Below are 257,979 nucleotides of genomic sequence, written 5' to 3'. Positions count from 1 at the left end.
CTCTTAAAAGTTTTTCATTACAAAACCTACTTTCAGATCCAAAAGGATTTAAAGCCACTTACAAAGATTGATAAAATACAGAAAGAACACATTAGTCAAAAACACATGAGCACAAAAAAAAACCCAGTTAGCAGAAGGAAAGAAATCATAAAGATCAGATCAGAAATAAATGAAAAAGAAATGAAGGAAAAGAGCAAAGATCAATAAAACTAAAAGCTGGTTCTTTGAGGAGAAAAACAAAATTGATAAACCATTAGCCAGACTCATCAAGAAAAAAAAGGAGAAGACTCAAATCAACAGAATTAGAAATGAAAAAGGAAAAGTAACAACTGAAACTTTAGAAATAAAAAGGATCATGAGAGATTACTACAAGCAACTATATGCCAATAAAATGGACAACCTGGAAGAAATGGACAAATTCTTAAAAAAGCAAAACCTTCCGAGACTGAACCAGGAAGAAATAGAAAATATAAACAGACCAATCATAAGCACTGAAATTGAAACTGTGATTAAAAATCTTCCAACAAACAGAAGTCCAGGACGAGATGGCTTCACAGGCGAATTCTATCAAACATTTAGAGAACCTGTTCTTCTCAAACGCTTCCAAAATATAGCAGAGGGAGGAACACTCACAAACTCATTCTACAAGGCCACCATCACCCTGATACCAAAACCAGACAAAGATGCCACAAAAAAAGAAAACTACAGGCCAATATCACTGATGAACATAGATGCAAAAATCCTCAACAAAATACTAGCAAACAGAATCCAAGAACACATTAAAAGGATCATATGCCATGATCAAGTGGGGTTTATCCCAGGAATGCAAGGATTCTTCAATATATGCAAATCAATCAATGTAATACACCATATTAAAAAACTGAAGGGGAAAACCCATATGATCATCTCAATAGATGCACAAAAAGCTTTTGACAAAATTCAACACCCATTTATGATAAAAAAAAAACCTCCAGAAAGTAGGCATAGAGGGAACTTACCTCAACATAACAAAGGCCATATATGACAAACCCACAGCCAACATCGTTCACAATGGTGAAATACTGAAACCATTTCCTCTAAGATCCGGAACGAGACAAGCTTGCCCACTCTCACCACTATTATTCAGCATAGTTTTGGAAGTTTTAGCCACAAAAATCAGAGAAGAAAAAGAAATAAAAGGAATCCAAATCAGAAAAGAAGAAGTAAAACTGTCACTGTTTGTAGATGACATGATACTATACATAGGGAATCCTAAAGATGCTACCAGAAAACTACTAGAGCTAATCAATGAATTTGGTAAAGTAGCAGGATACAAAATTAATGCACAAAAATCTCTTGCATTCCTATACACTAATCTTGAAAAATCTGAAAGAGAAACTATGGAAACACTCCCATTTATTATTGCAACAAAAAGAATAAAATACCTAGGAATAAATCTACCTAAGGAGACAAAAGACCTGTATGCAGAAAACTATAAGACACTGATGAAAGAAATTGAACATGATACACACAGATGGAGAGATATACCATGTTCTTGGATTGGAAAATTCAACATTGTGAAAATGACTATACTACCCAAAGCAATCTACAGATTCAATGCAATCCCTATCAAACTACCAATGGCATTTTCTACAGAAATAGAACAAAAAGTTTCACAATTTGTATGGAAACACAAAAGCCAAAGCAATATTGAGAAAGAAAAATGGAGCTGGAGGAATCAGGTTCCCTGACTTCAGACTATACTACAAAGCTACAGTAATCAAGACCATACGGTACTGGCACAAAAACAGAAATATAGATCAATGGAACAGGATAGAAAGCCCAGAGATAAACCCACACACATATGGTCACCTTATCTTTGATAAAGGAGGCAAGAATATACAATGGAGAAAAGACAGCCTCTTCAATAAGTGATGCTGGGAGAACTGGACAGCTACATGTAAAAGAATGAAATTAGAACACTCCCTAACACCATACACCAAAATAAACTCAAAATGGATTAAAGACCTATATGTAAAGCCAGACCCTATAAAACTCTTAGAGGAAAACATAGAACACTCCATGACATAGATCACAGCAAGATCCTTTTTGGCTCACCTCCTAGAGAAATGGAAAAAAATAATAATAATAAACAAATGGGACCTAATGAAACTTAAAAGCTCTTGCACAGCAAAGGAAACTATAAACAAGATGAAAAGACAACACTCAGAATGGAAGAAAATATTTGCAAACGAAGCAACTGACAAAGGGTTAATCTCCAAACTTTACAAGCAGCTCATGCAGCTCAATATCAAAAAAAAAAAAAACCCAATTAAAAAATGGGCAGAAGACCTAAACAGACATTTCTCCAAAGAAGATATACAGATTGCCAACAAACACATGAAAGGATGCTCAATTTCACTAATCATTAGAGAAATGCAAATCAAAAGTACAATGAAGTATCACCTTACGCTGGTCAGAATGGCCATCATCAAAAAATCTACAAACAATAAGTGCTGGAGAGGATGTGGAGAAAAGGGAACCCTCTTGCACTGTTGGTAGGAATGTAAGTTGATACAGCCACTATGGAGAAAAGTATGGATGTTCCTTAAAAAACTACAAATAGAACTACCATATGACCAAGCAATCGCACTACTGGGCATATACCCTGAGAAAACCGTAATTCAAAAAGGTACATGTACCACAATGTTCATTGCAGCACTATTTACAATTGCCAGGACTTGGAAGGAACATAAGTGTCCAGCGACAGATGAATGGATAAAGAAGATGTGGCACATATATACGATGGAATGTTCCTCAGCCATATAAAGAAATGAAACTGAGTTATTTGTAGTTAGGTGGATGGACCTAGAGACTGTCATACAGAGTGAAGTAAGTCAGGAAGAGAAAAACAAATACTGTATGCTAACACATATATTTGGAATCTAAAAAAAATAAATAAATGGTTCTGAAGAACCTAGGGGCAGGACAGGAATAGAGACACAGACGTAGAGAATGGACTTGAGGAAACGGGGAGTGCAAAGGGTAAGCTGGGATGAAGTGAGAGAGTGGCATGGACATATATACACTACCAAATGTAAAATAGATAGCTAGTGGGAAGCAGCTGCATAGCACAGGGAGATCAGCTCAGTGCTTTTTGCTCACCCAGAGGGCCGGGATAGTGAGGATGGGAGGGAGATGCAAGAGGGAGGAGCTATGGGGATATATGTATATGTATAGCTGATTCACTTTATTATAAAGCAGAAACTAACACACCATTGTAAAGCAATTTTACTCCAATAAATATGTTAAAAAATATATTTAAAAAAAAAAAGCAGTTGAGAAGAAAAGGGCAAAACTAACCAAAGTGAGGCTAAAACAAAACTGTGTGTACATGAACATGCTTGTACCTATGTTACACATTTATAGAACCTGTGTATTTCCTTGTATCTGTGTGTGCAAAATGGCATCCTCAGGTCATTCATCACTGTGAATGATGTTGTTTGTCGTGGAAAAAAAAAAGATTCCATAAACTTTAATTATACTTTTTCTCTGCCACTCAATGAAAAAGATCATGGACATAAATACATTTTACATATTAGCTATTTGTTGTTTTATACCTTCCTCTCTCTCTCCTTCTGTAGTTCCACTTTCAGTAAATGGCATCACTACTCATCATGTCACCAAAGCCAAAACCTAAGAGTTATTCTATGTCTTCCTTCCCTTCCCCAGTGAATTTTGTTCAGCGTAAATGTTTATGGTTCTAGCACCTGTGTGTACATTTCTGAGTCATTGCAGCTTTCCATTCCCAATGCCAAAGTTTCATTCATATACTCATCATCTCTTCCCCCGACTAGTAAAAACTTTTTAACTGAGCCTTTTCCTATGGCCACAACCCTCCAATCCATTCTCCGCATTAGGTTAGATCTATCCTTCTAAATTATACATATGGCCATGTCACTCCTCAGCTTAGAAGCCAGCAATGTCCCTCCAATCTCTACAATATAAAATGTGCCTTGAACTTATTTGGGTTTTGCTACCTGACATGTATATCCTTTTTCTGGTATTCATACCCAATTTCCTCCTGAAGGACCATCATCCTTTATATGCTAAGTCTTTAAGCTTCTAAGTAGAATTGACTTATGCAGTTTGTAAATCTCAGGCTTGATCAATCAGACATAGCATTCTGCTCACCAAAATAATTCATTCAGGTGACTCAAACAGAACCGTGAGACTTGCTTGTACATCTGTAAAAGAGAATCTCCTTCTTTCCCAGTGGACTTCAGCCTTTAAAACTCTAACACATCTTATGATAACAAAGCATAATACCATATGAGAAAAGAACAACACACCGATGAAGTCGCAAAACAGAGATAAAGGGAGAAAAATAGCGCTCAGAGTCATCACTTGGATCCTGATCTAGACATATCTATAATAGCCAGCTCTTCCTTTGGACTTTTCAGTTATGGCTGCCATTAAATGCCATTTTCACTTAAGCCCTTTTGAGGTGGGTATTCAGTCACTTGCAAAAGATGTTATCCTACCTAATATTAATGCAAGCAGCCTTTAGCTACGCACATTAGACCCTTTGGGATCTAGCCTCTGCTGACTTTTATAGTCACATTTCCAAAAGTCACCCACATGCAACCTATAATTAAAGAAAATGCAGATAAATGCAGTCCCAGGATGCCTTGCTCTTACATGCCTCAGGACCTTTGCACACAGTTTCATTTGCTCATAATGTCATTGCTGTCCTTCTCTGCCTGGCCAGGTCACCTTTCAAAGCTCAGCTCAAAAGTTACTTCCTTATCTCTTATATTCTTATTCCTCTTCCCCTGTGCACAAGGGGAATCACAGGTGACCTCATGTGTCTTCCTTACCATCTGGGAACTAGTGCATAGTCACAGTAGCAATAGTGAACACTTACTGAGCACTATTTCAAGTGTTTCACGTGTATCAACTCACTCAGTCTTCACAACAATTATTCTCACCATTTTACAGATGAGAAAACGGAGAGACAGAGAGGTTAAGAAATGTATAAGTGTCACAAGAAATAGTAAGTGGCACAGTAGGCCTAGGCAGTCTGGCTCCAGAGTCTACTTTTTTAATCATCATGCTAGGTCCTTGTCCTATTTCACACTCATTTCACAGCAGTGCCATCACCATATAGCTGGTCCTATATGATGTCTATTTCTACATCTGTCTATCTGATGGAGGTTTTGTCCTATCATCTTTACATTCCAGGACTGGACACAGTGCCTGCCATAATATGTGCTCAATAGAAAATGGGATGAATTAATCAGTGACAAGTTCTTTTCAAATACAATTTTTCATGTGGAGAGAAAGAGATCGCAACAGAAAAGCCCTATGATCGTCCTGTGCATTAACCAAGACTCTTGAGATGACAACTGACAGAATCCAACTCAAACTGGCTCAAGAAGAGGGAATTCACTGAAGTCACATAAAATCCTAGAGCCATATCTGGGTTCTCATTCATTATCACCAGGATTTCATCTCTCCCCATCTCACAGATCACCTCTCCCCAGTGCAGATTTCACTTTCAGGCAGGCACCTGCCACCGTGGCAAAGACAGCCACCAACAGCTCCAGGTTTGCATTTTGCAGCCTCAGCAGGAAAAATACATATATTTCTCTTTCTCAATAGTCCTAGCAAAAGACCTGGGGATGACAGCCCTTTAGTTCTGCTTGGTCCTGCTTGAGTCATGAGTATGCCCCGTAATCAATGATCAGCTAAGTGGAATGTGATGTTCCCATTGGCCGGGCCATGTCATATGTCCATCCCCAGAGCTAAAAGCAGAATCAGTCCCACCTAACTCATATGGAAAATAAAGGTGCCAGGTCTAGAAAAAGGGAGATTGTTGATGGTCAGTCAAAAGCAACAGGTGACCCCTGTAGGTTGATTTCATATAAAATCCAAACCACATTTATTTTGTCTGCATGATGCAAAATAAATCTGTTGCCAGAATGATTTTTCTCTGAGATAATCTAAATTTTTATAATAGTTTGTCAGACTTGACTAAATATTGTATATTCTATGAACCTGGCATCTGTGATGATCTCTTGCTACAGGCTGTCTTAATGCTAGCTCCCAGTCAACACTTTTAATGAAAGAATGTATTATTCTCAATTGAAATCTTCTTCTCCCCCTCCAACCTTCAGATTTTTTACATCAATACCCTAAAATGTACAATAATCTATGCAGTTATCTTTGATAATTATAAAAAGAGGGGAGAAAGCATCCTTGGAGATTAGTCTCTTTGTAGAATTAAAAGATGGCCAGTAAATCCAATTCATTTCTTGGCCAACAAAATAACAGCACTGAAATGGGGGATTGAAATGCTATCCTAGCTTATCGACTGACTGTATCGCTGTCCTCATGTTTTCCTTCTTGTTTCTTGAAAGATCATCCATCAATCGATGCCTAATGATACCAGCAGCTGTCATTTACTCTGTGTCTTCTTAGTAACCAGTACCACGCTGGGTCCTTTTAGCTTTGTACCTTATTTCATTCTCAGGAAAAACAGTGCTTCTCCCACCTCTCTCTCCCCCTAGAAGGAGGAGCATAGTGTGAACATGTCAGGACCCCCAATCCTGGGATGTTGCTTAAGAATGACAAGGGATGAGGTCAAAGTTGAGGCCACATACCACAGTCTCTATGGGTTCTTGTCTCCTGGGAACATGTCACTCAGGGTCCAAGAAAGGAGCAGCAGGACACACTCAAAAGGATTTCCCTATGGAGAGTTCAGTGGAATAACTAGATTCAGAAGTGCAGGCAAGGTTAAAAGAACCAAGTAGAGGTGTTGAGGTATCCAAGCACTAGCAACGGCACGACCCCGAGGTCTGAAGGGCAGGGGAGGCAAGACTCGTTGCTGAATGCAGCAGAGAGCAGAAGATTCGGAAGACCCTCCTCCAGGAAGCACACCTGGAGAAGAGCCTGGACACTGCTAGAACCAGGCAGAAGTAGAGAAGAAGCCAAGGCAGTAGATCTCTGACCATGCTCTCCTCCACCCTCCAGTCTCCTATCTGTCCTCCCCCGACCAAACCCAACAGCTCCGGGAAGCAAGGGAGACTGGGTGATTCCATGCACAGAAAGAGGATCCTCATGTAAAGAGCAGTACAAGGAAGGATAGAAAATTGATGGGGAGTCAAGAATTAAGGTGGGAGCAAGTGGAAATTAAACAGCACAGGGATCCTCTCTTTAATACCTTCCCTCTCTAAGGTGTGGAGAAAAGGGAACCCTCCTCACTGCTGGTGGAAATGGAAATTGGTACAACCACTATGGAGAACAGTATGGAGGTTCTTTAAAAAATAAAAATAGAGTTACCAGGTGATCCAGCAATCCCACTCCTGGGCATATATCCAGAGAAAACCATAATTCAAAAAGATACATACAGCCCAATGTTCATTGCAGCACTGTTTACAATAACCAGGACATGGAAAGAACCTAAGTGTCCATCAACAGAGGGATGGGTAAAGAAGATATGGTGCATGTGTACAGTGGAATATTACTCAGCCATAAAAAAGAACAAAATAATGCCATTTGCAGCAACATGGATGGAACTAGAGACTGTCATACTGAGTGAAGTAAGTCAGACAAAGACAAATATCATAGATATAGCTTATATGTGGAATCTAAAAAAACAGTACAAATGAACTTATCTACAAAACAGAAATAGAGTTACAGATGTAGAAAACAAACATGGTTACGAGGAGGTAAGGGTGGGGAGGGATAAATTGGGAGATTGGAATTGACATACATACACTACTATATATAAAATAAATAACTAATAATAACCTGCTGTAGAACACAAGGAGCTCTACTCAATACTCTGTAATGGCCTATATGCGAAACGAATCTAAAAAAGAGTGGATATATGTATATGTATAACTGATTCATTTTGCTGTACATCTGAAACTAACACAACATTGTAAATCAACTATACTCCAATAAAAAAAATTTTTTTAATCCCTTCCCTCTCTAGATTCTCTCCAAAACTCCATAGATGGGGTGCAATAGAACTGGTGCCCCATCTTGTTAAGGGCAGAAGGGAAACCTTCTAATGCTGCTTAGGGCTGCCTGTTAGTTCATGCACAAGGAGCCTTCCAGTCTCAGAGTGGTCCAGCTCGACTTACAAGAAAATTACACTGGAGTTTGGGGCCAAGACCTGGCAGTGCTGAAGAGATGTTGATGAAGTGCCCCCTCCGTAAATCCCTCTCCTAAACTTGCAAAGGCCACAGGCAGCTGGTTGTGCATTCAAGGGTTCAAGATTCTACCAAATAGCTTTCCAGCTCATCATGAGTTAACTGCTCCCCCTTCCCCATTAGAAATGAGAAAAGCAAGGCTCAGAGCCATTGAGCAAGGAGACCAGAGTCAAGCCTTAATACACATGGGGTTCGAAGTCCTGCCTACTCACCTCCAACCCCCATGCTCTGTCATTAGCACACACCCCTCACTCCCCACCTCTCAACACCACTTCGTTCAGACACTGTTTCATAGGTAGATCATTGCACTATGAGGGAAAAGCTTCCTTCCTCAATCCTCTTACTTTGATGCTGGTAAATATCCTTTCCCTCCTACTTCAGCTGGGAGCTAAGCTCGTCACTATCAGGACATGCTCAAGCACAAACAAGATATTCAGTGTGGCTAGACGAGGCAAGTTTTAAGAAGCCAAAACTGCACCAACTTCCCTTGCTCTGCAAAAGGGACAAAGACTGGCCCTAAGAGATTGGTGCTGGGTCCGTGGGTCTGGTTTAGTTCTGCCAAGGAGAGCCCAGGCAATCTTTTAGCATCATCATTATATCACATGCTTAGAAAAATCAGGCAGCCTGAATGCCTCAGTTTTCTTTGCAAGACAGTCTCTATAGTAAACACACACACACACACACACACACACACACACACACACACACGTTCTTGTCAAGATTAATCCAAACAGAAGCCAGGAGCAAGCAGGACAACCCTTTTCACAGGCCTCATGTGTCCCTCAATGTGGTTGTAGATCAAGTTTAAGATGTGCCAAATACACTGAGTAACTGAAGAGTCCTTTGGAGAAGATATTTAAAAAAAAAAAATTTGCCATGAAGATTGCTTAAATGCTGTGTCATGGTTTCCAAGAGACACAGTGACATTGACACGCCTTTTCTTTCTGCTCTACATCGGGGTTTCCCAACCTCAGCCATACTGACACTTGGGGACAGATGATTCTTTGTTCTGTGGGTCTGTCCTGAGCATTGTAGGATGTGTAGCAGCAGCCCTGGCCTCTATGCTGGAGGTGCCAAGAGCAACCCCCTCCAGTGGTGACAATCAACAATATCTCCAGACATTGCCAAATGTCCCCTGGGGTCAAAACTCCCCAGCTGAGAACTTCTGTTCAACATGTTCATGGTGGCAGGATCTACTCAGTCCCCACAATCTATCTGTTTGCCAACAACCATTTTCCAAATGACTTTTTTTTTTTTGTTTTACAGACATAACCACATGGCTGTTCACCATTCCAGGTAAGATATTTGTTCCCTTCTGAGAACCCCTAGTTGAACTGTACACTGTCCTGAAAGCACACGAGAAGCAGTCAGAAACTCTACCCTCACCCAAATCCCTTTCACTATAGCCAACATATTTCTTTTTTGTTTTGTCTAGGATACAAAAATCACAAAGTCTCCAACTTCTAAGAATGTATTCCAAGAAAATAATTAATAATGTGTGCAAAGATTTAATTACAAGAAAATCCTTGCAACAAAGTTCATAATATAGAAAACTGGGAAATAGCCTAAGTGTCTGTTAAGAGAATAATGTTTAAATGAGCTGTGGTACATTCATCCAATAGAATATATACAGTGTCATTAGAAGTGATGAGGATGGAAATGCATTGGCACAATAAGATGTTTATGAAATATTAAAAAAACAAAGTAGATTACTAAAAACATTCTCAGTGATTATCTCATTTTAAAAATATCTTTGCATGTGTATATAGAAGAAGTCTGGATAAAAATTAGTTATTGATAGAGGCTTTTAAATTTCTACATCTTGAATTTCAATTTTTATAATAAACATATTTTACATAAAACTTTTTTATATAAGCTCTTGGGTATTCAGGGTAGTTGTACATTATTACACTCCCAAAGGGTTACAGAAAAAAAAAAGTCTAAGAGAAGAAAACAACCACAACACTGTAGGTTGAAGTATGCACCAACATCATTCTCGAAGTTTTCTGGTGGCGCATTTGCAAGTATATTCCAGAGGATTCTTCAAAGCAAGAATAAAACAAAATAACCCTAGTTTCTATATATTTAAATTATCCCACCCTAACATGAACAGGGAAGGAAATGAGACTTGAATTGACAGCATTTTATTGAGTTTTTATTGAGTCAGGAACCATAAACTCAATGGGTTAACCACAGTATGAAGTCATTTAGAACCGATGCATTTCTTGGATAGCAAAGACGTTTATGAAAAGCCCTATGAAGAAGACTGAATTGTGGCTTTGCTCCAGTGCCATCACAGAGGTTGCAGGATTTATTGAAGCAAAGCCTTGCTCAACCTGGTCAGAATTCCAAGAAATGATCTGAAAATACTGAAAGTAGAAAAATCATAAATTCTAAGAGGTTGCAGAGATGCTCTTAAATTACAGTGCTATCTTTTCCAAGATGCTTGTGAGATGTTGCCTTGGCTGAAATAATAGGAAAAAGCTGTCTCTATAATTTCTCCCTACCACAACTTCAGATAACATTCTTTGCACTGCAATGTGTCCCTGTTATTATTGAAATTACTCTGAAACAATGACAGGGAGTTGCAGGGATTTTCTACAGAAAACACCCAGGTCTTACTGTGCAGTTATCCCTCGGCATCCCCATTCTGCTTCCAAGAATACCGCAAGCTGACTGGAAGGGACTGGAGCATCCAGGGATTTTGGTATCCGCGGGGGACCTGGAAACAACCCCATGTGGATACTGAGAACCAACTGTATTCAGAACTAAAATTAAAGTACAGCTGCCTGAAGTTTTCCAGTGGTCAGATTATTGGCAAAAAAATAATCAGATGGCTGGTAGGCAAGATCGTCAGAACTCAGGATAGATACACATCGATATATAAAGATAGGCACACACACAAAAAGTTCTTATCCACGTGACTCCTCCTAGGCACAAAATTCAGATTAAAGTCAGGATGTCAAATCAAATTGAATTTCACATAGCACAACAACTAATTATTTAGTATAAGGATGTCCGAAACATTTAACCAGGTGTTTTGTATTGTTAAATCTGGTAACTCTACCCCCGCCCCAGAATTCTCCTGCAAAGGCATGATATGATTCCATGTGACCTTCAGAAGAGCTATGCATTAATTTCTCCTATAAGAAGCAGCTTTTCTTATGAGAAGGGATCCTTAGCTTCCCAAAACAGTGTCAAACAGCCAGATTTAACTGAATCAGAAAGAGAGGATTGGTTCAAGATGGCAGAGTAGAAGGACGTGTGCTCACTCCCTCTTACAAGACCACTGAAATCACAACTAACTGCTGAACAATCATCAACAGGAAGACACTGGAACTCACCAAAAATTTCCCCACATCCAAAGACAAAGGAGAAGCCACAAGGAGAAGATACGAGGGGCACAATCAAGATAAAGACAAATCCAATAACTGCTGGGTGGGTGACTCACAAAGTGGAGCACAATTATACCACAGAAGTCCACCCACTGGAGTGAAGGTTCTGAGCCCCACCTCAGGCTTCCCAACCTGGAAGTCCGGCAAGAGGAGGAGGAATTCCCAGAGAATCAGACTTTGAAGGCTAGCAGGATTTGCTTACAGGACTTCAACAGGTCTGGGGGAAACAGAGATTCTACTCTTGGAGGGCACACACAAAGTAGTGTGCACATCAGGACCCAGGGGGGATGAGCAGTGACACCATAGGAGACTGAAACAGTCCTACTTGCTAGTGTTGGAGGGTCTCCTGCAGAGGCGGAGGGTGGCTGTGGCTCACCACGGGAACAAAGACACTGTCAGCAAATGTTCTGGGAAGTACTCCTTGGTGTGAGCCCTCCCAGAGTCCACCATTAGCCCCACCAAAGAGCTGGGAAGGCTCCAGTGCCGAGTCGCCTCAGGCCAACCAACTATGTCCCATGTCCCCTGCATTAGCAGGCAGATTCTCAACCACTGTGCCACCAGGGAAGCCCAGCAAGATGTTTTTGACCCACCTCCTAGAGTAATGGAAATAAAAACAAAAATAAACAAATGGGACCTACTGAAACTTAAAAGCTTTTGCATAGCAAAGGCAACTATAAATAAGACGAAAAGACAACCCTCAGAATGGAGAAAATATTTGCAAATGAATCAACAGACAAAGGATTAATCTCCAAAATATATAGACAGCTCATGCAGCTCAATATTAAAAAAAACAAGTAACCCAATCAAAAAATGGGCAAAAGACTTAGACATTTCTCCAAAGAAGACATACAGATGGCCAAGGGGCACATGAAAAGCTGCTCAACATCACTAATTAGTAGAGAAATGCAAATCAAAGCTACAATGAGTTATCACCTCACACCTGTTAGAATGGGTGTCATCAGAAAATCTACAGACAACAAATGCTGGAGGGGGTGTGGAGAAAAGGAAACCCTCTTGCACTGTTGGTGGGAATGTAAATTGATACAGCCACTATGGAGAACAGTATGGAGGTGCCTTAAAAAACTAAAAATAGAACTACCATATGACCCGCAATCCCACTACTGGGCATATACCCAGAGAAAACCATAATTCAAAAAGACACATGCACCCCAATGTTCATTGCAGCGCTATTTACAATAGCCAGGTCATGGAAGCAAACTAAATGCCCGTTGACAGATGAATGGATAAAGAAGTGGTGTACATATATACAATGGAATATTCCTCAGCCATAAAAAGGATCGTAACTGGGTCATTTGTAGAGACGTGGATGGACCTAGAGACTGTCATACAGAGTGAAATAAGTCAGAAAGCGAAAAACAAATATTGTATATTAACGCATATATGTAGAATCTAGAAAAATGGTACAGATCAACCAGTTTGCAAGGCAGAAATAGAGACACAGATGTAGATTACCAATATATGGACACCAAGGGGGGAAAGCTGGGGCAGGAGGGCAGGAGAATGAATTGGGAGATTGGGATTGACATATATACACTAATAGGTATAAAATAGATAACTAATAAGAACCTGCTGTATAAACAATTAAATTAAATTAAATTTTAAAAACTGAGAAATCAGAAAGACATAAGAAAAGCTTGATGGAAAGTCAGAAGACAGAAGATCTAGTCCTGGCAATTCCAGTAACCAGCTTTGTGTGACTTTTGGACAAGTCACCTAAATCCTGTAATTCTGTTTCCATATTACATCTGTAGTGGAAAATAAGCAGCTGCCTTCCTTTCTCTGAATTCACAGCAGACACTGCCAATCGATCACAGCATTCCTCCCCACTATGCCCAGATGCAGCCTCAAAATTCTTCTCAGCAAAGTCTCCAGGGGGCCACCATCCATTGAAAAGACTACACCCTTGAGAATAAATCTACTTATCTTCCTTGAATTAAATGAGCCAGCTCCAATGAACGTTTGGAATACTTTGTGTTCCAAATTCAACCCTAAAAGGCAAGATCACACCTCAGTTAAAAGTTTCACACCTCAGTTAAAAGCAGAACATGACTGCCTTCTGAAGTAGATTTTTTTTTTTTAATTCAGAGCAGGAGAAATGGTCATGGAGTCCTGCTTTGACCAGACCTTGTAGGAACTGTCCTCAAGGACCTCAGTGGAGGACGAGGCAGGTCCTGATTCCTGCCCTCAACGTTGACCTTGATTCCACTCCTCTTCATGTCTGTTTCCTTCTGCACCCGTGGGCTTCTCATACTACCCCCTGGCTTCCTCACCTCTGTGTATCTTTTCTACTTCATGGATTCTGCTTTCTCATCATTTCCACCTCTCCTAGCCTCTCATGGTCCAGCGCAAGGTCATGAAATCTTTTTTGCTTCAGCTCCATTTGCCCAATCTCTGCCTGATTCCCTTCCCATTTCCCAGTTCAGATGTCCCAGAGGGAGGGTCTCACGTCTTAGCTGGTCCCTGTTTGCCAAGGGGCCAGTCTAAAGACTGGCTGCATGCTGAGTCAGAGCCCTCCATTGGTCCAATCAGCTAGGACTCTAAGTACCTGTATAAAACATGGTTGCCTGGGCAAAGCCCATCAACAGAAGAAGTTAGTGGGTTGTTGTTTTGTTTGTTTGTTTTCTCTCTTTCTTTTCAAAAGGGTCTGAAGGGCAGGCACCATGATGTTCATAACTTCATAGGGTCTTTTCAAGGACCAAAGGTGACCATGTATGTCAAAAGTGACGTTTTATCTGGTTTCTTCCAAAAGCAGACCCTGAGGCAGGGACCTGAGTGTAAGTAGTTTATTTGGGAGGTGCTGGAAACACCAAAAAAGGAGTGAGGAAGTGATCGAAGGAAAGGAAGACAACTCAAACATCTGTTACTAAGCAACTACCACAGTAGCTGACTGAAGCCTATCCCAGAGGGAAGTTAAGGGAAATGGGAGAAAACATACCCCCCAGAATGAGCTAACCCCAAAAGTGAGGAAGCTGAACTATTTAAAGACCAACTCTCAATGGTCCTTGGTGGAGGACTACTCCTGGGGATGTTATTTTCCCAGCACTTTGGGCATACACTGGTGTTCCAGCACAGTGGATTTCCAAGGTTCTGGAAAAAGGCGTCAGGCACAGACAGGAAGATAAGACAGATGGATATCTTCCAGTGCACCCTGAACTGGTTAATGTCTAAGAAGTAGAGGAGAGGCACTGAGATCACCTACTGTAGCACTCTGTCAACTCTCAAATCAATGTCAGCTTTATGAGTGAGGGGAAACAGTGCCTGGCACATAGTAGATGCTCAAGACATATTTAAGGGATAAATGAGCGAATGAATGAATTATAGAAAGTTCTATATAAATGAATGTAATGGTTATTATTGGGGCCATTGTTGTGGATCCTTATTTGTTTGCCTCCTTATGCCAATGAAAGAGTTAATATGATTGGAGAAGGGTAAAACGGAGCATTAAACAAGACAAAGAACCACGAGCTGGTACCAGACAAGGCCTGGCTTTTTTTTTTTTTTTTTTTTTTGGTTGCATTGGGTCTTCGCTGCTGCTGTACGTGGGCTTTTCTCTAGCTGTGGCGAGCAGGGGTTACTCTTCGTTTTGGTGCGCAGGCTTGTCATTGCAGTGGAATAAGAGCACGGGCTCTAGGCACGTGGGCTTCAGTAGTTGTGGCTCGTGGACTCTAGAGCACAGGCTCAGTAGCTGTAGCACATGGATTTAGTTGCTCCACAGCATGTGGTATCTTCCCGGACCAGAGCTCGAACCTGTGTCCCCTGCACTGGCAGGCGGATTCTTAACCACTGCGCCTCCAGGGAAGCCCAAGGCCTGGCTTTTAATACCAACTCTTTTTGCACCACTACCATGACTTGGATGAAGCCTAAGAAATATCTTCCTCCTACATACTCTTCAAGTTGTATTTTAATAACTTCTTTTCTACAATTTGTCCTTTATATTCATTTCAGTTTGATTTCAGCTGTATACAGTGATGATCAGTGGAGGAGGGCCATATTTGTCTTCTTTCCCCAGTCCTGTGTCCCCAAAGACAACCCTGAGCCCTACTCTTGCTTAAACCCCACCCTAATCAGGTCACAAACAAGATTGCGGTAATAAGCATGAGGGGACAATATGAACCCACCTCCATTGATAGGATTTGAGAGATGCTTCCATGTTATCCAGCTTCCCTTCTCAGACAGCACTAAGCCAATTGAGAAATATACTCGTAAGTCAAAAATGGAACCAAACACTGGCTTTCCTACCTGTAGCACAAAATCAGAGAATGCAACTTGGATATGAGGCTGAAAAAAACTTCCCAATGGTTTGTCTCTAGGTCCAGACCTTGGGGAGCATTTGCCCTGCAGATCAGAAACTTCTCTGGTCCTCAGAAAGGACCAAGGTCTGCCTCACCCTAAGTCAATTTCAAAGAACCCCAGATTGGCCAGACCTGCAAGTGGCCCTTTACACACAGCCCACTCCCAAGAGTGACATAAAGACCAGTGGTTTCTAGACTCTTGCCACCTCACCAGACAGAGAAATTACTCCTCCTCCCTCCCACCATTGGAAAGGGTCATTGAAAGATAGAGATTGGCAATTTCAAGCCAGTAAGAGACTCAAAGTTCCTATTTTTCAAGGTGGCAGGAACTCAGGGAGAGGGAGAAAAATGATGCCTTCCCCGTGCTTCTATGAGCTGAAAACCTATTTCCTATCAGAAGAGCTGATCTGAAAACCTATTTCCCCTTTAATTCTCAGTGAATGGATAAGAGCAAGGCCGCCAGTGGATATGCAGAGGGAATTGATCTACAGAACAGTCATTTTCCATTTCTCTTTCGTCCTGTTACACATCACTGCATTTAGGTCTGTACAGAAACCATAAATGCTTCAATAAGTAGGGCTGTATCTTCTGCTCATTCCATCTCTCACACTAGGATTGTTAGTAAACTCTGCAGTCAGCGTTTAGCACAGGAGTTTAAGGATGTCAAGACGGAGGCTCTAATATGTGAAAAGTAAAACTGTTTCTTTGGGAATGTTTCTTCCTTCCCAAAACAAAGGGAAAAAATAGTAATTTTGCTTTTGATTCAAGGCTGACTTTGATGGCAGGAGAATGGAATGTAGCCAGCTTACTTTTAAGGGACTGACCTCCAGTGGCCAGCAATGGTAATTTCTCTGCTAGAGAACAGATTTTCTGAGAAAATCCAAGAGTGAGCTTGGAGAGGCTTTAGAGTTCATCTTTCTCTGCCCACTTCATGACACAGAAGAGGAAACAGAGATCCATAAAATACGAGGAACTTGTCAGTGGTCACTAAGACAGGACTGGAGCCAAGATCTTCTGTCTTTCATTCTGTTCATCTCCTCCCATTGCCCAGCATGTATTTAAAAGCTACCCTTCCATATATACTACAATTAATAAGCAGAGTTCCTAAAAAACTAAAAATAGAGTTACCATATGATCCAGCAATCCCACTCCTGGGCATATATCCAGAAAGGATGAAAACTCTAGTTCAAAAAGATACATGCAGAGAAAGACAAACACCATATGATATCTCTTATATATGGAATCTAAAAACATGATACAAATGAACTTATTTACAAAACAGGAATAGACTCACTGACATAGAAAACAAACTTATGGTTACCAAAGGGAAAGAGTGGGGGAGAGATAAATTAGGAATTTGGGATTAAAAGATACACACTACTATATATAAAATAGATTAACAACAAGGACCTATTGGATAGCACAGGGAACTATATTCAACATCTTGTAATAACCTGTAATGGAAAATAATCTGAAAAAGAATATATATATATATATATATATATATATATATACACACACACATATATATAACTAAATCACTTTGCTGTACACCTGAATCATTGTAAATCAACTATACTTCAATAAAATATAAACTAAATAAAATAAACAAATAGGATAACAATGACAAATTCCAATTTCAGACAACCCTTCTGTGACTCGCCACAAACCTGATTGGATAAGTGTGGATAGAGATTTCAACCTCCCACTAGATGGTAAACAGTTAAAAGGTAAGAATTTTTTCTTAATTATCTTTGACTCTCTAGTACTTTTCACCATACTTGCCACACGGCACATATTTAATAAATGTCAGATGGATGGGTAGATAGTTGGACAGATAAATTTGAACTTGAAATTAGACATCAACTAAAACCAAAAGCCTCTTGCTTCGTTTTCCAATTAGCAAATGGCAGACCTAAGATTTGAGAGCAGCAGTTCAGTCTTACACTAAAAGCTACCATCCCAACCACTTGCCCTAGGGACCCCTGCTACTGAGGGTGGCCGTCCTAAATTTCACAGAAGCAGCCTTTCTGACTCTCTGAATTAGCACAACTGATTCAAGAGGAGACTGTGTTTTTCAGATGCTCAGGCAAAAGTTTTTGCCCTCAAATAATGACCCAATAAAAACTTTCCTTCATGCGTTTATTTGTTTCTTCAGTCATTCAACACATATTTATTGAGTGTTTACAATGTGCCATGAATTTCCCTTAGTAATGAGAACCCAGTGAGAAAGACAAAATGATGCCCCAATCACTATGCTAGTGATAGGTACTGGGAGGATAAAGAAAGAAGGAAGTCTTGATATTGGTGATAGATCCTTCCCCAGTGTTAGTGGAGATGTGAATTAGGACATAGCCCTGAAGGTTTCGAGCATAGACTGAAATCTTGAAGAGTTTAGGAGTAAACCTCAGCATCCCTTGGTAAAGTAACCCAGTTTGGTGGTGAAGGGAGAGAACCTTCATATGGTAAGGGGCAAAACTCATGTCTCCTTTCCCCCAACTATTATTCCCAGAATTCACTTGGCTTTTGAGGATTTAGCATCTCTACTGATACCATCATACTGGCTCCAGAAATTATTCTTCTTCTCCTTACACTTCCATCCCAAGGATGGATATAAGTCCTTTTTGTAATTCCCCACAGCACAGATGAGACCATGTTGGAACAATTACAAGATTCTACTGAAGTCTCAGAGAAAAGGGGGAGGAATTATAAGTTATTAAAAGATAGCAACTAGACATGATGACACTTAAGACCTACAGGCCACCCTCATGAGGTTGGCCAGATTCCTATAGGATTTCTTCCTTGTCTAGCTCTGGATAGACAGCATATGGCAGTGTCCAAATTTCCCTACTACCCCAGGAAACTCCTCAAGTGTGTCAAAGACCCTCAGAGTCCAAGCCCAAGAGAGCAGAAAGGTGCGTGATGACAGGGTCCCTTTTCCCTGTGCTCCAAATTCCATCTCTCACATTGTAAAAACACAGGCAGCTACCAATTTACAGATGGCTTTTACTCCAGAAATCTATTTGCTAGACAGTGTTTTGGAACCTCCCATGCATTTCCAAAATATCAACAGTGATTTAAAACAGAGGCAAGTCCCAGAAAGTTCTATATATACCCTGGTCCATCTAAGGATGTAAGAAATACAGCTTCCCAATTTGGCAGAAATCAGGAAGCGAGTATAGATGCTCCTAGGCACTCTCTATACCCAAATATCATCTGACCAATATAAGGACCCAAATCCCCTACCAGATTCCTGACAATTCTGCATCAGGAGACAAAGCATAATTGCCTCTATAGAGACCTGTGGCTGCAGAGACAAGATAACTGTGACCTGGAATCAGTAGAGAGATCATTCCTAAATTAAGTCCAGCAAACTGCCTATTTCCCACGTATCTTTAGCATTCGGTGCATCTGAAGGAAATGCAGTACAATTTGTGGCATCACAGGACATGAGAAAATAACATGTGGATCAGTGCAGAGTGAAGCCAAACATAATATTTTTTTATCAAGAGATACTGTCAGTTGCTCCTCTATCTAGTGAGCCCAGCAAGTCTCCTTGGATAAGATCTTGTTTCAGTGAAGTGTCACTTGAGCACCTCTTCTTGATTATGCAAACGTAAGACAAGGGGACACCCACTGCCCTGGGAAAGGGAGATATCACAGGATTTTCTGTGACATGACAGATGCTGCCCTTTCCAAGTGCCCCTTGCAGTCCTTGACATCAGCAAATAAATCTACAAAATGTCCTGGGGACAAAAGAGATTTATTTTTTATTTTATTTATTTAACATCTTTATTGGAGTATAATTGCTTTACAATGTTGTGTTAGCTTCTGCTTTATAACAAAGTGAATCAGCTATACATATATCCCCATAGCTCCTCCCTCTTGTGTCTCCCTCCCTCCCTCCCTATCCCACCCCTCTAGGTGGTCACAAAGCACCGAGCTGATCTCCCAGTGCTATGTGGATGCTTCCCACTAGCTATCTATTTTACATTTGTTAGTATATATAAGTCCATGCCACTCTCTCACTTCATCCCATTTTACCCTTCCCCCACCCCGTGTCCTCAAGTCCATTCTCTACATCTGCATCTTTATTCCTGTCCTGCCCCGAGGTTCTTCAGAACCTTTTTTTTTTTAGATTCCATATATCTTCACTCTGTATGACAGTCTCAAGGTCCATCCACCTCACTACAAATAACTCAATTTCATTTCTTTTTATGGCTGAGTAATATTCCATTGTACCTAAATAGATATTTCTCCAAAGAAGATCTACAGATTGCCAACAAACACATGAAAGGATGCTCAACATCACTAATCACTAGAGAAATGCAAATCAAAAGTACAATGAGGTATCACCTCACACCAGTCAGAATGGCCATCATCAAAAAATCTACAAACAATAAATGCTGGAGAAGGTGTGGAGAAAAGACAAAAGAGATTTAGATGCTGACCTCTTTCCTGCTGAATTTCAACAGCATTAAAACCTCTCTGATAAACTTGATGGTCCTAATTGAGTGGATGAGCCTGAAGGGATACTTAGCACCACGGGGCGGAATGCAACAGGAGTAGAGGGGGGTGTTGACTGGATTGGTGATGGGGGTTCCAATCAGAAATCAGAAGGCCAGGAGTGGTGGGAGGGGAGGGGGAAGGACGAGGAAGGGGTGTTTGCTGATTTAGGCATAGCTGTGATTGAGGGCTAAAACCTCTCCAGAGGCTGGATAATATTGGTGTAAATCATATTGGAGAAACCAGTGTTCCTCAGCCTTAGTACTATTAAGATTTTGTGCCAGATCATTTTTCCACTGGGGAGGTGGGGAGAGGGCTGTCCTGTGCATTGTAGGATGTTTAGCAGCATCCCTGGCCTCTACTCACTAGATGCCAGCAACATCTTCCCCCAAGTTGTGACAACCAAAAATACCCCCAAACTTTGCTAAATGTCCCCTGGGATGGCAAAGTCAACACTAATTGGGAAGCACTGTTATGAACAGAAGAAGGTAACCTTGAAAAATCAAATGTGAGGAATCTGGGTAGGGTGTTTGGACCCTCAGACACATCAATGCAGCCAAGGGCAAAAATGCTCAGACTTCCTGGGAGCCATTTCCCACGGTAACCAGCTAGCTAGATGCCTCTGTTCTCCCTCCTCTGGCATCTGGACATAGGACTACCATTGGAATCGAGTAAGCCCCTCAAGATTTATGAACAACTCCAAGTGAAAATGGGGCTTCAAGGATGTCCTGTTAATAAAAGCAGGCATTTTCAAGCAACTAATTAGAGAATGAGAGTGTCATGAAGATAATTGTTACCCTAAGCTGCTGACGCAAGTCATACCAGTGAGATGCACTTAAGGGAAGTAGCTAGAGAGAATAGAATGTAAAAATTCTAGGAAAGTAACTTTTCAATGAGAAAAATATGAGAATTCACTACTCATACTAGAGCAGCAGTTTTCCCTATGTAAGAGCTTCTCCAGTCATTTCAAATTATGACATGAGTCTCTAAATAAAATGAATCCTGGGCTTCCCTGGTGGCGCAGTGGTTGAGAGTCCGCCTGCCGATGCAGGGGACACGGGTTCCTGCCCCGGTCCCGGAGGATCCCACATGCCGCGGAGCGACTGGGCCCGTGAGCCATGGCCGCTGAGCCTGTGCGTCCGGAGCCTGTGCTCCGCAATGGGAGAGGCCATAACAGTAAGAGTCCCATGTACCGCAAAAAAAAAAAAAAAAAAAAAAAAAGAATCCTACATCATTTTATTCTCAGTAGCTCATACAGCTCTCTTACGAGGTGAAAATGGTGTGAACTGAAGCAAATGAGAACAAAGTGTTTCCAATCAAAACAGGTTGAAGATCATAGCCCTGAAGGAAGAAAATTAAATGCTTTAATATCTATAAAATTAAAATAGGCTACACAACCGATACATCTGAGTCAATGTGTTTCTCTCCATTTACTATAGAAACAGGAGGTTCAAATTTACTGGAGTTCAAGTTTTATTTCAGGAGGAGATGTATATAATTTAATAAATTGGAAAATATAAATCAAATGTTGAAGAACACAGTTTTATAAAATTTATGATTCAAAGGTGATTCTTCAGCTTCCAAGTTGATCCTTATTTTAGTGATGTGTTTTCCCTTGTGAAACATTTTTCTTTCATGGAGAATAAATCAGTTACAATCAAAAATATTGTTAAATTCCAAGAGCCGAGTAAGAATGACACATTCATCTAAAGCTGAAATTGTGTTCCACATGTCCAGGTATAAAAAGCATATTTTAGCCATTTATTGATGTAATAATGCACCAGGGCTTCCCTGGTGGCACAGTGATTGAGAGCCTGCCCGCCAATGCAGGGGACACGGGTCCGAGCCCTGGTCTGGGAGGATCCCACATGCCGCGGAGCAACTAGGCCCGTGAGCCACAACTACTGAGCCTGCACTCTAGAGCCTGTGAGCCACAACTACTGAGCCCGCATGCTGCAACTGCTGAAGCCCGCATGCCTGGAGCCTGTGCTCTGCAACGGGAGAGGCCACTGCAGGAGAAGCCCGCACACCACAGCAAAGGGTGGCCCCTGCTCGCCGCAGTTGGAGAGAGCCCACGCACAGCAGCGAAGACCCAAAGCAGCCAAAAATAAATAAATAAATAAATAATGCACCATTGCAGATTTTCTCTATGTGCTTTCCTATACAGCATAATACTTTCATCTCAGGTGCTTTAATTTTTCCATGTTTATTCTAGTGTTCTAACCTCCCAAAGAGGCTTCAAATGCATCATGTTTTAGTGACATTACCCTTGAAGTCGTTGAATGCATTTGTCTATTTTTTTCGGTATACATTGTAAAAATTATGTGCCTTGGAGTCCCACGTAAAAAAATAATGACTTTATTTCATTTATCAATTCATTCATTCCTTCATCTATTTATTTACTTATTTAAAGATGTGACTGCTACAGTTATTATTGCTGTGTAAAAAATGACCCCCAAAATACAGTGACTTAAAAGAATAATTTTATTATGTGCATGGATTCTGTGAGTCAGGAATTTGAACAGAGCAGAGCTGGTCAACTAATCTCTACACCATAAAGTCTGCGGTCTCAGCTAAGCAAACTTGAACTCTGGGAAGTAACTCAGTGTTTAGGGGCTGAGATCATCCAAAGCCTTGTTCAGGTGCACATCTGGAACCTTGGCTAGGATAACTCAGTCTAAGCCTGCCAAACAGAGTGTGTACACATGACCTTTACAGGTGGCCTGGGTCTCTCACAGCATGGTAGCCTCAGAGTAGTCAAATTTCTTCAAGATTCTAAGCACAAAAGTTCTAGCAAACAACATAGAAACCACATCATCTTTTATGACTCAGCCTCAGAAGTCAGCCAACAAGCCGGCAGCACTTCCACCATATTCTACTGGTCCATGCAGTTGTAAGGGGATGGAAGGAATATCAATTAATTTAGAGGTTTCATTTTAAAACCACTACAGGGCGTATCACGATAGGTCACAGGATGTTTATTTTTAGGAATAATAAAAGGAATATAACTACTTGTATATTAGAGTTTAAAATTAATAAGGAATATTTTGAAAAACTTATGCCAATTAATTTAAAAACAAAGAACAAGGACAAGTTCATAAAATATATAATATACTAAGACAAGAAGAAATGTAGAACTTGAACAGGATTATAAGCATTAAAGTAATTAAATTAGTGGTCAAAAATCTAACTACAACCATCCCCCCCACCAATACACACACCCACTATTCTTCAAAGAAGGTGTACAAATGGCCAATAAATACAATGAATTACGGTACTCAGCATCACTACTCATAGGGAAATACCAATTACACTAAGTCCCCAACGTACAAACCTTCAAGTTGCGAACTTTGAAAGATGCGAATGTGCATCTGGTTCCAGCAAGGAACCAGAACCTGTACCATCAACATCAGGCATGAATGAAATTGCAGCTTGCCCTCTGTCTCCTATTGCTGAAGGTCCTTCAGCTCTACCATCTACCACCTCCTCTCCCTCCTCCAGTCAATAACTCTTCTTGCCTGTTTACTCAATGCCAGCCCCTGTATGCCAGCTGTTATACTGTACTACTGTACTTTTCAAGGTACTGTACTGTAAGATTAAAAATGCTTTCTTTATTTTTTGTGTTTGTTTTTTATGTATTATTTGTGTGAAAAGTATTATAAACTTATTACAGTACAGTACTATACAGCCAACTGTGTTAGTTGGGTACCTAGGCTAACTTTGTTGGACTTGTGAACAAATTGGACTTAAGAACGTACTCTCAGAATGGAAATTGTTCGTATATATGGGACTTACTGTAAAACCACATTTAGATACCACTTTACACCTACTAAGATGGCTATCATCAAAAAATGGAAAATAACAAGTGGTGGTGAGGATATCCAAAAATTAGAACCCTTGTCCATGACTAATGGGAATGTAAAATGGTTCAGCTTCTTTGGAAAATAGTTTGGCATCTCCTCAAAAAGTTAAATATAGGATTACTATGTGACCCAACAATCCACTCCTAGGTGTGTATAGATAGATAGATAGATAGATAGATAGATAGATAGATAGATAGATATAGATATAGATATAGATATATAGATGCTCAAAAGAATTGAAAATGGGGACTCAAACAGATACTTGTATGTGACTTTCATTGCAACATTATTCATACCAGCCAAAAGGTGGAAACAACCAAGTGTCCATCTGCAGATGAATGGATAAGAAAAATGTAGTATATGCATACAATGGATTATTATTCATCCTTAAAAAGGAATGATGTACTGATACATGCTACAACATGGATGAACCTTGAAAATGTTATGATAATGAAAAGTCAAACACAAAAGGACAAGTATTGTATGATTCCACTTAGATGAAATATTTAGAATAGGCAAATGCATAGAGACAGAAAATAGATTAGAGGCTACCAGGAACTAGGGGAAGGGAGAAATGGAGATTTACTGTTTAAAGAGTAAAGAGTTTCTATTTGGGGTAATGAAGAAGTTTTTGAAATAGATAGTGATGATAGTTGCACAACATTGTGAATGTAACTGATGCCACTGAATTGTACACTTAAAAGTGGTTAAAATGGAAAACTTAATGTCATTTATGTGTGTGTGTGTGTGTGTGTGTGTGTGTGTGTGTGTGTGTGTGTATAATAAAAACATCTCACCAGACCCAAAGTTTTACGGACAAGTTCATAAAACAGATAGTGTGTGTGTGTGTGTGTGTGTGTGTGTGTGTGTGTGTTAAAGAGGTAGAGAGAGAGAAACAGAAACAGAGAGACAGAGGAAGACAGGGAGAGAGAGAAAGAAAAAGATTAGTCTTCATTTTAGATATTAGAATATCCTTTATTCTCAAGAACAATACAGGAAAGGAAAAACAATAAGTCAAACTCAGTAATGAACATTAAGACAAAAATAATCTAAATATTAGTAACTAAATCCAACAATTAATTTCTAAAACATCTTTACCAAGTTTAGTGTATCCAAGGAATGCAAGAAAAGTTTGACATTGTCACTGAGATCCACAACATTAAGAGATGAAAAAAGAAAAGTCATATTTGATTACCTCAAAAGATGCAGGAAAAAAAACAAAGCTGTGATACAACACTCATTCATGATTAAAAACTCTTCAGCCACATAGGAACTTAACCTAAAAGAATGAGATTTTTGCATTTTGATTTAAAACAAGTCTGCTAGATTCATTTATTTTGCTTGCATAAGAATTTTTGTAAGAAATGCCATATTTGAATGAGGCATTTTAATAATTTTAGAACATAATGAGGAGATATATAATTCTTATGAACTGCTTTAGTTTAGTTAAATATTAAAAGACAAGGGAGAGGGGACCTTCAAGACGGCAAGGAGTAAAACGTGCAGATCACCTTCCTCCCCAAAAATACATCTAGGGCTTCCCTGGTGGCGCAGTGGTTGAGAGTCCGCCTGCCGATGCAGGGGACACGGGTTCGTGCCCCGGTCCGGGAAGATCCCTCATGCCGCGGAGCGGCTGGGCCTGTGAGCCATGGCCACTGAGCCTGAGCATCCGGAGCCTGTGCTCCACAACGGGAGAGGCCACAACAGTGAGAGGCTCACGTATCGCAAAAAAAAAAAGAAAACATCTAAATGTGGAACAACTCCTACAGAACACCTACTGAACGCTGGCAGAAGACCTCAGACCTCCCAAAAGGCAAGAAACTCCCCACGTACCTGGGTAGGGCAAAAGAAAAAAGAAAAAAACAGAGACAAAAGAATAGGGATGGGACCTGCACCAGTGGGAGGGAGCTGTGAAGGAGGAAAAGTTTCCACACACTAGGAAGCCCCTTCACTGGTAGAGACAGGGGGGTGATGGGGGGAATCTTTGGAGCCATGGAGGAGAGCGCAGCAACAGGGGTGCAGAGGGCAGAGTGGAGAGATTCCCGCACAGAGGATCGGTGCTGACCAGCACTCACCAGCCTGAGAGGCTTGTTTGCTCACCCACTGGGTCGGGTGGGGGCTGGGAGCGGAGGCTCGGCTACGGAGGTCAGATCTCAGGGAGAGGACTGGTGTTGGCTGTGTGAACACAGCCTGAAGGGGGCTAGTGTACCACAGCTAGCTGGGAGGGAGTCGCAAAAAAGTCTGCAACTACCTAAGAGGCAAGAGACCATTCTTTTGGGGTGTGCAGGAGAGGGGATTCAGAGCACTGCCTAAACAAGCTCCAGAAACAGGTGTGAGCCTTGGCTATCAGCAAGGACATCCAGGACTGGCATGAGATGCTAAGGCTGCTCCTGAAGTCACCAAGAAGCCTGTGGGCAAGCACAGGTCACTATCCACACCTCTCCTCCTGGGAGCCTGTGCAGCCCACCACTGCCAGGGTCACGTGATCCAGGGACAACTTCCCCAGGAGAACACACGGCACACCACAGGCTGTTGCAACGTCATACTGGCCTCTGCAGCCGTAGGCTCACCCTGCATTCCATACTCCTCCCTCCCACCGGCATGAGTGACACAGAGCTTCCAAATTAGCCGCTCCTTTAACCCCCTTCTGTCTGGGCAGGGAACAGACGCCCTTAGGCAACCTACAAGCAGAGGCCAAAATTTAAATTTGGGGCCAAATGCAAACCTGAACCTCAGGAGCTGTGTGAACAAGGAAGAGAAAGGGAAATTTCTCCCAACAGCATACGAAGCAGTGGATTAAATCTCCACAGTCAACTTGATGTACCCTGCATCTCTGGAATACCTGAATATATAAAAAATCATCAAACAATTGAGGCGGTGGATTTTGGGAGTGACTGTACACTTGGGGTTTGCTTTCTGCATCTAATTTGGTTCTGGTTTTATGTTTATTTTAGTTTAGTATTTAGAGCTTATTATCTTTGGTAGATTTGTTTACTGATTTGGTTGCTCTCTTCCTTTTTTTTTTTATAACTTTATTTATTTATTTTTGGCTGTGTTGGGTCTTTGTTTCTGTGCAAGGGATTTCTCTAGCTGCGGCGAGTGGGCCACTCCTCATCGCAGTGCACAGGCCTCTCACTATCGCAGCCTCTCTTGTTGCAGAGCACAGGCTCCAGATGCATAGGCTCAGCAGTTGAGGCTCACGGGCCCAACTGCTCCACGGCATGTGGGATCTTCCCAAAACAGGGCTCAAACCCATGTCCCCTGCATTGGCAGGCAGATTCTCAACCACTGCGCCACCAGGGAAGCCCCTCCTTTTTTTTTAATATATATTTTTTCCTTTTTCTCTTTTTTTGAGTGTGCATGTATATGCTTCTTTGTGTGATATTGTCTGTACAGGTTTGGTTTTACCATTTGTCCTAGGGTTCTGTCTGTATAATTTTTTGTTTTCTTGTATAGTTTTCAGCGCTTCTTACATTGGTGGATTTGTTTTTTGGTTTGGTTGTTCTTTCTTTCATTTTTTTTTTTTTACTTAAAATATTTTTATTTTTAATAATATTTTTTTAATTTTTATTTTAAGCACTTTATTTTATTCTTTCTTTCTTTCTTTCTTTCGTTTTTTTTTCTCCCTTTTCTTCTGAGCCAAGTGGTGGACAGGGTCTTGGTGCTCCAGCCGGTGTCAGCCCTGAGCCTCTGAAGGGGGAGAGCCAAGATCAGGACATTGGTCCACCAGAGACCTCCCGGCCCCATGTAATATCAAATGGTGAAAGATCTCACATAAGGCAAATGCTAACAGCCATAAAAGGGGAAATCAACAGTAACACAATAATAGTAGGGGACTTTAACACCCCACTTTTACCAATGGACAGATCATCCAAAATGAAAATAAATGAGGAATCACGAGCTTTAAATGATACATTAAACAAGGTGGACTTAATTGACATTTATAGGACATTCCATCTAAAATCAGCAGATTAGGGGCTTCCTTGGTGGCGCAGTGGTTGAGGGTCTGCCTGCCGATGCAGGGGACGTGGGTTTGTGTCCCGGTCCGGGAAGATCCCACATGCCGCGGAGTGTCTGGGCTGGTGAGCCATGGCCGCTGAGCCTGCGTGTCCGGAGCCTGTGCTCCGCAACGGGAGAGGCCACAACAGTGAGAGGCCCGCATACCACAAAACAAACAAACAAATAAATCAGCAGATTACACTTTCTTCTCAAGTGCTCGTGGAACATTCTCCAGGATAGATCATATCTTGGGGCACAAATCAAGCCTTTAAATTTAAGAAAATTGAAATCATATCAAGTATATTTTCCAACCACAACATTATGAAACTAGCTATCAATTACAGGAAAAGAATCTGTAGAAAATACAAACACACGAGGCTAAACAATACACTATGAAACAACCAAGACTTCACTGAAGAAATCAAAGAGGAAATCAAAAAATACCTAAAAACAAATGACAATGAAAACACAATGACCCAAAACCTATGGGATGCTGCAAAAGTGGTCTTAAGACGGAAGTTTATAGCAATACAATCCTAACTCAAGAAACAAGAAGCATCTCAAATAAAAATGTAACCTTACATTAAGGCAATTAGAAAAAGAAGAACAAAAAAACCCCAAATTTAGCAGAAGGAAAGAAATCATAAAGATCAGATCAGAAGTAAGTGAAAAAGAAATCAAGGAAAAGATAGCAAAGATCAATAAAACTAAAAGCTGGTTCTTTGAGAAGATAAACAAAATTGATAAACCATTAGCCAGAGTCATCAAGAAAAAAAGGGAGAAGACTCAAATCAATAGAATTAGAAATGAAAAAGGAGAAATAACAACTGACACTGCAGAAATACAAAGGATCATGAGAGATTACTACAAGCAATTATATGCCAATAAAATGGACAACCTGGAAGAAATGGACAAATTCTTAGAAAAGCACAAACTTCCAAGACTGAACCAGGAAGAAATAGAAAATATAAACAGACCAATCACAAGCACTGAAATTGAAACTGTGATTTAAAATCTTCCAACAAACAAAAGCCCAGGACCAGATGACTTCACAGGCGATTTCTATCAAACATTTAGAGAAGAGCTAACACCTATCCTTCTAAAACTCTTCCAAACTATAGCAGAGGAGGAACACTCCCAAACTCATTCTACAAGGCCACCATCACCCTGATACCAAAGTCAGACAAAAATGTCACAAAGAAAAAACTACAGGCCAATATCACTGATGAACCTAGATGCAAAAATCCTCAACAAATACTAGCAAACAGAATCCAACAGCACATTAAAAGGATCGTACACCATGATCAAGTGGGGTTTATCCCAGGAATGCAAGAATTCTTCAATATATGCAAATCAATCAATGTGACATACCATATTAACAAATGAAGGGGATAAACCATATGATCATCTCAATAGATGCACAAAAATCTTTTGACAAAATTCAACACCCATTTATGATAAAAACCCTCCAGAAAGAAGGCAAAGAGGGAAATTACCTCAACATAATAAATGCCATATATGTCAAACCCACAAACATCACCGTTCTCACCATCATTCTCAATGGTGTAAAACTGAAACTATTTCCACTAAGATCAGGAACAAGACAAGGTTGTCCACTCTCACCACTATTATTCAACATAGTTTTGGAAGTTTTAGCCACAGCAATCAGAGAAGAAAAAGAAAGAAATGGAATCCAAATCAGAAAAGAAGAAGTAAAGCTGTCACTGTTTGCAGATGACATGCTACTATACATAGAGTATACTAAGGACACTACAAGAAATGTACTAGAGCTAATCAGTGAATTTGGCAAAGTAGCAGGATACAAAATTAATGCACAGAAATCCCTTGCATTCCTATACACTAATCTTGAAAAATCTGAAAGAGAAATTATGGAAACACTCCCATTTACTATTGCAACAAAAAGAAAAAAAATACCTAGGAATAAACCTACCTAAGGAGACAAAAGACCTGTATGCAGAAAACTATAAGACACTGATGAAAGAAATTATAGATGATACAAACAGATGGAGAGATATACCATGTTCTTGGATTGGAAGAATCAACATTGTGAAAATGACTCTACTACCCAAAGCAATCTACATATTCAATGCAATCCCTATCAAGCTACCAATGGCATTTTTCACAGCACTAGAACATAAAATTTTACAATTTGTATGGAAACACAAAAGACCCTGAATAGCCAAAGCAATCTTTGGAAAGAAAAATGCAGCTGGAGGAATCAGGCTCCTGGACTTCGGACTATACTATAAAGCTACAGTAATCAAGATAGTATGGTACTGGCCCCAAAACAGAAATATAGATCAATGGAACAGGATAGAAAGCCCAGAGATAAACCCACACACCTATGGTCAACTAATGTATGACAAAGGAGGCAAGGATATACCATGGAGAAAAGACACTCTCTTCAATAAGTGTTGCTGAGAAAACTGGATAGCGACATGTAAAAGAATGAAATTAGAACACTCCCTAACACCATACACAAAAATAAACTCAAAATGGATTAAAGATCAAAATGTAAGACCAGACCCTATAAAACTCTTACAGGAAAACATAGGCAGTACACTCTATGACATAAATCACAGTAATATCTTTTTTGACCCACCTCCTAGAGAAATGGAAATAAAAACAAAAATAAACAAATGGGACCTAATGAAACTTAAAAGCTTTTGCACAGCAAAGGAAACCATAAACAAGACAAAAAGACAACCCTCAAAATGGGAGAAAATATTTGCAAACAAATCAATGGACAAAGGATTAATCTCCAAAATATATAGATAGCTCATGCAGCTCAATATTAAAAAAAAAAAGAAACCCAATCAAAAAATGGGTAGAAGACTTAAATAGACATTTCTCCAAAGAAGACATGCAGATGACCATGAGGCACATTAAAAGCTGCTCAACATCACTAATTAGTAGAGAAAAGCAAATCAAAACTCCAATGAGGTATCACCTCATAACGGTCAGAGTGGCCAGCATCAAAAAGTCTACAAACAATAAATGCTGGAGAGGGTGTGGAGAAAAGGGAACCCTCTTGCACTGTTGGTGGGAATATAAATTGATACAGCCACTATGGAGAACAGTATGGCGGTTCCTTAAAAAACTAAAAATAGAATCCCCAGCAATCCAACTACTGGGCATATACCCCCAGAGAAAACCATAATTCAAAAAGACACATGCACCCCATGTTCATTGAAGCACTATTTACAATAGCCAGGTCATGGAATCAACCTAAATGTCCATTGATACATGAATGGATAAAGAAGATGTAGCACATATATACAATGGAATATCACTCAGCATAAAAATAAACGAAATTGAGTTATTTGTAGTGAGGTGGATGGACCTAGAGACTGTTTTACCGAGTGAAGTAAGTCAGAAAGAGAAAAACAAATATCATATATTAATGCATATATGTGGAACCTAGAAAAATGGTACAGATGAACCGGTTTGAAGGGCAGAAATTGAGACACAGATGTACAGAACAAACTTATGGACATCAAGGGGGGAAAGTGGTGGGGGGTTGGTGGTGGTGTGATGAATTGGGAGATTGGGATTGACATATATACACTAATATGTATAAAATTGATAACTAATAAGAACCTGCTGTAAAAAAAAGGAAATAAAAAAAATTCAAAAAACAATAAGAGTCATGTACCACAGTGTTCATTACAGCTTTGTTTACAATAGCCAGGTCATGGAATCAACCTAAATGTCCACTGAAAGATGAATGGATAAAGAAGATGTAGCACATATATACTCAGCCATAAAAAGAAACGAAATTGAGTTATTTGTAATGAGGTGGATGGACCTAGAGACTGTCATACAGAGTGAAGTAAGTCAGAAAGAGAAAAATGAATACCGTTTGCTAGCACATATATATGGAATCTAAGGGGGAAAAAATGGTTCTGAAGAACCTACGGGCAAAACAGGAATAAAGATGCAGACATAGAGAATGGACTTGAGGACACGGCAAAGGGGAAGTGTAAGCTGGGATGAAGTGAGAGAGTGGTATGGACATATATACACTATCAAATGTAAAATAGATAGCTAGTGGGAAGCAGCTGCATAGCACAGGGAGATCAGCTCAGTGCATTGTGTCCATCTAGATGGGTGGGAAAGGGAGGGTGGGAGGGAGAAGCAAGAGGGAGGAGATATGGGGACATATGTATATGTATAGCTGATTCACTTTGTTATACAGCAGAAACTAACACACCATTGTAAAGCAATTATACTCCAATAAAGATGTTAAAAATAAAAGATTAAAAAATTAAATTAATAAAAAGAAATCTCAAGACAGGGGAGAATATTGTCACAGAATCCATTTAACTTCGCCCCAACTCTGATCCTAACTATTTTGTTTAGTCACATTTGGGTCTACTTAATAAAAGAATTTAACAAGTGCCCTCAAGAAAAAGATAAGGGAGGTCATAATCAGAAGGTTAGCACAAGCATAGTGAACAAATCCTACCTCTTATAAGAGTTGACCACTTGAAGTAGATGATCTCTCACTATAAACATCTACTACATTCCCCCAAAACTCATATGTTGACAGCTAACCCTCAATGTGATTGTGTTTGGAGATAGGGATTTTAGGAGGTAATTAAGGCTAAATGAGGTCTTAAGGGTGTGGCCCTAATTTGATAGGATTGGTGGCTTCATATGAAAAAGAAGAGGGAGTTCTCTCTCTCTAATCCGCAGACACCAAGGAAAGGCCATGTGAGGACACAGCAAGCAGGCGGCCATCTACAAGCCAGGAAAAGAGCCCTTACCAAAAACTGAATCAACTGGCAACTTGATCTTGGACTTCCATCCTCCAGACCTGTGAGAAAATAAATCTCTATGGTTTAAGCCACCCAGTCTATGGTATTTTGTTAACGCAGCCAGAGCTAAGACAACATCCACATTTTTTTTCCATTAAACTTTACAGCATTTACTGAGTGCCAGGACTTGACAAATATTAACTTAATAAGCCTCGTCATGACCCTCTGGAGTATGTACTATTATGAACTCGTTTTACAAATGAGAACACTGAAACCTTGAGAAGTTAAGGAAGTTGACTAAGATCCCTCAACTCTAAGATCCAGCATCCAATGTCTCTCTCTTCTCTGCTCCTGGACTCCACTGGACATGGCAGACATGGTGGACCTTGTCAATTTCTCCTTCATGTCTTTCATCCGCACTTTCCTATTTTCCATCTCTCTGTGCCACATTGGAATTTTTTTTTTCTTTTTTTTTTTTTTTGCAGTACACGGGCCTCTCACTGTTGTGGCCTCTCCCGTTGTGGAGCACAGGCTCCAGACGTGCAGGCTCAGTGGCCATGGCTCACGGGCCTAGCCGCTCTGCGGCATGTAGGATCTTCCCGGACCAGGGCACGAACCCATGTCCCCTGCATCGGCAGGCAGACTCTCAATCACTGCGCCACCAGGGAAGCCCCACATTTGAATTTTTTAAATCTATCTTTTACATCACTCATTCTCTTTCCAGCTCTCTCATCCGTCCTTTGCTTTAAAATAAAAAAAAATCATGGAGATATATATATATATACACACACACACACACACACACACACATCTAATTCACTTTGCTGTACACCTGAAACTAACACAACATTGTAAATCAACTATACTCCAATAAAAACTTTTTTAAGAATTCATGACTTTATTATTCATTTCTAAAAGCTCTAGCTGATTCTTTTTAACATTTGCCTGACCTTTTTGACAGTATCTCACTCTTCTTCCATATTTTCAAAGCCTCTTTTTAAGTTCTTTTACAGTCATTATTTTTTCTGATTCTCCATATGATCACTGCATTATCAGAAGTTCTTGGGTATCTAACTATACCCTCTAATTGCAGACTTTTGACTATTTCCTCCTGTGTGTCTAATTTTGTATTGTAAATTCATCTTCAGCAACATTTATCTGTAGCAATTCTGAATGGACTACTTGAAGGTGTGTCCCTCCAGAAAAGTTTTGTATCTGCTCTTGCCCAACACCCCACAGGGATACAGTAGCCTGAGACCACTAGTTAAAATGCGTCACTTAGGGAGTTCCTAAATGATGTAGGTAGCATGAATAAGGGAATTCAGCAGCATGGTGCAAGCCAATGGTTATGAATTCTCAGGAGATACTCTTCCTGCCACATGCAGAGTTGGTGAACAGAGACAGACAAGTTTTCTCATGGTCTCCCTGTACCAGCACTAGGTAATGGCCCCTTTCAATAGAAAGACTTCTTTCAATTCTGAAAGTCTTCTTTGTATTGCTTCTTTGAAACATTCTACCTTTTCATTTTCTTGATTCTCTCTTTCTATATAACTACAAGTGTTGAATTTCTGTGATCCTCCCATTTTTTCTGTATTGCCTTTCTGTAAAGGCAATATGCTACTTTTTTCATTGGAAGAGCCAGAAATACCCATATCTGGGACCTGTTCTTTGTGACCACTCAGTTTTTCCAGAAAACAATATTCCATGTTTTCCAATTTGGTTACAGCGAAGGTGGGACAGAGGATCCAGGTGTATGTGTGGGTGTCTCAGCTCTGTGAGAAAGGTACGTCCTGCTCACCTCTCCATTTCAGACCCAGTTTTCAGACCTGAGACACACACACCTTCTGCTGTACCTGAACTTGAGACCAGTGGCTCTGGTACAACTTCCCTTGAGAAGAAACCCCCAGTTTCCTCAAGGTGGCAGAAGAGGGGGCTGGGAAAGAAGGGTATTATTCCTCAGGCTTCCAGGGGTCAGGGAGGGTCCTGAGGACCTAGTCCCTCTACACATAGATTTTCACATTTTCTTGCATTCTCAGCCCCAGAGTCTCCCCACTTTCCTTGGTGCCTGACTGTATTCATTTCCTGGGGCTGTCATACAAAGATAAGAAATCAAGGTTTTGGAGGGTTGGTTTCCTCTGAGGGCTGTGAGGGAGAATCAGTTCCCGGCCTCACTCCCAGCTTCTGGTGGCCTCGCGTTCCTCGGCTGATAGATGATGCTCTCCCTGTGCCTTCACAGGTCTTCCCACTGTGCATGGCTGCCTGTGCCCAAATCCCCCCTTTTTAAAAGGACACGGTCCTATTGGATCAGGGCCCACGCTAACGACCTCATCTTAAATTGACTACCTCTTTAAAGACCTTAACTCCAAATAAGCTCACATTCTGAAGTACTAGGGGTTAGGACTTGAACATATCTTTCTGGGAGACACAACTCAGCCCATCACACCGCTGAGCCAAATCCGGAGCCCTCTCTGAAGTTCTGCAGAGCGGATCAGCTCATTTCCTTGTTTCCATGCCTACCTGACCACCCCACCCCACCCCAGACACACACAGGTACACACAGAGGCACACACACACATACACACACAGACAGAAATGCAAAGACACAGATACACACACACATGCACATACAGACAGAAATGCAAACACAGACACACGTACACATACAGACAGAAATGCAAAGACACACACAGACACACGTACACATACAGATAGAAATGCAAAGACACACACATAGACACACACACACAGATACATAACACATACATACACCGACTTAGATACACACACAGACACAGATTCACAGACACACACACAAGAGACACATACCCACACACACAGACAAACACACAGACACACAAACAGATACACACATAGACACACACACAGGCACACATAGATCCACAAAGACGCACACACACACGCACACATGCTAGTATACTTGGAGGGTGGCTTTTTTGGTCTGTTCATTCCATTACTCTGCCATCTTCTTTGCCTCTTTTCCCATTTCCTTTGCGTTTTGGACGGGATTCAGAGAATAAGCAGAGATTCCTCTTGCACATTCAATTTTCCATGTTTAACCAGAAAACGCTCCAGAGCAACTTCCAGGGAGCCTGTGCAGCAGATAAGTTAGACATCCTTGCCCTGTAATGACGACCTTTGCTGACTCTTAAGCCACCCACCTCTGAGCGTTGCCTGTCGTTGACCAGAAATGCCCAGCAACCAGTTGCGGTAAGGGAAGGAACAGCTCCGAAAGCTTGACCTCATTTCTGCCCAGCTCCCCCATGCTGATTCCCTTTGTGCTTCTCCTGTAAGCTGTGCACCTCTGCTCACCCCGTGCATGTGTGTTCCTCTGCTAGAGTAATCTGTCACTTTAAAAGAAAAAAAAAGCCACCTAGTGACCTTCCTTAGGAACGGGTTGCTAAGCGGGTGTTTTTGCTGAGACGTGGCTGCAGCTTCCCAGGGAGCAGCCCAGGGGCCGCCCCAACGTTCAGCCTTTCCCTCTGGATTTTCTAGAAGATTCAACAGTGAGACACATTCCACGTTCCCTTCATCCCAGGAAGGAGAATCTGCAAAGTGCCTTGTAAACTTCCTTAAGGTAAATTACTTCTTCCCGGGAGCTGGGCTGCAGCAGTGCAGTCCTGCTTTCAGCTACCAGGCTTGGAGTTCAGCCTCTCCCCTGGACACCCTGAGCCTCATGAATTGTAAAGGTAGGGGTCCTCATCATTATTATTTACGTTTTACTTTCTGGAATGGAAACGTACAGTATGACTTGGGCTGCTTTGATTTGAGCCACTGTCTGGTGTCTGGTTTGCAGGAAATTAAGTCTGGCTCATGACAGCCCCTGGGTGGAATTTCTCCCGAAGCTGTCTCTGCTTCCTTCCTAGGACGTCCACACCATCCTGTTGCATTCTGGTCTCCCGGAAACACTGGCTGCCAGTTGCATTTCTGGGCCTTTTAGTTCAAATTGGTTCGAGGGGCGAAATACTAGTTATTGCAAGCTTCACTTTCCTTGGCATTAGACAGAGGAAGATCTGTTACAAACAAAGGCTGGCTGCTCTCGCCAAAAGACCACAAGGAAATCTACCGGCTGTGTTTAAACTGATTGTTTCTCTTTGTTGCAAAGAGGGGCTCTGAAAGGCTGATAAAGTCTAATGGGAAATACATGTATGTTATTGGATTTTCATATAAGCTTTCCTGCAAGTAAATTCAGGACCAGAATGAAATCTCTTTCAAATGGATCTCCTAGAGCTCTTTTAAGGAGTCATTCATTCAAACATGTATTGATCATCAACAATGCACCAGGCTTCAGTAAGGTGCTGAAGTTTCGAGTGTGCAAAAATGAACTAGAGCAGGTCGGAAGCTCAGAGTTTACTGGGAAGACAGACCTATAAACAGATTATAACAGTACAATGAGCTAAGCACCATAAGAGATTTATGAAAGGGTTTGAGTGCTTAAAGCCCAGCAGGATGACTCCCAGGGAGGATCTGGGAGCACTCAGTTCATCAGATAAATGCACTGGGTATATGTCACATCACACAGCTCAGATGTGGTATTTATACTCTTTGAAGACAATATACGTTATATGGAGCTGATGAAATGATTCTATAAAGCTATTTGTCACTCACCTTTTACTACAGGAAGCTGTGGCTGGAATAACTTGGAGAATTAGGAAATGAAATCAAAAAGGGTGTGCATGGCACCTGCCCAGTGTTCCAGGATCTAACAGGATCAGACAGAAAAGGCTAAATGCCGTGCACTGGGAGAAAATGCTCATAGGTGTGAGGACAGGGGATGGTTTCAGAAACACCGTAAAAGGAAACAGAAAAAAAAACTGCCCTGGGCGCAGCTGCGGCATGGGAGAGAGGGCATATTGGTTATTGGTGCCACAAATTCAAAGTTGAGAACCAAAGACAGTAATGGGGAATTTGACGTCACCTAAGGTCTTTCTTACTACTCTCATTCCTGTCCCCTAACTGCTTTTTCCCTCCTCATTCTTTTCTTCTACATTCCACCTCTACCGTCACCTTTTCTTAATAATAACACTTACTTCCCAGTATTGAGAGCCTGGTCCATGCTACGCATTTTACTACACATATTCTATCATTTAACCCTGATAAAATAATCACTCATTGAGGTAGGAATTATGATCACAAGTTTACAGGTACAGAAATGTATCTCAGAGGGGTGAAGGCATTGCTCCAACATCACACAGCTGGTAAACAGAGCTGGAATTTGAATCCAGGTTCACATAATTTTTTACAAAGGTCTCACTCTTTCTATAAACCCATGTATTCACTGTTCTGGGGTAGGACACATATACTGTATTATCTTCTAAGTAGCCAAGGTTGAAAAGCATTGCATATAATGCCGCCCTTTTCATATACATTCGTTCCTTTTTCTCTGCTTCTTTAGAATTTACCACAAGACCCTCTGGACAGGACTCTGATCCTCTGATGACCCTCAGAGACAGTCCATTTGTTTGGATGAAGGCATCAGTACTTTCCTTGAAAAATATCTTTGGTTTTCTGCATTGGGTTAAACTAAATACATTGTTGACCTAAAGTAGCCAGAGCCCTTTCCCAGAGGGGCAATGCTCTGTGCTTTTCAATTGTAAATATTTCGAGAATAGTGGACTAACATAGAAGAGTTACTGATATTGCAAAACCATAATAAACGTTGAGACAGAGAGGTAGGGGGACATGGAGGAGGACCCTGGAATCACAGATTCTCGGGGCCAAGTTCTGATTGTGACATTTAATAACCATAATGGCAAAGCACAGAACCTGTCAGAGGCTAACCTCAGAGGAAACCTCCATTTCCACATGTGCAAATTGAGGCATATGCTACTAAGCTGGAAGTGTTTTTGTGAGCCCAAGTGATAACGTATATCTAGAGAGAGAACAAAGTAAGTCTGCAGTGAATCACGGCTCTTATTTTGATGTTGCCAATAGGGATATATTAACAAACACTCAATGTACATGATGATGACAAGCTGCATATTAAAGTTGCAGAGTACTGATTGGTTTTCTTAGCAACAGTGCTCATAAAAAGATAAATTTTGATGTCATTTGATTTCCTTAGAAACTCATTCAAAGGTAATGATCAGGAAAAAATGAGGAGAAAAAAATCAACCCCATTATATTTTTCATTTTCTGCTTCTGTTTCTTCCCATGTAACATTTTTTAACTTGTTGAGAATCTTTTTTTTTTTTAGTTACTAAGATATTTCACAGTTCTTTTTTTTCCACTTCATAATTCCCACTGTTTCAGGGAGCTCCCTTGCCCTGTAGAATTTTATTTTTATTGTCTGCCCCCTGATTCTCTCTAGATTACCTCCTCACCCTTTTAATATCCTAGCTGCTTTCACCATTTCCTTTCCTCCATATCTGACAGCTTGGGAGGAGTTCTGGACTGGAGACAATAGAATTTCAGATGCTTTATTTCCCTTTAAGGTGCTAATTCTCCGTTAGGGTAAATGAAACCTTGAAGGCTTCAGATGAGCTGCTTACATGACGAAGTCCCAGTTAAGATTCAGATTCCATAGCTATTAGAAGGGCTTATGATTTGTCAGCCTTGCTGTTGCTCCCCATGTCTCTCATTTAATCTTCACAGCAGCCCAAGGAAGACAATGAAGCTTTGAAGGCCTTCAGAATGTGGCCAAGGAAGACACAGCCAATAAAGAGTAATTTAGTCATTCATTCAACAAAATTTATTGTGTCTACTGGGAGCCATAGTCCTAGGCTCTGGGGCTAAACAATGAGCAAATGTTCCTGCCCTCTTGTAGCTTATATTTTATGAGAATGGGCAGACAATAACAAATAAATATGTATGTCAACTGGTGATAAGTACTATGAAAAAAGAAATCGCTGTAAGGTGGTTATGGAGTTCCAGGAGGGTGAGGGTGGGAGATTAGCATTGTACTGTGAGTGTTCAGGGAAGATCTCTCTGATAAAATGAAATCTGAGCAGTCCTGAAGGAAATGAAAAGAGAGAGAACAGGGTAGATGTCTTGGGAAAGAGAGTTCTAGGCAGAGCAACTGCAAAGGTCCTGAGGCAAGAAGATTCAAGGGCAGATCATGGAGGGGCTTGTAGGCCATTGAAGGATTTTGGATTTAACTCTGTTAAGAGAAGGAAGTCACTGGAGAATTTTGAGCGGAGGAAGGATATGATCTTACTTATATGTTAAACAATTCACTCTGGCTTCAATACAGAGAATGGGTTGTAGGTAAGTGCGGTGGGAAGCAAAGACGTCAGGAGATTCTTACAAAAAACCCTGAGAGACAACGGTACTGGACCAGGGTGGTAACAGTGAGCTGCTTAAAGGTGGTGGGATTGTCAATGTAATGTGAAGGCGAAGACGGCAGGGTTTCTGATGGATTGGATGTGGTGTGTCATGTGAGAGCCAGAGAGGATTCAAGAATGACTCCCAGGTTTCTGGCCTGGGAAAAACATAGAGTTCTGTGTATTGCAACAAGGAAGGTTGCAGGACAAGCAGATTCAGGGATGATGACAAAGAGCTTCTTTTGGGGCATGTTAATCCAAGGGAAGGTGTCCATCAAGTGCTCGGATATTTGAGTCTGGAGTTCTGGGGAGACGTTTGGGCCCTGGATGTAAATTTGGGGAGCATCAGTAGATTGACGGTATTTAAAGCCAAGAGACAGGACGATCTCACCAAGGGAATGGGGCAAGGCTGAGCCCCAGGCACTGTCACGTATGGTGCTCGGAAGATGAGAAGAAACCAGCCGAGGAATCTGAGGAGGAAAAGCAGTGGGTAGGGGGAGAACCAGGAAAGAGCATGTCTGAGAAGCCAAGTGAAGAAGATATTTCAAGAAAAAGAAAGCAACAGGTCACTTTCATTACTAAACGCCTCTGACAGGGCAACTAAGGTAAGGGCTGAGGATGGATCATAAGATGTGGTGATGCGGGGGTCCTTGGAGATGCTGGCAAGAGCGGTTCCAGGGAGCGCTAGGCTCAGAAAACTGATTTGGAAAGAGAGGGTTTGAGGATTTTTCTTTCAGAGGGTTGAACAACTGAGCGACAGAAAGAGATGTGAAGCCCAGAGAGAGTTTTTTAAGGAAGGGGCCTTTGTACATGGATAGGAATGAACCAAAAGAGCAGGAAGAAATGACTATGCAGGTGAAAGGGGGAAACTGTCCAGATCAAGGCCCTGGAGGGGGCGGGAGCAGTGCCCAGGCAGAAATCCTGGCCCAGATGGAAGCAGGGACAGACCACAGGAGCAAGTGGAAGCAGAGGGGGTGACATGACTCAGTGGGGTGAGACAGGGGGATGGGGATGGGGGAGGGTCCATCTCTGGCTTTATCTCTTTGCTCTTGAAATGAGAACAAAGGCCAAGGGTAGAGAGTGAAGGGGGATGGGAAGGTGAGAGGATAGGCTGTGAAATAGTCCTTCAGGAGTTGGATTCCTTCCAGGGTCATCTGACACCAAGGGCAGAACCCTCTCCTGGCTTCCACCTCCTACACAGGAAAGCCAAGATCTTTGACAGGCTCGTGGGGACAGAGGGTCCAGCCTCCTTCCTTCTCCTCTGGGGCTCATGTCCACCAATCCTGGGGCCTAAGAATGCACTCCTTGTGGATGCAAGGTCTACTCAGTTCAAACACTTCACTAACCATCAAGGTCAGCTTCAGCATCATCAGTAGTAAGAAGAAAGACGTTTCACTGAGTTCAAAGGGCCTGACTTCTTCTTTCGTCTTTGCCTGTCAGGGAGGAGCCATCACAGCTAAAATGAAGCCCAAGGAAGAAAAAGTGAAAATAATTACAGAGGTGAGTGATGGCTTAGATGTCTCCAAGGGATGTATCTTTGTGTGTGCATGCTTATGTCACACGTGCTGGTGAGTGAGGAAGTTAGGCCAGAAATGAGCATTTATTGCATGCCTACTGCATGCAGAAGGTGCTACCTTGGGCACACAGAGGAGAATAGGGGTGCATGCAGCCCTGCAGGTGCTCCAGGATTGAGGGCTCTGAAGCTGCTTTGTCACCATTTCATGAATTCCAACAGACAGCAGTTCTGAGTTACCACCTAAAGGGTCCAGTTCTACTGAACCACATTGATGTCTTTTTTTTTTTTTTGGATTATAGTTGACTTACAATGTTGTGTTAGTTTCAGGTATACAGCAAAGTGATTCACTTATACATATACATAGATTCATTCTTTTTCAGTAAAGCACATTGATTTCTAAAGAAATTCAAAATGAGGATAACAACTGTAGATATAACCACTTATAAAACCCTCATGGAGTCCTGCAATTTCTAACTCATTTTGTGCAAAACATCATTAAACGCTGTCTGAACCAGAGGAGCGAAGCCTTCTCCAGTTTGGAGACCAGAGACCTCCGAACAGAAGAGGAAGTATTCCTCTCAATCCTCCTTTCTCTCTTGGCTCTAGGGCTCAGTAACTTGAGACCATAGAGGCAGAAATGGGGACAATATGCTATTTCCAACAGGAACTTCAAAAAGCCTGAAGGAACCCAGATGAAACCACACAGATTAACTTTAAGCAAGATATCAAGTACTGACAACTTACCTACATCTACCTGTGCTCATTCATTCATACAACAAATATTCATTGTGCCTCTGGTCCCTGGGAATAGAGCAGTGAAGAAAACCCTGAGCTCTCCTGGAGTTCACATTCAGTCTAATTTGAGGTCCTACTGGAGAGTTTTCCATTGACAGAGGATCAAAACATTATTGGAAAGCCAAAAAAAAAAAAAAGCTTGATGTATATTTCTCACAAGTCCATTCTAAGCCAATAAGAATTTAGACTTGAATTAAGAGCCACAGTTGCACACCGCTCTGAAGAAGGAGGTCTGAGTGAGGGTGGGGCTTGCACCCAGAGGATGAGTCAGAGCGATCAGGTCCCTTAGACAAAGAAAAAGCCCAAGTCATGCCCACTCCCTGGTTGGGACCTCAGTTCCCTCCTCTGCAGCTGAAGCTCAGGTCTTCTCTAAACAGATGGCCACGGGCACTGCTGAGTGGTTGAAGCCTAGACCAGCAACCTGCATGCCATTTCTTTGAAATCTTATATGATTAAAACCCATGCTTTGTGTTCCAAGTTTGTTTCAGTATAAAAACAAAAATTTCCCAATTTTAGAAAAAAAAATGTCTAATAAATCCGGTACACCAGAAGAGGTTCTGGGTTTATCTTGCAACTTCTTTTATACCCCGAGGTACTTGTGCCCTGGTTTGCAAAACTCAAACTAGAAAACTTTAAAGCTTCAAACTTAAGAGGCTTCAGCTCTAACATTTTATGACTAAAACTTTAGAAAGCATAATATGGAAAAAGAAACGAAGTTGGCACTGTTAAAGGATTTCTCCCTTTTCAGGAACACTCCCACACTGTTGGTAGGAATGTAAATTGGTACAGCCACTATGGAAAACAGTACGGAGGTTCCTTAAAAAACTAAAAATAGTAATACCATATGACCCAGCAATCCCACTCCTAGGCATATACCCAGAAAAAATCTTAATTTGAAAAGATACATGCACCCCAATGTTCATTGCAGGACTGTTTACAATAGCCAGGCCATGGAAGCAAACTAAATGTCCATCAACAGAGGAATGAATAAAGAAGATGTGGTACATATATACAATGAAATATTACTCAGCCATAAAAAAGAACAAAATAATGCCATTTGCAGCAACATGGATGGCCCTAAAGATAGTCATACTGAGTGAATTAAGTCAGACACAGAAAGCCAAATCATATGATACTGCTTATATGTGGAATCTAAAAACAGGATACAAATGAACTTATTTACAAAACAGAAGTAGAGTTACAGATGTAGAAAACAAACTTATGGTTACCCGGGGATAAGGGAGGGGGAGAGGAATAAATTGGGAGATTGGGATAGACATACACACACTACTACATATAAAATAGATAACTAATAAGAACTTACTGTATAGCACAGGGAGCTCTACTGAATACTCTGTAATGACCGATATGGGAAAAGAATCTAAAAAAAGAGTATATATATATATATATATATATATATATATATATACACACATATATATATATATACACATACATAACGGATTCACTTTCTGTACACCTGAAACTAACAAAACATTGTAAATCAACTATACTCCAAGAAAATTTTAAAACAAAACAAAACACAAAAAAGGATTTCTCCCTTTTCGAAAAGACCTGAAAAAATTTGCATTAAATACAAACTTCAACGGTGATTTAACATGTATCCTCATTATTCTCTACCTGATAGTAAGGCTGTGGGGAGCAGAGAAGCCCAACCCTGGAAGCCCCTAGTGTGATTCTGATATCGTCCTGGGCCAGAGGCCTCCATCCGGGTCAGTACATCAGTCCTGGCAGATTCACTTGTTCGTGGCCTTCATTAGATTATGACTTTTGAGGGAAGTCACCTCCGGTACCTCTGTGCACCCAAGGCCTGGAACACAGTCAGCTGTCCATAAATTCCCTAGGCATGAATGAGCACTTGGGTCGATGGAAGCTCCAACACTATATCATTGACCATCTTTCCATTTGGATACAACTTTTGAGAAGAGTAGATGGTGATGTCTGTCCACTGTCCCTTCGCTCACACTCAACTTTAGTGGGTGGAGGCTCCAGGACAAGACAGTCATTTTAACACCTAAAAATCCCACCCCTCTTCCTCACTTATCATTTTTTCCCAATTTACACACACACACTAAGAGATAACTCTTCCATTTGCATCTTAACAAAGGAGTTCATTGAAGACCGTGAGGATGCAGATGAGGGAAGACAGAAGAAGACCATGAAGGTTGCAAGACAAAAAGGAAAGAAGCAGGTAGGGAGTGACAGAAGCACTTGTCTGTCTACTGGGCTGTCAGTTAACAGCTCACTGCACCCCGAGAGGCCATACAGCCTCCTGTGGGTACAAGCACTTGGCCTTCTCTGGGAGAGGCAGGGATGCTGGTGGATGGTCCAGCTGAAGGACCCTATGTGGGGTCTCACGGATGACCCTCACCATGAAGCCATGGGCAGTATTTGGAGCATGTTTCCTCCAAGGTTTTTCCCATCCCCTGAGAGAGAAGTTTAGAAATGCTGAAGTGAGCCCCTTTAGTGCTGTCATCAAAGGCCATAGACTAAGACCAGCGGTAGATGGCAGTGCAGGATTACAAATCTCAGGGAACTTCCACTTTCCCAGCTCCAAGCCCAAATTCTGCCTCAGTCTAAATCAAGGCCAACCCCCATCTCCCGGGCCTGCTGGCGGTCCCTCCCCCGACTCTGCCCGCAGCAGAAGTTGCCCTCCTTGGCCGTGAGCATCCCTATACAAGGTCCACCTTCTCCAGGTAAATAGACGCCCTTGGAAAGGAGGCCGGGAAGATTTTGCGGAGGGGCGATCGGCTTGGAATAATCCAGATGCGAGCAGGGGAGGGAGGGGGAAGGAGAGCCATTTTGAGCCGGCAGCCACGTGATGGGGCCGCCTGGAGAGCGGGGACGGGGTGGCTGGGAGGGCACCAGGAGAGCCGAAGTCAGGGGAGAAACCCCTTTTCAGCTCTCCCGTCACCCAGCACAATCCCGTTGGGACAAGCTGGGCCAAGGAAACTCCTTCTCTGTAGCTGGGATGGAGTGGCCCAGGGGAGGGCCCGGAGAGGCTGGAGGTGCTACCTGGCCTTGTGGCTGGGCCCTCTGGCCACTCAGGAACTTTAACCCCTTCCTGCAGGGTCAGCGGGGTCTCTGCAGCCGGGGCCACGGGGCCCAACGAGGCGTCAGATGAGCCAGTACAAATGGAAAGAGCTCAATTCCTTAGCTCCAAGGCCACAGGCACAGTAAGCAATGGTGACTGGGGCTAGGGGTGTGGAGCTTGGACTAAACTGGAGAAAGGAGCAGGGATGGAAAGGAGAAGGCACTTTCTGTGTCCTAGGTGTGGCGCTTTCTTGAGACATCATCTCATTCCTTGAACTGCACAAAGAGCCCTGATCAGACAACGAACGTGCAGTCTTTGTGAGAAATCTGGAGAGTGTTTCTTAACCCCAGCGGCACTTCAGAATCACTTGGGGATTTTTTTTTTTTTTAAGTCAAATGCCTCAGGTCCACTCCAGGCCATTTATTTAAATCAGAATGTCTGTGCTTTACAAAGTGCCTATACATAGCAGCATCTCAGTGAATGGGCTATTTTTATTTCCCTTCTTTTACGGATGAGGAAGGAAGATGAGGAAGGAAGTTAGGAAGTTCGATAACTTGCTCGAGTCCCGCGGTAAATGTGAGTTTGGAGGCAAGCCTTTGTCTGGCCCAAAGGCCATCACTCACCTGGGGCCTCCACTGCCACTTCTGCTCACCAGTCTGTCCTCCTCTGAGAGTTTGGGGAAGGAACCAGAGGCTGTTCTTTGCCCTGGATTAACCAGGGGCACTTTGACAGCTATTTCCAAATGAGTTGGAGCTGAGATCAAATAGTTTGGTTGTGATTTTCCTGTTTCCCTTTTCCTCCAAATTTCTACAGAGCTCTACACATTAAACCTAGAAAAAGTGAAGATATTATTTTTTTTTAATTTCTTTTAAAATTCATTTCTTTATTTTATTTTTTGGCTGCGTTGGGTCTTCGCTGCTGCTCACAGGCTTTCTCTCGTTGTGGCGAGCGGGGGCCACTCCTCATTGCAGTGCGTGGGCTCTTCTCATTGTGGTGGCCTCTCTTGTGGAGCATGGGTTCTAAGTGCGCAGGCTCAGTAGTTGTGGCACACGGGCTTAGTTGCTCTGTGGCATGTGGGATCTTCCCAGACCCGGGCATGAACCTGCGTCCCCTGCATTGGCACGCGGACTCCTAACCACTGCACCACCAGGGAAGTCACTGTGCGACCTGGGTCATCTCCCCAAGAAACCTTAGAGAAAATCAGGATCGGCACTGCTTCCTGTGGGGATAGGTGATCATGACCACAGTGACTCAGGTGACACAGACCACAGTTATCTAGATCTGAAAAGGATTAAGGCCTGTCCCCTTGCTAAGTGACCCACCTCATCCTGAGATAGCATCTGAGTCAACCGAAGCCCTGAGATTCACAACCTCTGACCATCTGCCCACAGCTGTCGGCTGCTGGCCCCAAGGAAATGGTGTCTGAAAAATCCCATCCAGACGACCAGCAGGAGCCCGTGCAGGAAGGTTCTGACACTCACCTCCTGGGCACGACGAGCCGACGAGGCCCACGGAGTAAGTTCTGTCAACCAGTATTAATTGCCTCCTGGGATCAGCACAGAGCGTCATGGGGATTTTGCTTGGGTATTATTTTTTGTATGCGTCCACCACCCTCCACAGCATTTTACCCCAATTCTAGGCAATTTCTAAGTTCACCTCTGTCTGGGAGACAGGACACAACCCCAGGACATATTTACATAACCACAGAATTTTGAAGCATTCATTGAAACAGAAATGGTGCAAATAATCAAACAGGTAGACATTCAAGGGTGGGTGAAATGGGAAGGCATATTTGTCAATGAAATAGTACTAGAATCAGATGTTGGAACACCTGAGGATGTTTCTGAGGCTCTCGGAGATCCTGCCCCTCGAGGACCCCTTCTCTTATCCATCCCTCACCCCACCCCCCAACACACACACACACACACACACACACACACACACACACACACACACACACATTCCCTTCCCCCTCCAGGAACTGTGGCCTGTATTTTACAGCATTACTTTTCCCCATCACAGTGACCATCATTCATTCTCTGCTCATTGTAGGGAAAATTATTACCCCTCACTTGTTGCTTTTCTTGAACAGTGGATTAGACCAGAGAAGAAGGCGTGTTACACTTTTCAATTGTTACATAATTATTATTACTCTATTTTTCTGCAGCTGAGCTGGGGAATAGAGTAACTATTGGAAATTAGAGGGCTTTGGAAGCAAGTTCATCTGAAGTCCAACCCTAAGAAAAATGTGGTTCCCATCCAAAAGCAGTAACACAGTAGAACTGTTACCAGTTAGTAAAGTAGAACCAAACTTTATCCCATATATAACTTTATCCCATATAGTTGCTTCATTTTCTAAATGGGTAAAATTATTCATTATTGAAGATTACAGTTTGTCTTAGTGTGCTCAGGCTTCCGTACCAAAATATACCATAGACTGGGTGGCTCTAACAACAGACATTTATTTTCTCACAATTCTGGAGGCTGGAAGTCTAAGATCAGGGTGCCCATGTGGTCACTTTCCAGTGAGTCCTCTCTTCCTGGCTTGTAGAGGTGGCTGGCATCTCCCTGTGTGCTCACTTTGGTGTCTCTTCCTATAAGGATGCTAATCCTATTATATTAGGGCCCTACCATATAACCTCATTTAACCTTCATTACCTCCTTAGAGGCCCTGTCTCCAAATATAGTCACATTGAGGGTTAGGGCTTCAACGTATGAATTTTGTGGGGACACAATTCTGTCCATAGCACAACTATTGAATATTTAAGTAGTTGTTTTAAAATCAAGAGAAAAAAAAATGTCAGAGAGCATGGCCAGTAATAAAGGCTCTGTAGCATAATGAAAAGTGAATTCTTTCCTTCTTCCTAAAATGGGAGAAATACTCTTTGCTGTCACCATGGGGGTGATTGTAAGGATCAAATCAAGAAAAGGATGTGGAAATATTTTAAAGAGTGTGCACAGTTTAAAATATTTAAATAGTATGCACTAGTATTTTAAATAGATAAATACACAGTAACTAAGGTGTGTTAGAGTGAGATAATAGGCAATCTATGCATTAGTCCAAAAGGAAAAAATAAAAAATACAATTTATGATTTGAAGAAGGAAAGAACAGTACAAGGCTAAGATGTGCCTGCCTGAGCAAGGTCATGACCAGCCAGTCTCTGGGCAGCTCAGGGCAGAGCTGGAGGCTATTGCTGATTTGGCAGCACTCGTGGGCCAAGATGTAGAGCAAATCCCTGGGAGTGAGGTGAGGGCACCTGATGGATTAGAAGCCTGGGTAGACAGGCATCAGTTAGAAACGAGAGGTCAAGACCAGCAGAAAGTCAGCCATGTGGTCAAGAGGGCAGAATAGGTCTCATTCAGCATGTCAACACATGTTAGAGCGAGAGTGCAAGGAATGAGCAACACGAGGAGTCTCGACCTGAGACAGGAAAGGCAAGGCACAGAGCAGAAGGAATAGAGGATGTCTATTATAGAGGTGTCTCTGTGGTAGAGTGTTGGCGGGAGAGGACTCCAAACAGAGGGCTCTAAAACACCCGAATGTGTGCAGAAAATAGTGCGTCCAGGAGCAGCCGGGTCTTATAGGACCTCACCTGGGAAATCACCCACCCACTTAGCAGGAAACTAAGTCCAGCCCATCTTCAGGGGGAGGGAAATTTGGCTCCACCTTTAAAGAGAGGTGTGTCAAAGAAATTTATGGGCATATATTTAAACCACCACATTCATCTTTCTTTAAAACTATACTCAGAAATCTGTAATGAGCATCACATAAAATCCACACTCTTATTTGTTCTGAGTTCTGAGACCCTATGTGATCTGGCCCTTTCCAATTCTACTCCCACTCTTCTCCAATATGCCTCCACCCTGGTTGACTGCTACTGGCCTCTGAATGCCTTGTGGCCACCTGGGCATTCCCAGGCTTTGGTGCCCACTCAGAAAGCTCTCCACCCATCTCTTTATTAAGCTTGTGACAGAAAAGCAATACAGTCGTATCCGTTAAGGCCTCGGTCTTTGGCGTCAGACAAGTGTGTGTACCAGTCTATACCTGTTACTTTCTTACTTGCTTGGGCAAGTTTCCCCACCTCCTTAAACTTCAGTTTCTTTATCTGCAAAGTAGGGACAAGAATAAAAAGCCTTAATACCCCCACAGAGTTTATATTCCAGCTGGGGGGTTAGAGGGAAAAAGAGAAAGCAAATCAAAAAAGATATGATAAATATACAGTATGGCCAGTGGTGAGAAGTGCTACAGAGAAACATAAAGAATTGGCTGGACGAGACTACAGTGGAGGTGAGAGGAAGGGTTGCTGTTTTATGAAAGGTCATCAGGGGAAGCCCTCTCCAGTAAGAAGATGTTTGTGCAGAGGCCTGAAGGAAATGTGAGACCCCTGAGGAAAGTGGCCTTAAAGCAAGAGTGTGCTTGGTGTTTTTAAGGAACAAGGAGGCCAGAGTGGTTGACAGACAGTGAGCAAGAGGAAGAAGAAGGAAATTAGATCGGAAGGGAACTGCAAATATTTTCTCCCATTCCACAGTTCGTCTTTGTATTCTATTGATTGTGTCCTTTGGTGCAAAGAAGTTTTTAAGTTTGAGGTGGTCCCATTTGTCTGTGTTTGCCTTTGTTGCCTGTGCTTTTGGTGTCACATCCAAGAAGTCATTAACAAACTCAATGTCATGAAGATTTCCTCTGTGTTTTCTTAGAAGGGTTTTATAACTTTACGTCTCACATTTAGGTCTTTAATACTTTCTGAGTTTATTGTGTAAGGTAAGGGTCAACTTCATTCTTTTGCACGTGGATAGCCAGTTTCTCAACACCATTTGTTGAAGACACTGTATTTTCCCCATCGAGTGGTCTTGGCATCCTTGTTGAAGATTATTTGACCACATACACATGGTTTTGCTTCTGGGTTCTCTATTCTATCCCATTGGTCTATATGTCTGTCTTTATGCCAGTACCACACTGTTTTAATGGATGTAGCTTTATAATATGTTTTGAAATCAGGACGCCTGAGCCTCCAATTTTGTTGTTTTTCAAAACTGGTTTGGCTATTTCAGGGAACCTTAATATTCTATGTGAGTGTTAGGATGAACTTTTCATAAGAAAAATGCCATTGAGATTGTGATAGGGATTGCATTAAATCTGTTGATTGCCTTGGGTAGTATTGACATTTTAACAATATTAAGTTTTCCAATCTATGAACATGGGGTGACTTTCCATTTGTTTGTTTCTTCTTTAAATGTTTTCAACAGTTTTTTTTAGTTTACAGCATACAAGTCTTTTGCCTCTTTGGTTAAGTTAATTCTTAAGTGTTTTACTCTTTTCATGCTATTGTAAATGGAATTGTTTTCTTAGCTTCCTTTTTAGATGTTTCACTGTCAGTGGATAGAAACACAACTGATTTTACATATTGATTTTCTGTGCTGCAACTTTGCTGAATTTGCTTATTAGTTTCAACATTTTTTGTGTGTGGGAGGGGACTCTTTAAAGGTTTTCTCTATATAAGACAATGTCTTCTGCAAACAGAGATAATTTTACTTCTTCCTTCCCAATCTGGATGCCTTTTGTAACTTTTTCTTACTGTCTTAGTCTGTTTGGTCTGTTAATATAAAACACTATAGACTGGTTGGCTTATAAGCAGCAGAAATTTTGTTTCTAATAGTTCTGGAGCCTGAAAAGTCGAAGACAAAGGCACCAGCTGATCTAGTGTCTGGTAAGGAGGGCCTGCTTTTTGTTTCATAAATGGCTGTCTTCTTGTTGTGTTCTCACACAGTAGAAGGGGCAGAGTAGAAGCTCTCTGGGGTCTTTTTCATAAGGGAACTAGTCCCATTCATGAAAGTTCCACCCTTATGACCTAATCACCTCCCAAAGGCCCCATCTCCAAATAGCATCACACTGGGACAAAAACTTCAACATATGAATTCAGGGAAGACACAAACATTCTATCTATAGCACTTGCTTAATTGCTCTGGTTTGGATTTCCAGTATTATGTTGAATAGAAGTAAAGTTGGGGGCGGGGGGGGGGGGTGGCGGGCATCCCTGCCTTGTTCCTGATCTTAGAGGAGATGCTTTCAGTTTTTCACCACTGAGTATAATGTAAGTTGTGGGCTTTTCGTATATGGCCTTTACCATGTTGAAGTAATTTCCTTCTATTCCTAGTTTGTCTAATGTTTTTTATCATAAAAGAATGTTGAATTTTGTCAAATGTTTTTTCTGTATCAAGCGAGATGATCATGTGGTGTTTGTCCTTTGTTCTGGTAATGAGGTGTATTACACTGATTGATTTTCATATGTGGAACCATCCTGGCACCTCCCACCCCCCCCCAACTTGGGCTAAGACTACTAAATGGTTCAAGAGGCTGTCTCTCATGACCATTTTATAAATGCTACTTACCTACATTTTTCTAGGCAAAACCTCAGATTCAGTGGTTTCCCTATCCCAAGCAAGAAAGTTTATGCTAAGAAAGCGGTGGAACTTTTTTTTTTTTGCGGTACGCGGGCCTCTCACTGATGTGGCCTCTCCCGTTGCGGAGCACAGGCTCCGGACGCACAGGCCCGGCGGCCATGGCTCACAGGCCCAGCCGCTCTGCGGCATGTGGGATCCTCCCGGACCAGGGCACGAACCCGTGTCCCCTGCATCGGCAGGTGGACTCTCAACCACTGCGCCACCATGGAAGCCCCAGAAAGCTGTGGAACTTTTTAAGCTCGTATGATTTCATTATATTTTTCTTCTCTAAGCACTTATTGGTTTACCTGAGGCATCCTCCTCTCCCTCAGAAAGAGAGAGAGAGAGAGAGAGAGAGAGAGAGAGAGAGAGAGAGAAAGAAAAGGAAGAAAGGGAGGGAGGGAGGGAGAAGGGAGGAAGGAAGGAAAGAAGGAAGGAATGAAGGGAGGAAGGAAGGAAGGAAGGAAGGAAGAGAGGAAGGAAGGAAGGAAGGGAGAAAACCAGATGATAAATCTGACAGCCTTGAACCCTGAGAGCTTAATACCATGTTCTGAGGCACACAGCAAGCTTTCTGATAAGATTTCCATCAAGATTCCTCATTCTCTTTCTTACTCATATCCCAGTACATTGCCCAAGATTAAGAGAAATAAACAACATTTCAAGTCAGCAAACATTCCTTGAAACCCGTAGAAACTGAAATCAGACTCACTACTACTCGTTACTACTTTTAGTCCTGGGACCTCGAGCAGCAGCCCAGTCTCCCTCAGCCACAGGAGCCTCGTTTATATTGATAAAAACGAGGATCATAAAAGCCTTGGCTCCGTGCAGCTGTTATGACAGTGAAATCAGATGATACACAGAAAGCACCGCACATAGGGTCTGGCACATACCTAGTCGCCTTCTCCAGCTGCAAGAAGAACTTGATGCTAAATAACTAACAAAAATAATTACCTCTTTCGAGTGTTATGATATGGCTGGCACCATGCTGAGGTCTTTACATGCATTACATTACTCAGAACAGTCCTGTCATCAGGCATTGTTTTATGATTTAGGAAACTAAAGTTCAGAGAGAACCAACAGCTAGAGGTGGTGGAGCCAGAACTCAAACTCCAGTCTACAGACCTCAGGAACCTGTGTCCTTTTTTTTTTCTTTTTTTAAAATTTATTTCATTGAAGTACAGTTGATTTGCAATGTTGTGTTAATTTCTGCTATACAGCAAAGTGTTTGTCATATATATATATATATATATATATATATATATATTCTTTTTCACATTCTTTTCCACTATGGTTTGGTAAACCAGGATATTGAATATAGTTCCCTCAGATTATCATACTAAGTGAACCTGTGTTCTTAATTGCTGCACTACAGCATCATTCTATACCAGCAAATCTTAAGTCTGATTGGTCTTTAAAGAGAATGGTTTACAGTTGCCCAAGGAAGGTGCTCTCTGTATTTTACTCACGGCCATGCTCTGGTTTCTGTATGCTCACTTACTACCCCCATACCACACCCACCACATCCTTCCAACCAAGTCTGCTCACCTGGATCCAATTCTTTGACTCCCTCTTGGTGGTTCATTCCCCAAACCTCTCATGGGTTTGGCTTGTTGCTCAGCGCTACCACCCCCGCCTCTGCCCTTGAACCCATGACTCTCTCTATCCTATAGCATTCCTGCGGGGCTCCAAGTGTTGTCAAGTCCAGACTGTAGTCAGATGCTCAGATACCAGCACCCTTGAAGACATGGCCTCCGCACTGCACCAGGCACACGCCCAGAGGGGCCATCTCCCTGATGAACAGCAGTGTAAATGCATGCGCTGAAAGCTTTGGCTTCTAATCTGCTATTCAAACATATACATAGTCATGACTTTCCAAATACAGAAAGCATTTCACCGAATAGGAACATAGCTCCCAATCAAATAAACATCTAGGAAAAACGTACACACATGTCCCCCACGATTCCAGCTTGCACCATCTCTTAAGGGAGGAACTATTGAATGTTAAGCAGTTTCTTATGAACATAAGTTTCTTCATTACTGACATCTGTTTTCTATCCATTCCTGTTAGTTTCTCTGGTTAAAGCATCATTTCAGAGCCAATTTCTCAGTATTGGTTGAAAATAAAATTCAGAATCCAGTGAAATTTGATGCAAATGAAAGGAAATAGATCACTTATTTTAGGCATACTTTTTAAAAGTCACCAAGACCTGGAGAGACTGACCCAGGAAACAAATGTTATAAAGTTCAGTATAAGACAAGAGGAGAATGGCCCAAAGGAGCTGGTCTTGGGAGTTACCTTGGAGCCCAGCAGTGAAGAACATTCTAGTCAGAGGGTGCACACTGGGGAATGTAGGAAATATCAAAAGTTCACCAACACTGGAGTTTACTACCTCACGCGGTACTGGGGGGACTAAATTACAGTACTAAGTAAAATATTTATCTAAGTAAAAATAAATTGTATGCTGTATTCAATACAATTTTTTTCTGGATATTATGATTTTTGACATCTTAAAAATAAGCACCCAAACAAACAAACAAAACAAAAACAAAAAAACCTTTCCGGTTGGGGAGACAGTAGCCAATTGTTAGAGATAGCAAAGAGTCAGGACTGGAGCATGACTTTAATGCAAAATAACCAATCCAGAGCCCCACCTCCTCTGTCTGGCCAGTACTGAAACTGAGCGAAGGTCCTGTGGGTTGCCTGGGTATGGAGGCCTTTTTTGTCCCCCGTTTCTTGTAGGCAAGACTCCAGCCTCCATGACCTTCCCTGAGTTCCAAAGCTCGATTCGAACTGTTGCTAATCAAGGGAAGAGCAGCCAAGAAACCACCTGAGGCAAGACTAAAGGGACCAAAAAAGCTCCAGATTAGGAGACTGAGCGCCTGAGATGAGATTAAGGGAGTGCAAGCCCTTCACACCTCCTAATCTTGTCAGCAACATCCCCCCTGAGCTATTGCTATAAAACTTCTCATCAGATCCTCCGGGGTTGGGACACATACTTTTTTGAGGCAGGAGCCCGCTGTGGCCCACTTTACCTGGCAAAGCAATAAAGCTATCTTCTTCTACTTCACCCAGAACTCTGTCTCTCAGATTCGTTCTGGCACCAGTGCAGAGAACCTGAGCTTTCGGCGTCAGTACAACCCCAGGAAGCAAGATTCCTCTGCCTGGATCATCCCAGGGCCAGGTACCAGGCAACTAGGGACCACCCTTACAGCTTAGAGCCCCCCAGAACCACTCGAACCCGCCAACCATAAACTGCTTACCCTGCCCTGCCTTGTCTTTCCCTCAGAAATCCCAAGAAAGTCCATGAGCTGAGCTCTCAGCCCCTCCTGTCTTCTGCTCCTGACCACCCTGGTGTCTTTCCATGTGCCCTGCGTGGCATGTCCTGCCCCCGGGCTGCAGAACCTGAGAGTTTATGATCAACTTTGTTTCCTGAGCCTCTCCTCTGTCTCCTCTTGTGCCCCACCTGACTGACCATCTCATAAAAGAATACAAAGAATATAAAACAGACTCATCATTATTATCAGTTATAAGGAAACACATTTTCCCAAAAACTCCTTTATAGCAAAATTCCTCCAGAGTCGTCTGTTCCCATCCTGGCTCCAATCTTGAACCTACTCCTCTAATTCACATCCCCCTCCCTGTCAAAATTCTCCTTGTTGAGGTCCCCACGAACCGCACATTTGCTAAATTCTATAGTCAGTCCTTCATCTTTACCGTCCTTGACTTTCAGTCGCGTTCCCTGCAGCTCACGCTCTCTCCTCTTCTGTACTATGGCTCTCCGGACACCACTCTCCTGGTTTTCCTTCTCCCTCGCTGGCTGGACCTCTCCATCTCCTTGCTAGTTCTTACACCCCAGCCTCTAAATCTTGGAGCCCCCAAGCTCAGTGCTCAGCCCCCTTTTCTTTGTCAACACTCATTCTCTCAGTCATCTCAAGACTTTAAATTCTATCATATAGCTATCGTATGTATAACTGAGCAGTTCCCAACTTTTATCTCCAGTCTGGGCTTCTTTCAGACTAAATGTGCAACTATCAACTTAACACCCACTTTTGCATATCACATAAGACAGCTCACATTTGTAATAGATTTATTGAAGCATAATTTGCATATCATAAAATTCACCCATTGTAAGTATACGATTCAATGATTATTAGTAAATTTGTAGACCTGTGCAGCCATCACCACCATCCAGTTTTAGAACATTTTCATCACCCCAAAAAGTTCCTTTATGCCTGTTTGCAGCCACTCCCACCCCCAGCCCTAGACAAACACTGATTTGTTTTATATTCCTATAAATAGGCCTTTTCTAGACATTTCATGTGAATAGAACCATATAATATGTGGGGTTTGTGTCTGACTTCTTTCACTTAGCATGTTTTTGAGATTTATAAGCATTGTAGCATCTATCCACATTTCCTTCCTTTTTACTGCTGAATTATATTCCATCATATGGGTATACTACATTTTATTTATTCATTCACCTGTTGATGAATATTTGGATTATTTCCAGTTTCGGGCTATTATAAATAATGCTTCCAAGAACTGGGTCATATGATAAATGTATATTTAACTTTATAAGAAAGTGCTGATCTGTTTTACAAACTGGCTGTATCATTTTACTTGCCCACCAACAGTTTGTGAGAGTTCCAGTTTCTCACTTCCTTGCCAACAACTGATATTATCTGTCTTCAATTTTAGCCTTTATAATGTGTATACAGTGGTATTTCGTTGTGCTTTTAACTTGTATTTCCCTAGTGATTAATGATATGGAGTATTTTTTCATATGCTTATTAGCCTTTTATATATCATCTTAGTAAAATGTCTGTTTAAATTTTTATACATTATTAATTGGATTTTTTGTCTTACTGTGGAATTGTAAGAGTTCTTTATATATTCTGGATACAAGTACTTTATCAGGTATATAATTTGCAAATATCTTCTCCAAGTAAATGTCTAATCTTTTTATTTTCTTAATGGTGTCTTTTGAAGTACAAAAGTGTTTAATCTTGGTGGAGTCAAATTTATCACTTTTCTTCTATTATGGATTGTATCTAAAAATTCTTTGCCCAACCCAAGGTCATGAACATTTTCTCCTATATTTTTCTTCTGGAAGTTTTCTGTTTTTAGCTTTTACATTTAGTTAGGTCCATGATCTATTTTGAGACAACCCAAATTCTACTCGACTGAAACTAGGCTTCTGATCTCCTTCTTCCAACCCTAACCTGTTTCTCCTACAAAAATCTTCCAATTTCAGAAACTTTACATACCATTACTCTTCTTGGAAGTTTGCAAAGCTTGTTAAAGGATGTCATGAGGGTGGGGAAATCCTTGTCATCCCCATTTCACTAAATAGACATTTCATTTTTTCTGTTGCTTGGGCCAAAAACTTGTGGTCATCCTTAACTCCTTTCTTTCTGTCTACCCACTTCCAGTCTATCAATAAGTCCTGTTTGCTCTGCATCAGAATAGATTAAAAGTATGACCATTTCTCACTTCCTCCCCCACTACCATCCTGATCCAGGCTGCCTTCAACTCCTATCTGAAGTGTTGCAATTATTTTAAAAAGTGTTGCCATAGCCTCCTAACTGATGTCCCTGCTCCTATTCTCACCCCCCATTCTCACCCCAGCAGCCAGAGTGGCCTTATAAAAGTAAGGTCAAGCTACTCCACTGTTCAAATCCTCCAATGGTTCTCAACTGACTCAGAGTTAGAGTCAAATTCTGCAGAATGACCTACACAGTTTGTCTCCCCCTTATCTCTATGACCTGCTATCCTATATTCCATCTCCTACCCCTCATGTTTCCCCTTTCCGCTCTGGTCTTGCATTAGGATGGCCATGTCTCAGAGTCTTTGCACCAGATATGACTTATAGCTAAAATGCTCATCCCCCCAGCTACCCACCTGGCTTGACCCCTCATTTCCTTCCCCTGATCCAATGTCACCTTGAAGGTCTTGCTTGGCCACTCCAAACTACAATACACCCCTGCCTCCTGGCCCTCCTTATCCCCAAGCCAGCTTTGTTTGTCTCCATACACCTACCACCATCTGACATACTCCACATACTACTTCACTCCAGGAAGGTGGGGATATTTGTTTTGTTCACTCTTATATCCCTACTGCCTTGTACACATAATACGTGCTCAATAAAGATTTCTTAGTGGAATGCTTGAACTAGATTCCCTAACCTAGCACTTCCAAGAGTGGGTTGGGTAGAACATGTACTAGTATCCTGTTAGAGATTAACTCCCGCAAAAATATTCCAAGCTCAGAAGCTTTACCTATCATTTCCTCTCTTAAAAGTTTGAGAAGCTTGTTCTGAGACCACTCACAGTTACCCTGGCACCTCCCAGGCAGTACCTGGCCCCCCTGAATGCTGTTGATGTTTTTTCCACTCTGCCCAAGGCAATGTGGAAGCCTCAACCTGAGGCAAAATTGTCATGTCAAAGTATATCTATGATGTTCTTTACCACTGTTCATTGTCTCAGTTCTGTTGGAAGCCCCCTTGCCCCGTGCCATCACCATGATGATGCCGGAGCACAGGGACAAACGGCAGGGCTGGCCGGGCCCAGTCTTTTCCAGACTGATGGTCCCTGTCTCAGGTGGCTCCAGCTGCTACAACGAAATACTGTAGACTGATGGCGTGAACAGCAGACATTGAGTTCTCATGGTTCTAGAGGCTGGGAGTCCAAATCAAAGTGCAGGATGATTCAGTTCCCAGTGAGAGCCTTTTCCTGGCTGGCCGATGGCCCTTCTCACTGTGTCCTCATGTGATGGAGAGAGAGAGAGAGAGAGAGCTCTGGTCTCTCTTCCTCTTCTTATAGGGACACTAATCACATCATGGGGACCCCACTCTCAATGACCTCATCTAAACCTATTTACCTCCCAAAGGTCCCACCTCCAAATACCATCACACTGGGGGTTAGGACTTCAACATGGGAAGATGTGGAGGATGAAAACATTCAGACCATAATAATCTTCAAGCCTGGGAGGTGTGCTGAAGCACAAAGAAGCAGGAAAGGGCAGCAGGCAGAGCCAAAATCCTGAGGTCCAAGCCCCCCTGAGTCAGAAGGAAACTTATATGCCAGAATAAGACCCTGAGTTTTCAGTTAATATAAAATAAAAATGTTAATGGGACTATGAAAGAAAGAACCAGAAAAGAAGAAATTGACCAAAGAAATCCCTGCAGACCCTCAGCACAGGTGAGCTCTCAGCAGCGCTAGGGCTGGAACCCAGGGCAGAGCCTGCAGTTCTCAGCCTGTTTTGACCTCCATTTTGTGTAGTAAAATTTCCACAATACTCATCCATTTAATGAAACTAGAAAATCTGGAGAAGGAAATAGGAGAAAGTAATCACTCACATTCTTATACCCTAGGGACAACCACCACTAACCTCAGGCCCTTTTCTAATGCTGAGTTTTTCCTGTCTGACCGCTGAGGAAGTCATGTGTTGACAGAGGGTTGCTAAGGCTGAAAGGGTATCCCAAGCTCTTACATCCAAGTGAAGTAGCTTAGAAGTTGGGGACAGTCCAACTGATTGTCTCACTCATTACGTTTTTCCTCTCAAGCCTTTAAGATTATTACCTCTGCTCCTCTCCAAGTTTTCCTACTGAAGTCAAGCTGGTTTCCATCCTGTGCTCTCCCTACCCCTCAACTCCATATTTATATTCTATCCCTGGAATTTTACAACCCTTGGGAAATTATTTATCATGGGAGGAGAGAGGCAAGAGTGAAAAGCCAGTTCAGGCCAGTGTACTCCCAGCCCTTTTGTCCATAATCACTACAAGAATGTTGCTTATATGTAACTTGCCATCAAGAGTTTTTATCATGCTTTTAAATATTTACACAAGATTTTATTGATGTCATATTGTAAATATTAATGTTTTAAAATAAAACTCTTATGTCACTTTTAAAGCATCCAAAGGAATCTAAATGGCATAGGGATTTGAGAACCACCATTATCTGTTTCAAAATAATAAACAAACTCTCCCTGAACAGTTAGAATTTCACATCATTCCCTTTTCTTCTCTAACTCCTTCATTCCATTTCCCCCACAGAATTTTTAAAAATATACTACTATGTTAAAAAATCTTTTATTGAGATTGGTTCAAGATGGTGGAGTAGAAGGACATGCGCTCACTCCCTCTTGTGAGAGTGCCAGAATCACAACTAACTGCTGAACAGTCATCGACAGGAAGACACTAGAACTTACCAAAAAATATACCCCACATCCAAAGACAAGGGAGAAGCTGCAATGAGATGGTAGGAGGGGCGCAATCACAATAAAATCATACCCCATAACCACTGGGTGGGTGACTCACAAAGTGGAGCACAACTATACCACAGAAGTCCACCCACTGGTGTGAAGGTTCTGAGCCCCACATTAGGCTTCCCAACCTCGGGGTCCAGCAACAGGAGGAGGAATTCCCAGAGAATCAGACTTTGAAGGCTAGCGGGATTTGATTTCAGGACTTCAACAGCACCGGGAGAAACAGAGACTCCACTCTTGGAGGGCACACATAAAGTAGTGTGCACTTTGGGACCCAGGGGAAGGAGCAGTGACCCCATAGGAAACTGAATCAGACCTACCTGCTACTGTTGGAGGGTCTCCTGCAGAGGCAGAGGGTGGCTGTGGCTCACTGTGAGGACAAGGACACTGTCAGCAGAAGTTCTGGGAAGTACTCCTTGGTGTGAGCCCTCCCAGAGTCCACCATTAGCCCCACCAAAGAGCCCGGGTAGGCTCCAGTGTTGGGTCACCTCAGGCCAAACAACCAACAGGGAGGGAACCCAGCCCCACCCATCAGCAGACAACCAGATTAAAGTTTTACTGAGTTCTGCCCACCAGAGCAACACCCAGCTCTACCCACCACCAGTCCCTCCCATCAGGAAACTTCCACAAGCCTCTTAGATAGCCTCATCCACCAGAGGGCAGACAGCAGAAGCAAGAAGAACTACAATCCTGCAGCCTGTGGAATGAAAACCACTTTCACAGAAAGATAGACAAAATGAAAAGGCAGACGACTCTGTACCAGATGAAGGAACAAGATAAAACCCCAGAAAAACAACTAAATGAAGTGGAGATAGGCAACCTTCCAGGAAAAGAATTCAGAATAATCATATTGAAGATGATCCAAGGCCTCGGAAAAAGAATGGAGGCAAAGATCGAGAGGATGCAAGAAATGTTTAATGCAGACCTAGAAGAATTAAAGAACAAACACCTAGAAGAATTAAAGAACAAACAAACAGATATGAACAATACAATAATTGAAATGAAAAATACACTAGAAGGAATCAATAGCAGAATAACTGAGGCAGAATAATGGATAATTGCCCTAGAAGACAGAATGGTGGAATACACTGCTGCAGAACAGAATAAAGAAAAAAGAATGAAAAGAAATGATGACAGCCTAAGAGACATCTGGGATATCATTAAATGCACCAACATTTGCATTAAAGGGGTCCCAGAAGGAGGAGAGAAAGGACCTAAGAAAGTATTTGAAGAGATTAAAGTCAAAAATTCCCTAACATGGGAAAGGAAATAGCCACCCAAGTCCAAGAAGCGCAGAGAGTCCCAGGCAGGAGAAACATGCCGAGACACATAGTAATCAAATTGACAAAAATTAAGACAAAGAAAAATTATTAAAAGCAACAAGAGAAAAACAACAAATAACACACAAGGGAACTCCCTTACGGTTAACAGCTGATTTTTCAGCAGAAATTCTACAACCAGAAGGGAGTGGCACGATATATTTAAAGTGATGAAAGGGAGGAAACTGCAACCCAGAATGCTCTACCCGGCAAGGATCTCATTCAGATTTGACAGAGAAATCAAAAGCTTTACAGATAAGCAAAAGCTAAGAGAATTCAGCACCACCAAACCAGCTCTACAACAAATGCTAAGGGAACTTCTCTAACTGGGAAACACAAAAAGAGAAAAGGACTTACAAAAACAAACCCAAAACAATTAATAAAATGGAAATAGGAACATACATATCTATAACTACCTTGAATGTGAACAAATTAAATGCTCCAACCAAAAGACACAGGCTTGCTGAAGGGATACAAAAACAAGACCCATATATATGCTGTCTGCAAGAGACCCACTTCAGGCCTAGGAACACATACAGACTGAAAGTGAGGGGATAGAAAAAGATACTCCATGAAATGGAAATCAGAAGAAAGCTGGAGTAGCAATACTCATGTCAGATAAAATAGACTTTAAAATAAAGAATGTTATAAGAGACAAGGAAGGACATGACATAATGATCAAGGGATCAATCCAAGAAGAAGATATAACAATTATAAATATATATGCACCCAACATAGGAGCACCTCAATACATACGGCAAATGCTAACAGCTATAAAAGAGGAAATCAATAGTAACATAGTAATAGTGAGGGACTTAACACCTCACTTACACCAATGGACAGATCAGCCAGAAAGAAAATTAATAAGGAATCACAGCTTTAAATGACACAGTAGACCAGATAGATTTAATTAATATTTATAGGACATTCCATCCGAAAACAGCAGATTACAATTTCTTCTCAAGTGCACATGGAACATTCTCCGGGATAGATTACATCTTGGGTTACAAATCAAGCCTCGGTAAATTTAAGAAAATTAAAATCATATCAAGCATCTTTTCTGACCACAACACTATGAAATTAGAAATAAATTACAGGGAAAAAAACGTAAAAAGCACAAACACATGGAAGCTAAACAATACGTTACTAAATAACCAAGAGATCACTGAAGAACTCAAAGAAGAAATCAAAAAATACCTAGAGACAAAATGACAATGAAAACACAACAATCCAAAACCTATTGGATGCAGCAAAAGCAGTTCTAAGAGGGAAGTTTATAGTAATATAATCCTACCTCAAGGAACAAGAAAAATCTCAAATAATCTAACCTTACACCTAAAAGAAGCAGAGAAAGAACAAACAAAACCCAGTTAGTAGAAGGAAAGAAATCATAAAGATCAGAGCAGCAATAAATGAAATAGAAACAAAGAAAACAATAGCAAAGATCAATAAAACTAAAAGCTGGTTCTTTGAGAAAATAAACAAAATTTATAAACCTTTAGCCAAACTCATCAAGAAAAAGAGGGAGAGGACTCAAATCAAAATTAGAAGTGAAAAAGAAGTTACAATGGACACCGCAGAAATACAAAGTATCCTAAGAGACTACTATAAGCAACTCTATGCCAATAAAATGGACAACCTGGAAGAAATGGACAAATTCATAGAAACACATAACCTTCCAAGACTGAACCAGGAAGAAATAGAAAATATGGACAGACCAATCACAAGTAATGAAATTGAAACTGTGATTAAAAATCTTCCAATAAACAAAAGTCCAGGACCAGATGACTTCACAGGTGAATTGTATCAAACATTTAGAGAAGAGTTAACATCCATCCTTCTCAAACTCTTCCAAAAAACTGCAGAGGAAGGAACACTCCCACACTCATTCTATGAGGCCACCATCACGCTCATACCAAAACCAGACAGAGACACTACAAAAAAAGAAAATCACAGACCAGTATCAATGATGAATATAGATACAAAACTCCTCAACAAAATACTAGCAAACAGAATCCAACAACACATAAAAAAGATCATACAGCATGATTATGTAGGATTTGTCCCAGAGTTGCCAAGGATTCTTCAATATACGCAAATCAATCAATGTGATATACCATATTAGCAAACTGAAGAATAAAAACCATATGATCATCTCAATTGATGCAGAAAAAGCTTTTGACAAAATTCAACACCCATTTATGATAAAAACTCTCCAGAGAGTGGGCATAGAGGGAACCTATTTCAACATATTAAAGGCCATATATGACAAACCCACAGCAAAACATCATTCTCAATGGTGAAAAACTGAAAGCACTTCCTCTAAGATCTGTAACACGACAAGGATGTCCACTCTTGCCACTATTATTCAACATAGTTCTGGAAGTCCTAGCCACGGCAATCAGAGAAGAGAAGGAAATAAAAGGAATACAAATTGGAAAAGAAGTGAAACTGTCACTGTTTGCAGATGACCTGATACTATACGTAGAGAATCCTAAAGATGCCACCAGAAAACTACTAGAGCTAAACAATGAATTTGGTAAAGTTGCAGGATACAAAATTAATGCCCAGAAATCTCTTGCATTCCTATACACTAACAATGAAAGATCAGAAAGAGAAATCAGGGAAACAATCCATTCAGCACTGCAAGAAAAAGAATAAAATATCTTGGAATAAACCTACTTAAGGAGGTAAAAGACCTGTACTCAGAAAACTATAAGACACTGTTGAAAGCAATCAAAGATGACACAAACAGATGGAGAAATATACCATGTTCTTGGATTGGGAGAATCAATATTGTGAAAATGACTATATTACCCAAAGTAATCTACAGATTCAATGCAATCCCTATCAAATTACCAATGGCATTTTTTACAGAACTAGAAAAAATCTTAAAATTTGTATGGAGACACAAAAGACCCCAAATAGCCAAAGCAATCTTGAGGGCAGAAAACAGAGCTGGAGGAATCAGACTTCCTGACTTCAGACTATACTATAAGGCTACAGTAATCAAGACAATATGGTACTGGCACAAAAACAGACATATAGATCAATGGAGCAGGATAGAAAGCCCAGAGATAAACCCACGCACCTATGGTCAACTAATCTATGACAAAGGAGGCAAGGATATACAATGGAGAAAAGACAGTCTCTTCGATAAGTGGTGTTGGGAAAACTGGACAGCTACATATAAAAGAATGAAATTAGAACACTCCCTAACACCATACACAAAAATAAACTCTAAATGGATTAAAGACCGAAATATAAGACTGGACCCTATAAAACTCTTAGAGGAAAACATAGGCAGAACACTCTATGACATAAATCACAGCAAGATCTTTTTTGACCCACCTCCTAGAATAATGGAAATAAAAACAAAAATAAACAAATGGGACCAAATGAAACTTAAAAGCTTTTGCACAGCAAAGGAAACTATAAACAAGACAAAAAGACAACCCTCAGAATGGGAGAAAATATTTGCCAACGAATCAATGGACAAAGGATTAATCTCCAAAATATATAGATAGCTCATGCAGCTCAATATTAAAAAAACAAACAACCCAATCAAAAAATGGGTAGAAGACTTAAATAGACATTTCTCCAAAGAAGACATGCAGATGGCCATGAGACACATTAAAAGCTGCTCAACATCACTAATTAGTAGAGAAATGCAAATCAAAACTGCAATGAGGTATCACCTCACACCGATTAGAATGGGCATCAGAAAATCTACAAACAACAAATGCTGGAGAGGGTGTGGAGAAAAGGGAACCCTCTTGCACTGTTGGTGGGAATGTAAATTGATACAGTCGCTTTGGAGAACAGTATGGAGGTTCCTTAAAAGACTAAAAATAGAATTACCATATGACCCAGCAATCCCACTACTGGACATATACCCCCAGAGAAAACCATAATTCAAAAATACACATGCATCCCAGTGTTCATTGAAGAAGTATTTACAATAGCCAGGTCATGGAAGCAGCATAAATTCATCTGCCCATCGACAGACGAATGGAAAAAGAAGATGTGGTACATATATACAATGGAATATTCCTCAGCCATGAAAAGGAACGTGATTGGGTCCTTTGTAGAGACGTGGATGGACCTAGAGACTGTCACACAGAGTTAAGTAAGTCAGAGAGAGAAAAACAAATATTGTATATTAAACGCATATATGTGGAATCTAGATAAATGGTACAGATGAACCGGTTTGCAAGGCAGAAATAGAGACGCAGATGTAGAGAACAAACGTATGGACACCAAAGGGGGAAAGTGGTGGTGGTGGAATGAATTGGGAGATTGGGATTGACGTATATAAACAAATATGTATAAAATAGATAATAAAAAAATAGCTTTAAAAAAAAGTCTTCACTGCTCACCATCTTAACAAGTTGAATTTTTGATTGAGTTATTTATTATCAATATCAATAATGCACAACTGATGAAGACATAAAGGTACTGTAAAATTTCTTCAATATGTATTAATCATAAGAAGTAAAATAAATAAATAAAAGCTTTCAGTAGCATATTCTTTAGAATAGAAAGGTAGAAGAGTGAGGTAACTAACTAAGAATCATAGGCACACTCTCCTATTTGACAATCTGTGAATTCAGATAGTACCAACTCAAATCCAACCAACTTAGTCATTCCTCAGTATCCACAGGGATTGGTTCCAGGACCACTCCCCGCCCCACCCCGTCCTGTGGATATCAAAATCCATCGATGCTCAGGTCCCTTATATAAAATGGCATAGAATTTGCATATAACCTACATACATCATCCTGTATACTTTAAATGATGTCTTGATTATTTATAATACCTAATACAATGTCAGTGTTATGTAAATAGTTGCTGGTTCGCAGCAAATTCAAGTCTTGCTTTTTGGAACTTTCTGGAATTTTTTCTAAACATTTTCTATCCGTGCCTGGTTGAATCAGCAGATGCAGAACCCATGGACACAGAGGGCTGGCTGAACTGCATTTCAAATTTTATGTCAAGTCCTTGGAAAGTCCTTGTACACCCCAATGTATACAGAGAGCTCTGGTCTGGGCAGTGTGATTCACAGAACAAATGGTCTATAAAGACGTGTGGGAATGTCTGCAAAAGTAAGGGAAAGAGGGGAGCACTTCCAGATGGTGGAGTGAAGACTTTGTTTTCTGAGGGGTCACGTATAATGGAAGTGGTTTAAAGAAAAATGGAACACGTCCAACTTGTGATGCAGTCCGTAAGGAGAGAGAAATAGGGTACAGTGAGTATGGGTGACAGGAAAAGGTGACAGCACAGAGAAGATCTGGAAGCAACACGAGGCTAATGAAGCTTTGGGATTCACGGGTTTGCTGAGCAGCCAGTGCAGTGTTGCTGAATTTGTAATCCCTGCTGCCTCTGATGAAAAACATCACATGGCCAAGGAAATCCATATTTCATACTAATGGACATTATGTATATATTTTTAATGGAATGTCTTGAAATTCTCTCATTACCCATAAGTTCTTGCATGTCCTCAACTCAAATCTTTAATAATTTAAAAAATTATTTTCATTGCACTCTTGGATAACTGTGGAAACTTTATGCATGCCAGATTTTCTCAGCTGTGTCACAGAGCCTGTTTAGTAAACGTGAAATCACACCCTTTTTCAAGTTTGGCAAATCACTTCTTAGCCCCAGGGAAAGACAAATAGAGTCAGTCTGGGACCACTAGCTGATTAGTCATGTAGTGGAGTAACTGACAGTAAGGCGGGAAAATGTCTTATGAGGATTGTCTTCGTGTTTCTAGCTGTTTAAAGACACTCTGTTTGCCATGGACTACCAACATAAAAATGAAAGTCCCTAAGCCCTATTAGTTATTAGGTCAAAGGGAGTGAATTAGTACACTTGGTTTCCATGGTTATCATGGTAGTAATATTACCTTAAAAAGAAAAAAGTTGTCATCATCTGATTTCATCCAAATGAGGATTGCATTTATTTTGTTTGAAATCCCTCTTTAAGTATAATATCTCTCACACCCTCATGGTTCCTTCATGTGTTTTCCTTTATTGATATAGTGCTACAAGGTGCCAGGTACAAAAGTCACCAACATGGTCCTTGCCCTCAAGCAGGTCACATTTTAGCTGGGAAAATAACATCTCACCACCTAGTTGTACAGATCAGATTTGGAAATCTGTATGCCCTCCAAATGCCTTTCACTAACACAGAGTTTTGAAAAACTCAGGCAAGAACTACTTTTCACCACTTCAGAATTTTTCAAGTTTTTTAAAACTAATACGTACTAAAGAAGCCCCTTTGGTTTCTTTAGTCAGAAGAGATAGTGTTTAAATAAAATATCTTGTCTCTCTTTTAAAGAATAATTCATAAAATTATTCTAATGAGCTCCATGTACACAATAGCTATTTTAAGTCAATTTGAAAAACTAGATCTCTTTAAAAAAAAGCAGGGGGAAGGGGAGTAAATAAACAAGATTTTTTTTCACGTTCAAAAGCATGCCTTGTTAACTACGAAAGGGCAGCTCTCTAGAGACAGAAGCAAAGAGAGTGATCAGCCAGAGAACAGGATGGGCAAGCCCCAGGGGGTCCAGTCTAGAAGCCCTTCTTTATCAGCCTAGGTGGTCCACACACACTTAGTGACACTTACCTGTGCCCGCCCTTTGTGGCTGAAAACCATAGAACCTGGGAGAGGAAGGAGGTACTAATCAAATAACCACACAAATATATAAATTCACAATGTGACAAACGCGATACAGGACAAGTCTTGGGACTTTGACATGGGGATATGATCTACCATGGGTAGATGATCTTTAAAATAGGAAATAATGACTTGATTTTTTACGTGAGTTGAAAAACAATGCCAAAGGCCTTTTTATCGAGCTAATGGAGATTCTTCTAAAGAACTTGAACCTCAATCCACACATGCAAGACTGTGATCTTCACTACAATTATTTCATGCTTTCCTACAGGCATTGAGGAAATGGCATGATTGGTGCCTGATAGAGTAGGATTTTACATCTATCACACAGAAGGAAGGAAGCCCAGCCTCAGCACTGAGTGGCCAAGTTGCAGAAATAGCTCCAAAGCCCAGGATCGCTTTTCTGCATAAGCGGAGGCCGAAGGGCCAGCACAGTGGCCTCTGCCCGTCATCACTTCCTCTCTCTGCCACAGTTCCTTCCACCTGCTAATAAATCATCTTGCCTTCTCTATTTCTTTCATTTTTTAGCCTTCGTCCCTTAACAGTGCCAATGGCTACAGGGTCAGAAGCCTCCTGTCTCTGCACTCTCTCCCTCGGGAAAGGTTTTCTCAAAATGTTAACATCACCACGGTAGAAACGTTTCCTAAGTCTTCATCTTGGGGCCTGGACCCCTTCCCGGAGCTCAGGTGCAGGACAAGCACACATTTCCATATCCTGCCAGCACCTCAGACTCATTCCAGCTGCAAAGTGACCCCCTTCAGTATCTCCCAGACTGGCTTCCCTCCTCTTGTCTCTTTCTCAGGAACCCCAAACCCCCACTCACCTCAGTCAAAACCTCAGACACCTTCACCTCCTCTTTCTTGCTCTAAACCGGGGGTCCTCCAACTTGAGTGTGTCTTTAAATCACCCAGATGGTGGTTCCACCTCCAGGTTCTGATTCACCGAGTGTGTCTGGCCTGAGTGTTTGCCCATCCACCAAGTGCCCAGAAGATGCTGCTACTGCTGGGAGAACTAGTGCCCTACTCGCCATCGTCACTAGGGACAACTGTATCATTTTTCTTGTGGCGTCTTCGCAATTATTCCCAAAGACTCCCTCTTTATTATCTCACCAGGGTATCCCAGCTGGGGTCCCTGGTGCCTCCACCCCAACCATGCTGTGCCTGCAGACCCAGGGACAGCCTCAGAAAATGCTGCTTCACTTCCTCCTCTCTCCACATCCTTCAAGACATCCCCACCGCATGGAGAATGTATTCCAGACTCCTTCATGTGACATCAGAGGCTCCCCATGACTTGACCCCAAACTCCTTCTGCAACCTTATCTTCTGCTTCATCCCAGTAGAGCCTCTCTGCTCCAAGCATAACATTCTGTTCCCCAAATGCTTTGTTCTATTTCCACCTCTTTCATAATGGTGTAGAGCATTTGAGACCAAATCCCAAGCATTTCACTTCCTAGGTGTGCAATCGCCATGCCAGTCAGTTATCACAGAGGGCCTCAGAGTCTTCATCTTCAAGGTGCCAGGTGATCCCTCCTAGCAGGGATGGCATAAGATTGACGAGAAGATGCATTCAACACATTATCACAGAGCCCGACACGAAATAGCTGAGCAACGTTTCATGATATTTATGTATAGGTTTAATAATATGTACAAAATATGAGCTGTCTGTATGAGATAGCCCAGGGTTACAGAACCTCTCATAGAAAAGGTTTCTCTGACTGAAGTTATCAGTGCTGTTGAAAGTTGAACTCCGAAATCAATAGCCATCCATTCATCCGACAAGCCTGTTTCTCAAATCAACAAATTCGAGAACCTCTTCCCAATGGAAATTGAATTGGTAAGTGTGTCTGTGCCTTGAATAGTCAAATGTCATTCGTTTTATTCTTAGTTAAGTCGATGTAACAGCCTTGATAGGACCGAGGTTTTCACTGTCCGTCTTAAAGAAGCCAAGACATGTCCTGATTACATCAAATGGACGGTTATCAGCATCATCTCATGATTGCTTATGTGAAGTTCTAAATTTGCAAAATAAAATTACATTCTCTTGCCATTTTTCAATCTAATCTTCCCTTTGGAAAAAAAAAATGCTTTAAAGTAATTTTCTTGTATTGTTTTAGGCTTACCTCCAATTCCTTCAGCTTCCAGAACAGGCTTTGCAGAATTTTCCATGAGAGAACGCATGAGGGAGAAATTACAAGCTGCAAGGGTGAGAGAAACCACAGGAATATTTTGTTCGGTGCTGACTGCAATGCTTCTGGTCTTGTCTAGCTTGCTTTGTTTGCTCAAAACTGCATGGATTTGAATACCGTTAAATTTGTTTTTCATGTTATAAATGTTAATGCAGTATTTAATATTGGCACAGATGAAAATTATACTTAAGAAGAATTTAACATCCTTTTTCTAAATCATTGTTCTGATCTCTTAAAGAAGTATAACGTGTATTTTTTACTGATTTATTTTCTCCTAAGATGGTGACCAAGATTTTCATAGCATCACTGACATGATGTAGCAATAATTTTTTGTTCGACTTTTTAGTCCAAAGCAGAAAGTGCGTTGCTGCAGGAAATTCCCACCCCTTGGCCCAGGCGCTTACGACGTCCCAGTGAGAAAGAATTGGAGACTGAATTTGGCACAGAGGTGAGAAATGGGCCATCCCTACTTTGTGACCAAGGACAGTGAAGCAGAATATAAATTTTCCAGCAAAAGTTCTAGAACAGAGCTATGCACAGACGAGGTGTTAAATGCTTATTATTAATAATAATAGCTACTATTTATAAAGTGCTACTCGGTGCCAGGCATTTTGCCAAGTCTGCCCCATGTTATCACATGCCCTTATCCCAACACACCTATGAGGTGGGTACTATTATTTCCATTCACATTTGATATATGAGGTTCAGAGGGGCTGCAAAGCTATCCCCAGGTCACAGGGCATGTACGTGGAGGAGTCAGGATTTGACCCCAGCTCTGTCTCATTCCCAGTCTGCCTCAAGGGTCAGTGTTGCTGGGTCCATGGATCTTGCTGGGAAACAGAGAAAGAGATGAGAGTAGAATCTGATCGTGGGGGCCTGAGTGTTACACTAAGGAGCACTGATGGTTTTTCATAAGCAGTGGAAAGCAATTGACAATAGGATCGGGAGGTGGTTTGAACGCACTGGGTTGATTTCTGTTTGAATCTGAGATGCCGGTGAGGCATCACAGCACGTGTTCCTCTGGAGATGCACATAGAGGAAGGGACCTGGGCCTGGAGAAACAGATTTTGGAAGCGTTTCTACTGTGGTCAGTTTTGAAGTTTTGAGAGTGCCTTTGCTTCCTGAGGGAAAGAAGACTGAATGAAGACAGTCTTACACTTGGAGAAAAACTGACAGTAAAAGCCCATGAATCAGAGTAGAAGCCAGTAAAAGACAGAAAGACGTAGCAGGGATGTTGCTGAAGGACAAGCATGTAAGAGGGTAAAAGAAGGAACAGAAAGAACAGAGCAAATGGCTCAATGAAGTGTTTGCAAGTCTAATCCAATGGTTTGTTTTTGATGATGATGGTTTTTGTTGTTTTCAAAGTCTATGCTTTAGGGATATTTCTGAAACACAACCACTGATTTCTTAGATGATGCCTTTTCTTTTTCTATGATGAGATGCTACAAATTTTTACCTATATTCATCCCAAACAAGCCAGAGATTGCATGACTACAAGGAAAGTTGCAGCCGTCCTCATAGGTTGTTGGAACACTCAGTCAGTCCCCTAAAAAGGCTTTATGACAATTTGCTACTCCATTCTACTGAGGACACATTTCTTGTTCTTTAATTCCAATTTATTTTCTTCCGTAAGAGCCATAATTGTAAGAGCCATAATTCTAAAATACTGGAAAATAAAGAAAAAGTCCCTGAAATCCCATCATGATGACACAAACACTTTGATTGTTTCAGCAGTTGTGTGAGTCTCGGCTTCTGGTCAAGTGGCCTAAGTGATAGGAGGGCCTGGTCTCCTATATCCGGCCTTGTATGTATCTTCTGATGGATAATCATTTCATACAGTCATGGTAGTTTTCACTCGTCCATGGGCCATGAATATGATACCCAAATCAAGTTGGAAGCTTTAGAGGTAAAAATGTAGTCTCTTGGCCCATAGGGTATTTATTTCTCCTTGTGAGCAGGACCTTGACCTGTATGTCTGTCATAATCTATCTCCCCTAAGAGCCATTCTGTGGATTTGAGGCAAACATCAACTGCCTTGCCCTTAGACCTGATCTCATGTTGCTAATGGAACATACCATTCACAAGCACATTTCTTCATGTATACACCTCAACCCAGAAGGAATATCTAAAAAGTGGTCCATTTATATCCTATGGAGCAAAGAGCAAAGCACACGAAGAACCCAGATGCTGGACCTCAGCTGCCCAGCATTCAGTGCTGGCAATCTCACACACTAGCTGTGTGACCTTGGACATGTAACTTATCTACTCTCTGGACCCCACTTTCCACCTCTGTAAAATAGGGATACTACTAGAACCCAATTCTTGGTATTGTTTTGAGGAATAAATGATCTCATACATGCTACAGTGTTTCAGACAGCACCTGGCACATGGTAAGCCCTCTCTCTGTAAGTGGTAGCTAGTGTTACAGGCTGTAGGGTCAGAGTGAAAAGGAGAAACCAGTTGGGAATATGGTAGAGAATCCAAATTATCAACACAAACCTGTGCTTAACTCTTGTTTGCATTTCTATTTACTTTATACTCAGCAGACTTGTGATAAGAGAACAAAGCCAAACACAAATCTCTAAGAACATGTCAACATCAAAGTGGAAATAACACAGAACTTTTGACTACTTGGTCTCCACTAGACACCACCATAACGTCTTTATTTTCTGGGCCTGGTTCTCTGTCCCAGGTGACCCAAGTTCTGATCCCTTGACACACTCTACCTGTGGCCCAGCCAGCATCTACAGGAGACTCCTTCCTGCCAGGTGCCCACTGGGCTCTGAATACACAGGGATGTCAGTCACAGCCTACACTCAAGGATCCCAGTAGGGATGACAGGCAGGTTATCAGACAATGGAAGTACAGGATGATTAAGATCTGTGCTGGGTGCTATTAGGAGCTCATAGAAAGGGCACATGGCTCCAGCCTTGGAGGCAGGTTACGTGAAATCTGAGGAGTCCTGGCTTAGGCAATGGTTCCTTATCTCTGACTCCAAAACACAAGTGGCAAAAGAATAAATAGATACACTGGGCTTCATCAAAATTAAACATTTCTGAGCTTCAAAGAAACCATCAAGAAAGTGAAAAGACAACACACAGAATGGGAGAGATTATTTGGAAATCATATATCTTGATTAATATCATGGCTGATATCAAGAATGTATAAACATCTGAGGTATCTGCAAGACAATCCAGATTAGGATGTCTTTTAAGGAATTAAAGACACTGATTAGCAGTTTAGAAGAGAGATCAGGGCTAGAACTAGTATATTTTGTAATTATGGTATGGTAAAAGTAATGAGACTTGATATTGCCTAGTTCAAGCTAGAAGAGGGCCATAGAGCCTTCTTGGAGGACACAACAAATTCAAGGGTGAGAAAGAATTCCTAGCTGGACACATGCACATATCATGATAGGCATTCAAGTTGAAATTAAATATCATTATTACTCTAAACCTATATAAAGATATTATAGATAATAGTTCTTAAAAATTTAATTCTGCACACTCAATCCTTTTAAATATATTTAATAGCTTTTAATATGCTAGTATAATTTACTTTTAAATATTTTTAGATCTTAATAAAAATTAAATTACAAGCTTTTTGATCAAGTCCATAAATAAAACCATCAATATTACAATAAAAGACACCAATGAAATTGTATTTTCGGAACTTAATAGCCTCTATGCCAAGCAAGTATAGAAAGGGATGGGAAGAAGCAAAAAGAATAAAATACTAATCTCCACATACACATATTTGCCACATGGAATTTAACCTACTTATCTTTTTTTTCTAAACGGCTAGTGTTTCTGCCTGGTCTTGTGTTTTAGTATCATCATCTTTACAGTTCTCTAAAACCCAAGGCTCGCCTACACACAGAGTCAAGCTTCTCTTCTCTCTTATTGGTTGAGCCCTTGGCTTGTTTTCATGCTGTCAAACACATCAGTCTCCCTCATGGGCTATCGGAGGTGGGGGGTTCTGAGGCAGGCAGGAGCAGAATGGCATCCTCAGCAGTGAAAGAGAAAGCTTTAGCCCTGTTTTATGAGAAGACTAAACTTGGAAAATCCTTAGAAAGTCTTCCTGATCCAGCACTGGAACCTGATCTTTAGTCTACGCTAATTTTTTTCAGTTGTTTCTCCTTACACTAAGTAATACCCATCTGCTTCTTTCCTCATCTTCAAAAGCACCATTTAAAATTCTGGAATTTACCAAGACAAATAACAACTCTTGGCATTGCACTGTGACATTTATTCATTAGCACGCCTTCAACTTCTATATAATTGAGTACTAGTACATAACTACTTAACCTTATACTGCAAAATGAGAAGATGGAGGAAAAGCGTAGAATTTTACATAAATTGGAAGTGTATGTATTCTCTTGCTAGTATGATAGATTATACCCAATTGATGTCCTCATTTTTATTCTGGCCATTGCTGGACATCTAGCTGCATTTAGGTGAAATTTTATAGCACCTTATCTTAGCTGTTCCAAGTGTTTCTAGCTTTCATCACACAGGTGTCTCTGGATAAATGCCTGAGGAGACTCAGTCAGCCATTCTGAGATTTAAACAAAACTGAAAGGCCAGGGCTGGGGCAGCCCTTGCCCACTTGGACTTATTTATAATCATTGATACTTTTCATCATAGACTGTTTGGAAATGATGCTCTGTGAGCTGGATAATCTATTGGTCTATAGGATGAAATAACACTTTTCATTTTCAGGTTTAATGACTATAAAATTTTATATTTGTTTAGTCTTGAGAGAGACAGAGCTGAGTAAGAAAATATTCAGCCACGTTAACATTCAAATATATTTGAAATTTGCAAACATTTCATTCCTTAGAAATGGTGAGATGCATCAATGGTCAGAAGATAAGACTTTTGAAGGTTAATGCTTGTTTTAGAACATCCTTAGTTTCTTGATTTAAATGGTGTCTCTATCATTTTTTTCTACTCGTATAGCCAGGTAGAGAGGTACAAAGGACTCAACAAGAAGATGACTCCCAAGGTTTTTCAAGAGTAAAATTCCATGATTCTGCACGAAAAATCAAGTCTAAACCCCCGGTGAGAAATGCTGTCTTTTTAAATCATGTTTGTTTTAAATCATGCATTCTTTAAATCATGTATTTTGTTGATTTGTTTGTTTTTCAAAAATATTCAATGAGAAATGACTATACACACAAGCTGACTCCTATTGCATGGAGTATGCGAGAAAAAGTATGAGAAATGATTCCTACTTTTGAAATCCTAGAATCATGTGGAGAGATTAGAATACTGCCTACTTTGGGGAAGGGAAATGCATGGAAGGGCAGGAAATGTTCATGATAAGACTACTTGTTCAGCCATGAAGTTGCACCAGCTTTTACTATGGGGAAAAAAAGGGGATAATAACTCAAGAAGAGTTAAAACAAACTCCCCAAAATGATCTTTTTTTTTATAAAAAAGTTTAACAAACACTGTATTGCTCAAAATTAAAAGTATCTCAGCATTGGCCTATAAAACAATTGAATCCACTTTTTTGCATTTTAATCATCTTTTCTAAAGCATTTACTGATATAAATAATGTATTTATGTGCTTGTAGGAAGGTAAATAATTGTTGATTTATAAAAAAAGTAACTCATTAAAGTTACTTAACTAAGGAGGCCTGTTGCATCTGTTAAAGTTCACCACCTTCAACAAAGGTAATATGCTTAGGAGGCCTAGAACGTGCCTGATGCTCTTAGCATCCAGCCAGCTGTCAGTGAACCGTGCAGAGGTCACCTCAGTTTAGATAATCCCAAATTCTATTGCTTGCTGCTTCTCTGTAGGTTCCGCCTGGCTTCCCTTCTGCTGAGGAAGCTTATAACTTTTTTACTTTCAACTTTGATCCCGAACCAGAGGAATCAGAGGAAAAACCAAAAGCAAAAAGTAGACATGGAACTAACCAAGAGGAGGAGGAAGGAGAGGAAGAAGAGCCACCTGTGCAAGAAGGAGTAAACAAAATGGTATTTACTATTAGGATGGTAATGAGGAGAGGGATGATGATGGTGATGGTGATGATGCTATTGGTGATGATGGTGATGATGGTGATGATGGTATTGGGGATGATGGGGATGATGGGGATGATGATCGTGATGATGGGGATGGTGACGATGATGGGGACGATGATGGGGACAATGATTGTGATGATATCCCAGCCAGGAAAAAAGTGGCTGGGAACAAACTCACCACCACCACACAGAACAACTCATCCATGTCCTAACTGAAAGCAATAAGAATACCAGATTCACATTGCTTTCTTAGCCCTTGATTTTACCCCATAATCTTGGGACTAAGTACCTTAATTAAATCTGTCCATCTTTCTCTTGTGGGAAAAAAAAAAAGTATAGCAACATCATTTACAGATTTTTCTTGCTAGACTCCACACAAGGATTAGTATTCATTTCATATACAAAATGTTTACCTCTCCAAGGCAAATGAAACCTCTCTCTCTCTCTCTCCCCACAACCTTACAGGTGAGCAGGTTTTTGTGCCCCATACCACACCCAAGTTACAACTCAGAATCTGTAATTGTGGGTGGGATGTGTGAAATCGAAGAAAACATGCTATTAAAAATGGGCAGGGGCTTCCCTGGTGGCACAGTGGTTGAGAGTCCGCCTGCCGATGCAGGGGACACGGGTTTGTGCCCCGGTCCGGGAGGATCCCACATGCCGCGGAGCGGCTGGGCCCGTGAGCCATGGCCGCTGAGCCTGCGCGTCCGGAGCCTGTGCTCCGCAATGGGGGAGGCCACAGCAGTGAGAGACCCGCGTACCACAAAAAAAAAAAAAAAAAGGGCAGAGGACTTGAACAGCCATGTCTCCAAGGAAGATATACAAAGGGCCAGTAAGTACATGAAAAGATGCTTAACAGCACTAATCATTAGGGAAACGCAAATCAAAAGCACAATAAGATACCACTTTACACAAATTAAAGTGACTATTATAAGATAGATAGATAGGTAGGTAGGTAGATAAAGGAAGGAAGGGAGGGAAGGAGGGAGGCAGGAAGGAAGGAAAAGTGCTGGCAAGTATGTGGAGAAACTTGTGCATTGTTGATGGTGATGCAACGTGGTACAGCTGCTGTGGAAAAAGCCTATTTCTGAGGTTCCTCAGAAATTGAAACATAGAACTAACTACCATACAATCCAGCAATACCCAAAAGAACTGAAAGCAGACACTCAAACAGATATTTGTACACTCGTGTTGACAGAAGCATTATTTACAATAGCCAGAAAGGAAGGAAATTCTGACATATGCTAAACATGGATGAACCTTGAAGACATTATGCTAAGTGAAATAAGCCGGTTACAAAAGGACAAATATCGTGTGATCCCACTTTCGTGAGGTACCTAGAGTTGTCAAGTTCATGGAGAAAGACAGTACATTGGTGGTTGCCAGGGACTGGAGGAGGGGGAAACGGGGAGATATTGTTTAATGGGGACAGAGTTTCAGTTGGGGAAGATGAAAAAGTTCTGGAGATGGATGGTGACGTTGGTTGTACGACAATGTAAATATACTTAATGCCACAGAACTGTACATTTAAATGGGGTTAATATGATTTTATGTTACTTATATTTTACCACATTAAAAAACAAAAAGGAAAACACACCGGAATGTTTCAGAATTTGCACAGTTGGCCTATTTCTGTGCTTAGCTTTTAGTCACCTCCCTTGAAAAATGACTCCCAGAAATGGAATTTCTTACCTAGGTCTATGAAAGCTTGGGAATACTTTAGTGTGCTCTATAATAATTGTTTCACAAATCTATATTCAGCTAGTTCTGGCTCAGGATGTCTCATGAGGCTGCAGACAAGGTGGCCAAGGCTGCATTCATCTGAAGGCTTGACTGAGTTGGGAGGGTTTGCTTCCAAGGTGGCTCACCCATCTGCCCAGCAAGTGCTGGTTGTTGGCGGGAGGCCTCAGTTCAGACCTTCCTGTAAAGCTGCCTGAGTGTCCTAATGACATGACAGCTGGTTTCCCCAAAGCAAGTGATCTGAGAGGAAGCAAGGAGGAAGCCAGGATGCCTTTTATGACCTAGTATCAGACTCTACATAACCAAACTCATATTCTACTCACAGAAGCAAGTCACTAAGTACGGCCCAGATAGAAAGGAGGAGTATCAGGCTCCACTTTTTTTTTGCGGTACACGAGCCTCTCACTGTTGTGGCCTCTCCCGTTGCGGAGCACAGGCTCCGGACGCGCAGGCTCAGCGGCCATGGCTCATGGGCCCAGCCGCTCCGCGGCATGTGGGATCTTCCCAGACCGGGGCACGAACCCGCGTCCCCTGCATCGGCAGGCGGACTCTCAACCGCTGCGCCACCAGGGAAGCCCTCTTGCTGTTTTTTTAATGAAATGCAGGACGAGGAAGAGCTGCTCGATGGCGGGGATGCTGAACATCTCCTACTGGGCTTAGATCACGCGGCTGAAGATTTTGTGGCAGTCAGACCTGCGGAATATGAAAGTGTCCACATCCGTCTGCAGATGGAAAAAGAACTCCTGTTCATACCCAGCACGTTGACAGGTACTTGCTCTCTTTATCGTCCTACTCAACTTAGGCATCTTCGTTTTCCTTCAAATGAAATATGGCTGGTGTATAAGGATGCCTGATTTCCACAACTGATCCCAATTTCTAATCTAATTTCATAATCAAGAAATATGTTCAGACAAAAAAATATAGAACATGGGAAAATATCCATTCAACAACACTTATCGATAGACTAGCAGAAGAAATACCAGGATGCTATGGGAACCCCTCCACCAAATCCATGACCAGTTCTGGGGCTGAGAGTGTGTGAGACTCTGAGATTCAGGCTGTGAAATGGAAAAACTCAGTTTCATCCTCTACTAACACTCAACACTTCTAGAACACTTCTGTGACCAGATGTGTGGGTTTCTTCCCACAGCAACCAATTCTCCAACACCAGCTAGGTGTCCTACAACTGAATTCTGACAGCGTCTACCTGGGGTTAGCACAGAACCCACAGATTTAGGGCTCAGTCCCACAAGACTTCCCCCTACCTCCCATGCCAACCCTAGGTATTGGGTCACCAGGTTACCCACAGCTCTATTTGACTCTACTACAATGAGATGGTTCCATGACACCATCTTCAGGTTGAATAATTTGCTACAACAGCACGTAGAACTGAAGGAAACACTTACTTATATTTACTGGTCTATTATACACTAAAGAAAATGGTAGAGGATGCAGATGAAGAGGTGCATAGGGCGAGGTATGAGGGAAAGCTTCCATGCCCTCTCCAGGCACACAACCTCCCAGCACCTCCATGCGTTCACCAACCAGGAAGCTCTCTAAACCCCTTCAGTGAGGATTGTTACGGAGGCGTCAATTATGTAGGCATGATTGATTACATCATGGCCACTGGTGATGGATTCTCTCTCTAGACCCTCTCCTGTCCCGGAGGTAGGGATAGAGGGAGGCAGATGCTGAAAGCCCCAGCCCTCTGCTCACATGCTTGGTTTCCCTGGCCACCAGCACCCATCCTGACAGGAGCCCCAGCCACCTGTCATCTCATTAGCATACAGGAGACAGTTACCACTCCAGAGATTCCAGGGGTTTGAAGAGCTGTGTGCCAGGAACATGGCTGGCCAAGCTTCCTCCTCCATGGGGAAATGGCCAGGCTACTGAAGCCGGGACCATCTGACTGATTCCCAGGTACATCTCCTTTCTCCCTCTCTTTCCTGGGTCTCCCTTTGCTCTTTTTTCCCCCTGGAATTTCCTTTCCTCCTGAGAGTTCCTGAGGGATCCCCCTAGTTCCAGTGAGTCCTGCAGGAGTGCACCCCTCAGGCTGGGAAGGAGGCCTGAGCTTATCTTACTTGGAAGTTGGATTTCTTTTCATTTGTCCTGTTCTATTTAAGTTCCAATTAAATACTGAGCCAAAAGCAAATTATTGTTTCTTTTTGAGAGGTCATTTTGAATCAACTATGTTCAAAGTATCATAATTTGCTGGACATCCCAAGTTTCTTTTTCAAGTAGGTAGCTGGCAAAAGTACCCAAGGATTTTAACTTTACAATAATAATAATAGTAATAATAACAGTGAATGCATTCTGTGCGTTGATTCCACCTGGTACTTTTCCAAATGCTTGATGTGTATCAACGAACGTGCCTCACCCACCCACCAGGGCTGGAGAAGTGACTTTTTGTCATGCCCATTCTACAGATGAAGAAGTAGAAGCTCAGAGGAGTTAGGGATCTGGCCCAAGACCATGAAGCTAGTAAAGCAAGGCAGGTTTCCGATCTAGGGGACCTGCCCCGGAGGCCACCCACGTGCACATGCATCCTGATGCTTCTTCGGGGAGAGAGGCGTCGCAGCAGCCTTAGCCAAGGAGGAGCTTCGTCACTTGGGTTTTTGCTCAGAGGATTCACTGTCAGGCCTCTCCCTGGAGCCCACCTGAGTTGGGGATGGAGGTTAGACCCCAGGGGCTGTCTCAGACCGGGCCAGAAACTGGGAGTTGGTAGAGGCAGTGGAAGAGGCTTAGGGAGTCCTGGTTGCACTGCGCGTGCTCTGAGCAGGGAATCGGGGCCTCCATTCCGTGGAGGCAACCCCACGACCAAGCACAGAGACCCAGCTCTTCCTTCCTGAGGTATGACCTTTAACATGTTCCTCTATTCTCAGGTGCCTCACCTGAAGACAGGGGACAATGAAACTATCCTGTAAGGTGACTCTGGGCATTTATTTTTATTTTGAGCATTGAGGAAATAATATGAGTGAAGTGCCTATGTTGCGACTAGCACTTAGCAGGGGATGAAAAATAAGAACTTCTATTACTGTTGCTGTTTTCTTGTTACTGTTTAGAGAATGGTCTCCAAAGCAGAGTGAGTTCATCCCAGGGGTATAGGAAGAAAACATCAAGACTTCTACTTACATTTATTTTTAATCTCATCCTTTCCTAATTTAATTTTGCTTGTGCCATGTGCATACATAATAAATAAACATACATATAATGAGCAAGTGCCCAAAACGTTGCGATGAAAAGCTTTGAAGACCATTGGACTAGTGGTGGACTGACGTTTAGACTTGTGGATAGATGAGGTGGGCGACAGAAAAAAAGGTAAAACGATAGTTTGCTCCGCATTTTCTAAGGACCCAGAGATAGGTTTTCCCAGGAATACTGGTATTAGTTGTTTTTTGTGGATGGGTTTGGGATGCAGCGTGTCCAAATGGCCACACGCTGGAAAATTAGCAGATTCAGGGATCTGGGGTGTTTTAGAGTGAGATAATTATAAAACAAAAATAAGTCTCCACCTTTCATTGTTCATTGCCAAATTGCATCCTGACCTTCATGTCAGCAGCGGCCAGCTTCTCCTCTAGCCCACTCTGCTGAAGAAGCAGGCCCAGATGTCTTTTTGGAATTGCGGATCTGCTCAGTCACTCCCTGGCACAAGGTCTTCAGTGACCCCACCCCCTTGACCAGAACCCAAGCTCCTCTGAGACGTGCAGGGCTCTCCCGGCTCTCCCTCCTGCCCTCTGCTGACATTATCTCCAGGTACTGCTCCTGCCCTCGGCACCATTGCATTCTGGGTGTTTCTGTTTCCCACTCAGCACAGGCTGTTCCCTTGGGCAGACACACTTGCTCATCCCATCACCAGCTCTTTCCCTCTCAATCTTCAGGAGGCAGTGCAAATGGAAAAGCCTGTTTTTCACCGCTCCATCTCAAGTCTATCCCCTTCCCGCCCTGCATTATTATCACAGGTGTTCTTTTCTTCACCGTGCTTACCATTCTCTGAAATCATCTTGTTCCGTCCTTTGTTGGCTGTTGCTGCCTGTCGCTCCCACTGACCCCACAGAGCCTCCTGAGCACCGGGCACAGGGAAGCTGTCAGCAAAGATCTGATCTATGAACAGATCAAAGAGTGAGGGAGTAAATGAAGTCACGTTGACTCAAGTGAACTTTTTAATTTACAAAGCACTTCCTCATACTTTACTTCATTTAATTCTCCCAAGACCCCAAAGAAATAGATATTACAATCACTTTTGTATGAAAGGAAAGGGTTCAAAGAAGCATCTGGTCCAAATTCACTCTGCTGATGAGCCCAGGAGCAGCTCCTCTGATTTGGGTACCACAGTCCTCGCAGTGTGTGAGGCCACGCGGGCGAGTTAGGTGTGGAATATCCAACATGATACTGCGGGTAAACACATTCATCTTTCCCTTGGTCCTGCTTCCATCAATCAGTTTGGAGCATTTGCAGTTTCCAAGAATATAAGTAAAACCTCCGGTGGTGGTTTTCATTCACCAAATTGTGGTTTGAAACGTTCAGGTTGGCACTAATGAGGCTTGTATTTATTTATGAACTGTCTAGTGCCTACGTATAAAAAGCTTCCTGAGAATATGCAGCCCAGGTACCCGGAAGACGAAGGCCTTTACATCGGGGCAAGACTGGAGGTGCCGAGAACCAACCAGAACATCATGGAGAACAGGTTGCTGATGCAGGAGCCCGTAAGCTCTCAGCCCTGCTGCCTCATTGTAGCCCAGGAGGGATTCATGGATCCTCTTTATCCTATGGGCCATCACTGCAGCGTGGTACTCATTTCCTCCTGAGAGCGTCTGCACAGTGGTTCATTCTTTTTTTTTTTTTTTTCAATTTGTCCTCAATATGTTCAGTGGCCCTCAAACATCACACCCTCTCCTCTGCTCAAATCCCATCTTCTGCAAGCTGGAGTCAGGCTCCTCCTGTTAAATCCGATATTGGCAACCTTTTCCCAATTCACAGAAATTTTTAATCGTCCAAAGATAGAATGTTCTCAATTGTTTTTCTCCTTAGTTGCCTTTCTTAATTTTTGACGAATAGACAATACATTTTTCTTAAACAATCCTTTAATTTTTTTCTTAAACTTTTTTTGAGGAGAGAAGGTTGAAAACTATATCTTAAATTAATTCTGGGGGCATTAGTGAAAACTCAATTTCTAATGGAAACAGAGACTTTAAAATATTTACCGGGCAGGGGGATGGTGCATGAAATACGTATGTTGACAGAGAATTTCCCTGCAAATGCTGTTTATTTTGTAAACCATTTTCTGTCCCTCTGCTTGATCCCCAGGGGAGGAGATGGTTTGGAGATGATGGAAGAATCCTAGCACTGCCAAACCCCATCAAGCCATTTCCTTCAAGACCACCCATGCTGACACAGGAGCAAGACATTAAGGCAGAACTCGAAACACTGTATAAAAAGGTAAACCTCCCTCCCCATTTTTAATACATAAATTTGCTTGAAAGTGCTTTGCTTTTTGAATAGATTGGAATGACGAATTTGCAACATTCTATTTTGACTTTTTTTTAATAATTCACTATCTTACACATGCAAAGCAAACAGCAGGCATATTATATAAGAGTGAGTCTCCTGCCCTCACCAAATCCCTTCTTAAACAAGGAATGAGTTTCCCAGGTAGGAATGGCTAGGTCAGCGTCTTTATTCACATAACCAGGTTAGCTACCCTGATTTTTTTTTCTTTTCTCTCTGTCATCTCACATATACTGCAGGATTATTTCCCCCTCGTTTTCTCTTTATAATATAACTGGAGATTTTCTATCCTTGCAAATCCTTTTTATGGTATGTTCCTCAGCTCTGGGACCACGCTGCCTGATTTGAGTCCTGGCCCTGTCACTCACTGGGCGAACTTGGCTCTCCCCGTCTCTGTGCTGCGATTTCTCCATCTATAAAATGGGAGTAATAATAGCATCTGCCTCCTAGGATTGTTGTGCAGATGGTTAAGATAATACATAAAAGTGCTTCAAACAGAGCTCAGTGAGGGCTGGCTGGTGTTGAATAGACAGTTGCCTGCTTTCAAATTTAATTATATTGCTCTTGCTTTCCTGAAATGTCCAGCAAGGATCACCTCCTTCAGAAACTCGTGTAATTATTTCAACACTGCTAGTGTGAAAGAGAATAAGGGGATATAAGATCATTCTATATAGCTATAGAGAGGCGTGTTGAACAGGGAAGACACAGGCCCAAGTCAGAGAATCTGAGCAGTTGGGTGTCCTACTGGGTTGTGCTTCGGGAAGCTCCCTTGACCACTCTGGAGCTGTTTCCTTAATTGAAAAATCTTCATCATCTCTACCTCATACGACTTTTGTGAGTATTGAGGTGATGTATCTGTTTGCACTTTTTTTTAATGAATTTCTATAAAATATTGCTATTACAGACAAATAGTAATGCGTGACTACTTTGTGCAGAAATGTGACCCTGGGAGTAGGTTTACAAAACAAGCATAAACCGAAGTCCTAGTCCATGGGGGATTTATCATCTACTTGCTTATATGACAAAGGTACATGATATAATTAGTGATCCAGACAATATCGTCTTATGCATGTGTACTAATCCATCACCTTATCTCTTCATCCATCCAACCATTTCAGCAAGAAACACTGATATAATGAAGCAAAAAAATATGGGTTAAAGTTAGAAAATAGAAGAGTGATTACTATGGAGAGTAGGATCTTGAGGGAGCCAATTAAGATTAATCTTATATGTCTCCTTTAGAAGTTCTGAGCTAATTGAGAAATGCACAGGAATCAGAGAGGGATGCAGGTTTCAGCTGCAACTAAGGATAAAGCTGGACAGCAGAATGCTGCTTGGACACAAGACCAATTGGGCTTCCGGCTCCATCTCCCAAGAGTTCTGTCCCCCCATCCAGAGAAGGGCCCCAATGAGTTCACCACGTGGACTGCCATGGAGAACCCACGGGGCCAGTGAGCAGGCTCTCGGGAGAGAGCTGAGAAGGGACAGCTAGAGGCCACCGGTTACTCTGCCCAGCAAAGAATTTGGACCAATGGATCTTGGGCTCCAGTTGACTCTCTAATCAAGCAGTCTTCCTTCTCTTTTGGGAAGGAGCCAGTGGGGATGCGAGAGTGGGGAGAGCACAGAGAGTTTCCTCCCAATACTTTTGAGAGGGGAGACCTTCCTATCTTGTGCGCAGAAACAGGAAAGTAGAAGAAAATAATAGTTCCACTACGAGGGGCTGGTCATCCTGCATCACAGAGCAAAAGTTAGAGAAGGGAGAACTCTAAAGGGGCTGAAGTCTTCCAAGGTCATTTCATAGAAAGTTAGGCTTCAAACATAGCAAAGCATAGAGACTCTGTCAGCGTGCCTAAGAAAGAAGCAAAGGTTATATTAGAGGTTATAAAGAGGTAGGAATAACCTCTTTGTTTCTCCTCCCTCTTTGTTTCCTACCTCTTTGTTATCCCTACCTCTTTGTTTCTCCATAACAGGTTGCCTATTAATTTCACTGTTGATTTGTATACCTCAGTCTTTTTTTTTTTAATGTGTTTATGGAACTTTCTAGTAATTCAAACAACAATGCATTTCTTTCGGAGTTAATTTTTTACAGTTCTATTGATTTACTAACTTTCACCTTTTCTTACATTTATTCAGGTCTGTCTGATGCCAAAACCCATTTTTTCTCCTCTCTGTTCCATGTAATAGGCTTGCCTTTAAGAAGCAGTGTTAAATGCATATGACCTATATTTTCAGTCTAATGTCCAAACATACCTTATATCTGGGAGTTTTGACATGATGCAGGAGCAGAGAAATAGATAAACAGGCAGTGATTGTTTTGTTCATAGATCATTAATCTATCTTAGCTCTCCTTCCTCCACTACCCTGAGAGTAACAAAGGGCAAATACTGTTTTATTCCTCTTCTACCCCTCGCACTTGGCAGGAAGCCTGGCATGTAGGAATGCCTTAGTAAAAGTGTGAATTGAATATCATTTAAATGACTCAGTTGAGCTGAATGAATCTAGAAGACATTCCTTGTTTTCTACTCCTCTCCTTAACTCGGCTGTCTCTCCTATAAAACAGTAGCCCTCTTAGAGCCTGGCTTCATCCTGGCAACTAAATGATGGAAAACCAAGTCGGTGCGCTAGATCAGGAATTGGCAATTGATGAATTTACACTTCAGAGCTCTCAGGTCTGATGCTAACCCAGCAGGACTGACCAAACCCATCCTGGATGGGAGTCAAGCCTGGCTCTTCTTTGATTAGACTGCCAGTTCAAACGAGGGAGTGTATGTCCTCCTATTAGATAAATGAGGAGGTTTATTTAGAAGGGAGTTGGTATTCAGCCCTCCTTCTTTGAACATTTTCCTTAATTACAGAGGGAAAAGAAGTAGTTTTTAAAAGCGAAATATTCTGCTGCTACTAAACTGAGATTCTTTTTTAGAGACCATTAAAGATAGAGAAATGCAAAAAGATTAGATGTTGTGCAAAGAACAAAGTTAAACCTCAAATGAGAAAGATTGCAATTTAATACCTCGTAAGAAGTAACTAACCCAAAAATAAAAAATAAAAATTCCAAATGAGACATTGCAGGTAAAACATAAACAATATTATGCAGTTTGCTTAAGCATAATAGCAAAGTAAGTTTAGGGTTGCTGAAAGCTGTTCCAACAGCCTCCTTCCTCCCTCCCTCCCTCCCTCCCTCCCTTCCTCCCTCCCTCCCTCCCTCCCTCCCTCCCTTCCTTCCTTCCTTCCTCCTGCCTTCCATCCTACCTTTCCTCCTGCCTTTCTTCTTTTCTTTTTAATTCTTTCCGTCCTCAACTGAGTCTACTATATTCTTAGTTGTGCTAAACTCTGGAAACTCAGAGGTAGCAACATTCAAACTTGGCCTTAGAGAGACTTTGTGCCTAGTGGGGGGAGACAGAAATGTCATCAAGTGTTAAAGGCACAGTGATTAGAAGTCAACATGGCATTCCCAGGGACATATGTGTAGCTGCCTCCTCTTTTTTCAAAACTGCACACTAATCTGAGGAATTTAGCATAATTCCAACCTCCTTGTTCATCACAACATGATAAAACTATCACTTTCCCCTTCCACTATTCTCAGCCATTTTTCACAGAAGCATTGGTCCCCTACTGTGTAATGAGCACTGCAGTAGTCAGCACTCTTTGGGTTGCAAGTGACAGAAACCCACTGCAAACTAGCTTAAGCAAAGAGAGAACTTGGTGGCTCACAAAATTGGGAAGGTTCTGGAGATAAATCACAAAATGAAGGAGGGGCTTTAGGAACTAGGACTCTGGGACCAGGGACTCTGTGCCAGCAGGTGTCTCTCTCTGCCTCTCTTTCTCCTGGTTCTCCTTGAATGTTGACCGGTCTCCTTCTCTCCTGTTGTAGGCAGGCCAGAATTCTCCATGTGTTAGGACCCTTGATAACCTAAGCTTAGAAACTCCAGAGGAAAGGGATCATATCTTTCCCCAAGGTTCACATTATCAACACCAAGGACAAACTAGTCAGATTTAAGTGGGACATATGCCCCCCCCACCAACCTCATGTCGTAGAGATATACCCAGAAGATGGAGAATGAGAAAGCTTCCCAGAGAAGACCAGAACAACAGCTATAGAATCTACTGCAGGCTCTGGGCTGGATTCAGGTTCTGTTGCTATTATTTTCCCAGGACAAATATAGAAACTTTTATTTTAATTCCACCAATGATTGTTCTTTTTCTGTCCAACCTTAAAAATTCTGTCTCCATCGGCAAGCAACTCTGAACACACTGAGAACATCAGCAGATAATCCATGTACATCACCTCTGATAGTTTGTGTTTTCAGTTTTCCACTGAAGACTGAAGAATCAATTTCAAAATTAAAATAATATACCTTATAAATATTATTTATTTTTAGGAGAAAGTTTTTGTACTGTTTTCATAAAAGAAAACAGATACAACAGAAAGAAAGACAAGAGACTAGGGGTCTTTCTCCCTAATAGGAAGAGAGTTGGGGGTCTTTTGAGCAGTCTAACCCAAAGCCCACCAGGAGTCCTGGAAGCTTTTTCACTTGGTTGAGCTGAGCTGAAGGCAGAGACCAGCAGCAGTCATTTAAACATGGGCTAATGAAGATTTGGGGGAGGAGACACAAAGTACAGCTGACCTAGGTAACATTAGGACCATACTACCGACATTACTTACTCATACTAAGAAGAGTACAAGATGGAACCTGAGGGCCACACCCTGAGCGACTTCAGAACTCTGCAACCCATGGTAAGAGGAACAGCAAAGCAAGGACCAGCAGGAGCCAGACAATTACAGAGGAATTTTCCGTCAGGTCTGTGGATTGATGTTTAGTGGTACACATCTTTGTGAGGTGGGAATTTTTAAATTCCTCCAGGTGGTCAGTGTGACAGTAAGACACAGAGTCACCACATGAAGATTAAAAGCCTCTAACACGAATGCAGGTTATAACTGGATACTTTTGCTTGAATGAAAGAAAAGAGATGGGCCTCCATTGTTGCGGTGTGAAGTGTAAGGATATTAATGTCAAAATTAGGACTTTCATAAGGTACAAAATATTGGCATAGGACCCCTGTAGGGATGGGCTTTCCTCCCTGTAAATCCAAATGGAAGCTCAATTCAGCATATTTTGGAAGGTACTAAGGTATAGTCAATGCATTCTTATTCAAGCATAGCATATTTGTAAACACATCCCAGTTTTACAAGAACATTTTTTAAAAATAAAAAATCTATAGGTCTTCTCATCAAAAAAACAGACTTAATGTTATTTTATAGAAAAAACTTGTCCTTTTATGAAAACATAGGGTACACTGTACAGGCGTCCTGCAGGAAATCATAAGTTCTGAATATACATTAATTGTCTACTAATTCAGGGGGAAATAAGTATGAAATTGAATGGCTAAAAGGAAATATACTCATATATCCTTACTCGTGAATACTGGTACAAAGCAGGCAACAAGACAACCCAACAACAAATTTACTGGTAAATGAAGACTCATGTGTATATGCTTTACTCTAAGTGCAAATACTGGTACTATTTCAATGACTAAGAGTAACTGAAAAGCAGATCACACTATATAACATGAGAATACATTTTTGGACATGTATACATGTATACATACACACAGTGTATACATGTATACATTTTTGGACATGTATACATACACACAGTGTGACCTGTTTTCCATACTTAGTCTGATGGGGAGAATGTTAGGATCTTGTGATGCAGGATTCTAACTCTGGAGCCCCCTCTTCCAGTTCCCATCCCTCCCTCTGCACATCTCAGACTTCATCCTTCCTGCCCCAAGTTATAAAGATCACACCCCATTTTTCCCCTTTCAATCTATTGCTGCTCGCAGACAGGCCTCACTACGTTGTAGGCAACCAAAAATCTCTATGGAATTGTTGCAGGAAGGGGGACCCCTTCCAGGGCCCAAGCATGGGCTCTTGTCTAATGGCCAGCAGTTCCCTAACAGAATGAACCAGGTGATATGTGTGAAGTGCTTTATATGATGCCTAGTGACCTACAAAATGCCAACTGGATCTTCTTCCTCAGCCTCCCATTTGTACGATAAAGAGATAGAGGCACGGAGATGTGTAGTGACTTGCCCAAGGTTCCAGAGCAAGTTAGAGGTGGAGCCACAGCTAGAATCCAAGGCTTCTGACCCCAGTTCAGCATCTTTACATAATACCATGAAGACGAATTAAATGAAGAGATTCCTGAACACGTTACCCGCAATTAACATCGGATAGATGCTTCACTTCTGACTAGAATATTTGCAGCTTCCAATTTACCTCATAACTTATAAATAATACATTTGGGCCACATAATCTTTTCTAGATAACATAAATAGCTTCCAAAAACTCCTCTCTGCAAAGGGGAGGATCGAGTGAAGTGTGTCAAACCCCACATCCTGACTGTAGTCAATGTCTATGACAAGGAGAGAACATGAAGACACAAAATCAAAAAGGTATCCTCCCCACCTTGGAGCTCTGCAACCTCCAAAACTAGTCACCTACAAGCAGCAGTGATCAACATAGAATATCTTGATGAGTTTAAGGAAGAAAAACAGAGATTTATCTGACACTCTGTACACCAAGTGATCCAGGAAAGTCCCAGTGGAAATTTCCACTCCTGTTTTCTACACACTCAGCTGCCCCAACTATCTCTTCCTCTGTTATTTTGCAGACTGACTTTCTTCTTCCCAGGAAAACTAGGTGCCCGCCTGAAGCTCGGTTCAGTATGTTAGTCTCTGGCTGTTGTCTACAAACTAAAAACTCCACGTGGAGAGTATATCTATGATCCAAATAATGATCAGTTTGGATTAGAATCTATGCTTCTCTCATTAAAAGAATTTCAAGGTCACCAGCTGCAAAGCCCAAGATTTCCAGGAAATGGGATAGTCGCATGACAAAGATTAGGGCAATGACTTAGTAGAGATAAACCCTAAAAGACCTAGGAAAGCAAGATTGAAATGATTTCTTTTCTCACTCCTTGTCCTTCATTTTACTTTTCAAGTGTTCAAAAAGGGCAGGCCCCTAAAACCCCAGGGAACAGGGAATGGAGCAAGGTTCTCCTGGCTTGATTAGGGTAGGAAATATTTTGCATCTGACTTTTCCCATTGCACATCAGATCAGTATCTAGGAAGTGCTTTAACTGTGTTTCCCCTACACTCTGCTCTCTTTGGCAGGCAGTAAAATACATCCACAGAAGTCAGCATTTGATTGGATCTGGAGACCCTCCTGGAAATTTCCAACTGGACATTGATATTTTGGGGTTAATCTTCACACATCATCCCTGTTTTAGCCGAGAGCATGTTTTGGCAGCCAAACTGGCCCAGTTATATGACCAGTACCTTGCAAGACGCCAGAGACACAAGGCACAATTTCTTACCGACAAGGTACCCGTGATCTCTTCCATGCCAATTGTTGAGGGGGTTGGTTCTCCTGAGGAGCCCAAACAACAAAAATACCTTCTAGCAGCAAATGCTCGTGTGCTTCCTTCATGTTCCCTCTGTCTAGGATATGATGTGTTGACCTACCTAGAGGCACAAGAAAGGATACAACCATGTACATTTAACCTGTACAAATTCAGTGGCACACACTTGGTTGAAAGAACGATTCCTGCAAACAGAGCAAGGGATCTCGCCCACTGGCAGTGGGTAGCTGTGTCTTGCTTACGTGATCTCATATGATGAGACCATTCATGGCCTGAGAATCTCTGTGTCCTTAGAGACATTCTCATTGTTATATGTAATTTACCCTAACATGGTACCTAAACAAGTCAGTTGTTTCAACGTAAGGAAATGTCTACCCATTTTGGATTTACTTCTAATGTGACACTGTCCCGTGGGATCTCCATGGGTAGTTTTGACTATAGACAACTTTTGCCCTGACTTTAAAACCTTACTACCCAAATAAGATATAACGCCACAATATCTCCTCCTATAGGTCTATAATTTTATGCTCTCTTTATATCACAAGAATGTCGTTATATGTCCAGGCCCCAGAGAGACCCCCACCCCACCTTGAAAGAAAACTTGTTTCTGAGACAGTAGAGTAAAAGTAGCATCTGTCATGAGCAGCTGGGTCTGGGCCACAGAACAAGGATGGACACACACAGTTCTTTATTATTCCTTTTTTTTTTTTTTTTTAATAGAAGCAATAGCTGTCTGTCAAAATTCACTTCAGTGAAAGCATGGAGATGGCTGGATGCTTGCACATCCCTTCACAGGTTGCTGACATCATTTTGCCCTGGAGAAGTGGGTGGGCCCAAGCCCATCACTTGTAGTAAGGAGTAGAGCTACTAACTCAGATCTTGTATCCATATCTTTTCTAGCTCCAAGCTCTAAGAAATGCTGTTCAGATGGGCCTTAACCCAGCAAAAACTCCTAAGTCTCTTGAAACAACCCAAAAAACCATCAATGAGTATAAATCTGAAATTCGGTGAGTAAAATCTATAACTACTGCTTTTTTTCCCCTGTACACATTGAGAGTTTATTTTTTCAGAGTTTTTCTGAATGCACTGCATACATTAAGCCAAATGAAATAACGATATATGTCGATCATATTAACACCAAATTTGAAGTCCAAGAAATGAAAGAAGACGGGAGGGCGCACAGGGGGAATAGGGTAACTTGCACACTCTGCTAGTGTAAACAAATATTGCTACAGCCACCACTTCAGAGAGCAGCCTGTCCAGAGACAAGCAAGGAGTTGAAAATGCCAGCAGACTAGGACCCGGCAATTCTGCTTCAGACACATGTACTCCAAGGAGCTGTGTGCACATGTGCACTGGACATGTGTGCAAGCATTTCACAGCATCACTTACAAGAGTAAGAAGCTAGAGATAACCCCACACCAGAATGAACCCATCTGCTTCAATCTTTATATGAACGTCCCTCCCACAGTTAGAAGGACCAAATTAGATCTGCGTATTTCATGGATAAAGTAGTGCTGAATAAAAAAATCAGTTGTAAGAGGAGACATGCTGTGTGATACAGGTCACAAGCCCTAAAGAGCATGTGAAACAATACTCATGTGTTCCAGGTACGCACATGTGTGTTACATACAGACGGAAAAGACACACATGCCAGTTTCTTCCTCCAGGGAGGGAGAGAAGGGGATGGAATGGAGAGGTCTTCAAATGGAACTCTAACATTGCAAAACAAACAAACAAAAATTCTGAGTAAATGTGAAAAAATGTTAGTAAGTGTCACATTATTTATTATATGTGCTCTTCTATATCTTGAAATTTTTCATAATTAAAATTCAAAAATTAAAACCCTGATCATTGCCAAACAATAAGGAAACATACAATGTAGAATGTGAACATTTATTCTAGAGTCCTATTTCTCAGGGAAAATCATGGGTAACAGTTTTTTGCTAGTTCTTCCACATATATATACATGTGTGTATACATATATATACACAGATGTGTTTATGTGTATATATTTTACTTTTTTAAAGAATCACATTGCATTTACCGCCTTGCAACTTGCTTTTTTATGTAAAATGCATCTGAGACCTTTTCCTATCATAGTACATCTAGGTCTATATCATTGTTTAAGAGCTGACATTATATAGATTTTACATTCCCCATTAATAGGTGTTTGTATTATTCCTATTTTTTATTACTTTAAGTTGTACTCTAACACTCCTGTATGTATATATTTGTGTACCTGTATAAGTATTTCCACAGAATAAATTCTTAGAACAGGAATTAATAAATCAAGGGGTTTATCATTTTTAATTTTTATTGGAGTATAGTTGATTTACAATGTCATGTTATTTTCTGCTGTACAGCAAAGTGAATCAGTTACACATATACATATATCCACTCTTTTTCAGATTGTGTTCCCATATAGATCATTACAGAGTACTAAGTAGAGTTCCCTGTGCTATCCAGTAGGTCCTTATTAGTTATCTATTCAAGGAATTTAAATGTATACTTTTCTCTTCACAATCTGCCCTTGAGTTGGAAATTCTCCTACCGAAGTGAAAATTAGTGATGTTTGTATACTATGGTTGTAAAAGTGTGAGGAGTATGTTTAAAAATGAAAATTCTTATTTATGTTAAAAGAAAAGCACATTGCCTCCTCCTCGTGAAAGTAATTTTTGTTTTAGTATACACTGAGTAAGAAAAAGTGACAAAAAGCTACTCTGGATACAATGAAGGTTTGATATGGAATTGCATTTATTAATCAGTATTTGAGAAACAGTAGCAGAATCGTGTGTGAGTCCTACAGACCATGCCAGGTGGACCCATGGATCGCAGACCCATTGCAAACATCCTGCCACCCCTGGAGATGGAAACCACTGAGATTCAGCATTTCAGATGCAGTGAAAGAGTGGATTTTAGTCCTTTACTGACTTTTCACGTGGTGGAAAAGCAAATTCTAAGCAGATGGTCTGTTCCTGGATATCTCATCAAGCGGACCTGTTCCCTGAAGCCCACTGGGAGCTGCTGATGAGCCAGCCTCCCTGGTACTTGGCATTGGGCACTGTCCCCACAGGGTGCCACACACCACCCTCTCTCAGATGCCCTCACCCCTCTTCGGCCACCTGTCCTTCCCACTATCCTTTGCCTAATCTTCCTTCTTTGCCCAGCTTCTAAATGTTCAGAGTTCCTCCCAGGATTTTTTTGTTTTCAATCTTTTGTTAATCTGCATTTTCTCCTGAGATGAATCCAGTCCTGTGGTTTTAAATATCATCTAGATGCCTTGGAGCCCACCCCTGGGTATCTGATAGGTCCCAGATTGGGGCAGCTAACCTCAGCCAGTGACGCATTTTCCATCTTATTTTCCGTAAGTGGCATCATGACCACATTGCTCGTCCTCTGCACTGGAACCAAGCTGTATTAAGAAAGGAAACATGGGTGTTCGTGCAGTACAGGGGAACACTTTATTTAACCCTCTCCTGGATCTTCACCCTCACATATGCTCAATCTTGAACAAATAACAAGTCTAGGATCTCAGATCCCCATCCAGCTACCACTTTATCCCTGTATTTCCCTTCACAGCCAAACTTCTGGCAAGTATTTACTAATAAGTATTTTAAATGTAAATTTGGTAAGTACTGCTGTCTCTACTCCCTCCCCTCCCCTTCACTGTCCAGTCTAGCCTCTTTCCTGCGCCCACCCTTGCCCTGAGGCTGATCTTGCCACAGTCCTGGGGAACCTCCATGTTGCTAAGCAGAAGGGGACCTCTCAGCCCCCCTGGCACTTGGTATTGGGCACTGTCCCCACAGGGTGCCACACACCACCCTCTCTCAGATGCCCTCACCCCTCTTCGGCCACCTGTCCTTCCCACTATCCTTTGCCTAATCTTCCTTCTTTGCCCAGCTTCTAAATGTTCAGAGTTCCTCCCAGGATTTTTTTGTTTTTAATCTTTCGTTAATCTGCATTTTCTCCTGAGATGAATCCAGTCCTGTGGTTTTAAATATCATCTAGATGCCAATGTGGCTCCCAAAGTTTCACCTCTGGGCTGGACTCCTTTCCACACTCCAGACCCCATCTACATCAGGCTTCAGAAAAGTGTTACCCTTGGGCGTCCCTGGTGGCGCAGTGGTTGAGAATCTGCCTGCCTGTGCAGGGGACACGGGTTCGAGCCTTGGTCTGGGAAGATCCCACATGCCACAGAGCAACTGGGCCCGTGAGCCATGGCCGCTGAGCCTGCGCGTCTGGAGCTTGTGCTCCGCAACAAGAGAGGCCACGATGATGAGAGGCCCGCGCACCGTGATGAAGAGTGGCCCCCGCTCGCCACAACTAGAGAAAGCCCTCGTACAGAAACTAAGACCCAACACAGCCAAGAATAAATATATAGATTTAAAAAGAAAAAGAAAAGTGTTACCCAGCTCCCTAATCATAGTTGCCTTTTCCTCTTCCTCCATAGTCTGGCAACAATCTAATTAAATATTCTTTCGTGATTCTTTGCTTCTCTAGCTCATAGGTCAAATTTTACTTGCTAAGCGTTCTTTTTAGCATTTCTGAGAAACTATCTTGTCAGGGACTAAAAAAGGAAGTAGAAAATATATCAGAAAGGCTTAAGGTGTCATATAACTCGTAAAATAATTTTATATTGCAGTGTTTTTTAAAGGAGGCAGGAGAGATAGCTGCTAAAGGCATAAGAGAAGAACAGATCACTAGGTAATGACAGATAATATTTGTGGACCACTTACCAGATGTCAGACATGGTTCTAGTATTAATTAACTCGTTTACTCCTCCCAACAACCCTGTGAAATAAATTCTGTTATCATCTCTACTTTCAGATAAGGCATGGAGAAGTAAAATAGTTTGCCCAAGGCCGGCTAGAACCAAGATTTAAATCTGGGTATCTTGGTTCCCACATCTGTGCCCTTAACCAGAATGCTTTACTGCTCCTCAAGAAGAATGTTTCTTATTCTAGTTCATTGCCTCCTAGCTTTTCTAAGGTCTTCCGAGAGTCCCAAATCTTGGCTACCCAACCACTAACTGGCCATCAGCTTCTACCAGCTTCCTTTTCCATGACACCAACTGAATGATCAGAAACCTAGACCTCTGTGTTTCTCTGCACCATCTCCAGACTAAGTCATCACAAGTACAACCAACTTCCAGACACAGGCCTTCCTTTTGGAGTTCAGGAGGTGATGATTCATGAAACACTGTGGCTATGGTTTCCTAGGGCACTCTGTCAGTCATTTATCTATGTGTCTGTCTCCTGAGCCAAGCTATAAACTCCCTGAGAACAGAGACACCTACTATCTCCTAGGAACCACTTCTGAATCCCCTGGAATGACACCTGATACTTGCTCAAGAAAAAAAAAATCTAATTAATTAACTAACTAATGGCATAATAGAGTACATTTGGCTATTATTTGTAGAGGGGGCTTAAAGTAAGGCATTACATAATTCCCAAACACTTTAAATAATATCAATCACAATGAAAGCATTTTCAAAAGAAGCCTCTTCAAAGCAAGCCAGAAATATCGCTAATCTAGTCAGCACTGAAAACTCACCAAGGGATGTAGTAACATTACTTCATCTCCTAAACGTAGGACTGGTGACTAGTGTTAACACAGGCAGACTTTAATATACTTGTTAACTGGGGCAGCAACATAATTTCCTGTTTATCATCGTTTAGTCCATGAGAACTACGTTTACTGGGCCCCTTATTTTTATAATTTCAAAAGTGGCTGTTTAAGATTGCACAGTATTAATGAGAATTTTAAATGGTAATTTAGTTTAATTGAAGTCAGATTCTACTAGAGAAAACAAAATCAAATAACCTATAAAAACAGACCAGCATCCTATTGACTTCAAATTTGCATTCATATTTTTGGTTTTCTAGTACTAAAGAAATATCATAGCTGTGAAATTAACTATACAATCACTATAGCATTATTAGTTTCTTTTCCTAATTTGCAAACACACCTAAATAACTTTTAAATATATATCCATGTATTATATCTTGTAGGCAAACAAGAAAACTGCGTGATGCTGAACAAGAAAAAGATCGAACATTGCTTAAGACCATCATAAAAGTCTGGAAAGAGATGAAATCCCTTCGAGAGTTCCAGAGGTTTACAAATACACCCTTGAAACTTGTTTTGAGAAAGTAGGCTTTTTTCAAAAATTGTTTTATTGGGTTATATCATGCATAGGGGGAAATGTATTAAACATAGATACAATTTTTAAAATAATTTTAAAAATAATAATTACAAATGAATAACCATGTGCAACTCCCCAAGTTAAGAACTAGAACATTACTAGTATCTGAGCATCCCCCATGTTCCTAACCCCAATTACATCTCCTCTGTCCCAGAAGTAACCATTTTCTGGACTTTTATGATCAGCGTTTCCTTGCTTTTAGTTAATAGCTTTGCCATCTATGTGTAATCTCTAACACTTAGTCTAATATTGCCTGTATCTGAATTTTCCATAAGTGAAAGTATATTGTGTGTATGCTTTAGTGAACACACACCTGTTTCTTTTCTTCAATACCACTGGAGATCATCTCCTTTTCGGCACACAGTTGTAGTTAATTCTCTTTGCTCTGTAACACTTCATTATATGAATATAACAAAATTTGTCTATTTTACTGTTGATTGACATTTGAGTTGATTCCATTTTTCAGCTGTTATAGACAGCATTTCTTTTTTTTTTTTACATTTTAAAAGAATGAATTTTATTTCTCAAAATTGTTATAAAAATGTTACTCAGTTTTCAAGTACAATTCATCATTTCTTAAGTGCCCACTCTGTCATGCGTTGTGCTAGACTCTTGGGCTACGCTGATGAAGGAGATAAACATCATCTCTTTCCTCCCAGAGCTTCCAGTTTGGGAGTGAAGGGGACACAGACAATGAAATCAGACGGCACTTTTATAGACGTTTTTGTATGTGTCTTTTTAGGGTACGTGTGCCTAAGTTTTCCAGAAATATACCTGGAAGTGGAATTGTCGAGTCTTAGGGGATGTGCTTCTCCAAATACTTATACGCTGGTTGCAGACACTTTTCCAGAGTGTTTGTGCTGACTTTCAGTTTGACCAGTGTTCCTATGGGTCCACGTCACCCATATCAGCCCTATCACCTGATGTTGTCAAACATTCACATTTTGCCAATCGGATGGCGTGTTTTAATTTATATTTCTTATGCATGAATTGGCCATTTTGAATTCCTCTTTTTCAAAGTGTCTGTTCAAGACTTTTGCCAATTTTTGAACTGGATTGTTTGTCCTTTTATCTTTTCCATTATTTGTAGAAGTTTGGTATATATCCTGAACATGAGACCTTTGTCGATGTGTGTTGCAGAAATCTTCTGTAGTTGTCTTTTTAGTAGTTTGCTGCTTTTTGAAGAATAGTAATTCTTAATTTTAAAGAGGTAGAATATATTAGTCTTTTCTTTTCTGATCAGTGCTTTTTGTTTGAAGAAATCCTTCCCCTGAATCAAGTAGATATACTACTATATTATCTCCTGTAATCTTCATATTAATGAAGATTAATCTTTCAAATTCCAAATTCAATTTGGAATTGATCTTTGTGTGTGGTGTGGAGAAAGTATGCTTTGATAATATTTATGCAGTTGAACTGACTAGACTTTGGTACATAATTAAGAGTACAGTTATCACAACACAACCATGTTCTGCATATTAATTCAAGAGCATCTCTGCTGCTGGTTTTGGTCCCTTCCTGTTTGTTTCATCTGCATAAGTGATGTGCCCATACATCTACAGGAAAGTGACACATGAGGGCAATTATCTGATACTGTGCTTTGAAAACAGTCAGTTTTTAGCCAAAGATAGCTGCAAATTGTGATGCTGGGGGGTTGTAATTATCATAAAACTGAGAAAACATTCTGCAGTTTCCAGGACAAACACAAGACTGTGCTTTATGAGGGCAGGGATCTTGTCACCACTGGGTATCTGGTCCCAGACAGCACACCTGCCATGTAGTATCTGCTCAATTAATATAAAATATATAATATAATATAAAAACAAATTCAGATAGTCTGTACCACAGAAATCGTGGATGTCTTCCAGAAATCCCAGTGTTTTGGCTTCCATATTCCATCTTCCAGGCCATCCCTTCCATCCAGAAGCAGAACATAAATAGTTACAAGATTGTTTTCTCCTTCCTTCCTTAAGTTTAGGATAAACAAAAATTTATAGGAAATTTACCGTTAAGGTCACCTCTAGGTTACAAACTTCCTTTTTGTGATACTTCACATCACTTCCACCCATAAGTAGCTGTGTCCTAAATTCTTTTGGAGTGCCCTTTCTTCACATTCTTGATTCATCTAGCTACCTTATGATACAGCATTATTTCTTCCTGCAAAAATATTTAAATTTCAACTAGTTTATTCATGCCTCTGATTAACAAGGAGAAAAGCGAATGAATATATATCAGAGATGGAACATAACTTGGGGGCCAAATTTCTCTGATGTTTATAAATTTCAGGTGTTTCCCAAGTGATTTCTTCAGTAGTAGCTTTGTAAGAGTCTGCGCCTTGGGGGCCTGTTAACTGCTAACCCACCAGGCCACACGTGTACATAGGCAAACATTGGTCAGCTCTAGGCTAAGTTTCTCTAAAAAGGAGCTGGAACTTTAGGAGAGTAGAACTTGCAGGCCAGACCATACTGATCGCATTAGGAGATAAGCACAGGGGATGGGTTGAAACAACTCTGAAGTGCTGGGTGGGATGTGCTGGATACCATGCTTGCCCTCCCCCACCCTCCTGGGGAGTCACACTGCCCATCCGCATGTAAAGGGCTCTGCAAAGCCCTTTACAAAGCAACATGGAAACTTCACATTTGTTCAACCTTGTGTTGATTTGGCCACAGCACCTTTTTTTTGTAGGGCACCTCATAGAACCAGAACTCTACAGAACACACTGCGGGAAGCACTGCTCTGGGTCAGGCTGAACATTAATGCACTGTCAGCAGAATCATCAAAGAAAAATTCAAATTGTCAATCCAAAGTCAAAAAAGTAGCTTCAGGGATTTGGTAGCAGCATAATGAAGTGGTTCCTCAGAGACTTGAAGAATTAACAAAATAACTACAATGAAACTGCTGCCTCTGTCAGCTGAGAATTTGCAGGCACTGTGTCAGGGTGCCATCTGGATCATCTAACTCAGCGTGGCTTTGTGGCTTAGTGTAAATAGATTGGGCTCATATTCCAGCTCTTCCATTCACCAGCTGTGTGTTCTTGGGAAAGTTACTTAACCTCTCTGTGCTGCAGTCTCCTAGTGTATAAAATGCTGAAGGTAACAGTATCTGCCTCACACGGTTGTGAGCTCACCTGTGCAAAGCTTGTAGGAGAGGAGCTGCCACACGGCAAGCCCAATACAGGTATTTGCTGCTATTATTACTCTATCACTTAATTTCAAGAAATAACTAAGGTGCTATAAATTATTTTAAAGGGAAAAAGTTGACCAGAAAGCTGATGAAGAAGCATATGAAGCAGAAATTCAGGCCGAGATAAGTGAATTGTTGGAAGAGCACATGGAAGAGTACGAACAGAAGATCGAGGAATACAGAAGTGCACAGCAGCAGTGGAAAGCCTGGAAGAAAGCCCAGGTCTGTAAACAGCCTTGAACAGAGCTGACCTGGGGGACAGGAAGGGTCTGGGTAGAGGCACCTTGAGACAGGAGGAGGGAAACTGGGCACACAGACTGGGGTCCCCTACCTGCTGTGCTCTGTCTCCCTCCCAGCCCCCTCGCTAGGGGACAAAAGGATGAGAGAATGAACTGATTAATGCACTTGTTGAAAAAGCCACCCAGCCTGCTGATACCAGAGAAAGATTTTTCCAAAAACAGTTCTCTGTATCATCCTGGGGCTGTTTGAATGAACCAGCAATAACCTGGTAATCGCTCATGTGCCTGTCAAGCTCTGTGATACGTATTTTACTATTTTACATGGCTTACCCTATCTAATGTAGGGTATTGGTGCTTCTGGGCTTCCCCCAGAAAATTATATAACTTTATACATATGACATTGCAAAATTGGACAATAAGTAATAAGTAATCCAGGGACAATAAGTAATAGATCAAGGTGACCTGCAGTGTCAGCTGTATTCACAAGCCTTACTTTAATTTCAAGATGTATCCTTGGGATTTCCCTGGTGGTCCAGTGGTTAAGACTCTGTGCTTCCACCATAGGGGGCACAGGTTCGATTCCTGGTTGGGGAACTCCCGCATGCTGCGTGTGCAGCCAAAAAGAGATGTATCCTCGGTCTTTAGAGCCAATACTAATGAGCAGATGAATAGTTAACTTTTTTAAGCTCTCTCTAGGGACCAGGCACTGTGATAAGTTCTTTCCAGACATTACCTCATTTCAAGAGACCTGGAAAAAGTTTCCTATAATTGTTCCCACTTTGTAGACGAGAAAACTGAGGCATGGACAGGTCAAATGGCTTGAGCTGCCTGAGTGCACACAGCTGGTTGAGGTGGAGCTGGGTTTGCATCCACGTCTATCTGATTCTGAAGACTGTGCTTTTTAAAGAAATTCCAAAATTCCTGTTTGACATAAGGTTGCCTCTTACCCAACAGAGGGCCAAAAAGAAGAAAAACAAACAAGCAGTCGAAGAACGTCCTGATGAGATGAAGGAGCCAGATCCCGGGGAGGAGCCCGTGAAACCTGTCCCTCCAGAGCCCACAGATCGGGCTGTGATAGAGCAACAGGTGAGGGAGAGAGCAGCCCAGAGCCGGAGGAGGCCCGGGGAGCCCATGCTGGTCCCAGAGTTGAGCCTTGCGGGGAATGTGACACCCAACGACCAGTGTCCCAGGTGAGCAGATGCTCCAAACATAACTGAGGTTGACATGTGACACACACACTGCACCATGTGGAATGTACATCTCCTGACTGACATGGAATGATCAGGAGAATCATGAAGTCTCTGTAGATATTTATTAGGTTGGACGATATGAAATTGCAGGTATTTGTCCCGATTTTGGCGATTTCATATGGTTCACCTGCCCAACGCATCGCCATTGGCCACTCAGGAGCTCATTACCAGAAGCTGCCTGTAGGGGACGCTCTGCACAGTGCCTGCCTGCATGGCTTCTGGTTCGGAGCCTTTATCTGTAACCTCAGTGTATCTTTTTTGGAGTCCACTGCTGGTACACCCCCTGTCCCTGGCACAGACACCCAGATCTCTCCTTGGCCCTTGATTTCAGCTGCTCCTAGGCCACCTGCTGTCTTTGAAGGCCTCACAGAGCCTCCCAAAGGAACTGTGGATATTCCCTACAGTTTGAGGTAAAGTCAAGGCCATCTGAGGCCATCTGAGGCCCTCCAGGTCTGGTAGAATTACATCTCTAGTCATTCATATGTGATCCCTAAAAGTTATATAACGTTTATAAATCTATACATATAATAAGTTCATAAACACACATATATATGTTCATCTTTTTTTTAGAAATTTGTAATTTAATAAAAATATTTTAAGTTTGCTATTTATTTCTTTCCTATACTTTACAGAGATGGGTCTCAAAGTGTAACCCCAGGACCAGCACCATCAGCATCCCTGGAGAACTTGTTGGAAATTCTCAGGTTCTACTCAGACCTGCTGAATCAGAAATTCTGGGTTAGGGCCCAGAAAACTGTGTTTTCACAAGGTTTCCAGGTGATTCTGATGCATGTTAAACCATACTGTTATCTACTAAAGGAAATATATTGAAATAATTATTACCACCAGATCCCAGGCCTAATACTCCAGTACCCAGAAGACCTATCATGAACACAGGGAATATCTCAGACTTGAATCTTCAGTACTCCACCATAGAAAGTGAGAAGTCAGCATCAGAGATATTAGGATGCAGGGGTTAACCAGGATGTCTTTATAAGACCCCACAATCTTCTTAGTTTCAAACTTCTATTAATATGTTAATAACTTACTTTTACACTGTAGCTCCCTGTGCATTTTCATGTATTCTCTCAACTTCGTAGCATTCAGATGCTATACATAAGTAAACTGTTCCCCAGCACTAAATTAGCTACTTTCAGGCCACAAATACCATACCGTATAACTTTGTTATGAACATTCAAAATATGTGATTTTGAGCATGTTTTTTAAAGGGAAAATTTAGGCTTGATTTTACAATCCTTTATGGTGAGTCCCATTTTGACCAAGAATGTATACCTCAGTCTGAAGTTTCTGAGTTTTCACTAGGCTTGGGGACTATAAACCAGATTGTCCCAAGCCAATGATTATAAGCCACCCTCTTCATCAGGCCATCAGGTCAAAGGGGGCCATGCAGAAGACGGAGGTGTTTTAGGTCTGTTGGTGGCATGAGGTTGCAGTATTGGGAATAAGCCTTTAAAAAACCCTGAGTGAAGTCTTTGGGGGTCTTGGATATTTCTCAAGATTTGTTGTTAAATGTCTTTTATAGAAAAAAAAAATTCAAGTCAACTGAGCAATTTCATGCCTGGGATGGGCCTAAATTATAGAGAGGTAGAAAGTTAAAACTATCCACTCAATTTAATGAGTACAGAATTTCTACTTGGGATGATGAAAACATTCTAGAGAAGGACAGTGGTGTTGGTTGCACAACATTGTGAATGTACTTAATGCCACTGAATGGTATACTTAAAAATAGTTACAATGATAAGTGTTATGTTGTGTCTATACATCATAATATAAAAAAAAAAAAACTACGACCCAAAAAACCCTGAGTGTGTTTTAGATTTTTATGTTCTAACCTTTTAATTTCCTTAACAAACTTGAGTTGCTATTGGCTTAACCAATAACTGGAATTTGTAGTGGGCATCTCTGCAAATATTTACAATAAAATTAAAGACCGCTCTTGAAGGTTTTGATTTTTTTAACTTCGTGGCTATAAGAATGATATGCTTCGAGAGACCTTCAAGATGGCAGAGGAGTAAAATGTGGAGATCACCTTCCTCCCCACAAATACATCAGAAATACATCTACATGTGGAACAACTCCTACAGAACACCTACTGAACGCTGGCAGAAGACCTCAGACTTCCCAAAAGGCAAGAAACTCCACACATACCTGGGTAGGGCAAAAGAAAAAAGAAAAAACAGAGACAAAAGAACAGGGACAGGACCTGCACCTCTGGGAGGGAGCTGTGAAGGAGGAAAGGTTTCCACACACTAGGAAGCCCCTTCACTGGCAGAGACAGGGCGTGACGGGGGGGAAGCTTCGGAGCCACAAAGGAGAGTGCAGCAACAGAGTGCGGAGGGCAAAGTGGAGAGATTCCTACACAGAAGATTGGTGCCAACCAGCACTCACCAGCCTGAGAGGCTTGTCTGCTCACCCACCAGGGCAGATGGGGGCTGGGAGCTGAGGCTCGGGCTTCGGAGGTCAGATACCAGGGACAGGACTGGGGTTGGCTGCCTGAACACAGCCTGAAGGGGGCTAGTGCGCCACATCTAGCCGGAAGGGAGTCTGGGAAAAAGTCTGGAACTGCCTAAGAGGCAAGAGACCATTGTTTCGGGGTGCGCGAGGAGAGGGGATTCAGAGCGCTGCTTAAAGGAGCTCCAGAAACGGGTGCAAGCCGTGGCTACCAGCGCGGACACCAGAGACGGGCATGAGATGCTAAGGCTGCTGCTGCCGCCACCAAGAAGCCTGTGTGCGAGCACAGGTCACTATCCACACCTCCCCTTCCGGGAGCTTGTGCAGCCTGCCACTGCCAGTGTCCTATGATCCAGGGACAACTTCCCCAGGAGAACACAGGGCGCGCCTCAGGCTGTTGCAACGTCACGCCGGCCTCTGCCGCCGCAGGCTCGCCCGGCATCCGCACCCCTCCCTCCCCCCGGCCTGAGTGAGCCAAAGCTTCCAAATCAGCCACTCCTTTAACCCTCTCCTGTCTGGGTGAAGAACAGACGCCCTCAGGAGACCTACAAGTAAAGGCCAAAATTTAAATTCGGGGCCAAATGCAAAGCTGAACCCCAGGAGCTGTGTGAACAAAGAAGAGAAAGGGAAATTTCTCCCAACAGCCTCAGAAGCAGCAGATTAAATCTCCACAGTCAACCTGATGTACCCTGCATCTCTGGAATACCTGAATAGATAACGAATCATTGCAAAATTGAGACGGTGGACTTTGGGAGCAGCTGTAGACTTGGGGTTTGTGTTCTGCATCTAATTTGTTTCTGGTTTTGTATTTATTTTAGTTTAGTATTTAGAGCGTATTATCACTGGTAGATTTGTTTATTGATTTGGTTGCTCCCTTCCTTTTTTTTTAATATATATTTTTTTTCCTTTTTCTCTTTTTGTGAGATGTGTACGCTTCTTTGTGTGATATTGTCTGTATAGGTTTGTTTTTACCATTTGTCCTAGGGTTCTGTCTGTCCTTTTTTATTTTTTTAGTATAGTTTTTAGCACTTGTTATCATTGGTGGATTTGTTTTTTGGTTTGGTTGCTCTGTTTTTTCTTTCTTTCATTTTCTTTTTTTCTCTTTTTTATTACTTTTTTATTTTTTACTTTAATAACTTTTTATTTTATTTTATTTATTTATTTCATTCCTTGTTTCTTCTTTTTTTCCATTTACTTCTAAGCCGTGTGGCAGACAGGGTCTTGGTGCTCCGGCCGGGTGTCAGGCCTGTTCCTCTGAGTTGGGAGAGCCGAGTTCAGGACATTGGTCCACCAGAGAACTCCTGGCTCCATGTAATATCAAACGGCAAAAGCTCTCCCAGAGATCACCATCTCACTGTTAAGACCCAGCTCCACTCAATGACCAGCAAGCTACAGTGCTTGACACCCTATGCCAGACAACTAGCAAGACAGGAACACAACCCCCCCCCATTAGCAGAGAGGCTGCCTAAAAGCATAATAAGGTCACAGACACCCCAAAACACACCACCGGATACAGTCCTGCCCACGAGAAAGACAAGATCCAGCCTCATCCACCAGAACACAGGCACCAGTCCCCTCCACCAGGAAGCCTACACAACCCACTGAACCAACCTTAGCCACTGGGAGCAGACACCAAAAACAATGGGAACTATGACCTGCCCTGCGAATAGGTGACCACAAACACAGTAAGTTAAGCAAAATGAGAAGACAGAGAAAAACCCAGTAGATGAAGAAGCAAGGTAAAAGCCCACCACACCAAAAAAATGAAGAGGAAATAAGCAGTCTACCTGAAAAAGAATTCAGAGTAATGATAGTAAAGATGAGCCAAAATCTTGGAAATAGAATGGAGAAAATACAAGAAACGTGTAACAAGGACCTAAAAGAACTAAAGATGAAACAAACAATGGTGAACAACACAATAAATGAAATTAACAATTCTCTAGAAGGAATCAATAGAAGAATAACTGAGGCAGAAGAAAGGATAAGTGACCTGGAAGATAAAATACTGGAAATAATTACCACAGAGCACAATAAAGAAAAAAGAATGAAAAGAATTCAGGACAATCTCAGAGACCTCTGGGACAACATTAAACACACAAACATTCGCATTACAGGGGTCTCAGAAGAAGAAGAGAAAAAGAAAGGGACTGAGAAAAATATTTGAAGAGATTATAGTTGAAAACTTCCCTAATATGAGAAAGGAAGTAGTCAATCAAGTCCAGGAAGCACAGAGAGTCTCATACAGGACAAATCCATGGAGAAACACACCAAGACACATATTAATTAAACTATCAAAAATTAAATACAAAGAAAAAATATTAAAAGCAGCAAGGAAAAAACAACAAACAACATGCAAGGGAATCCCCATAAGGTTAACAGCTGATCTTTCAGCAGAAACTCTGCAAGACAGAAGGGAGTGGCAGGACATATTTAAAGTGATGAAAGGGAAAAACCTACAACCAAGATTATTCTACTCTATCTCATTCAGATTTGACAGAGAAATTAAAACCTTTACAGACAAGCAAAAGCTAAGAGAATTCAGCACCACCAAACCAGCTTTACAACAAATGCTAAAGGAACTACTCTAGGAAGGAAACGCAAGAGAAGGAAAAGACCTACAATAATGAAACGAAAACAATTAAGAAAATTGTAACAGGAACATACATTTCGATAACTACCTTAAATGTAAGTGGATTAAATGCTCCAACCAAAAGACATAGACTGGTTTAATGGATACAAAAACAAGACCTGTATATATGCTGTCTACAAGACACCCATTTCAGACCTAGGGACACATACGACTGAAAGTGAGGAGATGGAAAAAGATATTCCATGCAAATGGAAATCAGACGAAAGCTGGAGTAGCAATTCTCATATAATACAAAATAGACTTTAAAATAAAGACAATTACAAGAGACAAAGAAGGACACTACATAATGATCAAGGGATCAATCCAAGAAGAAGATATAACAATTGTAAATATTTATGCACCCAACATAGGAGCAACTCAATACATAAGGCAAATGCTAACAGCCATAAAAGGGGAAACCAACAGTAACACATTCATAGTAGGGGACTATAAAACCCAACTTTCACCAATGGACAGATCATCCAAAATAAAAATAAATAAGGAAACACAAGCTTTATATGATACATTAAACAAGACAGGCTTAATTCATATTTTTAGGACATTCCATCCAAAAACAACAGAATACACTTTCTTATCAAGTGCTCATGGAACATTCTCCAGGATAGATCATATCTTGGGTCATAAATCAAGCCTTGGTAAATTTAAGAAAATTGAAATCATAACAAGTATATTTTCTGACCATAATGCTATGAGACTAGATATCAATTACAGGAAAAAATCTGTAAAAAATACAAACACATGGAGGCAAAACAATACACTACTAAATAACAAAGAGATCACTGAAGAAATCAAAGAGGAAAACAAAAAATACATAGAAACAAGTGACAATGAAAACACGATGACCCAAAACCTATGGGATGCAGCAAAAGCAGTTCTAAGAGGGAAGTTTATAGCAATACAATCCTACCTCAAGAAACAAGAAACATCTCAAATAAACAACCTAACCTTACACCTAAAGCAATTAGAGAAAGAAGAATAAAAAAAATGAAAAGTTAGCAGAAGAAAAGAAATAATAAAGATCAGATCAGAAATAAATGAAAAAGAAATGAAGGAAACAATAGTAAAGATCAATAAATCTAAAAGCTGGTTCTTTGAGAAGATAAACAAAATTGATAAACCATTATCCAGACTCATCAAGAAAAAAGGGAGAAGACTCAAATCAATAGAATTAGAAATGAAAAGAAGTGACAACTGACACTGCAGAAATACATAGGATCATGAGAGATTACTACAAGCAACTATATGCCAAAAAAATGACAACCTGGAAGAAATGGACAAATTCTTAGAAAAGCACAACTTTCTGAGACTGAACCAGGAAGAAACAGAAAATAGAAACAGAAAATATAAACAGACCAATCACAAGCAATGGAATTGAGACTGTGATTAAAAATCTTCCAACAAATAAAAGCCCAGGACCAGATGGGTCCGCAGGTGAATTTTATCAAATATTTAGAGAAGAGCAAACACTTATCCTTCTCAAACTCTTCCAAAATATAGCAGTGGGAGGAACACTCACAAACTCATTCTACGAGGCCATCATCACCCTGATACCAAAACCAGACAAAGATGCCACGAAGAAAGAAAACTACAGGCCATTATCACTGATGAACATAGATGCAAAAATCCTCAACAAAATACTAGCAAACAGAATCCAACAGCACATTAAAAGGATCATACACCATGATCAAGTGGGGTTTATCCCAGCGATGCAAGGATTCTTCAATATACACAAATCAATCAATGTGATAAACCATATTAACAAATTGAAGGAGTAAAACCATATGATCACCTCAATAGATGCAGAAAAAGCTTTTGACAAAATTCAACACCAATTTATGATTAAAAACTCTCCAGAAAGTAGGCATAGAGGGAACTTACCTCAACATAATAAAGGCCATATATGACAAACCCACAGGCAACATCGTTCTCAAAGGTGATAAAATGAAACCATTTCCACTATGATCAGGAACAAGACAAGGTTGCCCACTCTCACCACTATTATTCAACATAGTTTTGGAAGTTTTAGCCACAGCAATCAGACAAGAAATAGAAATAAAAGGAATCCAAATCGGAAAAGAAGAAGTAAAACTGTCACTGTTTGCAGAAGATGACTTGATACCATACATAGAGAATCCTAAAGAGGCTACCAGAAAACTACTAGAGCTAATCAATGAATTTGGTAAAGTTGCAGGATACAACATTAATGCACAGAAATCTCTTGCATTCCTATACACTAATGGTGAAAAATCTGAAAGAGAAATTAAGGAAACACTCCCATTTACCACTGCAACAAAAAGAATAAACTACCCAGGAATAAACCTAGCTAAGGAGACAAAAGACCAGTATGCAGAAAACTATAAGACACTGTTGAAAGAAATTAAAGATGATACAAATAGATGGAGAGATATACCACTCTCTTTCTTGGATTGGAAGAATCAACATTGTGAAGATGACTATGCACCCAAAGCAATCTACCGATTCAATGCAATCCCTATGAAACTACCAACGGCATTTTTCACAGAACTAGAACAAAAAATTTCACAATTTGTATGGAAACACAAAAGACCCCGAACAGCCAAAGCAATCTTGAGAAAAAAAAATGGAGCTGCAGGAATCAGGCTCCTGGACTTCAGACTATACTACAGAGCTACATTAATCAAGACAATATGGTACTGGCACAAAAACAGAAATATTGATCAATGGAACAGTATAGAAAGCCCAGGGATAAACCCATGCACATATGGTCACCTTATTTTTGATAAAAGAGACAAGAATGTACAATGGAGAAAAGACAGTGTCTTCAGTAAGTGGTGCTGGGAAAATTGAACAGCTACATGTAAAAGAATGAAATTAGAACACTCCCTAACACCATACACAAAAATAAACTCTAAATGGATTAAAGATAAATGTAAGGCCAGACACTATAACACTCTTAGAGGAAAACATAGGCAGAACACTCTATGACATAAATCACAGCAAGATCCTTTTTGACCCACCTCCTAGGGAAATGGAAATTAAAACAAAAATAAACAAATGGGACCTAATGAAACTTAAAACTTTTGCACAGCAAAGGAAACCATAAGCAAGATGAAAAGACAACCCTCAGAATGGGAGAAAATATTTGCAAATGAAGCAACTGACAAAGGAGTAATCTCCAAAATTTACAAGAAGCTCATGCAGCTCAATACCAAAAAAACAAACAACCCAATCCAAAAATGGGCAGAAGATCTAGATAGATATTTCTCCAAAGAATATATATAGATTGCCAACAAACACATGAAAGAATGCTCAACATCACTAATCTTTGGAGAAATGCAAATCAAAACTACAATGAGGTATCACTTCACACCAGTCAGAATGGCCATCATCAAAAAATCTAGAAACAATAAATGCTGGAGAGGGTGTGGAGAAAAGGGGACCCTCTTTCACTGTTGGTGGGAATGTAAATCAATACAGCCACTATGGATAACAGTATGGAAATTCCTTAAAAAACTAAAAATAGAACTACCATATGACCCAGCAATCCCACTACTGGGCATATCCCCTGAGAAAGCCATAATTCAAAAAGAGACATGCTGCAATGTTCATTGCAGCAATATTTACACCAGGACATGGAAGCAATGTAAGTGTCCATCGACAGATGAATGGATAAAGAAGATGTGGCACATATATACAATGTAATATTACTCAGCCATAAAAAGAAATGAAATTGACTTATTGAGGTGGATGGACCTAGAGTCTGTCATACAGAGTCAAGTAAGTCAGAAAGAGAAAAAGAAATACCGTATGCTAACATATATATATGGAATCCAAAAAACAAAAAAAAATGGTTCTGAAGAACCTAGGGGCAGGACAGGAATAAAGACACAGATGTAAAGAATGGACTTGAGGATACAGGGAGGGGGAAGGGTAAACTGGGATGAAGTGAGAGAGTGGCATGGACTTATATACACTACCTAATGTAAAACAGATAGCTAGTGGGAAGGAGCTGCATTGCATAGGGAGATCAGGTCGGTGCTTTGTGACCACCTAGAAGGGTGGGATAGGGAGGGTGAGAGGGAGATGCAAGAGGGAGGAGATATGGGCATATATGTATATGTATAGCTGATTCACTTTGTTATAAAGCAGAAACTAACACACCATTGTAAGGCAATTATACTCCAATATAGATGTTAAAAAAAAAAAAGAATAATATGCTTGCCTGGATACCTCCTATGTTCTACTGGGATTCAAATGACCTTTAACAATAAGGAACATTTCTTAATCCCCTGCAGCCAGTGAGCAGTGGCTCACCATTGGAAAATGTTAAGAAAAAGCTTGGATCTTGGAAAAGCAGAGTTGACCCAACTGCTACAATATGCTATTATATTTATAGGTTAAAACATCCTCCCCAAACATAAATCACTACTAGCCTTTATGGTCTGAACTGACTCCATTTAACAAATAATATAATTCTGTTTACTTTAAACTTTGGGATACAAATGTAAGGGTTGTTTGAAATAATTAAGGAGACCGTAGCACAGTGATGCTTTAGCACAGTTCTAAATCCCCTGTGGCCTTTTCAGGGCCTCTTATTTCATATCACACATACTATTTATTATATTAAGCACTGCAAGACCTATGACTGCCTTGGTTCAATGAAGGCTAAAGGGACTGAAGCTCCAGCTCCAGTGTATCTTATTCTGGTCAGTGACCATTTGTCAAACACTCCAGTTATACTTAGTAAATGAATACTGACCCACCAGTGAATGGTCTCACTCTGCAGGGTGGAGGTCTTGCGAAGGGAGGACGTCAAGAGGCGCTCGCTGTATTTAAAGGTGACCTTCAACAACAAGGAAGTGTCCAGGACCGACAGTCGGCCACTTGGGGCCGACTTCCGTGTTCACTTTGGACAGATTTTCAACTTGAAAATATTCAACTGGCCGGAGAGTTTAACACTTCAGGTACATATTTTAATTATAGTCACTGTCCCAAGAATTTTTGGTCATCACAGGTGCGAGATGGTTTTAAATCATCCATTGGCTATGCTGGTGTCCTGATAGATTCTCAAGGGGAACAGAAGGTCAGCTCTTCCTGGGCACGTCTTAAGGTCTTGGCAGAAAAGATCTGTTACCCCACTTGGCTCCTAGAAATGCTGGCAGAGTAACTGGCCACAGTGCTCAAGTGTGTGTCTCTAGACGAGGTGGGGGGATGAGGGAGGATGGGGGACGGTAGAGAGGTCTCTGGCTCATTCATCAGAGAACTTCAACGTCACGCTGTACCAAGATCCTAGCATAATATACCAGAGAAATCAACTTCTATAATCACAGGTGGTTATAATGGGGGGTTGGGGTACAGGTGCTAGGATCCCCCAAAATAAATAAAGCTCCCCACTAGCCTAAATGCGACCATTAGCAATATATTTATTTGTGTCTGTTTTAGTTTCCTAAGGCTGCCATAATGAAGCACCACAAACCTGGTGACTTAAGACAACAGCCATTTTTTTCTCTCACTGTTTTGGAGGCCCTGAAGTCTGAAATCAAGGTGTCAGTGGGGCTGTGCTCCCTCCAAAAGCTCTAGAGAAGAACCTTTCCTGCTTCTTCAGCTCCTGGTGACTCCAGGTGTTCCTTGGCTTGTGGTAGCATCACTCCCATCTCTGCTTCCATCTACACATGGCCTTCTCTTGTCTGTGTGTCCTTTTTGGTCTCTTACAAGGACACTCTCGTTGGATTTAGGACCCACCCTAATCCAGTATACGCTCATCTGGATCTTTAACTAATTACACCTGGAAACACCCTATTTCCAAATAAGGTCACATTCTGTGGTTCCAGGTGGACATGAAGTTTTAGAGGACACGATTCAATCTACTACAGTGTCTTAGGCTTGCTGTTCTTATGGCGAAACCTCTCTTATGATGCTGACAGATTCTCTTTTATGATACTAATAGGCATGTTACTTAGGCTTGCAAATATGTGGCACAGGTGCCTTTGTTTGCCATCTACCACCCATGCAGAAATCACTAATCCTCATCCACCACTTGTGCAGAAATTTCTCATTCTTATCCACCACCCTTGCCAGAAATGACAATTGATCATGCCCTATTTTCCCCCACTGAGCCTGGATATAACTTCAGAATCCTTCTCAACACTGTACTCCAGGCTGCCACTACCTACTGATTGTAATTGACATTAAGTCTGCAGATACAATTACAGCTATGTAATTATTAAAATATTTAAATACTTCTCTACTGAATAGCAAAGAGTTTCCATCCTGGACCCCCAAAATGGCACCCTGGCCACATAGACCCACTTCCAAGACCCTCTGGACCTTCTTACAGTGGACCAGTTAAAGGGTATGTCTGAACAAGGTTAATGCCTCCGGGACTCTGTTCCCTTGTACAGTAACAGCTCTTGTGATTGGTTAGCACTTGGCTGTGAGTACTGTTCAACGTTTTGAATATCAACCCCTGTCTAGACTCAGGTAGTTGAAAACCTTCTAAAACTCATAGAGGAAGTTTGAAACAGCTAAGATAGGGGGTTATTTTGACAGTGGGAAGGAAGCACAGTAGAAATGCTCAGAATGAAGTAGGGATGCCAAGAAATGAGATGGTGACCCTGAACCGGTCAGCACTGGGCACGCAAGGTCAACCACCTGGGTTTGGGGCTTTCCAGAGACTGTGGCAATTTTGTCCTTCTCCTTTCATCCCTGATCTGGGGGTGGTGAGGGCTGAGGGTGATCCTCATGTACAAAGCACCTAGCATCATGACTCAGGCCAAATTCCTTTGCTGTGCTGATAACAGCACTGATAGCTACAGAATTGAAAAATGTTTTTCTGGAAAGTTTAGTGCTAGGCTTAGTCCAGTCACTCATATAATTCTGCAAGAACCCATCTGATTTTTAAGGAAATGTCTATGTATTTGGGAACTTAAGAAAAACAGAACGAACTTACTTTGCTGCTCAACTTAATATGGGTAAGAGGAGAAAGTAAGGAGATTTTGTTAAAGTAAAGAATGATATGAGAAAGGGGATTGAATGCGGAGGTTTGGTGAAAATGTGAGTTTTTCTTAAGCCTGAAAATTCCCTACGAATATCTGTGGGAAAATAATCTCTACATTTCTGCATGATGGGGTGATGGTGCCTGAAGGTGAAAGCAGAGAGTCACCCAGCTCTGCACTGGGAAGGGAAGCTGAGGGCACCTCCAAGTGGATGGCTGGTGGGCTTGCCTGGTACTTGTTAGACCCTGCCCGTGGTGGCAGGTCCACGCCGACTGTGCACCCCCGCTCCCCTGGAGGCCCTGCTGAGCCTGACTGCCTACGTGGAGGGCTCCTCTTCCTCTGTCCCTTAGCAAAGTTGTATCTGAGGGGCTCTGAGATCCTGCTGACTGGATTTCATCCCATCATCTCTCCCTGTGAGAGGCACCATTATTTGAGTCACTTAACTACGAGGCACCATGGATCCAAAGACACAATCCCATTTCAGATTTGTTGAAATTAGAAAATCTGGTATTCTTTGTACCACGAGAGGCCTTTCTTAGCCAGAGATTCTCTGAAGTGCAGAGCCTGAAGGCAGTGTCTTTCTGTTTGCATGGCGAAGGGCTCTGGAACATTTAAAATCCAAATGCCTTTGGGTGGAGGGTCACACCCTGCTGGTTCTGAAGCCCCACATCTTTACTGCTTCCCACATGAACCCTCCTGCCTTGGTCCTGCACACTTGTGTGTGCTTAAGCTACAGTTTAAAGCAAGACTTAACTGCACAGGGAAAACTGTCTAAGTGAAGAATAAAACTTGATGGAGAAAGTAAATAAACACAAACTCCAAAAGCCAGCTCGATGCTTTGCTGTCACCTGCTCTTCACCATGGGAGGTTGCTGGGGGCCCTTAAGAGTCTTACCTGTCCCACATCCACAGAATAGCAAAGATTTCAGCTACGCAGAGTTTGCCCCCTCGTTTGAGATTCATCCTTGACTCCTCCCCTTCCTCCCCTGCAGAGGAAAAACTGATGTTGAGGAAGACCGAGATTCATGTGAGAAGATCAGATAGAGAGCTAGAGGGAGGCCAGGGAGAGCAGCAGACAGAACATGGCAGGTAGGAAGGACTGCGGGCCTCTGAAAGAGACCCTCCCACACTGAAGCTAATGCGAAGGACAGGAGAGAAGGCCCTGGCATCCGGGTGTCCAGTCTGCGTCCCTGTTGGTTGGTGAGAGCTCAGACCACCTGGCCAGTCTGTGAAGCCCTCTCCCACTCTGGGCCATTCTAACTGTTATGAATTACCATGTAGGAAAGACATCCTCCACCTTCCACTAATGTACCAAGACTTTATTTCACATATATTCTAAAACATAAAGGAAGCCTCCTATACTATCTCCCATTGACTCTATTGAATATTAACTTGCTATGGATATTACAATCAAAATAATTTTATAAAGTAATGTGAAAAGGGTATTCTCTAAAATATTATGAAATGAATTTTTAAATAAAAAAACAAAACTTTATCCTACAATATTAAGAATATACTTGTAAGCTATTATCTTGGCCTTAAGAGCTGAATCATGTCATCTTCTTTAAAAAATTACAAATTAAAGGAGTCTTGGGTAAGTTCTTAAACTATCCATAAAGATTTGATAACTGATCAAATTACATATCATAATGGCTCAATGGCCTAATTTTTTATAATTGAGTAGTGGTTATAGATGAAATTAATTTAGAGGATATTGTATTTTGACTGTCTAGGAATAGTACTGTGTCATTTGGAAATTTTCCATATAACTGCAAGTTTTGAATTAGGGAAGGTTCAAGGATTACTGGCAACTTTAGGAGGATAAGAAAAATCATCTTAAAGGCATCTGTTTATGCCAGTGCTATCAGATTTCTTTAGAGGGTAATGTGTTTCAGAAAATGTTCCAAGATTGTCAGAACTATAATGCATCAGTTGATGACTCAACAACCAAGCCCTGAATGTGGCTTAACTGTTGAGAGCCAGCTGAGGGTCTGATGCTGAGCCAGGAGTGTAGTGGAGCATTGGAAGCCATGTATAAAGGGAGGTATACACGGCCCTGTCTCAGGGAGCTTTAAATCCAGCTAGGAGATGCGAGAGAGACAACTACAAAGAAGCAACGCTCAGTGCAGTACGATACACAGGACTATTGAAGGGAACAGTGTTGACTGTGATGTTTGACTTCTTGCATGTTTTGAACCACAAGGCTCAGTGTTTCCTAGCCAGGCTTGAGACAGGAATGCCAGGGCAGCCCTACAAAGAAGAAGAGAAGTCCACAGGCTGGCCCAGAAAGCCAGGAGTGAGGGGATGGGGTTGGGCCTCACAGCAGAAATGGGAGGAAGGAATTAATTAGAGCAACACTGCAGCCTTGAAAGAAGGACTGACAGGACTTGATGATGGTTTGACTAGAGGGAGTAAAAAGAAAAGGAATCAAAGTTGGCCCCAAGGGAAGGGTGAGATGGGACTTCACAGGATGGGAGCTGGAATGGGACCAGAGCCCTTCCAGAAAGATCTTGAAAAGGTCTGGCTTCTGAGGTCATTCCAAGATAAAATGCTTGGTGTTTTCACATAAAAGAAGTTTGATTTAGAAAAAAAAAAAGCTTTGTGATAATGACCTTCACTTCCTTATCATTCACATCTATAATATCACCCCATATTCATCTTCTTGACTCCCCAAAACTAACAGCTGTTGTGTAATACTGCTGGGTGGCTTTGAAATATCTTAGCATTATTATTTTTTCCTTATGAAGCAATCCTGTTGAGCTTTCATATTCCTGGCATGCGGATTGAGATCGGGAACTTTTCTGTTTAACCAAGTTGGCAATAACTCGCGTTTCCCTTCCCAGAGCCTCTCCTGATTTCCCTGGCTCTTCTGCAGAATTGCACTCTCCAAGTGGGAAAACCAATCCTATTTGGAGAAGTGTCCTTGATAACCCTCCTGTAGCTCACTGGGACAGGAGGAGAGAAAATAAAGATACCAAAAGGAGACTCCCTCCCAGAAGCTTGGCAGGGAAAGGAAGGAGGGAACTGGATCAGGGGTCTGAAAGGGGACCATGGTTTACTTTAGGGTGTAGTTGACTGGAGCACAGTTGTCAGCTGTGAGAAAAGCAGCCAGTCCAGAAAACATTGATGACTTGGAAAATAAAAAGGAAAGTTGTAGGGGGAGTGGGTGGGAGAAGGGAAGGAAAGAGGGTGGGAGTGTTGAGGGAAGGAATGCCACAGGATACTGGGAGGGGTGGGATCAAGACAGAATAGCATGGTCCTTTGAGTCAAGAGTGATGACACAAGGGAGGGGGTGGAAGGCTGGCCGTAAGGGGGTTCACCTCCAATGCCCACAGCCTTTTCAGTGAAGGAAGGGAGTCTGTGGGCACAAGAGTAAGGAAGGTTCGATCCAACACTGAAGGGAAATGGGGACATCAACCAAGAGACAATTAACAGACTGGATGATAACATCACCGGTGGCTGAGATTACAGGGCAGCCACTTATACCAAATCCAACACCACCATGTGCAAAATACAAAACTGCTGTGTTTTGTTTTGCTTTGTTTTGTTTAGGTTTTAAAATAGGAGAAACATGACTTAAGACCATGCAGTATAGACTACTTCACGATGGATTCTTTTTTATCTAAACTTAACGCCCCTACATTTCTAAGGTTTGTCTTATCTATACAGTTCTAAATACTGTTAGCAGGTAAATTTGCACCAGAGTGTTGAGTTAAAGCAAACACCATTCCAAATGCAGGAGAAGTTAATAAGAATCACATAAATAGTTCCAATTTGGTAGCAGTTGATCTAATTGCTATTCTGAATTCAATGCTGCCTTGCTTTATACAACAGGAATTTTTGAACAGTTGAACATAAATTATATTTCCTGTCTTGTTTCTTCATTAACATTCCACCTTCAAACACACACACACAAACACTCATTTTGCTTAGAGCAGTGCTTCTCAATGGAGATTATGTTGCCCCCCCCCGGGGGGTGCCTTTTGGCAATGTCTGGAGACATTTTAATGATCACAAGTGGTGAGGAGCTACTGGCACCTCTAATAAGTCGAGGCCAGGGATGCTGCTAAACATCTTACAATGTACAGCACAGTATACTGCAACAAAGAATTGTTCAGCCCCAAATGTCAACAGTGCTGAGGCTGAGAACCCCTGACTTAGAAAGAAAATGAAAATTAAACTTAATTATACAAAAAGTGATTTGCAAATACCTATAAAGCCCAAAGTGCCCATTTTCTGATTTTTAAAAATAGCATTTCTGGGCTTCCCTGGTGGCACAGTGGTTGAGAGTCCGCCTGCCGATGCAGGGGACGCGGGTTCGTGCCCCGGTCTGGGAGGATCCCACATGCCACGGAGCGGCTGGGCCCGTGAGCCGTGGCCGCTGAGCCTGCGCGTCCGGAGCCTGCGCTCCACAACAGTGAGAGGCCCGCGTATCACCAAAAAAAAAAAAAAAAAAAAAAAGCATTTCATCCTAGCATTAAATAGAACTGCTATTTAAAAAATTAGGGTGTCTTGAAAAGACAGATCTTACATGTTAAAGTTTAATTTAAATAAAAGAAATTCTTATTTTACAAAGCTTACTAACATCAACTGGCTACCTTTAAAAGGTAGGGTAAAAAGTTTAGGAAATTTTTGGATTTTTTTGGCTTTGTGGGATGGTATCCATTTTTCCTTATTTAAAAAAAAAAGTTGATTATTACCTTCTGAGACAGTAGACCCAATCAGCAAACCCTCCATTTCCCCAGAGTCTGTAGTTGCCTCTGTCCTACAGACTCAGCACCAAGATTCTCCAATTCATTTCCTCTCTGACACTAGACAGGAATGTGTTTCTGGAGACGGGGAAACAGACCCTTCCACTGACATCTACCAGAAATGCCCTTTATGTAGTAACTGCATGTTTTATTGGGCATCATTAACCGTGGTGACCAGCACAGCACATCCACAAGGAATTAAAAATCAAAACAGAAGCTCAGAGGCATCTCTTAAGGTCCTTCCACAATATAATACTTGATAAAATATTAAAGTCTAGCAGGGATGTGTTTGCAAAGCCACTGGAGTCAGATAATATAGAAATTTTGTCCTGTGCAGCTGAGTAAACAAACACTGAATTCTATTATGGAAGGGGATATAAGGAATCTGAAAAACATTTGGATTTGTTTTTAGTTTTAGATGTGTTTCACACCCTGATTTAGTTGCCCTGGGTGTTGGGCTGTTTGGGAATTCATTAGTCATAGGAGTGGTTAAGAAAGACACAAAGTCAGGCAAGATTTAACTAAATACTAAATACTGCATTTATGTCATCTTGTGAAGCATTTTACCAGCATAAATGGTATTTTCTGACTGTTGGTATGGTTTCTATTGCCTTAACTTGAAGGGTTTTATTAGCTCCTGATTTTTTTAAAGCATTTAAGGCTTAATGTAGTTTGTTTTTCACCTCCTTGCCTTTGGGTTCCTAGAAATACAGATGATTTAATTATAAATATGGAATATGCCATAAAATTCCTATAAGGCCTCAGAAACTTAATGTCTTCCTTGAAAAAAAAAGTGTGTCTTGAAAAGACATTCTTACAAGTTAAAATTTAAGTTAAATAAAAGAAATACTTTTGTCATAAAGCTGAATAAAATCAATTGGCCAACAAGATTTAATGAGATATTTGGGAAATGTTATCATGTTTATGAAAGATCTTTGTAAACTTCAAAGTATTATAATAATGCACATGCTTGTTGTCAACTGTATGCCCAAACAAAGAAGGAAGAAACATTTATTGAGCTCATACAGAGGGAAAGAGGCTTTTCATCCATCTCAGCTAAACTGCACCACTGCCTTCCTGCTGAGCTTTGGGTAACATCCTCATTTTACAATGAGAGCAAAAGTGAGGGGAATGTCATGCCCAAGGTCACACAGCACAGCTAGTAAGTTGCAATGTCAGGATTCAGTCCCAGACCAGTTGAACCACAAGGCTGCCCTGTCCTGTCCACCACACTGCCCTCTGCAGGCTGTGGGAGGAGCTGACAGTCATGTGGGGAGTAAAACAAGTCAGGTAAAAAAATCTGAGAGCCGTACTACACCCAAGTCTACCAGCTGTTCAGAGAAGAAAACAGTTCCATTCCATGGATTTATCATCTAACAACTTACTTCTATTAACTGTTCTATGTTTAACCTTTTGAGGAACTGCCAGATTGCTTTCCAAAGTGGCTGCATTATTTTACATTCCCACCAGCAGTGTGTGAGTTTCCATTTTCTCCACATCCTTGCCACACTTGTTTTCATTTGCCTTTTTGATTGCAGCCCTCCTTGTGGGTGTGAAATAGTATCTCAGTGTGGTTTTGCTTTGCATTTCCTTGACCGATAATGATGCTGATCGTTCATACAAGCATTATTCATAATAGTCAAAAAGTGGAAACAACCCAAATACCCATCAAGTAAAATGTGACATAGCCATACAATGGAATATTATTTGGCAATAAAAAAAGAACAAAGTACTGATACATGGTACAACATGGCTGATTCTTTAAAGCATTAAGAATGAAAGCTAAGTGAAAGAAGTCAGTTACAAAGAATCACAAGGTGTATGAGTCCATTTACTTAAAATGTCCAGAATAGGCAGATCTATAGAGACAGAGTATATTTGTGGTTGCCTAGGGCTGTCGGGAAGGGGAGGTAAAAAGGGAAATAACTGCTAGCGGGTATGAGAGTTTTTTCAGGGTGACGAAATGTTCTAAAATGGATTGTAGTGTTATTTTTCTGGATTTTGTGAGTTTATAGCATTTCCCAGCTTTTAAAATTTATACTTCGTTGTGATTTGTTCTCATTCTAAACAGTCTTTTCTGTAAAAATAAGTAAATAAATAAATTTTGTCCAAAAAATCAGAAAAAAAAAAAACGGGAGTTAACCTGCTCCCATCTAAATATATTAATTCACAGATGGTAGGTACTGAGCAGTCAAAGGGAAATCAAACAAGATCCCTACTTTCAGGAATCTCACCATCCAGTAAGACAAATGATGCATAAACAACGAATTTCAATAGAGGGAATAAGCATTCCCACAGGGAAATCATAGGGAAAGGTGGTGGCACCTAAGTAAGTATGGGTGGGCATGTGGCAGGTCTCACTCAGTGTCCAGTACAGCAGGAGCACCTTCCAGGGAGGTAAAGTCCCTGCGCGAAGTGGGCAGTGCACCCTCGCCTTGCTGAGAGACCAAGCAAGCCCCTTGAGGGTCTGAGAGGAACTCAGACAGGAAGAGTTCGGTGATCTTTTGATCACGATGGCCCATGCTAAGGTGATCCCTTAACCTTTGATTGTAGCCATTGTTTTTATAGCACTTCCATGTTTTGTGGTTCTTTCATTCAGATTTTAAATTATCTTTCAGTCATTATTTCTCACCAATCTATCTAAAGTAATTATACTTTATGGATCATGGTTATGGCTTTAAAAGGTTTCTTAATTGTTTAATCACCCTTCTGATTTTCCTTGACCAATGAGGAAGATGTAAGAAAAAGTGTACGAGTTTTGAAGTGAAACAGTTGTAGATTCAAATCGCAGCTTTGTGACTTAAGAGATGAGGGACTAGGGGAAGTTTCTCCCCTTTGTCGAGCCACACACATCCATAATCTAGAATTGCTGGGTCTGTTATCGCACTTAATCTTTACCACAAACCGTCCTTCATAGGATTGTGGTTAAGTTTAAACGAGATAACAGACGGCTTCATACAAAGGAATGTCTCAGTGAATTAAAATTTGGGGGGAAGTACAAAAAATTTTAAAGAAAAACCCACCATTTTCTCAGACTGAAACTTGATGCCAGTGAGTCCATAACTGAACAGGTCAAACCAAGGTCTCCTGTGCAATAAACAACAACCTGCTACGTGTTCTTTAAGGTCTGTGATATTATAAAACTGGCAGGCTCTTATGAGAGGTTGAGGTAAGCAAAAACAATGGCCCTCCTTTCTCCATTGGAGTTCTGAGCCAATAAAAATATAGAGAAAAAGTGTTAAAAGGGGGATCACCTATAAATTAATAGAGCCTTGAGGGACATACCAATCAATTGCAACGTATGGAATAAATTGTGATGTTAATTCAAAGTAATTTTTTGAGACTCTAAAGAGCATTTGAAACTTACTGATATTTGACATTATTAAGGAACTGCTGTGATAATAGTATTGTAATTATGCCTTTTTGTATCCTTCTCTTTTAGAGATACATATTGAAACATTTACAGTAAAATGATGTCTGAGTTCAAAATACTGGTGGAGAGTCAAATGGTTGAGAGTGTAGATAAAACCAGATTGGCCATAAGTTAATGGTAATTGAAGCTAGGTAGGTGATGGGTTCATGGTATATTCTTCTTCTAAGATTACATATATTTGAAATTTTCCCTAAAAGATCTTTTTAATAAGGAAAAAAAATATCACCTATCTACTGATAAAGATGAATTTGGAGAGTGTGGCTTAAATGTGCCACTCATGGGCTTCCTGCTGAGCCCCTGAATTAGGCAGAGGTAAGCCCTGAACAATCACAGGTTTCCTGGTGCATCCAGCCTGTTAGAATACCTCACAGTGGTACTAAGTCTGGGGTTTTGAGTTCAGTTCCTATGCAGTCTCTGCTTTGTCTTTGCCCCAGTAGCCCCTCAAAGCTCAATCAGCCATCTTGCAAATGTGAGCTGGTAGATACCAGGGAGATGAAGCCAGGATAGCAGCCCAGTACAAATCCATCCTCATCCTTATCCTTGGACAAGAATTCATATCACATGCCGTGATACGAGGAGGTCAGGCAGAGAGGCTCCGTAGTGTCATTTTTGTGCATGCAGGTGGTAAATGGAAAGTATTAATCAGAGGGAACTCTATTGCATAAGAAGAAAAACAGGAGTACTTAATTTGTAGAAATAAAAGAGTAAAATCTGCATTTTAGAGAAATGTGTACCAGCCAGAGAGGCCTCATGGGAAGAAAGAATAAAACATAGAAAGGAAGCCAGCAGAGCTGTGGAATATTTTATCTTTTACCACAAAAGAAATGACCCAAGAGTACAGGGGAAGCAGAGGGTCCTACTGAGACTGTATTGTGTATTCATAATCTGTGGTTGCCCTGGCAATGGGTCCTTCATCTCATGGTGATGGCATTACAGTAAGACACACCACAGTAATTAGTATCAGAGCTACAGGTGGTCAAGTTAGCTCCATTTTGGGAGAAGGCCTGAGAAGAAGCTGGATAGGATTTCAGCAACTAACAAATAAAATGAGGTCTTGAAGGAAAGAACTTTGAGAGATTTACCACATAACAGATTTGAACCTGATACCCTAGAGTACTTCTAGGTATGGTGCATTTCCTATTGACTTTGAGGTTGGTGCAGATAATGAACCATCTAGTGGCATGTCCATATTGTCCCCCTTTCAACCTGATGGCGTTTCTCTCTGAAATAATCTGAACCAAGAGAAAGAGGAAGCCCATTCTCCAAACTACTGTGTATTAGTTTGACATAGAAACAATTGCAGTCACCTGATAATTTGATTAACCTCTCTACCCCAGGAGATTAGGCCAGGCAAGAGGACAGGGTGCCAACAACGTGACCATAAATAGGGTATAACCTGGTCTCCATGGAGACCATAGCAACACAACTCAACTTTCCACTCTGAGATGGGTGCTCTTGACTAGAACAGTGACCAGCACAGGAAAATGTACTCATTATCTGGGAGTGAGCACCCTTTACTGCTGTTTTTATTTGGCTGTTCCCTTCCTCAATTTCAGGTATATGAAACAGTTGGACACAGTGGTACCACCTTGCTAGCAGAAGTGTTTCTGCCTATTCCTGAAACGACTGTTGTCTCTGGAAGAGCTCCCACTGAAGAAGTGGAGTTTAGCAGTAACCAGCATGTGACACTGGACCACGAGGGAGTTGGCAGTGGTATGGAAAGCCTCAATGGCTAACAGATTCATGGTCAAATTTGAACATATCTTTTTTTTCACGTATCAGACAAGCAGACAATTATAAAATTGCTATCAGAAAAATTAAAGCAATAATCATATACAATTTTTGGCAAAGTCATTTTTATATACTATGGGTGGCCAGAAAATTCATATAACTATGCAAGTGTAAAGTGGTTTTACCATGTGAATTAAGGGCCTTTAGATTGCCTTTGACACCTTAATTCAACTTCTAGGAATCTTTCCTAAGAAAACAATTTGAAATGAAGACAAAACTTTGTGCATAAAAAAAAAATGTACCTCACAGTGTTATTTGTAAGGTTGAAAAGTTTGAAATAAATAATAGGGAGATTATTAAATAATATTCTCTTATCTCCTTCTACAATTCTGATTAAATATATGATGGACCGTCTCACTCTGTCCACCATGTTTTTTAACCTCTCTTTAATATACTTGACATCTCTTTTTTTCACTTTTATATTCTGTGCAATTTCTTTAAGTCGGTCTTCCAAATCATGAATTCACTTTTTGGCTATGTCCAGTCATTGAAACTCATCACTGCGTTTCTTGTTTCAATGATTATATTCTTCACCTCTAGAAATTCTATTTAGTTTTTTACAATCAGTTCTGACAACTTTTTGTCCTTTTCTGACACTCTCGATCATTTCTTTTATTCATTAATTCATTCATTTATTCTTTAAAACACATTAAAATATTTTTCAATATTCTGTATCTGATCATTCCAACACCTATCTGCTTATTGGTCTGATTCTGATTCTGTTTCCTCACGTGCCTGGTGAGTTTTTATTATGAGAGCATATCTGGAACTTTATCTTCAAGAATTCTTTGAGTCTCTAAACTGATCACCAGTCTAAAAGTCTGGAGGCTTAAGCTTTTAGTTCCAGCTCTGCTACTGACAAGCTGTGTGATCCTAGTAATCATGTAACCTCTTTGAATATCATCTTCCTCATTCATAAAATGGATCTAATAATAACACCCTTAATGTCATATAGGGTTATTCTAAAGATCAAGATGGAGTGTTCAGTATGAAGGAAAGATCTTTGAAAAACACAAAGATGCTGTTATAGGGTTAACAGTCGTATTGTTTTTGTGTTAAAAATATTAACTGGAACTCCCCAAAGCATGAAGTTGCTATATTTCATGCTTGAAAATCTTTACTTCCTTTACTTGATTAAATGCCCTGCCCCGAGACTTTTTTTTATCACTAATGTCCAATCAGTGAGCGCCAAATCAGTGAGGCTTTACCGTCGCTACAACAGCTGAGCAATAGCATCTGTGGAGTGGTCAGCGTTTCCCAGGCATGTCTGAGTCTTTGCAAGTTTTACCTCACTTAACATGCTGTTCCTCACTCCAGGCACACTGTGACCTTAGGGCCTTTGCCTTTGTTCCTTCTGCCAAGAAGTCTCTTTCGCAAGATACCTACATGCCTCACTTAGCTTTCTTCAGGCATTTATTCAAAAGTGACTTCTCATGGGCCCTCCCTGGCCACCCCTTCTGAAAATTCAACCCCTGCCTCTCCAAACACACATTTTCTATACACCTTCCCTAATTTGTTTCCCTTTTGCATTTATCACTCTCTAACATACTGCCCATGTCTCTTACTTATCTTCTTATATCCTGTCTCTCCTACTTGAATGTAAACTCCATGAGAACAGGGATTCCTATCAGTTTTGTTTCTTTACTGCTATCTTTGTGACCAGAATAGTGCCAGCCTGATGTAGGATCTCAAAGAAGTATCTACTGAATGAATGAATAAATGAAAGTCTTCACAGTAATCCATAAGAGGGGGTACTATTATGTTCCCTATACACAATGAAATCAAGGTTCAGAGAAGTTAAGTAATTTGTCCACACAGCTGTCAAGTGGCAGAACCAGAATATACATGCAGTTGGTCCCACTCCAAAGTGCATCGTTTATTATAATGCCTACACTCTGCTGTCAAGAGATAGAGCCAAGTGGCCGATGGTGAGCGTCATGCCCTGAAGTTCAGTGATGTTGATTTGAATTATGTGTTCCATCCCCACCACTCCCACCCACTCTGTTCCATTTGTCTACTTTCTGCTTTCTTACGAGTACTGGGCTCACTCCCTCTTTCTAAACAACATCCTATTTAATCTGCTGTTTCCCCAGGAGTACCCTTCTCATTTGAAGCTGATGGTAGTAATCAACTGATTCTAATGACCTCGGGGAAAGTGTCCAACAGTGTGGCATGGGCCATTGGAGAAAATGGGATTCCTTTAATTCCTCCATTGTCACAGCAGAATATTGGATTTAGAAGGTAATGTATGGCTAGAATAAGCTGATGAGCAATGTCAGCATTGGCATGAACAATACCCAGTGGGAAAAATCTTGCAATATCACATTCTTTCCTTTTATTGTTATGTGCCAGTATTTTCAGTTTTTTTTATTAGTAAAGCACTTTACCTCATTTAATCTTCACCAATTAACTGTGAAGTATTCTTTTCCCAATTTCACAAATGGGGAAAGTGCATAGCACATAGCTGTATATATCAATATTTGGCCCTCAGTAAAGTTCATTGTAAATGATGACTGGTGTAGAACCTTCTGATGATATGAAAGTCCCTATTCTCAGCCCCCTTCCTTGATTGCTAGCCCTAGGTTTCTACTCAGAACAGCAGAAAGGGACTCTAGGCCTCACTAGTTCACTCCAGATGGACGGACCCTCTCTCCTTGTGGTTGATGCCTGTCCAGGCAGCCTGGACTGTGTCTTGCTTCTGTCCTTCCCCAACAGATGTGTCTTGAGTGGATCATCTTACCACTGATGTCTCAATTGCCTCCATAAAATAAAAGGACTTATCTTGATCACCAAGAAGACACTTCCCAAGTCAAAGACTGTCATTTTCAATGTGTGGAAAAACAGACTGGGGCTGGTTTTGTTCCCTTTACACCCTCTCCATCCAGTGCAAATGCTTGTACCCATGCGATAAAAACAACAAGGCCTTTCTCAGCCAGGACCCTGGCAGCATTTCCAGTGGAGGCTCGTTTAAGTCTTTGAATATAAGCCTTTTGCATTTGTCTCATTGAGTTTTATGCTGGAGAAATTTCCTGGGGGTAAAAGCTCCAGCTCCTCAGGAGAGGAGGTAAAACACTGTGAGTGATGAGAGATGCAGCCCTGTTGATAAAGCCCCAACTCATAGAGGGAACCTACCTCAACATAATAAAGGCCATATACAACAAACGCAGAGCAAACATCATTCTTTTTTTTTTTTTTTTTTTTTGTGGTACACGGGCCTCTCACTGTTGTGGCCTCTCCCTTTACGGAGCACAGGCTCCAGACGTGCTGGCTCAGTGGCCATGGCTCATGGGCCCAGCCACTCTGCGACATGTGAGATCCTCCCAGACCGGGGCACGAACCCATGTCCCCTGCATCGGCAGGCGGACTCTCAACCACTGCGCCACCAGGGAAGCCCCAAACATCATTCTTAATGGTGAAAAACTGAAAGCATTTCCTCTAAGATCAGGAACAAGACAAGGATGTCCATGCTCACCAGTATTATTCAACATAGTTTTGGAAGTCCTAGCCATGGCAATCAGAGAAGAAAAAGAAATAAAAGGAATACAAATTGGAAAAGAAGAAGTAAAACTGTCACTGTTTGAAGATGACATGATACTATACATAAAGAATCCTAAAGATACCACCAGAAAACTACTAGAGCTAATCAATGAATCTGGTAAAGTTGCAGGATACAAAATTAATGCACAGAAATCTCTTGCATTCCTATACACTAATGATGAAAGATCTGAAAGAGAAATTAAGGAAACACTTCCATTTACCACTGCAACAAAAAGAATAAAATACCTAGGAATAAACCTACCTAGGGAGACAAAAGACCTGTATGCAGAAAACTATAAGACATTGATGAAAGAAATTAAAGATCATACCAACAGATGGAGAGATATACCATGTTCTTGGATTGGAAGAATCAACATTGTGAAAATGACTATACTACCCAAAGCAATCTACAGATTCAATGCAATCCCTATCAAATTACCAATGGCATTTTTTACGGAACTAGAACAAAAAATTTTTAAATTTGTATGGAGACACAAAAGACCCTGAATAGCCAAAGCAGTCTTGAGGGAAAAAAACAGAGCTAGAGGAATCAGACTCCCTGACTTCAGACTATACTACAAAGCTACAGTAATCAAGACAATATGATACTAGCACAAAAACAGAAATACAGATCAATGGAACAGGATAGAAAGCCCAGAGATAAACCCACGCACCTATGGTCAACTAATCTATGACAAAGGTGGCAAGGATATACAATGGAGAAAAGACAGTCTCTTCAATAAGTGGTGCTGGGAAAACTGGACAGCTACATGTAAAAGAATGAAATTAGAACACTCCCTAACACCATACACAAAAATAAACTCAAAATGGATTAGAGACCTAAATATAACACTGGACCCTATAAAACTCTTAGAGGAAAACATAGGAAGAACACTCTTTGACATAAATTACAGCAAGATCTTTTTTGATCCACCTCCTAGAGAAATGGAAATAAAAACAAAAATAAACAAATGGGACCTAAAGAAACTTAAAAGCTTTTGCACAGCAAAGGAAACCATAAACAAGACAAAAAGACAATGCACAAAATGGGAGAAAATATTTGCAAACAAATCAACAGACAGGGCTTCCCTGGTGGCACAGTGGTTGAGAGTCCGCCTGCCAATGTGGGGGACACGGGTTTGTGCCCTGGTCCGGGAAGATCCCACATGCCGCAGAGCAGCTGGGCCCGTGAGCCATGGCTGCTGAGCCTGAGCATCCGGAGCCTGTGCTCCGCCACGGGAGAAGCCACAACAGTGAGAGGCCCACGTACCACAAAAAAAACAGACAAAGGATTAATCTCCAAAATATATAAACAGCTCATGCAGCTCAATATTAAAGAAACAAACAACTCAATCCAAAAATGGGCAGAAGACCTAAATAGACATTTCTCCAAAGAAGACATAACAGATGGCCAAGAAGCACATGAAAAGTTGCTCAACATCACTAATTATTAGAGAAATGCAAGTCAAAACTACAATGAGGTATCACCTCACACCAGTTAGAATGGGCATCATCGGAAAATCTACAGGCAACAAATGCTGGAGAGGGTGTGGAGAAAAGGGAATCCTCTTGCACTGTTGGTGGGAATGTAAATTGATACAGCTGCTATGGAGAACAGTTTGGAGGTTCCTTAAAAAACTAAAAATAGAATTACTATATGACCCAGCAATCCCACTACTGGGCATATACCCCCAGAGAAAACCATAATTCAAAAAGACACATGCACCCCAATGTTCACTGCAGCACTATTTACAATAGCCAGGACATGGAAGCAACCTAAATGCCCATCAACAGACAAATGAATAAAGAAGATGTGGTACATAAATACAATGGAATATTACTCAGCCATAAAAAGGAACAAAATTGGGTCATTTGTAGAGATGTGGATCGATCTAGAGACTGTCATACAGAGTGAAGTAAGTCAGAAAGAGAAAAACAAATATCGTACATTATCACATATATGTGGAACCTAGAAAAATGGTACAGATGACCGGGCAGGGCAGAAATAGAGACACAGATGTAGAGAACAAACGTATGGACACCAAGGGGGGAAAGCTGCAGGGGATGGGGATGGTGGTGTGATGAATTGGGAGATTGGGATTGACATGTTTACACTGATGTGTATAAAATGGATGACTAACAAGGACCTGCTGTATAAAAAAATAAATAAAATTAAATTCAAAAAAAATAAAATAAAATAAAGCCCCAACTCAACCAAGGTGACCACACTGGCCCCCTTGGAACTCAGTCATGTCCAAAGTTGGTGCTTAAGTTGGTTGGATAAGTGTTTATTTTTTCTCTTTTATTTTAGGTACAAGTGGTCCCCAGTTATCTGGGAGATGAGGCCTTCTGGGCATCCTGCACAAGATGCAGAGGCACCTGTCACTAGTCTGGATCAGGGACTCAGGACACTTTAACGCACTGGGCAGAGTTGTAGGAATGCAGGGTCACAGTTGCATTCCTTCTATTTATACTTCTTTTCTCCCCCAGTTTTACTGAGATATAACTGACATATAGCACTGTATAAGTTTAAGATGTACAACATAATGATTCGGTATGTGTACATACTGCAAAATGACTATCACAATAAGTTTAGGTAACACATCCATCACCACACATAGTTATAATTTTTTCCTTGTGATGAGAAATTTTAAGATCTGCTATCTTAGCAATTTCCAAGTATACAATAGAGTATTATTAACTATAGTTACCATGCTGTACATTAGATTTCCAGAATTTACTCATCTTATAACTGGAAGTTTGTACTCTGGAGTCCCTTCATCCATTTCTCCGTCCCCCTCACCTCTGCCTCCACCAATCTATTCTCTGTTTTTATGAGTTTGTGTTTTTTAGATTCCACATAGAAGTGAGATCATCTCACAGTATAATGCCCTCAAGGTCCATCCAGTTGTTTCAAATGACAGGATTTCCTTCTTTTACGGCTGAATAATATTCTACATATGATATATATATATATTATACATATGTATCATATTTTATTTATCCATTCATCCATTGATGGACACTTAGGTTGTTTCCATGTCTTAGTTATTGTAAATAATGCTGCAGTAAACATGGGAGTGCAGATATCTCTTCGGGATACTGATTTTGTTTACTTTGGATATATCCCCAGTTGTGGGATTGCTGGATTATGTGGTTGTTCTACTTTTCATTTCTTGAGGAGCCTCCGTACTGTTTTTCATAGTGGCTGCACCAATTTCCATTCCCACCAATAGTGCACAAGGGACTACCTTTTTCTTCATATCCTTGCCAACACTTGTTTTCACTTGTCTTTTTGATTATAGCCATTCTGACAGGTGTGACGTGATATTTCATTATAGTTTTGATTTGCATTTCCCTGATGATTAGCGATGTTGAGCATCTTTTCATGTGTCTGTTGGCCACTTGTACGTCTTCTTTGGAAAAATGTCAGTTCAGATCCTTTGCCCATTTTAATTAGATTATTTGTTTTCTTGCTACTGAGTTGTATGAGTTCCTTATATTTTTTGGATATTAACCCCTTATTAGATGTGTGCTTTGAAAATACTTTCTCCCACCATTCAGACTTCTTTATTATGCTTATAACATATTTAATAGTAACCATCAAGTAAAGAAAAAATGTCAAAAGTCCTTCCTTATGATCAGATTTTCTCTCATAGGGAATAGCCTCCTTAAGCAGTGCTGTCCCTGGGATTTTGTGGTCTTAATGCAAACTGCTCTGTGATAAAGTCAGTCTCATGGAATCAACTTTCATTTTCAGCGCTTTGAAGAGAGCAGATGCCATCTCATCTATCGGCACATCAGGACTCACAGACATGAAAAAGTTGGCCAAGTGGGCAGCAGAGTCCAAGCTTGACCCCAATGACCCCAGCAATGCCCCTTTGATGCAGCTCATCTCGGTAATGTGGCAGGAGATCTGGACACGTACCACTTCTCCACTTGGTGTGATAATAACAGAAATGGCTGGGCCTTGACACACATTTTCTTTCCCATATGTTCTCCTGCGCAATAGTGTTTAAGAGCATGAAGCCTGGGTTGAATGACAGGTTTAAATTTTAGCTCTGTACCTACTGGCTGTGTGATGAAGGCAAGCACTCATGCCCCTAAGCCCTGTGATGCCCTCACAGTGTTGTCAGGAGGAAATGAGCTGCTGCGGATCAACATCTAGCTGGGCACACGGTCAGTGTGCAGTCAACATCAGCTGCTGCTGTTGTTGTTACTCTTACCTCTAACCTCTGTAAAACCCCTAAAGAAAGGTTTCAATTTGCCCCTTCTGTGGAGAGACACTGAACCCAGACACTCAGGGTTCCTTGCTCCACATCCCACAGATGGTAAGGACACGGCTCCAAGTTGATGTGATTTCAGGCCCTGTGCTCTTTCCATCATACTTTGAAGGGCTGATGGGGCATTTTCAGAAACGGTGGTTTTGTTTGTTTTCTTGTTGGATGATTAATTAGATTACCTTTTAAGTTTCATTGAAGTGTTTTTGATATAAATTGCTTGTATCTATCATAACATTCAAAATTCTTTCTTCAATGAATTTGTAAATAAAATGGAACATTAGTCAGGAAATGATTTCTCTTGGTAACAAATACAATTGCTTTTACTCCTAAGTTCATAATTCCCACAAAACCTAATAAACAAGTAGATGATCCAGAAAGTGGCCATAGCAACACATTCCGTGATCACGTTTCTTAGTTCGAGTCCATCAGTAGGGTAACTATAACCAGGATGAAAACTTTCACTTCTCCCCTAGTGATTCTAAGATAAGTCCCAAAGCAAGCTTTGGTTTATTCTGACTTTTATCTTCAAAAATCTCCTTCCACCATGATACTTAGTGCATGTTGATACTTAGAGAACTATTAAAAAGAGTAAATTATCTTATTTAACCAAAACATTTCTTGCATAATTGGTGAATGAGTGAAGTCCCAATATATGTCTTCATTGTTTCATTTTTGTTTTATTAATTAAAATGAAAATATCCACCTTAAAAAAAAAAGAAAGAATAGGCCATATTACCTGAAGTGTAGCCTATTTCATATAAAGCTTTCAAATTATTGATATGTTTCAATGACTAGCTTTAAATTGACAATAATATAGTGCATATGTCTCCTTCATTTTTTTTTTTTTTTTAACTATTTGCTTCCCATAGAAGGACAAAACACAGAGTTTGCCTTCCTGACTGGCCTCTTTTTTATGAACCAGGATTTTCACAGCAGTATCACCTTTCCCATCGCAAAGCTCCATCAGATCTCTGCTCCCTGAAGAGAAGCAGAGATCTGCCCAGGAGGAGTTTGCAGCTGGCAAAGCACCCAGCAGCGGAACAAGCAGACACCTGGGCAGAGTGCAGCCCACACCTGCTAGTCTCTCAGTGGTGCTGAAGCCGCACTTTCTGTACCAGGGTACAGGGGCATCGGAGGCTGGTGCCTGGGTCCATCTCTGGTTCACTTTTCTCAGTGACCAAGGCCATGAGGTGCTGTGCAGGGACAGGAGAGCATGGCTGTGGAGCCAAGTGAAGCTGATCAGCCGACTCTAGGGCCTTTATCTACATTTGTGCATAAATAAAGTCCAAAAGTTATATTTTAAAAATATTTTAAAATATATTTAAAATGTTAAAGTGTAAAATACTTTAAAAATACATTTAAAATACATACACTTTATATACATTATGTATATGAATAATCTTATTTGCAGTAGGCACTTGGTAATACACTGATATAAATCTCATATTTTTCAGTCTGTATATTTTCATGACAACTGTTAGAGGAGCGTGCGTACCAAAAATGAACCTTTTAACTTTTATTTCTCTGGAAAAATGATTCATGATACTTTTTATAGCTACTAAATGAATATTAGTAGCTATAAAAGGCAGAGTAGCATCTGCCTCATTACCATTATATTTTAGTGTATTTTCTCTTTAAATGAAATGATGGATGTTTCAAGTCTCTCTGCCTAAAACTGTTAAAACGTCATTCCCAAAGGCTCAGTGCCAAGTTTCTTTGGATGAAATCTGCCTGTTATCTAGAGTTTTGGATTTCTTGGTTTTTATAGGTTGCTACCAGTGGTGAATCCTACATCCCTGATTTCTTTCGACTGGAACAGCTACAACAGGAATTTAACTTTGTTTCAGATGAGGAATTAAACAGATCCAAACGATTCAGGCTTCTTGGTCTTAGAAGCCAAGGGGTGCCAGAATTCCGAAATTATAAACAAATTCCAATGTATGACCGAGAAATTATGGAAAAGGTATTCCAGGTGAGAAATTGGCTTATTTTATTATTAATAAAATATCTGCTGTGCCATTTGGTATACTATTATGTATGTATTTTGTTGTTGTTGCTATGTTCTCAGTAGCAATATTAGTTCCTCTTTTGTAGTACTTTACATAACCTTCCCATTATTTTTCTTGAATCCAATGTCTCAGTATAATGACATCACTAGGAAAAATTAGAGGTGTAGGGTTGAAGAGTCTCTTAAGTGTTAATGTGGCAAAGGATTGTGCCTTAGTCAGGAATTCAATGCCATTTTAATCCAGTAAGTATTTACTAAGCACAAAGCACAGTGGTAAGCACTGCAGGGAAAATAGGTGGGTAGGATTTGAGCAGCCTTGGCACGGGGGGCCAGGAAGGAAGTGGGGAACAGTTCTGAGCACCCTAGACAGGCAGCAGGATGCACAAAGGCTCGGCAGAGGAGGGAACATGGCGGGAATGGGAGCAGGGAGCCTTTGAGGAGTTATAGGTAATAGGCTTGTGTATATGGGGCAAGCCAGTGAAAGCCAGACAAGTCTGTGTTTGATGAGGTAAAGGGAGAGCCATTAGAAGTTAATACCAGGACTGTATGATTTTTCTTGCAGAAATTATTCTGGGAGAATATTTTTGGTTATTTGGTTCTTTATATTAGTTTGGACTTGTGATTATGTGACAAAAACCCAATTTGAACTAGCTTATGAACGAAGGGGAGTTTATTAGATAACGAAATCACAAAATAGAGTTAAACATCTAAAACATGTGAATGACAGGAGTTCATCTGCGTCTCAAAGACACCCAACTATTGCCAGGCCCCGTCACCATCCTGTCTGGGCTTTCCTTGGTATGGTGACTTCATTTTCCCCCACTGTAGACAGATTTCTCTATTTCATCACTTGGTCACCAATATCATCCAAGTTCACATCTAGTAGCCTCAGCCAGGAGGGAGAGGTGTGTCCTCTTGTCCCGAGTTTAAAAATCTTGGGGACAACTTTTGAGCCACCCAGCCTGGGTTAGGGGCCACCCTGGGCATTCAGCTGTGACCAGGGAAGGAGTGAAGGGGAACATGGCATCTCCCTGGGGACCCCATGGAATTTTATTGATAGAAAAAAGAGAAAAGTGCAGCGGCCTAAGAAGACAAAGCCAAAGGCAGCCATTCCTCTCCTTCAAGTAGGTGCAAGTCAGCTGCAGCCAGACGCTATTTACTATTTCTATAATTGCTTTACTTGAAATATCAAAGGCAACATTTAAGCAGGGGCTTTGGCCCTGCTTAACTGTTTGGGTGAGCTTAGCATCTTGTTTGGGTGAGCTTAGCATCTTGAACTACAGCGACTCTACTACCTCTATTTCTTTCTGCATGAACATTGTAACTTGTAATTACAGATTTCTCTTCTACTTATAAGGCAGTTCAATCAAGTAACTCCAAATCCTGGATACTGCATCAAAGATCAATTCTGAACCAAAGGTTCAGAAGGAACCAGAAGGAACATTTAGAACCATAATTTGTGACTTAAACCACATGTGATAAATAATTCTCTGATCTCAAAAAGGGCATGAGAGAGTACTAATATTTTAAAATCATAAAAGTATGGCTTCCTTTTAATTTTAGGACTATGAGAAACGGTTACGGGACAGAAATGTAATTGAAACCAAAGACCACATAGATACCCACAGGGCCATAGTAGCCAAGTACCTCCAGCAGGTAAGGAAAACCATGTTAAACAGTCCTCACAGGGGAAAAATAGCCAACATCCTACGGTTGGAGGAGGGAGGTCTCTATTCTTAACCCCTGTAGGCTTATTTTCTCATCATTACAGATTAAATTTGATTAACAGCTATCTTCAACTCTGGAACATGGTTACTTGGTTCTCCTTTGTATTAGTTTGGACTCATGATTATAAGTGATAAAAATCCAATTTGAACTAGCTCAGGAACCAAGGGGAGTGTATTCGATGCAGAAACACTGAAAACACTAGGATGTGTCTCAGTTTATTATCAGTGGTTATCTTAAGAGGGGGTATGATTACAAGGGACTTAACATTCTAAGTCATGATTTTTTTTTAATATTTGAATTTTTGCATCTTATTACCTTTGTAATAAAAAAAGAAGTTTTATAAATGACATACTAACTGCCCTTCTGTACTAGAAAGTCAAAATATCCTTTTGTCCTTCCTTCCTTTAATTTAACTTATAAGAAACGCCCTAGTGGCTAGAGTACATTTTTCTCATCCGGTTGATCTACCCTGTAGCTCATGTATGAAAAAAAAAAAAAGAATATTTATGACATTTAAGAGGTCCTCTATTTAAAGAATAATTACGTAGCAAGTCAGTTTGAATAGGGGAAGAACTTCAGAATCAGTTCTGAAGTGTGTGTGCTTCGAGATGGGTCCTACTTTTTGTAGTTGTTCATTCATTCATTCAGCTAAATTTTATGATCTTATCTGCCAGGAATTTTCCCAGGTCCTGAGAATACAGCAGAGAACAAAATAGAATCCCTCTGCCTTAGGGATTTATGCTCACTTATGCTAGTGAGGAAAGCTGGATGATTTACAATACGAAGAGGTCAGAGCTGCAGAGAAAAGTAAAGGTGGTCTGGAAACCTGCACTGAGGTGACATTAGAGTAGTGAAGTGTGCGTTCATAGAACAAAAACATTTTAAATAAAACATATTTCTTTCCTCAGGTTAGAGAATCAGTGATAAATCGTTTTCTAATTGCAAAACACCATTTTCTTCTTTCGGATTTGGTAGTAGAAGAAGAAGTTCCCAATATCAGGTAAAAAAAAAAAAGAGACCTTTTTTATTATTTCTTTTAAAATTATTTGTATTATATTATATTAAAAATTTCATGTAAATATAATATTTTTATCAGTGTATGGTGTGCATTTGGGCCCCTAATAATACTGGAAACTGGTAAAGCCTGATTAATGCCTAATGTTACACTAGTTGGAGTTTTTCTGTTAGAACAAGTCACACAAGATCCTCTCCATCACATCCAGTGGACCTCATCTCACCTCCCAGCTTGATTGTCTCCCTATCATTTAGAATAATCCTCAGATGGTCTCAACTTGAGGTGGATGCATGAAAGATGAAAGAGAACTTTCTATACTGGTGGGCTTGCACAGTCTATTAACTTCATGACCCTCCCTGTGATTAAATCTCTTGGTCTCCTGAAAAGGTCATTTCCTATGCATGTACTTCCTCTCCACCATCAAGTTGGCAAGGAGACAAAAAACTGTGCAATCCATGGCAGCCCCTTCTTTTGGCTTTGCCTCCATCCTCGTACAGAAGGGAGGCTGTGCCCACATAAATTCATGCAAACCCTCTCTCTTTATTCCAGGCCCAGAGTCCAGTCATTGAATGTTTGTTTGTTTGTTTTTCAGTCATGAAAATTACACTTTAGAATAGATGATGATTTTTCATGCTGTTTTTCCATTTCTTTTCTTTCTTTTTCTTTTTTCTGCTTTACTTTCTGCATTAAGTTCTGAAGGCTCGGGGTATGTTCTTCCTTCTTTTAATTCTGGTTTGTTCTTGGCTTTAAATTAAAATGTTTCTGTATATAATGGTCCCAGCCACCAAGATGCTCTCAATCTGACTGTTAGGGAGGCAGCAAAGTCTCATGATAGGAGGCACCTCTCTGAGAGGGAGCAAGTATTGAGAAAAGAAGGGATGTACCATGTCATGACCCCCCGCAAAGGTTTCTCTCTGAGGTCCCCAAGTTTGGGTTAGGTAGCTGTCCTGGCAGAGGGATTAAGAAGATGGGCTGTAATTTGTAACAACGTGGAGGGACCTTGAGGGCATTATGTTAAATGAGATGAGTCAGACAGAGAAAGACAAATACTATATGATTCTCACTTATACGTGGAATCTAAAAAAGCCAAACTAATAAAAACCGAGACTAGAATGTTAGTCAGTAGGGGTTGGGGGTGGGGGAAACTGGGGAGATGTTTAAGGGTACAAACCTGTAACCAGTAGATAAATCAGTCCTGGAGATCTAATGCACAGCATGGTGATTATAGTCAGCAATACTGATTACAAACTTCAGAGTTACTAAGAGACTAGATCTTAATAATTCTCACCACAAAAAAAGAAATAATAATTATGTGAAGCGATAGATAGGAGTGTTGGTTAATGCTACAGTGGTAACATATTGCCATATATAAATGTATCAAACCAAGACATTGTACACTTTAAACATATACAGTGTTATATGTCAATTATATCTCAATTAAAGTAAAAAATAAATTAAAACGTATAATAAATCAAAAAAAGAGATTTGCAAAAATGTAAAACAGTGTCACTCTCCTCGCACTCTTTGTTTTGGAAAGGATAGTTATTTTTCATAATTTTATATCATGTTAACATGTAATGGGCTTATTCTTGTCTTAAATGAGTTAATGAATAAATATATGTAAATGTTAAAAGAAGAAGAAGCTGGGCTGTGTAGTCAGGGTGATCTGATTTTGAACCCCAACTCCCTCTCCCTCCTATTTAGCAAATTCTATCACCTCTTGGAGCCTCCAGTTTCTTCATATGAAAAATGGGATAAATATACTTGTAAGGATTAGAAATATTATACGTAAGGCACCTAGCACTCTGCTTGAACCAGAGAAGTGCTGGTAAATGGTGGTTCCTCTGCGCTCTGTGGGACAGAAGACCCTGGGAAGCAACTGGGAACAAGGGAACAACAGCCCCCGGAAGCCCCTTGCAGCCATCGTCTCGCCGGCTGGCAAGTGTCTCTCGGAAAGAGGGCTCCAGTCCAGCAGGCCGCCTGGCCAGCTCTGATACCCACAGGGAAGTAGAGCAGCGTGAGCGCTGCCAGCCCGAGGCCAGCTCTGCACCGCTGGCTTTGTTCTGTGGCTCTCGGGCATAGTCATTAACGTCAGCTTCCTGACACGCAGTCACAGTTGTGTTTCTGTTTAGTCTCTGGGGCAGAATTAAGTTATTTTCTCCATGGCCCTTTCTCCCCCGTGATTCACTGCGTTGCTTTCATCTTCTAGGAAGTGTTAATGGAGGTCATCTCAGTGAGAGGAAGAGAGATGTGAGAGAAGGATCCCCCTGCTCCCCCTCCCTTCCTCCTGTCTCCACCCCCTCCTTTCTCCAACATAATCACTGGCATCATAATCATTGTCATCGTCCCAACAGTCACTATGTTAGGGCCTCTAATGCTAGACCAGTGCCAGGGTGCTCTGTATACACCTCCTCACAAAGTCCTCTCAACAACCCCATTTTACAGATGATGAAACAGAGACTTCAAGAGGTGAAATAATTTGCCCAAGGTGAGCAGGATTCACACCTAGTTTTGCCTAACTGCAGAGAGTGAGGTATCCCTGGAAGGGCCTGAGAAAGCTGTAACCATCAGCTGCCCTGTGAATGCAGCAGGCTAATGAGGGCTCCAGGGGCCCAGGAGAGGGAGCCCCGCTTCGGGCTGATGCGGCTGGGCCTCTGGGGAAGGGGAAATACTGGCCCTGCAAAGTGGTGAAACTGCAACCGAGTGGGTGGATGAGGAGGGAGGTGGAAGGAGGCATTCAGCATGCAGGATTGGCATGAGTGAAAGCAGACAGTAGGAGAGCACAGGCCACGTTTGAGGGGCTGGTGGATAAGCAAGGCAGACAGCAAGCAGGAAGTGCAGGGAGGGACCAGAACATGAATTTCATCCTCTGATTGGTAGCAGTTAAAATGAATGCTAATAATCTACAGAGTGGGCTCTCCCCAATCTTGGGAGAACTTCTTGACAATTTCCACCCTCCTTAAAAAGACAAGGAGTTTTTCAGGGGCTTGTGAGGGACCTTGGGGCAGCATTTGGGAAGTTGTCTCAAGACTTTCCAGATCTTTCTTTTCCCTGGCATCCTAATCTTGTTCTGTAATCATTAGCATTTTGGGCCTGAGCCTTTTCAAGCTGGCAGAACAAAAACGACCACTGAGGCCAAGGAGAAAAGGTCGGAAGAAGGTGACAGCCCAAAACCTGTCTGATGGAGACATAAAGCTGCTGGTGAACGTTATCCGGGCTTATGACATTCCAGTGAGGAAGCCAATGACAAGGTGAGAGCCCTCTGAACAGCCCTGGGATGGAATGTGCAGGATCCAACCTCTTTAGAGCATGTTCACTCTCGTTTTTAACACAGTTGTTCCTCTGTGGGGCCTGAGGGCAGGGATGGCGGGGAGGAAGAGGGTTCTTGATGAAGTCAGGGCCCTATTGGTTGCAAGTAACAGAACCAGATCAGTCAGTTTAGGGTAAAGAGGGGATTTATTGGGAATATTTCATAGAACTCAAGAACAAGAGGTACAGCCAAACTACATGGTAGAAGTAAAGATTAAAATGGGCTTCTTCAGAGGCCCCATTGTTCCTCTTGCTTGCTTCCCTCTGTGGGTTTGCTTTATTCTTCTCCATGTGATGGAAGTGGTCCATCCTGTCAGGGTACCACCCACCAGGTGTCAGCTTCCCAGGAGTGAATCTGAAGATCCTAACTTGGGTCAGGTGTTGATCCATGTCTAGTCACCTACAGTCAGAGAGGCAGGTCACAAGGACCTGTCTTGAAGATGGAGGACAGTTCTCAGAGAAGTGGGTGAGAGCTGGGCAGATACCCAAAAGGTATATATTCTAGATTCTGAAACATGTGTTTGAGCACAAAACTATGACTTCTCTTTTATCTGCTCAGAGAAGTGAATTATGTCTACTGTATTTCATTACATTGGGGCAATGGGGAGCCCCTCACCATAGGTAAGGTGAGGCAAAGTTTCTTATCCCCTTAGAGAACAGAGATGGAAGGACCAAGAATTACTTCTCTTTGCTGGTGCCCTTGTCAATGTCATGAGGGAAACTATAATTTAGTGTACATTCACCGTGTTCTAGGCACTATGCTAGGCACTTTCATTTATATTATTTCACTTCTCACTACTATTACTGTCTCCATTTTACAAAAGGGAAAATGGAAACGAAGGGAGTGTAAGTGGCTTGCCCAAGGTCATCCAGCTCTCTGATCACAGAAGCACACCCTGCTAGCCTCTGGCATCTTTTGTCCCTAGGGTCTTCCCTTTAAATTATCCACCCCCTGTTATTTTGCCCTACTTTATTTTTCTGCTGACTAACTCTTCCACCCATTACAGAACTCTGATCATCACCAGCTATTCTCAGTGTTTTGTTATATGTAAATGTCCATTTAAGCTCTTGAATCTGTGCCATAGCATTGCTTCCTTAAGCCACACAGCCCAACATTCATCTTGATTGCATTAAAGTTTAACTGTGGGGTGAAAAGCTGTTTTTTTTTAAAAAGATATGTAGGTGTTTCTCTTATTTTTGGTTTCCATGAAGTTTTTTAAGAGTTAAACCATTTCATTCAAATAATTACAGGGAAGCATAGTTGATCCTATATGTTATACATTTCAGTGTAAACTCATCAAGTCAGTTCAAATATCAACTCTTGCACTAAACCCACGCAAATCTTAACCTTCTGCTCTTGCAACTAAACTAAATAGGATTGTTCAACTCCTTCTCTGCACTCTTATGGCCCATGCCCACCCCTCTAGTCTAACATATATCCCACTATATTGTGATTATTTGTTTATCTAGTTTGAGCCGAAGTTTATCTTATTTGCCTTTGCAGCCCCAGTGTCTAACACAGGGCCTAAAGTATAGTAGGTACTTAACAAGTGTTTGTGTAATAATGTAATTGACAGTGTTCCAAACAGGAAAAGGTTTTCTCTGGCCGCTGTTGTGTTAAATGTTCTACTTTCATTGCCTCATAGTCTGTCTGAAACTCTTTCTGTGAAAAGGTAAAACAGTCTGGTGGGAAAACATAATTTGTACTTTGCTAAGCAAATGAATGTGAAATACTTGGCAAACCGTAAAATTCAAAACAAATAGGCAGGGGCTTCCCTGGTGGCACAGTGGTTAAGAATCCGCCTGCCAATGCAGGGGACACGGGTTCGAGCCCTGGTCCCGGAAGATTCCACATGCCACAGAGCAACTAAGCCCGTGTGCCACAACTACTGAGCCTGCGCTCTAGAGCCCGTGAGCCACAACTACTGAAGCCCGTGCGCCCAAAGCCCGTGCGCCCAAAGCCCGTGCTCTGCAACAAGAGAAGCCTCTGCAATGAGAAACCCATGCACCGCAACAAAGAGTAGCCCCCGCGCCCTGCAACTAGAGAAAGCCCACACTCAGCAACAAAGACCCAATGCAGCCAAAAATAAATAAATAAAATAAATTTATAAAAAGAAAAACGAAAAACAAATATGCAAGTGGGTTGTTGGGATGAGGGGGAAGGTATCTGGGAGAGGATCTCTGGACATGACCTTCATTTCTCCCTTTAAGAATGGCAGCTCAAAAGGAAAAGAGGGCAAGACTCATAGATCCTAACTCAAGCTAGGAATCCCTGACCGCCTTTCCCATTGATGCTTGGCAGGCCCAGAGAGAGATGTCTTACCTGGGATATATAGCTCGTGTTTACTGCAGAGTGCACGTTCAAAGAAAATACAGTGGGAAAGGACCAGAATTGGATGGAGGCAGGGCAGGCTGGTTAGGAAGCTCAGGATTCTGCTACCTGAGAGGGATTGAGGTTCTCAATTACGGGGGAAAAGGCACCCATGAGAGAGCAGAGAGAAGGGGTCCCTATTCCAGCCAGACATGCAGGCCTATGGATGAAAGTTGGGAAGGCTCTCGTAATCACTAGGTGACTGAGGAGGACCAGAGCATGCAAAAAGACTTCTGAAGCATCAACAAGCTTAGAGAGTATGTTTGTCACCATGGCCACCAACACCATACATCTTTGGAGAAACCGTCTGCAAAGTATATAATTAGACTTTCCATGCCGTTTATTTCTTTCATACATTTTCTCTCCTAGCAAATTCCAGCAGCCATCGAGATCTTCAAGGACTTTCAGCGAAAAGCATGTTGCTTCCCCAACCACACAAAGCGCAACCCACAGTGCTGACTACCCCCTCGGCCAGGTGAAATACCCCAGTGCTGGATCTCCACTTAGAATCTTGCCCCTTCTATTTTTAAGCATTGCCTAGAAAGTTCATAGTCTGTTTTCTGCCTTGTTTTCTTTGGAAACACACCATTTAGAAATATATTTTACCTCTGTTAGGATCAAAATAATTCTACTGTTACACATTCTTTGCTCTTGATTTTAAGGTTTTAGTACGTCCTTTTGTAGAAGTTTCATTTCAGCGAACAATTTGCCATACAACTACAGCTGAAGGTCCAAACCCCAGCTGGAATGAAGAACTCGAACTTCCATTTAGGTAGGCATATTTTCCTCATTCTACAAGTGACTCCAATCAAGAATAAAATGGGAAAATATCCAACTTCCGAAACTTGGGTTCATTGTTGGGACACCCCACTCCTCTCCAGGCTCTGGCTTCTTACAGCCCAAGCTTCCCAGTCCCTCAATCCCACAGCCTCTACACTGTTTTTCTTTTCTTCCCCATCTCCCCAACTCTGGAAGCTGTAAGTAATTTTGAAGCTCCCTAGTTCCCATAAATTAAGCTTTCTCCCTCATCAGAAATACATAGGCATTTAAAATTTTTGATTAAATGATTTTACATATTTAAAAGACTCTTTATTTCAGATCTTGAAGCAACCCAGAAATTATCTAGTCTAGTGCTCTACTTTTATAGAAAATAAACTAAAACCTAAAGATGAAAGGTGACTTGCTTAATGCCAAATAGTAAATTAGAGACTGAGCAAGGGTTAGAACTAGTTAAGTCAGAAGGGAGAAACAGATACCACTCTTATACATAGTACAAGCAAAAAGAATGAGAAAAGTTAAAGGCAAATGCTCAGCACAACAGATGCAGTAGCCTGGTCTTGAGCCATGCCATGGAGAGGCCTGCTTGGGCCAGGCTTGGCTGGACTCAGAGCAGGTGATGTTATAAGAGATGAACCTCACCCCTACCTTGCTTTACTTATCTGTGGGGAAAGTAAGTGGGAAGCAGGGACCATCCAACCAGCCACATAACAACAGGTTTATGACCAGGGGATGGTCTGACAGAGAAGCACCTTCCAGAGCCCAGTTGCTTAGGAAGTCCACATACCAGCACCAGTATCAGCTGGAGACCTTGTATGTAGCCAGCTGGCTCCTTGCAAAGCTCAGCATGGTTGGGAGATGATGTGAGACTCACCAGGACAAGCCAGCAAAAGGGTTTGTCTCTCTGCACGGAGCCTGCTGTCTACTGCCTTGCCATTTGAGTATAGGTACTACCTTAGAGGGTCTCCGTGCTAGAGGAATCCTTTAAATGAGACAACTGCCATTAGTCCTCCTATCTATGCTCATATTCAGGTATTTTTCCAGTTTGGACATTTGAGTACTCATTATTTCTCTTTTGCTCTTTTCATGCTCCCTGATCATGGGTGCCCATTTGCAGGGCCCCCAATGGGGATTACAGCACCACCAGTTTGCAGTCAGTGAAAGATGACGTGTTCATCAACATTTTTGATGAAGTTCTATATGATGTCTTAGAGGTAAGTTCACGTTTTTGAGAAAGATGTCTGTATTCATTTTCCTATCCTCTACCCATTGTGTTAAGTCCTGTCAGGGAGGAGAAAATTTCCCCTTACGCTTGTGTGTTCTTTTGGCTGGTCTAATAATTAAATTGACACAAGACAGATTAAAGGGGAAAAATAAACAACTTTTAATTTTATATGTACAAAGAACTCATAGATATATGATCTAGGAAGTGACCAAAACAGACAGCTTTTATACCTTTTAGACAAAGAAACAATAAATTTGTGAAGAATTGACAAGACATAGATGTTTGGTTTGGGGTAAACTAGTAAAGAAATAACAAGGTTTGTTTGTACAGCCTCCTCAGCCCTAGATTCCCTGTCTCTGGTGATAAGGATGTCTCTCTACCCCCAGGTGCAGGGAGGGCACCTTTCACACAGGAGATTTATTTCCTGCTTTCTGCAATAAAGGAGGGTCAGAGTGTTTTTGCACCAGCTGCTTTTCAAGTAACTTAAATTCAAAGTAATCCATGTGCCACTTTGGCACATTTGGGGGCAGCCTGCCCTGAGCCCCATCAATCCCAAAATTTGGAATGGTTGAAACCTGACATGTATAAATGGGGAAAGAAAGAAGGGAGGAAGAGAACCAGTTTTTTTATTTTCAACTTGACTGTCTGCTATGATCCAGGAATTGTACTAGGGTCTTTTTATACATTGTCTTAATTTTAAAATATCCCTACAAAGTAGATTGTTAAATTCCCAATTTATTGATGAGGAAACTGAGGTTCAGAGAAGTCAAATGACTTTCCTAGGGTCACAGAACTATTAAGTGTCTTAACCAGAATGTGACTTAGATCTGTTTAACTTAAACCTACCGGGCTTTCAGCTAAAATCCTGCTGCTTTCCTACTTCTTATCCGGAGTTGTTAAACAATTATCACTTCCCACCCTTCCTTTAGGATGACCGTGAAAGAGGAAGTGGAATCCACACCCGTATTGAGAGACACTGGTTGGGATGTGTGAAAATTCCATTTAGCACGATATATTTCCAGGCAAGGGTAAGCATCAAAAGTAAGAATTTCACAGGAATAGGGAACTGCTCTATCCATTTTTCCTGTTAAAGGTTTTTTTGTGGAAGTATACCCTTAACACTGAGAGAACCTATGTGCAAGGCCACTATTGGAAAGATAAAAATCCCTATATAAAGCCATTGATCTTCTGTCATATTTGCATGACTTATTAAAACATCTATCTTTCTTACAGTTAGTAGTTAATGTACAACTTTGCCAATCTGAGAATTTTTTAACTTTTAAATGAAAGTGAAGAAGGTAGGACAAAGTAGAAACTTGTCAAAAATGACAAAAGTGGAGTGGATAGAAGCCTGAAAATAACTTGAAGAAAACAACCAGGCCAGTTGATGGCCCATTTTAATCAAGTGCTTTAATGTTTCCAGAGTCCTCACCATTTCAAAAATGAAAAATGGTTGGTAGCGACTTGCTCAACTAAACTACCATTCTTCAGAGTTTAACAATTTTGCTTAAGGGGATCCGTTAGGTTAACAATTCTTGAATGGCATAGTAGCTCTAATCTGAGACAGTTAAATATTCTGAAATGGCTTTAATATCCCAGTATTAAATCCATAGCAACAGGAGGCTTTGAGCCAAAGACTGTGTTAATCTCACACAGCTACAAGAGGAAACAGTTTAAATCCATGTGTGATGACCACATTAGAGCAAATGCTGCCTGGGTCATGGTCTCAAGCAAGGCCAAGAACAAAACTCAAGTATGAGAGGCTTGGATTGGTTGGAATTTCAAGAATCATTTGGAATTGCAATCCTCCCTAGACCAAAGGGACTGTCTACAGGTGATGCTGCAGCTATATGCGTGCCAAAAATTTTACATTTCCCTCTTCGAATAGATTTGAAATGAAAAAAATTTTAAAGAGCACATCATTTTGCAAATCAAACTGCCCATGTTATTTGACGTTACATTTGGAAGGGTACTCAGAAGTAATTACTCCAAACTCCTTGATAACTGAATCTCCTTTACTATATCCTAGTAATACCCATACTCTCTAGAAGTAGGGACCTTACTGCCTCATAAGGTAGCTTGCTCTCTTTCCAATATCTCTGTCATAAATTTCTTCTTTAAACTGTGCCATAACTAAATTCCTCCCTGGGACCCCCATTCATAGGTCCTGGTTTGGAGCTATACAAAACAAGGAGACTCCTAATTTGGTAATAATAGTAGGAATAACTATATTTATCAGGTGCATATTATTGATATATACCATTTCTAGCTAGTTTATATGTCACCTTAATTAAACCTCACAACAGCTCAATAGACATTATTATCCCCATTTTATAGATGAAAAAAACAGAAGCCTAGAAAGGTAAGTAACTACTCAAATCCCAAAGTTTACAGCAGATCTGGGATTCAACTTTTACCAATTTCCAACATTTTACGTTGGCTTATCCTTGAAGAAGGAGATTGGTAAAAGTAGAGAGACCTATTCAACTTCTGAGTTTATACCTCTCAATATTGCTTTTGAGAATGATTTTATCACATTTGTCATTTTAAATGTTTTGCCTGATTCCAAAGCTCATGCTCTTAAATGAACCGACAGGGCACATCTGACAATATCTGGAGACATTTTTTGGTTGTTGCAACTAGTAGGGGTGCAACTGGTATCTAGTGTATTGAGGCAGGAATGCTGCAAACACCCTACAATGCACAGGGCAGCTCTCCATAACAAAGAGTTCTCCGGCCCCAAACATCAACAGCACCCAGGGTGAGAGACTCTGTCTTAAATTCTTACACTTCAACTATTTGGAGACAGTGTCCATTCCCTCCTGGCTCATCTATCTGTTCTACAGACCAGATGTGCCCAGTTATTTCAGCTGTACTTTATACGGCACTGTATTTATATTCTTCTTCTCCTTGTACCCTCTCATCTGCCTGGGTACATTCAGGCTTTGGGGGAACTCCACCAATGTAAAGAGGAAAATAAATAAGAGCTTCCTTCATTCCTCTCTAGAGGACATATTCACTGAAATAAAAATTGGATTCTCTGAAAATCTTTGAATTTCAAAGTCTAGCCCTGAGTAGTTTTGTAGTACTAGACAGTCTTCCATAAACTTACTGTTGCTTTGACTACAAAGGAGTAAGAACTTCTGCCTTTTTGAACCTCTACATAATTTAGGTCATTTTATGTAAGAGGCTTGTAATTCGCTCAGCCTACATTTATTGAGCACCTCCTGTGTATAAAAAACACTGTGGTATACTGGAGATGGATGATACAAAAAAGAGCACAATACAGATTCTATTTGCAAAGAACAATTATCTAAAAGAACATGATAAATACGCACACGACAGTAAAGTCTGGCAGAACGTGTCAATGCAATAAATGAAAGAAGCAAGTTGTATGTAAGGCTGGTGGAGATAAAACAAATCACGAAGGAGATAATATCTGACCTGAGCCTTGAAAAATGATTAACATTCTAAAAGGTGGAGATGGGAAGCTGAGGCATCCCAGAAAAGGGGACTGGCTGCCAGCTAACACTTACTGAGCACTTAGCACAGGACAGGCATTTTTCTTAGTGTTTTACATCTATTAATCCATTCAGCATACATAATTACCCTACAAAGTAGATACTATTATTATCTCCTTTTTACAAATGCACAAGCTGAGACACTTTGAGTTTAATTCAGGATTTGAACACAGGCAACCTAGTGTTGGAATCAACTTGCATAACTAGCACATGTTCCACTGAACCAAGCAAAGAAGGCAGGGAAAGAGAGAGCCCTTGCTGTGACAGCTTAAGGAGACAAGCCTGGAGAGACGGGTTGGGCCCCGAATACAGTCTGAGCAGTTTTTACTGAATTCATCAGATGATGAGGAGTTGACACTTACCTTTGAACTTCTGTTGGAAAATCACCAGGATGTTTACAGAACTGTATTTTCTTCACAGATTGATGGGACATTTAAAATCAATATTCCCCCAGTTCTTCTGGGCTACAGTAAGGAACGAAGTGTGATTATTGAGCGGGGTTTTGACGCTGTCCGAAGCCTGAGTGAAGGCTCCTACATCACCCTGTTCATTACCTTGGAGCCTCAGCTGGTTCCTGGGGAGTCGGTTCGAGAAAAGGTAACTGCGTACTCTCTGGAATTGCATGTCTGACGCGGACGAAACCTGAGGAATGCTTGCTAGGCCATGCTTTTATAAAATTGTACTGAATGGCACAAGCAGAGGTTTCCTTACTTCAGTATCCATTTATTACTCTTTCGGTTTGGACAGAATGAAGGTTAGAGAACAGCTGTGTGGGTCTGTACTTCATTGAGTCAATAATTAGGTCAATCAGCAATTTAAACTTTTAGCAAAGCAAAACAAATATAAACAGGCTCTACTTTTAGAAGAATTTTCTCATTGGGTAGAAACATGAAAGTAGAAAAGCAGATTGCTTTATTATCTTGACACTGGCAAGCGTGCTGAAATGAATTTCTAAATCTGACCTCAAGTCCCTGGTCATGTTGTATATTGAATCAATTCACAGGATCATAAAACCAGGTGACCTTCAGGGGTCACCACAGTTTATTTCAGTGCCTTTCAGTGCCGGAAACAAGTAAGTATATGCACAAGTACTCTAATTTTGTGCAGCTCTAGAGAAAAAGAATTTCTAGAACTTCTACTTGTTAGCAACTGTTTCCCAACCTTCAGAATTGGGAGATACTTTCTTAATGTAACATACTTGTGCAGCATTGATGCATACTGCCCTTATCAGACTTGGGAGAAAGATTGATCATGACCTCTTATTATTATAAACTAATACAGTAATGACAACCACCAACAACAACATGTGCTGAGTTGTCACTCTGTCCAGAGCACTCTGTCAGACATTGACATGTGTCCTCTCTCTGAATACTCACAGTTGTCTTGTATGGTGGGTCTTCAACTAGGAGATGAGGAAAATGGGGCTGAACTGTCCAAGTTCACCCCGGGGAAGTAAATGGCAGCGCTAACAATTAAACATCTGTCTGACTTTAAGTCATATATATTCAACAAATATTTACTGAGCATCTTCTGTGTGACAGGCATTTTTTAGGCACTGGGAATATAGCTGCCTAATAAAGCAAATAAAAATTCCAAATTGTTAACTACTAAGCTACACTGCCCAAATTATTATGCTGACACTTTATCCACTGTAATTAAGACTCAGACAGAGATGAAAAAAAATGAGCACATTCCTCTGTTTCTTTTTCACTATTACAGTTTGGGTCACAGAGAAAAATACTATTTCCTATTTGCAAGGCATTTACAGGAAAACATGAAGGATTGTTGGAAAAACAAATCTATGAAATTCAAATGAACCTTATATGCTAGCCTTTGTCACTAAAGCTGTGACAAATATGTTCTCCAAAAATCATGTTAGAATATATACATTTCAAAATATTTCTAGGAAGGGAAACATGTTCGGAATGCTTTTCTTCATGTACAAACTCAAGAGAAAGTCAAAAAGCACGTTTACACAGAAAAATGCTCCCAGAGAAAAGATGATTTTGCTAGTTCTATGTATTCTTAACAGAAGCAAAAGCGGTCAGTTAGTACTCCACCTGGAGGTGAGCTTCCAAACCACGAGAGAGCAGTCTGTGACTGGGGCTGAAAAGCTGAAAAGCTGAAAACTGCTCTTCCAAACCACTAGAGAGCAGTCTGTGACTGGGGCTGAAAAGCTGAAAAGCTGAAAACCAGAAAAGCCTTTGTACTGGGCCTTCTTCCCAGGCACTGACCTCCTCCTGCAAAAGTTTTAAGGGTCCTATGGCCTGCCTTCCTTAAAATGAGATATCAAGGCTGTCAGTGCTGCCTTTGGTGGCTTTTCACTGCCCCACTGTGGCTGTATGTGGCATTTCTCTCAGACCTCCAAAATGAGGGCGTAAGAAAAACCCCTGTGGAAGGCAGACTCTGCTGCTCCTTGATAAGGAAGACTTGTGCACTGACAGGATCCTGGCATCCTAAACACAAAGTGGCAGAAAGGAGAGAGAAGCTCTTGCCCTAAATAGTAGGGACCACAACCTGGAACTGTTTTTCCACTTAACAACAACTGCCAGGATTAGCCCATTAGAGTCCTCTCTCCACTATCATCCCATGCTGAACCATTCCATATGATTTTTTAAAGGTATTTACTCATGGAACTGTCTAAAAAATCAGTAGCAACTCCTGAAACTCTTAACAACCCCTACTTTACTCCGTCTTGATAAAAACAAAAGTTTTTTAAAATAGATTATGTCTGTTAATGAAGTCTTCCTCTTATTCCTTCTCTTTTTTCTTTCTTGCTTCTGATAGATGAGTGACATGCTTAAAAAGGTACCAAGCATTTTGTTTTACTATTCATCAGCCAATAGTTATTAGGCTTTAATTACCTGCTTCTGTCCTCTGCCACCTTATGGAAGCTGCTGGGTCCTAATGTATGTGTGTGATCCCTTGGCAATGAACTACAGATGTCTGCAGTTCATGAAGAATAACTACCTTTGTCTTTTGGCCCATTTCATTTTGTCAGAAAGTTTCTTATTTAGCTCTGAATCAGGAAGTCACATGTCTGAATGTCACCTGCATACTGGGAGCTACCTCCACTGTTTCCACGTCCGTAAAATCCATGAGCTGCTTCTTACAGAAACAGTGTGGCTGGGACAATTATTTCTGGTCAGTGGAGCTGCCACAGTGTAGGTATTCAAAGGGAAAATAAACCCATTCAGTTTTCTGTAAATATTTACATTAACCTAGAAGTTAAAGAATTGAGCCAGTTAAGAATCTTCCTAATTTCATGTTGAATCAAATTGGGAATTTGTCAGTTCCATCTTTATTTGTTTCATAATAAACGACCCAAATCCTTTCAGTATTTAACTTTTGCTTGGCACTTCTTAGATTACCAACATGGCATACTACCCTTAAATTACTGTTTCAATCCATTAAATGGCATCCTTGTGGTCTAAACAAGTATTAATGACCATTAATAGATACCTATTAAATGCTTACATTATGCATGCTCAGTGCAGAGAAGAACACAAAATGATTGAAACATGGGCCCTGCTCCCAAGAAGCACTAACTACAGAGTCAAAATACACAGCAGAACATCCAGGTCCAAGTGGCAGAAAAAGTTTTATGCATACTTTTTTCAATTTGGAAGCAGTCAGTACTGATTGAAGATTTTTACTGTTCTTTCTGGACACTGCCTATAGCTGCCTCTCTTTAATGCTTCCATAGCATATGGTGTCTATCCCTATAGGATCTCTGGTCAAGTGTTTCAAGCACCTGATTGCTTATTAATGTTCTCCCCCAGACTAGAAGTTTCTTGAGGGGTCTGTTTCATATACATTTATCCAGACTGCCTAGAACCCTTTAGACTTTCAGCCAACGTTTTTTAAATAATTGGATGCATGTGTAAATTAATGAGTTTAAAGGAAACAGGGATGAATTCAGAAGAGTGCTTTTCTTCACACCACCCTTGTTTCATAATTCTCAGTCTTTCTAAAGTTACAATTATTTATACCCTAGAGTCTGTATACATCCATACCAAAGTCTTGTAAGCGCACCTTTTTCATTTATTTATGTCTTCATCATAACACCTATTCGGTAGCTACCGTGTCTTGGCACTGTGCTGAGTAGGTGGTTATGATGACGACGATGATGATAATGTTAGGATTCAGATGTCAGGGCACATCCCATGAAGAATATACAGGAGGCTTTTGGAAATGCCTCCATCCTATCTATCCGCCACAACCGCTACCTCAATTTCTTAGGATACAGCAATCAAATTAGAAACAGAAGCCACAGTCCAGCTCCAATATAAGAGAAGCCAAGAACAATTCAGTACACTAGATCCTATTAAAAGTCATAAAAAAGTAATGGGATGTTCTCTGTGCTCTCATTCATTCATTCAACAACATTCGTTAAACACTTACCATGTGCCTACTATGTACTATGTACTATGTACTATGTGTGTAGTATCCTCGACACTGAAGGTAAAAAACTAGATCAAAACAAAATCCCTGACTTCAAGAATCTTACTCTATGAGGGAGACAGAGTAAACAAATATATCAGCAGTTTTAAATGCTAAAATAAGTAAAGCAGAGTAGAAGGGGATATCTAGATGTATTTCCCTCCTCGAAAACAAACAAACAAAACTTTCAAGCACTACCTAGAATGTAAATCTTACCTAAAAATTGATTTTCTAATAAAATTTTGAGTTTGTCTTAAAATCCTTTGAAATGTAAGCAATCATACATACATTTTTATACTAAACAACAAAAATCTTGTAAAAACATCTAAATATCTGCTTTTTTCCATGCTACATTTCAACAATGGCTTGAAGGAAAAAATGACACCTTATGTCCAGAGACAATTGAAATCTGTTTTGTTTCAGCTGCTTTGAGTTGGACATATATACACTACCAAACGTAAAATAGGTAGCTAGTGGGAAGCAGCCACATAGCACAGGGAGATCAGCTCGGTGGTTTGTGACCACCTAGAGGGGTGGGATAGGGAGGGTGGGAGGGAGGGAGACGAAAGAGGGAGGAGATATGGGAACATATGTATATGTATAGCTGATTCACTTTGTTATAAAGCAGAAACTAACACACCATTGTTAAGCAATTACTCCAATAAAGATGTTAAAAACAGGGGCTTCCCTGGTGGCACAGTGGTTGAGAGTCCGCCTGCCGATGCAGGGGACACGGGTTCCTGCCCCGGTCCGGGAAGATCCCACATGCGGCGGAGCGGCTGGACCCGTGAGCCATGGCCGCTGAGCCTGCGCGTCCGGAGCCTGTGCTCTGCAATGGAAGAGGCCACAACAGTGAGAGGCCCGTGTACAACAACAACAACAACAACAAAAAAAGATGTTCAAAACAAAACAAAAAAAGTCTGGGAATTGGCTCATCTTGGATCAGAGAACCACTTAAAAAAACTACTATACATTTGATGTTTCGAGTTCTGCTTCCTTTTACCTTGAGACCCATTACTATTATTTAGTATGTTGGTTATGGATTTAAAACTTTTTAATACATCCATATATACTTGTAAATTTGTGGTCCTTTTAACATGAGTTGCTTTACCTTTGCATTTGAAATGTTTGATTTCTGAGCCCTCTCCCCTCTAAAACCAACATCAAAATACACATAAAACTATTGCTTGGTCTCATCAATCAGTAGTACATCATAGTTTAATTTTTATATGTTGCTCTATTAATCCAATAATTTCCATACGGCTGCTTGCCTGTTGACTACTTTCTTTCAATGCTGGTGAATATATATATATATATATATATATTTTTTTTTTTTTTTTTTTTTTGCGGTACGCAGGTTTCTCACTGTTGTGGCCTCTCCCGTTGCGGAGCACAGGCTCCGGACGCGCAGGCTCAGCGGCCATGGCTCACGGGCCCAGCCGCTCCACGGCATGTGGGATCTTCCCAGACCGGGGCACGAACCCGTGTCCCCTGCATCGGCAGGCGGACTCTCAACCACTGTGCCACCAGGAAGCCCTGGTGAATATATTTTAAGTGTTTAATGAATCCATCTAATTTTTAAATTATAATTAAATAAAGCTTCAGGAACACTGGGGCCTGACAATTTTGTAGGGGGGTCACTAAATCATACTTCCTGAAGCACACATTGAGTTCATGTTGACTGTGGGATCTGAACAGGTTCTACTGTATCTCCTGTAATGATATACAAACAACATGGAGTCTTTATTTTTGAAGTTTGATTCTCAGGAGGATGAGAAATTGCTTCAAGCGACTGAGAAGTTTCAAGCTGAATGTGCCTTAAAGTTTCCAAATCGTCAGTGCCTTACAAGAGTGGTTGACATCAGTGGGAAAACCGTCTTCATTACTCGTTATCTCAAGCCTTTAAATCCTCCTCAGGAGCTCCTTAACACTCACCCCAACAATCCCCAGGCAACCGCAGTAAGTATTTCACAGCCAATCGGTGTTGACGCTAAAAAGGTTTTAAAGTTTCAGTATGTTGCCCTCTTAATTAACACATTTCATAGTATCTAGGATAGTAACTAGATCAAGATCATTAATGATTAAAGTAATGATTAAAACTCCTTTAGTACCATGAGGCTTACTTTCTTTAGAAAAGTCTGAAGGTACCAGTGAGGATAATAATCCTTAGTCCATTCTTTCAGGGAACAATTAATTACTGAGTGCTTACTGTGTCCCTGACATTACATCAGGTGCTGGAAAACTAAAATTTGGAAGATGCTCTACACTTTCACAATGTCTTATACAAACATGTTTTCATTATGTATTCTCTATAACTCTGCTAGAATTTGAACCTAGGCCTCTGACTTAGAACTCGTGCACCTTCTGTTATACCAAGATAACTACTCAATATTATATTTAATGCTGTAAGCATCATTAAATTCAGATTAAGCAAAAATTGTTTCCAAGCTTTAAGTATGTACAAGCATGTAGGCCATCCCCGTAAAGCACATCCATACCAGGCCATTAAATAATCATGCATCATTCTCTGCCTGCAAAGCACCATACCCATCGCAACCTCACACGAACAGGACTGTATGCTGAATGGGCTATTCTTAAGTGGACACAGTAACCCATAACTGTCTTTAGTGAGTGGATAGTATAGAGAGTAATTGCTGCTAATAAGTCATTAATTTAGTAATTTAGGAACAGGGTAATGATATGCCTATTTGCAGATATAGATATATATTTAAAAAACAAACATTGTGTTCTACATTACATTTACTTTTAATAATCAAATTTTTATTAAAAACCTTAACAGGGACTTCTATTCTCTCTAGCAGAGTAGATATGCAGAAAACTTCTCCCAGTAGAGAACACTTAAGAGTGATGAATAAAATATTTAAAACATGTTTTAAATCATGACTGAAATGGAAATAAGATGAGGAGGAAAACCCAGAGACAGGAAACAACAGGAAAGTAAGACTCCACAAGGGTGAGGGCTTGAAATAGTGTTTGCTCTGGGGTCACCCGTAATTCCTAATGCCAAGAGATGGGTTTCAATGGGCCTCAAGGTTGCTGGAGATGGAAGGTAATGCATGGGGCTGGAGCATTGGGTTAGAGACTCAGCCACGGAGCTGGGACCCTTGAAGTGTAAACTCACTGGTAGGTAAACTAGGAAATACTCTGCCCTGCAGAAGACAACCTGCCTGTCTCAGCCTTGACTCTGGATGGAAGAGGAAAAAAAAAGTCTCTCCTAAGAATTCCTAATCACTAAGCTGTACTTATTCACACTTGGGACTGAAATTTACACTACCTGTAGCACCCCAAAAAACTTCAATCGAAATTTAATTTCAAGAATTCCCTGTTGGTAATGCCCCTAAGTCCCTGTCAAAGCAAACCCAAATTCTTCTAGGAGAACATCCTTTAAACACAGCCTCAAAAAAATTCCACAGAAAAAGTTCCAAGCAACATGAACATATAAAAGATCATCAATGAAGAAATAAGTCACTATGAAGAAGCTAAGTTAGCAGAAACAACATTCTGCAGAATCGGGACACAAATTACCAGATTCAGAATATAAAATAGGTATGTTTAATAAGTTTAAGAAATCTAGGGAATTGAAAATATAACAAAAGGACAATAGACTATTAGAACTGACACACAGCGTGTTAAAAGTACTACATGGAACTTGTAGAAATAAAGAATAGTTAAAATTAGAAACTGAACGAACAGTTTAAACCTAACGTCAAATATAGTTGAATACAGAGTTAAATTAAATACAGTTAAATACAGAGATAATTCATGAATATACAGGCAAAGAAACTACTTGGAGTATAGCACAGAAACAGAAAAAAATGGAAGACATAAAGGAATGGTTAAGAGACATGGAGGATAGAGGGAGGAGGACCAAACTGTGTTTAAAAGAAGAAAAGCAATATTCAAAGAGATAGAGCTGAGAATTTTCAAGATTTGATGAAAGACAACAATGGTTCAGAAAGCCCGATGAATCCCACACAAGATAAATAAAATGAAATTAAACTCCAGGTGTATAATAGGGAACCAAAAAAACAAAGATGATCTTTAAAGCTGCTAGAGAGAAAGTGCAGAGTATCTAAAAAGGAACAGTAATTAAACAGGTTTTTTAGCTGCACAAATGAAAGCCAGAAATGGAATGACATCTTCAAAAGACTAAAAGAAAACAGTCATCAAACTAGTAATTTATAACCAGTGAAACTATCTTTCACACAAACATTGGGAGAATTTACAACCAAAAGATTCTCACTTAAGGAATTTCTAAAAAATATAAAGAGAAGGAAGGTTCTCAGAAAATCCTAGATGCAACACATAATGATAGGTAAAGAAAATGGGAAATTAGTGAATAAATCAACAAGCATTGTCTTCACAGTAATAGTAAAATCAATGTGGTTGAAAAATCAAGATAAAACAAAAATCCTGAAAAAAAAATGTATACATGTCAGGACAGGATCTATGAGAGTATTTTAATGCCCTTGTATATTTTCCAAGATGAGGGCAAAGATATTTATTAACTTTAGAGTTTTAAGTTAAATATTCATACTGGAACTTCTAGATTAACAACTTAAAAGAATCTTAAAAAGTGAGTATAACTTCCAAACCAGCAGGAGATAAAATAACAAAATGGGGTAAAGAGAGTACGGAGGGGAAAAAACATAGAAAAAATTGTAGAAAAATAAATAAAAAGCACAGAATAAGGTAGTAGAAATAGTCTAAATATTTACCAATAATCACAATCAAAGTGAAGGGATTAAACTTTCCAGTTAAAAGACAAACACTGTAAAACTAGATTTTTAAAACAGCTTGTAGTGGAACTTGGCAAGCTGATTCTAATATTTATGCAGCAGTGCAAAGGGCAAAAAAATAGCAAAGACGATCCTGAAGAGAAAGAAGAACTCAGTGGGAAGATCTGCCACGTCATATCCAGATACTTATGAGACTGTAGTAATTAAGGTAAAATGGTATTGAACACAAATAACAAAGAGAAAAATGGAAGAGAATTTAAAAATCTAGAATAGGTCTACTCAAATATTAACCCACTCAAACTTGATATATGACAAAGCTGGCATTGGAAATTAGTAAAAATTGACTATTACATAAATTGTATTGGGATCAGTGATTTTACACATGGAAAAAAAAATAGATTCCTGCTGCACACCATTCAACAAATAGACTGAGGACTTAAATATGAGAGGCATTTTTATCTTTATGACCTGAGGTAGGAAGTTCCTTAAACAAGCCAGAAAAAAGCACTACAGTAAGTCCACTACATACGAATCTTCAAGTTGCAAACTTTCAAAGGTGTGAACGTGCATCTGGTTCCAGCAAGGAACCAGAACCTGTGTCATCAGCATCAGGCGTGAGTGAAATTGCAGCTTGCCCTCCATCTCCTATTGCTGACAATCCTTCAGCTCTACCATCTCCCACCTCCTCTCCCTCCTCCAGTCAGTAACTCTTCTGGCCTGTTCACTCGATGCCAGCCCCTGTATGCCAGCTGTTGGACTGCACTACTGTACTTTTCAAAGTACTGTACTGTAAGATTGAAAATGTTTTCTTTATTTTTTGTGTTTGTTTTTTTTTAAGTATTATGTGTGAAAAGTATTATAAACCTATTACAGTACAGTACTATACAGCCAGTTGTGTTAGTTCGGGTCCCTAGGCTAACTTTGTCGGACTTACGAAGAAATTGGACTTACGAACTTGCTCTCGGAATGGAACTCGTTCGTATGTAGGGGACTTACTGTAACTATAACGAGAAAGAATAAATTTGACCATATTAAAACTGAGAACTTGAGTTAGCAAAAAACAGCACAAAGGAAAAGACAAGCCACAATCAGGAGAGGACATTTACAACATATGTAATAAACAAAGGAATAGTAACTAGAATATATTTTTTAAAAACTACAAATCAATTTAAAAATGTACAAAATACTTGAATACATATTCACAGAAGTGGAAACATGAAAGGCCAATAAGCATATAAAAAGATGTTCAGCCTCCTGAGCAATTATAGAAATAATGAGTTACAACCACAGTGATGCACCCATCTTGGTTTCTAAATACTACTGCCCTCTAAAAGGAACCAGGACTTCTTAGAGAAATGGCTGCTTTCAGGACTGGGCTAGAGAAAATACAAGATGATCTTTGAGAGTCTTGTTATAAGTGGGGCGGGGGGTGGGGGGCGGGTGCGGGAAGAAGATGAGAACATTTCAAAGAGACCCAAGAGCCATTTTCTTCATCTGTAAAAGATGGATAATAACAATAATCTTCCTCAGGATGTTTGGAGAGGATTAAATGAGATAATATTAACACAACACTTAGTAAGCACTTGTGAGCATTCGTTTCATTTTGTTCACATAAATGTTTGTGATATATGAAACTTTCTTCCAAGAAATGACATAGACGATCCAGCTTTCTATTAGAAAAATGATTACAGCTAATTTTGTTTAAACAGGAACTGGTGGCTCGATATGTGTCTTTGATTCCTTTCTTGCCTGACACTGTTTCGTTTGCTGGTATCTGTGACCTGTGGAGCACATCTGATGTAAGTAGTTCTCCCTCATAGACTTAATAGTTTGAGCTGATTTCATGGAACATTAGTAAATGGCTTGCATAATTTTAAATTGCAACACTCATTAGTTATTATAAAAATCTACACAGCCATCTGTTTAGCAGGATGAGCTAAATTCTGAGATACTTTTTTCTTCCTGGTTCAACTTGCCCAAAGTTCAGAAATTAAACAAAAAAATTAATTATTTGTGCACACACACACTCGCACACACACACACAAAACCACTTCAGAAGTCTTAATGCTAATTTATCCTCTCAATGTTACCTTAACAACATCCCAATTTTATTCATAAAATAATCAAAATCACATTCTCTATTACATTTGGAAATTGCATATTCCTTAATTTATGGGCTTCTAAAGGCATGTCATTATCCAGTATGTATTTCTTGGTCACCTATCACATGTCAGACACTGTACTTAGTTCTGGCTATCAGCAAAATAAAATGGCCTCTGACCTCATGGAACTTACAATCAACGTATGCTACATAAACTTCCAAATGAGTCTTCAGTAGTATGAAACAAACATGTATTATCACTGGTATTCATTCTGCTTCGGGATCTCATGTTGTACTGTGTTTGCATAAAATTGAACTGTGGTATACAACTCCCTTTGAAGGATAGCTCTAAAAGGAAGAAGCTGAAGTACACTTAAAATTTCTTGCTCCCCAATATATTTTGGCAACATAATGTTCATAATTTTAGAGATAAAATTTCCACAACCTCAAGATATCTGTAAGAAGATATACGAAGAATAGAATATAGTTCATGTGCTCTAGAGCCAGAATGGCTTTTCCACTTCCTAGGTATTGCCTCATCTCCCTGTGCCTCCACTTCCTCATCTGTAAAATGGGAAGATGAGTATCACCCTCAAAGGTTTCTTCCAGGATCAAATGAATTGATGCATGCAATGCACTTAAAACAGTGTGGTGGCCAGGGTGGGAGGACAGGATGTGAACAGGCAGAGCACAGAGGACTTCTAGGGCAGTGAAAACACACTGCATTATACTGTAATGACAGACTTGTCAAAACCCACAGAATGTACAACACCAGGAGTGAACCCTATATATAAACGATGGACTTTGGGTGATCATGGTGCGTCAGGGTAGGTTTGTCAGTTGTAACCCACGTGCCGCCTGGCAGGGGATGTTGATGGTGGAGGAGCCTGTACCTGTGGGGGGGCAAGAAAGTGTGGGGAATCTCTGTGCCTTCCTGTCAGCTTTGCTGTGAACCTAAAACTGCTCTAGAAAATAACGTCTTCACAAAGAAAAAATGTTTCGTACACAGGGAGCTACCATATGTAAGTTCAAAGTAAAACGTGGAACTTTGAAATATGTCTCCCACACCTCACCCCATATTTGATTCTAGAAATCATGTCATTGATGTCAGAGAAAATACCATGTCCGACTAAAAGTGTTGCGGTATTTTTTATTTTAATGAATTAACAACACAGTACCAACATTTGGAAAAATCTTTTTAAAATAGGTCTTACCCTTGAAGGTACTAATTTTAACAATGACTTTTTAAAATCCTATACAGCCAATCTAGAATGAAGCGGTCAGTCAATGCAACGTAATTTTTTGTTTTTAATTTTGGTCAGCAATTTCTTGATCTCCTGGCAGGAGACGAAGAAGAGCATGCAGTATTACTGTGCAATTACTTCCTCTCCCTGGGTAAGAAGGCCTGGCTGGTGATGGGCAATGCTATTCCTGAGGTAAGACCACATAGGTTGGCTCTAACAAAGTGTCCTTGGCTAACATGGATGGCTGTGTTATGTTCCAAATCATGGACAGGACTTATTTTCATAACAATTCTTTGAGTTGCAAGGAAAGCAGCCCAGAGATTCCACGACAGGAAGAGAGAACCAGCGATAAAACATGAAGTGGCTTTCAGGGTGCTCGGGCCCTGCACAATGCTTCAGGGTGTTTTTGGCAAATCGGAGCCCTTTACCACCCACAGTCCCCACCTAGCTCTGTCCTTTTAGCAAGAGCCCCCTCCCGCCCATGCTACTAAGAATTCTGATTCCCTTAGTGATCTAGTGTTATTCATGCCAAGGACTGAAGGGGATCTGAAGAAGTGCGGCAAGGACAGAGAGTCTTTCATGCCTGCTTCATCCACAGGCATCTGCTATTAACCTGGCAGGCAAAGGACAACAAGGCAGATAACCACAGGAACAAAGAAAAGAATGTCCACAGCTATATTTTGGTATCACCATTGTTATTTTTATTAGACTGGAGATAGTGACTACTAAAATTTGTTTCCCCAGCCCACTGCAAATATCCCGAAATTTGGGGCACGTTTTGGGGGTAATTTTGGGTACAAACTTAGAAAAGTCATATGGACTGAAACAGCTTATCCAAAGAGTGTTTCAAAAAGAAGGGCTCTAGGAATCCTTAGGAATTAGACAGCACAGGTTGCTACTAGACAGGCAGTATCATATCTGAATCCTAATTCATGCTCCATCATTATCTCCCAGATAGCCTGGTACAAGGAACAGAATAATGGGCTAGGAAGTCACAAGGCCTGCCTGGGTTCAAGGTTATGCCCACTCCTCATGAGCTGTGTGACTTTAAGCAAGTCACTTCACAACTCTGAGCCTTATAATGAAAGTGGGAGAGTAAGTTTTGCCCTGCCTTCCCCAGAAGCCTATAGTGAGCATCAAATGAAATCATACATGAGAAATAAATGAATGAATAAATGTTCATTGTAAAAAGAGAATCTAATAATACGTAAGTATTCTGAATTAAAAGTTAAAGTCCTTCTTCAGGCTCTAACTCCCAATCCCACCCCCTCCTTGGGTGTACTCACTGTCAAGAGTTTAGTAAGTATCCTCTCAAATTATCTTCTATTCATTTACATAATTATAAATGTATATCAAATATTAATTACTGTATTAGAAATAGAAGTAGTATTCAGATATAATCAGCCTTCTAAATACTTAAAAGGCAATCTTAACTGACTCTAAAAAGAAAATGCAGTGACTACTTATTTCCATCAATAATCATTCTTCAGCCAATCATAAGATATCTTGCCATTTGCAATAACATGGATAGACCTAGAGGGTATTATGCTAAGTGAAGTAAGTCAGAGAAAGGCAAATAGTGTATGTGGAATCTAAAAAACAAAACAAATGAACAAACATAATGAAACAAACAGTCATAGAGGGCTTCCCTAGTGGCGCAGTGGTTAAGAATCCACCTGCCAAAGCAGGGGACATGCGTTCAAGCCCTGGTCCAGGAAGATCCCACAAGCCACAGAGCAACTAAGCCCGTGTGCCACAACTACTGAGCCTGTGCTCTAGAGCCCGCGACCCACAACTACTGAAGCCCGCGTGCCTAGAGCCTGTGCTCCACAACAAGAGAAGCCACTGCAGTGAGTAGCCCCAGCTCGCTGCAACTAGAGAAAACCTGTGCACTGCAATGAAGACCCAATGCAGCCAAAAATAAATTAATTTTTAAAAAAAAAGAAAAAAAAAGAAACATAGATACAGTAAAAAACATAGGTGGTTGCCAGAGGGGAGGAGGGGGGAATGGAGGGGGAGATGAGGGGAATGGGGGGGAAGGAGGGGGGAATGGGGGGAGAAGGGGGAATGGGGGGAGGAGGGGGAATGGGGGGAGGGGGGAATGGGGGGAGGGGGGAATGGGGGCAGGAATGAGGGGGGAGGAGAGAAATAGGTGAGGAAGATTAAGTACAAACTTTTAGTTACAAAATAAATGTTACAGGTATGAAATATACAGTGTGGGGAATATAGTCAGTAATTATGTAATATCCTTGTATGGTGACAGATGATAACTAGACTTTTCATGATGATCAGTTTGAAATGTATAGACATTATCAAATAACTATGTTGTGTACCAGAAACTAACATAGTGTTGTAGGTCAATTATACTTCAAAAACAAATTCATACAAAAGAGATCAGATTTGTGGCTATCAGAGGCAGGGGATAGGGGAAAGGGGAATTAGATAAGGTAGTCAAAAGGTACAAACCTCCAGTTATAAGATATATAAGTTCTAGGGATGCAATATACAACATAATAAAGATAATTAACACTGCTGTATGTTATAAATGAAAGTCGTTAAGAGAGTAATCCTAAGAATTCTCATCACAAGAAAAAAATTTTTTTTTCCTATTTCTTTTAATGTATCTGTATGAGATGATGGGTGTTTGCTAAACCTACTGTGGTCATCATTTCATGATGTATGGAAGTCAAATCATTATGTTGTACACCTTAAACTTATACAGTGTTGTACATCAATTATATTTCAGTAAAACTGAAAAAAGAAAACCCCACAACATACCCCATTTAACTTAAAAAAAAAAAAAGATATATCGGTTGAGTAACATGACCACTATTCCTATTTGGTCACTATATCACACTAGTTGCAGATGCAAGAATTTTGCAAAAATAAACTTTTGATTTTATTAATTCAGCATAATCTAGAACTGCAAAATAATTTTCACCATTAGCCATGGGGTTTAGAAATTAGGGGTCCAACTAAAATAGTGAACTGTCTATACAAACTACTCTTGACCCTAATAGCATAATTAATCGGAAACTGGTTTAATGGCTATTTTCCTTCAGGGTCCAACTGCCTATGTGCTAACTCGGGAGCAAAGTCACTATTTAATATGGAATCCCTGCAGTGGACATTGTTATGGACAATTTGATACATTCTGCCCCTTAAAAAGCGTGGGCTGTTTAATAGGTCCCGATAATGTAAGTATTACCATTTCCTCTTAAATGTGGTTGACTATTGCTTTTTTTAAATTGATCTGATTTTAATAATATTTTGTGTCAAAAAAATTTACATAAACATATATAATACCAATTAAAGAAACGCAGTGTCAAGCACAGTGGCAGAACTGTTCTAAATAAAAACTTCTGGTTGAAATTAGTCACCTGATCTTCGAGAAGCAGAATGAGGTTAAAGAAAGAATTTAGGATTTAGATTCAGACGACCTGAGTTTGTATTCTGGCTTGTCCTGTTTTCCCTTCCAAAGTAAGAGTTTACAATGCCGAACTCATAGTGTTTTGAGAACTAAATGAGCCAAATTTATCACCTGAAAAGACTGTCTTTCCTTTCTTCCTTTTCTTTTTCTACGAGATTCCCAGGTACCATCAGGTGATTCTGCTTGCACCCAGTTTGGGGGGCCATTTAACTATGAAGGGTACTCTATAAGGCGCTGGTTAAAAACACGAGTTATGGGATCACACTGCCTGAGTTTAAATTCCAACATCATCATTTACTACTTATGTAAGCTTAGGAAAGTTTCTTAATCTTATACAGCATCAGTTTCTTCACTGGTGAAATGAAGGTATTTGTTAGTAATTACTTTACAGAGTAGCTGTGAGAAGTAAATGAGATAATCAATGCAAAGCAGCTAACATACAGTAGCAACCCTGTGTTGGCTACTGTGACTGTGTTTATAATCATTATCTACCTGAGTGTTCTCTGAACTTTATCTGTCAGAAAAGTCATTTGAGCATATATCCCCAATATATGTATTTTTATTTATAAATTATATATGTATTTACTTATGGATCAATATATTATTTATATTACACACAGAAGAAACTCTTAAAATGAAAAGAAATAATTAGAAGATCTACTATTTCTTCTATTATGTCTGTGATGTGCACCCTACCTTGAAGACCACTGGTCTATGGGTTACTACTATAATTAGAGATAACATATGCCAAGCACTCAGCAAAGTACCTGTCTTTCATAGGTATTCAGCAAATGGTAACTATTATTAACTACAAGTGTGAAAAGAGCAGTGTAGTGTACAATTTGCATGTTATTATTTTTAATTAAAAGCAGTATCATAATCATAAATGATCTGCTAAGCTCCATCTATTAATACATGTAGAGAACCATCTTAAGGTCATATTAGTAATCAGGCAGAGTCAACAGGCATTGAAAAAGCCTACAGAGAACTCCATTCTTTGTCAAAATTATTAGTTCTCAAAACAATTACTGTATGGTTGACTAATTCACATAAAGCCCAAGTTTTGTGAGGAAGAAAGACCCCCTTTCCTCCTCTTCTAACAAGACAGGCAGCAGTGGCTCATGATGCCTGCCATCCCACATGGCAGCTGCTCTGAACCTGCTCTAAGCCTCGGCCACCCTCAGGAGAGGACCTCAGGCTCGCTTTGCAGGCCTGGCACTCTGAAACCTCAACTGCCCCTGCTCTACCACACCACCTCTTTGGACTGTCAGCCTTTTTCCTCCTCCACTCCTTTGCCAAGAAGTAAGTCTCCCCCTTCCACCCATGTTTGTGTTTCTACTCCTGTTCCAACACTTGGCTCCACTAACTGTCCCAACTTGGCCTCTATATGTTTTCTCTCTCCTTCTCCATCAATAGGCTCAGAAGTCCAACAATTCTAAAACATGCTTCTCCCAACCCAGCTACAGCCTAAACTACCATTGCCCCTCCTTCCTTTCCTTCCAAAATTCTTTAAATATTAATTATATGCCCTGCTTCCACTTCCTCAGTACACTCAGACTTTAACCGCCTATAATCTAGTCCTCTTCCCTGACCATTCTACAGAGATACCCTCTGAGAAGTACCATTATCTTGCTAATGCATAAATAAATCCGATGGTTTACTCCATTCCTCACTCTCCTGTCCTTTTCTATGGCAAGTGACACAACTAATCACCTCTTCATGGAAAAAAACACTTTCTCATCCTCGGTTTACTGATAAAGGACTGTTGATTTTCATTTCTCTGCAATAGTTCCCTAGGTTTCTTCCACTGGCTTTTCTTTCCACACCTTAAAAGTAAATTTTCCTGAAAGTGCTACATTTAGATTTCTTGCAGAATCACACATTATTTATTATATCTCTATCTAGTTTATCCTGGCAAAAAAAGTCACAATTCTGTCACTAGCCCCAGAATCTTTGGGTCCTGAATTTTCAACTGTTTGCTAGACACCCAGATGCTTTACCAAAATCACAAACTCAGGCCATCCACAACTTGTATCATTTCTCCTTTATCTCTAAAAAGAGCTCCTCCTCCTGGCCTTCCTACTTCTGTGGATGTCAGTTACCCCGATTCAAACCCCAGAACTGTCCTTGATTTTCCCCCTCCTTCACTTCCTCCTACTTCAATCCTTTTGATACCAACTCATATAGATTCTGCCTCTTCTGTTTCCAGGTCATATCATTATTGTTTCATCCTGCATTACTATAAGTAGCCAACTAAATAATTTGTCTCCAATTCAGTCCATTATTTGGTACACTGATACATACCTGTTACTGAATTTCAGCTTTCATCATTCAATGGCTCAAAAAGTACTGAGGGTACCTCACTGTATACAGATTTAAAAATAAATGTCTCACCTTGGATTTGAAAGCCCTATGTAACCTGACTTCTTTTTTTCCAGTGCTATTTCCCACTACTTTCTGCACATTCCCTACCCTACAGCCAAATTATAGTTCTTAAAGACCTTGCCTTCTTTAACCGACTTGCCCCTACCCCCTGCTGTCTAATCTCAAAAGAGCAAGGAATATTCCTGTTAACATAGAAGGAAATTATGTCACTCATCTGCATAAAACACTCCAGTGGCTTCCTGGCTCACTCAACAGTCAAAGCCTCAATCTTTAAAATGGCCCACAAGGCCTTCTATGATCTGACAGCTGCCCTGCCCCCATCATCTTCTGCTGATCTCTTTCTTGCTCTAATTTGCTCACTCCTCTGAAGTCACTTTGTCTTCTTTGCTGTCCCTCAGACACACTGTGCATCTGCTATTTCCTCTGCATAGATGACCCTTCCCCTGACCAGGTATCTTCATTAATTTCTCCCTCACTCCTTCATGCTCTTTCCAGTGAAAACGTCTCTACCTACCCTAAAATTTCACCTCTTCCTGCATAGTTTTCTCCATAGCCCTCGTAAGGTTAGCTTTTGCCACAACAAAATACCAGAAACCCATCCCCAAAAGAAATGGCTTCAGACAATTATTCTCATGGATCTGAGTCAGCTGGGATGGTTCTGCTGACCTAGGCTGGGAGAGCCCTGCTTCATGCCTTTTTATTCTGGGACTCAGGGCAATGACAATTGGCAGAGGCACAAGAGGGCAAGCAGGAACACACAGAGCTGCTTAAGCTTGGACACAGAAGTCACATAATGACACTGCTATCCCATTCTACTGACCAAAAGTCAAGAGGCAAGGAAATACATTTCTGCCCTTTTAGTGGGAGTAACTGCCAAGTAACAGGGCAAAGGCTGTGGGTATAGGAAGGGGTGAGGAACTGGGGCCAGGGATGCAATCTACCACATCTTGTATCATCTGATATCCCATGTATTTGTTTGTTTGCACTGTCTTTTCCTTAGCTACTGCATGCTGGTAGAAACTATGTTTCATTCACAACTTTATCCACAGTGATTAGAACTGAGACTAAATATAAGGTACTTGATTATGTTGAATGGACAAATTCACCACTCATGCACACAGTTACTCAATATGCCTACCACGTGCCAACCAGGAGCTGTGCTGGATGCTAATGATACAATGGTGAATAAAGCACATGGCAAATGTCCTCAAGGCAACATCTAATAGTCCAGTGAGATAAACAACTATAAACAATGATAAATACTAACAACAGTAATAAAATAGCTAACAATTATTGAGTACTTACTATGTACCAGGCATTGTTCTAAGAGGTATAAATGTATCAACTCATTTAATGTTATCATCATCCTTATGAGGTTAAGTACGACCATCCCACTTTTATAGAGGAGGAAACTGAGGCATACGGTAATTAAACTGTCCAAAGTCACACAGTTAGTAAACGTTGGAGCCAGAATTCAAATGCAAGTGGTCTGGTTCCAGAATTAATATGCTACAGTGCCTCAATAAGACAGGTGCTATCTCAGAGGTTACAGAGTGCTGTGGAAGGAAAGAGATGGACACCTACCACAATTAGGAGGCTGGGAAGAGCAAGGTTAGGAAAGGCTAGCCCGAGAAGGGAGTAGCCTTGTCTGTCTTCTTCCAAAAGATTCTAAGTGTCTTATCACCAGGAACTACCTTATTTCATCAACCTACAATTAATCGTAAGGTACACCTCAACTGCAGGTATAAAAAATGTTAAAAAAAAAAATGGCTGGTGACAACTATATGATGCCACTGATCATAAAGTGCTTATCAGTCTTAAAAATCAAAATGACAAAAAAATGTGCAAGCTACATGTTCCCTTTCTGTCTCTCTCTGCTGTCTCTCTTTATATAACATACATACACACACGAATACACATACATCTGCTACCATATATGCTAATGTAGTCTTGTCTTTTTTAGATTTGGTTTAATATTCAACAATATGATTCCCCATTAAGGATGAATTTTGATGTCACCAAGCCCAAGCTATGGAAATCTTTCTTTTCAAGAAGGCTTCCATATCCTGGCCTTTCCAGTGTTCAGGTATAATTTTTTTATTAACAATTAAATGTAGATATAGAAAGTAAGGAATGTGATATCGTTATATTGGGTAGCCAGATATATTTTGACCCTTAGTTCCACTCCTAGATATTTAGTCTAGAATAATATTTCATTTTCAAAGTTAGTTAAGCCCAATAAGAAAGACCATCATATCATGAACCAGTACACAAATATGTGAACGAGTAAGTTTTGATACAGTCCCATGACCCAAAAGAATGCCACAAAATATATTTCATTTAATTTTTTCAATGCTGGTCTCAATTCACTAAATTAATTTCATCACTGCTATTGAAACCTGAAATCAAACTGCAGGGCATGATCCAGGAGGGGCTCATAACATTAATTTAGAGGGTCCTGGACAGTAATAGATTATAAATAGTAAGCATGAGAACTGTTTACTAAAACTTTAAATGTGATAGCTATAGATATATAGATACTGTGTGTATAATATAAAATGTATTTTTTACTGTGGATCAAACCTTTCCAAAAGAAGTTTTGAGAAAAATCACCCTAGAGAAACTCTCCCATGTATACAAGGTAACATAACAATTTTCATAGGAGCACTGTTTGCAAAAGCCTAAAACTGGAACAACAGAAGAGATAAATTATGGTATATAGTAGAATATTTTATAGTGGTTACACAAATGAATTAATATTCATGAATATTAGTAAGCACACTGAAAATATGTATCTGCTATTCTAAATATAATGTTAAGGAAGAAAAACTGGCATGTTTACAGTATAAAATTATTACATAAATTTCAGAAAACATGCAGTATAATATATTGTTTAGGGATACATACATCTGTAGTTAAATCATAAACGCATTTCACTAATTTGCCTATCTCCACTGACTATAATGTAAACACCATGAGAGCAGGGATTTTATTCACAGCTCTGTCCCCTTCACTTGTGTAAGTAAGTGCCTGGCACACAGTAGGTATTCAGTATATGTTGAATGAAAGAGTGCTAAAAAACAAATTCAGATCATGGTTACTTCTGTGACAGAAAAGGGTGATAAAACAGAGAAAGAACCACAAAGCATTATAAGTTGTGATGCTTTATTTAAAGTAGGTCTTGGGTATATTTGCATCTGTTACATTATCCTCGATGTCTAACTAACTGAATGTCTGAGAGTTCATAATTTTAAACAAAAATTTAGGAAAGGATGTATAGCTATTGAAATTAAGTGTAACTGATTTCTAAAATTCCTGAACTATTTTTTCTTTTATAGCCAGAAGAGCTAATTTACCAGCGCACCGACAACGTGGCTGCAGCTGAACTACAAGACAGGTCACTTGATATCCATAAATGCATATGCAGTCTGTCACTAGGAGTGTTAATATCCAACTGAACAATTTTCCACCTGGATCAATGTACAATAATTTGGGCAATTAAACTTTAATTCACGTTTATAGATGCAAAGTACAAATGTGATCTCTAAATCCCAAGGCTCAAAAGAAGGCTGTAGCATCAGCATGGTGTGAGACATACAGCAGTGAAATCCAGCAATGATAGGTAGTTCTCCAAAAACTTTACCTCAGATTAGAGTTCAACGTCATGTTATTTATGGGTCTTGTTCAGACAATATCATAACCCTCAGCTTAAATATGCCTATTTTGTCCAATTAGTGCTTAAGTGAACTTCAGCTATTTTAAAAACCTAACACATGTACAAAGCTAGTAAGAGCCTATTTGAGCCCCAATAATACTTATAATGCTGTAAAATAGAACTTATTTCCCCAGTTTCACACGTGTGGAAACTGAGGCTCAGAGAGGTCCACATACTTGTCAAGTGTTAAAGGGGGCTTCTGAGCCCAGCCAGACCTTTCTAGTTTCAAAGCCTGTGTGCCCTTTCTACTGTCTCAAGCTGTGTGAAGAGCAGCATGTCAAGCTGCACAAGATTAAATGTGACCCTTTTTAAGGTATTATTACTAAAAAATACCAATTTACTCTCAACTGCAAATTTCAAATACAGCCTTATTTGGGATCCTAAGAACAACAAATTCCCCCCAAAAATCTTGTTTCTTCTAATAGTTTCAGAACACTATTTTTTATTTTTGTTTACAAGGGAAAAGTCAAGTCACCAAAAAATGGAACTTATCTTTTATAAACAGGATTGAAAAAATACTAAAAGAAAAAATCATGGACTGGAGGCCTCGCCATCTGACTCGGTGGAATAGATACTGTACCTCTACTCTGCGTCACTTCTTGCCTCTATTAGAAAGAAATCATGGAGAAGATGTGGAAGACGACCACAGAGCAGAACTGCTGAAACAGCTAGGAGACTACAGGGTAAGTAGTTCATTTCAAATTGGAAATTGCTCAGTACTATGGGTTTTTGGAATCAAAATGCCTAAATTACTCCCCAAAGTACACAGATGAAGCAGCACAGACTAAAAACTGTGATTAGAAGTTCAGATCTCAAGAATGAACCTGCCATTAAAGAGCAAAATGCCTCTATAAAACCAAAACACCACCTTTTTTTGTAGGAGGGTCCTATGAAAAATAATATCTTTTAAAAAATTGCAAGAGCATTAAATAAAATGAAAATATCTGGCTAAATCATGTTAGACTCAACTGAGCATAAAGACGAAACCAACCATTCTTGGTCAGATTTTTTTTTAAAGGATATTTTATACTAATTGCTTTTCACTGCTAAGAAAAATTCTCATTAATAGGCTTTCTCTACTGCCTGTCAGTAGTGCTGTGTGTTCACATCCTTTATCTGGATCCTAAAACCTAGAAAGTAGTCTCAAACTAAAACAGTAAGCCTCACTGGCTAAACAGTATGAAATCAAGTTGTACATTTAATTCTACTCACTGACTAAAAATTACCTTTACCTTATAAGGCTCATTTTTCAGCTGGGATGTTTTCAATTCAAGTAACAGAAAACTTACTTCAAACAAGCTTGAACATTAACAACTTATGGGCTTATTTAGGTAAAAGTTAGGGGTGAGTAGCTATCAGGGCTATACCACATGTCTGCAAGTCTTCCCACTCTGCCCTCCTCCATGTGGCGGCATCACCCACAGGATGGCTTTTCTTGTGGTAGCAAATGGCTGGAATAGTTCCCAGCAGGACTCACATCTGCACACATATTGCTCTGAGCAGGACAGAGCATCTGCGTGCCACTATCCCTTTCAAGTTTCCTAGATTATACATTCTTTTCTGTAGATCAACACTGAGGCCAAGGGGATAGAAGGTATTAACTTAACCTAGGTGCCTGGAATTGCACGGGTTTCTATGCAAACTTGGGGCTATTAGGAAGAAAGAAGGAAACAGTGGAGAGTGGCTGGGTGACTAACAGGTGTCTTAAACACCAAGTCAGTATGTTAGCAACTAAAACAAAAATCGACATTTAGCCTCTCTCCATTTTCTATATTGCTAATATATAGCTGGACAGGAAAACAAAACTAAATAAATGACTTTAAGATCCAAAAGGAAGACTTCCTATTACGAATATTAAGAACTGTACGTACTTACGTAGGGAAAAAATACAGTGAAAACTTCACGTTCACTAATGACTAAAAATTTTGTTTTGCTTTCCTTCAGTTCTCTGGATTTCCCCTTCACATGCCATACTCTGAAGTGAAGCCTTTAATTGAAGCTGTGTATAGCACTGGAGTACATAATACTGATGCGCCTAATGTTGAATTTGCTTTAGCTGTATATATCCACCCATATCCCAAAAATGTTTTGTCTGTTTGGATCTATGTTGCCTCCCTTATACGCAACAGATAATTTTTTCATTATATGTTTTATATCATGTAAAAATGATAATTAAGATATGAGAATATTTTTTAAGTGCTCTTGATCTAAGGGAAGAAAATACAAATAATGAAATAAAATTATCATTATTTTCAAAATATGCAAAATAACTTTTTATTTAGTAGTCTGCCTTGTCTCTGCCACTTTGACCCTAAATTCAACTGTGACAACTCAAGAGTTCCCGCTTACCCTATGAGCTTTATTCCTCTATGCTTTTGTACCTGCTCACCTCCTATCTAAAATGCTCTTCTTCTTTGCCAGTAAGACATCCCATGCTCTTAGACTGGAAGAATATTGTTAAAATGGCCATACTACCCAAAGCAATCTATGGATTTAATGTGATCCCTATCAAATTACCCATGACATTTTTCATAGAACTAGAACAAATAATCCTAAAATTTATATGGAACCACAGAAGATCCAGAATTGCCAAAGCAATCCTGAGGAAACTGAACAAAGCAGGAGGTGTAATCCTCCCAGACTTCAGAAAATACTACAAAGCTACAGTAATCAAAACAGCATGGTATCATCTCAATAGATGCAGAGAAAGCTTTTGACAAAATTCAACACCCATTTATGATAAAAACCCTGCAGAAAGTAGGCATAGAGGGAACTTTCCTCAACATAATAAAGGCCATATATGACAAGCCCACAGCAAACATCATCCTCAATGGTGAAAAACTGAAAGCATTTCCACTAAGATCAGGAACAAGACAAGGTTGCCCACTCTCACCACTATTATTCAACATTGTTTTGGAAGTTTTAGCCACAGCAATCAGAGAAGAAAAGGAAATAAAAGGAATCCAAATTGGAAAAGAAGAAGTAAAGCTGTCACTGTTTGCAGATGACATGATCCTATACGTAGAGAACCCTAAAGATGCTACCAGAAAACTACTAGAGCTAATCAATGAATTTGGTAAAGTGGCAGGATACAAAATTAATGCACAGAAATCTCTGGCATTCCTATATACTAATGATGAAAAATCTGAAAGTGAAATCAAGAAAACACTCCCATTTACCATTGCAACAAAAAGAATAAAATATCTAGGAATAAACCTACCTAAGGAGACAAAAGACCTGTATGCAGAAAATTATAAGACACTGATGAAAGAAATTAAAGATGATATAAATAGATGGAGAGATATACCATGTTCTTGGATTGGAAGAATCAACATTGTGAAAATGACTCTACTACCCAAAGCAATCTATAGATTCAATGCAATCCCTATCAAACTACCACTGGCATTTTTCACAGAACTAGAACAAAAAATTTCACAATTTGTATGGAAACACAAAAGACCCCGAATAGCCAAAGCAATCTTGAGAACGAAAGAAGGAACTGGAGGAATCAGGCTCCCTGACTTCAGACTATACTACAAAGCTACAGTCATCAAGACGGTATGGTACTGGCACAAAAACAGAAAGATAGATCAATGGAACAGGATAGAAAGCCCAGAGATAAACCCATGCACATATGGACACCTTATCTTTGATAAAGGTGGCAGTAATGTACAATGGAGAAAGGACAGCCTCTTCAATAAGTGGTGCTGGGAAAACTGGACAGGTACATGTAAAAGTATGAGATTAGATCACTCCCTAACACCATACACAAAAATAAGCTCAAAATGGATTAAAGACCTAAATGTAAGGCCAGAAACTATCAAACTCTTAGAGGAAAACATAGGCAGAACACTCTATGACATAAATCAAAGCAAGATCCTTTCTGACCCACCTCCTAGAGTAATGGGAATAAAAACAAAAATAAACAAATGGGACCTAATGAAACTTCAAAGCTTTTGCACAGCAAAGGAAACCATAAACAAGATGAAAAGACAACCCTCAGAATGGGAGAAAATATTTGCAAATGAAGCAACCGACAAAGGATTAATCTCCAAAATTTACAAGCAGCTCATGCAGCTCAATAACAAGAAAACAAACAACCCAATCCAAAAATGGGCAGAAGACCTAAATAGACATTTCTCCAAAGAAGATATACAGACTGCCAACAAACACATGAAAGAATGCTCAACATCACTAATCATTAGAGAAATGCAAATCAAAACTACAATGAGATATCATCTCACACCAGTCAGAATGGCCATCATCAAAAAATCTAGAAACAATAAATGCTGGAGAGGGTGTGGAGAAAAGGGAACCCTCTTACACTGTTGGTGGGAATGTAAATTGATACAGCCACTGTGGAGAACAGTATGGAGGTTCCTTAAAAAGCTACAAATAGAACTACCATATGACCCAGCAATCCCACTACTGGGCATATACCCTGAGAAAACCGTAATTCAAAAAGAGTCATGTACCAAAATGTTCATTGCAGCTCTATTTACAATAGCCCGGAGATGGAAACAACCTAAATGCCCGTCATCGGATGAATGGATAAAGAAGATGTGGCACATATATACAATGGAATATTACTCAGCCATAAAAAGAAACGAAATTGAGCTATTTGTAATGAGGTGGATAGACCTAGAGTCTGTCATACAGAGTGAAGTAAGTCAGAAAGAGAGAGACAAATACCGTATGCTAACACATATATATGGAATTTAAGAAAAAAAAATGTCATGAAAAACCTAGGGGTAAAGCAGGAATAAAGACGCAGACCTCTTAGAGAATGGACTTGAGGTTATGGGGAGGGGGAAGGGTGAGCTGTGACAGGGCGAGAGAGAGTCATGGGCATATACACACTAACAAACGCAGTAAGGTAGATAGCTAGTGGGAAGCAGCTGCATGGCACAGGGATATTGGCTCGGTGCTTTGTGACAGCCTGGAGGGGTGGGATGGGGAGGGTGGGAGGGAGGGAGACGCAACAGGGAAGACATATGGGAACATATGTTTATGTATGACTGATTCACTTTGTTATAAAGCAGAAACTAACACACCATTGTAAAGCAATTATACCCCAATAAAGATGTAAAAAAATAAAAAAAAATAAAATAAAATAAAAAAAAACCCAGCATGGTAGGGGCTTCCCTGGTGGCGCAGTGGTTGAGAGTCCGCCTGCTGATGCAGGGGATATGGGTTCGTGCCCCGGTCCGGGAAGATCCCACATGCCGCGAAGAGGCTAGTCCTGTGAGCCATGGCTGCTGAGCCTGCGCGTCCGGAGCCTGTGCTCCTCCACGGAAGAGGACACAACAGTGAGAGGCCCGCGTAACACAAAAAAAAATTAAAAAATAGCTATTAAAAAAAACCAGCATGGTATTGGCACAAAAACAAGACACATAGATAGAATAGAGAGACCAGAAATAAACCCATACACCTATGGTCAATTGATCTTTGAAAAAGGAGACAAAAATATACAATGGAGAAAAGACAGTCTCTTCAGCAAGTGGATGCTGGGAAAGCTGGACAGCCACATGTAAATCAATGAAGTTAGAACCCTCCCTCACACCATACACAAAAATAAACTCAAAATGGCTTAAAGACTTAAATGTAAGTCGTAATACCACAAAACTCCTGGAAGAGAACATAGGCAAAACATTCTCTGATAGGAATCACAGCAATTTTTTCTTAGATCAGTCGCCCAAGGCAAAAGAAATAAAATAATAAACAAATGGGGCGTAATCAAACTTATAAGATTCTGCACAGCAAAGGAAACCATAAACAAAACAAAATGACTACCTATGGACTGTAAGAAAACATCTGCAAATGGCGCAACCAACAAGGGCTTAATTTCCAAAATATACAAACAGCTCATACAACTCAATATCAAAAAAACAACACAATCAAAAAATGCGAAGACCTAAATAGACATTTCTCCAAAGACATGCATATGGCCAACAGGCACACGAGATGCTCAATATCACTAATTATTAGAGAAATGCAAATCGAAACTACAATGAGATATCACCTCGCACCGGTCAGAATGGCCATCATCAAAAAGTCTACCAATAAAAAAAAAAAAAAAAAAGTCTACCAATAAATGCTGGAGAGGGTGTGGAGAAAATGGAACCCTCCTACACTGTTGGTGGGACTGTAAATTGGTACAGCCACTATGGAAAACAGTCGGGAGGTTCCTTAAAAAACTAAAAATAGAGTTACAATATGATCCAGCAATCCCACTCAATCCCCTGGGCATATACCCAGAAGAGACGAAAACTCTTAATTCAAAAAGATACATGCACACCAATGTTCACAGCAGCATTATTTACAATAGCCAAGACATGGAAGCAACCTAAGTGCCCACCAACAGAGGAATGGATAAAGAAGATGTGGTGTATATACATATACAATGGAATAATTACTCAGCCATAAAGGAGAATGAAATATTGCCATTTGCAACAACACAGATTGACCTAGAGATTATCATACTAAGTAAAAGACAAATATTATATATCACCTATATGTGGAATCTTAAAATTAATACAAATGAATTTATTTACAAAACAGAAACAGGCTCACAGACACAGAAACCAAACTTATGGTTACCGAAGGGTAAGGTGGGGGAGGGATAAATTAGGAGTATGGGATTAACAGATATACACTACTGTATATAAAACTGATGAAGAACAAAGACCTACTGTATAGCACAAGGAACTATATTCAGTATCTTGTAATAACCTATAATGTACTGTATTGTAATGTACCTGAAACTAACATAATATTGTAAATCAACTATATTTCAATTAAAAAAAGAGAGACGGACTTCTCTGGTGGCACAGTGGTTAAGAATATGCCTTTTAATGCAGGGGACGTGGGGTTCGATCCCTAGTCAGGGAACTAGATCCCACATGCATGCCGCTACTAAGAGTTTGCATGCCACAACTAAGGAGCCCACGAGCTGCAACTAAGGAGCCCACTGGCCTCAACTAAGAAGCCCACTGGCTGCAACCAAGAAGCACACGTGCTGCAACTAAAGGAGCTGGTGAGCCGCGACTAAGGAGCCCAAAAGCCACAACTAGGGAGTTTGCCTGCGGCAACTAAGACCTGGTGCAACCAAAAATAAAATTAAAAAAAAAGAGAGATAGGTAATTAGGGAGTTAATTAGATCATAAGGATACAGCCCTCAAGATGGGATTTAGTGCCCTTTAAGAAAAGACAGGAGAGAGCTTACTTCCCCTCTATGCCATGCATGGATACAATGAGAAGATGGCTGTCTACAAGCCAAAAAGAGTCTTCATTAGACAGTGGATCTGCCGAAACCTTGATTCTAGACTTACCAGGCTCTAGAACTGTGAGCACCGACACAGCTGTTGTTTAAGCCATCCAGCTTATGGTACTCTGTTACAACAGCCCAAACTGATGAAGCCAAAGTCAGATAATACTAAAAGGAATTAAAGGTACGTACTGACACGGAAAGATGTACACAAAATAGAAATATGTAAAACAGGATTTCTCAGTAGCGGCTCTATTGACATTCTGGGCCAAGTAATTACTTGTTGCGAAGGTCTTTGTAGGATGTTTAACAGCATCCTTGGCACCTACCCACTAGCTGCCAGTTGCATTCTTCCCCTCTGCCAAGTTGTGACAACCAAGAATGTTTCCAGTCATTGCCAAATGTCTTCTATGGGATAAACTGCCTCCAGCTGAGAACCACTGATGTAGCTGGAATACAGTCTCACTTAAAAGCAAAACAAAACAAAAAACATAAAGACAGAAGAACCAAGTTAAGGAAATTTTACCTTTATTCCCTTATGCCTTTCCCTATCAAATTATGATTATGTGTTTACATGCCTCTGATATTTATACTATGAACCCTTCAAAGGAGAATTCAAGGTCTGACCCATAATAGTCATTACCAATATAGCAATATAGAGACAGGATAGTTGAGTGGTTAAGAGCATGAGCTTTGGAGAAATACTAGTTCTGCCACTTACTAGCTGGGTAATCCATGGGCAAGTTACTTAACCTCTCTGTTACTTAACTTTCCCCATATATAAGACTGGGATGATCACATTACCAACTTCATCACATTGTTGTACTGATTTTAAAAGTCAGTGTATTTAAAGTACTTAAAACACTACCCAGTACGTGGCACTTGATGTATGTCAGGTAACACAAGGCGTTTTACTTGTTGCCTCTTATTCTAAAAACAGTTTCAATATTTCATAAAATCCATCACAAAGCTCAATATAAATTTAAACCAAGTGTATATATTGTTTCATTAACCATTAACTATCCACAGAGGTGTGGCCAAGATGGTGGAATAGAAGACACTGAGCTCACCTCCTGTCACAGGCTCAGGAAAATTACAACTATTTACAGAGCAACCATCTATGAGAACAACTGGCAGAAAGATTTTCCACAACTAAAGATATAACGAAGGACCACAATGAGATGGCTAAGGGGGTCGGAGACACAGTAGGGTCAAGACCCACACCCCTGGGTAGATGACCCACAAATGGAAAGATAATCTCAATTACAGAGGTTCTCCCCAAGGAGCAAGGGGTCCAAGCCCCACATTGGGCTCCCCAGCCCAGGGGTCCTGCACCTGTAAGACGAGCCCCTAGAATGTCTGGGTTTGAAGGCCAGTGGGGTTTGCATATGTGAGAGACAAGTGGGCTCCACTCTTAAAGGGTACACACAAAATCTCCATCACTCCAAGTCCCAATGAAGAAGCAGTAATCTGAAAGACATCTCGGTCAGACAAACTTGCTGATCCTGGAGAGACTCCCTGAGAGGTAGGAGGGAACTGGGACTCCCCACACAGACATAAACACTGGGGGCGCCATTTTGGGGAGCTCATTCTACCATTAGGACACTAATGGTGCTGGTAAGCACCATTCTGGAGTACTCTCTCTAGTCTATTAGTGCAGGGGGCTTAACAGCACACCTGGTATTGGACCACCACCACCACCAGGTACCCCCAGCCCCTGAAGCCAGCACCAGCGCCAGGACCCCCTGGAACATGCAGCTTGCCTTCGTAGACTCAGCCACAACAACCAGTGAGCCAGCAGCCACCACACAAGGCAAGGCCCAGCAGCCAACTGAGCCAGGGGCCAGCCCCACCTACCACACACCCAAAGTAGTCAGCCCCACCACAACAGAAGGGCCCACACAGCCCACAAAGAGGACACCCCCAGAACATATAGCACTAGTGAGCAGAGGGGAGGGTGCTGCTGGGCCCCATTAAATGTCTCTGACAGAAGGCCACTTCTCCAAGATCATAAAAGCTAAGTGACCTACTAGTTACATAGAAATAAACAGAGAATTAGGCAAAATGAAGAGACAGAGGAATATGTTCCAAATGAAGAAAAAAGACAAAACCCCAGAAGAAGAACAAACCAAAGTGGAAATAAGCAATCTAACCCATAAAGAATTCAAGATAATGATCATAAGATGCTCAACAAACTCAGGAGAAGAATAGATGAACACAGTGAGAAGTTTAACAGTTAGAAACTGTAGAGAAAAATAAACAGAGGTGAAGAATACAATAAAAATAAAAAATACACTAGAAGGAATCATCAGATTAAATACAGAGGAACAGTCAGTGAACTGGAAGACAGAGTAGTGGAAATACCAAACCTGAAAAAAAAAAGAATTTAAAAAAATGAGAAAGTTTAAGAACCTCTGAGACAACGTCAAGTGCACTAACATTCACATTATAGGGGTTCCAGAAGAAGAAGAGAAAGGGGCAGAGAACTTATTTGAAGAAATAATAGCTGAAAGCTTCACTAACCTGGGAAAAGAAACAGATATTCAGTTCCAGGAAACAGCGACTCTCAAAGAATATGAACTCAAAGAGGTCCACACCAAGACACATTATAATTAAACGGCAAAAAATTAAAGATAGAGAGAATATTAAAAGCAGCAAGAGAAAAACAGCTAGATACATACAAGGGACCTCCCATAAGACTATGAGCTGACTTTTCAGCAGAAACCCTGTAGGTCAGAAGGGAGAGAACTGATGGAAAGAAAAAAACTTTAAACCAAGAATATTCTATCTGGCAAGACTATCCTTCAGATTTGAGGGAGAGATAAAGAGCTTTACAGATAAGCAAAAACTAGAAGACTTCAGTACCACTAAAACAACTTTACAAGAAATGTCAGGAGGCTTCCGGGAAGATGGCGGAGTAGGACGCGGAGATCGCCTTCCTCCCCACAGATACACCAGAAATACATCTACACGTGGAGCAACTCCTGCAGAGCACCTACTGAACGCTGGCAGAAGACCTCAGACCTCCCTAAAGGCAAGAAAACCCCCAGGTACCCGGGTAGGGCAACAGAAAAAAGAATAAACAGAGACAAAAGGATAGGGACGGGACCTGCACCAGTGGGAGGGAGCCATGAAGGAGGAAAAGTTTCCACACACTAGGGAGCCCCTTCGCGGGCGGAGACTGCGGGTGGCTTAGGGGGAAAGCTTCAAAGCCGCGGAGGAGAGCACAGCAACGGGTGCGGAGGGCAAAGCGGAGAGATTCCCGCACAGAGGATTGGTGCTGACCGGCACTCACCAGCCTGAGAGGTTTATCTGCTCACCCGCTGGGGCGGGCGGGGCTGCGAGCTGAGGCTCGGGCTTCGGTCGGAGCGCCAGGAGAGAACTGGGGTTGGCGGCGTAAACACAGCCTGCAGGGCGTTAGTGCACCGCTGCTAGGCGTGAGGGAGTCCGGGGAAAAGTCTGGACCTGTCGAAGAGGCAAGAGACTTTTTCTTACCTCTTTGTTTCCTGGTGCGTGAGGAGAGGGGATTAAGAGTGCTGCTTAAAGAAGCTCCAGAAACGGGCGCGAGCCGCGGCTAACAGCGCGGACCCCAGAGACGGGCATGAGACGGTAAGACTGCTGCTGCCGCCACCAAGAAGCCTGTGTGCGAGCACAGGTCACTATCCACACACCCCCTTCCGGGGAGCCTGTGCAGCCCGCCACTCCCAGGGTCCCGTGATCCAGGAACAACTTCCCTGGGAGAACGCACGTTGCGCCTCAGGCTGGTGCGGCGTCACGCCGGCCTCTGCCGCCGCAGGCCCGCCCCGCACTCCGTGCCCCTCCCTCCCCGCCGGCCTGAGTGCGCCGGAGCCCCCGAATCAGCGGCTCCTTTAACCCCGTCCTGTCTGAGCGGAAAAACAGACGCCCTCCGGCGACCTACACCCAGAGGCAGGCCAAATCCAAAGCTGAGCCCCTGGGAGCTGTGAGAACAAAGAAGGGAAAGGGAAACCTCTCCCAGCAGGCTCAGAAGCAGCAGATTAAAGCTCCACAATCAACTTGATGTACCCTGCATCTGTGGAATACATGAATACACAACCAGTCATCCCAAATTGAGGAGGTGGACTTTGAGAGCAAGATTTATGATTTTTTCCCCTTTTCCTCTTTTTGTGTGTATGTATATGCTTCTGTGTGGGATTTTGTCTGTATAGCTTTGTTTCCACCATTTGTCCTAGGGTTCTATCCGTCCGTTTTTTTGTTTTAAAATTTTTTTTTCTTAATAATTACTTTTTAATAACTTTATTTTACTTTATCTTCGTTCTTTCTTTCCTTCCTTCCCCCCTTTAGACAACGAATCATCCCAAATTGAGGTGGTGGACTCTGAGAGCAAGATTTATGACTTTTTCCCCTTTTCCTCTTTTTGAGTGTATGTGTATGCTTCTGTGTGAGATTTTGTCTGTATAGCTTTGCTTCCACCATTTGTCCTAGGGTTCTATCCATTCGTTTTTTTTCCTCTTAATAATCATTTTTTTATTTTAATAACTTTATTATATTTTATCTTATTTTATTTTACTTTATCTTCTTTCCCTTCCTTCCCTCCTTCCTTCCTCCCTCCCTCCGTCCTTTCTTTCTTTCTACTTCTACTAATTCTTTCTTTCTACTTTTTCTCCCTCTTATTCTGAGCCGTGTGGATGAAAGGCTCTTGGTGCTGCAGCCAGGAGTCAGTGCTGTGCCTCTGAGGTGAAAGAGCCAACTTCAGGACACTGGTCCACAGGAGACCGCCCAGCTCCACATAATATCAAACAGCGAAAATCTCCCAGAGATCTCCATCTCAACACCAGCACCCAGCTTCACTCAAAGACCAGCAAGCTACAGTGCTGGACATCCTATGCCAAACAACTAGCAAGACAGGAACACAACCCCACCCATTAGCAGAGAGGCTGCCTAAAATTATAATAGGTCCACAGACACCCCAAAACACACCACCAGACGTGGACCTGCCCACCAGAAAGACAAGATCCAGCCTCATCCACCTGAACACAGGCACTAGTCCCCTCCACCAGGAAGCCTACACAACCCACTGAACCCAACCTTAGCCACTGGGGAGAGACACCAAAAACAATGGGAAGAACCTGCAGCCTGCAAAAAGGAGACCCCACACACAGTAAGATAAGTGAAATGAGAAGACAGAAAAACACACAGCAGATGAAGGAACAAGATAAAAACCCACCAGACCTAACAAATGAAGAGGAAATAGGCAGTCTACCTGAAAAAGAATTCAGAATAATGACAGTAAAGATGATCCAAAATCTTGGAAATAGAATAGACAAAATGCAAGAAACATTTAACAAGGACCTAGAAGAACTAAAGATGAAACAAACAATGATGAACAACACAATAAATAAAATGAAAAATACTCTAGATGGGATCAATAGCAGAATAACTGAGGCAGAAGAACGGATAAGTGACCTGGAAGATAAAATAGTGGAAATAACTACTGCAGAGCAGAATAAAGAAAAAAGAATGAAAAGAACTGAGGACAGTCTCAGAGACCTCTGGGACAACATTAAACGCACCAACATTCGAATTATAGGGGTTCCAGAAGAAGAAGAGAAAAAGAAAGGGACTGAGAAAATATTTCAAGAGATTATAGTTGAAAACTTCCCTAATATGGGAAAAGAAATAGTTAATCAAGTCCAGGAAGCACAGAGAGTCCCATACAGGATAAATCCAAGGAGAAATACGCCAAGACACATATTAATCAAACTGTCAAAAATTAAATACAAAGAAAACATATTAAAAGCAGCAAGGGAAAAAAAACAAATAACACACAACGGAATCCCTGTAAGGTTAACAGCTGATCTTTCAGCAGAAACTCTGCAAGCCAGAAGGGACTGGCAGGACATATTTAAAGTGATGAAGGAGAAAAACCTGAAACCAAGATTACTCTATCCAGCAAGGATGTCATTCAGATTTGATGGAGAAATTAAAACCGTTACAGACAAGCAAAAGCTGAGAGAGTTCAGCACCACCAAACCAGCTCTACAACAACTGCTAAAGGAATTTCTCTAGGCAAGAAACACAAGAGAAGGAAAAGACCTACAATAACGAACCCAAAACAATTAAGAAAATGGGAATAGGAATATACATATCAATAATTACCTTAAATGTAAATGGACTAAATGCTCCCACCAAAAGACACAGATTGGCTGAATGGATACAAAAACAAGACCCATATATTTGCTGTCTACAAGAGACCCACTTAAGACCTAGAGATACATACAGACTGAAAGTAAGGGGATGAAAAAGATATTTCATGCAAATGGAAACCAAAAGAAAGCTGGAGTAGCAATGCTCCTATCAGACAAAATAGACTTTAAAATAAAGACTATTAGAAGAGACAAAGAAGGACACTACATATTGATCAAGGGATCAATCCAAGAAGAAGATATAAAAATTGTAAATATTTATGCACCCAACACAGGAGCACCTCAATACATAAGGCAAATGCTAACAGCCATAAAAGGGGAAATCGACAGTAACACATTCATAGTAGGAGACTTTAACACCCCACTTTCACCAATCGACAGATCATCCAAAATGAAAATAAATAAGGAAACACAAGCTTTAAATGATACATTCAACAAGATGGACTTAATAATTGATATTTATAGGACATTCCATGAAAAACAACAGAATACACATTTTTCTCAAGTGCTCATGGAAAATTCTCCGGGATAGATCATATCTTGGGTCACAAATCAAGCCTTGGTAAATTTAAGAAAATTGAAATTGTATCAAGTATCTTTTCCGACCACAACGCTATGAGACTCGATATCAATTACAGGAAAAGATCTGTAAAAAATACAAACACATGGAGGCTAATCAATACACTACTTAATAACGAAGTGATCACTGAAGAAATCAAAGAGGAAATCAAAAAATACCTAGAAACAAATGACAATGGAGACACGACGACCCAAAATCTATGGGATGCAGCAAAAGCAGTTCTAAGAGGGAAGTTTATAGCAATACAATCCTACCTTAAGAAACAGGAAACATCTCGAATAAACAACCTAACCTTGCACCTAAAGCAATTAGAGAAAGAAGAACAAAAAAACCCCAAAGTTAGCAGAAGGAAAGAAATGATAAAAATCAGATCAGAAATAAATGAAAAAGAAATGAAGGAAACGATAGCAAAGATCTATAAAACTAAAAGCTGGTTCTTTGAGAAGATAAACAAAATTGGTAAACCATTAGCCAGACTCATCAAGAAAAAAAGGGAGAAGACTCAAACCAATAGAATTAGAAATGAAAAAGGAGAAGTAACAACTGACACTGCAGAAATACAAAGGATCATGAGAGATTACTACAAGCAACTCTATGCCAATAAAATGGACAACCTGGAAAAAATGGACAAATTCTTAGAAATGCACAACCTGCCAAGACTGAATCAGGAAGAAATAGAAAATATGAACAGACGAATCACAAGCACTGAAATTGAAACTGTGATTAAAAATCTTCCAACAAACAAAAGTCCAGGACCAGATGGCTTCACAGGCGAGTTCTATCAAACATTTAGAGACAAGCAAACACCTATCCTTCTCAAACTCTTCCAAAATATAGCAGAGGGAGGAACACTCCCAAATTCATTCTACGAGGCCACCATCACCCTGATACCAAAACCAGACAAGGGTGGCACAAAGAAAGAAAACTACAGGCCAATATCACTGATGAATATAGACGCAAAAATCCTCAACAAAATACTAGCAAACAGAATCCAACAGCACATTAAACGGATCGTACACCATGATCAAGTGGGGTTTAATCCTGGAATGCAAGGATTCTTCAATATACGCAAATCAATCAACGTGAAATACCATATTAACAAATTGAAGGAGAAAAACCATATGATCATCTCAATAGATGCAAAGGAAGCTTTCGACAAAAGTCAACACCCATTTATGATAAAAACCCTGCAGAAAGTACGCATAGAGGGAACTTTCCTCAAAATAATAAAGGCCATATATGACAAACCCACAGCCAACATCGTCCTCAATGGTGAAAAACTGAAAGCATTTCCACTAAGATCAGGAACAAGACAAGGTTGCCCACTCTCACCACTCTTATTCAACATAGTTTTGGAAGTTTTAGCCACAGCAATCAGAGATGAAAAGGAAATAAAAGGAATCCAAATCGGAAAAGAAGAAGTAAAGCTGTCACTGTCTGCAGATGACATGATACTATACGTAGAGAATCCTAAAGATGCTACCAGAAAACTACTAGAGCTAATCAATGAATTTGGTAAAGTAGCAGGATACAAAATTAATGCACAGAAATCTCTGGCATTCCTATACACTAATAATGAAAAATCTGAAAGTGAAATCAAGAAAACACTCCCATTTACCACTGCAACAAAAAGAATAAATATCTAGGAATAAACCTACCTAAGGAGAAAAAAGACCTATATGCAGAAAATTGTAAGACACTGATGAAAGAAATTAAAGATGATACAAATAGATGGAGAGATATACCATGTTCTTGGATTGGAAGAATCAACATTGTGAAAATGACTCTACTACCCAAAGCAATCTACAGATTCAATGCAATCCCTATCAAACTACCACTGGCATTTTTCACAGAACTAGAACAAAAAATTTCACAATTTGTATGGAAACACAAAAGACCCTGAATAGCCAAAGCAATCTTGAGAACAAAAAAAGGAGCTGGAGGAATCAGGCTCCCTGACTTCAGACTATACTACAAAGCTACAGTAATCAAGACAGTATGGTACTGGCACAAAAACAGAAAGATCAATGGAACAGGATAGAAAGCCCAGAGATAAACCTACGCACATATGGTCACCTTATCTTTGATAAAGGAGGCAGGAATGTACAGTGGAGAAAGGACAGCCTCTTCAGTAAATGGTGCTGGGAAAACTGGACAGGTACATGTAAAAGGAAGAGATTAGACCACTCCCTAGCACCATACACAAAAATAAGCTCAAAATGGATTAAAGACCTAAATGTAAGGCCAGAAACTATCAAACGCTTAGAGGAAAACACAGGCAGGATACTCTATGACATAAATCACAGCAAGATCCTTTTTGACCCTCCTCCTAGAAAAATGGAAATAAAAACAAAAATAAACAAATGGGACCTAATGAAACTTCAAAGCTTTTGCACAGCAAAGGAAACCATAAACAAGATGAAAAGACAACCCTCAAAATGGGATAAAATATTTGCAAATGAAGCAACTGACAAAGGATTAATCTCCAAAATTTACAAGCAGCTCATGCAGCTTAATAACAAAAAAACAAACAACCCAATCCAAAAATGGGCAGAAGACCTAAATAGACATTTCTCCAAAGAAGATATACAGACTGCCAACAAACATATGAAAGAATGCTCAACATCACTAATCATTAGAGAAATGCAAATCAAACTACAGTGAGATATCATCTCACACCAGTCAGAATGGCCATCATCAAAAAATTTAGAAACAATAAATGCTGGAGAGGGTGTGTAGAAAAGGGAACCCTCTTGCACTGTTGGTGGGAATGTAAATTGATACAGCCACTGTGGAGAACAGTATGGAGGTTCCTTAAAAAACTAAAAATAGAACTACCATATGACCCAGCAATCCCACTACTGGGCATATACCCTGAGAAAACCGTAATTCAAAAAGAGTCATGTACCAAAATGTTCATTGCAGCTCTATTTACAATAGCCAGGAGATGGAAACAACCTAAGTGTCCATCATCAAATGAATGGATAAAGAAGATGTGGCACATATATACAATGGAATATTACTCAGCCATAAAAAGAAACGAAATTGAGCTATTGGTAATGAGGTGGATAGACCTAGAGTCTGTCATACAGAGTGAAGTAAGTCAGAAGGAGAGAGACAAATACCATATGCTAACACATATATATGGAATTTAAGAAAAAAAAAAAACTGTCATGAAGAACCTAGGGGTAAGACAGGAATAAATACTGTGTCCTACTAGACCTACTAGAGAATGGACTTGAGGATATGGGGAGGGGGAAGGGTAAGGTGTGACAAAGCGAGAGAGAGGCATGGATATATATATACTACCAAACGTAAGGTAGATAGCTAGTGGGAAGCACCCGCATAGCACAGGGAGATCAGCTCGGTGCTTTGTGACCACCTGGAGGGGCGGGATAGGGAGGTTGGGAGGGAGGGAGACACAAGAGGGACGAGATATGGGAACATATGTATAAGTGATTCACTTTGTTATAAAGCAGAAACTAACACACCATTGTAAAGCAATTACACTCCAATAAAGATGTTAAAAAAAAAAAGAAATGTTAAAAGGACTTCCCTGGGCTTCCCTGGTGGCGCAGTGGTTGGGATTCCGCCTGCCAATGCAGGGGACACGGGTTCGTGCCCCGGTCTGGGAGGATCCCACATGCCGCGGAGCGGCTGGGCCCGTGAGCCATGGCCACTGAGCCTGCACGTCTGGAGCCTGTGCTCCGCAATGGGAGAGGCCACAACAGTGAGAGGCCCACATACAGCAAAAAAAAAAAAAAAAAAAAAAAAAAGGACTTCCCTAAGTGGGGAGAAAAAAGGCCACAACTAGAAATATGAAAATTTAAAAAGCAAAAGCCTCATCAATAAAAGCAAACAAACCGTAAGGTAGTATATCAACCACTTATAAAGCTAGTAGTAAAATTAAAAAACAAAAGTAGTAAAATTATCTATATCCACAATAAGTAGTCAAAAAACACACAAAACAAAAAGATGTAAAATATGATATCAAAACATTAAATGTGGAGAGGGAGGTAAAAATGCAGGGTTGTGAGAATGAATTCAAACTAAAAAAGATCAACATTAAACAATCACATATACCTATCTATGTATCTTCCTACCTACCTCATGGTAACCTAAAACCAAAAACATATAATCAATACACACAATAAGAGAAAGGAATTCAAACATAACACTAAAGATAGTCATGAAGTCACAAGGGAAGACGACAAAAGAAAAAAAGGAACAAAACTACCAAAACAACCAGAAAACAATTCACAAAATGGCAAAAAGTACATTACCTATCAACAATTACTTTAAATGTAAATAAACCAAATACTCCAGTCAAAAGACTTAGAGTGGCTGAACAGATTTTTTAAAATAAACAAAAAAGTAACCATATATATGCTGCCTGTAAGAGACTTATTTCAGACCTAAATACACACACAGACTGAAAGTGAGTGGACATAAAAAGGTACTCCATGTGAATGGAAATGAAAAGACAGGTTAGCAACACTTATATCAGACAAAACAGACTTTAAAACAAAGACTATAACAAGAAACAAAGAAGGATATTACCCAATGATAAAAGGGGTCAATCCAACAAGAAGACATAACAGCTATAAATATATATGCACCCAACAAAGGAGCACCTAACAAGGTGAAGCAAATATTAGCAAACATAAAGGGAGAAACTGACAGTAACACAGTAATAGAAGGAACCTTTAACACCCCACTCACATCAATGAACAGATTATCCAGACAGAAAAGCAATAAGGAAACACTGGCCTTAAATGATATATTACACTAGATGGATTTTAAATATATAGAGAACATACTATCCGAATGCAGCACGACACACCTTCTTTTCAAGTGCACATGGAACATTCTCCAGGATAGATCACGTGCTAGGCCACAAAACAAGTTTCAGTAAATTTAAGAAGACTGAAATCATATCAAGAATCTTTTCCAACTACAATGCTGTAAGACTAAAAATCAACTACCTAAAAAAAAAAAAACCAGAACAACCCACACACAAGCACATGGAGGCTAAACAATATGCTACTAAACATCCAATGGATCACTGAAGAAATCAAAAAAGAAATTAAAAAAATACCTGGAGACAAATGAAAATGGAAATACAATGATCCAGTGTCTATGGAACTCAGCAAAAGCAGTTCTAAGAGGCGAGTTTATAGCAATACAAGCCCACACCTCAGGAAACAAGAAAAATCTCAAATAAAAATTTAATCTTATATCCAAAGGAACTAGAAAAAGAACAAACAAAACCCAAAGTTAGCAGAAAGGAAGAAATAATAAAGATCAGAGGAAAATAATGAGAGACTAATAAACAAAAGAAAAGATCAATGAAACTGAGTTGGTTCTTTGAAAGATAAACAAAATTGATAAACCTTTAGCCAGACTCATCAACATAAAAAGAGAGTCCAAATAAAATAAAAAATGAAAGAAGAGAAATTATAGCTAACACCACAGGAACACAAAGAATTGTAAAAGATTATACTGAGAACAATTATATGCCAATAAAATTGACAACCTAGAAGAAACAGAATAAATTCCTAGAAATGTACAATCTCCCATGACTAAATTAGGAAGAAACAGAAAATATGAACAGACCAATTACCAGTAATGACATTGAATCAGTAATCAAAAAAACTCCCAGCAAACAGCAGTCCAGGACCAGATGGCTTCACTGGTGAATTCCACCAAAAATTTAAAGAGGAGTTAACATCCATCCTTCTCAAACTATTCCAAAACACTGCAGAGGAGAAAAATGTTTCCAAACTCATTCTACAAGGACAGCATCACCCTGATACCCAAACCAAAGACAACACATGCAAAAGAAAATGACAAGCCAATGTCACTTATGAACATAGATGCAAAAATCCTCAAGAAAGTATTAGCAAACCAAATACAACAATATGTTAAAAGAATCATACACCATGATCAAGTGGAATTCATCCTAGGGATGCAAGGATGATTCAATATCTGCAAATCAATGAACGTGATAACCTTAAGAAACTCAATAATAAAAATCATATGATCACCTCAAGAGATGCAGAAAAAGTTTTTGACAAAATTCAACATCCATTTAAGGTTATAGCTTGGAAAACTGTAAGACACTGATGAAAGAAATTAAAGAAAACACAAATAGAAAGATATACCACACTCATGAATTGGAGGAATTAATATTGTTAAAATGACCGTACTACATTCAATGCTATCTCTCTCTGTCAAAATACCAATAGCATTTGTCACAAAATTAAACAAATAATCCTAAATTTGAATGGAAACACAAAAGACCTTGAACAGCCAAAACAATCATGAGAAAGAACAACAAAGCTGGATGTATCAGGCTTCCTGACTTCAAACCATACTACAAAGCTACAGTAATCAAAACAGTATGGTGCTGGCATAAAAAACACACAGAAATCAATGGAACAGAATAGAATCCAGAAGTAAATCCACACTTATATGATCAATTAATCTATGACAAAGGACACAAGAATGTAAATGGGAAAAAGACATCCTCTTCAATAAACAGTATTGGGAAAACTGGAGAGCTACATTAAAAAAGAATCAAACTGGACTACTTTCTCACAACAAATACAAAAATAAACTTAAAATGGATTAAAGACTTAAATGTAAGGACCCGAAACCATAAAACTCCCAGAAGAAAACACAGGCAGTATGCTCTTTGACACTGGTCTTACCAATAGCTTGGATATGTCTCCTCAGGGCAAAGGCAATAAAAGCAAAAATAAGCAAATGGGGCTACATCAAACTAAAGAGCTTTTGCATGCAAAAAAACAAAAAGAACTCTCAACAAAACAAAAAGGCAGCCTAATGAATGGGAGAAGATACTTGCAAATGATATATCTGACAAAGGGTTAATATCCAAAATATACAAAGAACTCATACAACTTGACATCAAAAAAAACAAACAACCAGGTTAAAAAATGGGCAGCAGACCTGAATAGACATTTTTCCAAAGAAGACATACCGATGGCCAACAGACACATAAAAATATGCTCAACATCATTAAGTACCAGGGAAATGCAAATCAAAACCACAATGAGATACCACCTCACACCTGTCAGAATGGCTGCCAACAAAAAGACAACAAATAACAAGTGTTGGTAAAGATGTGGAGAAAAGTGAACCCTCATGCACTACTGGTGGGACTGCAAATTGGTGCAGCCCCTATGGAGAACAGTATGGAGAATTCTCAAAAAATTAAAAATAGAAATGTCAGCAATTTCACTTCTGAGTATTTATCCAAAGAAAACAAAAACACTAATTCAAAAAGTTATATGCACTCCAGTATTCACTGCTGCATTATTTATATTATTATAAATAAAATTTTAATATAAATATAATTACTATTAATTTTATAATTATAAAATTAGTATACTTGTTTATATTTATAATCTATTAATTATATAATTATTATATTGATTGTATAATATAATTATACATAATTTAATAATATGTTATAATTTTTTGCATTATTTATAATAGCCACAAGGTGGAAGCAACCTGAGAGTCCATGGAAAGATAAATGGATAAAGACGATACATACATATATAAATATATATATATATATATATATATATACACACACACACACGTATATATATTACTCAGCCATTAAAAAAGAATCTTGCCACTTGAGACAACATGGATGGATCTAGAGGATACTAAGTGAAATAAGTCAGACAGAGAAAGACAAATATGACATGATTTTACTTATATGTGGAATCTAAAAAACAAAACAAAAACAGTCTCAGATACAGAAAACAAACCAGTGGTTGCAAGAAGGGAGGAGGGTAGGGGAAATAGGTGAAGGAGATTAAGAGGTCCTGTTATATAAGTCATGGGGATGTAATATACAGCATAAGGAATATGGTCAATAATACAGTAATAACTTTATATAAGTTGAGATGGTTACCAGACTTACCACAGTGATCATTTCATAATGTATGCAACTGTCAGGTCATTACGCAGTACACTTAAAACTAACATAATATTGTACATCAACTATATTTCAATGAAAAATAAATTTAGAAGAAATTTTAAAGCATTAACTATCCTTAATAATGGAACAGCAGTAATATTTAAAAATTAAATGCAGATTATGCCATCTCCCCATGAAATGGGTGGGGGTGGTGGGGGTGGTAGAAAAACAGTGAGTTTCCACATGCAATGTGCTCACATGTTGAAGTCAGTTTGGTTCAAGACTGCCAAGTCCTATTTAATGGTTTTCTAACATCAAGTGGCACAGGACAAGGCAAAAGGGGGGCACCTCCATTACCTGGAACCCCTGGGAAATTAGCTGCTCAAATTAATTAATTTATGAAGAATAACATTAAGCCGAGTCCCAAAATATCATTTAATCATGATTTTTTCCATTAAGTATTATCAAAAATTTAACTCCCCAAATATTACACTGTTTTCTGATTACATGGGTATAAACTTGAGTACTCCCTTGATGACTTGGGACCTGGTTATAGATAACTAATTTTACCATGCAGTTGGATGGGAGTCACTCCAGAAGACTTATTTTAGTTTGTTTTCTTGAAATAGTCCCTGATGTCAATTTTTCAAATGAACTTTATTAATCATTTAAGGAAATAAAAGTACAGTAACGACAAAACAGTCAACCTACAAAATAAAACTTCTGACCCTGTAACGGTTCACTAAACTCAGATTTCCTCTCAAGTTCTCTAAGGGAATCCAGAACGTTTTTTCCTTTGTGCTTAGGCCAGACTTTTAAAGGAGGCAGCTAGGCGCAGTAGTGCCACAAGAGGCATGAGGACTTAAGCTAAGAGACACAAACTTAAAGGGTAAGATGGTCTGCTTCCAGAGCTGCCCTATCCTCCATACAAGAAACTTGAGGGGTTCCATCTTATATTTCACAAATGTTAATAGCAATGGAATCAAAATAAGGAAACTCTTAGAGAAAAGTGAAATTTCAGAGTCATTAGATGTCCTTCCTTAGAGGTGATCTTCCCTCACAGTATTTAGTTCAAATGTTAGTTAAATTTAAAAGCAGAGTGACTTCTTATTTATTTTCTCGTCAAATGTTTCTTCCTTCATCTTTAGACAACTCTGTGTAAAACAGTTTTCTCTTAGCCTGAACTGAAATCTGTCTATCTATAGTTTATATCTTTCCTGCTCTTCCTCTTCCTCAATAAAACAAACAAAAAATACCTGGGACCACAAAGAACATAATTGCAAGATTACCTCCTCTTCCACAGCCTTACAGATATTTATAAAAATAGATGGCATGCTGCTGACTGTTCTCTTCTTTGTGACATAAATTATACATAGCATGACATAAAATTGACTCAATATGTGCCTTTCTGAATAACAGGTCTCCATTCCAATTATTATTTCAAACAGCAATGAAGATAAGCTTACAAATGCAAATTCTGACGACTGCACAATAAATTTCAAAAAGACAATTCAGCTCAATAAAATCAGGTATCTGTCTAAAACTATTCATTTGTCAGAGTCATGATTTCATGGGAGTTCAAAAGACCTATTTAGTCCCATTTCACAGTAAAGTAACCCTGGATTGAGATTTACAACAAAATCAAAACACAAAAGAAATTACTTGGTAAAGTCCTCAAAGTAGATTTTATTTATACATTTCTTCAAATGACTGTGGAACTTTTAAAAACCCCTCCCCCAAATGTGACAATTTACGGACAGTGGTGGGAACCAGGGGTCTTTGAAGAAAGCGAATACAAAGACACTGGTGCTGTGCCAGCTCCCTGAGCTAACACCAAGAAGCCAATTTATTTTATAATCTTAAAGAATCTTATACGTGGATATGTTTGAATTGGCCCTCTGAGAATTGTTCAAATAAAGGAAACATTATGGAAAGGAGACTGGTTTCCAAACTGTGCAGTCTCTGAAAATAAAACTTCAAAAATGTATGTCTGAAAAGATCTGCAAGACTTGGTACAGTGTTTATCTATGAAGAGAACCAATAACCCATTGACTTCAAAACTCAAAATAATCTAAAAAATACTTTAAATGGCATGGCATTAGTGACATTTTTTTCAAAATATTTAGTTTAAAAGAAATCTGATAAAATTGTTCTCACCCTATGAAAAAGACCTAATCCCTTTCTAAAACAAAAATAGGATTTGCAAGAGAAACAACACTGTACAATTCACTGGTAAATTAAGATTTCCGAGGCTGTAAGAAATGGGGCCAAAACAAGTCACACTCAAAAAGGGATGATTAACACAAGAAATGTGCTATAAGTAAAGTGCATGAAAGGAAGCCTGCTCAGCTAAATGAAGTAGACAAAGGTCAGAAGTCAAGGGTCATTCGCCAGAGCGGCAGCAGGCTCGAAAACCACACTGCAAATTCTGGCATCCACTGGCGGTGTCAGCATGAGGACCTGTATGAAAACAGAGAAGTGTGAAAGGAGGAATTTCTTATCACACAAAAATAATCTTGCTAATGAAAGAAGTAAAACACTTATTTTTTTTTAACTAGTAATACATTTGTAACATAGAAGTAAAATCCCACAATGAGTGTATAAAAAATTATTCAGCACAAAAATCGCCAACAGCAGTTTGACTTTAACTAATATAGGTAAATGAAAAAGAAGAATGAAAAGAAGTTATTTTTTGGCAACAATCTTACAAAATAAAAAATCCAAGAAGAAAAGAGATAACCCACAGAAGCAAGACTGCCAGGATAACTTCACAATGGATTTCTTGTATCATGAACATCTTTCCTAGAAATATAATTAAGGCAAAAACAACCTTATCTATAATAGATAAGCTGAAGAATCCAGTATTGAGCAATTATAATAAATATTACATTCAAAATTTTTGTTAAAAATAAACTACGTAGATATAGCCTTAACATATTTGCCATATTGCTATTTAACATCTGTACCCAAAATAAGTCATGTGATAGGGTTAGGTGAAATTATCTTCCAGAATCAAATATGTAATGAATGAATAATTAAAAACATATCTAAGACATAATAAAAGTTATGATCCAATTACAAAGAAAAGTAATAATACATTTGTGGAATAACTGACATTTTATTCCAATCACATTATGCTACCCAGACACTAGATTAAAAGATCCATTAGGGAACAAAGCTGAGAATTAGAAAGTATCAAAGAGATATCATGGCGCATATTCAAATGTCAAGTACTCTGAATGAATCACAGTTTTCATAAAGGCGAGCAAATGTGGAAAAAGACATTTTAACTATATTGAAGCCTTTCAGTATGTCTGCACCATGAACAAAGTTAATTAGTTCTTTCATCAATTAGAACCAAAATACTTGCATTTTTGATACGTAAGGACCATAAAAGTACATGAAATATATTTTTATTATAGAAAATAATATTTATTTTATCAAATGGATTATAATTGAAAAATCACTGGAATGATATCAAGACTTTAACTTAGAAAAATATATTAAATTAGTTTTCTTTGTCTTTTGAAGTAGCGATCCATTGCAAAAGAAGGCAATTATGCTAATACCAACATAAGAAAATAACTACTTGCAAATAAACACATAGAACACACTTATTTACCAGAATTTAACTTTTTTTTGTATTCCTGTAATGGCAATATACAAAATACAAAGGACTAATTTCTTAGGATATACAATCAATGAAGTATAGCATTCATATATTTCACTAATGGAAATAATAATGTATCTTTAAGTAAGAAAAGAAACTAATGAACTTTACAAGCATAGTGGAACTGCAATAGCTTATGATTTCATTTATTTTCAAATACTTATGCTTAACTTTTAAAGTAATATAATGCCTGGGATACGGGGAGCAGGTATGGGAATGGGCAATAGTATATGAAAAAAGATTGACCACAGGTTTATAACTGCTGAAGCCAATGATCCATAAAGCTTCTTTATATTATTATGTTTATATATTTAAAAGGTTCTATAATAAAAGTTTAAAGTCATTTCAAATATAAAACTGAATTACCACAAGCTTATTTTTTATTTAATCAAAATTAAAATCTATTCTATTTTGAAAATGTAAAGTTAAATGTGTCAAATACTTAAAATTCATAAAGTAGCATTTTTTTAAGACTATTTTCTCTTAAGACACAATGCTAGTCATCTTAATCAAAGAGTCAAAATGAAATTTCTTAGTACATTAGAGCCTTTCTCCAAGAGCCAATCTCCTACCTCACTATCATTGCCCTGCCCTGACACAGTCCCTGTGATGAAATGCTTAAACTGGTGGTTTTTGCAAAAACATATCTATCATTTTCTCAGTATATAATTCTAACTTTTTTGAAAGGGAGAAATATGAGGAAAGAGACATGGAGACTTTGGTACAATATTCCAAACTGAAACTCCCTACAATACTTCAAAATGTCTATACTCATATTTTTAAAAGCACAGAAAGGTAAGGAAGAAATTTTATACTGCAATCACACGCCTAGGGAAAAATCATAAGCGATGGCTGAAAGCAATCAAAGTAAAGTATGCTACTGGTTTTCAAGAGAGAAAATTAAATGGGAGCCTCAAAGCAGCCAATTGGATCAAGGAATCTAATCAAAAGATTCATATTTTTCCAAACACAGGCATACTTCATTTAATTGTGCTTCACTTTATTGCACTTTGCAGATACTGCATTTTTTACAAACTAAAGGTGTGTGGCAACCTTGCACTGAGCAAGTCTACTGGCACCATTTTTCCAACAACATTTGCTCACTTCCTGTCTCTCTGGCACATTTTGGTAATTCTCACAATATTTCAAGCTTTTTCATTATTATTATATTTGTTATGGTCATCTGTGATCAGTGATCTTTGATGTTACTACTATGACTCACTGAAGGCTCAGATGATGGTTAAAATTTTTTAGCAAAAAAGTATTTTTAAATTAAAGTATGTACGTTGCTTTTTTTAGACAATGCTTTTGCACTTAATAGACTACAGTACAGTGCAAACATAACTTTTATATACACTGGGAAACCAAAATATTCACGTGGCTCACTTTATTGCAATATTCACTTTATTATGGTGGTCTGGAACCAAACTCACAATATCTCCGAGGTATGCCTGTACCACACAGTTTTTCACCAACCTCCCCCAAAAAAGAGGCTCAGGATCCTCAGTCTCCACTCCGGTGACCTGAGTCACTTTTTGCTCTCAAAGTCTAAGGGATGGAAGTAGGGATAATATGGGAAGAAAAATGTAGGAATAAAAATATGTGTCCTATATTAGGTAGAAAGTAACCCTCTCCTGATATCTGTCAGCATCTCCTTATTCATCACAAAACAAAGTTCATGCTCATATTGCTATAAAATGTGCTCCCTTTCTCAGATACACACCAGAATATCTTAGTTTCAATGGAAATCTAAGGGCATAAATTGTGCTTAACCAACAACTGTAATACTAACTACCTCAAAACTACAATCCCATCATAAGGTGAATGACATTCCAGGTGACTGATTCTAAAAATCCATAAAAGTGGTATCATCCATGAATGGGTTTTATTTTGTTGAAGGCCTAGTGCAAAGCAAAAGTGAAGACAACCGCTGTTTGTTAGTTTCATACTGTAGAAAACAGGGGAGAAAGCAATTTCCAAAGCATGGAAATCATAAGCAATGTTAACAGTTAAGACCCTTAAGCATCACAGAAGGACTATTTAGAAAAGGGAATAAATGGACAACAGAATAAACAGGCAACAGAAAAAGTGAGGTAGAATTGGAAAGAAACATGACTAAGATATGTTGGGTTGCCAAATATCTCAAGTAGACAGCTGTGCTTCCACAGACATGGAATTTCAAAGGTAAACATTTGACTTATCACCAGTAAATGTCAATCTTGATATGAGATAATAAACCCAATGGTTATAACAGATGAGGGCTAAATTACGGTAAAGGATAATAAAACAGAAAAATAACATTTGCATAATCATTAAATAAAATCTTTAAATGCATGGTAAAAATAAATTTTGTAAGAGAGCATTTTTTAAAATATTAGTAAAGAAGAGCTATAATGGTAGCTATTGTTATTTTCCCAAATTTTTATTACTGAATTGTTTGTTTTTCCTAGATTTTAAGCATATTACTTATGCTGTATATCTGCACTTACCTTCACTTACCTTTAATTCCTCTTTAACTTAAATTAGAAACATAAGAGAGCAAATCATCTGAAACTGTGTTACCTACTATGATCTAATCTATCTTAATTCACAAATTAAACATACATTGAAATGCAAATCAGTACAACAAGTTTATTTGCTATCATTGTTCAAATGTTCTTCAGAGCTCTAAAACTAGGCAATTCCATCTAACACTTCTTAAATGACAAGGAATTTTTTAAATGTTATGGCTAAGAAGCCTTTTTTTATACTTAAATCTTAACTTTTTTATCAATCAAATAACAAATTTAAATGTCATGAAAGAATCATTAAGAATAAAAATGGCATTTTATGTTAATACTTAGTATAGTGCCTTGCTCACAGCAGACACTGTTTGAATATCTGATTACTAATTTATCTTCTCCAAAATCTCTGCTAATGCTTAGGAAATAGAAAATTTTGTTTTACTTAGCACTTTTTAGTTAATGAGTATTATTTATCAGCATTTACTTCTTTTAGTTAGTAACCTGGTAGTTAACTATGTAAACTCTCTTTTGACAAAATACATTTTTAGTTAAGTGTTACTCTCAAATATTAAAATATAATGTGTCACCTAAATATGCTCCCTATTAGTTTAAGAACATGTATAAAAATATTGACTACTTTCAGAAATAATAAAAATAATAATAAAAAGGGAGCTAAATATTTATAGTCACTAAGTATTTGTACAAGTTGAATTATAATAAAAGATACTGGATGAATCCTGTGTCATCTTGCAAAACTGGATACAATGCAACTTTATTCTAACACTTTCTAGTGTCCATATGGCCTTTTAAGGAAAAGATTGTATCAGGGCATTGCTTTATGAGCAACTGGCTGGAACTCTGGAACATAAGTTCACATGACAAGTCACCCTGTAAACTTTAAAGGATTTCCATTTCCCCCAAATCATGCTTTAAGAAGCTGTAAAAGGAGACTTGGTATTGGATTATACAAGCACGGTCAGATTTCCTTTCAAACATTTTAAAGTCAGATATGTTCATTAAAATTCATTTATTGAAAACTACCACTCATTTATCAAAAAAAAATCTTAACATTCAACAAAAAGAATGTAGCAGCTCCTTTGGAACACTTTAATATTTATATATTCAAAACCAGTCAAGATGAAAGGAATTCTAACGTACTAGTAACAAAGTGCAAAAGTTTTTAAGTATTTAACTTTATCCCAACACCTAAATTATTTCAAGAAGTTTTTTTTAAAAAGACACACACACACAAAAGTAGTAGGCAGATCATAAAAATGAAGTGAAACCCAATCCCCCTACCAATCCAATAACATCTATATACCCCAAAATAAGTATAACAAATTAGGTTCTGAGATTTATTCCCACCAGCATAACCTATGCTGAAATCAGTGTAGACAATTCAAATGCAACCTACCAATAAGGTGTTTTTCTTACAAAAAATAATTGCTTACTGATTACTTTTCATAATATATCCTATAAGCCTTAGTAAGTACAACAGTGAACCCACAATGACATAACCGTGTATTAAAAATATATATATATATTTTTATTGCATCCCCAAAAGCAGCAAGTGCTGCACTGTAGCACTCACACCTTGTTTTGTACACTTAGCAGGTTGCAACTAAAATGACATTAATTTTCCCCATTCCTTCTTATACACTAAAGGCAACAGAGAGCAAAGAAATGCTTGAAGTTAGTGTTGCTATTTCAAGAACATGGGAGGTCATCTCCTGCATCACCAATGATTCAAGAAACAAGAGAGCTGCTATCTCCTGTCTCTTCATATACATTTTAAGAAAAATCTAATCTCTGAGAAACAGCAGATTTGCTAACTTCTCTGCCTACCGGTATGTCATTAAAGAAGATACTATTCCTCTAGTCTTGCTGCCGTCTGTCAATTTTTCTGCCTGAGAGACTCCGTTTATCTTCCCATGATCTTAAGATGAACTGGACTCTCAAAAATAACAATACATGGGCTTCCCTGGTGGCGCAGTGGTTGGGAGTCCGCCTACTAATGCAGGGGACATGGGTTCGTGCCCCGGTCCGGGAAGATCCCACATGCCACGGAGTAGTTGGGCCCATGAGCCATGGCTGCTGAGCCTGTGCACCGGAGCTTGTGCTCCGCAACAGGAGAGGCCACAACAGTGAGAGGCCCACGTACCGCAAAAAAAAAAAAAAAAACATGATGTAATAAGACACAGTAGAATCTGAACCATGTAAATTTTTTCCAATTATAAATACAGGAGGTTGACTTCCTTACTAATAGTTGAGGAGCAGCTTTTTATGCTTCAGGACTTCAGTCTCTACCAGTGATTATCAAATGCCCAACAGGGCACTGAACGTACTTTGAAAAAGCACATTAAACAGTCCCACTGCAGGGCAGGAATAGGCTTAAAAAATAAAACAAGGGGCTTCCCTGGTGGCGCAGTGGTTGAGAGTCCGTCCGCCTGCCGATGCAGCAGACACGGTTCGTGTCCCGGTCTGGGAAGATCCCACATGCCGCCGAGTGGCTGGGCCCGTGAGCCATGGCCGCCGAGCCTGCGCGTCCGGAGCCTGTGCTCCGCAAGGGGAGAGGCCACAACAGTGAGAGGCCCACGTACCACAAAAAAATAAAAAAATAAAAAAATAAAAATCAAGAAATGTTTACCTGATGATTGTTAAAAGTAGGTTCAGGGTTCAATCTCCATAATACTATAGGAATTTTAATCACATTTAAAGCACCTCAGCCTCTTCCCAATACCACACTCACCATCCTCCTCAATCTTCCAAGAGATTTATTTGGAACCAGATTCAGGGTCCCTGAGGAGTTCACATTACCAAAGTCCTCCTTTTTCTACTACATTATGAAGTTTTCTTGTCCTACAAGAAAACTAACTCTAACATCCCTAAGAATTAGGTGTATCTAGAACAGCAATACGCTGTATTGTTAATGAGTGCTCTTTCACTCTAGAGGAATTTCCCAAAATTTTATAAGAATTTTAGTAATTCTATAAAAACTTGTCACTTTGGATTAAACTATTACATATTTCTAAAATCTGGCAGAATGGATAGTTGAGATATCTCTCCAAAAGAAAACTTATCTTTAGAAAGATAAGAAAACTTATCTTTAGAAAGATAAGAAAATTTATCTTTAGAAAGATAAGAAAACTTATCTTTCAGACTAAACCTGAAAGTAAAAATGGTTGGTAATCAGAAATCTAGAAAACAAAATAGAAACCCTAAGAATTTTCAGAACTGTTAAAAATTTTTAAATCAACTCCTCCAAAATTATCCCATTGTTAAAAGGCATTACCGTTAATGTTGTCACAGTAGTAAAAGTATTCATCATTTAGAGAAGGACATGCTGAAACCAAATCCTGCAGGCCTGCACCAGTTACAGTAAGACAACCAGAGAGATTGAGGTGCTCCAAATAAGGTAGCCCTCCTCCCAGAGTCAAAACCCTGTAAGAGAAGCAATTCAACAATTAGAATATATTAACAATTAAAATGTATAGTAAAATCTATGAAAATTTATGTATTCCTATGGCCCAATGGACTATTAACAGACCTTTCAATCTGGTAATGAAAAATTAAAGTATCTCTACAAAACATGACAACTAACTTCATCCTTAGGCAGGATACATTTAACAGAGACATTTCTGAAGACATTCAATAAACAAGTCTATGAAATGTTCTTTATAAGAACATTACAGTAACTCAATTCTTACAGGAAGGAAGTAATGAATCCTGGAATTGTAATCTTCACTCTCCTACTAAACTAAGTAAAAATTATCAAGAAAATTACTAAACAGTTTGGCAGTTCCTCAAAGAGTTAAAGAATCAGCATATACCCAAGAGAAGTGAAAACATATGTTCACAGAAAAACTTGCAAACAAATGTTCACAGCAGCATTATTCATAATATCCAAAAAGTGGAAACAATCCAAATGTCCACTAATCAATGAGTGGATAAACAAAATTTAGTATAAATATCATGTAGCCATAAAGAACTGATACATGCCACAGCATGCATGAACCTTGAAAATACTGTGCTAAGTGAAAAAAATCATACACAAAAGACCACATACTATGTAATTCCACTTATATGAAATATCCAAAATAAGCAGAATAGACAGACAAAGTAAATTAGTGGCTACCAGGGGCTGGGGGCAAAGAGGAATGAAGAATGACTGCTAATGAGTAAATGGTTTCTTTTTGGTTTAATGAAAATGTTTCTAATTTGATAGTGGTAATGGTTGCCAACCTTGTAAGTATACTAAAACCACTGATTTGTACCCTTTAAAAGAATGAATTTAATGTGAATTTCATTTCAGTAAAAATGAAAACATTGCTTTTCATGGCATACCCTAGGAGAATTTTAAAAAACAATTTACATAAAAAGAATAAAATGAGAAATTGACTGAAATGACAATGGCAGAGCTGAAAAATATCAAGAGCAAAACTGAGAACATCAATTCCCTCTATAGAACAGCAAAAACTGGGAAAACTAGAGACAGTCTATCTTGACAGCACTATCCAAAAACTAATAATACAATAAATTTAGTAAAAAAACAAATAGCATGATTATGCAGATACATGGAAATTAGGAAGTAAAGGCAAGTAAAAGTATGTAAACTACTGAGATTAGAATAAACTATGGAAATATTTATATATTCAGTGACAGGCACTGACGGACAAAGATCAGTACATACATTTTAATGTTTTGTCATTGCATGTTTACAAGAAAAACCTGGCCTATCAAAAAGAGCTTATCAAGACCCCAATACACGTGAGAGATTTAAATGCATACTTCTCCTTATATTTTGACTGAAAAAGACTCACTTTTTCTTAAATCATAAATTCCCTGATCCATTCCTACAGTTTAAATTAGTAACAGTGGCAGTTCAGAACTTCAGTGGCTTGACTGGGCCACAGTAATTACAAATAGACATCTTTAAAGGAAGACTATTGTTTAAAGTTTATTGATTCTTTTTTTCCTATAAAGTTGAATAGCTCAGAATAAAAAATAAAACAGCTTCTAAAAAGTGGTCTAAAAGATCTCAGAAGGTATCTCAATGCAGAAACTGCTTCATGTTCTAAAACTTACAAATTTTCAGTACACTGAGGACAGACTGCATGGAATGTAAAACTTTATATCACAAATACACTTGAGTAAACTGTATATGCATTCACTGAGTCTAGTGGGATATCAAACAAGACAAAAGTAAACAAGCAGTTATAATATCATATGATGAATGCTCTCCTGGGAACGTATTTAAGGGCCTTGGTGGAGGGAGGGGGACAGGGGTCACAAACGGTTTCCCTTAAAAAGTGACGTTTAAACTGGAATGGAGGCAGAAATGAACAGAAGTTAGCCAATAAACGTTTGTTAGAGAGAGAGCAAATGCAAATGTATGAAGACAGAGAAATACAGTACAGGCATACCTCAGAGATATTGCAGGTTGAGTTCCAGACCACCACAATAAAGCGAATATCACAATAAAGCAAGCCACACAATTTTTTTGGTTTTCTGGTGCATATAAAAAAGTTAGGTTTACATTATACTGTAGTCTATTAAGTATGCAATAGCAGTATGTCTAAAAAACTATATGCATACCTTAATTAAAAATATTTTATTTTATTGCTAATTGCTAAAAATACTTATTGTATCATCTGAGCCTTCAGCAGCAAGTCATAATCTTTTTGCTGGTGGAGGGTCTTGCCTCCATGTTGACGGCTGCTGACTGATCGAGGTGGTGGTTGAAGGCTGGGGTGGCCGTGGCAGTTTCTTAAGATAAGACAACAATGAAGTTTTTTTTGCTGCATTGACTGACTCTTCCTTCCACGAATGATTGCTCTGTAGCATTTTGCCCTACTTCTTTCAAAACTGGAGTCAATTACTTTCAAACCCTGCCACTGCTTTAACAGTTAAGTTTATGTAATATTCTAAATCTTTTGTAGCCACTTCAACAGTCTTCACAGCATTTTCACCAGGAGTAGATTCCATCGGAAGAAACCACTTTCTTTGTTCATCCATAAGAAACAACTCCTTATCCATTAAAGTTTTATTACGGATATAATTCAGTCACATTTTCATACTCTACTTTTAATTCTAGTTCTCTTGCTATTTCTAACCTGCAGTTACTTCCTCCAGTGAAGTCTTGAACCCCTCAAAGTCATTCATGAGGGTTGTAATCAATTTCTTCTAAAATCCTGTTAATGTTGATATTCTGATATGTTCCCAAGAATCACAAATGTTCTTCATCGCATCTAGAATGGTGAATCCTTTCAATTTACTTTGCCTAGCTCAGAGGAATCACTACCTAAGGCAGCTACATAGCCTTACAAAATATATTTCTTAAATAGTAAGACTTGAAAGTTGAAATGCCTCCTGGATCAATGGGCTGCAAAATGGATGTTGTGTTAGCAGGCATGAAAACAACATTAATCTCAGCGACTTCCCTGGTGGCACAGTGGTTAAGAATCGCCTGCCAATGCAGGGGACACGGGTTCGATCCCTGGTCCGGGAAGATCCCACATGTCATGAAGCAAGTAAGCCCATGCACCATAACTACTGAGCCTGCGCTCTAGAGCCCACGAGCCAGCTACTGAGCCCACGTGCCCCAACTACTGAAGCCCGCACACCTAGAGCCTATGCTCTGAGACAACAGAAGCCACTGAAACGAAAAGCCCGCGCACTGCAACAAAGAGTAGCCCCTGCTCACCACAACTACAGAAAGCCCGTGCACAGCAACGAAGACCCAACACAGCAAAAAATAAATAAATTTATAAAACAAACAACAACAAAAAACATTAATCTCATGGTACATCTCCATCAGAGCTCTTGGGTGAGCAGGTACATTATCTCTGAGCAGTATTTTGAAAGGAAACTTTTTCTTCCTAAGCAGTAGGTCTCAAGAGTGGGCTTAAAAAGTCAGTAAATCATGTTGTAAACAGATATGCTGTCATCCAGGCTTTGTGGTTTCATTTACAGAGCACAAGCAGAGTAGATTTAGCATCATTCTTAAGGGCCCTAGGATTTTCAGAATGGTAAATAAGCACTGGCTTCAACGAAGCCACCAGCTGCATTAACCCCTAATAGAAGAGTCAGCCTGTCCTTTGAAGCCAGGCACTGACTTCTCCTCTGTACTCACCTTGCACTTTTATGTTATGGCTTCTTTCCTTAAATCTCATGAACCAACCTCTGCTCGCTTCCAACTTTTCTTCTGCAGCTTCCTCACCTCAGCCTTCACAGAACTGAAGAGAGTTAGGGTCTTGCTGTGAATTAGGCTTTGGCTTAAAAGAATACCGTGGCTAGTTTGATCTTCTATCCAGACCACTAAAACTTTCTCCTTATCAGCAAAAAGGCTGTTTCACTTTCTTATCATTCATGTGTTCAATAGAGTAGCACTTTTAATTTCCTTCAAGAACTTCTCCTTTGCTTGTATAGCCTGGCTAACTGTTTGGTGCAAAAGACCTAGCTTTCAGCGTATCTTGCTTGGCTTTTGACGTGCCTTCCTCACTAAGTGTAATCATTTCTAGATTTTGATTTAAAGTGAGAGATGTGTGACTCATTTTACTTGAATACTTAGAGGCCACTGTAGGGTTATTAATTGGCCTAATTTCAATACTGTTGTGTCTCAGGAAATAGGGTGGCAGGAGAAGATGGAGAGAGATGGGGAATAGCCAGTTGAAGCAGTCAGAACACACACAGTATTTATCGATTAAGTTTGCCATCTTATATGGTTTGTGGCACTCCAAAACAATTACAGTAGTATCATCAGAGATCACTGATCACAGATCACCATAACAAATATAATAATAATGGAAGTTTGAAATACTGAAGAATTAAAGTGTGACACAAAAACGTGAAGCAAGCAAATATCGTTAGAAAAATGGGACTGACAGACCTGCTCAATACAAGGTTGCCACAAACCTTCAATTTGCATAAGACGCAATTATCTGCAAAGCACAATAAAGCAAAGTACAATGAAACAAGGTATGCCTGTATACCTGGAGGAAACGAAAATAGCTGAGTATGGTTAAAGAAAGGATGGTTTTGTGTGTTTGTGTGTTATGTTTATGTTTACCTACTTGCTGTCTTTTTTTTGGCAGAGGTGAAGATGTGAGGAAGTAAAAGGAAGAGATTTAAAGAAGGTAACAAGATATAAACTACAGAGGCAAGCAAGGGCCAAGAATCTGAACTTTAACCAAAGGGCAATAAGACTCACTGAAACGCTTAAAGGAGTAATAACAAGTAATAAGAAATGCATACTAGAAAGATCACTCTAGTCTACTTTTTATCACCAATACCCAAGTATGTCAGGCACAGGCCTACACAGTAAAATGCAAAATACATTCTTTGCTCTCAAACAAAGAAAGAAACATTTAAACAAAGTATTAATAATGCATGCAATAAGAAAAAAGTTTTAGAAATATATACAAATTACAGAAATAATACAGACCAGGGAGTGATTCAAAGTAGTAATCTTTAAAAGATCAGAACAAAATCCAGAATTCAACAATGTATAATTCACATTATCTGGTATCCAATCAAAAACTACTAAACACTCAAAGAATCAGAAAAAAAGAATCAATAGAAACAGACCAATAAATGATAAAGATGATGAAATTAGGAGATAATGACTTTAAAACAGATTTCATATTTTAAATATGCTCAAGGATTTAAAAGAAAATATGAACATAATGAAACAAAAAACATGTCTATATATTAGTTTTTTTTGTTTTAATATATTTACATACATTATTGATGTGCTTATATGTGTGTGTATATGTATATATCAGGGAGGATCACGAGTGTACCAAATGAAACTTCTAGAGATGAAAAATACAATATCTGAAATAAAAAATACACTGAACGAGATTAGCAGTAATTAGACATTGCAAAAATTAGTGGACTTGAAAAACAACCAGATTAACCAAAATGAAGCACCAAGAGAAAAAAGAACAAAAACAGTAAGGAAAAGAAAAAGCCCTGGTGTTATGGGTTGAATTGTGTCCCCTCCCACCCCCATCAAAAAAAGATATGTTGAAGTCTTAACCCTCAGTATCATAAATGTGACTTTAGTTGGAAATACAGTCTTTGCAGATTTAAGATCAGGTCATTAGGGTGGGCCTTAATCCAATATGACTGATGTCCTCCTAAGAAGAGGGATATTTAGACACACACACACACACACACACACATACACACGGATAATGCCATGTGAAGACGCATAGATATACAGACACAAAAAGGAGATGGCCGTGTGAAGACTGAGGCAGAGATTGGGGTTATAGTGCCACAAGCCAAGCAACACCTGGGTCTATGAGAAGTTTCAAGAGTTAAGAAAGGATGCTCCCTTAAAGGTTTCAGAGGGAACATGATCTGGCCAACACCCCGATTATTGAACTCTAATCTCCAGAACTCTAAGAGAATAAATTTCTATCATTCTAACCACCTAGCTTGTGGTACTTTGTCATGACAGTCCAGGGAACTATTACACTAAAGTGACCTATAGTACAGTATCAAGAAGCCTGACATACATGGAAGTCCCAGCAAGAAGCAGGGGTAAGAGAATAGGGAGGAGAGAAAAAGTCCTTGAGGAAATAATAGCTGAATTTTGTTTTTCAATTTTATGAAAGCTAGGAATAACATATCCAAGAATCTCAATTAACCCCAAGCAAGAAAACAATGAAGATAACCACACCAAGGCATACCATATGCAAACTGCATTAAAAGCAGAAATAAAACTTTAAAGCAGCTAAAGAAAAAACATACATAATATACGGAAGAACAAAGATAAAAATTTAATACAATTCTCATAAATGATGCAAGCTGAAAGACAATGTAACATCTTAAAAGTGCTAAAACAAAACTACCAACTTAGAATTCTATACACAGTGAAAATCTTTCTAAAATGAAGGTGAAATAAAGAGTTTTTCAGACAAGAACTGAGAGTTTACTGACAAAAGACTTAACAGTACAAAAAACTACAGAGAACTCTGCAGGCAAAAGAAAAACAATACCAAATGGAAACATGAAACTGTACAAAAGCATGAAGAATGGCAAAAAAGGTGAAATAAGACTTCTTTGTTAATTTTTTCTAAAAGACAATTGTTTGGGACTTCCCTGGTAGTCCAGTGGTTAAGACTTCACCTTCTAATGCAGGGGGTACGGGTTCGATCCCTGGTCGGGGAGTTAAGATCCCACATGCCTCATGGCCAAAAAAAAAAGACAATTGTTTAAAGAAAAAATATTAACAATGTATTATGGGGTTTAAAACATATATAGAAATAAAATATATAACAAAAACAGCACAAAGAATGGGGAGGGGAACAGGCGATTACTGTTTTAAGATTCTTACATTCTATGTGAAATGGTATAATACTGTTTGAAGGTAGAAAGCAATTAGTTAAAAATGCATACACAAAAGCATAAAACAGTAATTATAAATCTACGTTAAAGGGCACACAATGTATAAAGCTGTAACCTGTACCAATAACAATATAAAGGAGATGAGACAGAGATGTCAAGAGTGGAGTATTTGTACATGATTGAAACTAAGCTGGTTGTCAAACTAGGTTGTTTTAAGATCAAGATGTTAACTGTATCCCTAAGGTAACAACTAAAAAAATAACTTTAAAAAACAAAGAAAATGGAGAAAAAGGGAATCAAATGGTATATTACAACAAAACAAAACATAAAAAGAGGAAGTCACTGAGAAAATGAGGAACAAAAGCATATAAAACATAAGGAAAAGAAATAGATAAATGGCATAAGTAAAGTCTCCTTTATCAGTAATTACTTTAAAAATGAATCCATCAAATTCTCCTCCTGAAAGGCAGAGATTAACAGACTATATTAAAAATTTTTAAACTTCAGAATTTTAAAAACATGATCCATCTATATACTCTTTATTAGAGACCTCACTTTAGATGCAAAAACACTAAGAGGTTAAAAGTAAAAGCATGAGAAAAGATACTCCAAGCAAAAAGTAACCAAAAGGGGGGAGTTCCCTGGCAGTCAAGTGGTTAAGACTCCAGGCTTCCACTGCAGGGGGCACGGGTTCAATCCCTGGTCAGGGAACTAAGATTCTGCATGCCACATAGTGAGGCCAAAAAAACAAGGTAACAAAAACAGAGCAAGAGTGACTATAATACTGTGAAACAAAAAAGACTTTAAAATTTTAAATGTTTACAAAAGGCAAAGGGTATTAGGATATTATATATTGGTAAAAGGTGTACTCCACCAAGATTAAAAAAAACTGAGAACATATACACACTTAACAACAGAGCCCCAAAATATATGATACAAAATTGATAGAACTAAAGGGAAAAATGAAAAGTCCTACAAGAAGAGTCAGAAATACAATATCCCAATTTCAATAATGGATAGAACAAGTGGACAGAAGATCAAGAGGGGAATAGAGAACTTGAACTACACTATTAACAGATTAGTCCTACCAAACATATAGAGAACATTCCGGTTAAAAACAGCAGAATACACATTCTTCTCAAGTGCACATGGAATACTCAGATCACGTTTGGCCACAAAAAAAGGCTTAATAAATTTTAAAAGGTTGAACTCATAGAAAGTATAACTTTGCTTCTTTGAAAAGATCATCAAAAATTGACATTTAGTTAGTATAACTAAGAAAAAAAGAGGACTCAAATTACCAATGTAAGAAATGAACATTAGGGGACTTCCCTGGTGGCACAGTGATTAAGAATCCGCCTGCCAATGCAGGGGACATGGGTTTGAGCCCTGGTCCGGGAAGATCCCATATGCCACGGAGCAACTAAGCCCGTGTGCCACGACTACTGAGCCTGCACCCTAAAGCCCGCAAGCCACAACTACTGAAGCCCACATGCCTAGAGCCCATGCTCTGCAACAAGAGAAGCCACTGCAATGAGAAGCCCGCACACTGCAACAGAGTAGCCCCCGCTACTCTTCTCTACTCTAGAGAAAGCCCATGCGCAGCAAGGAATACCCAACACAACCAAAAATAAATAAATAAATATTAGAAATGAAAGTTAGGACATTACTACCGATTTTACAGAAATAGAAAGGATTATAAAATAGTACCATGAACAACTGTATATCAACAAATTGTATAACCTAGATGAAGTAGACAACTCCCCTAGAAACACAAAAAGTAACAAAAATACTGACTCAAGGAAAAAAACAAACAAACAGAAAATCAGAATACACCTACAACAAGTAAGGAGACTGAATTAGTAATCAAAGCTTCCCAACTAAGAAATCAAAATCAGATGCCTCACTGGTGAATTCCACTAAACATTTAGAGAAGTAACAATCCTTCTCAAACTCTTAAAAAACACTGAAGAGGAGGAAGACTTCCTACTCATTCTATGAGGCCAGTATTATTACCCTGATACCAAAGCTAGACAAAGGCACAAGAAAAGAAAACTACAGGCCAAATGTCCCTTACAAATATAGATGCAAAAATCCACAACAAACACGAGCAAACTGAATCCAGGAGCATATTAAACAGATTACACACCATGACCAAGTGAGTTTTATCCCAGGGATGCAAGGGCGGTTCTCAATCAAATTAACATATCACACTAATAGAATGGAGGAGAAAAAAATACATGATCATCTCAACTGATGCAGAAAGAGCATGTGACAAAATCAAATACACTTTTATGATAAAAATACTCAGTAAACTAGGACTAGAAGAGAACTTCCTCAACATAAGAAAAGCCATATATGGAAAACACACAGCTAAGACAGTCAATGATGAAAGACTGAAAGCTCATCCCCTAAGATTAGAAACAAGATAAGGATGCCCACTATGGATGCTTCCACTTAATACAGTACTGGAAATTCTAGCCAGAGCAATTAAACCAGAAAAAAAAATTATTTTAAGGCATCTAAGTTGGAAAGGGAGAAGTAAAATAATCTGTTTGTAGATGACATGATCTTATACATAGAAAACTCTCAAGAATTCACACCAAAAAAAACTGTATTAAGAGCTAAAAAACAAATGTGGAAGAGTAGCAGGATACAAAATCCACATTCAAAAATCAGTTAGGGGCTTCCCTGGTTGTGCAGTGGTTAAGAATCCGCCTGCCAAAGCAGGGGACACGGGATCAAACCCTGGTCTGGAAAGATCCCACATGCCGTAGAGCAACTAAGCCTGTGCACTGCAACTACTGAAGCCCGTGCTCTGCAACAAGAAATCCACTACAGTGAGAAGCCCGTGCAATGCAAGAAAGAGTAGCCTCTGCTCTCCACAACTAGACAAAGCCCACATGCAGCAACGAAGACCCAACACAGCCAAAAATACATAAATTAATTTTTTAAAAATCAGTTATATTTCTACACGCTAGCAATGAACAATCTGAAAAAGAAATTAAGAAAATTCCACTTAAAATAGCATCAAAAAATTAAAATACTTAAGAATTAACTTAACTAAGGCAAAAGACTTGTACACTGAAAACTGCAAAACACTGCTAAAAGAAATTAAAGAAAAAATGACAACAAGGACTCAAATACTTGTATGCCAATATTCACAGCAGCATTATTCACAACAGCTAACAGGGCGAACAATCCAAGTGCCCATCGATGATGACATCAATGACAAACAGATAAACAAAATGTGGTATATAAATACAGAATATTATTCAGCTATAATAAGGAATGAAGTTCTGATACATTCTACAACGTGAATGAACCTTGAATACATTATGCTAAGTGAAATAAGCCAGACAGAGAGGACAAGTATTGTATGTTTCCACTTACATGATGTATCTATGTTGTATAAATGATGCAAATACATAGAGACAGAAAGTAAAACAGTAGGGAGCCTGGGAGGGTTGGAAGAGTAAGCAGTTACTGCTTGATAGTTACACTTTCTGTTGTTGAGTGCTGAAAAAGTTTTGGAAATATTTGCAATGTTATACAACATTGTGAACTCAGAGTGCCACTGAGTTGTACACTTAAAAATCATTAAAATGGAAGGACTGGTTCAAGATGGCGGAGTAGAAGGACGTGCTCTCACTCCCCCTCGCGAGAGCACCGGAATCACAACTAACTGCTGAAAAATCACTGACAGAAAGACACTAGAACTCACCAAAAAAGATACCCCACATCCAAAGACAAAGAAGCCACAATGAGATGGTAGGAGGGGTGCAATCACAATAAAATCAAATCCTGTAACTGCTGGGTGGGTGACTCACAAACTGGAGAACACTTATACCACAGAAGTCCACCCACTGGAGTGAAGGTTCTGAGCCCCACGTCAGGCTTCCCAACCTCGGGGTCCACCAACAGGAGGAGGAATTCCCAGAGAACCAGACTTAGAAGGCTACTGGGATTTGATTGCAGGACTTCAACAGCACCGGGGGAAAGAGACCCCACTCTTGAAGGCCACACACAAAATAGTGTGCGTATCGGGACCCAGGGGAAGGAGCAGTGACCCCATAGGAGACTGAACTAGACCTACCTGCTAGTGTTGGAGGGTCTCCTGCAGAGGTGGGGGGTGGCTGTGTCTCACCATGAGGACAAGGACACTGGCAGCAGAAGTTCTGGGAAGTACTCCTTGGCATGAGCCCTCCCAGAGTCTGCCTTCAGACCCACCAAAGAGCCTGGGTAGGCTCCAGTGTTGGGTCGCCTCAGGCCAAACAACCAACAGGGAGGGAACCCAGCCCCACCCATCAGCAGACAACCAAATTAAAGTTTTACTGAGATCTCCCCACCACAGCAACAGCCAGCTCTACCCACCACCAGTCCCTCCCATCAGGAAACTTGCAAAACCCTCTTAGATAGCCTCATCCACCAGAGGGCAGACAGCAGAAGCAAGAAGAACTACAATCCTGCAGCCTGTGGAACAAAAACCACATTCACTTCAGAAAGACAGACAAGATGAAAAGGCAGAGAGCTACGTACCAGATGAAGGAACAAGATAAACCCCCAGAAAAACAACTAAATGAAGTGGAGATAGGCAACCTTCCTGAAAAGAATTCAGAATAATTATAGTGAAGATGATCCAGGACCTTGGAAAAAGAATGGAGGCAAAGATCCAGAGGATGAAAGAAATGTTTAACAAAGACCTATAAGAATTAAAGAACAAACAAACAGATATGAACAATACATAACTGAAATGAAAAATAAAGGAGAAAGAACCAATACCAGAATAACTGAGGCAGAAGAACGGATAAGTGACCTGGAAGACAGAATGGTGGAATTAGCTGCCATGGAACAGAAGAAAGAAAAAAGAATGAAAAGAAATGAAGACAGACTAAGAGACCACTGGGACAACATTAATAAATGCAACAACATTCACATTATAGGGGTCCCAGAAGAAGAGAGAGAGAAAAGACCCGAGAAAATATATGAAGAGATTATAGTCGAAAACTTCCCTAACATGGGAAAGGAACTAGCCACCCAAGTCCAGGAAGCACAGAGACTCCCAGGCAGGACAAACCCAAGGAGAAACATGACAAGACACACAGAAAACAAATTGGAAAAAATTAAAGACAAAGAAAAATTACTGAAAGCAGCAAGGGGAAAACTACAAATAACGTACAAGGGAACTCCCGTAAGGTTAATAGCTGATTTCTCAGCAGAAACTCCACAAGCCAGAAGGGAGTGGCATGATATACTTAAAGTGATGAAAGGGAAGAACCTACAACCAAGATTACTCTACCCGGCAAAAAAAGAAAATTACGGAAATATATCACAGATGAATATAGATGCAAAAATCCTCAACAAAATACTAGCAAACAGAATCCAACAGCACATTAAAAGGATCATACACCATGATCAAGTGGGACTTATCCCAGGGATGCAAGGATTCTTCAATATACGCAAGTCAATCCATGTGATACACCGTATTAACAAACTGAAGAAGAAAAAGCATATGATCACCTCAATAGATGCAGAAAAAGCTTTTAACAAAATTCAACACCCATTTATGATAAAAACTCTCCAGAAAGTGGGCACAGAGGGAACTTACCTCAACATAATAAAGGCCATATACGACAAACTCATAGCAAACATTGTTCTCAGTGGTGAAAAACTGAAAGCACTTCCTCTAAGATCAGGAACAAGACAAGGATGTCCACTCTCACCAGTATTATTCAACATACCTTTGGAAGTCCTAGCCAGGGCAATCAGAGAAGAAAAAGAAATAAAAGGAAGACAAATTGGAAAAGAAGAAGTAAAACTGTCACTGTTTGAAGATGACATGATACTATACATAGAGAATCCTAAAGATGCCACCAGAAAACTACTAGAGCTAATCAATGAATTTGGTAAAGTTGCAGGATACAAAATTAATGCACAGAAATCTCCTGCATTCCTATACACTAATGATGAAAAATCTGAAAGAGAAATTAAGGAAACACTCCCATTTACCACTGCAACAAAAAGAATAAAATACCTAGGAATAAACCTACTTAGGGAGACAAAAAACCTATATGCAGAAAACTATAAGACACTGATGAAAGAAATTAAAGATGATACCAACAGATGGAGAGATATACCATGTTCTTGGACTGGAAGAATCAATATTGTGAAAATGACTATACTACCCAAAGCAATCTACAGATTCAATGCAATCCCTAGCAAATTACCAATGGCGTTTTTTATGGAACTAGAACAAAAAATTTTAAAATTTGTATGGAGACACAAAAGATCCTGAATAGCCAAAGCAGTCTTGAGGGAAAAAAACGGAGCTAGAGGAATCAGACTCCCTGACTTCAGACTATACCACAAAGCTACAGTAATCAAGACAATATGATACTGGCACAAAAACAGAAATACAGATCAATGGAACAAGACAGAAAGCCCAGAGATAAACCCACGCACCTATGGTTAACTAATCTATGACAAAGGTGGCAAGGATATACAATGGAGAAAAGACAGTCTCTTCAATAAGTGGTGCTGGGAAAACTGGACAGCTACGTGTAAAAGAATGAAATTAGAACACTCCCTAACACCATATACAAAAATAAACTCAAAATGGATTAGAGACCAAAATGTAAGACCAGATACTATAAAACTCTTAGAGGAAAACCTAGGAAGAACACACTTTGACATAAATCACAGCAAGATCTTTTTTTGATCCACCTCCTAGAGTAATGGAAATAAAAACAAAAATAAACAAATGGGATCTAATGAAACTTAAAACCTTTTGCAAAGCAAAGGAAACTACAAACAAGACGAAAAGGCAACCCTCAGAATGGGAGAAAATATTGGCAAACGAATCAACAAAGGATTAATCTCCAAAATATATAAACAGCTCATGCAGCTCAATATTAAACAAACAACCCAATCCAAAAATGGGCAGAAGACCTAAATAGACATTTCTCCAAAGAAGACATACAAATGGCCAAGAAGCACATGAAAAGCTGCTCAACATCACTAATTATTAGAGAAATGCAAATCAAAACTACAATGAGGTATCACCTCACACCAGTTAGAATGGGAATCACTGGAAAACCTACAAACAACAAATGCTGGAGAGGGTGTGGAGAAAAGGGAACCCTCTTGCCCTGTTGGTGGGAATGTAAATTGATACAGCCACTACGGAGAACAGTATGGAGGTTCCTTAAAAAACTAAAAATAGAATTACCAAACGACCCAGCAATCCCACTACTGGGCATATACCCTGAGAAAACCGTAATTCAGAAACAGTCATGTACCACAATGTTCATTGCAGCACTATTTAAAATAGCCAGGACATGGAAGCAACCTAAATGCCCATCGACAGACCAATGGATAAAGAAGGTGTGGTATATACATACAATGGAATATTACTCAGCCATAAAAAGGAACGAAACCGAGTCATTTGTAGAGATGTGGATGGATCCAGAGACTGTCATACAGAGTAAAGTAAGTCAGAACGAGAAAAACAAATATCACATATTAACGCAAATATGTGGAACCTAGAAAAATGGTACAGATGAACCAGTTTGCAGGGCAGAAATAGACACACATGTAGAGAACAAACATGGACACCAAGGGGGGAAAGTGGCGAGGGGGGTGGTGGTGGTGTGATGAACTGGGAGATTGGTACTGACACATATACATTAATATGTATAAAATGGATAACTAGTAAGAACGTGCTGTTTAGAAAAATAAATAAAATAAAATTTAAGAAAAAATCGTTAATATGGTAACCTTTGTGGTTTGTATATTTTACCACAATTTTATTTACAAGGTACATACAAACCCTAAAGCAAACACTAAATAAATGATATACTAACCAAGAGTAGAGATAAAACTGATACTAAAAGTACTGGGTTGGCCAAAAAGTTCGTTCGTATTTTCCGTAAGATGGCTTTAGTAAGGCTTAGTTATATTTAAGTTCATTTGAAACAATTTTGTTAGATTGTCTTGTGACAGCTGTCATATCAGCGTGCATTTAAAAAAAACTTATCAAAAGTAGTGAATTTTTGTGTAGCCACTTAAAAATTGAAGATGGAAGAAAAAGCAACATTTTCGACATATTATGCTTTCTTATTTCAAGAAAGGTGAAAATGCAACTGAAACACGAAAAAAGATTTGTGCAGTGTATGGAGATGATGCTATGACTGATCGAAAGTGTGAGTGGTTTGCGAAGTTTCATGCTGGAATTTCTTGCTGGATGATGCTCCACAGTCAGGTAGACCAGCTGAGGTTGATAGCTACCAAATGAAGAAATTCACTGAGAACAATCAACGTTATACCATGCAGGAGATAGCCGACATACTCAAAATATCCAAATCAAGCACTGAAAATCATTTGCACCAGCTTGGTTATGTTAATCGCTCTGATGTTTGGGTTCCACAAAAGTTAAGTGAAAAAAACCTTCCTGACTGTATTTCCGCATGCAATTCTCTACTGAAACGTAACAAAAACGTTCCATTTTGAAACAAATTGTGACAGGCGATGAAAAGTGGATACTGTACAATAATGTGGAACGGAAGAGGTCGTGGGCAAGCAAAATGAACTGCCACCAACCACAACAAAGGCCGGTCTTCACCCAAAGAAGGTGATGTGTATATGGTGGGACTGGAACAGAGTCCTCTACTATGAGCTCCTTCCAGAAACCAAAAGGTTAATTCTAACAAGTACTGCTCCCAATTAGACCAACTCAAGAGCAGCACTCAACGAAAAGCGTCCGGAATTAGTCAACAGAAAACGCACAATCTTCCATCAGGGTAACACAAGACCGCATGTTTCTTTGATGACCAAGCAAAAACTGTTACAGCTTGGCTGGGAAGTTCTGATTCATCTGCTGTATTCACCAGACATTGCACCTTCAGATTTCCATTATTTTGTTCGGTCTTCACAAAATTCTCTCAATGGAAAAAATTTCAATTCCCTGGAACACTAAAAGGCACCTGGAACAGTTCTTTGCTCAAAAAGATAAAAAGTTTTGGGAAGATGGAATTATGAAGTTGCCTCAAAAATGGCAGAAGGTGGTGGAACAAAACAGTGAATAAGTTGTTCCATAACGTTCTTGGTGAAAATGAAAAATGTCTTTTATTTTTACTTAAAAACCAAAGGAAATTTTTGGCCAACCCCATACTTAATAAATCCAAAGCAAGTCAGGAAAAGACAAAACAAGAATAAAGAAAAGAGAAACGGGGAAAACAAACAGTAAGATGGTAGGCATAAATTTAACCATATCAGTAATTACATTAAATGCATATTGTGAAACCGAAAGATTAAATGACAGAATGTTTAACTGTAACACCCAACTATACATGCTATCTGCAAAAGATTCAAGAGCAGTTGCCTTGGATTCAAGGAGAAAAGGAATAGTTTGTACCGAAACAATAATGGCAATGTGAGGGGGCCAAAGAAGGCTGAAAATTTAAACAGGCTACTTCTACTCAATGACAGCCAAAATTTATTTTATTTCATTCCTATGAAAACCAGATAATGCTGCATGAAGACTACACACTACACTATATGTTCCCTACGGCTTCAATCTAGTTTAAAACTTTGATTTTCAACCTACATTTTTACAGTGAATGCTCTTTTAACAAGCCCCATAACCAACTTGCCAAAATTCATGCTACCCATCCCTGAATAAAACATAATGACTATTACAGAAGGATACATAGAATACTCCCAACTAGCAGCTCTGTTCCCCCAAGTTGAGGTGAATGCTTGCACAAGTTGTATTTGTTCTCAAACCTGAACACCAGCTGAACTTATTAAGTTAACTGAAATACTTTTTAAACCAACAGAATAAATGCAAGAAGAAAGCTGTTTCTAAAAATCAAATTTGTAGTTTCGATTTCCTTAGCTTCTCTCCCAGGAAATGCACAGAAAATTCACTCTCTAACTTCATCCCAATCTCTACTTAAAAAAATGCTTCTTTTCAAGGCCTTTCCTGTCCTTCAAATGTGAAGGAGCATTCTCTGTATTCTCTACCCCACAGACATATTTCACTTTTCTTCAGAACATTCAGTCTGATATTACATCTTTATTGTCTTATTTCTACCATTAGATTATAAACTCTATGAAAGCAGGAAATTTGAGTCATTTATTCTGGATCCCGAGCAGTTAGAAGAGGGCAAGTCACACAACAGATGCTCAATAAATATTTAATTGATTAAGAAAGACTCCTTCAAGATAATCTGATTAAAAGGAGTTGCACTTTTTAAAATCTGAGCTGCACTCAGATTGCAGCTTTTTTGATAAGCTACCAGTCCAAATAATATCAAGTAAGATAGTTCCTGTGTTCCCCATTCCCCAAATGAATTCTTCCCTGAATTCAAACTCTGTCATAGCCTTATTCCCCACTATTCCCCAATACACATCCTTCTCTACAACCAAACGGGAATACTCCTTTGAACATCCCCCACTGAGTTCAATTTAATCTGCTAAAGATCATACTTAAAAGACAAGAGGGGGTAATAGGCTTTATGTTGGATGAATTTTCATTGTTTAACATGCCTGACACCCCATTATTAAGAAGCCCTAGTAAAATTCAAGTCTATTACAGGGTAAAAGAGAAAACATAAAGTCAATTTCTGAAGGCTCATGCCACAGATAATCAAACAATTATTAACGCTGAGAACAACCATAACAGCAAAATACCCTAATAACAGTTAAACAGTGCTTTACCGTGGGCTCAAATGATCCCTACTGCTTGGAATGGTCTCTTCTCCCTCTGCCACCTATCAAAATCCTTCATCCATCTTCAAGGTTCAATTAAGGGCCACCTCTTCATTACATTTTATCTTTTTTTTTTTAAAGATTAAAAAAATTTTTTTTGATGTGGACCATTTTTAAAGTCTTTATTGAATTTGTTACAATATTGCTTCTGTTTTACTTTTAGGTTTTTTGGCCACAAGGCATGTGGGATCTTAGCTCCCCGACCAGAGATCGAACCCACACCCCCTGCATCAGAAGGCAAAGTCTTAACCACTGGACTGCCAGGGAAGTTCCTCTTCATAACATTTTCTGATCATTTGCTGCAACTGGATAAGAAGTCTCTCTCTCTCTCCTTTGATCCCCATAGAATCTTTAATTCAACATCCCTTAAAGGATGTACACAAATAATACACAGAATATAGTATACATATTTTCTTCTCTGTTACAAGTCCTAGAGGGTAAAAACTGTATCTTATTCATCTTTACATCCACTAAAGCACCTTAGAAAATGTGCTGCATGTATTTATTGTGTTGTAAGTATTTATTAAACTTTTAAATTTATGTCCTTCCACATTACAAAGCAATTGAACTGACTGAAACTTCATGCTGAAGTTTTATCGTTCCAAAATTTTGCAGTAGGACAACTCTTTGAAGTGGTTAACTCTTTCGGTTAAATAAATCAGCTGAAAGGAATGACTTAGATTCAAAATTTTCCACTCCATTTGAGAATGAGAACATGCTCATTTCCTAACACTCTGCAAGAGATTACTTACCTGAGACCATGGTCTGTGATCTGATAACATCCGGACAGACTGAGAAACAGAAGCACACGCCCAGTCTCTTGATCAGTTTTTTCACTCCCAGAGTAAATTAAGTCTGTTCCCCTAAGCAATCTAGTCCTTGATGCTTTTCTACACAATGCAGAAGACTCCGGGAGTGCTGACATAGTTCTTAAAGCTGTTCCTGTACAACAAAATGAATGACCACAATACGCGAAGGCTGGAGAAGCACAATGCTGCTGCCAACAGACACTAGTCCTTAGTCCAACAATATCCTTACTGTAACAACCGGAGGAGGAACAACTAAAATTGGATGCTGTTTCCATTACACAAAGACTTTCAACATTTCTATGTCTCCATTCTACAGCATCTTCAATATCAGCCAAATCTTCAGCATCTAACATCCACACATAAGGAGAAGTGAAATTTTCAGAAGAAATAGGTTTAGTCCAGGGGTGTTCATTATCTATTTCTTCTCCAATGCCCTTGTTAGTTATATCGGGCAAACAAGCATACTGCTTGGTGGACTGCATGGTAATGTCTTTATTTTTCCAGGTAGTCGAAGCAATTTTGCTTGTTGAAGTTTTCAAAAGGCCACTCTGATGAGATGTCAAAATTCCAAGAGCTCTAGAAATCTTCTCTAGAGCCACATCTGTGATTTTTTCACATCCAGATAGATCAAGATGCCGAAGACTCTGGCAGCAACCAAGCCAAGACCAACTATAATTAAGAGGTAACAAAACTATTAGTGGATATTGTTAAATTCTTCAAAAGATCTGATTATACGTAAGTAAATGGAAACTACAAGAAAGATTTTAAATCTAATATAATCAATCATTTACTGAATATCTGTTGTTAGGCACTACTTTAAATGCTAGGAATATGAAAAGACAATAAGAGTAATGAGGAACTAAGAGTATTGCTAACCCAAAAGAAGAGTAGGAAAGGAGAAGGGTATGGAAGGGAGAGACTGTTTCTCATCCTGAAAAATAACCAATAGAGGAAAGGCTCTACAGACATGAAAGAAAGAAAATAATAATTAGAGGAGAAAGATTCAGTAGAACAAGCTCTAGGAATTAGTAGAGAATTAGCCTTAGCCAGAGAAGAATACATTTCTCCCTCTGAAATTGGAAAAGAGGTGCTGATATAAATGCTAGGGTGGGAAACAGCAGGGCGAGGTAGAATAAGAAGGAAAGTAGCAGCATCCAAAGAAATAAAATCTGAGGGTTGCTTGAAGAAAGTGTTAAAATTTTAGAATAACTATGAAGAGGGAGCTTTGCCAAATGGTACTGGGAGCCCAACTGAAAATGAAAACTTCTTTAAAACACAGTACCAAGCTACATGGTTACACAGCAAGGCTCAAAAGCCTAGACACAGTACAAGATTATAAAGGTGATAGGATGATACATATATAAGTTTTGAATCAGCTGGGACCTAAGGACAAAAGCAAAGAATTGGAGGGTGCTACTACCATAACATGACCAAAATCTGATAGTAGAAAGTAATAGTATGATTAAACTGTAATTATGTAAATGAAAAACTACAGAACAATTCTACTGATTCATAGTTAAGAAATCATTAAATTTATATATTCAAAATTAACTAACCTGTCAAATGCAGAATCTGAAATGTCAGTTTGGGTAAGATCCAAATGTTCCAAGTTAGGACAAAGCTCTAAAATCTGCCTAACCTAAGAGGGAAAAAAAAGTCACTGTGAAGATCTGCAGAATTCAGTTAGGTTAGAGACATAACTTTTAGTAAGTAATATATAACTTTTAGTAAGTAATATAACCAGTGGTTCTCACACTTTTCTGCATGTAAAAATCACTTCAATTCTGCCTTACAAATATATATTGTGATGAAATCCCAGAAAATCTGTTTCAGTAATTCTAAGATTAGACCCAGGAAATTTACATTCTTAAGGAATACCCAAGAAGATTCTAATGTAGGATATCACAAGATAGTCTTTTATAAAACCATGATTTAATTTCACCTGCCCATCTTACCATGCCTTACACATTATAAACAATCATATAAAACTGGGCTTGATCACTTAACATCTGTGAAACTAAATAAACTGTTTAACCTCTCAGTCTATGTTTCCTTTTCTATAATATGAAGACAATGATATCTATGTACAAAGATTACTATGAGAACTGAAATGAAAAAAGATGAAAATTAGCAGTGTATGCCTACCCATGGGAAGGTACACTCATGGGTAAACTGTTATTTTTTTTTTAATTAAACTCAGGAATAAGCAAACAAAATGTAGATCATTGCTACTTTTTCTTAATACCTAAACGAGTGCTAATTTATACATACCATTTTGCTGGAAACTGCACAGCTGTACGCTAATACTAAAGTTTTTACAGAAGTACCAACATACGGTAGAACATTATGAATTAAGCCATGGAGTAAACGTTTTTCCATTTGTGCAATGCTGATGGCAATCGATTCCTCTGCAGACTCTTCTGTAAAATGAATTCAAAAGTCTAAGAACTTGATACACTAATTATGATTAGGCTACTCAAGGAATCACCAAATCATTAAATATGAAATACATTTTGCTCTCCTTTTAAACTCCCCTATATATGCAAAGCAAATTAAATGGACAAGTCCTCATTCGCCAGGACTTAATATTTATATTAACAGGTCTGACATCAACTAAAAAGAGACAAAAGAAAAAGAAAAAAGGTTTAAATGGGAATGAAAGGAAGAATTTTTTAACATGCTTCAAGGCTGAAGGTAATTTTCTTCTCAAGCTAATTATCAGAGAAAAGATAAAAATAACTCCAGTTTCAGGCACCGAAAAAATTTTGGAAAAAACTTTGACTACTTGAAGAATAGTGTAAGTTCTTCAAGAGAATATAGGATATCAAGAGGAAAATGAACCATAATAAAAATAATAAAAAGTATCATTCATTATTTTACATAAATATCAATAAAAGGGACACAGAGCTAGAAGAGATTTGAAACAATTAAGTTAGGCTGGTCATAATGAATCAAGCAACGAAAAGTACCTTAGAACTTTAAAGAAATTAAAAATGAGCATGGCTTTTGTTTTCTGCTTAATAACTTCTGTAGAGTTTAGATGTGTATAACAGGATGCACTACTGTAACAAGTAAAAAAAAAAAAAAAACCCTACAAACTCCAATTTGATATAAGGAAAAAAACACACTACACGAAAAAGAATGAACTAATAATTTTATCACCTTTCTCAGGATCCTATTGCTTTTTTGCTTACCCGAAGACCTAACTCAAATGTCTCCAAACATAAAACAGTTTAACAGGATAAGCTGAGGAAGTCTCATTTAAAACAAAACTGAGTGTAGCTGACAAAAGGAATATAAATAGAAACAATAATTCTGAATTTTTGATTGTTTCCATGTTTACAGATATTATTCTAAATTCCTCCTTTAGTTAGACATATATGTGAAATACAGGGATAAAAGTGACTTTTAGTGAACCCTATTTATTCTACTAAAATTTTATTTCCAAATGATTCTTTTGTTTCTGCGGCTCTCTCTATCTAAATGTGTACTGTTTACTGTGAAATCCTTAAAAAAAGAAAACTAAACATCCTACGAAGAATAATAACTTCTCTACAAGACTAGTAAAGACAGCTAAGCTGAAAAAGCACTAACATAGATGACAGATCCAAAGTTTACTCTTAGATACACTAAACAGCTAAACACATATATTACCTTAGAAAGGCTCCATCATTATAACCTTAACCTTTCCCTCTCAATATGAAAGAAAACAACAGCAGTCTCTTTGTCTATCTTTAAGTGCTGAGATAAACACATTAAGTTTGATAAAGCCTTTAAAACTCAACACAGGTATTACGAATTGATTTTTTAGAATGGATAAATCAAGTCTTCCCTAAGGTGACATCTGAGTAAAGACCTTAACTCCTTGAGGTCTTTGCTCAAATTTCTCAAGGAACCTTAACTACTCAATCTATTGAAAATGGTAACTTCTTTCCTCTCTTCCTGGGCACGCTTTTCCTTTATTTTTCTCCACAGCACTTAACATTATCTAATACAGTATATATTTCGCCTGTCTTTACTGTCTGCCTCCCCCTCCAAATTTTAAGCTAAACAAAGCCAAGGATTTTTTTTTTCCCATTTTGTTCACTGTTAACCTCATGCCCAGAAAGTGCCTGCCACAGGATAAGCAAATCACCAAATGTAACTGGAATAGACCTCCTCCTTACATGACACCTTCCAAACATTTAAAACTATACCAAGGTGTTTTGCACCTTCATTTCATAAAAATAAACTTGCTGCTAAAACAATAATCTTTGTATTTATATTCCTTACTTTCCACAAGTTTAGTTCTTTTGCCAGACCAGCTTACTATAAGTGGGCAACTTATAAATAAAAAATTCCTACAGGTTCAGTTTTACGAAGTAGAAGAATATCTTATTAGTTTTTTTTTTACTATTTTCATCATCTTTTAATAATTAATCATTATCTAAAGTAACATCTAAGATAGAATTTGTGTCTTTCTCCTCCATATTCCCAAAGAGCATCTTTCTGCACCTTCATTACAGCATTTTCCAATACATACCTTGATTAAGAATCATGTATTCTAAATTCTCCCATTTGTGAGTTCTTTGAGGGTAGGGATAAAGTCTTTGTCACCCTTGAATTCTCCCACGGTGCTTAATGAATGGCTACACCAGTTTATATAATCCCTTACCATTTACAAAGAATCTTCATATATATTACTTAATTCTATAACCACCATGTTAGGCAAGTGGCATGACTGTTTACAAATTAATAAACAGGTTCAACAGCGTTATGCTCCTTCCTCTGGGCCACAGACGACTCAATATATACTACTGAGCTGATCAAATAAAGTGGCCCTAAAAACACACTGTAAACTGCATAGCACTATAATGAATGTATATTATTTCAATAAGGAAAACAGTCATAATTTGCTGATTTTTTTAAAGCGTTTAAATAAATATAAAAGCATATGGGAGGGCTTCCCTGATAACACAGTGGTTAAGAATCCGCCTGCCAATGCAGGGGACACAGGTTCGAGCCCTGGTCCGGGAAGATCCCACATGCTGCGGAGCAACTAAGCCCGTGTGCCACAACTACTTAGCCTGCGCTCTAGAGTCTATGAGCCACAACTACTGAGCCCACGCGCCACAACTATTGAAGCCCGTGCACCTAGAGCCCGTGCTCCACAACAAGAGAGGCCACCACAATGAGAAGCCCATGCACCGCAACGAAGAGCAGCCCCCACTCGCTGCAACTAGAGAAAGCCTGCGGGCAGCAACGAAGACCCAACGCAGCCAAAAATAAATAAAAATAAATAAATAAATAAATCTGTTTTTAAAAAAAAAACATATGGGAAACAAGCCTATACACATTTAAAAATTACTTTAAACAGAATTTTAAATATGCTTACTATTCCATGAAAGTTTAGAAAGCAGTAGGCTTAAAAACACCAGGTTTTTTAGAAAACACAAAATACATAAATCCTAGCACCTAAGTACTTGTTAATGTAACAGTAATTATTAAAGCACCATGTAACAGTTTTAATTCCAGACACAGCTTACCAGATTCATCTATATCGGCATCTTCATCCCACTCCTGAAAAGCACGACTTTCATCTTTTCTACTTTTCACCCATTCCTCATCAGGTTCAGTATCAAGTTCAGTTGCAGGACCACTATACCAGTCACCTACTCAACAAAAAAACAAAAGGAACAAAATAAGATTAGATCGGCTACCATTACAAAAAAATAACCTATTTATAACAAAAATGTCTGCACACAAAAAATATGTGAGCCATACACAATGAGCTACCTATTGTTAGAAACAATTGTGGTTTAAAAAATTACATTTAAATAAGCACAGAATTCAATTTCAGACATACCAAAAAACTATGAAAAATAATTATCAACAGTCTTAACAAGAAATTTCAGAAATCACTGAAAACAACCTAACCTTTTTCCCTACTGTGGCTTCACACTGGCTCCAGCAATACCCGCATTAACACAATTGCTAATAAACAAAAGGAAGCAAGACTTTCTGCTCAGTAGTGAATTAGCAATTCAGAAGTAGGTGGGAACAGAAAAAGGGAAAGATTAAGGTAAAGCTAAACCATAAATTTAAAGATCCTGGAGAATACGCTGCGATTAAATTACATGATTGTGAAGTGCAAGACAATGCAGAATTAATTTATTGAATTCCTAACGTTACATCTAAGTGAGGGCTCCTCAACCTTAACACCATTGATATTCTGGGCTGGGTAATTCTTTGTTGTAGAGTGCTTCCCTGTGCATTGCAGGGTGTTTAGCAGTAACCCTGGCCTCTACCCACTGGATGCCAGTGTAATACTCCAAGATGGGACAAAAATGCCTCCACAGGCATTTCAAAACATCCCCTGCAGGGGGTCAAATCAATTGTGATCAAGAATTACAGGAAACAAATACCATAAATAAATTAAATTACAACCATTTTTATTGGAACTTTTTGTTTAAGCATATTAAAAACAAAAAAAAAGCAGCATATTTAATATCTGGTTAACTTCACAGAAATCTAGCATAGCATTATCATATTTGATCTTTATATCAAACAGTACCTAATTATGTATTACTACCTAATAAGTAATTCTTCATAATCAAAAATACATCTAATAAAAAAGTATGTGATATATCCATACTTGCCTTATCTGACTTTTCACTTAATATATTATCCTACAATAAGAAAAATTATTCCACATAAAAATAATAATTCTAATCATTTGGATCATATAAGTCTACCCAATACTCCAAATAGCTTCATGCAAAAAATATTATATATCTAACAAAAGCTTATTTAAAAGTGCTACATATTGATATAAAAAATAAAACTATTTTTAAATCAGACTCACACTTTAATTATGTAAAAAATATATATTTCCATGTCCAAGTGACAAATTATAAAAAACTAAAAACAATTAATGTGAAATTTGAGGTACTCACCTAGAAAAACTGTTTTAATTCAGTGACAGAAGAATATATGCCATATTAGTTGTATTTATCCCATGACTGCATTATATGCTCATGAAAGCAAAATTTTCTTTAATTGTTCACATGTAAAACTAACTTACCACAATGAAATTAACTAATATGAAATTGTAATTTATAGAATGAGGCATTATTAATCACAAAAAAATATGCTAAAGACAAAAATACATTTAGTTATCTTGAGCTACTATCAAAAGGGAAACATAACAGTGACTCAACTTTAAATTTTATAGAATTAATTTATTTTGTATTTTTAAAATACTCATCTAATTATTTAAAGCTGTTCTGACAACCTATTAATTTTATTTTTAACGTTTTGTTATGGAAAATTACAAATATAGTCAAAAGTAGGAATAAGCAGCATTAAACAAGTAGCATAATGAACACCTATGTACTCATCACCTATCTTCACAATTATCGGGGCTTCCCTGGTGGCACAGTGGTTAAGAATCTGCCTGCCAATGCAGGGGACACGGGTTCGAGTCCTGGTCCGGGAAGATCCCACATGCCACGGAGCAACTAAGCCCGTGCACCACAACTACTGAGTCTGCACTCTAGAGCCCACAAGCCACAACTACTGAAGCCCGTGCACCTAGAGCCCATGCTCCACAACAACAGAAGCCACTGCAATGAGAAGCCCATGCACCACAATGAAGAGTAGCCCATTTGCCACAACTAGAGAAAGCCCGCAAGCAGCAACGAAGACCCAACGCAGCCAAAAATAAATAAAATAAATTTATTAAGAAAAAACAATTATCAACATTTTGCCAATTATTTTTCGTTCCACCCCCAACTATTTCTTCCTAATTATTTGAAAGGAAATTGCACACATCACATAATTCACTCATGAATACTTCAGAATTGTTAGCTTTTAAAAAATGTATACAAAGACATATAATCTAACTATGAAACCTATTTTTAGTCAACCTTTCAGAGTTTCCCTCCCTGGTCTTGCTTATTAATGTCTATGAGTATATACTTAAAAAAAAAAAAAAAGATTGAAATATTTTTAAAACAAACTAAGCATCCCATTTACCTACCTCTGGCCCAATGAACAGGGTAAAGATGTTTCCAAAGTGATCCAGTTTTTGCCAGCTGAGACCATTTAGTGCTTACTTGACTGCATCGACATAATTCTTGAGGATTAAGATAACTGAAAATTGACAGCATTACCTCAGGAGGAAGATGAGTTATACCTGTGGATTGTTCTGACACTTCCGCTTCTGAAATAAAAAAGAAAACCTTTAACATAAAAGGCTCTAAGAGCAAATGCAGTAAGAAATTACAATCACATTTCTATAAATAAAATCCAGTGCCTAAAGTCCACTCCTTCCTGCTTGCAAGATGTGAAAAGGAAATAACATGGATTAGAGGTAACATGGAGATGTTAAACTTGTTAAGAACCTGTAGGGTTAAACTATCATGGTCCAAATCATACTTCATCAGTGGGAGCTACAATAATGAACACAGGATTTACTTCCTCTTACAAAGGCGTCGCAGAAAATACAATACTCACTTTGTAGCATAAGAAGCATCATTTGAAAAAGGAACCCAACAGGTTATACAGCTTTAAGTCAGCAAGTGTAGAGTCAGTCAAATAATGAGAAATCCAGGGCATTTTTAATGATGCACACAAATCTCACAACGTTTTCCATTCATGCATTACAACTCCTGTCAGCATGTTCCTTGTGTTCCCTCTTGGATTTTCACGTTTCATGTAAGAACTCTGAAATCTGACCTCTATAACGTTTAGGTGCCTCAACCTTACCCTATTTATGAGCCAGTTGAGACAATATAATGTAAATATTTCTAATGCTGGTATACATTTATCAGGAATCTTTTGTCAGCAGCTAATATAGAAAACAGTTATTGGATATCCAATTTCCTATAATGGGTTATTTCAGTAGCAACTTTCCAAAGGAAAACTGCAAATGAGGTGTACAATAAAGAATATAAAAGTTTCATCATTAATGTACTAGAAAGAATCTGAGTACCTTATATATTTGATTTGTCTTCACAAAGCAACTTAAATATAGAAATGCTATGATGAATTACTTTAACCTAACCCTTTACAAATGGCAAATATTTTAAACATAATACAGCTATAATTTACTTTGAAGGAGTGGGAAAATTCAATATGGTAAGTGTGATGCTTTTAAGTCCCACGTTATAATTAAAATTAAACCAGATACAACAGGTCCTGACTTGACGTCTAAAGCACAAGCTGCATTTCAGAGTGAAGCACACAAGCTTTATGGGTTTAATTATACCTTAACCTATAAAAACAATTTTGTTCCAACATGCATCTCACCTACTTTATTAAATAAAAATAAGAAAAAAGGACCAATTTCAAACACTTTCAAGCAATTTTAACAGGAATGCCATTGCTATTTCTCATCTAGCAAAAGCAAAGGAATTTTTACTAGCCTCAGGATGCCAATAATTTTATTTAATGATGTTTTAAAAGGCAAAGCTATCAAACAAAAGAAAGAATAAAAATGAGGAAGTAGTCTATCAATAAAAAAAGCAGAGATATTTTATTTACATTTATCATTTGTTTTCTCAAAGTGACTATACATAGAAAAACTATGCCTCTCATACTCACTCCCCTGTGTATTCCTGGATATAAGCTAAGAGAATGAGAAAGGGTAGAGATAAAACTATAAGCATTAAATGATTTTGAAAACTGATTTTTAAAAAAAAGAAAAAACAAGGAAGGATAAAAACAGCCACTATGGTCAGTGGAGCTCAGAAAATTGGATGACACTGCAAAAGTGCTCTGTATATGGTAGTTTTCAATAATTTTGATTGGCCAAAATAATAATAAGTATTAATAATAAAATATTATTAAATTATCATTATATATTTATATATAAATATTGATAGTTATTCTTACTAATCAAAATTATCATTATTATATATATAAACTCCTTCAAGAAACACTATACTGCACATGGCCCAAGTATATGAGCTGTTAAATTATCATAGACAATACTAAATTCTAAGATAGAAACTACTGTCCTCAATTAAATTTACTATACTTGAAAACAAATGGCCTAAATTATTCTTCAAACAAAATATAAAGGTCATATCAACAAGAAGGAAATGGCCTTGGAACGAATAAATCGCTAGCTAGCTATCTAAACATATGACTCTCACCTTTATCTGACTTTTCATCCACAGAATATTTAAAAAACTTCTGCCGCTCCTCAGCTTGATTCCATAGGCTAAGACCTCTAAGGAGTTCTGCAGTATCCTTCTGAGAGCAGTGTTGTGCAATCACTTTCTTTTTAATATCCTTAAGTTCTTCATAGGTAAAATATTCCATTAACATGGGCTGAAAAACCTAAATTAAACAAAATACTCATAAGGAAATATGCTTAGTTTTGTTTTACTCTACATCTTTTAAAGTATTAATGGCTCAAGTGTAGTATTATGACCACATATTTGGAAAACATAAAAATTTAGTTGTTACCACCAAGTTAGTTTACCCAAAAATTGCAAAGAAGAATACCACCACCAAGATCCTTCTTTCTATGGCTTCTCCACTCATTCTCAAAACAATTTAAAAGCATCCAAACCAGAAGGTCCTCCTGTACAGAGCTTATCATACACTCTAAATCACTCTCCTATGGTAAGACATTTAGGTCAGGTAACTGCTTTCTGCTACTACAACAACTGACCTCTACCCAAACAGGGCCTCTAAATCATATGAGAACCGTACCCAGTGTACTGCCAACCATAAAAGTCAAAGCTCTACTGATACCTTCAACTATTCAATATTATCTAGGAGATTTCTTCCTTGAAACAGATGCTTAGTTCCAACCTCCAACTGACAGAATTAGAATCTTTAGAGGTGAAGCCAAGGGCTTTTTTTTTTTCTTTGCTCCATAGATAATTTTGATGTGCATCACAGGTTAAGAAACACTGCTCTGGTAACTCAGTGGTTTCAAAGCTGGTTGCATATTTGCATATTACAATGACTTGGGGAACCTTTAAAATATATCCATGTCCATTTGTATCTCCCACCTGATTTAACTGGTCTGGAAAGGGCTTAAAAGTAGATTTTTTTTAAATGGCCATCTGATTATAAGGTAAAGCTTTTTTATAGTGAGAATCACTATAATAACTGATTTACAGCTGAACAAGAATCCAGTTCCTCATAAAATATTTTCTCTATTCCTTACCCTGATACTCATCCCACTTTAGAGAAAGACGAGAATGAGAAAATGTTTTGCTCATCCACTTCAGGGATATCCTAATACATGTGCACTAGTTATAAGACTGATAAGTTTAACACCACCATTTAATTACTAAAATCCACTACTAAAAAAAGAACACTAAAAATTCTTTAAACTTAGAATGCAAATACAGAAAACATTAAAAAGTTTAAAGGATCTTCTAAAGGTTCAGAAGAGACATTAGGGTAGCATAAAAAGTTAACAATCAATACAGTGCCATCCACATAATAAGAGAATAAATATTTTTTGAGTAAATGAATTAAATCAATCACTCAGTCAATGAAAAGCAACAAACTCTCTAAGGAAACAAAATTAATGCTTTTTTTCCTTGGGTTTTTCTTCATTTTCTAAAAAGATCTGGAGGTTCATCTTCCTATGTATTATTTTGAAGACTCAAAGGAAAAATAACATTTCTCCAATTTTATAAAGCAAAATCACGAAGAGGAAAAATTATGCTTACCTCCTCTTCCTCTTTCATGTGAGGAAGAAAATCTCTTGTAAAAGCCTCCAGTCTCTCTTTCAACTGTTTTGCATAATTTAACTGCTCATATTCATTCTAGAAACAAACAAAAAAACTGTATTCTATAAAAATTTCGCTTCATAATTTATACTGTATCTGATCCTAGAAAGTCAGTGTGAAATGTAACTTGAAACGTCAGGGTAAAAAATTAGACTAACAAATAGCAAAATGGTCTCTGTACTTTTCTAAGTATAAAAGATGGCCTCAAAACATCTCTTAAAAGAACCTTGAATTCCTTTAGTAATGTGATCTCATACTTCTTTTTAAAAATGTCATAAAAAGTCTAAAAATAGCAAGTATTTGCTCAAAACTTCTACTGATTTCTAATGCACATTTATACAATTTCAATGTGTCCGTTTTCCGATTAATATACCTCTGAGCAGTTCACAAGCGCCTATTGGACTATATCATTACAGAATCCCTTTAAGGTCATCTAGTGTATCCTCTACTAAACAATTCAGAATACCTGTTACATTATCCTGAAGAAGACCATCTACACTTCTAAAGGCAAGGAGCTCACTGTACCTTGAGGTAAATCATTCTAACTCTGCACAACAGCTAAAGAGTTCTTCCCCATATGAACTATGGTCATATCTCCCTGTAACTTATCCATCACTTCTGTATCAGCCCTCTCAACTTAGTACATGTGGAAAATTCACAAAATAATGAAACTTTTAAAATGTGGGAATATCTTAACCCTGCTGAGTCCTCTCTAGTCTCCTCCTTCTTTAACTAATTTATTAAACTGCTTCCCAATAGTCTATCCAATGTCCTATTCTCTTAGGATTTTACACATTTTCCTTAAGCATGCCCAAGTGGCTTCCATTTCTACTTACATGCTGATAATTATCAAATTTGCTTTTCCAAACCAAATTACCCTTCCAACCTTGAAGCGCAACTAATGCCACCTCCTACTTATAAATGCCCACCTGGACTGCACAAGCAGTTCAAACTCAACCTGCCCATAATGGATCTTTTTAGCCTCTTCTATATTCCCTAGAAAGTCAAGCTCAATTCTCACTCTTATTTCCTTTCTCTTTCTCCTTTCTGTATATGCAAGCACTACCTTCTATCAATTTTATGTCCTACATTACTTTCAAGTCTGTCCCTTCCATTCTGTCTCCACTAGTTACTACTTCAGTTCTGATCTTAATCATTTTATTGAATAGGTAATACATGAACATGATATAAAATTCAAACAGTACAAAGGAGTATTCAATAAAAAATAAATCTTCCTATACCATCTTCCCTCCCAGTACCCTATCCCTACCCAATCTCCTACCTCCCCACCAAATAGCTACTGTATATTCTTCTGGAGACTATTACAATAATTTTTTTATAACAATCTTCCTACTTGAGTCTTTTTTTTCCCTTCAATCCATCATCTTCCCTACTTAAGAACAGTTTTTCTAGAACACAAATCTATCAATGAAAGGTTCATGGTGGTTTGCCAGAGTTACAACTTAAGTCTATGTTTCACCAAGCCAAAAGGGGGACAAATGAAGACCAAATATCCTATAATACGTAAATATAATTAATAGGGAAATTTCTCTACACCATTATCCTAAACTACACCCAAAAATATCTTTAATTTTACGTCATACAACTAAAAATTATTCTTTGTAACCACCCCTACGGCCCTGTTCATTCTAAGTAACAATTCTACCTTTAGTCACCAATAACTGCATTTACTACAGATTTCTTTTAAGAGTTCAGCAAATGTTATCAGAAAGTAAAATTTGTACAGTAATTGAAATTTCAACTTACAAAAACACCTTTAAGATTTGGAGAGCAACATTCATGATAGAATTTTACATATAGTAACAAAGAGGTAACTGATAAAGATTCTCATCAAACCTGAGCCAGGATCCACTGAGTCTTCTCAGCCAGGTCCTGACCTTGAGCTCTGTCCTTGGCCCACTTAGTCCAGTTTTACCAAAATCATCCTGAATCAGTCTATCAACCCCACCACTACCACCCTTGGCATTTGATAACCCTCAATATCTAACCACCCTCAATATCTTGTCACCTTGGTATGCCTTCAGCAAAAGGAAGCAAGAGTCAGTCTAGCAAGAATCTCCCAGCCTTGATGTTTCCTCTTAGTAATTTTCCTGACCCTCACCTCCGCTCCCTGGCTATAAGAATTCAACCCAATCTCTCTCTCCTACTGCAAAACCCCATTGCAGTAATCCCTTGAATAAAGTCTTCCTTACCGTCTTTAACAAGTGTCAGAATAATTTTTTTTTCTTTAACATACATTTACTATACTACAGTAACATCATTTACTATAAAATGCTAACAAGTTTTGCCAATGACATATCAGAAGATGGTACAAGCTGTGATAAATATCCATTTTTGCAACTCACCTTAACATTCTTCAGACCCTTTTCAAAGAGGCTAAGCATCTCAGAGAGTTTATTGTCAGAATGCACATTATAAATGGTCTGGCTGCGTTGTTGAAGCAAACCAATAATGTATTCGTTTTCAATCTGCTCATGCATTTTGAACTCCTTAAAAGTAGCATACAGAGACTGCAGAAGAGCACGGAAATCATTGTTGTTGGAAAAGTTGGTTTTAGAAAGCTGAATAAAAATTTAAAAAGAAAGGCATAATAAATACATGCAAATATGCACCAATAGGAAATACTCAAATGCATTCCTATCTAGTTTTGTACATATCAAAATACCTCCCTTATACTTTGTTAAAGTAGGAAAGGAAATCATAAAAAACAAGTTATAATGGTATAATAAAAAGTACCCCAGGCCAGGGAGATGTTGGTTTGAATTCTGAAGGAAAGGATGTACGCACCAACAAAACAGTTTCTTTAAATAAAAGAGATTAAACCAGACTCCCTCGAAACCTAAAATTCCATTACTCTGTGCACATACTAAATACAGATACTCCATAAAGTTACATATAAACATTAAAAGAGCTGTGTTAGGGCTTCCCTGGTGGCACAGGGGTTGAGGGTCCGCCTGCCGATGCGGGGGACGCGGGTTCGTGCCCCGGTCCGGGAAGATCCCACATGCCGCGGAGTGGCTGGGCCCGTGAGCCATGGCCGCTGAGCCTGCGCGTCCGGAGCCTGTGCTCCGCAACGGGAGAGGCCGCAACAGTGAGAGGCCCGTGTACCGCAAAAAAAAAAAAAAAAAAAAAAGAGCTGTGTTAGGATAAGGTGATGTACTTTTTTCTTTGTTCAAATGTTCTTTATGCTATTATACTACTTTTACAATGTAAAAAATTCAAAAACTTTCTATTATAATTTGTTTAAACTTTAATATCAAGACGAGTCTAATCTGTTCAGAAAACACTGACTAAGCTACTAGAACATTATTAGATAATTTTATAAGAATTTTTTTTTTTTGGAAAACACTTAGCAGTTTATACAAGGATCACATACTTCCTAGAGTGGAAGCACTGCAATAGTACAATGTGAAAAACTTGTACATCGGGGCATGAGAAAGTAAATGCACTTGAAGGAAAGATAAAAATCAATGAAAATATAAAGAAATATATACACTGTCATTTTCTTTAATTCTACTATTCAACAAGAGAAAATGACTATTCTGATATAATTTTATTTTTTTACATTTAATGTCAAGTTAAATTCTCATGTTCAAAGCATATATATTATCGGGAAACTCGATTCAAGATGAAGTTCAAAGTAATATTCAAACCTTCTATTACCTCCACTGTCATATTAAATCTATCTTCTATTATGTCAATTCCAGTTTCAAAATTCATTTTAAGAGGAAAAATCTGATTAGGTTAAAAACAACAGACAGTAAATGGAGAAAAAGAAGCTACAAACACCATACTTCCTAGACTTGTTCTGTAAAGTCTGATCTAGTATTCCTAAAATGGAGAAGAGTCTAAGGTGTCTTAATTGCCTGTTCTGGGCAGGAACAGTCAGCTCATGACAAAGCATCAGAAAAGACAACAAACTCCTAAAGCAAGACTATTCCACTATATAATTTAACCAATGATCTACTGTAAAAGGCAGATGGATTGGGTATGAGTCATTTACAGAAAACCAGGCCTAGACCCAGATTCTCTAGGATTAGGCTCCAGTCCTACCATTTATTTAGCTGTGTAACCCTGGGTAAGCTACTTTTCTCCTTCAATGTCTTAGTTTCTTCCTGGTGTTAAATGGGAATAATAAAACCGCCTGTACTTCATATGGTTGCTGTGAGATTTAAATGAACTGGTGCTAAATAAATATTAGCTAGCATTACTTTGAAAATTAATCATTCATTTGTATAAATTCATGGGGTTTTTTTTACCCTATTCAAATATTTAATGAGCAGTTATTATAAGCCAGGCACTGTTTCTGGTACTTGGGATACCTCAGTGAACAAAACAGACATCTCTGCCTTTACAGAGTTTACAATCTAGTGAAATAACACAACGAACTGTAACCACAATAAATAAATTATCTATGGGTTGGCCAAAAAGTTTGTTCCGGTTTTTCTGTAAGATGTTATGGAAAAACCCAAACAAATTTTTTGGCCAACCCAATACAACAGGGGTTAGCAACTTTTCCTGTAAAGGGTCAGATATATTAAGTTTTTTTTGTGTGAGGTATACTGTCTGTAGCAACTATTTAATTCAGTTGTTGTAGCACAAAAGTAGTCATATGAATGACTGTGGCCGTATTCCAATAAATTTTATTTACAGACACTAAAATTTAAATTTTATGTAACTTTCACATGTCATAAAATATTATTCTTTTTACTTTTTCCAACTACTTAAAAATGTAAAAACCATTCTTAGCTCCTGAGCCATACAAAAATAACAGACAGGATGGATTTGGTTAAACCAAGGTTGTAGATTTTATCCTAAGAAATGCCACACAAAATCACAACAAAATCCACTAGTGGCTAATCTCAGCAAATACTATCATGTGGCATTATATTAAAAAAAAAGTTAAAAATAAGTCAGTAGAAATAAGAGGTAAATTAAGCATTAATAATGGCTATAAAATTTTTTAAAAACAAAAAGGATGGCAAAAAACTAAATAATGTCCTCATGTGAGTTATGGAAAATAACATCGTAAAACACATCCAGGAAGTTCTGCATACAGTCTCACTGGACTATTAGAAAATCCTTCGGATTTAATAACAAACTAAGGTAAAGACCAGTTTCATGCTACAGACTGAGAACCAAATTAGACAAAAGGACTCTCCATTATGCATAGAGTTAATCCCGCAGAGTGGTTAAAAGTGCTGACTCTGGAGCCAGACTGCTTAGGTGTGAATCCATCTCTGCCATCAAGTCACTAAGTTGCTATGTACCTCACTCAATTTCTTCATCTGTAAAATAAGGCTAATAATACTAACTACCTAATAGGGTTCTTGTGATGATTTAATAAGTTAATATATTTAAAGAACACGGAATATAACATATATAAGCCTACTTAGGTTTTTCTGTTATTCCTATATTTAACCCAAACAAAACTATCATTAGAAGTCCTTATCCTACCCAAGTCAGTTTTTCTCCACTTGAAAAGAGCAACTGTTTTTAACCTGGTACCTAAACTCAGTAAATTTAGCAGTGAAAAGAATAACCTGAGCATATACAGTTTAACTTTTAAAAAATTTGTGTATATGAATCATTTTTTTAAATTGTTTACCTCTAGAAAGTTATTCAATCATAGAGACTTGATTGAGAAAAAAAATAAACCTAGACCCTAATAATATCTGGGACATACTGAGGCCTAGAGCGTGCTAGGTACTATACTAAATATTTTTAGATATTATTTAATTCTTAACAACAATCCTAGGAAGTAGATGTTATAATTCCCATTTTATAGGTGAAAACCCTGAAGCTCAGAGAAAATAACTTACCCAAAATCATACAACTGGTAGACAACAAAACAGAGGTCAACTCTCTATGACTATAAAACCTACTTACCTTCCACAAGATGCAATGTTAGTCCTAATCATAAAGCTATCTCTTCAGAGCCAACAGAGTAAATTGTTAGAAAGAATGCTTGCTCTAAAATATTAGTTCTCTCCAGGGGTTCGATTTTGCCCCCCAGGAACTAATGGACAAGGTTTAGAGACTGCAGAAGCACTACTGCCATCTTAGCGGGTAAATGGCAGGGACGGACTAAACATTCTACAATGCCCGGGATAGCAGCCCCTATAACAAAGAACCGTCTGGCCCAAAATGTCAACAGTGCTGCAGTTGAGAAATGCTGCCCCAAAGAAGTGTTTTTTCAAACATGTTTAACCATGACCTTTAGTATGAAATATAGCACAATCCAGACACACACACCACAAACACTTCAAACAAATTTCAGGAAACAATATTTCCCTCCCTCATCTGTGATGTACTCTATCATTTACTTTTCCATTTCTTTTTTTTTTGCTGCACCACATGGCTTGTGGGATCTTAGTTCCCGGACCAGGGATCGAACCCAGATCCACGGCAGTGAAAGCCCATGTCTTAACCACTGGACCACCAGGGAAGTCCCCTCATTTTTTTAATGTTATTTCTGACCCACAAAATCGATTCCATGACCCACTAATGAGTCACAGAACACACTTGGAAAAACACTGTTCTACAGTAAGATTATAAAAGTTCCCAAGTGACCTATAAGCGTGTATCCTCTGATGCCTAGCAGATTCAACAAGGAACCTACATAGAACAGGATACACATAATCAACAAATAGTAACAATCAGTAACATGGTATCTCCCATATTTTAAAAGAATTTATAACTGACTTTCTGGGACTTCCCTGGTGGCGCAGTGATTAAGAACCCGCCTGCCAATGCAGGGGACACCGGTTCGAGCTCTGGTCCGGGAAGATCCCACATGCGGTGGAGCAACTGAGCCTGTGCACCACAACTGCTGAGCCTGCGCTCTAGAGCCCTTGCTCCGCAACAAGAGAAGCCACCACTTGCCGCAACTAGAGAAAGCCCGCGCGCAGCAATGAAGACCCAACACAGCCAAAAATAAATAAATAAATTTATAAAAAAAGAAAAGAGTATCATGTAAACAATTTTAAAAAAACTGATTTTCTGCCTCAGACATTCTACAACTTAAAATCATACTTATAGCCTGGCTTCAAACTGATTTGAAGCTGTGTGCCACTTAAAGACTAGATATTAAGTTCAGAAGCAGATATGGAAAACTGCATAACAAAAACTCAAATACTATTACCCCAAATAAGTTTTTACTTTTTCTCTCCTCGGCCAGACAATGCTTTCATTTAAGCGAGGGAGATTTACACTCAGTGAAGAAACCTTAATAACTATCTGCTCAAACTAACTTACAGATAGAAAAACCTATGATCCACAGGTGAAATGTTCTGCGTAAAATCATATAGCTAGTAGTAAATAGCAGAACCAGTAAGGTAATGCAAAAAACATGGGCTTCAGAAAGGAAACAAATTCTAAACGTTAAAAATTCGGGCTCCCCTAATTACTAGTTGAGTGAGTTGGGTAAGTTACTTAACCACTAAGTCTGTTTCCTCATCTTTAAATAAGGGATAATACTTGTCTCACAGGGCTCTTGTGAGGATTAAAAGTAAGTAAGCATGTAGTAAGAACTCATTAAATTCCCTTTTCCTTCCTCTCCTTAGCTCTCAATTCAAAACATATTCTCTCCAATAACTCAATGCCAGTCAATAAGTTTTTACAGGTATGCAGAGGAACAGAAAATCGAGGAAAACTAAATGAATTCTTCATAAAGCTATACTCATTCAATTTTTAAAAAATAATCTATTCGAATTATTCTGAGCTTATTTTCTGCCTATGGCTTTGCTCATTAAATGTCCTATCTTTATAAAATGATAAAGTAGATGGCACTTCAGGTAATATCCTTACCTGAAAAACCTGGGCACTCCATAAAGCCTCCACCACTTGAATTTTTTATAGCTGGTTTATTGTACAGTCTGGAAAGCTCTGTACTATGCACATCTTTACAACCATCACCTACCTTGTTCTCAGAAATCAGTTCAAAGAGACTGGAAGCCCACTCCTGACACTTTAACGTAGAGCTGACCAAATACCTCCCTTTGCTCCCACTAACGGGCATTTGGATTTCCATCCTAGCACAAATGTGTGACTGTAATCTCCTAAAGGAATAGGAACTACATCTCGCATGGCCAATACAAGCTACTACAGGGCCAAGTGTCAGTAGAAACTCCATGCCCACTGGCAGAATTAATGTTGTCAAGTTTTGAGGATTAGAGGAAAAACTGAGGAATTGGAATAAACTGGAAAAAAGGATGTGATCCAATGTAAATATTGCCTAAAATCATCCTAATTTGGAAGGTCAGTGAATTAGCGAAAGATTTCATAATAGACTGTTACCAGAAAATTTTTTCAGAAACTACTCTGGTTTTATACGAAGAAAATTAAACTAGGAATCATGATCCTGACTTGGGTTTCCATCTGGATCTATCACTAACTGCTTATGTAAACTCGGTCTAACTAATCTAGCCCTACAAATCCCCAGCTATAAAACAGAAATATCTCTGCCTTTACGTACCTAAAAGGACTGCTGTCTGGATAACAACAGTGAAAAATCTTTCTATAAAACCTTTTATAAATGTAAAAGGAAACCCATGAGCAAAGTATTAAATTAGATATAATACAGCAATATTTAAAATGGCCCACAACTTCATGGGCTTCCCTGGTGGCGCAGTGGTTGAGAATCTGCCTCCTAATGCAGGGGACACGGGTTCAAGCCCTGGTCTGGGAGGATCCCACATGCCGCAGAGCAACTAAGTCCGTGAGCCACAACTACTGAGCCTGCGCGTCTGGAGCCTGTGCTCCGCAACAAGATGGTCGCGATAGTGAGAGGCCCACGCACTGCGATGAACACTGGCCCCTGCTTGCCACAACTAGAGAAAGCCCTCGCACAGAAACGAAGACCCAACACAGCAAAAATAAATTAATTAATTAATAAACTCCTACTCCCAACATCTTAAAAAAAAAATGGCCCACAACTTCAGAATTCTTCTAAATAAACTAGTCTAAGCACGTAAATAACTGTTGTTGCTAATAAATGTATGCTTCTAAAATATATTGTACTTGAAAAGTCAATATTCAAAATAAAACTGACTTCTTTATAATTACTGGGCATTCAGAGTCAACATATAGTATACGATGAAATAACGTATTTTGTATCTTTTTCGTTTAAGTACAAAAGCTAGTTCTCATTTTGTAAAGTTTTACTATATGCTGTTTGGGCTGGATACCCGTGGTCTGTACAGGCAAAACATGGTAAAGGCAAAAGTTGAGGGCTTCCCTGGTGGTGCAGTGGTTAAGAATCCGCCTGCCAATGCAGGGGACACGGGTTCAAGCCCTGGTCCAGGAAGATCCCACATGCAGTGGAGCAACTAAGCCCATGCACCACAACTACTGAGCCTGCGCTCTAGAGCCTGCGAGCCACAACTACTGAGCCCGCATGCCACAACTATTGAAGCCCACATGCCTAGAGCCCATGGTCCACAACGAGAGAAGCCACTGCAATGAGAAGCCTGCGCACCACAACGAAGAGTAGCCCCTGCTCGCGGCAACTAGAGAAAGCCCGCGTGCAGCAATGAAGACCCAACGCAGCCAAAAATAAATAAAATAAAAATAAAATAATTTTTAAAAAAAGTTGAGATGCCAAATGAATAAAAACATATACTCCTTTAAGACAATTTAGCCATTATAAAATACATTTTTCCCCTTTAGCTCCCGAAGGGCATCCTAGGAGAGATTCCAATTAACTATCAGTATCAAGAAGGAATCCGGATGTATAATTCCTACGCAGTTTTTTTTCCCCTAAATCACCTTGGTCTCTGATCCACAGTTCAGAAAATTGGAATTTTTAATCTTCCTGATGAATTTATACAACAATCTCATTAACTACATCTAATTAACTCAAAATTAGTGATAATTTTAACTTCTGCTATGTCAAATTGAAAATGCTTTCCTAGTTATTTCAAAAGGGGACATTTAACTACCAAAAAGAATCTTATTTGACTCAAATATTGTTTTTAAAAAGGGCACTGTATTTTCAAAATTTGTTCTAACGTTCTCAATCACCAGGTAATGACACACAACATTAGTGACTAACTTCTTCAATTTTTTAAATACGCTGGTTAGTCTAGCACGTAGCTAGATAAAGTTGTGATTCTTAACCATTTTGGGAGGGTCACAATCATTTGGAAACCTGATGAAAGCCACAAACCTCCTAGAAAAAGGTACACATGCACCAAAATTTCCGTAACAATTTCAGGTGGTCCTGGACCACCTCTCCCCAGTCTAGAGAGAAGACCTCAAATTCTATTACTCCTCATTAACTTTCCCTTTTTGGTTTTGAGAAAGTAAAAATACCTCCCCATTTTTTTCTTTCCTGCAATTAAAGGATACCGTCAGAATAACTAAGTTCAAAAGCCAGAGCAGGTAAAAACCCTACAGTAAGCTAACTCAAAAATCTAGGGCTTCCCTGGTGGCACAGTGGTTAGGAATCTGCCCACCAATGCAGGGTACACAGGTTCGAGTCCTGGTCAGGGAGGATCCCACATGTCGTGGAGCAGCTGGGTCCATGCGCCACAACTACTGAGCCTGCACTCTAGAGTCCGCGAGCCATAACTACTGAGCCCGCGTGCTACAACTACTGAAGCCCACGCGCCTAGAGCCCATGCTCCGTGACAAGAAGCCACCGCAGTGAGAAGCCCGGCCTCTGCAACAGAGTAGCCCCCGCTTGGGGCAACCAGAGAAAGCCCGCGTGCAGCAAAAAGACCCAGTGCAGCCAAAACTAAATAAATTAAACAAATATATATATTTTTTAATTCCAGAGTTACACAGCTTAACTAACGGCTTACCCATTCATTATGTTTTTCCTGGATAAGTGTTCTCACCCTTGGCTTCACACTGGACTCACCTGGAGAGCTTTAAATTATACTTGATGCCTGGGTCCCAGCCTCAGAGATGCTGATTTTACTGACTTGAGCATCAGCATTTTTAACAGCTTTAGGGTGATTCTACTGAGCAAACAAGGTTGAGAACCACTGTCCTAGACTGCCGTGGTATTTAAACCTGTATCTGAATCGGGTATTGTTAATTTTCAAAATGGAGGGAGGGAAAAGATGGTTGTGGATGCTTTTTAAGTGTGGCCTGGCACTGAACACGGGGCATCCTCCAACCACCTCATGGGCTATAAGAACACCTCTTTTCTCGCAACAGCGGTTCTGCTTAGTGCTATGTAATTTCTGAAAGTTCATCAAAGTTGATATCCATGCTTAAGCAATAGGTCTTTAAATGCTTTTTGTTTGGTTCATTTCTACATGAAGCAGGATTGCCTGAAGTTCTCAGAATATCCGTATGTGGACTCTACCCAACATAAATTTTTGACAAAAATGTGGACTCAAAAAGCATTAGCAAACAGCCCTGAACTATCTCCACAAAAGTGCTTTTTCAGCTTATGCTGCACGAATTAGGAGTGCAAAAAGGTTCTCGCAGTTAAATCAACTTGTTCCGAAGCCCTTTTATTCGAGCCCACGTAAAGAATTCCAACAGAGAATAGCTGTCTTATAACAAAATCGACATCTAGTAAACGATCCGGACAATAAAAGTTGCAAGGAAAAAGATGACCACAAAAGAAGAGTGAAGGTTCTCTGGTTCGTAAGCCACGAAACCTGAGTTTTCTCCCAAATCAAACCAGAGAAAACCTGGGGCGTAAAATGAGCAGGGAGGAGTTGGGAGAAGGTGCTCGTTGGGCCAGAAAGCGGGCAAGAGGTTCAGAAGAATGGATGGGTGTTCGTAAGGAGAATCGGGGAGGCCCAACACAGGCCGGGGGTAGGGCGGGGGGGCAGTATTGATGGGGGAGGTGGCGGACAACTACAGAAACAGCCTGCGCCAGGGGGAGAGGAAGCCACCGCAGGTAGCCGGCCCGGGGTCCCCAGAGATCGGTAGGGGCGCAGGGGCCCCTCTCCCTCAGGGGGCAGGGGCGGGAGGCCCGGCGCGTCCGCGGGGAGCCCGCCCCGAGGGCGGCGGGTGGCCAGGCCCTCGGCCGGGAAGGGGCCGCGCCGCGAGCTCCGAGGGCACGTCCGAGGCCGCCAGCAGGGCGGGGCGTGGGCTCCCCGCGGAAGGTGCGGGGCAGCGAGCACGGCGCTGACAGCTGCGCAGGCTACAATTCGCCCGGCGCGGCCCCCGGGGGCTGAAGGCGCCGCGCAGGCCCGGCCGCCCAGGGATCCGGCCCGCTCCTCCCCTCCGCCCGCGCCGCCCAGAGCCAGAGGCCCCGCACACCGTTACCTTGTCGCAGTAGAGCCCCACCAGCTGCTTCATCCGCCAGTGTGGGGCGGTGAAGACGTCCACTTCTTCGGGGAAGGGCGCCATCGCCACCACCTCAGCCTCCGCCTCAGCAGGCGCGGCCGCCGCCTCTCCATAGACACCCTCGCCGCGGGGCAGAGGCGGCGCCCCCCCCTGCGCATGCGCCCGCCCCGTCGGAGCGCGCGCCCGGGCTGCCGGGCCGGCCGGGACGCGGGGGCGCGCGGGTCGCCGCCATGCGGTTCCTACGGCACCACGTGACCGGGCGCGCGGCGGAGGCTCGCGCTTTCACCTCCCCGCTCAACTCACGTTGCTCGTCCTCCTTCTGCGCCAGAAAAAGAAACCAAGTCGTTTCCCTGTTTGTCTGTTATGTATTGCAACACAAAATACATGATCTGAGACGAGGGGGTGTCGTTTTAGGGTGCTGTCAGCGCCTTTTGCCGCTATGCCTACCAGGTCTTGAGGCCGAGGCAACCGAGTACAATGGCCGCGGCCGGCCCGACCGCCCGGTCCGCCTGGGCGACTGCGCTGTGCGCGCCCCGGCCCTCCTGAGCCGCCCTTCGCCTCCCTGCCCATGCGGATGCCGGCCCGGCCGCCGGCCCGAGCACCGACCTCCCTGCCCGCTGATCAGAGGTCCCAGCGATTGGGGGAACCAGGACTGGGGGCTCCCAAAACTTGCGCCCCATGAGGAAAACGGGGACGTGGGACAGGACCGGACAACGGCGGCCCGTGGGCTCGCGGCGGGCTTGGAGCCTGGGTCTGGAGGCTGGGCGGGGACCACGCATCTCCTCCGGGGCGGGCGAAAGGGACGGGCCGCGTGGAATTCTGGAGACTCCAAGGAGGGAAAATGTCTCCTGGGGATCAAGGAGGTAGGAATTCACCTCAAGCACAGGGACGCAAGGTCAGGGATGTCGGAAAGGCCTTGGGTGCTGGGCAGGAGGGTAAATAATGAGAGAAAGTTAGTGTGGAAAGGAAGTTCGAGACACATCCCTCCATTTTAACCCGAGGCTCAGAGAGAAAGGAGACAAACCAGGTCACTGCCAAGAAAAAGGTCAGTGTGGCTCTTCCCGACAGGTCACCTCATCCCGGCCCCAGCCCTCCAGGAGACCTAGGAAGACCCTATTACGGGCTTCTCTCATCCAGATCAACCCTGGATTGGCTGGCTGGAGGATTAATAGACACAGAGAAATGGGAGAAAACAGGGAAGGCTGAGAACCTGGGAAGGGTTATGTTATTTGCTTAATGACAATAAACTCCAGGAGAGCAAGAACCGGATGTTCTGTTCACCCCTTGTATCTGTATTGTCTGTCACAGTTCCAGGACAATATAAGGGCTTGATAAATATTCAATAAATGATGGAGTAGAAGGTTGTAAGAAAGAACTTTTTTAGAAGAATAGATTTGTCTCTAATCTTACTATGTGCCATTTATTGAGAGGCAATATGAGCAGTGTTTAAAAGCACAGATTGGAGATGAAGTTGGATTCCTCGTTTGCCATATACTACATGTATGACCTTGAGCAAGCTACCGTGACTTCTCTGTTCCTCAGTTTCCTCGTATATAAAATGGGGTTAATACAGCCATGAACTCAGTGCTTGTGCCTGCCTCAAATTCAAATGTTGAAACCCTACCCCTCATGTGTTATTAGGAGGTGGACCTTTGGGAGATAATAGGATTAGATGACGTCATGAAGGTAAAACCCTAATAATGAGTCCCCTAGAGAGCTTGCTTCCCTTCTCTGCTCTTCCCCAGGTGAGAACACAGGGAGAAATCAGCAGTCTGGCCCTCACCATGCTGAGAACCTGATCTTGGACTTCCAACCTCTAGGACCAGGACAAACAAATTTCAGCTGTTTATAAGCCACCCAATCTATGTATTTTTTTTTTAATTTATTTTCGGCTGCGTTGGGTCCTCGCCGCTGTGCGTGGGCTCTCTCTAGTTGTGGCGAGCAGGGGCTACTCTTCGTTGTGGTGCGCGGGCTTCTCATTGCGGTGGCTTCTCTCTTTGTGGAGCACGGGCTCTAGGCGCGCGGGCCCCAGCAGCTGCGGCACGCAGGCTCAGCAGCTGTGGCTCACGGGCTCCAGAGCACAGGCTCAACACTTGTGGCGCACGGGCCCAGTTACTCCGCGGCATGTGGGATCTTCCCGGACCAGGGATCGAACCCGTGTCCCCTGCATTGGCAGGCAGATTCTCAACCACTGCGCCACGTGGGAAGGCCTATGGTATTTTTTTATAACAGTCTGAGCTGACACCCTGATCTTGGACTTCCAACCTCTAGGACCAGGACAAATTTCAGCTGTTTATAAGCCACCCAATCTGTGGTATTTTTTTATAACAGTCTGAGCTGACTAAGACAAATACCTACCTCATAGGATTGTTATGAGAATTAAGAGAGTTCATACATTTGAATTGTTTATAATAGTACCTAGCACATAGTAAGTACTGTCTGTAAGCTATCATTATTAAATAAAACAAATCTGTGAGGTAGTACTGTAGGAAACTAAGTATTGAAGGCATTCTGGTAATTACCTAGCATCCCACAAATTAGCGAGTAATCCGGACATATAAATCTAGGTCCAATACCACCATCCCAAGGCACCCTGTTAGTTGTGTGGGATACAGAGATGACGGTTTATACAGAGTCTGTCCTAGAAACAGGAATAGCACCTAAGTAATAGAATATAGATAAGGTCCTTGATATCTCTCTCATTTTCTCCCATCCTCTCCCCTTCTCCTTTCTTTTAAAACTCTACTCATTCACTATGGTTTTGCTTTTATATTTTTTAATACCCCCCAGAAGACATTTTCTTATTTTCCATCTATTTCTTTATTTCATTCTGATCTGTCACTCTAGCTATCTTGGAATGTAGACCCAGACCTCAGGTCAACCAGTTATATAGAGCAATGAGTTCCATGAGAATATGCACATAGTTTTATCCTCAGCACTTAGAACAATGCCTATCTTACATACACTTAGTACTCAATAGTTGAATAAAGAAAGAAGGAATGAAGGAAGTTCATGGCATTCTGTAATTTCCTCATTTTAACTAGCTTTTAATACACCATGTTTTATTTCCCAATACCTGTTTGTGTCTGTTGTTCACCAGTGTACCCCTAGAACCAAGCACATTAAATATGTGTTTAACAACAAAAAAGTCCATCCACCCACAGTTTCACTGTAACCTAGAATTTGAAGCTGTGTAGTTAGCTAAACTACAGCCACGTTGGACTGGCCATTTCAGGGAATTTAAGATGACAAAATGAAAGAAATAAAGTAATATAAAAAAATAAGTCCTGTGGGTCATTCTTCCCTTCAGAAGAAGTTATTAACATTTGCTCCATATGCTGAGTAAGATAATAATTAATCACCTGATATATCCAGAATAAATGATTGATTTACATTAAACTTTTGCCCCAAAAAAGAAGACATTGATCAGTGTAGTATCATTTTTATGGATTCCTACAACTACATCAGATCAGGAACTGTTATTAAGGCTAAGGTTGTCGGTTTAATCATGCCTTTATGATTTCTTCTGGTAAATGAAAGTGAAGGAATTCTAATAGACCATCTAGCTGTGGGTAACAAGGAAACTAGAGAAGGCATATGAACAGAGCAGTGATATTCCAAAGTGTATAGTGCCTGGTGGATTGGAAATTTGTTCTTTCCTTCTCTCATTCTCTCTGAAAACAGCATGCTACAGGGGAAGAAAATGCCAAATCATTCCCTGGTGACCTAAATGTATGATGACATGAGGCCTCTTCACTGGTATTTTCCAACCCTGGTTTTGAGGGCCCTGGAGAGGGTTACTGGTCAGGGAAAGTCAGTTCTAAGGCATTTATATTTAACTCCATTTAGCTGAGTATGTGACACAGCACTTTACCCTGCAGCAGGTTACTTGTGAAAGCAAGCAATGAAAAGTTGTTGCTATCCCCAACAGCTGGAATCCCAGTCCTAACTCAGTACCAGAGTTGATGCTTACTGTCAGTCAAATTAGCCAAACAACAATTGCTGCAGGTTGATTTAGGAGTAAAGCTCTTAGCAGGGATGATGGCATTATTAAAAGAAAAGATAGCCACTGAGTTGGAATGTGAGGCCAGATGCTACGGTTTGTTTTGGTTTTTTGGGAGTTTTTTTTCATTTTCCTTTCAGATACTTTATATGCACATGGACCTCAGAAAATGAAATGTACATAAGCCTGCATTTTGCCCCAAACTTTTACTTTCTTTCTTTAAACTTAAGTAGTGAATTCTATTTCCCCATTTGTTTTCACTATATACAGATGAGTGCCTGTGTGTATTCATTTGCTGGGGCTGTCATAACAAAATATCACAGACTTAAACAACAGAAATTTCTCCTCTTGCAGTTCTGGAAGTCCAACACTGAGGTGTTAGCAGGTTTGATTTCTTCTAAGTCCTCTCTCCTTGGTTTGCAAATGGCCACCTTCTCACAGTGTCCTCACATGGCCTTTGCTCTGTGCTTGTGTATGTCTGGTGTCTATGTCCTAATCTCCTTCTCAAATAAGGACACCAGGAAGATTGCATTAGGGCCCACCCTAACCACTTCATTTTAACTTAATCACATCTTTAAAGGCCCTGTCTCCAAATACAGTCACGTTCCGACATACTGAGGATTAGGGCTTCAACATATGAATTTGGGAGGAACACAATTCAGCCCATAATACTATGGAAAGAAAAGCTTGTCACAGAAGATATAATAAAATCTTTTGCACAATGACAAAAATAATTGGAAACAACTAGCTGTCTATCAACTGGATATTAGATAAATAAATTATAGTACATTCATTCAATGGACAAATAGGCATCTGTTAAAAAGTATAAGGTAGATCTATGTTTGCTGATATGGAATGAAACCAAGAAGTTCTAAGTTAAGAAAAACAATGTAGAGAACACTTTGTTAAATATGTTCTCTTTTGTGTTTAAAAAAAAAAAGTATAGTATGTGTTTCTAGGATAAGACAGCAGAAATTTGTGAGCAGGGCTTCTAGGATGGGAAACAGTTAAATGCCTTTTAAATACATACCCTTTGATACAGTTTTAATATTTTACTGTGTTCACCTATTATTCTTATAGTTATAAAAATTTGTTAATAATAATGCATTTTAAAAGACTTTTAAGTCTTTAAAAATACTAAAATGTCTGATTATGTATAATCCGCAGCAGCCGGGCTAATTGCAGGTAGAGCCATTTTATGTTTATCCCAAAATTGTATCTAATCTGCTCTGCCTCTGGTTACTCTGCTTATGACACCCTTGGGTCCACATCAATTTTCCTGGTAGGACTGGAAGCATCTTTGAGGGTAAGGATGGTGTTTTTAATGACCTTGGGGAAACAGGTATGATATAAGGTTAACTGAAAAAAGCAGAATCAAAATTGCACATAATCCATAACAAGCTTACAAAAATGCATAAAAAGGGTGGCATAAATGACACAAAGCCTTAATGTCTCCTCTGATTGACAAAAGTTATAGATGAGTCCCTCCCTCCCTTATATTTTTCTATTCTTTCCAATGTTTTAAATGAGCATGTTTACTTTTAATGTCAGAATACAGAAATGAATATAATAGAAACAACCTTATGGCAACTGTATTTTATAAATGCATTTGAAAGGGGATAAAAGGAAATACATCAGAGTGTTGACAGTGGCTATCTTTTGGTGTTGGGACTGTGGCTGATTTAGGGGAGAGGGGAGCTACTTTTTTCTCAAAATTTTAACAAAACTTTTTTCCAAATTTTGTATTTGAAAAACAAAATTACGTTTTTTTAAAGATTTCAGTTTAATTAATATCAATCACCGTTAGATCCATCATTTCAGAGCTATATCCAGTCTCTCGGAAGCCCCAGCCTACTGCACAGACATATAGAGTCCTGGAATGCTTCCTGTACCTGTGCCTGGAGACTTGCGCCTTCATCTCCTGCCACACGGTCCCTTCCTTCTGACATGGGCCTTTCCCAGCTTGTCGGTAGGAAGCCATTCCAGTGAGTTCTAGCTGACTTCTCTTCTTTAGACCACCAAGCCCCTGTTGCACTTCCTATAGGACATACACACAGGACCATCTTCACTTTGGCTAGGCTGCCCTAGCTGCCAGATCTTTTTAATGTCCAAATAGTTGCTAGAAAGTTGGGGTGGGGGGGATCTACCACATTGGGCATTTTCCTGTTCCGTGGCCCTTTGTGCTCACAGTGAGTCTGTGTCCATTCCCAGAACTTTAAGTTTGCATTTTTGGAGCACATTCTTGACTAAAAGAATAAGGCATCAGGGACTTCCCTGGTGGTCCAGTGGTAAAGAATCCGCTTTACAATGCAGGGGACGCAGGCTTGATCCCTGGTCAGGGAACTAAGATCCCACATGCCACGGGGCAACTGGGCCTGCGTGCCACAACTAGAGAAGAGAAAACCCGCACTCCACAACTAGAGAGAAGCCCGCACGCCACAATAAAGAGCCTGTGCACCACAACAAAAGATCCTGCATGCCTCAACAAAGATCCTGCATGCCACAACTGAGACCCAACGCAGCCAAAAATCAATTAAATAAATAAGAATAAGTCATCAGATTGGAATACGGGTGCTACTTACTGTGCCCTTTTATTCAAGGTGTGGAGCTTTCTCCCCTAGAGGTGATTCACTGATGCCTCATACATGAAAAAAAGACATGCTTGGACATATACAAAGGCATAGGATAACAGAAGAGCTGAGAAGAGGAAAAGGCATAAAAGAAAAAGGGACAGATAGGACAGAAGTTAAAAGATGAGGAAAAACAGAGTGGGGGAAGGATTAAAGGAAAGAGAAAAGATACAGGTGGAGGTAAACAGAAGAAAACAATAATTAAGATGTATTGATGTCTTAACATGTATTATAAGTGCTTTACATGAATTGTCATGTGTAATCCTCACAACTACCATATGTGGAAGCTTCTACTGTTTTTCCCACTTGACGGGAAAAGGAAAATAATGTTTAGATTTATTGACTTGTCCAAGGTCATAGAGCTAGTGAGTGGAAAATCAGGGATATAAATCTATGTCTTCCTCATTCTACAATCTGTACTTAACCTTACACTGAAAAACAGCTCTCTGTCATCAGTTTATGTCAACAAACTAAATGCCTAATATGTGCTATTCACCTCTGAACAGGAGCGAAAGGCAACAAAGAAGAATGTAGGCCACTCCACAAACTATATGTGTCCAAATATAGAGTACTTCAGTTCTTTAGATTATCTTTGGAAAAGAAATAGTTTAGGTAATGCGAAGACCATACTTTACTCCAGTAGAAATGTGGAGATAAGATGTACACAGTGGTCCATAATGTTTCTTTGCAAAAGTTCCAGACAGTTAAGAGCCTTCCATTCCCTAGACATACCCGTGTATCGCTTACCTGTTCTTAATAAATATTGCCAAGTCAACACCAACTCCAATCAAAGGCTCTATTATGAGCTAACATGCTGAACGGTGCAGTGAATACGGCCCAAGGGAAAGGTGTTGACTACTATCACAGACAACTTGACTTAGCTGTTTGCAACATGTAGTGAGGGAAAGTATCACAAGTTTCTGGAATGGAAAGGAACAATTAGTTTCCTGTAAATTGTCAGGCTTACATCCATTGTAATGATGAAATCAGGTCGGTGATTGCTTAATCTCTGCCTACAGAGAAGGGAAAAAAGTATTTAGGGAAGTATCAGTTCTGTTTCCTTCCTTCCTCATAAGCCCAGAACACAGTACAAAAAATATCCCCAGGTACATAAGGCAACTCCCAGGAATTTTTAAAATGCTAAGAGCTATGTAGGCAGAAAGAAACAAGAGTGTCTGACTTCCATTAATTGACTAATAGCTGGGTTTGGGGGGAACAACTTGTTTAATACATAAAACATTGGCCTGAGTTCTAATTCCATGTCTGCCACTAACTACCTTTCCATGGGACCTTAGGCAAATCAATGGCCCACTCTGGGGCTTCAGTTTTCTCATCTGTACAGACACTTTTGAGAGTGATAAGGGGTGATAATTAATACATATTGATTAATCTATGACATGTAAAAAGGGCTCTGCCAGGCAAGTGCTTCTCTATTATGGGAAATCAGTCACCAACAACCCAGATCAAGAGTTAATTGACCTTTTAACCAATCACTATTTTCTTTATAACTAGTTTGTGATTCGTTCCAGTCACTTTTCCTAAAATGTCTCTACCAGGATGATTCTTTGCATAACTACAGATTTTTTCCCTTATGTGCAAGATTGTAATAAAACATTGGCATATGCTTGTGATAGAACTGTTTGAAAGTATTCTTTAACAATAGAGAGACAGTAAGGCAAAGTGGGTAGGAGTGCGGACCCAGTTTCCTCACCTGTAAAATAGGACAGTGAGTCTCTACCTCACAGGATATCCTGAGAATTACATGTTATATAGAACTTAGCAAAGAGCCTGGCACAGAAACCACTAAATATTAGCTGTTACTTTCACCTATAAAATGAAGAGATTGGACAAGATGCTTTCTTTGGTCTCCTCCAGTTCTCAGTCTCTGGGACTCCAGAAATAGCACCTTGAAAGACTTTTTTTCTTTTTTCTTTTTTTTGCAGTACGCGGGCCTTTCACTGTTGTGTCCTCTCCCGTTGCGGAGCACAGCCTCCGGACGCGCAGGCTCAGCGGCCATGGCTCACAGGCCCAGCCGCTCCGCGGCATGTGGGATCTTCCTGGACTGGGGCACGAACCCGTGTCCCCTTCATCGGCAGGCGGACTCTCAACCACTGAGCCACCAGGGAAGCACGAAAGACTTTTTTTTAGGTTAATTCTACAAATAAATTTAACTGGAGAAAGGAGGGACTCGGATTTGGCTGTTAAGTGACAGAATATACAAAACGACAGTGGCTGAAACAAGATAGAGGTTTTCTCTTTGTCTCATGCTATTAGTTATCTATTGCTGTATAACAGAGTATCCCAAAACTTAGTGGCTTAAAACATTTGTTTCACAGTTTCTGGGGATCAAGCATCCCAGAGTGGCTTAGCAGGTCATTCTAGCTTAGGTTCTTTCATGAGGATACAGTGAAGCTGACAGTCTAGCCACATAAAATAAAATAGTAAGTCATATTGACCGAGTCTGCAGGGAAATAATAAGTAAGAGATGGTTGTGAAATACTTACCAAATGTAAATGTCCAATTTGAGTCAGCTTTAGGATGGGTCGAAATAAAAGGAATGCTATTATTCATGAAGAATCATAGACTTACACGTTTAATCTTGCCTGTCTCTAACTGAACATTCCTGAAAAATGATATCCTTTTTTTTTTTACACACAACTTAATACTTCTATGATCTTCCTCTCCAAACGTAGGGGTAAATTACGCATTGATGATAGCCATCAGTCACTGAAAGACTAACTGTATACCAGGCACCACATTATCTGACAACATTGTGAATTAGGTTCTGCCAACCCAGTTTTACCGACGAGGGAATCAACGCTCAGAGGTACAAGTTGAATTTGAAGCCAGATCTCTCATTTTCACTGTACTGCGATGCTCTTTCCCTCTTGTACAGCATCACACTTCACTTTCTGTTAAACACAAGTCCTACCATATAGCCTGCCTAGAGCTTCATCAGTGAAAAGGGGTGCAGACAGTGGGAAATAATATGTGGCAGAACAGGAGACAGAATACGTACTGCTTCAAGGTTCTTAGCTAAATGCTTGCTCTCAGCTAAATTAATGAGAGAAGCTCTGAAATAATAATTAAGAGTTAATAAACTGTATGGTGCTGACAATGCAAGTACAATAAGACTTCAACCAGAGCTCAGATGCCAAGGGTACGTGAACTAGCCCCATCCCTTACAGTGTTATTCGGAATATAGTCCTCTGGGAACCTGATTAAGAACACATCCCATCCTTTTAAAGATCTGATTTCTGAGACTCACCCTTGGAAATTTGATTCAATACATGTGGGGCAAGGTCTCAGACCCTATACACAATTCCTATGTAACTAAAGTTTGAAAAATACTATCCCAGTTTTTAACTACACATCCATAATTAAAACTGGTTCTCAAACTTCATAAGGTGGTTGTAGAATTCATGGAACTCATGCTATCATTTGGAAAACACAATGACATGATACACTAAATGTAATATAGCTAAATTTGCATGATAGATTACTACATGAATGATACAGAAATGAAACAGACTTCAGGAATAAACAGAGAGGAGCTCAAATCTCTCCATAATTATGCAACTATGGGCAAGTTCCTGAACATTTCTGAGCCTTAGTCTCCACTGCAGTAAAATATCGATTATAATATCTTGACAGGTTATTGTGGAGATTGAAGATTATACATATAATGCTTGGCATATAGTAGCCATTCACTTAATGTCAGGTATTTTTATTATTAAACATTTAACACTATGTAAAATAGGACACTGTATCTTAATAGACTCTAGTGTTAAGAGATATTAGAAGCCAGAGGTTCAAAATGGTTTGAGCCATTATAGTGGTTCAGCATACCAGCGTGGAAATCAGATTGTCTGGGTCCAATCCCAGCTGATCTACTTTCTCACTTACTACTAGCAGAGTAAATCACAACTTCCTTTGCCTTCTGGGAATGAGGTTTTTGGGGGTTTTTATATAAATTTATTTATTTTTGGCTGTGTTGGGTCTTTGTTGCTGTGCACGGGCTTTCTCTAGTTGCGGTGAGCGGGGGCTACTCTTTGTTGCAGTGTGAGGGCTTCTCATTGCGGTGGCTTCTCTTGTTGCAGATCACGGGCTCTAAGCGCATGAGCTTCAGTAGTTGTGGCACGCAGGCTCAGTAGTTGTGGCGCACAGGCTTAGTTGTTCTGCGGCATGTGGGATCTTCCCAGACCAGGACTTGAACCCATGTCGCCTGCACTGGTAGGGGGATTCTTAACCACTGTGCCACCAGGGAAGCCCCGAGGTTTTTGTTAATATTGTTAAGCCACAAGCCTGTTTACTCTTTTGCTAAATAAACTGTAAAATGGAAATAATATAAATTATCTGACAGCATTGTGGAGAATTAAATGGGATTATACAGGTAAAGAGTTTATAACAGTGCCTGGCACATAACCACAGTTCTTTAAAAAACAAAAACCCACTCATTTCTATTGTTATTCAACAAACACTGTGTGTCAGAAATTCCAGACTCAGTATATCCAAAAGTGAACTCACCGTTTTCTCTGTCCTCTGAGCCTGCCAAGTCTTTGTATTCTCATCCTGACTTTTATCACTGTTCATCTAGTCACCCCAGCTAGGATAACAATAGCAAACAAACTTGAGTACAAGGCCCTCTGCTAAGGACTTACGGTATTAAATTATATCTTTTCACAGAATGGCTGTATGGAGTGTAGGTACTATTATCCTCCCTACTTTATAGATGAAAAGATTGAGATGGAAGAGATACATAATTTGCCCAAGGCTATCCCATTAATAGCAGAGCCAAGATTCTAATGTAGGCAGTCTAGCACCAGAATCTGTATCTTTTAATGTATGATACAGTCTCTAGAGATTTTAGAGTTATTTTAAAAGCTCTCTCTATCACTTGAATATCTAATAAAATACACAGTCCTCTTAAAGATCTCTAATCCAACCCCTTCTCTACTCACATTGATATGGACCTAGTTTAGGCCCTACTTACCTTTTGCTTGAGCTACCAGTCTCCCTGATTGTAGCTTCTTCTCATTCAATCCTTCTGCCAAACCAGCTAGTCAGAAACGTTTCTAACGTAGATCTGATAACTCTCCCTTAATTAAAAACATTTAATGGTGCCCCAATTTCTACAGAATAGGATGCAAATACTCATATGTGTCATTCAATAAGGTACCTGGTGTAGTACATCACTTACAATATTGAATATATTGCATTTTACTTTTATCCAAATGATCATGTCTTTTTCCCCACTAAAGTGAGCCCTTTTTGAAGGCAGGGACGTTTTTTCATTTTTATATAACCCATATTTCCCCAGGCCCCAGCAGCCCACAGATACAGATGAGGTCACAATACCATTAATATGTGAATCTAAATGATTCACCGCCTCACCAGCAAGTGCAGAATTTGCAGCTTCAGGAGAACCTCCCCATCATTGCTAAGAAGTGCTCTGAATCCCCAGGGATGTTTCTCACAGGCTCAGTAACAAATTCACTCCCTTTATAGCGATATGGCTACCCCAGATGACAAGTGAGTCACTGTGTCTCTTCCTTTCTTCCCCTGAGCCCTCTATTCTCATATCATCATGAGCTTAGGTGCCAAGGTAGTAAAGAATGGCTTTCTTCTTTGTGACACACTGTTAAAGAGGTCCCAAAGGAAGGTTACTTGAGCATCACGTATTTAGTGAAGTAGCTTTCAACTGTATTTACTTAGAGCCCTCTAGCTCCCTGGGCATCAGATATGCTCTTGGGAGTTTGAACCAGGGCAAATTTGAGGTACAGCCATACCATCACATTCAAAATCCCTCCTTCACTCCAACAATGGTTTTAGTATTGGTCCAGCTCGTTTCTTTTTCCCTTAAGATGATCTGCCTTGCGTAAGTTACCTCAGCAAATTTCGTAAAACTTTTCTGGGGCCACCCTACGAGTATGCCAGATGTACCTAGTTATCTGAATCCGGGTGCCCACAAGGAATGCCCAAAGTATGCACTCCAAGCTACATTTGTCTCACCCCTTCCCATGCCCCTCACCAACTCCATCGCCTAGAATGGAGCTTTGTGCATACCAGAGCCTCAATCAGTGTATTAAAACATGTAATAACAACTGAAATTTTATACCACTTGAGCAGAGCTAAAGTTTATCTGAGGAAAGGAACACGAACTTAGAATGAGACTACCTGACCTTCAGTCAAAACTACACAGAAATCCTGACATTAAGGAAAAAACGAAAACTAAACAAAAAAACAAAAACAAAAACCATGGGCTCTCAGCTGAGATGGATTTAGCTGTTGCTAAGACTCTGATGATTACAGTATACGACTACAGTATACATGCACTTATGTTCTCTAGAGGAGTCCTTCAAAGAAATCTGGGTCGCAAGTTAGTTGTTCAAGACCACATGCCACACCCTTGGGCTGAAGCAAGAGGAAGTTGATTCACTTTCCTTGTGGCCGATTGCAAACAGAATTGCATCAAGTTCCTATTGACACACTTTTTTAAAAAGACCATAACTATACCTTGTTCCTGTAATGCAAATCTTTTAGGCTGATTTAACTTTTCAGATTTCAGATATATGAGATTTGTTGTTGTTGTTGCTCTGATGACAATGCAGCCTGTTAGGCCATGTGGTATTAATGGAGAAAATTCACCCAATTGCTAACTAGATTAGGGTTTTATACACTGGTAGTGTTTTCAGCTTATTAAATAAGCTTCATTTTAAAAGAAATTACTAGATGTTGAATACTTTCTGGTTTAATGTGAAAATTTAAACCATAATAGTACTGTTAAAAATTGCAGCTATTAATTGTGAAAATCTCATTCCACTCTTAATGATTAGAATCATGGTATAGTGCAAAGGACACTTGAATGCATGTCATAGTGCTTTGGTTCTACTCTTTGGCTCTTTCACTAAACAACCACATGATCATGGGCAAGCTCTATAACCTTTATGGCAATCTATGAGAAAGCAAATGTAAAAGTGCCTAGCATCACACTTGGCATACTGTATAGGCGTTCAATATTTGTTAACGTGAAAGTTTCAACACATATTAAACAACTTATACTACTCATGAATTACATACTAAGTATGTATTTGACCCTCCTATTTGACATGTAGATATGGAAAGACTCAGCATAACATT

The 257,979-nt window shown here is 39.8% G+C and overlaps 2 protein-coding genes across 6 annotated transcripts; one reads left to right on the top strand and one right to left on the bottom strand.

Moving 5' to 3' along the window:
- Positions 1 to 36,581: 36,581 nt before the first annotated feature.
- Positions 36,582 to 172,324, top strand: CC2D2A (coiled-coil and C2 domain containing 2A). Of its 2 annotated transcripts, XM_060148486.1 has the most exons (37): positions 36,582 to 36,653; positions 41,779 to 41,838; positions 44,778 to 44,861; positions 47,096 to 47,219; positions 70,520 to 70,608; positions 70,938 to 71,039; positions 75,553 to 75,654; positions 76,399 to 76,575; positions 78,966 to 79,128; positions 82,927 to 83,063; positions 83,665 to 83,796; positions 91,042 to 91,251; positions 92,190 to 92,296; positions 97,304 to 97,444; positions 100,746 to 100,902; positions 101,874 to 102,109; positions 112,057 to 112,234; positions 124,005 to 124,161; positions 126,333 to 126,480; positions 131,537 to 131,675; positions 133,828 to 134,031; positions 135,631 to 135,723; positions 136,704 to 136,795; positions 139,894 to 140,061; positions 142,860 to 142,965; positions 143,153 to 143,262; positions 144,385 to 144,481; positions 145,422 to 145,520; positions 148,434 to 148,610; positions 154,212 to 154,415; positions 158,926 to 159,015; positions 160,640 to 160,753; positions 163,624 to 163,758; positions 168,340 to 168,462; positions 169,715 to 169,773; positions 170,597 to 170,774; positions 172,036 to 172,324. In XM_060148486.1, exons 2-37 carry the CDS (start codon positions 41,800 to 41,802, stop codon positions 172,222 to 172,224), a joined length of 4,860 nt encoding a protein of 1,619 aa, XP_060004469.1. In that variant the 5' UTR covers positions 36,582 to 36,653; positions 41,779 to 41,799; the 3' UTR covers positions 172,225 to 172,324. The 2 variants fall into 2 exon arrangements, with proteins under 2 accessions (XP_060004469.1, XP_060004470.1); XM_060148487.1 differs by lacking the exons at positions 36,582 to 36,653; positions 41,779 to 41,838; positions 44,778 to 44,861 and adding an exon at positions 45,253 to 45,366.
- Positions 172,325 to 192,718: 20,394 nt separating this feature from the next.
- On the bottom strand, positions 192,719 to 244,364 carry FBXL5 (F-box and leucine rich repeat protein 5). Of its 4 annotated transcripts, none has more exons than XM_060148481.1 (11): positions 244,186 to 244,361; positions 234,297 to 234,512; positions 231,871 to 231,966; positions 230,329 to 230,515; positions 228,210 to 228,392; positions 225,715 to 225,840; positions 222,461 to 222,609; positions 221,746 to 221,828; positions 220,133 to 220,858; positions 201,547 to 201,695; positions 192,719 to 194,540 (listed from the first exon to the last, which is right to left on the bottom strand). In XM_060148481.1, exons 1-11 carry the CDS (start codon positions 244,267 to 244,269, stop codon positions 194,464 to 194,466), a joined length of 2,076 nt encoding a protein of 691 aa, XP_060004464.1. In that variant the 5' UTR covers positions 244,270 to 244,361; the 3' UTR covers positions 192,719 to 194,463. The 4 variants fall into 4 exon arrangements, with proteins under 4 accessions (XP_060004464.1, XP_060004466.1, XP_060004468.1 ...); XM_060148485.1 differs by lacking the exon at positions 192,719 to 194,540 and adding an exon at positions 205,387 to 205,489 and having other exon boundaries at positions 201,559 to 201,695; positions 244,186 to 244,364; XM_060148483.1 differs by lacking the exon at positions 231,871 to 231,966.
- Between the last annotated feature and the right edge of the window lie 13,615 nt (positions 244,365 to 257,979).

This window comes from Lagenorhynchus albirostris, chromosome 4, assembly GCF_949774975.1.
Source record: "Lagenorhynchus albirostris chromosome 4, mLagAlb1.1, whole genome shotgun sequence".
NCBI classification, from domain to species: Eukaryota; Metazoa; Chordata; class Mammalia; order Artiodactyla; family Delphinidae; genus Lagenorhynchus; species Lagenorhynchus albirostris.
Note: the sequence above shows the minus strand (reverse complement) of the source record. Positions and strands in the feature narration are given on the sequence as shown.

Coding starts and splice junctions, on each gene's coding strand:
- CC2D2A (XM_060148486.1), top strand. CDS start 41,800: ATGAAGCCCAAGGAAGAAAAAGTGAAAATAATTACAGAG. Junction 91,252..92,189: donor CACAATTTCTTACCGACAAG/GTACCCGTGATC, acceptor TATCTTTTCTAG/CTCCAAGCTCTAAGAAATGC. Junction 100,903..101,873: donor AAGCCTGGAAGAAAGCCCAG/GTCTGTAAACAG, acceptor CTTACCCAACAG/AGGGCCAAAAAGAAGAAAAA.
- FBXL5 (XM_060148481.1), bottom strand. CDS start 244,269: ATGGCGCCCTTCCCCGAAGAAGTGGACGTCTTCACCGCCCCACACTGG. Junction 220,859..221,745: donor TCAGATTCTGCATTTGACAG/GTTAGTTAATTT, acceptor TCTTAATTATAG/TTGGTCTTGGCTTGGTTGCT. Junction 201,696..220,132: donor ATCACAGACCATGGTCTCAG/GTAAGTAATCTC, acceptor CTTCTCTTACAG/GGTTTTGACTCTGGGAGGAG.